Here is a 258,038-nt window from a genome sequence, read left to right as displayed (position 1 = left end):
TAAACCTCTTAGTGCTCCAGACGTAAATGATTTCTCAAATCATGTGTGTGTTATTGAGAAAAGCACCATTTTCACCTGTTGGACATAAAACTTGAGCCGAAAAAATTAAAAAATTGGACAGAATTGAGCCGAATATTGACACTATTGCCTTCAGCAGAGCTGCTTTACAGCTGAATTTTTTAATTTTACAACATTAACACAGTCACTTTCCTGTTTATTAATGTGAAGCTGCTTTGAAACTATCTGTGCTGCATAAAGCGCTAGATATAAATGCAACTTGACTGAAATTGACCAAAACGTGGATTCTTTTCAACTAACGACCACCTAGCAACCATTTAGGTTACCTTAGCAACCACATACGTAATGCCCGCCCCTTTAACTTTTGCATGGTTACCACTCATAGTTGTTTTTGCATAGACACTTTTATAAAACAGACCACTTAGATATTTCCTGTACTTCTGTTATTTCTGTGTTATGAAAGTGGGTTTCATTTGTTCTTTTAGGGAATTGTGACAAGCATGTGTCTTTACAGAGACTTCCCTTTTAAGGGGAAGTAGTCCTTTAGTGTGCTCAATGGTGTGGTGAAGACTGCGTGAACTAAAGATGAGCTACACGTTGTCTGTGACAGATGGAGGATGATGGTGAGTCTCAGTTGTGGTTGTAACGGAAGTGCAGGTGTTCACAGTTTGTATGGGCTGGGGTTTGTTTCTTACGGTGGATGAAAAGTTAATAACTAATTAAATAAAAATAAGCAAACTTATAAAGTATAAAGTGCCATATAAATAAAAGTGACTTGAAATATATACTTAAAGATAAGCTAGTAATTACTTAAATTATAAAATGTAAAAAATCAGTACTGTATAAAGTGTTATAGAAATAAGTGACTTGATGTGACTTAAAGAAAAGCTAAAGAATTAAATCATAAAAATATAAACAATCTGTATTGTATAAAGCAAGATATAAATAAATGACGATAATGAAATCATAAAAATATAAAAACAATCAAAACACTAATTAAAAACTTACTAAAAACAAACACTTTCTAAAAAAAACAGTTTTATTTATTCAGTAATTATTACTGATTTAACTGCACTAATGCTATGGGATGAAAAATTTTTTTTTTTTGAATTGAGCTGAAAAATGTCACTGAGGTGCTTTATTGCAGAAATTAAATTTGCTTCATAATTAATAAATTTTGCAACATTAACACTGTTGTTTTCCTGTACTGTAGTGTAAAGCTGTTTTGAAGCAATCTGTAGTATAAAGGGCTTTATAAAGCAAAGAAATGTGACTTAAAGAAGATGGATGAAAAGCTAATAATTAACTCATAACAATATACTGTAAAATTAAAATTAAATACAAAAACAGTAATATCTGACCAAATAAAACGCTAACTAAAACATCTTGTATCTATCTACAATGTAATCAAACTGAATTTAACCAAAACAGTAATATCTGACATGATTAATGAGAACATAATTTGAACTGAATTGTGCTGAATAATGAACTTTGTATCTATCTACAATGTTATCAAACTGAATTTAATCAAAATTTAACCGAATTGAATCAACATTGACACTAACACTATTGTTTTCTGTAGAGCTGCTTTATAGCTGATATTTTCAGAATTAATGAAATGTACAGCATAAACAATGTTATTTTCTTCGAAACAACAATCTGAAACATAAATAGAAGTGACTAAATATGACTTAAGGCTAAAAAAAAAGACTATGTGACCCTGGACCACAAAACCGGTCTTAAGTGTCAATTTTTCGAACTTGAGATTTATACATCATCTGAAAGCTGAATAAATAATATTTCCATTGATGTATGGTTTATTAGGATCGGACAAATATTTGGCTGAAATACAACTATTTGAAAATCTGGAATCTGAGGGTGCACAAAAAAAAATCTAAATACTGAGAAAATCGACTTTAAAGTTGTCCAAATGAATTCTTAGCAATGCACATTACTAATCAAAAATTAAGGCTTAATATATTTACATAAGGAAATTTACAAAATATCTTCATGGCACACGATCTTTACTTAATATTCTAATGTTTTTGGGCGTAAAAGAAAAATCTATAATTTTGACCCATACAATGTATTTTTGGCTATTGCTACAAATATACCCCAGAGACTCCAGACTGCTTTTGTGCTCCAGGGTCACATATTATCATCAGAAATCTGTAAGCATGCAAGTGTGTTGTTAAAATAAATTATTAAAATATTAACTTCAATTTGCAATTTTATGTAAAAGGGGTTGTGTAGCAAAGCTTTGGGAATCGACTGTTCAGAAGCTCCCTTTTGTTCAAGTCTTCAGAGGATGTGTCTCTCGCTCTCTCTAGAAAACATTCTTCAGCAGTGACTTCATCTGCTCTTCATTAGCTCCGTGTAAATTATGGTGAAAGATTGCAGTGCCAGCAGATAAAAAGAGATTCTTTGGCATCATTTTTCTCATCTTGCATATTTAAGACCTATTTTGAGGGAAAACCGTTTGTCACTGTTACATCAGGTTTTGGCTCAGTGATGGTCTCACGGTCGTGTTGAATGGACTTTCTGTTATTTCTCTCATGTGAGTGAGTTTGTGTGGTTATGTTTGAAAGATCTGCGAGAGAGACGTTGAACTGCAGCTGTTCTCACTCAGCATTCGCTGCAGTGAGGGATTGTGGGAAATGCGTTTAAAGAGCCAATCACAGCTGCAGACAAAAAGACCATTTGAGAGTTTTTCCACTGATTCCTCCCTTTAACAGACCAATGTGTTTTGTTGAATATAGGGATGTGGTTTCAGATGTGTTTTGTTTCTGTTGTTTTGGGGTTCATAATATTGTGATGGGTTGTCGTTTATGCATCGTTTTGGCTCATCTTACAGTCAGTTTTACTCGCACAGAGGAAAGTTTTATTGCTCGGATTTTGCTTTCATAGTTTGGAAAGGTTGATCTCAATAAAGTATCAAATTATTCACAATCTTGTTTAATTTAATATCAAACAACTCTTTAGGCTTCCTGCAAACAATATTTATTTTCATTTATTTAATTAAAATCTTTGTCATTTTCATTTAATTTAATTAGACATACTAAAATAAGTAAAACTAAAACTGAAATAAAAACTATATAGATATGTGAAAAACTAATAAAAATAATGAAGTAAAAACTAAAGATATTGAATAAAAAGCTATATAGATATATGAAAAAAACAAAAAAAAAATGAAAAAAAAAAAAAAAAAAAATGTTAACAAATCTGAGCATCGTTTGCTAAAATTTCAGCCTGCCCATAAAAAATTAATTGAAGTCTTTTCAAATATTAAAACATTTAAAAATGTACAAAAAATAATTAAAGAATTAAGTGTAAAAATGTACAAAAATATATATTTAAAAGTAAAAATTACTCACAACAAAATTACTAAAACTTTAACTGAAATGAAAATGGAATATACAGTATAAAAAATAAATAAAAATATAAAAACTAATTCAAAGTATTCATACAATATAGTGGTTTCTCAATTATGGTAAATTATACTGGTTCATATTGCTTATATATAGATTAAATATATAATATCTCTGTCTCTTTATATTTGTTTGTGTGTGTGTATGTGTGTGTGTATATAATGTTAACAAATCTGAGCATCGTTTGCTAAAATTTCAGTCAGCCCATAAAAAATGCATTGAAGTAAATGTAGTAAATTCTTTTCAAATATTAAAACATTTAAAAATGTACAAAAAATAATTAAAGAATTAAGTGTAAAAATTTACAAAAATATATATTTAAATGTAAAAATTGTTTTAAGTGCAAAATGTACAAAAAAATTATATTTTAAATGGAAAAAAGTTGTATTAAGTGTAAAATGTACGGAAAAAAAGTACAATGTGTAATAATGACCATGTTATTAAAATATTTAAATTTTCATATTTAAATTGTATCTTTACACTGTTATTAAACTGTTATAGTCATTTTTACTGTGCATTTCCTAAAGTGCCCATCAGTTTTATGTATTGCATGTGACACACTGATCACAGGCAGATTTCATTGCTGAAACACATGATGGCAGCTGTCTTGGCTCATTATTTGTTTGCAGATGTGCCATTGTGAGAGTTTGCATGTTGGATGTCCCGTTATAAAGCACCTTTCACAGTTTATCATCATGACTTAAGACATTTAATCAGTAATCTGTTCTTAACAGGTGGTGTGAGTCCGAAGGTGGCAGCGGGAAGCTATCGCAGGAGGAGCTTCAGACGCCCGGGATACATGCGCTCAGAGCCGCTTAACCACTCATGTGACTCTAAACACGTTTCTGGCTGGCCTACTACTGAGAACACTCAAAAGAGCGCTTCGAAATTACCCAGCAGCCCCAGTGAGCGATGGCTTAGGGAGGTTTTCAAGAGAGACGACGGCCAGGATTCTCCCGAAACTCACCGTTTGCGTGACGCCAAGGAAAACTCCCCAGTGCCATCGCGCAGCGTCTTCAATTCCAGCTTCAGCTTCATTCAGCAGTCGCTAGAAACTGGTGATCTGGTAGATGTGAGCGCAAACAAATCCGCGAGCAAACGATCTGAACGCTCTGCTGCTTTAGAACCTCACACTGCTTTGGTTGTAGATCCCTTGAGCCAATCAGAGATCAGCACTTCTCCGATTAGCCAATCAGAACGTGAGGTTTTCTCATTAAGCAATTCCCCTTGCTCCACTGGTCGGCAAAAAAGTCTTTTATTGGACCGAGAGCTGTGGCTAGAAGACCTGGATGTACAGATTTCGTCCTCCGTGACGTCTTATGCGAAAGAAAGCGTCCAGGACTCTGACTCTGGCTCTCTGGACACTGAAGTCACGTCTTCGTTCTCGATCGACTCGTCAGACTCGGCCTCCTCGGTCACGTCCGGCTACGACAGCACAACCCCGTCCTCAGATCAGAGTCGAGACGGTCTGAGAAAGAAGTACGAGGATGTTCTGCAAGACTGTCTGCAGAGCAATCGCACAAACACTAAGGTCAGCACGACACAATGATGTTTAATGTAGTTTAATGTAAATGCCACGAATGCGTGAACATTTCTGCATGGCTCTGAATTAACTCCTTTTGTGGATGCGTTCTTAATGCAACAACGTGCAGAAACACAGGAACTAAACACTAAAAATTCACAGCGTTTTATTATAACACTGTTCTCATTGTAATGTAATGTATATGACAGTCCCAGTCATAGTTATTAATATTCTGCATTGTTGTTTAGATATTATGTAAACTGTGACAGATTAGATATTAAGTCTAGTTTTCTGAAAAATGTAAGTGAGTTTATGCTTAAAACATGAACACTCATCTGCCACTGGGGTAAGAAAAATAAACTTAATTCAAAGGGAAAGCAATATGATTTATTTTAAGTTATTTTTAACGACTTGATGCCTAAAGGTCTGCTTTTACTTAAACTCTGTTTAAGTTACTAACATATGAAATAATAGTCAGAAAAATCTGACTATTTAAATGGAATAGCTTTATCAAATATTTAGACAGAATCTAAAAAAAAAATTGGTTTGTATCTTGTTTTTTCTTTTTTTGTTTTACATCAGGCTTTTATGGCTCATATATTCTGATATAGTGAGGAACAGAACAGCTCATTTTTATTCTGAGGCCCAAACTGAGCAAAAACATAACATTTGGTGCAGATGCTGATATTTATTTTACTCACGATCTTTAACATTTTTGTCATGTTTGACAATGTTTTACCGTCTATAGATCGAGTCCATGATGATGAAGCTTCAGAGACTACAGCACAAAGCGGTTCTGGATGATGATTATGACACAGGTCAGACATTTACATGCTCCGTGTTGCTTTGATCATTTATTTGATGAAGCATAATGGTTTCTCTAGCTTATAGCATGTGTATATTAAGTGCAAATATGGAAACATTTCATATTCCAAATCTAAAAGTATGATCACACTATATATCTGTATCTGTAAATATCAGCACAGTGTTTTGTCCACAAAATAACACAACAGATGACCAAACAAAAAAAAGACTTCATCACAACAATCATGTTCATAAAAAACACAAAAACACTCCCAGCTGATTATCTGTACTCAGAGATAGTGACCTTCAACCAAACAAAAAAACATTAGCTTGTGATTGCTGACTTGATAGCAAGAATATTTTTACTTTTTACATCCCGCTTGTTTGTTTATAGTTTGTTTATATTGTTTATAGTATGCAATACTGTACACTGAATTCATTTTAAAGATTTCAGATCCCACATCACATATGTATATCCTCGTCACAATAACATTTTTTTTAACTAAAACCAAAAAAAACCATAAAAAAAACCTTTAAATAAAAATAAAAAAAACATCATCAAAAAAAAATATAATAAAAAAAAAAAAAACTGAAATTTATTATTGTTATTATTTTTCAGATTTTATTTCAGTTTCTAAGGCAAAAGTTCTCAAAATACTAAATAACTTATTAAAAATATTAAAAATAAATAAATAAATAAATAAATAAATAAATAAAAGGAAAAATAAATAAACTTAAAAAAAAATTAAAACCGTTTAGATTTTTTTTTAAACAAAAAAAGAATACAAATGACCAAAAAATATACTAAACTAAAAACTTTAAAATTGAAAGTTAAAAGAAAATATCAAAATAATAGAAAAGAAAATATCAAAATATTTACAAATTATTTTATTAATACATTTAACAGAAAACATCGAAATAGTAACGAAAAACTTTTGTAGTATGCTGTTTTCAAACAGTATTAGTATAAAGTGGAGATTGAGTCAGTGTTGAACAGCGCCATCTGCTGGTCATGAACACAGTTATCATTCAGTCCCAGTGTGCTGCTCATGGAGTGAAGCAGCAGTGTGTCACGGGTTTATTTTACTTCATCCTTCGCTTCATTACTCACACTGAGTTGCTTTTCTTGAAAGTACCCTCTGTATCTTCAGTGTGTGTCTGGAGAATCTTCTTATCTTCTTCTTCATCAGATCAGATGATTGACCTACATTTTTCAGCTGGAAGTCTTCTTTGTGCCCCTTTTGAGTCTTGTGACTTAAAGCACTAGTCTTTTCCCAGACCCTGATTTGTGTGTGTGTGTGTATAAAGTGGGTCAGTTGTGTTTGTTTGTTTTGTACTGTCTGTCTTACACTCACAAAGACACTCAGAAACACATACACACACACACACACACACACACAGAAACACATACACACACACACACACACACACATTTCCTGCAGTGTTTTAGTTACAGAAAGTTCAAAGTGGCTCATTTTGGGCTGTAATCATCAATAATAGATCAATAATCCGATAGGCTGGTTTAAATTTGTCACTCTGGGGTGTAGTATTTTTGACACATTTTTGGATTGATTTTGACTTAAATTGAGCATAAGCAGGTGTATGTTTTAGTTTGGTTTACCCCATCAAAGAAAGACTGATGAAAGCTGAAGTCTAAAGTGTGTTTGTGTGTTTAGCCGAGCATTTTGGTGAGAAGCTGGAGGAACTGAGGAGAGAGCGAGCGACGCTGAAGCCTGGTTTACCGTCCAGACATCCGCAGGTCACTGGATTTCTGGAACCTCCCATACACACCGCTCAAAGCGTCATCCACAGGACAGACACAGACTGCAGGTTTGAACACATTCAACGACTCCACAAAGCTGCATTGTTTGGATTAAAAATACAGTAAAATCAGTAATAATGTGAAATATTATTACAATTTAAAATATCTTTTTACATTGTAAAATATAATTTATTTCTGTGATGCGCAGCTGTATTTCCAGCATCATTACTCCAGTCTTCAGTGTCACATGATCTTCAGAAATCATTCTAATATACTGATAGCAAATACTCAAGAAACATTTATTATTATCAATGTTGAAAACAGTTGCAAAACCGTGATACATTTTATTTTTTCGGGATTCTTTGATGAATGGTTCAAAAGTTCAAAAGAACAGCATTTATTTGAAATAGATATCTTTTGTCACATTATAAATGTCTTTAGTGTCACTTTCGATACGTTTAATACATCCTAACTGAAGAACACGTCACTATATTGTATTTGAGAGCTGGTTAGTTGATACTGGTTTCAGAAATAACCCGTTAAAACAGGAAAGCACACAGGTGGGGTGGCAGATCTGCTGGAATGTGTCTAAACAGCACTTCCTGTTGCGTATTGTTTCCATATGTTTATCATCGTTCAGTATGGACTGAGCTCTCATCATAGGAAAGACACCACATTATTAATATTCATAATAAAAAGCTGAAGATCATTTTGCACATCATTTTTTTTTGTTAGCATTTTGATTTATTTTTATATCATAGATTTTTTTTTGTCTTTTTTATGATTTTTATTTTTAAATACAGTATGTCTATCATTTTTTAAAATTAGGTTTACGTTTTTAGTTTCTGTTATTTAATTGCTTCAAGTTAAACTAAATGAAAATAAAAAAATGATACCTTTATTTGAGTTTTAGCTTCAGTAATTTTAGTACTTCAACCTAAGATTATTTTATTTCAGTTATTTGCCAAGGCAACATTCTGATTTTTAAGTTTTAAGTTTCAATTTTATTTCAGCTCTATTTTAATTACTGAAAATGTTAGTTTTAGTTTACAACAGTTTTTTTTTAAGTATCACAGAGTTTTTTTTGTTAATTCTTTGAATAAGATTTTATTTTCATGTTTTTCATTTATGTTAATTTTAGTTAAAGTTTTAGGAATTTTGTTATGTGCTTCTGAAATTTGTATTAGTTTTTGTTGTTTTTAATTATATATATATATATATATACATGTATGTGTGTGTGTGTATATATGTATTTTTTTTCAGGTTTTGAATCACATCAGCCTGAACTTTCTTATGATCAAGCGCTGCCTTTAAAATACGAGGGAAGAAAAGTAAACAGTTCAGAATTTAAACTAAATAAAAAAGAAAAATGCTTAACAAAAAAAACGAAAAACATAAACACCATTTAAACTCAAACAAATAAACCCCCAGTTCTATATTTGAATTTTCAAACGGTTTTGTTTTATTATTATTATTATTATTATTATTATTATTATTATATCACATTTAAATAACATCTCTCAAATTTCTATTAATTATAATAAACACACAATAACCTTTTTTTTCCAAAAATAAAAAACGGCAAATCTAAATCATATCAGGGATCAAGCAGCTCTCAGAGCCGGTTTCCAACACGAGTGTTTTTCCAAACAGGCAAAACGGTGAATCGAGTGCCGATCAGGGATCAAGCAGCTCTCAGACCACTAACCAAACAATAACAGGGATCAAGCAGCTCTCAGACCCGGTTTCCAACACGAGAGAAACTGTTAGAGGAAAAACAAAGGATTCAGGTGAACGGAAATATATGATCATCACTGATACATGACTAACGAGTGCATAATATATGCATGTTAATGACGGACTGTCAGCATGAAGTCTAATTCCTTTTTAACCTTTTTACTTGCTTAGTAATATGAGAGGTTAAGTATGTGTTGTGCTTCCTCAGGGAGATGTGTGATCTTCAGCGGAGGCTGCAGGAGCTGCAGGAGCGGAGCAGAGCTGTGGAGGAGCAGCTGGAGCCCGTCCTCAGAGTCTGTGATCCGGCTCAGCTGCGGCTGACGGCTCGAGCGCTGGAGGACATGATCAGCTCTGAACACCGGGCCCAGATCAGCGTGTCTCCACCTGCAGAGATCGTCAGGTGAGTGCAAACAGAGCAGCAAAACATGAGGCCTCATATCTCATTTACACCAGGGATGCATCGATCCGATACTGGCAGTTTTCACGCACTATATATCAAGTGTTCTGAAGCTGTTCCACAGTTCAGTGTGAGGTTCAGATGAATATTTAAGTAACTCTTGTTTCTGCTGCGGCTGTCTGTCATCCTTCATTCAGCAATCATCTGTGTGTTGTGTTCGGTTACTACGGTCAAAACCATGAAGCTCACTTCAAGAGCGCACAGTAACTGAGGTTTATACCTGTTAAAAGAACAGGCTCAATAAACTAACACAGATTACTACGTATCAATATCTCTTCCCCTTCCACTAACACTAACCTTTCTACTCGGACTCCTACACAGCCTCCACAACATCACTCACACTATTACTATTATAATTAGTATAATAATACTTTTCTGCACAATCAAATATTATTAATAGTCTTTCTTGTTCTGTCCTATCTATCATATGTTGCTGCCTTCATTACTGTGCTATACATTTAAAAGAAATGTCTTTTATATTTATATATAAATGTATTTACTTGTTTTTTCATGAATGTATTTTACAGCAACACAAAGAGCGTAAATGTGTAACATTTTACCAGATTTAGACTTATTCACTTTTATTTGTAAATAAAAATGTTTCACTAGATTTTATAGAATTATTGTGCACCCGTGATTTTTCTAGAGCATCTTTTGCTGCTGGATTATCCACTAACCTAGTTTATATTAGTATTTTTGTCATAGATTATGATTCTATATTTTTTCAGTTGTCTGTATGTGAACTACTACATATAGACATATTTTCTCTTCTCTGTCTCTATGTGAACTAGATCCCTCAGGGAAGATATAAGTAAAAGTAAGAACAATGTTATTCTCAAATAATCCACTCTTTTGGTCGGAATATAAAAATATGCAGTCAGCTGCTTGTTCACAAATCCGAGAAAAATATTTCACAATAGAATCAAGTGCATACACACAGATGCCTCCAATATTACGATCAAAATTTGACACACGCAAGACAAAAACATGTATAATCTGCCAATAAATGACAAAACTCAGTCTCATCTTGTGACCAAACTTCACTCAAAGAAATAATGTGTCTAATCTTCATGCAAAGTGTCCAATAACTCACTATATTTGGTTGAAATTTCAAAATTTTTCAATTTAAAAATTTTTGAGTTTGCATGTAGTTAACCAGCTTTCTCCATATCTCACGCACACAAGTATTAAAGGTAAAAAAAAAAAAAGCAACAACTTTAATTTATGAAATGTAGTGCAGTAAAAAGTATGACATTATGTTTTGGAATGCAGCAGTAACAGTGTTATATTAAAAACAATTAAAACAATAAATTAATAAAAATAATCAATTATTTTTCTTGTTGTTATTTTTATTGTTAGTGTATATTATTGGTAAAAAAATAACAGCAGCAATAATAATAATGTTTTATCATTATAAGGGTTTACAATTGATTTTTTTTTATTATTGATGATGTTTGATATAATAACAATATTAAAAAATATATTTATTTTTATTATTATTACTGTTTTAATTATACAGTTACTATAGTTAACATTGATTACAACATGGTATACAGTTAACATCGTTATTGATAATAAAATAATATTTATTTATTTATTTATAATAGTTATTTTTTTTTAGACAGACTCAATATTTTGTTATGAAAGTCTTATGAATGAATTATGAATTATAAGTGTAAGTTTGAGTATGTTATCTGATTGTGATAGACGTTTTTGAGCTCTTTGCTGTAATGTTGAACAGAAACCAGCAGGTGATCATTTAAAGATGTCAGATGACGTGTCAGTCAGCATTCGCTAGCGTTGACGTTCGAGACTGACGTGGTTGAGTTAAATCTTCTCTTCAGTGGGTTTAGTTCTTGGAGGAGTTTCAGGGAAGAAGCTCTGGTGAAAAACGAAGGTCATCTCTAGCGGCGAGGAAACGTCTGTCTCTGAGCAGAGAAATATTGAACTCTAGATTGCATGACTCTGTTTGGTCTCTCACAGATTGATTTTGATGCATATGTAGATTTATTGGAGGTACGGTGCAGATTGAGGTCATAACATTGAGCCGAGCTAAACAAACCCTGCTGAGAGATTGATTTATTTTCTCCTGCACTGTGGGCTGGTTTAAAGCGAGTTTTCTCCATGCAATCCTCTCTCTTTTATTGTATTTTTACCCGGCTCTTCTGGAAATGAGACACTTTTCAGCACGGTTATGAATTTTTATTGCTTTCAGGCTCCACAGAGGTAATGAATTCAGATGCTGGTGTGGATGAATATTGGTTTTCTGTCCAAAACCTGTGCGTGATGTTTAAGAAGAATCGCTCAAGGCTCTTGATGAGGAATAGCTGATATTTTAGAGTTGTGTTACTGACATCTAATCCACTTATTAAACCTGTGTATTTCTAGCAGGAGACGCTTTATCCACTTATTTTTAAATAATTGGTATGCCGTTACAGTTTCTGTTAACATTTTGAATTAGATTTTATTTTAATATTTTAAGTTTTCACTTAAATTTTTAAGTTTTAGTAATTTTGTTGTATGCTTTTGTAGTTTTAATTTTTTTTTAAATATGTCTATGAAATATTTAATTTGTATTATTTTGTTTTAGTACTTCAACTTAACCTAACTGAAAATGAGAATCTAACTGAAATAAAATAGTAAAAAAGTGTAAATTAATATTTTTAATTTAATTTACGCTTTATTTCAAGTAAGAAAAATGATTTTATTTCAGATATTGAAAATGTTTTTATTGTTTTATGATAATAATAACCTTGAATCACAGTAAATAATGCATCAATATTGTTTGTTTAGCTGTATTTATTAGTGTTGCTTGCCAAGTCAAGCATTTCTTGAATTTGCCATAATCTTTAAGTGTAAAATTTATGACTTTAGTGTTCAAATCTCATTTTCAGCCTCACTGATATTTATAATTTTCTTTTATTTCCAGACTTCAAGAGCAAGAGCGAGCACTGAGGTCATCCATCAAAGAGGCAACGGCTAAAGTAAGTCCACATTTTAATCATTAATCATCTGTTCTTGCCCTGGGCATTTTATTTGACTTTATTAACAAAACGTTTGTGGCACAGATGTATTTTATTTATTATTTTATTTTAACATAAGATGCAAGAGAACAATTCTCGGAGATCTCAGAATCTCAGGTAAATCTTGAAGTTTGTTTAGATGTTTTTAATTTTTTTAAATTTTTTACTGTAAAACAAGAAAAAAGATGCCGATCTGGAAGTGTTTTATGGAAAACATACCATCATGCTACTCAATGCACTCAACTTTCCAGTCTTTCTTTTCTATTTCCAGTTTGATAATGAACTGTAAATGATCTTATATCCTAAATTACATTATTTTTAACTACTAATTTGCTTATACTGGCCAATTTCTTTCTTTTTTTTTATTTCATAAAATTCAAATAAAATGTGAAATATCCATTCTGATAACTGGACATGCAACATAATAAGGTCACATGACAAAAACTTTGGATAGTTTCTGTGTACTTGTCCAGATCACCTTTGAACAAAGAAAAGAGAGGTTCAGAGCCAGATTTTTGTTTATCTGTGTGAAATTAAGCTAGTGCGAAAGGTCATATTTTCCTATATTTTCTTTCGAGTTGTCAAACAATCCAAAGAAAACATCTTTAAAACAGAAAGAAAAGTCACTCGGATGAACATTAAAAAAAAATCTGACCAAAAAAAGTGAATGAGTCTTCTTCAGAGAATGACAAAAACAGCAGATCACTGCAGTGTCTGACTTATTTTATTTTGTACGACCTCTTCATATTTAAGGAGTGAACTTCATAAAAAAGTTGGACATTGCTTATTATGATTTTCAAGGGTGTAGAATTTAGCCCTTTATTTGCATGCTTGACATTAATATAATATAATGGCTAATGGCTTCCAGATGTTCAGTGCCACAAATGGATTTTTTTTTTAAGGTTTTCTTTAAAAAGTTTATGACACAAATGTGTGTCACATTTAATATTTTTATTACATTTTATATTTTACTTTATTTTTAATATTATCTTAACAAAAAAGTCTATGTGGCTCAAATATATGTTGTTTTGTTTTTAAAAATGTTATTTTATTTTATGTAAGATATTATCCTAACAAAAACATTTATGTGGCACAAATGTATATTTAAGAATTTTATTTTATAAATTTTTTTTATTTTAAAGGTTCTCTTAACAAAAAGTTTGTATTGCAAAAATTATATTGTCAAAAATTTACTTTAAAAAATATTTTCAATAAAATCTTTTATTAATATTTAGTGATTATAAATATAATTTTTTTTTATTTGATTATAAATATATATTTTATTTTCTATATTATTTTTCTTATTTTAGAGCCTAAAACTTCTACATAACCTCTACATGCCCTTCGTCTTTTTAACATCTTAGCAGCATAATTTTTTTGGAGTTTTCTACATTTTTTTTCTACTCATGTGAATATTAACATGTGAATATTAACAGCTGTTGTGCATTAGCATTTATCATTTATGGCTCAATCTGAAGATGAGAGATGATGAGAGAAATGTGAGGACCTAATGATGGAGGAAATGAAAAATGCTTCACAGCTCAATTTATTGTTAGTAAGTTAGGTGACTGCTCTTTTCCTCAGGTTTGTAATCTCTGTTTCTCGTGGTTCAGGTGGTGATGAGTCAGAGACTGGGCTCTAGTGTGAGCCGGAAGGTCAGCGAGAGTGACACACAGCTGCTGGCCCTTCATGAGGCGAAGCTCGCAGCCCTCTCAGGTACCGCTCTTTCTGTGCTCATCTGAACGCGTCGCCTCCTGCGGCTGCTTCAGATGTCACGGTCTCTTTGTGCTCGACAGCACTACACGATACAGACTGACAGGCCCAAAGAGTACAGCCTTCCTCCGCTGGGATACTTTAGTACTGACTACAAACACTACTGTTCAGAAGTTTGGGGGCAGTAAGATTTCTTAATGATTTTGAAAGAGGTCTATTCTGCTCACTGAGGCTGCATTTAATTGATCAAAAATACACTAAAATTGTGAAATTATACTACAACTCAAAATAAGAGTTTTCTGTGTGAATCTCTGTTAAAATGTAATTTATTTCTGTGATGCGCAGCTGTATTTTCAGCATCATTACTCCAGTCTTCAGTGTCACATGATCTTCAGAAATCACTCTAATATGCTGATTTGCTGCTCAAGAAGCATTTTTATTATTATCAATGTTGAAAATTTTAGAAGCTTATTTCGGACAAAAAAATAAATAAAATAAAGTTTTTGTCTCACTATTAAGACTTATAATATATAAACTCTGAATTTTTCTTAATGAAACTTTAAGATGAAACTTAACTTTAATGTAATTTTAAGGTTCTCTTAAAGTTTATGTTGCACAAATTAAAATAATGAGTTGTGAGATTTTATTTTATTTTATTATTGTATTTTATTTTAAAGGTTATCTTAGAGAAAAGTTTATGTGGGACAATTTAAGAGTTTTGAGATTTTATTTTATTTTACTTTAAAAGGTTCTCTTAAGAAAGTTTGCGGCACAGATTTAAAAAAAAAGAGTTGTGAGATTTTATTTTATTGTATTTTATTTTAAAGGTTGTTTTAGGAAAATGTTTATGTGGGACAAATTAAGAGTTGTGAGGATTTTTGTTATTTTATATAACAAAAATAGTTAACAGAAATAATTTATTTTCTTATTTCATTTAAAGTTCTCTTAAAAAAAGTTGTAGGTATCAGTTTTATTTTACTCTGTGTCAAGTTTAAATGTTACAGTTTATGTGTCAAAAAAATTCTGAATTGTGGCACATTTCAATTATCAATTTAATGAATCCCGGCTGAATGAAAATATAATTTTTTCCCCAAAAAATCCTACTGACCCTAAAGTTTCTTATCTAGTTAATTCTTAACTAGTCATGTCTACTATGTCAAGCATCGCTAATATTATTACATATACTTGAACAATCCCCAAACTTTTGCATACAACTCCAAACCTCTCTTAGAATCACCTTAGCATCAACCTTGTGACTGCATAGCAACACCCTGGCAACCGCGTAACAATGTGGCATTTTCTTGAGAAAACAAAAACAGTTACAGTGTTTCTTTTAAATCTCAGACAGCATCTTAATTTGCATGCTATCTGTAGTATGTAGTAGAATTGGAATTAGTGTGTCACAAATCATAGTATGCTGATAGTATTCTTATTTCTGGTGGTGTTTCGACTAATAGTTTTGATGTTTTTAATCTTATGTTCTGCTTCTGTTTGGTTCTCGCGGCAGGAAATGACTTCTGCAGCGCGAAGGAACTGAAGGCAGAAATCAGGAGCGCGTATGGCGAGAGAGATCGTCTGGAGGGGCTGGAGAGGAAGCTGAAGACTCTGAGCACAGGAAGTGGACGGGATCTGAGCCGCATGAAGGAGCAACACAAGCAGATCAAACTGGAGCTGCAGGAGAGAGAAGCCCAGTACGGTGAGTAACACAGAACAGCTGATTTCTGCTGACACAGGGGGGAGCCATTTCTTCATGAGATCCAGATGCGTCTCAGATCAAAATCTAGATGTTTTCTCTAGTTTTCTAGGTGTTTCAGTGTTGATTTATACAGACAGGATATCTCTGTTCCTTATTATTATAATGCATGAGTACTTCAGAATTTATTTATTCATTTAGTTTTTTTTTATTGAATAATGTCAATTATCCTGCAGGAGGCTTCATTTTTATTTTAATCTTTATTATTTTTTGTCATTTTTCACATTAATGAAAATCATAAATCAGCAAGTTAAATACAGTGCATAAATACTGCCATAATGTCTGAATACTGCAGAATTAAAAATCTGAAAAAGGTCAGAATTGTGAGGAAAAAAAGTATATTCTGTGTACTAAAAAAAAAAAAAAAAAAAAAAGTGTAGATTTTTATAAAAAGTATATATTTATATTTTTATTCAGTGGCAGAAATAAGTGTGCAAATGTTTAAATCATCATCAGTCGCCAAAAAACAGTGGTACAAAGTCAAAAACAAATCTTCATTGCAAGTTAACGTTTCTTACGAATCATGTTTTGGTCCCAAAAGTTTGAGCTGCTTCTGCTCCATTTAGTAATTGTTTTTCTGAGGGTGAGATCATGACAACAGCTCTGTTTCTGCACAAGCCGGGGCAAAGACTCATGTTTAAAAATACCATTTAATATGCGTAAATATCTTCCTAATTACGCAAGTGCCAACTCAACTGCAAACTGTAACCCTGGCATGACAAGTGACGCATGCAAACCCTTTTCCTTATGCGCAAAACAGTGATTTGATGGCAGTTATGTGGCAAATACGTGTGTTATTACGCGAGTGGGAAGACAGGCTAATAAGAGCCTAGCAGGAGCAGCCCGTTCATGTCAAAGATCTTTTATGTTCTGTATCATATTCGCCCGCTTTGCATATTTAGCATCAACGCTCAGGCTATCATTAGCTCACAGTCTCTCTCATCCCGGCACAAAGACGCGGACCAGCCGAGCTCTTTGTTGAGCAAAATGTGTGTGTGTCAAATTAAGCAGATGAGTGTAATCCCTCTAACGGCTGGCTGGATTCCCGTTGGCTGTCAGCCGCCGTCTCCTCCTGTTGTTGAATAAGTGACAGGGCACCTCCCGCAATCTCCATCCTGCGGATCCTCACGGGACGCCAGAGCCAAGTCGAGAAGATTTTAATGTGCATCTGGTTATTATCGGCAACTAGTCAGATGATAACAGACCAGTGAATTTACACCGGTGACATCCTATTAGTGTGTAAGCATTAAATACCCGGTGAATTTCACAAAACATGCATGTCCAGATCATATTGCACCTCAGAGACAAAAAAAAAAAAAAAAAAGAAATTATAATTTGCATGAAGAAAATGAAGCCTATTGTATGAGAATTGACATTAGCGAATATAAAAATAAATAAATAAATAGATTCTGAAGTTTACATTGTGATTAGTATATTTTTTACAATTAGTATAACTAAATGCTAATTTAACTAAAAATGCTGTCTGCATAGGGCGTTTTTTTATTAATGCAAAAAAGATTAAATTATATTTTGCATGAAAAAAAATTAAGCCTACTGTAAGATAATTATTATTAATTAATATAAGCCAAATACAAACAAATGAATTCATTTTTATTTATAAGTATTCATCCATTATGGCAGTACCTGCACACTGAATTTAATTTAAACTGATTTTAAATAAAAATAAAGAAAATTTTGTATATGTAGGATGATTTTCATTAATGTTAAAAATGAAGCATCTTGCAGGATAATTCATATTATTGAATATAAAAGACATGAAATAGCATTTCTGAGAACAAAGTCAGAATTTGCGAGAGACACTCAGATTTACGAGAAAAAAAGTCAGAATTGTGAGAGACACTCAGATTTATGAGAAAAAAAAGTCAGAAATGCAAGATGCAAACTTTTTTCTGTAGTGGAAAAAAGCTTACATACTAACATAAGCTTGACTAGTTTAGTAGTTCACACCAGTGGCTGGTTGCATTAACTGCTTTGACTAGAATTACAAGTTATCTAAATGTTTTTCTATTTATTTTCAAGTCAGGTACATAAAAACATCATAGACTGATCTAATTTGAATCTAAAAGAGGTAATATCGGAAGTTTTTTAAACATTCGTTTCTTATTTATTTGGTTCCACAGTGTTTGCAGATTTTCAGTTTTGTATAGGCTACCTATTTAAACTTTGTGTAAGTTATTTGTTATTTTATATTAGGCATATAGCATGGTGTATTTTTATTGATGGCCTTAGCTAGGCTTTGAAAATTAGTGAGTTAAAGAATTGCGCTATAATAACCCCTACAAATACAACTCATTATATACACTATAAACACTTTAAAAGAGACAGACATGTAGATGTTTGTGAAATTTTATCATCTGTTTATTCATGCAACAATACATATTAATGTTATAGTTTTTATTAATAACCATTCCTATATAGCTGATAACATTGTCTAGTGCTCTTACGAATGTTTTTAGCATGATTTGTGAAAATGTAACTACTATACTAAATGACATACAGACTTCTTCATGGCTAGTGTTTGTGTATTTCATTTCATTCTGTAACCTACTTGTTCAACAGATCTGTCTACTAGTGATAAATGCTACTGATTTTGACAGCGTTGATATTTCTGACAGATAATGTCATGAGAGTTTTTGTGTTTCCCTTACCGAATGTTCTGTCCTGTCAGCAATAACCTGTCCATGGGTTTTTTTGATTTCTGTCAGTTTAAGTGCCGTCGATCAGTGTTGCCAGATATTGCTATTAAAACAAACAAAAGCCGAAAAACAAATACAAATAAACAAATTATTTCAAATATTTTGCAATTAAGATAAGATAAAGATATCGCTAACCCTAAACTGCAACATCTTACTTTATTAACTTTCTAAAGTGTCAAATTAAGTGGAAAAGACAAGTCCAAAATTGCTTATAATAGCTGGATCTGGCATCCACTCGCAGCTCTCTCAAGCCTCATTCACTCCGCCAGTGTCTCGCAGTCATTATTTTCATACCACGGATGCTAAACATTTTTGCAAACTGTCTAAACTGAATTTTCAAATCATGCAGACATTCATACAGTGTATGTATTCATAATCGACCCATTGTGGTGTGCGAGAAGGCGGGATCTACAGAGAACGGACAAAGCAATGCAAATAAACAGACATACAATGTGTGAGCACTGTAGCTTAAACAAAGCAAATTTTAGCCAATTAAGAAATTCTCCCGGCAATGTGTCAGTGATTGGCATTGTACAGTAGCATCTGTAAAGACCGCTGAAGGTTTGAGTTGACAGGACTCGCTGTTTCAGACGAGACTCATGCGATACTGTTTACATCCATTAATGCTGTAGAGCTCCTGCTTTAATCAGAGACCTCTATCCCTGGGAACAAATGAAGGTGCCTCGTTGTTAGGTGAAGTGTTTTGTCCATAGGAGGAGATATAATTAGAGGAGCGGTGAATGTGAGCAGGTGACGGAGGCTTTCAGAAATGAGGCTTTGTGTGTTTGCTGTGCTATATCTCAGGGTCTCTGCAAAGATTCACTTAACAAAATAAACTCTAATGCGTCTCTTTTTTTTTTGTTCGCTGGATTGAAAGAGACAGACCTTTTATTTCTTATTGACGAGACTCGGATTGTGTTGGACGACCATTTGCTGTGTGCTGCTGCCCTCCTTTATTTTGGGATGCAAAGCAGTGTTATTTTAATATCATTGATATAATTTTATAGTTTTTATAAATATATTGGTTATATAATCATGTATAATATCAGTTTTTATTGATATTTTTGCATTTTCATTTTAATGTAAAGCTTTTGGTAAATTTATTTGTTTTTGTGAATTTCTTTTTTTATGTCTATATATTTTTATTAATGTTTTGAATTAGTTTTGTTTTACTTTCATTAAATTTAAGTTTAAGTTTTAGTAATTTTTGTGTTTTTGTAGTTAAGTTAGTATTTTAAATTCTATCGTTTTTATTAATATTTTGAATTGGTATTCATTTTTTTTTTGTTTTCCCCCATTTCTATAATTATTTAAAGATGTATGTAATTTTTAAACATCTGTATAGGTTTTTTTTTTTCAGTTTTATAAATTTTTGTAGATAAAATTAAAATTAAAAATCTAAATAAAAAAAAAAAAAAAAATATAAATAAAAAAAAAAAAAAAAAAATTAATATGTAATATAATATAATATAATATAATATAATATAATATAATATATATATAATATAATATATATAATATATATATATATATAATATATATATATATATAATATAAATAAATATATAATAAATATATAATAATATATAATAATATATAATAATAAAATAATAATATATAAATGACGTAAAGCAACACTGATTTCAGCTACTGGCCAAGTTGCAGTTTTTTATACATTTTATTTCAGTTAACATTTGTTTGTTAATTCGAGTAACAGTTTATTAAGGTTTAAGCTTTAGTTAATGATAACCCTGACGTAAAGCATCACTACTATATTGTCCTTGAAAATCCCTCAAAAGGTCATGCAGTGACCTTTTTGCCACTAGCTTAGCATATTGCTTTAAATTCAAAGCTCAATATTGTCAAACAGCACATCTGTTTATGCTCACAGTTAGTGCTCGGGAGGTCAAGTTTGGATGCTCCTTGTAACCACGGCAACAGTCTGTGCGTCTATAAGTGCTGACTACGATGCTTTTGTGCGTCTCTCTCTGTGCTCTTGTGCTGAAACTCAGAAACTCCGACAGAGGCCTATTAATCACAGCCGTCTCTTCTGACTCAATTAAAACGACAGGCTATTCCTCTTATTGCACCAGCATTTCATGCCCACGCATCTGCATCTGCACCGAAACACATGGCTGCAGGTGTAGCGTCTGCTTTTGAGGCCTGTTAGTGCTGTAAAAGAGGCTTTGTGTTCTTTTGTGCACGACAAATAATTACCAGCTTTCTCTGAATAAATGCATGCGCTTTTTGCCATCATTAGCTCATGAGCGTCCTTCAGATGCATTAGCAGGATGTTTGTTTGTGTTCACACCACACCGCATGATAGTTGATTCTCAAGTTGTCAAAAAGGTGCTAATTAATGAAATAATTTCACATTTCGTCGCATCTGAGCTTACCTTATTAATGAGGCAAGACGATCAGCTCCAGAAAACAAGAAAAAGACATGCTTTTGACAAGCTTTCTGTTGTTTTAATACCTCCAGGTGATATTATGCATGCTTTAGTCACTTTTTATTGACAATTATAATGATCAGAATAGTATACTACCATACTACTCATACTATTTCTGCTGTATTCATACTGTATACAGTATGCAAATGTTGTTTGCATGGGATATTTTTTTTTTGCAAAAATGTGTAATATACAACAACAAAGAACACTTTACTACTGTATGTTGTATTTCATGTTAACTCGTTTGATCAAAGTCCTTTTAAGTCCTTAATTCAGTTTGATCAAATTTTAGGTCATTAATGGTTATAATTATCTTAAATGGTATAGCAAAAGTCGTAAAGACAGCCTGATTTGATTATTAAACTTAAATGTTAATAAACTACATAAATATAATCTATACTTGCATATGGTTTACTTTTGATGAATTATGATAGTGTTTATTGATTTATATTGTAATATGTTATAGATGTTTGAAAGAGCGTGTATTGTTCCCTCATCTTTTTAAACGAGCAGCTAGAAGTAGTAAAGCATAAGCATTTCAAAATAAGAGTCCTATAGTATTTCATACAAGAAGCAAATTATAAAATCATTATACACATTAAAATTAAACATTTACAAAAATACTGTATACAGCATTTAATTAATCTGTTACAAGAAGGAAATCATAAAAAAAAATTAACTTTCAGGTTAACATATTGTTTGACATATTTACATATTGTTATTATTTAACACTTTTAGTGTAGCACATATAGATTTTACTAGTATACATAATAGTATAGTATTTTACTAGTATAGTCACAATAATCTTTTTATCGCCTTACTTTAAATACTTTATTGTCATATTAGCTATATGTATTGATTTATTAGTGCATAAACCAACTTCAGTAGAGATGTATAAATTGAATAAAACCTGTCTTGAGTATTTTACACTTGCAGTTATGTGTGCCTTTTTAATTGCATAAAATAATGATGAATAATTTATTTTGAGATTTCATGGGTTCGTTCCCATATATATATATATATATATATATAATATTGTTTTATTGTATTTTTATTATATATATATATATATATATATATATATATATATATATATATATATATATATATATATATATATGTTCTATTGTATTTTTAAATTTATTTTTATTTTTTAATTTAAAATAAAATTATAGTAGCATTTTACTGGTACAAAAATGTATTTATGCAGGTCTTTGTGTTTAAAATGCTTTTCTTTTGTTTTTCCATTTAACATGGATTTGAACTTGCAGCTTCCATATAAGCACCGCGGCTGATGCATGTGCACAGACTGCTAGGCTGTGACTCCAACAGAGTTATATTTGCATTCTCACACTATTTCCACTCTCTGATGGTTAAGAGATTGCTGCATGATCTACTGTCCAAAAAAACCCCATGCATGCAGCAATTCTTCACTAAGTGCTACTATCACCATCTGCTGCTGAAGAAACTTTCATCTCTGCAGTATGTTGTGAACAGCATCTCACACCATAAAGACATTGACTCGCTCATCTGTGGTTTGCTGGGTGAAGCTTATGGACCAGCACATTTCAGTGACTGAATCTGAGTTCAGGTCTGTCATGAGATCAGGTTCAGACTGAATCAGGGCTGAAATAGACAGATTTTCTCTCTGTGTGGATTGTAAGGTCTGTGTGTGAGGTGATGGGGATGGAATTGGATTAGGAAGAGATTACAGTTTGAGAATGAAACTGTCAGGCTGTGAAAAAGTTTTTGCCCCCTTCCGTTTTTTTTTTTTTTTTTTTTTTTTGCATAGTTGTCACGCTTAAAAGATTCAGATCAGTAAATGCAAAATGCAGTTTTTAAATGATGATTTCAAAAAAGCTTCAATGAAAAATTAATTTCCCCAAAAACTTAAATCAACAAAAACATTTAATAAACCCAATATAAAATAAACCAGACACAAAACCACACTAACAACACCCAGACCTATAAAAGCCAAAAAATCACAACCAAGAAATCACTTAAACAGAAGCTGTCTGACAAAGTGAAGCATGCTTAAAGAGCAGCACATCATGCTGCAATCTAAAGAAATTCAAGAACAGATGAGGAACAAAATAGTTGACATGTATCCATCTGGAAAGGGTTACAAAGCTATTTCTAAGACTTTGGGACAAATGGAGAAAACTTGGAACAGTGGTGAACCTTCCCAGGAGTTGCCGGCCGACCAAAATTACTCTAAGAGCGCAATGACAGGAGGTCATAAAAGAACCCAGAACAACATCCGAAGAACTGCAGGCTTCACCTGCCTCAATTAAGATAAGTGTTCATGATTCAACAATAAGAAAGAGACTGGGCAAAAAGGACATCCATGGGAGAGTTCCAAGACAAAATCCATTTCTGACCAAAAAGAGCACAAAGGCTCATCTCACAGTTGCCAAAAAATATCGTGATTAACACCAAGAATTTTGGGCAAATATTCTGTGGACTGATGAGACAAAAGTTTACATCTGGTGTAAAACCAACACAGCATTTCATAAAAAGAACAAGATCAATCGCGCTTGCGTTATGCATCGGACGACTTCCATAATTGATGGAGCCATGAATTCTGCACTCGATCAGAAAATCCTGAAGGAGAATGTCCAGCCGTCAGTTTGTGACCTCAAGATCAATCGCGCTTGCGTTATGCATCAGGACAGTGTCCCACGCACCAGCAAGTCCATCTCTGAATGGCTCAAGAAAAACAAAAGTAAGGTTTTGTAGTGGCCAAGACAAAGTCTGAAGTTAAATCCGATTGAGATGCTGTGGGATGACCTTAAACAGTCCATTCATGCTTGAAAACCCTCCAATGTGGCTGAATTAAAACAATTCTGTAAAGAAGAGTGGGCCAGAATTCCTCCACAGTGATGAGAAAGACTCATTGCCAGTTATCACAAACACTTGATTGCAGTTCTCGCTGCAAAGTGTGGCACAACCAGTTATTCACGTAGGGCCAGGCAGATTTGGACAACTTTTTCCCCTTAATAAATGAAATCATTATTTCAAAACTGCATGTTGTATTTACTCGGGTTAATATTTTATTCAAAACTGCAAAAATAAAAAAACGGGATGAGGGCAAAAACTTTTTCACAGCACTGTATATTTACACAAACACTCACACACACATCCTTCCAAAAAATTTGTAATAGTTAAATAATTAAAAGGTAATAGTGATAATATAATTAAATAAATAAAAAATATGATCTAAATAGAAATCTAGGCAATATTATGTGTGTGTGTGTGTGTGTTTGTCTTGCTTTTTATATTTAAATAAAATGTTGCAATATTGAGAATCGTTAAAAATACTGTGTTTTACAAAGGCAATAAAACAATATTTTAATATTTAAAGTTTTAATTGTTCATGAAACTTGATCTGGACATGTTTTCATGAGTTTCATCCAGCCTGGACATGAATATGTATGATATGCCAGCATCTCTCTCTGATGTACATCATGTTTTTCTCCTCAACAGAGCGCAGTTTAAAGGAAAACACTCTGAAGTATATTGAGCTTCTGGAGGACAGACTTCACAGGTAATGGATATTTCTCATCTCTCTCTCACACAAACAGCCCCTCGTCTCGTCCCTTGGGTTATTTTTCTTTATTTAAGCAGTTCACACTGTCTGGCCTTGTTTCGGTTCTATCTCTCTGGATGCTTCAGCGTATTAAATCATTCAGGTCTGCGCTGACTGCATCAGTCTCTTTCTGATGAGCTCGTCTTCATCTGTCCAGCTGACATCTCAAAATGAACCAAATGAAGATGAATAAATGGAGATGTGGACTGCTACTTTAATAAACTGTCTCACTAGAAAAGTATATTTGTTTTGAGCACTCTTGGCTCATTTCTGCTGTGTTTAATGATTTTTGGAGCCACTTGCAGCTTATTCTAGACAAAAATCAACCACTTGACGTGACCAATCATTTTCATTAATAATATATACAGCCAAAATGATTAGAACACTAGTATTTTCAGCAGCTAAAAATGGTTTTAAGTCAGTTATTTCTATCTTTTGCTGTAGTATGTCAGTAGGAAATATCAGTTTGCATTTCCAAACATTAATTTTGCCATTAATTGTAATAATCCAGTGAGATTTCTGTCTCCAGCAAAGCTCCCTGAAAAACTATTGTGCACCGAGGGCAAAAGCTGCTTTAAATGCAAAGCATGCTCACACCAAATGTTGATTTCATTTAGTTAATAGAAGTTAATTGATAAAGAAAATCTATTTATGGCATTATTTTGACAGCATCCTCATTTTACAGCATTTTCATATATATAAAAACTAAATTTTGCATACGTTTTAATTCATTATTAATAATTTAAGGACATTATCTGTCTTTTAATTTTGTTTGAGAAACAATTTTGTTATGGGTCTTCAATTGATGTCCAGTGTAAAATGGGTCCTGAAGCAAGCACTGGTTTAATTAATGCGATAATGGGAGCACAATCCCGCCCTGTTATTTCTGACCTTGTGATATTGAGTCCACATGATGGGAGGACCAGAAGCTGTAAATTTCATGCATAGTAATGGAGATGAAAGGTTAAGCAAGTGCCAGACTTTCCTTCGCCGTGAAATCCAGCTGCAAATCTCCACAAGTGCTGTTGTTTTATTAAGCATCTCTCTCGACATAAATACAAGACAAATTGGTATTACTGAATGAGTTATTAGTTGCCGTACTCAACCGTAGAAATGTAGCATTCATTACATTTCAATAAAACACTATGGGCGGCCATCTGGAGGGAAGCGTGGCATATGGTTTACCGTTCGCTCCTTTGCAAAAGCACATGCTCGGATGCCAGAAGCGCTGTCTGTTGCCAAGGTGATTACTGTACAGGGTTTCAGAGGAGGGGCCGCGGCGCGGGACTCTCTCCGGAAACCCTCGCTTCTCACTTTCCTTCAATTTTATTTTAGCCGGAGTGATTGTTCTCCTTGTTACTCACCATGGAAACCTGCCTGCGATGACTCTGAAAGCAGGCAGGCATTAGCCGGCGGTGGCACTCAACCCCGCCATGGGTTCTTTTGTTAGCCGCGCTCAAATAAATGGACTCTCCCTTTTTTATTTTTCCGCAAATGGGAATATTAGAGGAATAGTTCGGCCAAAAATTGAAATATTCCATTCGCTCACTCTCATGACTTACTTTCTTGTTTCAAAATGACCAGACTTCTTTGTTCCAAAATGGCCAGACTGCTTGTTTTCAAACAGTGAGAGGAAATGAGGAAGTACCTTTTTGTCATTTTATAGCAACTTGTCACTATATGCATGAAAAAAGTAGTGTTGTCTAACGATGTCAAAACGACCTTGTCAACGATTAATGCCATCCAAAATGTTTTTATATATATACATGTTTTTTAAGTATATATATTAATTATATATAAATAAACACACACACATAAAGTATTTATAAAATATATAAATTTATAAAATATCAACAAACAAATAATATATAATATATAAAAAAATAAATATATAATTTTATAACATTCATATTAATTAAATGCTTGCATGTATTTGTATAATATATATTTAATATATATAACCATAACAACATATATTATGTAAACAAATGCTTTTAATTTGGATGCGATTAATCACATAAAAAGTAATGTGAACATTCTTCTAAATGGATTTTTGTGGTCGACGGGAAAAGTTAAAAATGTTCATTCTTATTAATATTAAAAAATTAGGCAGAGTGGACAGAATATATAAAAGTTAAAAGTTTGGAATAATTTTAAAAAAAAGTTTTTATACTCTGCAAGGCTGCATTTATTTGGTCATAAATACAGTAAATACAGTAATATTTTGAAAAATTATTGTCATTTAAAATAACAATTTTCTATTTGAATATTTTGTAAAATGTAATTCTTCCCTGCGATCAAAGTTGAATTTTCAGCATCATTACTCCAGTCATCAGTGTCACATGATCCTTCAGAAATCATTCCGTAAAGACATGTATAATGTTACAAAAAAAATTTATATTTCAAATAAATGCTGTTTTTTACTTTCTACTACAAAATGTATCAGTTTCACAAAAATATAAAGCAGCACAACTGTTTTCAACATTGATAATAATCAGAAATGTTTCTTGAGCAGCAAATCATCATATTAGAATGATTTCTGAAGATCATGTGACACTGAAGACTGGAGTAATGATGCTGAAAACACAGCTTTGATCACGTGAATAAATTACATTTTACAATATATTAAAGTAGAAAACTGTTATTTTAAACTTAAAAAATATTTCACAGTATTACTGTTTTTACTGTGTTTTTTGATCAAATAAATGCTGTTTTGAACACCAGCACCACAGTCACACCCGTATCTCACACTCATGGCCATTAAAAAGCAACAGCTGTGGGATTTGAGGGGGTAAAATCAGGTTATCTGTCTCATTTTAGCACTGACTGTCCCTGTCACCCCACCATCAGGGGATTCCTTTGTTTGTGTACATGTAGACGTTGAGCTAATTGACTGGTTTTCCCTACACGCAGGTTACAAATTCAAAGCACCACGAGCCCTTTTTCCTGCGGGAGGAACCTGTCAATCAGATTACTCCGTCTGATATCAGAAAACACAGAGAGATGATTGTTGCTCTTTTTTTGTGCTGCCATCAATCATTTTCATTTTGTTAAAACATCTATTATAGCCAAAAGTCATCTGGTGATAATCACCAAGGGTTAGCTATACTGAAGATTTGACAAAATAACACTAAAAGTAGCTTACAAAATTTTTTTTTTTTTTACTATATTCACTATTATACCCTGCAGTGATGTTGCAAAAACATTCTAACACGTTAAATTTTACTGGAATCTAACATTTTAGCAACATTCTAATGTCAAATTCTATTGGAATCCAATATTTTAGGAACATTCTAACACATGGAATTCTATTGAAATCCTACATTTTAGCAATATTCTAAAATAGGGAATTCTGTTGGAATACAACATTTTTGCAACATTTTAACGCATAAAACTTTTATTAGAATCCAGCGTTTTAGCAACATTCTAACGTGTCGAATTCTATTGGAACCCAAAATTTCAGTACCGTTCTAACATGTCAAATTCAATTGAAATCCAGTGTTTTAGCAACATTGTAACATGTTGAATTCTATTGGAATCCAACATTCTAACACATACAACTTTTATTAGAATCCAGCATTTTAGCAACACGTCAAATTGTATTGGAATCCTATATTTTAGCAACATTCTCAAACATTGAATTCTGTTGGAGTCCAACATTTTAGCGACATTCTAACATGTTAAAATTGTATTAGAATCCAGCATTTTAGCAACATTCTAACATTCTGAATGGAATCCAACATTTTAGCACTTTTCTAACATGTCTAATTCTATGAAAATCCAGTGTTTTAGCAACAGTCTAACATGTCAGATTCTATTGCAATCCTACATTTTAGCAACAGTCTGACATGCCATTTCTGTTGGAATACGACCTTTTAGCAACATTCTAATACAACAAATTCTTTTGGAATCCATTATGAGTTATGCAGAGATCCTTAATGCACCTTTTTTTTCACCATCTCAGCTCTTCATGATGCAATGATGAAAGCAAACACAAACATGTAAATGAATCTCTGTGGGTTTGTGAGGCAGCCGAATGAAGCCACCAGGAGGAGCAAAGCGGGGTTTCTTGGGAGGGTACAGCATTGTCTGTTTTCGAAGCTGTCTCTAGAGACACAGGTGTGAAGATCGTAATTATCATCCTCTCTGTGCGCTCTCACAGTTTCATGGACTGTAGGAAACAGCAGGGAGCTTTAGTGTCTCTATATAATAACATATATAAAGTTGAGGCCAAAAGAGTCCAACCCAGTCTGTTGTGGTTCCTCCTCCAGTGTAAGTCTATGAGGATTTTATTTAGTCTGCCAGGTACATCTGACTGTAGCGAACACCGCTGATTTAGCTGGATACCTTCCAGCATTGAAAGAGCTGAAATGTCCTGAAACGTGATGGTTCACACCTATGTTTTGTGCTGTGATTGAATAGTAGCTCATGAAACAGTTTTTTTCTAATCTACTGCATAGACATTTGAGGTCTGTAGGATTTTTTTAATGGTTTTGAGAGAAGTTTCTTCTGCTCACAACGGTTGCATTTATTTGATCAAACATGCAGTAAATATTGTGGAATATTATTACAATTTAAAATAACTGTTTTCTATGTTAATACATGTTAAAATATAATTCATTTCTGTGTTGAAATCTGAATTTTCAGCATCATTACTCCAGTCTTCAATGTCACATGATATTTCAGAAATCACTCTAATATGCTGCTCAAGAAACATTTCTGATTATTATCAATGTTGAAAACAGTTGTGCTGCTTCATATTTTTGTGGAAACTGTGATGCATTTTATTTTTGGGGATTCTTTGATTAATAGAATGTTCAAAAGAATAAAAGTATTATTTAATTTAGTTATTATTATTTTTTTTTTTTTTTTTACTTTTGAATGGTAATTTACATCTAAAATTAAAGAAACTAACATTATGGTTGTTAAAATGTACTTTTATGCTCTTTTTGGATAGAAATCCTCAGGCAAAGTAGAAATGTCTAGTTTCATGAATAAATGTGCTTTTCATTGATGCAAGTTCAGTCAAATTTTTTCATACAATGCACAAACTAATGGAAAGACTCCATTAGTGTGATATATCAGGTTTGACAGTAGTTCAGATCACTCAAGGTACTGTATCATTTCCTCTATAATGGAGATTTGTCCATAAACTCACCCCAAAAATATTAGTGCACTTAAGGTTTAAGTGTCTGGATGTCATTGCATTTAATTGCAAATCATCAAAGCAAGTGTTATTAATTGTATTTCTCTCACTAGCTGTGGAAGTCCAGCACTGGAGCACATTTGGGAGGCTGATTTGGAGGCTTGTCATCTCCTCCTGAAAGGCCTCGATCAGCGAACCTCCAGCATCTCAGAATCGGAGGATCTTCCCTCCATCCCTGGATCGGGTTCAGATGTCCTGCCGTTCACTAAAGAGGAAGTGGACTGTGCCATGTTGACCGCTCTAGGGGGGCACTGGTGTCCCGAGGCTGACCTCCAACACTCAGAATTCACTAAGGTAAAGCCACAACTCATTAAATATCAGCAAAATGGTCTAAAAATGTTTGTCTTTCTAGTCTTTCACTTTAATTTTTTTTTTTTGACTGAATGCATGTAGGCCTCTTGGCAAGCATCGAGTAGAATTAACCCTGTAAAGCCTGAAATGAAATAATAGTTTGAAAAATCTGTTTGAAAATGGAAGTTTATTTAACCTTTAGACAAAAATCTAAAAAGATCTGTTTTTTGTTGAGTATCATAATTAACTCTTTCCCCACCACTGACGAGTTATTTTGTCATTTAGAAGACAACACTTCCACGCTATTGACGAGTTGTTACGGCTTTTCGTGTTTTCACTGTTATACACTTGGGGGCGCTATTACACATCCTTTGAACAAGTACAAAACATCCCGAACAAAAACACACGTGAACACGACTGAAAAACTAACAATCTCTTATGTAAACAGATGCATATGATAAATAATGCGATCATCAGCAATAGACAGCATATAAATGAAAACTGCATGATGTTACAGAGTAAACTGTTGATCCAGGAAGTGGTATATGTCTGTGCAAGCTCTGGAGGTGTTGATGGAAGCGATTTACTGGATTTATGCTTTGATAATCGTACTGCATATTATCAAAATGTAGTTTTTGATAAAAATTTGATTTTCTCACCTTTTTGCTCAATTATAATTTTTTTTGGAAACCTACCTATATTCAAGTGTTGATAAAAAAAAGAATGCTTTAAGCTAGAATAAAACTTTTTTTTGTTTAAAAGTAGAGGCTTTGATATTTATTTTGGTGTATTGCATATTCAGATAGTCATACAGCAAAATATATTGTACGCCATCATATTTTAGTTGTAAATCATCAAAATCGCTGGTGGTGAGCCATCATGGCGGGGAGTGCTGGCGGGGAGTTAAATAAAACACACCATTATTTCACATATCATATGACATGATATAGTGAGAATATGAAGGAAAAAACAACTCAACATACAAATACATAAACTGTAGAAAAAAAAATACAAAAACAAATTAAAACATAATTGGATCCAGACTGAAGCTTGTGTAAATCCTGTGGCAGAAACAGAGAAATGGCAGAAAGAATCAGAGAAACAAATAGAGGACATAACTAATTGTAGCTGCTGTTCCAACCAAGCAAATATGATAGTTCAACCCAAGCTAAAGAATAATAATGTGCATTTGATCAGATATATGGCATCTGCAGTCCAAGATTATGAGATGTATAAACAGAGAAAGTGTGTCTGAACCCCGAACATTATCAGGAAGGCTATTCCAGAGTTTGGGAGCCAAATGCGAAAAAGCTCTACCTCCTTTAGTCGACTTTGCTATCCTAGGTACTACCAAAAGTGCAGCGTTTTGTGACCTTAGGGAGCGTGATGGATTGTAGCGTGGTAGAAGACCAGTTAGGTACGCAGGAGCTAAGCCATTAAGGGCCTTATAAGTAAGTAGTAGATGATACGGAACTTAGGTATCCAGTGCAGAGACTGTAAAATTAGGGGAATATGATCATATTTTCTTGACCTGGTAAGGACTCTAGCCGCTGCATTTTGGACTACCTGTAGCTTGTTTATGAAGATGCAGGACAACCACCTAGCAGTGCATTACAATAGTCCAGTCTAGAGGTCATGAATGCATGAACTAGCTTTTCTGCATCAGAAACAGGTAACCTGTTTCATAGCTGTTCAATGTTTCTAAGATACAACTTGTGCTTTATGAAGCGAAATTCACGAAATGAGAAACTAAAAATAGAAACCCCTTTCCATTTCCATAAAAACCACCCATTTGCTGAATGACTCTAATTTCCACTCTGTTCTCCTCCTTCCTTCGCTGCCCTTCTCGTTCTTAACTTTTTCGAAGTCGTTCTAATATCTTTCAGCTCAGCGGGGCTCTATTGTCTCTAAGTGCATGGCTGTTTTTGTCTTTTGTCTGTTGAAGATCAGCCACTCCTCCTAACGCTCCTCCAGGACTCTGAAGGTGAGGTGACGCTGCGTCTCCCTCTCACTGCTCTTCATCTCTCTGCTTCTCTCACACTGTATCTGTGCGTCTAGCCTACACTACACAGCATATTATTCATGTTATATGTGTATTATCTGTCTAACAAATCTAACTGGACACACTTGCACATAAATATTCATTTAATGTAATTCATATAATAATTCTATATGTAAGTGCAAGTGTGTTCGAATAGCATAAATTATATAAATAAATAAATATCTGCTCTAAACATCTGCTCTGCTCAGCGAGCGGCATTCAGATATTATGTTGCTTCTCTGATTTTACATGCAAGTATTGCCAAAATCACAGCACAGCTATTGTCTTTATCTCATGTGTATTTGATTTTATCAGACGACGGCTTGATTATAAATCAGGATTTTTGTGCAGAGTAACATCTTGGAAGGGACAGCTGTCTTAATGGGTCATGTTTGAGTCACTATTTCATATTTATTCCATTGTCTGACAACAGAAACGGTAAAATATAACAATGAAAAGAGTTTTATTGAGAATTTAGCTGCTTTAAATTACAGTATGCGGGCACAGAGAGGCAAACAAATGTAATAATAAATAATAAATGTACATTTTGCATGTTCAGAAGAAGCGAACTGCCCTGTCCTGCAAATAATGTAAACAGGCTTGTGTGAGTAAATTAATTGCTCAGTGCAAAGAAAGAGAAGTAATGGGATCCTGGTATTTCTGTTTTTTTTTTTTTTCATGTGTCTTATAGACATGAACAAGTTCTCTGAAAAACATCTCTGACTTTTGAAACATGTCTGGTCTTCTTGCTCTATGTTGACTGTGTTTCACTAATAATAAGCGTACATTTGCATAAAGCATCCATATTTGTCCATGCCCATGATGATTAGTGTATTAAAACTTGTATTAATTTAAGGTACATGTGTAATTAAATTGCGATTAATCACAAGTTAAACTACTCATGACAATCATGCAATTAATCGTGATTAGATATTGATTGACAGCCCATATATATTATATATATATATATAAATATATATATATATATATATATATGTTATATATATAAATATAATATAGATATAATGGTTTATTAATAATAATAATAGATATGTATGATAATATTATATAATATTATTATAATTATTTATCAATATTTACTTTAATTTACTCTCTCTCTCTATATATATACATATAAATAGTAAATTACAGTTAGTAATAATAATGATAATAATAATAGATATGTATAATAATAATTATATGAATCTAATAATGATTGAAATATTATTATTATTATTCTATTTGGACATACTTGCATATGTATACATCATAGTAAATTATATTAAATACTAATACAATTGAATACTGAAAATAGTAGTAGTAAATTATAGTTAGTAATGATAAAAATTATGATAATATTAATAAAAATAGCTATGTATTACATTATACTGATAATGTATAGAAATGATGATAATGACAACAATAATAGAAATATTCATTATTATTATTATTAATAATATTTTACTAATAATCATATAATTATAATTGCTGTAATTTACTAATGTATTATATTAATGTTATTTTCTATTTACTGAACTGTATATATTACGGTATTGGGCACACACACTGTGTGTGTGTGTGTGTGTGTGTGTGTGTGTGTATACTTATTTTTGATCCTTTGTTGCCTGCAGCAGCCGTCTCTTTCTTATGAATAAATTGCTTTAGCGATAAAACATTGACTTTTTGACAAGCTAAATATGATTTGAAACCAGGTCAGAGTCTAATAAACGGGGCAGTGGTCTACGCCCAACCAGGGGCACTTTAATATTGCTCCTGCCGACAGGAGATGATAATTAATATTGTGTCATTTAAATCCCAATCTCTGAGACATGAGGCTGTAATCTATTTTCCTGAGGCCGGCTCCCATCAGCTCGAGTTGAACTAATAGATCTGCCACTGAGTGCTAATTATTGTCTGCTTTAGCACACAACTCCTGAATGCAATCATTACCCACACAGATGGGCCGAACCCGTTCAATTATTTTGCTTCTTGTCAGCAGCAATAACGACTAATTACACAACACCCACAATAACATCATTCCGATTACTTTCTAATAAAAAAAAGATGAGGTTTATTGTTTTGTTTTAATCTTCAGCTGAAGTGACTCATTCGTCCTCCTGTGTCTTGCAGAAATTAGAGGAGTTTCTCTTCTGTTTGGAGGACGCGTCTCCTGAGGTGAGTGACGGCCTTCGCTCTGCTGTGTTTACAGGAATCTGATGTTAAAAATGTGGGTTCTTAAAGTTTATCCAGAAATTAAACACTCTCTTCATTTACATTTACATCTGTCCATCATACAATGTCATCATTTGACTTCAGAATGTAACTTTATATGTAGCTTGGGCTTCTTTTATGGTGCATTTGGTCATTTTTTGATTTTGACATCCCCTTTTTTTCACTTTTGTAAGAAAGAAAATTTTATGTATTCAGAATAACATTTATAATATTTTTGTAATAGAAATTAATATAATAATATTAATATTTATAATAATAATATTATTTTATAATAAAAATAAATATTTTTTATAATATTTTTAAATTAAATAATATTTTTTAAATATTTTAATGTGCTTTTTATCTAATTTTTTTATTAATTAAATTTTTTATAATTTTGCTATGTGCTTTTAACATTTTGTTATATTATTATTTGTTTTAATTTTTGATGATGATTAAGTTTTCCCCTTGTTTTACTATTTTGGTTTGCGTTTTAGTTTTAGTTCAATTTTTATTTACCATCTAAAAATCAAACAATCTAACTTAATCTATATTTAAATTAAGAAAAATGTCAATAAATAAAAATATTAATATATATATATATATAATTTTTATTTATTAGTTTTAATTTATTCACTTGGTTATTTTAGTACTATAAATTAAACTAAATGAAAGTGAGATCAATTATCTTGGCAACAGGCTGAATTAAGTTTTTTTTTTTTTTTTATTATGTTATTTAACTTTTTTTATTATCATTATTTCAGATATTTTATGGTTTTAATTTTATTTTATTTAACTATAATATTCCTGAGTCAAAGCAGACCAGTCTCACAATCAGCATTAGAAAGCAACATGCTGGTTGATGGATTTTGCATAATACCTACAGCACTGCATTGTGGGAAATGGAAAAATCGAGCCTGTAATGGGGTTTGCATAAGCAGGGATTTTAATTAAAGCCACTCTGACCTCTTGCTCGATACTTGAACTTCAGCACCTGACAGTGTGAACAATGTTCAATCGATAAACAGCCCATCAATCTATCTGTTCAATGCAGTGTTTGTGTCAGCAGTGCCTCCTCAAAGCCAGACCAGAGTTACGGCAGACAGAAACTATTACAGTCCTTCTGAACCAGCAACCAGAACAACAGACCAAAGATATTGATGAGGGCTTAATTTCAATAGGAAATATCTCACATAGGACAGAATTGTGTTTGTCAGTCCATTGCTATCAGTCTGATACGGTCTGGTTTGCATATGGTTTGACCAGTTGTATAATTAACTTTAATAGATGAGGCAGACCCTGTGTCTGGACCAAGAAAAAGCATTTGTTACAGCAGCAGAGAATGAATAATATAGTCGCTTCCCACAATTTAAGACTTTTTAATGGATCATGTTTTATAGCAGAGTCTTGAATTATCAGATATCATCTGAAATGATTATCAGTTCTTATTCAAAGTCATCTTAAATGCTCTTTATAGACAGCAACTTGACTCACAGTTGATTCCAATGGAGTTTGATGGATTGGTCCACAGTGTTATTTTTGTATTAATTACATCTATTTAGTGCTGTCAAAGATTAATCACGATTAATCACATCCAAAATAAAAGTTTTTGTTTATATAATATTTGGTATGTGTACTGCGTATATTTACTATTTGTAAATATAAATACACACACATGCATGTATATATTTCAGAAAACTTTTTTTTATGTTTATATATTAAATAGACATGTAAATACATGTAAATATTTTCAAAATGTGTGTATTTATAAATGCATAACAAAAATAAACAGAATATATATATATATTATGCAAACAAAAACTTTTATTTTGTATGTGATTAATCACGATTAATCGTTTCAACAGCATTAAATCTATTATCATTTATATTAATATTTTTAATATTTTCATGCAGTATATATTAAGATTTCAATAGAATTTTTATTTATTCATTTTAATTAGTTTCATTTTTAGTAATTTTGTTAGGTGCTTTTAACATTTTTATTTGTTTATAATATATTCTATTTAGGTGTGATTTATTAATATTTCAGTTTTAGTTTTATTTCCGTTAGTTGCCAAGGCAACATATCTAATTTTGTTTAGTTTTTGTTTTACGTCTAATATTTGTATTTTATTTTGTTTTATTTCAGCTTTTTTTTTAACACAATTTTTTTTTTTGCTAAAACTGTTTTAGAACAGTTTTATATTCTCCATTTCTTGAAAATCATGAAAATCTGACTTTTCCAGGTTTTAAGTGCTATAATCAGGTCCCCTGTGTATATACCAACCAAGGAAACGTGAAAAAGATTAACCCAGTAACTTTGTTTTGGTAAGCCTTTTTCTGCAAGTGTCTGAAAAAAAACAAACGCGTCTGATTTCGCTCCCCTAGTGACGTTGCAAAGGGATCTAATTATAATATTACCACCCCTTAATCTGTAAGTTTCCACCTGTGGCACTGTCATTTTGATTTCACAAATGACAACAGTGTACCAGCTCTAATGCCATGGCGAAAGTTTAAGCAAAACATGCTTACTTTTCTGTCTGGGAGCGCAGAACACTGTTTAGAGTCCCAGCCACAGAGGAGACAAGAGAGCAGTGGAATTATTAATTTATTTACTGTATATTGCTGCTGCCACACAGATTGACATTTACATTTAATCATTTAGCAGGCGATTTTATCCAAAGCGACTTGCAGAACGCAAGTTGTGCAGCTTGCTCTAACAGGAAAGGACTAATTTTCCTAATGTTGTATAAGGCAAATCTGCAGGACCGGGCCGTTGTAGCATTATGGTCTGTGAAGCTTAACTGATCATCGATTACAACTTCAAGGTTTCTGGCTGTCCTGGAAGGAGTTATGGTTGATGAACCCAGCTGTATAGAGAAGTTGTGATGAAGTGCTGGGTTGGCTGAGACCACGCGCAGTTATCTCTTAGCAAGGTTGAGTTGAAGGTGATGGTCCTTCATCCAGCTAGAAATGTCTCTCAGACAGCCTGCAATGCGAACAGCTACCGTCGGATCATCTGGTTGGAATGAGAAGTAAAGTTGCATGTCATCAGCATAGCAGTGATAAAAAAATCCATGCTTTTGAATGAGAGATCGTAATGATGACATTTAGATGGAGAAGAGAAGAGGTCCCAGCAGTGAGCCTTGAGGAACCCCAGTATTAAGAAGTTGTGACTTAGAAACCTCTTAGAAAACTTAGAAAGGTAGGGAACTTAGTATGCGTATTAAGAAGTTGTGACTTAGAAACCTCTTAGAAAACTTAGAAAGGTAGGGAACTTAGTATGGTTTAGGACACAGCTTTGTCTTCTCCATTTCTTAAGCACATATAGTCAGTGCAAGAGGACCATAAACTGAACCTCACATTAAATACCCTGCAAATCTCTTCTTAAGTGCATTTGATATGATCAGAATTATACTGATCTTTCCTTTGTGAAGGATTTCTGTATTATTATGCCTCTCATGATTATCACAAAGGTACAATTTTTGCAGTCTATATGCAGTCTGTGTCCTTCTAGACGCAATAAAGCAATCGCGGTGACCTTTAAAAACATTCGCCCAGCGTGATTTCCATTACGCCTCAATAACTGTATCACGCAGTCCGTTCGGTGTGGCTGTTGTTCTCGAATGCGTCCCGGGAGACTCCAGCCTCATTCAGAAGTGTTTTAATTCGCCCGCAGTGTGAAGTTAGCATCTATAAAAGGTGTTTCATTAGCTGATGTGGGGGGTCTAAGAATAGACCGCAGACCTCATTAAAGCGACACAAGGCCATTCCTGAGAGAACTGGGCGGATGTGAGTCAGTCGACCACCTCAAGACGCTCTCTGACTCTGAGCGCCGGAGAAAAACAGTGAATCACGCTTTGATGGAATTGGGACGGAGTCGACCGTGTGGACCTGTCCCACTTACCTGACTGCTGCTAAACTGTTGGGTGAAGTCATTAGCGTGGCACGGAGGAACACGCTGTCGGTTCAGGACTCTGATGAGGAGAAGAGGAGCTGACAGCCGCGCTCACGTCTGACCTCACAGTCGCTAACGGTTTAACGTCACCGTTTATACTTCACTGCTTTAAGATTAAGGATAGTTTCACTGTTTTCATTGACTGACCCAGTTAGCACACTCTTTTCTCAGAGATGCTTCTTAAAGATCATCTGGAAAGCATCACAGTCTATTTTATCCCTCATTTTTGTGCACAAACCATACAAATCAATGTTATTTTTTCATTTATATACTATTATAGTATTTATAAATATTTTGAATTAGCTTTTTTATACTTCCAGTTTTTATTTTAATTTTAGTAAGTTTTACTAATTTTGTGCTTTTGTATTTTATTAAGTTTTTAATATTTACCTTTTTTAAATTACAGTTTTAGTTATTTTAGAACTTAAAATTATTTTGTCAGTTAGTTGCAAAGACAACATTTATATTTTTATATCTAATATTAATCTAATTTTATTAATCTTAATCTTAAAATTTTAGATTTAAAAATAACAAAAAATATTTTAATAGCTTGTTGTTTGATGTTTGTAAAAACATCACAGTCTATTTTATTACTTATTTTGTGCATAAACCATACAAATCAATGATAATTTATTATCACTTTTCATCACTATTCAATTTGAATTTATATTAAATTTAAGTAAATTTATCATCTTTATTAATTTTTAAAAATTTCTTATTACCTTTATTTACCTTTATTTATTATTTATTATTATTAGTTTTAGTAATTTTAGCACTTCAACTTATTTCATTGCAGTTAGTTGCAAAAGCATCCTTTCTATTTTATTTATTTTTAATAATTAATTATATATTATATATTAATATATTATGTTTATATTATAATATTTACACTTTATTTTAATAGTTTTAGTTGATGGTTTAAACCATCATGGTTTAAACAATCTGTTTGGTGCTTGTAAAAAATAAATTATAAAACTACAAAAAAAAAAAATATAAAAAAATTATGCAAAAATATAAATAAATAAATTCCTATAAAAAAAAATAGAGAGAGAGAGAGAGATATAGAGAGAGATATAGATACTATTTATTAATATTTTCACTTATTTAATTTTGTGTTTTTTGACATTCGTGCTATTCACTTAACACACACTGAAGTGAAATGAAGTGAAGTGAAGTGACGTGACATTCAGCCAAGTATGGTGACCCATACTCAGAATTCGTGCTCTGCATTTAACCCATCCAATTGTGCACACACACAGAGCAGTGGGCAGCCATTTTATGCTGCGGGGCCCGGGAAGCAGTTGGGGGTTCGATGCCTTGCTCAAGGGCACCTAAGTCAGGGTATTGAAGGTGGAGAGAGAAACTGTACATGCCACTCCCCCCCACCCACAATTCCTGCCGGCCCGAGACTCTTTGTTAGATTGTTTTATTACTATTTCGTTTAGTTGCAAAAGTTATTTTATTTATATTTTATTTCATTAAAATTAAAGAATACTCAACGTTTAGTTGCAAAAGTTATTTTATTTATATTTTATTTCAGTTTTATTTAAATTTAGCGAAAACTCTTTTGAATAGATTTAGTTTTAGTTAACAATACAAATCCTCTCTGAAATTCTAATTGGCCAGTGGATGTTTGAGTTTTGTTTCCAATTTTGCTTTCAGAAATCCAGTTTGCTGTGTTCCAGCATGATTTTCTTTCTAAACCTCTAAAACACTTCTTATGTTGGGGAAAGCTTAAACTCAATTTTAAGCTCTGTCAGAGCTTTCTCTAGCAAATAAACAAACTAGAAAGAAAAGATTCACACACACACAAAATAAAAAAATAAATGAAACAAAACATAAACTAAATTTTATTCTAACTTCTATCTGTTTTCTGTCCATGTATATTAATGACATTGGTGACTAAAAATGTTTCTTCCAGATGAAAATGCACACATGTTGGTGCCGTATGTGCTCTAACAACCATTATAAGCATATTATCACCACACTTGAGCAGCTAGAGATGTGTGTGCGCAGCAGGGTTTAATGGGTGTGTTGTGTTTGTGTCTCAGGATCTGTGTGGAGAGACAACAGAGCTGGCAGAGCGCTGTGAACTCATCAGTGAGCGACTGCATTACCTGGAAGAGCAGCTTCAGACCGCCATAGAGCAGCACGACAAGGACCTCACTCATATCCTTACAGAGCTCTGTGTGTCCGCATGTACTGTTCATTAGATAATTCACTATTAATAGTGCTCATATTTAGTGGTAGGTGTTTGTTCAAATCACTAACTCTGTGTGTTACAACGTTACTCGTTACTAATCAGATGTACAATTTTCACCTAGCGGACGATAAAACATTAAAGGATCCCATAACCCCAAAATCAAACCATAAGCGAGAAACTTCAATCATATGACTATTTTGACTTAGACATAGAAACCACTCAGAACACCATAGCAACCACCCAGAACACCCAAGGCACCACCCTTAAGCAACCTAGCAACGGCCTAGAAACTACCCAGAACACCCCAGTATACCAACGCCCTAGAAACCACCCAGAACATCTTAGCAACACCCTAGCAACCACCCAGATAGCCCTAGTAACACAACACCCGAAATAAACACCCAGAGCGCCTTAGCAACCACCCAGAACATCTTAGCAACACTCTAGCAACCATCCAGATAACCCTAGCAATGCAACACCCTAGACACCACTCAGAGCACCTTAGCAAACATTGAGAACATTCTAGCAACCACCCAGATCACCCTAGCAATGCAACACCCTAGAAACCACCCAGAGTGTCTTAGCAACCACCCAGAACATCCTAGCAATGCCCTAGCAACTATCAAGATCACCCTTGCAATGCAACACCCTAGAAACCACCCAGAGCACTTTAGCAAACACCCAGATCATCTTAGCAACCATCCAGATCTCTGTAGCAATGCAACACCCTAGAAACCACCCATAGCACCTTAGCAACCAGTCAGAATATCCTAGCAATGCCCTAGCAACCATCCAGATCACCCTTGTAATGCAACACCCTAGAAACCACCCAGAGCACTTTAGCAAACACCCAGATCATCTTAGCAACCATCCAGATCTCCATAGCAACACAACACCCTAGAAACCACCCAGAACATCCTTACAATGACCTAGCAACCATCCAGATCACCCTAGCAATGCAAAACCCGAGAAACCACCCAGAACACCCTAACAACACTCTAGCAACCACCCAGAACATCCTAACAATGACCTAGCAACCACCCAGATCACCCTAGCAATGCAAGACCCTAGAAACCACCCAGAACACCCTAACAACACCCTAGCAACCACCCAGAACATCCTAGCAATGCCCTAGCAACCATCAAGATCACCCTTGCAATGCAACACCCTAGAAACCACCCAGAGCACTTTAGCAAACACCCAGATCATCTTAGCAACCATCCAGATCTCTGTAGCAATGCAACACCCTAGAAACCACCCAGAGCACCTTAGCAACCACCCAGAACATCCTAGCAATGCCCTAGCAACCATCCAGATCACCCTGGCAATGCAACACCCTAGAAACCACCCAGAGTGCCTTAGCAAACACCCAGCTCATCTTAGCAACCATCCAGATCTCCATAGCAACGCAACACCCTAGAAACCACCCAGAACATCCTAACAATGACCTAGCAACCATCCAGATCACCCTAGCAATGCAAAACCAGAGAAACCACCCAGAACACCCTAACAACACTCTAGCAACCACCCAGAACATCCTAACAATGCCATATAACCAACCAGATCACCCTAGCAATGCAAGACCCTAGAAACCAACCAGAACACCCTAACAACACTCTAGCAACCACCCAGAACACCCTAACAACACTCTAGCAACCACTCAGATCACCCTAGCAATGCAAGACACTAGAAACCACCCAGAACACCCTAACAACACTCTAGCAACCACCCAGAACATCCTAACAATGCCCTAGCAACCACCCAGATCACCCTAGCAATATAAGACCCTAGAAACCACCCAGAACACCCTAACAACACCCTAGCAACCGCCCAGAACATCCTAGCTGTAGTTTTAGTCAGTTATTCTGAGCTCATTATGAGTGCGTCTCTAATGGAAGTCCTCAGGGTTTCTTCAGGTTGCTCTGATTGGATGTTAGGCTGGAATGAAATGATCTGTGGGCTCCGTTCTCATGTTCTCGGTTGGGCCTAATAAAAATGACTCATCAGCGCTTCATCATTCTGCTGTCGCTTACAGCCACAGGAACACGTCTCCCGCGCTCATTAAAGCCACTAATGTAACGTTAACCCTCTGAAAGAGCTGCTTCACGGAAACCGTCTCGTTTGACAGCACACGACACTCTCTTCCAGACAGGAATTAAGGATAAACCATTTCTTCCTTTCTTTTTGAGATATTGAATCTGAGGGATGAGATTTGAGTTACTAGAGACACCCAGCTCTCAGCAAAGGTTGAAAGGAGGCGACAGACAGAGAAAAGGGAAATGGAGACAGACTAGTCGGCCCGTCACTCTGAAGTGAGATGAAAGCGGTGAGATGAAGGGAAAGGTTGTGACATAGTGCGCTGTCATCACTCTGACATCTTCATATTTCTGGCCACCTGTGTGCCGAGCGGAGCCGAGCTTCTGCGTTGACTGAGAGGAAAACGTATAGACGAGATTGATCTGAACATCCCATCTTGTTCTGCTTCATTCCATCCAACTTTGTTTGAATTTGTTGCTCTATAGCAGTAGTTCTTATATGATTTCGCTTCAGGATCAAGGTTTACATTAGACATCGAGGGACACTAATTTTGATTATTTAATGTCAGCCAGTAGTTTTAATGCACATTCACAAAATTGTGGCCCACCAACTGAGAACCAATGCTTTGTGAGCTATCTGCCATATACATATACTGTATGTATATTGTATGTGTGTGTATAATACCTCTCTCTCTCTTTCGCTGTAGAATTATATAAACCGTTTTTTTTTTTAAATTAGTATTAAATTATTGAAATTAATTTATTTGTAAAATGTATTTTAAATATTTTTTTTGCTAAATAATACATTATTATAATACATTATTTTTATTAAAATAATATATATATACACACAGACATTTTTCTATTCTAATTATTTTACATTAATAAATTATAATTAAATATAATAATTTATATACACTATTTTTCTATAGAAATATTTTAAATGATTACATTATTATTTCATTATTTGTAAAAATGTATAATTAATAATTTATATATGATCATTTATTCATTTTAATAATTTATTAATAATAATTTAATATTTATAAAAAGTAGGAATATCCCACATTATTGCATTTTTATTAAAATAATTATTTTAATAACTTTTTTTTATTAAATTATTTAACTAAATTTTATATAAACATTGATTATATAAAAATAAACACATTTATAAGTACATTTTTAATTATTACATTATTGTTCAAATAAATTGTTTTTAAATTCAATTATTTTAGTATTAAAAAAACTTTTTTTAGGCATCTCAGGTAACCTTTTAATGGTAAATTAAAAACCACTGCTATGTGAATGAAGCACTGCATTAAGCAACCTCTTAATGAAAAATGCCATCATGCTAATGATTTGTTGGCTCCATCATGTCTCGCTCTGTTGAAGACACAAATCAAACCTTGACAGAATATTATGTCAGAAGCATATGCTCAGATATAAATCAGCCAAACAATCTTATATAATCTTGTGCATTTGCGTCTTATGATGGACTTTGATCAATCAGCACGAGTAAGAGGGGTAAATGAAGCCTCCTGCAGTGTCTTGTCTCATAGACTTTCATTATACGTGCATGAGGTTTGGTTTTCATGTAACTTGAGGAACACATAGCACTGGATTGATTGCACTGGTAAAGAAGGAAGATGAGCAAATAAACACATAATAAGCAGAGGTTTGTGCCTGAGGAACCTCATTAGATCCCTCCATTCAACCGGAGGGAGATCTTACCGATCCTCTTTCATAATTCATGAAGCGCTCTTTAACGGCTGCTTAATTATGAATGGGGACAATCTGGGGCCATTTGGAGAGCAAAATGTGCCCGTCAGGCCCCATCTGCCACAAGAGGCGTCCCTTTGATTCGCCACTTACACCGGACACTCGGTCCCACTCAGACGAGTCAAACAGTCCAGCGCTGATGAGGGCAGAGCCTGTTCTCATGAAACCCGCATCAGTTATTTAGGTGAGATTGCGTGAACTGAACGTGGTCCGTCGGAGAGATGAACTGAGCCTTTGAATTAAGACGGGCTGAGGAGACGTGATCGCATAATTCTGAAATCTGTGTCAGGTGGTCAAGCCAAACATCATGAAAGTCTTTAAGATGTATGTAATATGTGTAACTGAAGAATGATGTGAACTGGGTCCAAAATTGTCTTCCATGCCACACCAGCTAATGGTGGGTAAATTGAAAAAAAAAAATAAAAAAAAAAAAAAAAATATATATACTGAAGCCTATTTGTCTTGAATTTTTAGGCATATTAACATATTAAAAAAGACAATTGAACCCTGAAGCTTATTTGTCTTGAACTTTGAGGCATATTAACATATTTAAAAACAACAGCAAAAAATAGGCATCCGAGGTAAACTTCTGAGGTAAATACTGTTAGAGCTGTGGCAGATTTAGTTTTTCATTCGCAGACTGTTTTTGTCTGAGGGTCAGACTTTTGTTGATAAAACCCATGTATTGCCTTCATAAAGCTGTCCGGCTAGTTACCAACCGATTTCTATTCTTGTTTGGTGTTCGATGTGGAATTTTGGATCCTGTCTGAGCCTTTGTTTCTATTATTTGTGGATGTTGGTGTGTGAATGAGTAGAAAACATTTGGTGACATTTTCTTTAACTCTAAAAGCCACTGTCCTTAGAGAAGGAGGTTCAGGAAGTGAAGGCTGCTCTTCAAGCGATGCTGTCACAGCTGAAGGAGGATGAAGAGGAGGATGAAGAGGAGTATTGTGATGTAGAAGAAGAGGAGCATTACTTCAGTGACAGCTGGGAAATCTAAACAGACTCATGATTTATATCTATGTTGTATTCACGGTGCCTGTGCAAGTCTGTTTCATACTGTCATCTTGCACTGAGCTCTCGCACTTGAAGAGAATAATTCATCATGTTCTAGTTTGCCCACATGTAATTTTAAGAGCACTGTACTGTACGTTTACTCTGTGCTGCATTTGTTTTTTTTTGTTTGTTTTTTTGAAGGTTGACAATACAAATCACTATGCACTTTCATTTCCATCTAAGATAAAAATTTTTGTTTCATGCAAGTGAAAAAATAAAGTGTTTTGAATGACATGTGGGTGAGTAAATGTTGACAGAAATCATTTTTGGGTGAATTATTTCTTGATTAGGACCTCTAACCATGTGCATCTCAACAGGAGTTGCCTTAAAATATAAAATATAAATTGTGTGAGTGTTGCCAACCACTATTTTATTCTTATTCTAATCAGTTAGTGTTTATTTATTTGCTTACTATATTTTTTTATTTGCTTTGACGTCAGATTGCTTATTTCATCACAGGTTATTTCTGTATATTTAAACAGCATGGCATCTATTTATTTATTTAAATTGCTTTGATTATATCATTATTATTTCAGAAAAATACATAAAAATCTTTCTGGCACCAAACTTTTTTTTTTTTTATAGATATAAAGACCAATAAACACCTAAAGCCTAAATCTGAAAGAGTAAATGGAAACATGCCTGTCATTCAGACTGCGATCTCAGGATAGAAATGTAACTCTTTTACGCTGTACGACTGAACTCTGATCAGTGTTTTCAGGTTCATGACAGAAGTTTGTGGTGCTTTGATGAAACCACTGTATTTCATTCCTGCTGATGTTCTGTGAATTATAAGGGTTATGTAGCATTAAGTGCCTTTTTTAAACTTTTTTTTTTTAAATCGTCTCCTTATTTGAAGCGGAAACAGGTGCTTTTTTAAAGTCTTAATATGTTTTACTTAAAGAAAGCACTTTTGAAATGTAAGCTGTTTTTGTCTTTGTTACCTGTGGATTTCTCCTGTAGGAAAATGTCATTTGTTTGTACTAATCATATGAATGTATATTTGCATGTTCATCATCTGGTTTTACTCACCACTATTTTTACATTTTATTCCCCTAGAACTTAAATTGTTAGTATTATACATTTTTATTGTTTTTAAATACATTAGATACCCCTGCTTAAATGGCTTTGTATTTATTCCAACAAAACAAGTTTAGTTTGTAAACTAGGACACCAAACCACACAATTTGATGACATCATCATGAAAAGATATTTACCGTCAGTTTGTGTAAAATGAATCAAAACAGATTTGCAGAAATGTAGCATTGCATCACTTGCTCACCAGTGGATACTTTGTAGTGAATGGGTGCCGTCAGAATGAGAGTCCAAACAGCTGATAAAAGCATCACAATAATAATCCACACCACTCCAGTCCATCAGTTAATGTCTTGAGAAGACAAAAGCTATATGTTTGTAAGAAGCAAATCCACCATTAAGATGTTTTCAACTTCGAACAGTCATTTCTGACTACAGTATGAGTCCATAATCCATAATAACGCTTCCTCCAGTGAAAAAGTCCATCTCCTGTTGTCTCTCACATCAAAATCCAGACACATATTTGTTTAGAGCTGTTTTGGCTTGTAAACAGTGCATGATCTGTGCAGATTTATCTCTTGATTCAGACCAGATCAATTTATCACCAGAGGAAGCGTTATTATGGATTATGGAATCGTATGTTAGCAACGTTTGAAGTCAGAAACATCTTGACAGATTTGGTTTCACAAGATGTTAACTGATGGACTGGAGTGCTGTGGATTACCTGTGGACTCTCATTAATACTGCACCCATTCACATCAAATCAACCAACAAACAAACAACTATACAATTCAACAAACCACCAAAAATTAATAAAAAACAAAATACACCACATCTTGGATGGCCTGAGGGTGAGCACATTTTCAGCAAATCTTAATTTTTGGGTGAACTAATCCTTTAACACTCCATCCCAAACCCTTGCGTTTGATCCAACAATGAACACATCTAGCAGAATAACAGTGCAGCTTTGAGCGGCACATGCATCAGCTCGAGGCGGATCACACCTGCAGCGTTCAGTGGACAGGTACAATCTTGTCTCCTAATTGAATCTTTGTTTATGCCACGTTGCTGCTGCTCTTCAGGTGGATTCGTTTCGCACTTCTCCATGGAAACCGACCAGTTGGTGTGTTTGCGGTACACACATGTAGAGATGCTTCTTATTTTACGTTTGTTCACTGAAGGAAAATTGTCTGAATTAAATGTGAAATAGGCTTGTAGCTGTCTTTATAAACGTTCAAGTGAATAACAAAACATTTAGAGAGTATCACAATGCATGCAGGCGCTTTCTCCTGAATGTAAACAACACTCATTACATTGATTATGTTCAGGGGAAAGCGCAAAAATTAAAGTTGAGCCATTGATGTTACGTGGACTGTTGTACCAATGTCCTTATATGTTTCTGGGCCTGGGAATATTTCAGTTGCGTTGCGGTCTATGGAGGGTCAGAGAGCTCTCGGATTTCATCAAAAATATCTTCATTTGTGTTCCGAAGATCGACATGAGGGTAATTAATGACAGAACTATCCCTTTAAACTTACTTTCCTGATGCGCTATTTATTAATATATTTTCTCCTAAATCAAGTAAAAAAGGCTGGGCTGGTCCTGTTATTTTCATAATTGTTGAAGACTGTAGAGAGAACATCAATAGGAAAATAAAACCCAGTCATTTTAGGCAATTTTTCAAATGTTGCTGGCCAGGACATGTCTGGGAAAAAGGGGATGTATGGTTAGCCTACCCTACTTTTGATGGTCTACAATACTATTTTAAATGCTGTTTCCTACTATCTCAGTTTACTGCAGATATAACTAAGATTACTAAGCATATACTTAGTATAAGTTATACTGCAGATATAACTAAGATTACTTAATACTAATATCTTATATTACTAAGATATAACTATGTCATCCATTGGTTGATCTTAAAACTGATTGTGAAAACGATCTAAACACTGGAACTGTCATAGAGCCACTGAAAAAGGTGTTTTTGCAAGATTGGCTCAACCAATGGCGTGAGTCATGGGCGGAGCTACATGAATGTCTGACCAATGGAAGATGGGGAGAGTTTGGTAAATCTACTCAGCATTATTTTACCATTATTTATACTGTATTCTTATCTTTTATAAATATTTTTGATTTTGCTTTTATTTTAAGTTTTTATTTTCATTTTAGTTTGTTTTAGTAATTTTAAGTGCTTTTGACATTTTAGTATTATTTAATATTTCTGTTTAGCTTTTTTATTTCAGTTTTAGTAACTGTAGTACTTATGTCAGGTAGGCCTAGTTACCAGTGTAACATCTCTAATATATATATATATACATATTTAACATTTCAGTTGTCTCAGTCTTTTTATTTCAGTTGACAAAACAATTTTTGTAAAGTTTTAGTTAATAACAACAGCACTGCGGCTCAGGGATGACCTTTAAAGACCTTTAAAATTGGGGACCAGATAAATCTTGATCAATTTGATTTTTCTCATCTGACAGATATCTGGAGTAAATTGAACTATAGTCTAGTTTCTGAACGAATGTTACATTTGTAAATCAAATCTTTTCGGGGCTTGACAGGCCCTGATTGTGATTGAACACAAGGAAACATTTGAAGGGAAAAAAACACTGAAATGACCATTTCATTCAAAGAGAAAGTGTGCGAGGACTTAATGAGCGTTCAGGAGGTCTTAAGCAGCCGTCAGTGTGTGTGAGATGAGGCGAGTGATGAAGCACAGAGCAGAAATGCTTTCCCCTCGTTCTTATTTCGTCATTCCGCCAGTGGAAATCACACTTAATTATGAGCACAATGAGAGCCACGCCACACACACACACACACACACACACACACACACACACACACACACACACACACACACACACACACACACACACACACACACGCACATCGTTTAGGGCTGGATGAGATGTGACAGGCGGCCTGATAATGAATAATTTAAAAATAATTATTAAAAATAAACAAATCCTGAGCTGCCATTGTTTCACCAGCAGAGTTCCTGTGGAACGTGAGAGAGACTCATTATTTCTGCTTCCTGCTGTAGAAATGAATAAAACAGATACAATAATCAATTATTAATTATCTCTCAGTGCCTCTGTTTCTGTATATAATACACACAAAAGTGTGGGGTCTGTAAGATTTTTTTTCAACAAGTCTCTGCTGCTCACCAGGGCTGCATTTATTTGATTAAAATACAGTAAAAAGTTAAAATGTGAAATATTATTAGAAATGTATGTGAATATATTGTAAAATGTAATTTATTTGTTGTGATCAAATTTACATGTTTTTATTGCCACTTTTGATCAGTTTCATGTGTGCTTGCAATATTAAAAAAATAAAGTAAACTGATAAAATCTTACTGACCCCAAACTTTTAAACAGAATTGTGCATGTTGCTATAATGCAACCTTCCATAAAATAACCTATTTTTTGTGCAATATAATAACTGTTTAACAATTATGAAACAATTAGGAGAAAAAAATAAATAAATGTTTTATATAATAATGCACATTATTTTAAATAAAATATAATTATTAAATTATGCAAAAAAAAAAAAAAAAAAAAAACAGCATGTGATGCCCCCTATAAAAAAAAAATGGAACACTCCACCTGTGACACACAGGAAGTGACATCATTGAAACTCATTCAAAATGGAGGGAAAACAAGTAAGAGCTCATTCTATTTATTTATTTATTTATTTTTTTCCTAGCAGAAATCTTTCTGTATTCTGCTTATAATTAAATAAAAATACTGAAATAATTGAATGATTTTGTGGAAAATATGAACCCAATTAGCCTAGTTTTTCTCCATTTGTAAGGGTTTCAAGTACTATGTAGGCCTAAATAAACAGTAATATTTGGCTGTTTATAAGAATGAGGCTTGACTGAAATGTTTCGAAAATCAAACAGCAGCATTGTAAATCTGAATGCACATTAAGGCACACTAAATATAATGTAAAATAAATGTGATTTTTACTATTTAAAGCAGGCTATGCTTCCTTTGCGATCATTAAACTGTATTATAGTTCCAGCCATTGAAAGCTTGATATCAAAGGCCTTCTGACGTTTAAGTCCATTTGAAATGTTTATGAGAAACCCATAGACTCTATATAATGAGTTCAGTATCATGTGTGGCTGCAGGGGTTGTGTGTTTTGACAGCAGGTCAGTTTAAATCACGTGTGATGCTGAGAGAGGCTGGACGTGACTGCAGATGCTTGTATGTTGAGTTGTCATGGATCAGTGCTGTGTTTTACTGCGCTGTATGGACTTGGCAGTGCTGGTGTGTGTGTGTGTGTGTGTGTGTGTGTGTGTGTGAGAGAGGCAGTGAAGACGCTGAGAGCTTCAGTGCTTCATAATAACTGATAACTGACTGATGCAATTATTGCTGTTTGTTGTCAGGGAAGAAAATCTCAGATCTGTTCCAATGGGAAGATCAGCTTTCTATCGCACAGACAAAACAGACATACTGTTAATTATAGTAACTTCAAAATGAATTTAATGAAATGTGTGTATATATATATATATATGTGTATATGTGTGTGTGTGTAAGAGAGATTATTCATTTATTGTTTTATATAGAATATAAACCTCATAATGAAATGTGTGTATATATATATATATATGTGTATATGTGTGTGTGTGTAAGAGAGATTATTCATTTATTGTTTTATATAGAATATATACTGTAGCAACACAATTCTATAGCAACAATATATAGCCTCAGTGATGGCAGATCATTATGAATCATGAACCTTGTGACAGTATTAGATTGTTTTGAGCTGGATAAAATAAGCAGAGTACACTAAATGTGCTTTCAGCTGATGTAGAGTCCGTAGTGCTGGAATAAAAGTTTAATAATAAATTCTTCAAACCGTAATATCATTGTTGCCACTTGACCTGTGGAATCAATTCATCTTGGATATCAAATTAGCTATTTTGTCCAATTGCATTCATTTATTTATTTGTTTATTTTACCTACAGTATTTTTTTTTACTTTTGATTATATAGAGGTGGACAGTAACAAAGTACATTTGCTTGAGTATTGTAAGTACACTTTTTAATTATCTGTGCTTTACTTGAGTATTATATATTTTTCCTGCAAACTTATGACTTTAACGTCACTACATTTGAAAGACAAATATCATATGTTTCACTCCACTACATTTCTATCTAGGTCCTCGAAGTAGAAAGTTCGACTGATATTTCATTCTTCAGAAATGAAATATTGTAAATCAGATGAAAATGGTGTGTGTTCTCTTTTAAAAACAAGTATATTAAACGTTTAATTCAGATGAAAAATTTCTATTAATTTTAAAAAGTGTAATAAACTTAATGTATGCTCTTTTGTTGTGTTTTTTCTGACAGTTCTTCTGTCAGTCATCTTTGATATGAGTCACTGGAGAATAAATCACCTGTGGGCTGAAATATCACCGTCCCTCCCCACACCCCCGCCACCTGCCGGATGAAATATCAACGCACCTGATGGATCATCAAACCCCCCCAAGAACAAATCATGCATACAGAAAATTCAGACAGTTCTTCTGTCAGCATTAAGTCATTCGCTCAGTTTTATCTCACTACAAATACCCAAACGACCTTTAGCTCACCTTGGCTGTGGGAACTCACTACAAATACCCAAACGACCTTTAACCACCCTGTCTGCTGAAATATCACCGTCCCTCATCCAAGCGGAGAGATGATACACACACCGCATTCTGTCTCTGGAGGTGAGATGTATCCTGATTCAATATCCAAAACACATCATACTAATAAACGGAGGTGAGATGGAGCCTGTTTCAGTCTCCTAAACACATTATATGAAGAGATTATACTGTAAGTAATATGGTGCATTAACAGAAACATTTTATATGTATTCAATTTGGTTCCAGGATTATGCTGAAGTCTTTTTTTAAAGCAGGCAGGTTCACTCAGGTCCACTGAACAGTCAAGCATGTTTATCTGCTGATTCTGAATGAGAGAAACCAAACTCTCCAAATCACTTCAATTTCAGCAAAATAAGCCAAACTACATTTATTTTACTGAGGGATGCTAACCTGTGCAAGATGTACGAAGATGATTAGGTGTTTTGGATTTAATATAGATTTTTATTTATTTATTAAATAAGATAGTACTTTTATTCAGCAAATATGCAATGAATTGATAAAAAGTGACAGTAAAGTTATAATTTGACAAAAGATAAATGCTGTTCTTCTGAACTTTTTATTCATTGAAGAATTCCGATAAATAAAATGCAACAGTTTCCACAAAAATTATGAAGCGGCACAACTGTTTTCAACATTGATAATAATATGAGAAATGTTTCTTGAGCAGACGCAGAACAATATGTATACATTTGATGGATTTAAAATAAATCTATTTATTTATAATTATTCATTTTTATTTATCCATTTATTAAAGAAAAGTACTTTTATCCAGGTCATTAAATTGACTGAACTTTATTCAACAAAGAATCCAGAAAAAACAAATATACCACAGCATCAAAAAAAAAAACAACGTACAGATAAAAATCATATATACATATAACAAACAATCAGAAATGTTTCTTGAGCAGCGATTCAGTATATTAGAATGATTTCTAACTGGAGTAATGATGCAGGAAATTCAGCTTTCATCACAGAAATAAATTACATTTTACAGTATATTCACATAACAAACATTTATTTTAAATAGTAAAAATATTTCCTTATTTTACTGTATTTTTGATCAAATAAATGCAGCCTTGCTAAGCAGATAAGGCTTCTTCCAAAAACATAAATCTCATTCTTAAAGAGGATATTTTTTGACAGCTAATGATGAGAATAATTAATTATGCTGTTTCATTTTCTAGATCTCTGTCATCTGAAGCATCATCTGCCCTCAGCCGGACGTCTGGACCCTGTTACTGACCCTCATCATTAACGCTGATGTGTGGAGGACACGCTGACCTTCAGCTGTTTTCCATCTCACAGGAGCATACCGGCAGTCAGGAGGGAGAGAAATCACAGGCCGTGTGATGGGCTCCACTTTTAAAGCTTTACAAGATGTTCACACGTGCACCAGGACAAAACCAGGAGATCTCTGCATGCACGAGGACGATAAGTGGGACTGGCAGGCCTGGTCAACACCAGAGGGCTTGAGTTGACTCTTGGCTCTTGTGAATCGTGAGTCGTTGAAGCGTTGCTGCATTAATCATTTTTGCATGAAGTGATAATGAATCTATCGCTCACGGGAAGATGCTTTTAAACATAGAGGGCTGCCATAAATGAAACACGCAATATACACAATCCAGAGCAACATTTAGGTTGTAGGCCTTCTACTGTGTCCACAAATTTGCTCAAAATTACACTTAACGCTAATCTTTTAAATGATCACCTTTATCATATTTATAGAATGAATAAATCAACTTTTGCTCCAGTCTGATATGTAACTTGCTGACGGTTTATAGGTGAATCTCACAAAAAGGTGCCATGGTTATATCTCAGCCCTAAAATCAAAAGACAAAAAAAGTTATATTTTGCAGAAATAAGGTAAAAATCTCCATAAACAAGAAATATCAACATTTACAATAACAAAAAAAATATATACAGCCCACAAACTGCCCACAAATGAGTACAAAATTAAATGTTCAATTCATATATAATAAATTTACTTGATAAAATATAAACAAACCAGTCTGATTTTTGATCTTTTAAAATATTTACTTTTTCATATTAATAAAACCAGCCTTTTTGCACCAGTCTGGTTTCTAGGTAAATTTCACCCCAGAAATCAAAAGATAAAAAAAACTAAAAAACTACATACAAAAAAACTATTAAATAATGTACAAATAAAATAATGTAAATTAGCAATTGAAAATAAGCAAGTACATCATAAAACCATCTTCCAAAACCTTATATCACTATGGTAAGCCTACTATAAATATCTATATTTTAGAGTTTACTGGATTTACTGCGAAATTGCATACTTTTATCACTCCTCGGAGCGTGTTTACATAATGTCTTTCGTTTATTTATTTAAACACACTCAGAAGAGTGATAAAAGTATGCCGTTTCCCGAGAAATCCTTCCCAACATCACTAAAATATAAATAATAATTAAATACTTAAGTTAGTGAAATAAGGGTTGAAAAGGGGTATTAAGATGTATTGTTAATTTCGAACAATAGTTTAGTGTAGCTTTAATTATCATTACGTGCAAAATAATTTACAAGATCTTGGTCCTTAAATAGGCTAAATTTTCTTGAAGTAAAATATTTAGGCTAGAAATATGACCTGAAAATGTCTATGACGCGTTTCGTGAGATTCCACCCAAGAAAAGTTGCAGAATGGATGGTGAGAGACGGCACACTGTGACCACATCACAGCCAGACAGATCATAGCCGGAGGACAGACGCTAAGCTGCTGCTGTGGGACTCCAAGGACAGAGAGAGAATGAAGGTTGGGGAAACCACAGATGGTGAGTCAATACCTACAGGGAGGGAATCTTAAACTAAAATGAGCTTTGCCTTTGGTGCAGGAGATGATGATGATACCTGCTGCATTAGAAACCATGAGAAAGTTTTTATATAGTGTGCTATTCTGTTGTCCATTGTGTGGAGGAGGATGGTGCTGCTGGGAACTATCACCATTTTGCCCTTTAACAATGCTTTCAGTGTACTGTATACGCTACAATTCTAAACTAAAAGTGTCTGCTCTGCTCCATACACTCAGGGTTGCCAGGTCTGCATGACAAAACTAACCCAATGGCCAGTCAAGAACAACCCAAAATAGGGAAGTGGCCATATCCCAAATATCAAAAAAAAAAAAATGTAATTTCCATATAACTAAAATACATATTTTACAGTCACTGTCAGGTACACAGCTCAAAGGATTCCTACCAGTGGCCTTCCTTCACACAACTTATCATTTAGCAAAGTGTTATGCAAAATGCAAAATATATACAATAAAATTTGTTGTCATGATTTAACTATAGTACGCTCTTGAAAATCATAAGCGATGTCCAACTTTTGTAAACTATAGTTCTTTTCTTAAGAGGTCAATCCAAAAGTTTGAATTGAAATTACACAAAAAGCTTGTGGACATAATTATAATAAAAGTCAGTCATTGCAGTGGTCTGCTGTTTTTCACTCTTCTGAGGAAGATTCATTCACTTGTTTTGTACCAACACAGAGAATTTTTTTTTTAGTGAAAACCATTTGTGTGTGTGTGTGTGCGCGCGTTTCTTTCTGTTTTAAAGATGTTTTCTTTGGACTGTTTGACTATTTGAAAGAGAATACAGGAAAATACAACTTAATTTGTGTTTCCTGCTAGCTAAATTTCACATATATGTAAACAAAAATCTGCCTCTGAATCTCTCTTGAGTTGATCCAGACAGGTACATGTAAACAATCCAAATTTCTGTTAATCCTAAATCAGTGAAAACTGCATCTCTATAACCATAGTTTAACCATGGAATTTGTAGTAAAACTAAATAAAATAAAAAATAAAAAAAGTGATGGCCACACACAAAAAAAAAAATAGGGTTGTCCGTGTTTCAGAACTTATTGTGGTTGTATGAGATGGCCTGGATGAGTGTGAGATTTCCCGGCCTGAAATTTTGTTCCAGTCCACCCATGATGCAGAGTATTTAAATCTCATATGAATGAGCGCTTTCTGTTCACTTTCACTTTGACGATCACATGCACTCTGTGTTAAGCGAGCACATCTTATAAGATCAGATATCTGTCAGTCTGCTGAGCAGCAAATCCTCAGCATGGTCGGTCAGTCATCTCTCCTTACTCTCGACCCATGACTCCTGCAGCTTGTGTTGGATGCAGTTTTGCCAAGTCCACGTTTTCTTTTTCCATGGAATTGGGCTACTGTTGCCATGGGTTGATTTTCCCCCCGTGGGTTAAAGGTTTGAAATATTGCATAAATTATATTTGACTGAAATGCTTGTAACATTGAAACGTTTTGTATTCTACACATGATAAACTGTCCCAGGTGAGAAACAAGTGCACTTCCATAATGTACTTTAAGTGCTCTATTTTCGCACACAAATTTTGTACTTAATATACTAAAAATGACTCTTTAGTACTTCTTAAGATAAACTTAAGATCATCTAAGTGTACTCAACTGTGGTATTTTGGGACACCATGAATATGAACTAAAATCAGCTTTTAACATACTATCTCTGAATTGAAAAAATGTATTTAGTCACCACTTGTAGTACACTTACGTGAACTAGAATATTAAACATGCATTCAAATCAAACCAGGCATTATAAGCAAAGCTGATCATCAATCATAACTCCACAGTTTCTGGCTGTTTTTGAAAGAGTTATGGTTGGATGGTGAACTTGTGATGAAACGATGGGTTTGCTGGAATCACAAGCAGTTCTGTCTTGGCAAGGTTGAGTTGAAGGTGATGGTCCTTCATCCAGCAAGAAATGTCTGTTAGACATGCTGAGATGTGAGCAGCTATCATCGGATCATCAGGATGGAATGAGAGGTAGAGTTGAGTGTCATCAGCATAGCAGTGATATGAAAATCTGTGTTTCTGAATGACAGAGCCTAGAGATGCCATGTAGATAGAGAAGAGAAGTGGTCCGAGAACTGAGCCCTGAGGCACCCCAATAGTTAGATGTTGAGACTTGGACGCCTCACCTCTCCAAGATATCTTGAAGGACCTACATGAGAGGTAAGACTCAAAACACTGGAGTGTGGTTCCTGAGATGCCCTTTGCCAATAGGGTTGATAGGAGGAACTGGTGGTTAATCATGTCGAAAGCAACGGACAGATCCAGCAAGATAAGTATGGAAGATTTGGAATCTGCTTTTGCAAGTCTTAGGGCTTCAACAACTGAGAGAAAGGCAGTCTCAGTTGAATGTCCACTTCTGAAGCCAGACTGGTTCTGTGTAAAAAAGGCAGAGACTTGGTTGAACAAAGCTCGCTCAAGTGTTTTTGCAATGAAAGGAAGAAGGGAAACCGGTCTGTAGTTCTTTAAAAGAAATGGGTTAAGGGTGGATTTCTTATATTTACATTTACATTTAATCATTTAGCATTTATTAAGCTAATTTTGAGTAAAAAAAAAATTAGTAGAATATTGTAAGAATTTTTTGATCGCATCAAAAATCATGACAAGAAAAACGGACATTTCATCATCTTAGAAACATTTCAAAACAACAATCTCCCTCCTTGTCAGTCTCGTGATATTAAAAAGTGTTTTCTCACAATTTTTAATCTGGTTGTCAGTGCTGTGTCCCAAAATGCTTTGTAGCCTTGATGTGCAGCCGCAAATATGTTGCCAATTATTAATTTCGTTCAATTAATAACATGCAGCAGTTCATTATTTTCGACAGTGGTTAAGTGTAACACATGCTCTCTATAGGGACCGTTGTAACGGCTGATTAGTCTGAAATGCATAATGACTCTGTACTTCATTATTGAATCAGGCTTCTCTCATTTAGTTTTCTCGGGTTTCCCGTCGGAAGTGATTAAAATGCTCATCTATGTAGATCTATTCAAATCATGCCATTATAAAACTGTAGATATCAGTCTGCTGGCTTTGTTTGATCATTTCTGTATTGCATTTTCACTCAAATCCCCTAAAGACATACAGTAAGCATACATATGTGCATCATGATTGGAGAATGATTTAAGCCACACTTCCCAAGGTTATATAGAGGCTGCATCTATTAAACCAGCAATCTGCAACCCATGACCATAATCTTGCACGTTAACCCAGGTTTAACCTCTTCTCGACTGGAGCGAAGTGCGGTCATCTTGAGGTTTTTCTGTCATTACGTTCAAGGCTCATCATTAATACGTTCCCTCATAAGCAGGCTCATGCGTTCCCTCATAAGCAGGCTCAAGTTTTACACATTTGAGGCTGGAATCCATGGAATTTTGCAGAGAGGATTTTAATATATTAAAATGTTTGAAAGGATTATGATTTTGGCTCATCCCTTCGTTTTGTTTTGTTCTGAATTAACAAAAAAGCAGGGCTACATTAGTGCACTTACAATGGAAATACTCACCATCAGACAATTGCTAATGATTTTGTAAATAAAAGTGTGAGGCCAGTGATTTTTTTTTCTTCCTGTGGGAATTGACATTATAATTCTAGTTTTGTGGAATTTGATTGTGAATGATTCACCCCCCCCCCAGTAATAATATGCACAATATTAAATCGAACACAATGCATTTATGTAAGTACATGTTGTGTGATAAAGCCCAGTGATTTTTGTATTTGTATATTTGAAGGCTTGATAACTGCTTGTTCTTTATGCAAAATGTAGTGCATTTGCTTGTGAACTGAACACATTAACCGACTCTCTCTTATTCTGTTCCCCCAATAAATTTGGTTCTACATGATTCTGCTTTTCATCTCCATCTAAAGCCTCTGAAGCCAGCAGGATGTGAGCCTGTCACTGAATGACATGTGAGGTAATCTTTGCTTTAGTTTACAAGAAAAACACGCAGCATTTCTTTAATAACGTTGACAGTGTCCCCATAGGGCAGTGTGTGTGTCAGTGTGGCGCTCTGGAGATCCTCCATGCTTCTGCTCGTGGCTATAGATGCTGTTTATGAATTTAAAGTGTCTACTAGCTTTTTCACTGACCTGGTTTTGTAGAAATCTGCTGATGAATCTCTGCCGTCTCATGTGACCGCAGGCTTTCAGAGACACGACTGGACTTTAGTGCAGACCCCCGGTCATAGTTTACATACACTGTGTGAAATATTATGATCTGCCAACACAGCAGATGGACCCAGTGTCTTAATGACTGTCAGAAATGATTGACAGAACATTCATTTTTTTTATTTATATGGATATTATAACAGAATACACACTCACTGTATATGAGCATTAGAAATACTAGATCTTAATTCATCTGATTATCTGAAAGGAAAAAATATTAATAATAATAATATTAAATTTAATAATTTAAAACAATAGTGGGGAAAAAAAGAAAAAATATAATTTGCATAAAGAAGTTGGGATTATTTTAGACTATTTAGATTTTTTGCATTGCAATGAGAAATATTTGATTTTATTTTCATGACAAACACACTCCAAAACAGGGTTAAGTGAACTGAAACTAAAACTATTAAAAAACATTTAAATTAAACCTTAATTAAAAAAAATATATAAAAAACTTAATATCAATAATTCTAAATGCACTTTATTTCAGCTAGTTGCTAAAGCAGCATTTCAAATGGTTATGTAGTTTAACTTGATGAAAAATACAAATAAATAAAAAAAACTAGAAAATAAAATTTCTAATTCATAAAAGCTATATAGACAAATTAAAAAGTAGTAATAAAAGGACAAAACTGCACGTTAAAAATGACTAAAACTTTAACTAAAATTAAAATAAAAACAGAAAATATACAAATTCAACTAATGCAAGCTAATTCAAAATATTAATAAAAACTGTAATAGTATCTTAATTATACTAAGATGTTTTATTTTACAAACAAATATTACATTACAATTCATTCACATTAAAATTATTATTAACATAATTAAAACATTTTTATTCAAAAGAGCATTATTTTAACAAAAATAAAATAATTTAAAAATACTTAAAGTAATCATGTCACAATGATCTAAAAATGGACTTTAATTGCATTTTCTACATGCTACATATATATACATGTGTATAATATATATATAAATATAATGTATAATTATATAATCATGTCAAGTTTCCTCTGTTCACTATCCCTTCTCATTTTTTCAAGGGAGAAATCACCTTAAAAACAGACAAATTTGTTCTGTTCCATTGTTAGATTTTGTTATTTGATTTTAAGTATAACAGCCGTTTTTTGTATTATCAGCCATGTTTTTGAACTATTTAAAATATTAAATGTATATCCTTTTTGAAGTCTGAAACTTTTGCGATTCAACTTTTTGACCCCATCTTGTTTGAAACAACTGGTTAATAAAACTCTTTTTCTTTCTAAATCTCTAGTTGGCCTTTTCTGTTTTAGGGCTCAGGAATGTGAATGCAAAAATTTCAACAAGTACTTGTGTTTTGGAAAAGGATTTACACTTTTTTTTTTTTTTTTTTTTTCCCATTTTAGCGAAAAGTTCAGGGTAAACAAAATCTCTCTTTTCGATGTCACATTTGAGTATTTAGGAATATTTTTTTAAATTATATATATATCTATATTAGTTCGATATATATATATATCTATTATATATAATATTAATTATATTATATTATATTCCTAAAAAAAGAACAATAATCCAAAAAAAATAAAATAAATAAAAATAAAAACCTTTATAGTAGGTCATTTTAATATCAAATAACTGCGTTACAGTGTTAATTTTAGTATCACTGATTATGTTGTTTTATGTTACCAATACATTTTGAATAAAGAGTTTTCGTATTTGTATATTTTATTTTGTGATTTTATTTGTGTATTTTGTTAAAAAAGAACATGATTTTAAAAAAACATGTTTTTACACCGTGTTTATTCATTTTATTTAATAGTTTTAGTTTATTTGATTTCTGTTATTTTCATCAAGTTCAAGTTTATTTTACACCACATTTAAAAATAACAAATGTTGTACCAAAGTGCTGTACAATTAGGTAGAAGAAGAAGAAAAAAAACAGTAGAAGAGAGAAAAACTGAAATAAATAGTTACCCTAGTAAAAAAGTAATATATTTAAAATACATTTATTTCATACTAAGTATAATTCAAATCTATTAACATATTTACTGACAGATAACCCCAGACAACTGATTATAAAAACTACAATTAAATAAACTTTATTTGGTGGTACTACTTGTGCACAATGCGTCATTTCTTCGTTATATTAAGTCTAAAAATGTGTTTCTAATGTCACTTTTGATGAGGATGTATGGATCTCTGAATGCAAAAATATTTAAGTTTATCATGAAGTATAGCTTGTCAAATAGTTCCACTTTAGCACAATCAAATATACCAAGTATATCTTTAATTAGACTTCAGCACTTCTGCACAATAAAAGTGCATTAAGTACAAAATTAGTTGTTCCAATTTAGCAGACTTTAAGTATACCAGTTTATGCCAAAAGTACAATTGCAGGGCATTTTATTACAGTAAGTACATAAATATGAAAATGTGTTTGTAGTATACATAGCATAAAATAAATGTAATGTCAAATACATCGAAGTACATTTATTTTTTCACTAGGATAGCCAAGTAAGAAAGGAAAAACAGACGGAAAATAGAAGTTAATCAAGTTGAGCTAATGAGAAAAAAGAAAAAAAAAAGAAAAAAAAAATGTTGCATTGCGGTTAGCGTAAAAAGTAAAATGTTTTAATATGCAGTTGATTTTATTTTTTATTAACATGAATTTTTTTTCCCTATAAATGTTTTTTTTTTTTTTTTTTTTTTTTTTTTTTTTAATTTATTTAACTATAATCTGAAAACGTCACAACAAAATTTAACCTGCTGTGACTTTATCCCAGCTGTTTCTCTCATATCGTTCTGGAATTGAGTTTAACCTGCTGTGACTTGAGGTTTGTCCTGCGTCCACAGGAATATTGACTTCCCTGCGCTCTCTTATATCTGCGTTTAGAATATGCGCATATGTATGTGCTGTGTGTCAGGAGCGATTACGGCTGGTGCGACTCGTCAGTGAGAGCGCTGGCATACTGATGTGGAAAGCAGGTGCTGTGGGACAGATGTCTTATTACTCCTGCTCGACACACACACACACACACACTCTCACACACACACACACACACACACACACACACACACACACACACACACACACAGCATCGCTGAGAGTAAAGGAATTGCATCCTGTCTGCCTGAAACACTCCTCAGGGAAAGGACATCATCTGAGGAGGAGAGTGTGCCGAAAGAGAGAGAGATTTCATTTCTGGATGATTTCATTAGCAGTGGAATAAGTGCTGAGATGTTTAGGAGGCATGAAGCACAATTTAAGCTGGATTCCCTCATTTTTCTCTCTTTTATACACCCTTCATCCACTGGATTTTCCTCAGTGGACACTTTGGCAAAACAAAGCCAAAAACATTATTTATGAATGCTAAATGCTCCTCCGCCTCTAGAATGATTTTGCAGTTACAGTAAGTGTCTATAAATGCTCTGTATTGGGGAGGATGTTTTCTAAATGCTGCAGTATGTTTTCATAGCTCATAGCAATTTGTCCATTTATTTTTCCATTTAGTCGGAAAATTATTTCATAATTTATTTTGTTTTCAAACATTAACCCAATTGGCTTCAATTTTGTCTTTATTTTTCCAATTAGTTTAAAAAGTATTTAATATATTATTGTTTCAATTCATCATTAAAACATTAAAAACTGTTTAATTAATGTTTAAAAAATAAAATAAAATAAAAAATAAAAAAATAAAAAAAAAATAAAATATTATTTTTCTAAACTGTTTACAAATACCATTTACCATTAATATTATTTAAAAATTAATAAAAATATTTAAAAAACATTAAAAAAATTTCCAGTTATTTTGAATATTATTTAATATTTAATTGTTTTATTTTTTAAAACATTAATTAAATAGACTTTAAAATTTATCAATAACTAAATAAATATTATTTAATATTTAATTGTTTTATTTTTAAAACATTAATTAAATAGACTGTTTTAAATTTGTCTATTTTTAAGTTTAATAATTATTTAATATTTTAGTATTTTATTTTATCAATAATTAAAAAAAAAAACTTTTAAATAAAAAACAAAACATTAATTTAAAAACATAAAATCTCCAAAAAAAAAAAAACATAACATTTGTTTAAATTTGATAATTCCTTTATTTTATTTTTAAGTGTTACTTTCAGTCCTCCATAATTGCAACCAAGTGATTTTGAATACTAACTAGAGAATCTCTCCCACTATTGCGTTCTCAAGAGGTTTCTCTGCTGTTTCAGCCATTTTTCCTGCTGAAATGGAGCTGTTCCTCCTCCGTAGCGCTGGTGAGGTTTTGCAGTGCTGTGTCAGTGATTGGTGATCTGTTTTCATTTGTCAGCTCTCTCTCACGGATGGTGGCACATGACAAAGTAGCTCGACACACTTGATGCCTGATTGATATTTCCATCCTCGGCACTGTTGTTTTCCAGCAGGTGAATATAAGATGGGAAATAGTACAGAGTGCTGTGGATCTGTGGTTTCAGAGTTTTTAATACAGCTAATATTAATGAATGTGGAATAATGTTTCATTTAATTTTTTTTAAGCTCCAAAACTCTTGAAATGAAATGGCATTTCAGGGATCATTTACTTAGTCATGTAGACTCAAAATCATATACGTACTGACATACAGACTTTGTGTCTCCCCTGGAACCAAGTTCTTAATATTCAACATACGTTGTTTCTGTACTTGGTTTGAAGAAAATATGAGTGTTCCAGTGCTACAATGCTGGAGTGTTGTGTGTTGTTGCTAGGGTGTTGCTATGTGGCTGCTAAGGTGTTCTGTGGAGTTGCCTGGGAATTGCACAGTGAAAGATCAGTTCTGTTTTTTGTAGTAATTGTGACATCATGTCAAGTGCAATTGTTCATCATCTCTTAAATATCCAAAGGTTGTTGATTTGAAATTTAGGGACTGAATAAACAAACTTGTGTGGTTGAGTCTAATAGTTTAGAGCAAGAGAAATCAGATGAATCTGAATTTAATTCACTGAGATATATAAAGTTAGTTTGAGGGGACTCCTGTAAAATGTGAAGTAATGGCCTTTTCTGAAGCGATCCAGTTACATGGAGATATATGAGGTAATTTTATAACCGTGGATTGCTGTAGTTGAACAGTGTTATGAATGTCCTTCCACTGAACGTGAACAGTAGTGAACACAATACAATGATATTTGGTTTATTATAAAACCTGAGCAGGTGAAATGTTACACACTGGCTTTAGACAAATAATATTTGATTAGACGAAATGTAAACATGGCCAGGTATATTCATTATATGACTAAATGAAGCAAATTAATGTTATAATAACAATAATACTGGCAAAGTAATAATAGTAATAATGATGATGATAATAATAATAATAATAATAATAATAATTATTATTATTATTATTATTATTATTATTATTTATTATTATTATTATTATTAATTATTATCATTATTAAATTATTACAAAAATAAATAAATGTATGTCATGAAAACATGTAAATTTATCAAAAATAAAGAAAAATAAAAAAAAAAATAAAAAAATAAATAAATAAAAACAAAAATAAATAAATGTAGTAATAATAATAACATTAATACTAATTATACAAATAATAATAACATTATTATTTATAACATAATAATAGCATCACCATCATCATTTTGCCAGTGAAATATAATAGTAAATGTCTTAAATGTCCAGGGGCCTGTTTTATAAAACAAGTTTACCAAATAAGCCAGGCTTATTTCAGTTAGTCTGACATATTTTGAACCATATCAACTGGCAATAAATCAGACTTCCTGCAATAAACATGGCTTATTTGGTAAACTTGTAAACATTTAAACAAAACAACAACAACAACAACAACAAAAGAAAATAAATGTATTATTATGAAATAAATCAGAATCAGAATCAGAATCAGAATCAGAAAAGCTTTACTGCTAAGTATGCTTGTGCATACAAGGAATTTTTTTTAGGGACGTAAGCTTCCAGTAAACAGAGACAACAACAACACACAGAAGAAAAAAAAAAAATAATATATATATATATATATATATATATATATATATATATATTATATATATATACAAAATAAATAAATTGTATGAACAGTTGTGCTATAGATTGTGCTATAGATGATAATGGAATAGAATTGAGTAAGAAGCAGGGATGTACTAGAATGGAGGGGTAACAAATAAATGTAAGGATATTGCACATTCTTATTGCATAAGTGGGGAACATTTAACTGTTCATGAGGAAGATTGCCTGGGGGAAGAAACTGTTCTTGTGCCTGAAGCGCCGGCCAGATGGCAAAAGTTCAGAGATGGGGTAACTTGGATGTGAGGGATCCAGAGTGATTTTCTGAGCTCTTTTCCTCTCTCTGGATGTAAACAGTTCTAGAAGGGTGGGCAGGGGAGCACCAATAATCCTTTCAGCAGTCCGAACCATTCACTGTAATCTTCTGATGTCTGATTTTGTAGCTGAACCAAACCAGACAGTTATTGAAGAACACAGGACAGACTCAATGACGGCTGAGTAGAACTGTTTCAGTAGCTCCTGTGGCAGGTTAAACTTCCCCAGCTGCAGAAGGAAGTACAACCTTTGTTGGGCCTTTTTTAACAATGGAGTCAATGTGATTGTCCCACTTAAGGTCCTGAGAGATGGTGGTTCACAGGAATCTGAATGACTCCACTGCAGCCACAGTTCTGTCTTTGATGGTGCAGGAGGGTTTCTCCTGCAGTCCACGATCATCTCCACTGTTTTGAGCGTGTTCAGCTCCAGGTTGTAAAGACTGCACCAGACAGCTGCTCAACCTCTTGTCTGTAAGCAGACTCGTCACCGTCCTGGTTGAGACCGATGACTGTAGTGTCGTCTGCAAACTTCAGGAGCTTGACAGAGGGGTCTTTGGAGGTGCAGTCGTTAAATGATGTATTAGTGCTGTTAAACGATTAATCACAATTAATTCCATTTAAAATATTTTTTTTGTTTGCGTAATATATATATGTGTTTTGTGTATATTTATTATGTATATATAAATACACATGCATTCAGTATATATTTTGAAAATATTTACATTTATTTACATGTCTATATTTATATTAATATAATTCACATTATAAATACAAATATTTAATTTATAAACATAGCATATTTTTCTGAAATATATACATGCATGTGTGTATTTATATATACATAACAAATATACACAGCACACACACATATATTATGTAAAGAAAAGCTTAATAATTATAATAATAAAAATAATAATAATAATAATATTATTGCCTGTGAAAACTCACCTTGGCAATTCTTGTGAGATTCACCCATATAAGGAATTTCAGCAGAGCTAAATATAATTTTACATTTCTATGATAATTTCAGTGCACATTAATTTTCCTGCCAAAGCCTGCATATAATGTCATGTCAGTTTGCAGCAGTATATACTACAATCAGCATTGACTGTAAGGCTCCTAAATATAGACGCTGCAGAAACGGAGCTCCTGTCTTCAGGCTACAAGCTCCTCTGTGCCGCTGACCTGCAGGGTTCTCTGGAAAAACACTCGTTTTCCTTTGCCCTTTTGTGTTCCAGGCTGGATTTCTAAAAGCTAATTGTTTAACATACTACATCTGATTTCCAAAGATTCAGCTGTTTTGACATCCAAGCATTTAGATGTTTTGACTTTTTCAGGGTTAAAGGGGAACCTGCATCTGTGCATTTGCTTGTGAGTGAGCTCGACTGAATATATGCACCCTAGACACATTTGGCCTGGAGGGAAAGTTGGATGTGTGTGTTTTTGTGTTTAACTCTTCCTTTATATTTGTGTGTTGAGCATGAATACGTGCAAAACCCAAGTACAGTTTGCCAAGCTAGAAACCACTCCATATAACACTGGTCTGCATCCAATTTGCAGAATGAAATCCAGTGCTTGTTTCTTACTAATTTTAGGCTGCTGATTCCAAAAATAATAACTGATTACTTTCACAAAGTTACTAGTTGTTTCTTCATTTTGTTTGTTTTTACAAAATACATGCATTTTGTAGCATTTTTGCTTTCTCCAAATATTTATAAGGTGAACACTGGCACAAAGACATTATACCTGTCTTCATTTGAGCACGATTACAACTTTAATTATGAACGATCCTATTAACGTTATTTAATGATTTCTTTTAAAGGAATAAAGCATAGACACACTTTTCAATCAAAGCTAAGTTTCAAAATAGATATGGTTTCAAATTAATTTAGTTTAAATGTGAATATTGGTAGGTATTGTTCTGTTAGCAGGTTAAAATATTATTCATCATCGTCCAGTCTGTCTGGGATTACATGAAGAAACAGGAAAAACTGAGACGGACTAAATCCAGAGAAACTGTGGCAACATCTCAAAGATGCTACAAGAAACCTTCCTGTAAAGCTCCCTGAAAAACTATGCACAAGTGCACCTAGGACTTGTTTAAATGCAAAGTGTGGTTGCACCAAATGTTGATTTGATTTAGTTAATTGATAAATAAAATCGATTTATGAATTATTTTTGAATCACTTTACAGCAGTGCCTAAAACTTTTCACAGTGCTGTAGCATATCACTTGGTTTACCACTAGCATCTTTGAGATGTTGCCACAGTTCCTCTGGATTTAGTCTGTCTCCATTTTTTCCTGTTTCTTCATGTAATCCCAGATAGACTGGATGACGATGAGATCAGATCTCTGGGTGGAGCACTGGTTGTTGGCTGTAGTGTGTTAATAGGAAATATCAGTTTAATTAATTAATGGCAAAAAAAGTAATTTTAAAAAAAAAAAAATGTTACCTACTAACAAAAAACTACAGCAACATATAGAAATAACTGGCTTAAAACAGTTTTTTGGTGAAAATACTAATGGCCTAAGACTTTTGCACAGTACTGTGTATATATATATTTTTACAGTGTATAACTAAATAGGGTGACAGCATTAAACGTCAACAGATAAGTTTACACCAAATACAAGAAATAACACTACACTGTAAAAAATGACCGTGAATTTAACGGTAAAATACTGTACAAATGCTAAAGTAAAAACTGGCTAAATGGTTAACGGTAAATTCCCCTACTATATACGGGGAAAACTGTATTGGACATTACATGTAATTTTACGGTAGTATACCATTTATGGAAGTGAAAAGACGGTGTAATTTACAGTGAATAACCGTAAATTGACATTCCCAGAATTCCCGGCTTTACATTTCAAATTTTAAGTTTTTTTTTTGTTGTTGTTGTTGTTGTTGTTGAAATAACTATGTATCATCTTAGTTTTTTCTTATCAGTTTTGTATATCAGGGTTGTGTGTTACACCTAATGTTGTTAAATGAATGATTGCATTATTTCAGTTTCATGTGTGTTGCATGATGGTGTTTAGTGCTTGTGTGAATGACACCATGCACCTTCTATATATGTTAATATTTAAAAGCAGCTTGGGATGAGCTTTGGTTCATCATGTGACTGTCTCATCCCCAACTGAATTTGATGGTTATCAGTGTATTACAAAGGTACAAAACAGATTTCAGTACTTCAATAGGTTGGTATATTAACATTATATCAGTTAATTAAATTACGGTATTTAACTGTGAATTTAAGTTAAAAAAGACTGATATTGCTGGTGACCCAACTGACCACAGCTGCCATTTTTTACCGTAAATTTTACAGATTTTTTTTTTTACAGTGTAGAAAACACAGTTTAAAGACTGATATTGCTGGTGACCCAACTGTTTCTCTCTCTACTCTTTAGAAGAACAAATGGCGTTTTATTCATCTGTCTGAAAGTTATACTCTGAATCTTTCCTCCCACTACAAAGACATTGAGCTCAAAGGCAGAGCCTCTCATTAGCGTGGGCAGATGAAGATCCTGGCAGCCTTTGTTATATGTAGAAAGTGCTGGAACAGTGTCTGTGAAGTCCATCACCGGAGGGAGTGTTGGTCAGTTTAGATTGTGTTCCTCATCAGGAGACGGGAAGAATCCCAGGACGGGATTGATTTGCACTACAAAGCGAAAGTGAGGTATCATGTGTGACTCTTGACGGCGGACCACCCAAAATCATGAGACTGAGAGTGCATGAACTGACCATCAGCATCAACAGTCCAAACCTACATTTCATTTCCTGATATACTAGAAAGTGTTTGTGACCAGTGGGTGTTTCAGGTCTGTTTGAATGATCAAAGATGAGTTTGATGCTCTGACTGTGGTCGGGAACAGCAGTTAAAATCATGGCTGTTATTGAGTACAGCGTAAAGTTTATTGGCTGTAGATGATGTTCAGATTCATATGTTGTGTTTTCTCCAGTTATTATAGACTGTCTGAACATATTAGTCATATTAGTCTATTAAGAGATTAAAATGTTGGTCTGTTTTATTCTAAGTATTAATTAAAATTAGTGTTGTCAAACAATTAATTGCGATTACTCGCGTTCCAAAATGAAAGTTTTTGTTTACATAAAATTTGTGTGCGTACTGTGTATATTCATTATGTATATACAGTATAAATACACACACATGCATGTATATATTTAAAAAATATTTACGTCTATTTACATGCATATATGTATATTCATATAATTTATATAATTTAAATCTATTTAATATATAAACATGCATTTTTCTTAAATATATATACATGCATGTGTGTGTATTTATTAGGGGTGGGACGATTTGCGAAAAAAAAAAACATTTGAACCGTTCACCACACACGGTTTGGCACGCGCTAACCGAGGTTTAACTTAACCCTGATAAAGCATCTGTAATATGTCTTATAAATAACACTTAAAAAAAACAGGGTTTGGCTAATGTATGTTTCTGTTGATGGATGCGTATTCTGGCTTCACAGTACATTACAACAACAGCGTTGAGGGGGGGGAAAAAACGTGGACAAACCATTCACACTTGTTCAATGCGATTGCTGTATGCTGGAATATGAGCAGTCATTTATTTTCTTTATCACCCGGGCGCACAGGAGAGAACTGCACACGTTAATTTTGTGTGTTGAAACTAAACTCATTTAAGTTTTGCCAGTTTAAACATTTCACGAGCAGTGAGCAGTGAGAAGATTTGTGCATGCGCTCATCCGAAGCGTGCAAACCCGAATCCCAGAACACGCGCAAATATTAAGCTCTCTCTGAAGTATTGTGTTTGAATGGACAAATTCACAAAAAAATTATGTCAAAATGTTCGTCTTGGCAGTATTCTCTTAAAGTGACAGTCTTAATATTAATCGAACAGCAACAACAAATTAAACATTTACTACTTTTGATTGGATAGCTTTTGTAACTTGGATGAAGATTAATCTTTAATTTATACAGTCAAATATGCAACGCTGTATTACATTTGATTACTTCATTCAATTTCTGTACCTAAAAACTAATGCTAGACCTACCTAAAAATTTTTTTTATTTTATTTGTATCTTTACTCTTTTGTATTTATTTGTGCTGTTGCTTGTAGTTAGATAGAATATTCTTATTTTCTTTATTTTTATTTTAAAGTATAGTTTTTCCATAAACACAGGACATACCGAACCATACCGAAACCATGACTCTAAAACCTCTACAAGTTTAGTGCTTATCCCTATATATATATATATATATATATATATATATATATATATATATATACACACACACACACACACACACAATAGTAGTCAACATTTGAATCGTGGATCAAAAAGTTGTCTTAAGACAAGAATGCATTTAGGTTTTTATAGTGACAATTTTAGTGGTATACTAGCAAAAAACCATTTAATGGTTTTCCCGTAAAAAGTGGGCTCTGAAACGTAAATACGTCAACATGAAACAATATTCACAACCAATTTTATGTCTGTAATGATGTATTTCTGAGTGGAACAGGATATTAAAAATAAAATGAATGGTGTGAATTGTGATTTAAGGTCGACTTTAAGGCAAAAACATAATAACAGATGGTGCTCCACTTTCCCATGGTCACCTCTTGCCAGCGTCTTATCTGTATGTGCCTCAGGATCCACCAATAACAACACTATCATCATAAAAAACATCAGGAAAAAAAAAGAGAGAAAAAAAAAAAGAATAATAATAAGAATAACAGACTCAGAATAATACATAAATAAGAGATCATAACCATATCCCTCCTCTGGTTCCTCTTTAAGCACACGAAAGGATGATAGAAGACTTTGTGTACAGCATCGTTATTCCTGAATCCATTGTGGAAATTATGGATACAATAACAAAAACATGTATCCATAATTGTAATTGTATCCTTGGATATAATTGTATCCTTGTGTCTTCTAAGCCTCACTGTTTAAATATTTATTTAGCTGTATTTTATGAGTTTAGATGTGTTTTTTTTTTTTTTTTTTTTTTCTTTTCATTTTTAGTATCAATGAGATACTGTTATAGATTTTTTATGATTTGATATTTTGTTTTTAGTTTTGTATTTTCCATAAAGTATTTTTTGGGGGCTTCATATATATTATATATTTATAATTTTTAGTTTTAATTTCAGTTTTAGTTATTTTAACACAAAGTTAAACTTAATAAAAATGAGAAATGCTTCTATACACAAATTAAAACACAAAAAAAAACATAAAAAAAATTATAAATATAAATATATAATATAATATATTAAATAGATATATATATATATATTAGTTAATATTAAATATTTAAATTATTTAAATTATGAAAAAATTTTAAACTTATTTTTTATTTAACTATAATAACCCTGGTCTAGATACAAAAATAATAACCCTTATCTATATACCTAAGAAATTATTAATAAGCTAAAAATTTTGCACGGATCTTCTGAAAAATATACAAAACAAACACTTCTGAAATTTGTACAGCACGAACAAAGACTGAATGCACTGAATTTGAGGGATCAGGAGTTTCCTGTGAGGTCAAAAAAGTTCCCTATGCAGATTACACTCATTTTGGGTTAAAATTTAGTCCATATTTGACCCAAAGTTGAGTTGAAACAACCCAGTTGTTTAGAGTGATCTTTCTTTGAAGAGCATGAGTTTGGCTGTAGCTGAGATGACAGTGACGTACCTCGAGGCGAGTGAGTCCCATCATGTGTTCTGTGTGAATGCTTCGGATGGTTTTTGGAGCGTGTTGTTCCCAGGCATGTTCCAGATAGTGGCAGGTTGAGGATTATGTAAATTGTGAGAGGAGGGGGCGTGTACCATGCTGTAATGCATGCGATTTGACCATCACTGAAAACACAAGCACATCAGAGCTAATGAGTTTTGTGTTTGCAACCCATGTAACTTCTGTAATGTGATGTTTTTCAGAGTGAAACATATTGAATGTTGAATCGAAGTATGTGTGTGTATCAAGATTATTATAGTTAACAAAGTGAAACCATAAACATTTTTGTTGATAAAATAAAATAATAAAAATTTATGTTAACTGAAATAACATAAAAAATTATTTTATCTCAGGTAGTTGGCAAATCAAATTTCTCATTTTCAGTTAGTTTTTTGTGTACTAAAAAAAAAACTAAAACTGAAATTAAAATGAATATAAATTATATATATATAAACATAAAAAATAAAATAAAAAGATTCAAAAAAAAAACTAATAAGAAAAAAAAAAAAAAAAACAAAAAAAAAAATAATAACAAAAACAAAAAAAAAACAAAAATGAAAAAGAAAATGGAAATTATAAAAATAAAAAAACTAGTTCAAAAGTACTATTACTTTTGTGCTATTATAATATAACTTATATTAGTAACTTTTATTACTATAGAAGTACTATGACTATTACTTCAAAAGTACTATTTGTTGTAGTGCATTTTTAGTCAGTATATTTGTCTTGCTTTCCAGTCAAAAAAAAGCCTACATAAAAAGAAGCAAAATTGCATATATATATAATATACTATTAAATCAAATTTAATCATCACAAAAACACAAATATTTTTTTTTAATTTTTCAATATATCTTAAATCAAATTTATTTTTTATCATCTCACAAATAGTTTTGTTTTGTTTTAAGCACAAATCTAACCAGATTTAGTGTGCTTTGTGCTTGTTTTTGCAGTGTTTGGACAAATCATGAACAATAAAAGCAGAAGCATATATAAATGTCAATTTTGATTTGATGTTTACTCCAAAGTTTGTATTATTGGGTTTTATTAGCTCTCATTTTTCTCTCTTGTACCTCAGATGACATGAGAGAGTTGAAGCTCAACATGGGAGGGGCTCTGGCAGGAATCCACCGAACACAGGGCGAGATGGAGGGCGTGTGGCGCAGCCGTCCCACTGAGCTCAAAATGGTCCCAGATGGGCTGTGACAGGTTTGACGGGTGGCCGCAGATCTCTGGTGTCAGTGTTTCCAGGGGGAGGATTATTTTGGGCTTCTGGTGAGACTGTGTCCACGGGGCACCATTTTGCACATTTCTGAGTTGCTGGTGTGGCAACAAAAATAAAAGGCAGCTAATTGGATTCTATCAGAGCCACACAAAGCCCAGAGTAAAGCAGCACTGGAAACACACCCGACAGCTTCATGTTAATCTTCTGAGCTCAAGGGTTTATCAATAATTATTCATCAGCGGAAACATTCAAGCATGAACAGCAGCAGCAGAAAAGCTGTTGGATGATTGAATGAAAACTGCATAGAGCTGTTGCAAAGGCAATTAGGTGTTCGGTTATAAATATACTTTTGTCTCTGTATTATAAAACATAGTAGCCTTAGAAATATCTTTCTAAAAAATGTTTGGCTATTTATATCATATCTTTAACATTTTTCAAGACAGTTTTCCTCTCAAACTCCCATTAATTACTGCAATGCCACAAAACAGTGTTAAGTTATTCTAAAATTAAACTTAAAAATATTTTTTTATTCAGATCGTAAAATAAAATATATATATATACATTTAAAAAAAATATACATAAACTTAAAAAAATATATACAACAAAAAAAAAAATTAAAATTACTATATACTGTGTGTGTGTATATATATATATATATATATATATATATATATATATATATATATATATATATATATATAAACTTTACAAACTTAAAAAAAAGTGAGAGCGAGAAATCTTGCCTTGAAATATTTATTGAAATAAACCTTGAATAAAATATAAAAATTAGAGGAAAAACTTTACAAACTTAAAAAAAAGTGAGAGCGAGAAATCTTGCCTTGAAATATTTTAATAATATCTGAACACAAAAAAATTATAAAAATAACAAAAGCACAAAATTACTAAAATGTACACTAAAATGAAATATAAAACAGACAATAGTAATAAATACTATAATAGTATATAAATAATACTAAAATAACATTGCATAACAATTTTATTTAAATTGTAAAGCATGCAGTTACACATTATGTTGATAAATACAAATACTGCAATCCATTTAAAAATACCTGTATTACAGTAAATTACTATTGAGAATAATATAAATTGAAAAAAACTGCAAAAGAAATTTTAAATGCAAAAAAAAAAAACTTAAAAAAACTTAATTTCAATTTCATATCACAAATCCATACCCAATTCATTCATTTTATATTATATATAATTTATTCAGGGACAATGCACATTGATAGTACATACAGTATGTGAAATGTGCCAGATTTAGCCAACGCTGTCCCTTTTAATAACAGAAATTAACATAAATGAATAAGAAGATATGAAATCAGAAGCAAAAAATAAACTAAGAATATTGAAACTAAATTACAGACTACCATACTATATTCATAAATCACTACAGATGATCACAACTTTGAAGGGTCAATAACCATATTTTCAGCTTTTTCAAGAAACCACAGTGTCCTGTTAAATGTTTTAATTCTTTCCCCTCTACTGGGAGTCTATTCCACTCATGTGTTCCTCTAAAAGCAAAAGATAATTGACCAAAGGTAGTTCTTCTTAATGGCACATTACAATCACCTCTTATACCAGCACGTCTATACCCATTATCTGATCAATGTAATCCTTAAAAACAGGTGGAGCAAAACCATTTACGATCTTAAGAATAAATACCAAATCAGCAAACTGAATCAAATGTTCCCAAACAAAACATAATATTTTATAATAATGGTGAAAACTGTTTTTTTTTTTTTTTTATTCAAGACCTTAAGAGTTTGTTTGCAAATAATTTCAACTGGTTTAAGAAAAGACCTACATGTTTGTGTCCAGGTAGTCATACAGTATGTGATATGAGGAATAATCACTGAATTCATGATTCCATCATTCTTCATTTTGTGGTGACTTGTGAGATGCTCGGGACAGGTTGTGTGAGATTCACATGTATTTATCACTCTAAATGACTGTATTCTGCTGATGCATAAGTGTGGACGGTGTCAAAATGGCTTTCCTGCTGCCGTTTTAAAGAGCTTGATGGATTCTGGTTATACTTTGACCCTCGCAATTTATGAGCTGCTCCGTAGATAAATGATGTCACAAAATAAAATCATGCATCGCTCCAAAAGCCAACAGCAATCAATACACAAATCGTCATGTGTGAGTATTTACAGGCAGAGGTCACGGCTGATAGAGCAGCATGCCATAATTTCTGAGCTCTTTGAGATGATTGGATTTTTCCTATTTAAGACAGAGTGTGTGGTGTCAGTCACATTATGTGAGGTCAGTGTGTAAATCAGTGCTAAATAAGTTGCTCAGTGAACGTTAAATATATTACAGTGGGGTGAGAGGCTATTTGGACATTTTCTTTGCAATACTTTGGAATATCATGGAATATGAATATAGAAAAAATCACCAACCAAATCAATAAAAAAAAAACTAATTACCAACAATAACTAATTCAATCAACAAACAAAGAAATACATATACATACACCACCCAGATTACGACAGGCATGATTTTTGGTGTTTTGGGTCAAAAAATAGGTTGTTCTGAATCATTGCAATGACATTTTTCTTCCTGACCCATCAATAGTCTTTGAGATTGTGACAACAGTCAAATGCTCCCATGTGGTTCCTTTGGAAATACATTAGCATTATGTCTGTAGGTCCTCATTTATAAAGCTTGCGTATGTTTGTAAAAATGCTCAAATGCTCATATTTGTAAAAACTGGCTTTGACGTGGAAAAGTGATTAGCATCACGTCCGGGTCTGAGCAGACGTATGCACTTTTTCTTGTTCGAGTACTGCAGGTTTTTGAACATGTAAGCTGTTCTTGCAGCTCGCTGTTCTCAATGAACGAATATGGATGATGAATGGTGATCTTTTACATGTTAATGACATTAATGAGGAGTCGTTTGCAGGGCAGAGAGCTGAAACCATTCATTTGCGCAAGGTCATTTGCGATTCATAGATTTCACATCTGAAAGAGACGCTTACTTGCGTTTTCTGTATATACATTCATTTTACAATACATAACAATACATTTTACGCATATTTGAGAGATGATCGTAAGATCAACTTTAGGATGGATGAGGCCCCTGATGTTTGTGTCAGAACGTTATCCTGGTCAGATGGGTTCAAGTGTTGTTGTTGTCTTAAACTCCAGGCCAGCAGAGGTCACTTTGACACCACTGCTAACTGATGCTGCCGTCTTCTGAAGGAGCAGCTGCATTTTGGAATAAGGTTATGAAGGCAGTAAATACCTGGGAAAAAAGTAACATTACTTTATGATAACTGTTCCAACCACTAGTGTACCTTTTGCATAAAACCACTCAGAACACCATAGCAACAGCATAGCAACATTCTAAAATCACCCAGAACGCCATAGCAACATTCTTAAAACACCAAGAACACCATAGCAACAGCATATCAACATTCTAAAACCACCCAGAACACCATAGCAACAGCATAGCAACATTCTAAAAGGACCCAGAACAGCATAGTAACATTCAAAACATCATTCATAACAGCATAGTAACATTCAAAACATCATTCAGAACACCTTGGCAATGTTGCTATGGCACTTATGCATGTTGCTATGCACATGCAAGGGGAGTCATGGGTGCTATGTAGTTGCTAGGGTACATGGGTGGTTTTAACACTCTATGTATTTGTCGGGGTGTTCTGGGTGGTTTGTAGTAGGGATGCACAATATTATCGGACCAATATTGGAATGGCCAATAATGGCTTTAAATATCATATCGGCCCGATATGAAAAAGTATGCCAATATATCTTGCCGATAAGAGGAATACATTAACTCACATGTGTCCAGGGTGTGCTAGCGATTAGATCACGAAAGCATTGTGGCTCATTCTTGAAGCAAAGTTTTGCCTGAATGGTAATTGGAATCAGTAATTGGAATCAGAATGACGCATTCGGCATGTGATAGAGTAAACAGTAATTGCACGGGAAGCGACAGCCTCCCACGAGTCCTAACGCCCGCTCAGTAAGGAGTTTTAATTCTGTAGGGGGTGCTGTTGGCCTGCTTGTAATAAAATAAAAGCTTAGAAAAATATAAGGGTCAGAAGATCCCAGAATCCCCCCCCCCCACCCAAAATGGAAATTTTGTCATTAATCACTTACCCCAATGTCGTTTCAAACCCGTAAAAGCTTTGTTCGTCTTTGGAACACAATTTAAGATATTTTGGATGAAACCGGGAGGCCCCCCCCCATAAACTGCCAAATATATAACAGTTTGGTCAGAAAATATGAAAGACATCGTCACTAGTCCATCTGCCCCATGTAACGTTTCAAACTTTTGTACCGGAAGAAAACAAAACAAAATTGTTTATTCAGCAATTTGTCTCCTCTGGTCTCACTACATTTAGAACCATTTTGGATGAAATCCGCTGAACCAAACTGCGTACGCTTTCTGTGACAGTCGCCATGAACTGGTAAATGAATTGGAGTAACATGTTGCTGTGCACTTTGCAAGGGAGTTTTGATTGTGGTAACATGTTGCTATGCAGTTGCTATTGATTTCAATAACATTTTTAAATACAGTAACATGTTTCTACAAAGTAACGTTATGCAAGCTAGGGTGTTCAAGAATTTTAACTATTTTGTACGGGGTGTTCAAAGTGGTATTTAACAGATAATTTGCTAGGGTTTCTGGATTTTTTGAAATGTGGTAACATGCATAGGTTTATCTGGGTGATTGTTTTTTTGTAGCATGTTGCTATACATTTGTTAGGGTTAGGTTTGGGGGGGCATTTTTACACAGCATTTTACTACAAAAAATTTAATAAAATAGAAATAAATAAATAAAACATTCTTAATATAGTTAAACCATGGTAACCACAAAATAGCCATGGTTTTGCTACACTAACCATAATTTAATTGTGGTATTTGTAGTAAAACTGTGCTTATACAAATGGTAATCAGTCCACCAAAAACATGGGTACAACACTTTACTATAATAAAATTATGGTTAATTTTCATAAGGGATATTCCTATGCAGTTGTTAGAGTGGCCTGAGTAGTTTTAGAATATAGATGGTCTATTATGCTTTGCTTGCAATTTTACCATGAAGTGGCATGTTTTAGCATGTTGCTAACATGTTTCTTTTATGTTTTAACATGGTTGCTGGTAGCTAGATTTGGTACATTGCAGGCATGTTTTAACATGTTGATAGCATGATTTGACATTGTTACAATAGCATGTTTCTAACATGTTTTTAACTTGCTGTTAGCATGATTTGGCACATTCCTAACATGTTTTAACATGTCTAACATGATTTGGCACATTGCTAACATGTTTTTATGTTTCATTGCTAGTATGTTGTAATGTGTCTAACATGATTTGGCACATTGCTAGCATGTTTTAACATGTTTCTAATATGATTTGGCAGATTGCTAATATGTTTTAATGTTTCATAGCTAGTGTGTTGTAACGTGTCTAACATGATTTGACACATTGCTAGCATATTGTAACGTGTCCAACACGATTTTGCACATTTCTAGCACGTTTTAACTTGTTTCATTGCTAGCATGTTTTAGTGTATTTCTAACATAATTTGGCACATTGCTTGCATGTTTTAACGTGTCTAACATGATTTGGCACATTTCTAGCATGTTGTAACGTCTAACATGATTGGCACATTGCTAGCATGTTTTAAAGTGTCTAACATGATTTGGCACATTGCTAGCATGTTTTAACGTGTTTCTAAAACAATTTGGTATATTTCCAGCATGTTTTTACCTGTTTCATTGCCAGCATGTTTTAAACGTGTTTCTAACATAATTTGGCACATTGCCAGCATGTTTAAACTTGTATCATTGCTAGCATGTTTTAACGCGTTTCTAAAATAATTTTGTTACATTTACAGCATGTTTTAACATGTTTCATTGCCAGCATGTTTTAATGTATTTCTAAAACAAATTTAAACATTTATAACATACATAAACTTTTAACATTTTTCTAAAATCATTTGGCACATTGCAATGTTTTAACAAATTTAGTTGCTAGCATGTTTTAACATGCTTCACATGCTTCTAACATATGGCACATTGCTAGCATATTTTTAAAGTGTCTAACATGATTTGGCACATTGCTAGCATGTTTTAACGTGTTTCTAAAACAATTTGGTATATTTCCAGCATGTTTTTACCTGTTTCATTGCCAGCATGTTTTAACGTGTTTCTAACATAATTTGGCACATTGCCAGCATGTTTAAACTTGTATCATTGCTAGCATGTTTTAACGCGTTTCTAAAATAATTTGTTACATTTATAGCATGTTTTAACATGTTTCATTGCCAGCATGTTTTAATGTATTTCTAACATCATTTGGTGCATTGCTAACATATTTAAACTTTTATTATTGCCAGCATGTTTTAACGTGTTTCTAAAATCATTTGGCACATTGCTAGCATATTTTAACTATTTTTGCTTGGGTGTTCAAAGTGGTATTTAACAGATTGCTATGCATTTGCTAGGGTTTCTGGATGTTTTTGAAATGTGTTACTATGCATTGCTAGGTTTATCTGGGTGATTGTTTTTTTGTAGCATGTTGCTATACATTTGTTAGGGTTAGGTTTGGGGGGGGGGGGTCATTTTACTACAAAAAATTAAATAAAATAGAAATAAATAAATAAAACATTCTTAATATAGTTAAACCATGGTAACCACAAAATAGCCAGCATGTTTAAACTTGTATCATTGCTAGCATGTTTTAACGCGTTTCTAAAATAATTTGTTACATTTACAGCATGTTTTAACATGTTTCATTGCCAGCATGTTTTAATGTATTTCTAACATCATTTGGTGCATTGCTAACATATTTAAACTTGTATCATTGCCAGCATGTTTTAACGTGTTTCTAAAATCATTTGGCACATTGCAATGTTTTAACAAATTTAGTTGCTAGCATGTTTTAACATGCTTCTAACATATGGCACATTGCTAGCATATTTTAGCATGTTTCATTGCTAGCATGTTTTAATGTGTTTCTAACATGATTTGACACATTGCTAGCATGGTTTAACATGTTTGTAACATGATTTGGCACATTGCTTGCATGTTTTAACATGTTTCATTGCTAGCATGTTTTAACATGTTGGTAGCATGATTTGACACATTGCCACCATGCTAGCATGTCAGATTTCTCAAGCCAACCTAAATAGCACAGTATTTTTGAAGTTGACACCCCACTGCTAAATGCCAACACAGTGGGTGCGAGTGGTAGCAGGGGGTTTCTGAACCGGTTTCAAAGCTCAAATCAATTTTGATCATCTATCAGATTCACCCTGTGTGCAATGGCAGTGAACAGCAGGCCCATTTTACCCCAAGGACAATTAGCCAACAGTCTCAGGATATCTCCAACACATGCTGCAGCGGAGACAGACTGTAAACACTCACCGCTCTACTAGAGTCTTTAAGAGGGGATCATGTGCTAATATAATGAAGCTTAAAGATGTCACTGCTTATTCAGATTTACTTGCCTGCTGTGAAAAGAAAGCTGGAGTACACTTGAAGGATTTAATGTTATGTTGTGCGGGTCTCTCTGGAGGGGCCGTGTCAGGATCAAAGATCTTCTGGAGGGCAGGCTTTTCTGGAAATCATTTATCTTCTTGAAGACAGTGAAGAAATTTATGGTGAAACTACTGACACACTTCAAACATAACTAGATTTGCATGTCCTGAGGGAAACAGCCATACATGGCAGCGGAAGAGCAGTGTTAAAGATCTAAGCAAGCTTAGGCTTTGTGCTCTACACAAATGTAACCCAAAATCTGAGTCTTTAGGCGCTTATGTGCTAAAGCTATGCTACATCTGAAAACCTTGCAAATCACTGATTTTAAAACAGTGCAGTAAGTAGGTTTGCGAAAAGTGACACTTTGCCATTTGATCAAAAGTTGTAGCCATCCATTGGTTCCCCACAACACCCTGGCATTCTAAAAGCCTCCCAGGCCACTCTAGGAACTGCTTAGCAATTTGCATAAAACCACCCAGAACCCCATGGAAATTGCATAGCAACATGTTAAAATCACTCAGATCACCCTAGCAGCTGCATAGCAACATGCATAAAACCACCCAGGACAGCATAACAACTGTTTTGGCAACCACCAACTATACCCTGGCATTGTGGCAGTAAATGTGTTGTAAACAAAAGAGAAGAATTTCAAAAGAGAAGTTTCCCTGCAGTTTTCTGTCAAAAAAGCCCTATGGTTTAAAACAAAATACAATAAATATTACAATTGTAATTGCACTGGTGTTATAAAAAGATTAAATTAAGATTATGAAATATTTATATAGAGAAATAATAGTATTATTTTTAAATACTATATAGTTCAATATTATTGTAGGGATATATATTTTATCTAATCTTAATAAATTGTTTAAATAAATACAAATATTAATAATTATAATCAAAATTTAGAAAATTAGATGTTTTCCTAATTTGTTCTGCCTGTTTTCCTTGAAATAATACACATACAGCTGCACTGTAGTAAGTTTTGCTCATGCAAACGCCGCCCTAGGTGTGTTATGTGGTTTTAATGTTGAATTAATTATCATTGACTCTGCCTGTATTTAGATGAATTAATCCAAATCGAAAACCCAAAACCATAATTAGCAAATAATATTATCCCACAACATATCATCAAAATCATATCACTGACATGATAATGACTCCTCACAGACTGGAACTGTTTCCTCATCAGTGTGTGTTGGTTGTTCTGCCCACACAGAAACAAGCATTAGTGCTTCAGCCAGAGCTCAACTAATTACTCTACAGATACAATTCACTTGTTTCTCATTTCCCCTCTGGTCAACTTGTTGGATCTTCTATTATGTTTTTCCCATAATAGCATTTCTCTTGCCTGTTGAAACATTCATTTTCTTTATATATATATATATATATATGTACATATGTGTATATGTGTGTGTATGTATATATATATATATGTGTATATATGTGTATATATATATATATATATATTATATTATATATACATATATTTTTTTTTTTGTTTTTTTTTGCTGATATATATATATTTATGTATATGTGTGATATATATATATATATAAAGAATATGAATTTTTTGTGTCCTGTACACATTATGAGCATAAAGAAATTATTGTGAGATGATCACATCTATAAGCATATATAAGATGATGCAGGGAAACACTAAAGATTTCGGTGTCAAATCAAATCGAACAAAATTTTTACATAAACATTGTGGAATAATGCCTCTTTTACGTACATTCTGAATTAATTTATATTTAAATACATTTATACCTGTAGCCAGGGCCTAAAATAAAAAAAATGCAAGTTAAAGTGTTACTCGCCAGTTAGCTGGTAACTATTTTTTTGTTTGTTTGTTTTGTTTATTAAACACCTTCTGAAGTTTGTAATGAAAATGGGTTAAAAGTCTATTGTCAACAAAAGAGAAGCATTTCAAAGAAAAGTCTGCGGTATTGTGGCTAAATAAAAGCCCCTTATTTAACGTTTAAAAAGAAACAGAAAAAAAATCAGCTATTAATATTAGTATGGTAATTGTACTGTTGTTACATTTATAATAATAACTATTATTGTGTGAATTAAAATTATTATTATTAATTTACAGTTTCCCTAATGAGGTAATGCACATAGTCTCATGGCCGATACATTTTCTGAAATCATTTGCCATTTTATGTCCTGTCTGTAGCCATTCATTGGATATTGCACATTTTACATGCAGAAAAAGCATGTACTGGACCATTTATAGCACATTGCAAGTAGCAAGCATCCAAAAATAAGTCGTTTGAATGTGACATACTCATAATTACAACTTCAGAAGGAAGTAGGATCTTCTGACAAGCACTTGAATGCAGCATACAGATGAGTTTCATCTGCGTAAACACAGGAGAGTTATTGCATATCGTTGTGTATCATTCATCATCTGTTCACGCTCATGAGCTTATAAAACTGCATGACACAGGTGAAAGATATTACAAGGTACTGTATTCCAGCCGAGCATTAATTCCACTGTGAAATGAGAAATAAGAAGAAGACTGGAGATTGAGCCATTCATCTTTATGTTATTGGATAGCTGCGTGTGCATTTATTGTTTCCACAGCAACAAAACGATTTTCATATAGGAAGCAGGCACAGAGAATAAATTAGCAATGTTATAGTTTATGTAAAGCAATTTACAGTACACTAATGGTAGGAATAATGTTTTCCCCGAGCATCATGGGACACGTGTTGTCCTGATCAGGACTGTGATCAGTAAGAGCTGCCGTAGAGCACATGCTGATGAAATATGAACCATGAACGCACTGGAAGTTGTTAGTTTGGGTAAAAGCGTCTGCCAAATGAATAAATGTGATCACATTAGAAGAATAGTTCCAAATGATATATTTTATGGAACCTGTGATACTTTTTTAAGAATTCTTTAAAAATTAAAAAGTTAAAAAGAACAGTGTTTATTCAAAATAGTAAATTTGTGTTGGAATATAGACTGCTATTCAAAAGTTTGGGGTCAGTATTTTTTTTCTTTCTTTAAGGATCATGTGACACTGAAGACTGCAGTAATGATGCTGAAAATTCAGCGCTGCATCACAGATATAAATGATATTTTAAAGTATATTAAAATAGGAAACCAATATTAGAAATTGTAATAATATTTCACAATTTTACAGTTTTTTTTTTTAGTATTTTTGTTCAAATAAACACAGCCTTGATGAAGATAAGAGAGCATTATATGAGCATAAAAAATCTTACTGTCCCAAACTTATGCATAACTTAGACAAACAAACAAATATATAGTTTTAAAAATGATAAAATAATTGCATTATTTTTTAAGTGATTTATATTTTCTATTAAGCAATAAATTGTGTATAAATAATTTTACACACAACTTAGAATATCTATAAGTGTCATATAAATCATTCTAAGTAACTAGTTTTCATTTTTACATTTTCACACTGAATCTCCAAGAAACAACTTAAAGATGTAATATTTTAAATGTGTGTTTTAATGGCATCTTTTTACTAATTTGCCTATTATTAATGAAGGCCAGTATCATTGACATCAATACTGCTACTGATGTTTATATTAAAGGGGTCCTATTATGCTCTTTTACAAAGTCTTGATTTTGTTTTGGGGGTGTACTAGAACAGGCTCTCATACTAGTTTGTAATTTTTCACTTATTTTACATTATTACAACACCTCTCTCCCCAGTCTGGCATGAACAGATCAAATAGTTCCTGTATCAAATGAAGGCCCGCCTTCTGAAATACAAAATGTGCTGTGATTGGTTAACACTGCGCCAGTGTGGTCGGGAAATGTCATGCCCGTTACCATAGCCACCTGTGTACTTCAGTATAAATATTGCGTCAAAATCAAATAAATTTGATTGTGATTTAAACCCGGATGATTGTAACCACTCTAATTGGTCTGTCTTGGGCCAGTGCTAGCATGTCTCTGACACAGTAATAACTGGGCCAATAACCTTTGTCTAGTGCAGCTCAACCAGAGTGTCGTCCCATTCGTCGATCTTTGTGAGCATCGACAAATCCCGGGGAAATATGCATTGTAGTCCAAAAGCCGCCGTTCATTGTAGTTTTTGATAAAGTGATTTCTGTTAAATAAAAGGTAAATTTGAATTGGACTTTGTAACTTTGCAGATTTTTTAAAGTAAAAAAACTAAAAAAAAATAAAAAAACAAACATATAAATAATATCCATCCATAAGTCACAGTCAAAAACAATATCAACACATAATACACATAAAAAAACACTATTAACAATTAAAAAAATAAAAAATGCACAGTTGTAAACCAAAAGAGTCATTGTTGTAGGCGTAAAAAAAATTCTATGTACAATTATACAAATAAACATTTTTTGTGTGTGTGTGTGTGTGTGTTTGGGTGTTAAGCCATTATATATAATATATATATTCATTATAGTATATACCATTTTAACATTTATAGGCTTAAATTAAAAAATTCTATTACAATAATTTTAATGTTTTCTTTTTGAATATATTTGATGTAATTTATTTCTGTGATCAAAGCTGAATTTTCAGCATCATTACTCCATTCTTCAGTGTCACATGATCCTTCAGAAATCCTTATAATTCACTGATTTGCTTCTCAAGAAACATTTCTGATTATTATCAATGTTCGAACCCAGGACCTTCTTGCTGTGCGACAACAGTGCTAACCACCAAGCCACTGTGTCGCCCAAGTGTATGTAAGACATTTGTGTTGCGTTGCTGTTATATTGACTGAGTTTTCAGGGAGTGTAATCAGGCCAGTGTTCCAGACACCTGCACATGTCCAGACGACAAACAAACACATAATGAGCTGCTCTCCCTTCCGCCGCTAACAATATTCTGCGCTGTTTGAGCCAATGCTAACAGCTCTTTTGTTTTCTTATGTTTTAACAGGAAACTCATCTCATCCTACGCAGAGGACGGACAGAGACCTCTTTCCACAAACACTCTCTTTAGCCGTCCAAAAACAGCCAAGCAAACAGAAATGTTAATGAATCAGTCAGTCAGCATCAGTTCGAGCCGGCGATTCTACAGCTGCAGGAAGGTAAATAAATAAACCCAGTCTCAGCATTCAGCGATTAGAAAAATAACTGACTGATTGTCACAGGCCTTAATAATTATTATTATTAGTAATCATTGGATAGCTTCTCTCAAGTGATGACAGTTGTTGGAGTCTGCTGCTGTAGGTCCAGAACATATTCTAGACTAGTAGCACTATTATTGAGTTAAGTCTGCTTAAAATGTTTTGATTCTGGAAAAAACATCTTACAACAGTAAGTCATTATAAATAATAGAAAAATGGAAAATTAGCACAATGCAGAAATATTGTGTGTAAGTGTATCCATGGCCATAAACATGAATGAGCTCTAGGATTGGCTTAAGCTATAATAACCCTTACTAATACAACTCATCATAGACACTAAACACTTTAAAAGAGACAGACATGTAGATGTTTGTACAGTTTTATCAGTTGTTTATTATTCATGTAACAATACATTTTAGTTTTCATTAATAACCACTGCATATTAGCATGACTTTGTGAAAATTTAACTATTTTAAGTCTATGGAATGAAAAAGGTATATATATATATACTTCTTCATGGCTAGTGTTTGCATATTTCATTTAAGTCTGTTACCTACTTGTTCTACAGATCTCTGCACCACTGTTTTGATAGCATTGATAAAGTTGCTCTTTTGATTACTTTCAGTTTTTTTTTTTTTTTTTGTCTTTGTCTTACAGAATGTGGTATCCTTTCAACAATAACATGTCCGTGGGCTCTTTTGATTACTTTCAGTTTAAGTGCTGGCAATCATTCAGTGTTGCCAGATATTAAAACAAATAAAAACAAATTAAAAAATAGTTAAAATCTTTTGTAAATAAGATCAGATAAAGATATCGCTAACCCTAAACTGCAATGTCCCAATTTATATACTTTCTAAAGTCTCAAATTAAGTAGAAAAGATAAGATCAAACGCGTATAATAACTGGATCTGGCGCCCTCACTCACAACACACTAAACAAAAAAATCCAAATTAAAAATAATTGAAATCTATAAGGAATTTAAAGTCTTTAGAAGTAAATATGATTTACAGCATGTACTCTTTATTAAATGCGTATAGTTACTTGAAGCATAAGCTTTTATTGGACGTGTGTGTGTGTGTGTGTGTGTTTATAAAACTGTTTATAGTTGCTTTCAATAATCAAACAAACATCAATTTATAATCATTCTTTTTTTTGCTTATGGTTGATCCATCAGTCTGTTTCATTGTCTTGTTCTTTCATTTTCACACAAGTATTACTGCATCACTGAATATATCCATGCTTCCCACAATCCTCTGGTCCAGTCGCTCTTCAGCGTCGCTAAATGGCACAGGTGATTTCCTTAAACGTGACAGATCTGGATCTTCACCTCTGACTGTCTGTGCAGATTATTTATTCTTATTCTGTGTTGAGATGCTCTCGTCTCACCCGTGACCCGCAGAACTGGAGTCTGGTACTGAGATACAGTGTGTTTGCCGAGGGCCACTGAGCCGACAGCACATGAAATACAGTAACATTCTCCGTTAATGGCAAGGAAAAACCAAAGCACCACAGCAGAGAAAAATCAAATCTTTCTTGTTTCTCCTAGATGAAAATGAAACCACAAGCCAATGGAGACTTTTGCTCAAATCTCCTACTTCTCAGATGTTTCTCGCAGTAATATCATGTCTCCTAGAGTTTAAGACGTGATCTCAATTTTGTCTCAAACAAAGAGGAATTTTAGGAGAAACATCTCAAACATATTTTTTTCCAAATAAAATATTTTCATATTTCTTTTTGATAGAGACATAGGTCTCAAAATTATTTGTTACACATATAGATATATATACTGTATACTAACTTATGTGTGTAAAATTATTTTATAGAAATTATAATAATTAATAGAAAGTATAAGTTACTTTAAGTATAAAGTATAAATTACTTTTTCATATTTTCATTTTTACATTATTATTATATTATTACAATTAAAAAATAGGTATATAAACAATAAATGTAAATTACAATTTATAAAGGCAAAAATGTATAAATAAATAATATATATATATATATTAATATACATAATTTTAAAACATTTGTTTCTAACAAATTTTTTTTACATAGTTTTAAAAATGATACAAATTTGGATTCATATTTGCTATTCCCCATTAAATTATGAGTGTGTAATATACATAATTTTAAAACATTTGTTTCTAACAAAGAAGAATATTGGGAGAAACATCTCAGATATATTTAGTAAATCAGACGACATTGCATTTGCAATTATTGTTATTTGGGGAAAAAAATTAAAAATACCAGGATGCATTGCAATAAGCTTACTGAAAAAGTGCATTTAAAAAAAAATGTAATTAAAAAACAAACAAAACTGATTTTGACTTCTGACTGTTTTATTTATTTAGAGTACTGCATTATTAGCTTATTATTAGCTTATACTGCTGACAGTATGGTAGCTCACCAGGCATTCATCAACATGTTGACTTGATTGAAAGATAAATAATCATTATACAGTAACTCTTCTAAAACCCATCATATCGGTTACCTCAGTTTCCTATTATTCACTAAGAAGCTCATCTACTTTGGCACAGTGTGATGGGAAGAAGCTGAAGCGCTCCGAGCTGCCGTGAAGTACAGTGCCACACCAAACAGCAGAACACAATTAAATCTGGATTAATTACTTACAGACACGCTGATATTTGAGCGTTTGGAGGGAAGCCCAATACGAGTAATCATCTAGAGCTGCAGAGATGATGTGATGCTGAGACACGGCAAGATTTAACTAATAAGCTGCCTGGCAGGATTCAGAGCCGCGTGAAACACAAAACACTGCCAAATATGTTGGGTATGAAGGTTATGAGACTTCATGTAATCATGAAGGAACTGTACAAGACAACAACTTTTTGTTAATCTCAAGGAACAGTTCACCCAAAGAATAACTCATTGGCTTTAATAAGTTCTTTCTTTGATTGTGGAAAGTGGATACATGTTGCAACAGAGATTTCATAACAGATATTTTGTGTAGCAGAACCAAATTGAGTAAAGGTCAAAAAATCAGTAAAAGTCTTTCATTTTTCACAATACTTGAATTTGCACGGAAATATTAGTCTTTGTGTAGAAGACTATACTGTATATGTGACCCTGGAGCACAAAACCAGTTTTAAGTGTCAATTTTTTGAAATTAAGATTTATACATCGTCTGAAAGCTGAATAAATAAGCTTTCCATTGATGTATGGTTTAGTAGGATCAGACAATATTTGAAAATCTGGAATCTGAGGGTGCAAAAAAATCTAAATACTGAGAAAATCACCTTTAAAGTTGTCCAAATGAATTCTTAGCAATGCATATTACTAATCAAAAATTAAGTTTTGATATATTTACTGTAGGAAATTTGCAAAATATCTTCATGGAACATGATCTTTACTTAATATTCTAATTATTTTTGGCATAAAAGAAAAATCAATAATTTTGACCCATGGCTATTGCTACAAATATACCCCAGCGACTTAAGACTGCTTTTGTGCTCCAGGGTCACATGTGTGTGTGTGTGTGTGTGTGTGTGTGTGTGTGTGTGTAATGTTTACCCTGTCAAGTTGGGAAAACCGCTCATGTGCTAGTGATGTTAACTAGTTCAGCTTCTCAGGAGTTTTGTTCTTCTGTAATCAGAGCTGATTGCACCTGCCATTCACACTCATCAATCCGCTTCATTACTGATATCAGCTCATCTCCAGCAAACGGCGCAGAGTCTTTGTGTGTCGACATCCAGTCATTACAGACCTACAGCGCCAATGAGCCATATCACAAACCCACATCACGCTGCTATTGTTCCTGCATAAATCCTCTCTCCGATTCCAACACATGCCAAAAAGCTCCACATAGATACAGCTGGAGAGAGCAGAGGAATTTCACTCAACATCATTCATAAATCCAACATATCCACCAGATCCAACTGAGCTCAATACATCTTGTGATTCACCAACAATCTTTGTCTGGTTTATTTATGGGTAAACAAATAGCAGAATCAATCTGACGCTCGCTGGTGACATGAATTGCTGTTGAAGACCACAATCACAGTGTTATATGTGCTGATGTCATGTGTTTCTGTGGGAATAACAGAAACCACACAGTCAGTGCAAGAACTACACATCATTCTAAAGGGTTAGTTCACTCAGCTGATGTTATTGTGAATGACTTCTGGTTTCAAAACATAAGCATTTGACATTGACTTAAGAAGACTTGAAATACTGTATGTGACCCTGGACCACAGAACCATTCATAAGGGTACATTTTTAGAAATTGAGATTTATACATCATCTGAAAGCTGAATAAATAAGGTTTCTACTGATGTATGGTGTCTCGATCAAAATATTGAGAAAATCGCCTTTAAAGTTGTCCAAATGAAGTCCTTAGCAATGCTATATTTACAAAATGTATTCATGGAACATGATCTTTACTTAATATCCTAATGATTTTTGGCATAAAAGAAAAATAGTTCATTTTGACCCGTACAATGTATTGTTGGCTATTGCTTCAAATATAACTGTGCTGCTTAAGACTGTTTTTTGCTCCAGGGTCACATGTAGTACAGTATATAGCATTGTGTAAATTCAGCAAGTTAACATGGTTGACATCTAAATGGTAAGTTAGTTAGTTAAGACAGACCGATGTGTATGAACACTGCTTAGTTGAGAATAAGATGGGAAATTTTCTGCCAAGACATACGCTAAAAATGCTAACTTTATTTTTTATTAAATATATATATATGTAATAATACATACTAAAAATGCTATTAAATGTTATTTTTATTGTCACTATACATATATCACTACATAATAATAACAATAATAAATTATATGCTTTATTTATATACAAAATAGAAGTTAATGTCATATAACAAATTATTAAATAGTATATTTAATACAGATAATAATAATAATTACCATAAAGAATTTCTGTGAATTTTTATATGGAAAATGTGTGTCCTGCCTTTTGTATTTATTATTGTTATAACCATTACAGAAACAGCATTTCCCATATTTTATTTCTAGTGTAAAGAAGGAAAAGGAATGGATGCAAAAGTACACAGATTTTTAAAGGCGAAGTGTGTAATTTTTCAACCGTGTTACAATGTAATGTTTAAACACAGTGGTGAAGTTCTGCGGAGCAATAACAGTTTTCTCTTGAATGCATCTGTGCAAATGAAAACAGTCTGACGTGGAAAGAAAAAATCTTTTTAAACCTGAATCTCTGAATGAAAATGTAATCCTGATAAACGTCCCTTCATTCCTTCAGTCTGTAATGCAGAGTGTGTGTGTGGTCATTTTTCACCTGATCGTCCAGCGGCACCTCATCACGTCTGACTGTAATGGAAATCTGATGCTTTTATGGTTTTGCACTGAGAAAACGCATGCGCTCAGTGATAATTCCTAATGAAAACAGAGACGTGCTGAGAGCGTTTAACCCTGTGAACACACTACTACAGATCCAGCACAACCAACAAGAGAAACACACTTGGAAGACAGAATAAAATCTGATTTAGCTTATCAGAAAAATATGATGTGGAGAAAATATTAATGGCTGCCAAAAACTGGTTGTAGCAATGAAAAACCCACTTTTGACTTCATTGTAAAAAAAAAAAAGTGTCCTGGATTGAAACAACTCTTTGCATTGAACTAGCTTATAAATTGAGGTTTCCTACAGAAAACTCCGGTAATGGAAAACAGAACGGCAGATTATACTTCCATAAACCATCATTTGGACGGCATGCGATAGATCGATCATAAAACGGCTATTCTGGAGATTTCTGGAGATCATAAACAAAAATCTGGACACCAAAGGCTCGACTGGGCCACTTTAGCCATTGTTCAAACTCCTGCGGCTCCAAACCCACCCAGAAAAATGACCCCCATCAGAAGAGCCTCCAGCAGTTGGAGATCCCATCTGCCGCACTGGCAGAGACAGCAGACGCAGATTAAACATCTCCATTAAGCGAGACTCTCAGAGATCCACCTCGTGTCTGCTTCTGTGGCCGTGTTGTGTGAAGCCCAGCCGGTTTGGCAGCCCGGATTTGCCTTGAAACCATCCCAAAAAGCTCCAGAGAAGCAGCAGAGGCCATCAGCACAGATAATGAAGACAAAACACACAGACGCTCGGGTTTAGCTTCAGCACACACACGCATACGACCACAACCTCCGGCCAAGAGAGGAGAACCACTCTCTAATATGAGCCTGGAGCAAATTACCCACAAAACTGACACTTTCGCCAGATTCTGATCTGATTGGGTTCATGCAATTTCTATGAATTGAGGCTTGTGAGTTTGATCACCTTCTACAGTGAGCATCAGGAGAATCTGCAGATCTAGAGTGATTTTCCTCCACATGGAAGCACATCAGAGCTGTAAACAGTGTTTCACACAGACTTTTTAATGTTGCACATGCAGAACTGGCAGGAAACAGTGGATCACGCGTGCAAATGTTGATTATTGATTCACATGCTCAGGGGAGCGAAGACGTGCTCTGATTGAATAACTGAATAACTAAAACAAGATTAAAAAAATATTTTAACAGTCCAATTGTTTGTAATTAAAATTAACATTTTCAATAAGAAAAAAAATAAAAAAAGTCAAATAAAATAAAAAAATTAAGACAAAGTAAAACTGTTACTAAAAAATAAAATACTGAATTTAATTCATTCAATATTTCAATAATTTAATCAGAAAAATCCAATTAAAATAAATAAATCATTTTAAAAATAAAACCAAAAGACCTAAATTAATGATTCAGTGACAAATAATGACAAATTTAAATAAATCATTTTAAAATAAAACCGCTACTAAATAAAGCTGAACTATTTTTTGACAGTCCAACTGAATTGATGAAAAGCCCAAAATAAATGAAATCAAAAAAAAGTCTAATTAAAATAAATGATTACATTTCAAAATAAAACAAACAAAACACTTACTAAAAAGATTAAATATTGAATTAATGTATTAAATATTGTAATAATTGAATAAATAAATGTCATGCAGTCATTAACTGACATCAGCGAACAGTGAACATGTGAATATGTTGTTAAATTACAGAAATATTAAAATTCAAATCTCAGCCAGACCTAAATATTAAAAAAAGTTTGCGAATCCCTGTAGTAATGCAAAGAAAAGTTTTAGAAAGAATCCACCTCAAAATTCATTAACAAACATAAACTATAAACAAAAAAAAAACTTCAAAAAAAAACTTCCCCCAGACATTTAAAAGCTAGTGTATTTCAGCACAGAAAAGGCTAAATAGAGAGCAAACTGTTCTGAGTATTTCAGCACAGAAAAGGCTAAATAGAGAGCAAACTGTTCTGAGAGCGACTACTGCTAAAATAACATCACCGTGATATAAACACTAGCCTTTAATCAGAGTAGATGCCATTCTTAATTCAACATGAATGAAAGCGAGGTTATGAACAATGAAAATATATCTTGCCATAAACTTTTCATGAAACATGGCTGTATCTCGGCCAGACGGTCTGTCCCTCACAGTCTCGCTCTCATCCATGTCAAATAAACATGTCCAGTCTGATTAAGGTCAGTACGTTAACATCAGCGCTGCTTGTAATCCAGTCAGAAGCTACAGTAACAGTCTTGTGGGTGAACTTCATGAGGGAAAAAACCACATGCTGTTTGAATCACAATCTAGAGAGAGCGGCTCTAGCTGCCGTCTATATGAACACACGCCAACATGCATGGCATGCTTCTTACCCACAATCCTTTGCGGTGGAGTTGTGCACCACACCCGAACAGCTGCCGCTACCACAGGCTTTACAGAGGCAGGAAACTCATCAAGAAATATATGATCCTCATTCTAAAACAGAGCAACATACAAAATTAATATTTCAGTCAGAGAAGCAGCATCTGTTCTGCAGTCTGGATTTGCATCTGCAATCGGCATTTCTCCACTTATTTTATAGACATCTGTTGTAGAAACTGTTAGCAGATAGAGTTCATTAAAGCAATAGTTACCCAAAAATGAATATTATACTCACCCTCAGGCAATCCACAATGTAGAAGAGTTTGTTTCTTCATCAGATTTGGAGAAATGTAACATTGCATCAGTGTCTCAGCAATGGATGGTCTGTAGTGAATGGGTGCCGTCAGAATGAGAGTCCAAACAGCTGATAAAAACATCACAATAATCCACAGCCCTCCAGTCCTTCAGTTAACATCTTTACGCAAAAAAAGACAAAAGCTGCGTGTTTGTAAGAAACAAATCCGTCTGTTCTGGGAGTTTTTAAGGTTTCATAAGGTACTTTTAAATATAGCTTTTACAAATTCAAACTTGTGTTGTTGTGTTTTGTTTAAGATGCATGCAAGAACTAATGACATCACTGACACAATGGGGCATTTTCCCCAGTCATCTAAATCGCAAAAAAGTGCCCTAATTTACTTGAATCTACCCTACGTTTCTACTTGACAAGTAAAAATTTCACATACTGTTTTTTCTCTCCTCTTTGGAACTTAGTAGGCTAACAATGCTTTCATTGCATGAAAAAGATTAGTTATTATTAACTAAAACTGTTAAAAATGAATTTCACTCATTAAAATAAAGCTGAAATAACCTGAAATCTAAATATTAGATGAAAACAAACTTTAAATGAATTCATTCAAATATTTAAAGTGAACTATTAAACAAAAAATAAAACTGAAATTTAAAAAATAATAATATTTAAAATATTAATAAATACTAGTATATAAATAATACTAGATAAATAGATTGCCCTATAATTAGCAGATCAAATATGTTTGTGCTGACCACAACTAGAAAACTTCAAAAAAATTTTCAGGACTGGAATTTGAAAATTTCCTGCAACATTCCCATGCTTTGCGTGAGTGTGGGAATGCTGTGAGCCGATGAACCAGCCGTGTGTCACATATTGTCTCAAATACAGTCAGCTGTGACTCAACGAGCACTTCCTACATCTCACAATGTGTCACATCTCCACTTCCTGTCTGGCTCTGTGTACTGTAAATAGTGGGCTGTAAATGAGGCTTCAGCACTTTTCAGCGTGTTAGAGTGTGACGGTATCACAGTTTGATCCAGCTCACAACACATGTGGAGAACAGGAGCGCTTCCATGAATCCGTGTCATTCCGGCCTCCTGCGGATCCACTGGGAATGCTTGAGGACTGAATGTGTGTGTGTGTGTGTTGCTTTATTCCCCTCTTGTACCACTGCAATCCTGCGGTCGTCTCTGATGTTGGGAAGAGATTCCTGGCAGCTGGGATTTACAGTGCGTGTAAATGGAAAGTAGATTCTTTAATCATAATGTAATTTATGAGTTTGGCCTCTTTGAAGCTTTAACAATTTACATATAAAAACAGAAAGAAAAACATGCTAGATGCATCAACAGCAGTTTCTTTTAAGCAATAATTCACCTAGAAATCAAAATTCTGAATTGTAATCTTTAGGTGAATTATTCGTTTTATATCGGTTTGCAGAATGAACTACATCCATTTAATAGCCTCTCTCTCTCTCTCTCTCTCTCACACACACACACACACACACACACACACACCTTCAGCAGGCCCGTCTGTGGATGCTCAGATAAGTGTCCATTAAATATGAACTTATTCTAAGGCAGGTATTCCCAAAAGAGTCCTCGGGGGAATATGCTGCTTCCATAGCAACAAAAACCCATGGCAACAATAATTCTCTGCTGGTGCTGAACTGGAGAAAATGTCAGTGTCATCAGAAAGTCAATCAATTCACAGGAGGCTCAGAAAGAGGCAGATGTTTGCAGTGGACACCAATCTGAGCACCAAACATCCAACTCACACTTCATACCAAAATCACACCAAAAATAGCAAGAAATCACAATTAAACACATTTCCCCTACAAAGTCACATTACCGTAATGCAAATAATTATTGCATTATTATTATTACTATCATCATCATTCTTAAGTACATTTCCCCAACAAATTCACATTACCATAATGCAAAATACAAAATACAAATATTTAGCATTTCCATCTTAGCAAGAAAATAAAGACTATTTGTTTTTGAATTATTATCATTATTATTATTATCACATTTCTCCAACAAATTCACATTATCATAATGCAAATAATAAAATAAATATATTTTGCATTTTCATCTTATCTTGCAATAAAATAAAGACCATTTGTTTTTGCATTATTGTTATTATTACTACTACCTCTACTATTAATGAAAATTAAGCACCTTTCTGGATTTGAAAATGGATCTGGAATTTTGCATTTATATCTAACTTTGCAAGAAAATGACTATTTATTTGACATTATTATTATTGCCACATTAATATAATATTGCATTTTATTTTGCAAGAACTTTTGCATGTCTTTTTGCATTATTATTATTTCCCCTACAAATTTTCATTGCCATAAAACAAAATAAAAAAAAATAAAAGTAATGATCATTGTGCACACACACATGCGCGCACACGCACACGCACACACACAAACACAAACACACACACAGACACACATATATATTATAAATATATATACACCATACACATACACTTTTTTCCTAGGACCCGAAATATTAAGATGACCCTTTTTTCCTAGGACCCGAAATATTAAGATGACGCATCAGATTCATTTTACATACTACATTTATTAAAAAAAAAAAAAAGCAACCAATGTCCCATCTTACATGAAATTTACAGAGAAACACATTTGTAAAAGCATAGAAACCAACAATGTGTTATCTAGCAGCATCCAAATGTTGGAATGAGGGGAAAAAAAGACAAATCCTCAATATATCTATATTTCAGACACAGTTCTGGCAAAACCGTCACAGTATGGCCTTCTCACAGCCGTCCCTCCAGAAGCGGTTCATTTTAATAAAATAAACTAATTTAGGTGAAATGAGCTTAAATAACAGTGTTAAATACAAGACACTTGACTGGAGGTTCTGTACAGAGATGGACACAGAGTTTTGGCATGTGATCGCGGATTCGAGACGAGGCAGGAGCGGAAAGCCACGTGATGCACACACCTGCTTCATTTCGGCTTTTCTTTGAGGCACAATCTCAACATTTACAGCTTCACGAACTCTTCACATTGTGTTTGCTTGGAAAATCCATGACTCTTATTGCCAGAACTTGATGACTGTGCACAGAAATGATTCGAAAAGGTTCCGTTGACCCGCTGAACTTCAACGTTTGATTGCACCTTTCAATAACGGAGGCAGAGGATGAACCGTCTCGCCAAGTCTTGATGTGTTACATTCACAATCCACCTCCAGAAACATCGTTTAGTTGCTAATTGAGTACATTCTCCGTGCTAAACCTGCCTCCGTGTGTCTTCGCTGCTCATCTACACCAACACAAGTGGCTTCTTCAGTCCAGAATATACTTACATTCTACATCTGATTGAACTGCAGTGGGAGTCGGGCTTTGCTAGTGTAGGTCAATGGCGTGCAGTCCTGAAAGTCTCCAGTGGTTCTCTATCAAGGCTTCTTGTCGATGGTGTGGAAGAACCACTGACTTAACTACCTGAGCTGCACCCCACCCGCCCTCCTCCCCCACACCAAACTCATCCTGCCCCACCTCATGCACCTCAACCCCAACTACAGCATCGCCTTCCCTTCTCCTTTTCCTGTGCACAAAAGTGAAACAATGACCTCAGAATGTAGTGAACTTGCCGTTTTATGGTGCTCACTGTATGCTGTCATTATATGGAAACTATCAGCTTTGGATAAGCCTTGGATCGTGTGAGTAAGCAAGTAAACAAACTAATTAAAAACAAACAAAACAATAAAATACATGCAGTATAAAATAATTTGTCATTAATAAATAATTTTATTCTATTATATTGCAGTGTTTAAATTTTTTTATTGCACACCATTAACCTGAAGAGAAACACTATGGCTGTCAATATAATTGTGATTAAACTTAAAAAAGAAAAAGTTTCTTAACTTCAAAAAAAAAAAAAAAAATTTTTTTTAATGTTTTAAATAATTTTTAAAGTGATAATACTGTCAAATTCTGTAATATTGTGAAATAAGAAATTGATTATACTGTAATTTTAATTTATTCATTACATTTTTTCTTTTTTGTTATTTTTTAATTTTTGTATTTTTTTTTACATTATTTTTGAAAGTGGTGGTATTTTTAGATTCTGTAATATGGTGAAGGCGGTCATTTTGTCAAATTAAGTGGTAATATTGTCATTTTGGTATTTATTAAATTAAATTGTATTCTTTGCTATTTACTTTGAACAATTTTTGTAATGCTGTCAAATTCTGTAACAGTGTGAAAGCAATAATGTCAAATTAAAAAGTGTTAAAACTGACATTTTTATTTATTAATCTTATTTTGGATTATTTATTTTTAAAATTGTTTAAAATAATTTTTTTCAAACTCTAATATTTGTAAATGTGACAATGTTGTCAAATTAGAAACGGACAATACTGTCATTTTTTTACACTTTATTTCATTATTTTATGTATAGGTCTCAGAGGACTCATAACTCCTCTTTACGGAGTCATTGTACACCAGCTATACAAATATTGACCTGATGTGAACGCTTTAACATTATCAGCCATTACATCAGGTGTATCACGGGCTGTTGGAGTTATTTCTGCTGAGCTGAGTCATTTCAAATGGCAGGAAGCAGGATATTAAATTGAGGTGGCAATTCTGCATTCTGGTGCCCATTACAACACACTTTAACACATTGTTTGCCTATCATTCCCCTCAAAACCCAGCTGACGCACTTCCTCGCATTCACAAAACAGACAGAGTGAGACGTGGGGAAATGGGTCCTGTTAATGGGTAAAAACATCTAAAGTGGACTTAAAAAACTTGGCTATGGTTTTCCATCAGGATGGGAAAGTCCACCTTTTTCACACCATACTGTCAAACTGCAGCCGTCTTCAGATGACCTCCAAATGCTTTTATTAAAAATATATTTTTGCAAGAAAATTGACATTTTTTGCATTATTATTAGAAGCACATTTCCTCTACAAAATTTAATTTCCATAATGCAAAAAATTATAATAAAAGTAATTGTACAAATAAAAAAAATAAATAATAATAATTAAAAATTGCAATAAATATAACCCACAATTACCTATTATTATTATTATTATTTTTTTACCATAATATAATGCATTTAATTTTGCAAGAAATTCACCCTATTTTTACCCTAATTTACCCTATTTACCAAATTTACCAAGAATAAATAAATAAAATATATATCTCATTAACATAATACAGTAATGACCATCTTGTGGTTTAAAAAAAATTTCAAATCATGCTGGACCTACGAAACTTGGTTATGGTTTTCCATCAGGACGGGATAGTTTACCTTCTTCAAGTCGTACTGCAGCTGTCTCAGGATGACCTCCAGCTGGTTGACTTTGCCTGTCAGCGTGGCTGGAGACGTATCACTGAGGAGCGAGACAGAGCTGTTAGTCTGAGCATGAACACACACGGTGTATTGTGTGTGTGTTCGGTGTTAAACTCACCCGGCCTCCAGTGCGGCTCCCTCGGCGGCGGCCACGCGTCTGGTGAGCTCACGTGAGATCTGCAGCGCTTCGGCTCTCTGCATGTCCGTCATGGTGCAGAACGAGGCCACGCGCTGGTCTGGACACAAAGAAACACCAGACACACTCAGACCAGGACTGATATGATCACAAGGATACATACCCATCAAAACTACAGCAAACTCACGACTGCAACTTAATAATATCTGATGGCAGTATCTAATATAGTAATGTGATAATGTGTTAATAATAATCAGTCACACATTCTCATCGATCCTAATAGATTTATAAGTAATATTATTATGACAATTAAACACATTTTCCTTACTAATTATCAATGCCATAATGCAAAAAACACAAAGGAATATAATAAAACGATGCATCTAGATTTAATTTAGCAAGCAAATAAATTATTTTGAATTAATATTGTTATTATTAGCAAATGTCTGCTACAAATTCTCATCAAAATGCAAAATAAATACAAAATTTTTTTTTTTTTGAATTAATATTACAATAAAAATAAAAAACACATTACCACCACAAATATAAAAAACAAAAATGCAAAAAAAATAAATAAAATAAATTGCATTAAAAAAAAAAAAAAAAAAAAAAAAATAAAAAATTGCATTTGCATCTAATCTCACGAGAAAATATACATTTTTGCATTATTATTAGTAATAGTAGTAGTGCATTTCCACTACAAAGTCTCATTATCAAAATAAATGGTACAAATTGCATTTGCATTTAATTTAGAAAGAAAATAAACTATGTCTGCATTAATATTATAATTTTTATTATAAGCACATTTCTGCTACAAACTCTCATTTCCATACTGCAAAAATAAAAAAATGCATCTGCATTTAATTTATCAAGAAAACAGACTATTTTTTTCATAGCCTGTTTTCTGGCAGAATTAAATGCAAAGTTTTTTTGTTTGGTTTTTTTTTGCATTATGGTAATGGGAATTTGTAGGGGAAATGTGTATTGATTTGGGAGACACAATAAAACACAGTTCAGCTGTATTCACATTCTCATTGCTGTCGGTCATGAGGCCTTTCAGACATATGTCACATCTGATGAAACCCTTCACTGTTCAAAAAACAGGTTTTGTGCTGACCTCAGATCAATTTTTCATATCTAACGCAGGGTATGCAACCAGTTAATGTTTGTAATTAATAAAAAGAGTGAGACCATGTGTCTTGAAACTTGCATTAAAGAGCTGCGTGAATCTTAAAAACCATTAGTCATCTTAAGTCACACGTTGAGAGTTTAGCTTGAGTCACAGTGTGTTTATGAACATTTGTTCTGCATTTTCTAAACACTTCTTCTCTTCTTGTTGACTTCCATTCATGCTCGCTGATGCAAATGGAGGGCAAATATGCTGTGAGCTAAATTTATCTCTCAGTGTTTTTATGCAGTGTTATTCTGGGTCACAGCGAGATCCAGAAACAAGCATCTCCTCTAAAACTATAACTTTGTTTCCAAATATTGCATCAGTCTTTAAAGTGTATTTATGGTATGTGCAGCAGTTTGGGCTGGTTTTAGCAGTTAGTCTCATCATTTTTTAGAGTCACATCAGAACAACACTCAAAACACACAAAAAACCACACCACACAAAACACTTTCTCAAAAAACCTCCCACCAATGATTATTTGATGAGTTTGTTCACATGTAACGGAGTGAAAGAGCAAATCTGAAAGTGATTTTGATCAGTGATTGGTTTGTCCACACTGAAAGTTAAAATGCATGATATGACACACCATAAGACAATCAGAACAAATGTGTCCCTGGAGCACAAAAGCAGTCTTAAGTCTCTGGGGTATATTTGTAGCAATAGCCAAAAATACATTGTAAGGGTCAAAATTATCGATTTTTCTTTTATGGCAAAAATCATTAGGATATTAAATAAAGATCATCCACCAAGAAAATATTTAAAAAATCTACTACAAAAAATATATCAAAACTTAATTTTTGATTAGTAATATGCATTGCTAAGAATTCATTTGAACAACTTTACGGCGATTATATCAATATTTCAATTTTTTTGCACCCTCAGATTCCAGATTTTCAAATAGTTGTATCTCAGCCAAATATTGTGCTATCCTAAAAAACCATACATCAATGGAAAGCTTATTTATGCAGATTTCAGATGATTTGTACATCTCAATTTAAAAAAAAATGTACCCTCTTGACTGGTTTTGTGGTCCAGGGTCACATATTTAATGTTTAATGCAAAGTTACGTGCAACTGGATTTTGGACCAGTGAGAGGTCATTGTGGGTGTGGCTACCCAGCACAACTGGCATTTACACATTTAGTAGATGCTTTTATCCAAAGTGACTTACATAAGAGGAACAAAACAACAAAACAAAATACAAACAGTATTCCTAATACACAAAAAATAGAATCCAATAAACCATCAAATACACTCTCAGTATATATATAAACAGCTGTTTTTTTACTACTGTGCAGATGTTTTGAACAATCAAGGGTTTGTGTCATCAGATGCGACATATGGGTGAAAGGCCTTATGACAGACAGCAATAATAATGAGCTGGACTGTGTTTTGTAGCATCTCTCAGATCAATGCACTTACTCTCATTACACCATATGGAGACACAGACGCTGCTGTGGAAATGATGCGCGTGCTTTTCAGCAGAACATAAAGAGTTTAATTTACGATCATCCCTCTGAAGATTCCTCCATGTGTGTTTCTGATCAAACTGGTAGTACTTCACTAAAAACATGACAATAAAAGCTCTGTGTTTCTCTGATAGCGGCTGCTCAGAGCTCAAATCATAAAACACAAGACCACCACATGAAAGTGGAGCTTGTTTCTTCACAGAAATCAAGATGAAGTGTTAGTAATTACACACTAGAGCTCTGCTGTGTCTGGCCATATTAATAGACATGCATTCTGGGACTTAATGCTCAGCATGCAACAGATTCCAATCAAAAATAAATATAGCTTATATTTTATTTTAAAAAAGTTTAATATTTTGTTAATAAGTAATTATTCAAGTTAGCATCAATATAAAATATTATGAACTATATAGATTTGATTGTTGAAGTCTCTCATATTTCAGCCTAAAATGAAAACTACAAAAAAACTAAGAAATAAATACATTTAAAAAAATAAAATGAATAAAGTCTTTTTTTCATAATGTTTTTTCCACTATTTTCATACCAATTAAGTACATCTATAAAATAAGTACAATTCCCTTATATGTGTGTGTCTCTCTCTCCTCTCCTCCTCTCTCTGTTCTCTCTCTCCTCTCTCTCTCTCTCTCCTCTCCTCTCTCTCTCTCTCTTCTCTCTCTCTCTCTCTCTCTCTCTCTCGCTCTCTCTCTCTCTCTCTCTCTCTCTCTCTCTCTCTATATCTCTATATATATATATTAGAATCACTATTAAAAATTATGACAATTACAAACATATTTACAGGATCCAGATACATTGACGTAATGAAGATTTGTGTTTAATTGGCATGAGAATAATGCAAATCACAAACCAACGCATCTTAATGGTCCTAAAATTTAATGGCTTTATTTCGCAACTATAATCTAATTTCTCTTTTGATTTTAAGGTAAAACACAACCTAGACTTGATTTCATGATTCACAGTGTTCTTCAGTCGATGCAATGACAAGATGATAACAGTATATAGGTTTAAAACAATCCATTTATGCATTAATCTCATGAAATTGATCCTAGAGCATCGAACACCTTAAAATAAGAATAACATTTATAAAACAACCACTAAAGCTGCTCACAAACATCAGCTCGAGGCCGTGTCCTCCACTACAGCAGTGAAAAACAGCTTAAATGACTGAATGAAGACTGAAGCCATTAACCAAATGATGATGGCCTTCTTACTAATCCATTTAGAGAAGGACAGGAGGATGAGTGCTGGACAAATTACCCAGCATGCCGGCTGAGTGTTTAATTGCAGGTGGATTCAGAGTATCTGCACTCAGATATTTAGGCCTGAATTTAAGATTTATGTATGTAACTTGCATATAAAATTTCCATCTATTTGGATTACACTGTTGTAACATAAATAACTAATAAACTTCATACATAAATGAAATGGGTAAACAAACAGGCAGGATTTCTGTTATAATACTGATTATAATAACACAATAACAAGGTTGCTATTTTCATTGCATTTGCATCTACATTCATCAGTGCATTTATTACAATATGTTAATTGTGAAAACAACTTACATTTATAAAAAGTATGAACATGGTTAAAATACGGCTAGCTGTGAAACAAGCAATGTCAAATTAATTAAAATGCATGAGACTGAAAACAATTTGATGATAAATATATAAACCTTGTTATTGTGCATTTATATACATAAAATATCAATGTATGTATATTAATACAAAAATATAAATATACATTACATATAATTATTATAATTAATAATAGCAATAATAATAATAACAATAATATCAATAAACAATATTAACATTATTGCATTAGGAGGCAAAATATCATACTAAGTGTCATTATTAATTATTTGCATCTATTGTATATGCTTCAGATCAACATAAATATGCTCACCGTTAAAAAATAATTAATAAAAATTACATCATTATTATAATTACATTGTATATATATATATATATATATAATATATACCACACACACACAAAATTAATATCTAAGAATATAACTATATTTTATATAACACATATAACAACCTAAATATATTATAAATAATGATTACAATTAATACTACTACTACTTGTTTTCACTATTGTTTTTATTAATTTTAATCATAATAACAATAAATAATAATAATATTGCATTAGACCTGAAAATATCAAAGTGTCATTATCAACTATTTGTTTGATTTTATTCAAATCATATTCAAAATGCATTCATTAAAATAGCTTAGAATAAGCATACATCTGTTCAATGTGAATTTTTATTTATTTATTTATTTAGTCAAGAAGTAGTGGTCGACCAATATATCCCCAAGGCTGATATAACAGCCAATATTTGGCATTTTTCAAATTTTTCGGCTGATAAGTTTTTCTGTTTGGCCAATGCGTTCGAGGCGGGACTTTGTGACGGCTGTGCACAATGCTCCAAATCTCACTCTTGTTCGCTGTCGTCGTTCAGTTCTGTCTAATATAGATAAGTCTGTCTAACAATTAGATAGAACTGTTAAACAAAGTAATTTAAATGTATACAAAAAGTACTATAATGATTGCTTTAATATTATTAGTAATAGAAAGGCAAACATTATAATACTTTCAGCAAATATGCATTTATATCATTTAAACAAATCTTTGAATGACTAATGAACATTTAATTTCACAAACCTTGCAGACTTAGTCGAATCTAGTTGAGATCTTGTGAAGTGTGTGTGTGTATCCTGCATGATCGCGTGTTCTCTGTGTTACGGTCGGTCCGTGTGAATTGAGCTGACAACAGGAGAGTTCAGATTCACTGGAGACGCGCGATCGACAAACTTTAAACTCGTGATTTCAAATTATGCTGCACTTTATGCATTTGCCCACTGTAATATTCATGACATTTTTTTATTGCGTGCTGTATGTAAAATAAGCATTACCTTGGCTTTATCTGAAAGAATAAAAGAAAGATTCCCAATGCACACAAACTTTTTTATTAAGATTTTTATTCAATATTTATTTGTGAAAAAATGCTTTGTCTTCTAAAGTATACGTATGTTTATTTTACACAATTATTTTTAATCCATTTTCAAATGATTGCACATTTCTTAAATATTAATTAAAATAAATAAAATTATATCGGCTTTATATCGGCCACCCTGCTTCCCATTTCGGCATCGGCTGTGAAAAAAACAATATCGGTCGACCACTATTAAGAAGTATGAATGGTTAAAAATGTGGCTGTGGAACATGCAATATTCAATTAGTCAGTGCATTAGATTGAAACAAACTGGATGTATTGATGAAATATATAAAGCTGGTTATTGTGTATTTAAAACACATTCAGTATATTAGTGCAGTTACAGCAATCTGATTTGTTTCATTTATACGTGACTGACGAATATGCCTCACATTAAGTTTAATAGTGTGTTAAAACTTTGTCATCCAAATGCATGGGAATTTTATGTGCAATTCAAATACACTAAAGGTTATGCCGCATTTCAGCGCTTCTGCACCCACCTTCAAAGGCTCTGGCGGCGTCGACGAGGTGAGACCAGTCCAGGCCCGTGGCGGTGTCTGGCAGAGGCATGAGACCCGGGTCGCTGAACTTCGAGCGGTCAGCGAGCGAGCCGTCAGAGAACCAGAACTCATCTGAAGAGAGACACAGAGAGACAGATCAGTGACACCAATCCACCGTCAAACCACTGCTGAGCTTCCCCTGGGTTTGTACAGACAGCAGAAACACAGTTAGAGCTCAAATCAGTCCATCTGTCGGGAGGTCAGGAGGTCTCTGTAATGAAGGCAGTGGGAGAAAGAGAGGTTAAATCGGTCACCTGCATAATGGTTCCTTTCACAAGATCCCAAAGACTTCATCCTCCAACACAACGGATAGCAGAATGAGAGCAAGATCACAGCATTCATCTAAGATCTGCTCTCTAGGAGAAAATGTGGATGACAGACTAGCCCACACACAAACATTATCTCTTCTGCTCACTGAGGCTGCATTTATTTGATAAAAAATCTAGTAAAATCGTGAAATGTTTTTGCTGTTTTCTATGTGATTATATTGTAAAATGTAATTTATTTCTGTGATCAAAGCTGTATTTTTTTTTAGCACCATTACTCCAGTCTTCAGAGTCACATGATCTTCAGAAATCATTCTAATATGATGATTTGCTGCTCAAGAAACATTTCTGTTATCATCAATGTTGGAAACAGTTGTGCTGCCCAATATTTCTGTGGAAACCGTGAAACATTTTAATTTTCAGGATTCTTTGATTAATAAAAGTTCAAAAGATCAGCATTTATTTGAAATAGAAATCTTTTGTAACATTAGAAATGTCTTTATCGCTACTTTTGATCAATTAATGCGTCCTTGCTAAATAAAAGCATTAATTTCTTTAAAAGAAATCATGCTGACCCCCAAGTTTTTAATGAATGTATACATAAATGTACACATTTAAACTTTACATTTAGAAAATTATGTTTTACTATGTACTTAATTATTGCACATATTTTAGTATTATAATAATTTATATTGTTAGGAACACAATTATTACATTATTATTATTAGACAAAATTATAGGACATAGTATATTTATAATAACACTGTATATAGTATATAATAATATATATGTGTTATATTATTTATAATTTTTCTAAATATTTACAAGATCTCATAATATTAGTAACATTATATTATTAGTAATATACAGTCAGTTCTATATATATTTGGAAACAGGTACAATTTTTATCATTTTAGCTGCTGACCAAAACATATTCAAGTTACAGTTATATAATGAATATGGACTGAAAGTGCACACTCTGAGCTTTAATTTGAGGGTACTCTCATCACAACTAGAGGAATGATTAAGGAATCACAGCTCTTTAATATGTACCTACTACCTCCCCAATTTTACAAGGGACCATAAGTAATTGGACAATTGACTCAAAAGCTGTTTCAGGGACAGATGTGGGCTATTCCTTCGTTATTCCTACATCAATTAAGCAGGTAAAAGGTCTGGAGTTGATTCTAAGTGTGCCATTTGCATTTGGAAGAACTCTGAACCCACATCATGCAGTCAAAGGAGCTCTCCATACAAGAGAAACAGACAATTGTTAGGCTTCTAAAAAAGAAAAAAATTCCATCAGAGAGAGAGCAGGAACATCAGGAGCGGCCAAATCAACAGTTTGGATTTTCAACTAAATATAATGCTTACGTGCGAACCTGTGAAATAAGTCTTTTTATGCACTATCATGATGTTGGACAGCCGTCCCATCAGCAGATGAAGTCTAAACGCTGTCATGTTTGGGTTCAATAGCGGAGCTGCAGCCGTCAGGAGCTCCTAAACATGGCCTCATTTTTCAATCAATTGCGTGCGTCCAAACCTCTCATTGTGCATCTCTCTCTCGCCTGATAGACAGGATATGCCATAAACATTTCCATCTCACAAAGAACTGGCTCTGAGAATGATGTGAGGGAAAACACTGGAGGTAAATGTGCCTCTCTCTCTCTGTCTGAGCCTCAGAGGGACACAATCTGTCAAATTAGAGCATTCACTAGATGAGCAGGGTGAGGAAAAAAATCAGCAAACTGCTATCTGTCGAAACAATCAGAAATTTATTACGCGTGACAGCAATCAGCCTTCTCAGGCCACTCGAAAAACCAGCTATAAATGAATCAGCTCTCACACTCGGATTAAAACTGCTAAATGTGTTCATATTACACATCCTTGAAATCAAATGGGATATGATTGTTTGTGTTAGTTGTGCCTTTATGTGTCACATATTTCACGTGTCACTTGCAGCACATCTAGAGAAGGTTTACCCCACTACAGACAACCGGTGACAGGTGAATATCTTAAACTAGGGTACATACTGTGCACCCAAACCATATTTGGAGACTTACACACTTAATCTGATAAAAAAAATGTTATTATAATTAAAATTAATTGTAATATTTATATTATTGTTATTGTTTCCTACTATTATTATTAACAAAATAATAATAATAACACAATAATTAATTAATACAATTATATAAAAAATAAAACAAGTAATTGAATTAATTAATATTAAATTTAAATAAATACAATAGAAAAATATACATATATTTTATATATTAAAAAAATAACAAATGAAACATCATCATCATCATAATAAATAACAATAATAAATACTATTCCATTAGAACTTAAGTCACCCTTAAAAATCTGACAATAAACACAAAAAAAACAAAAAAAATTATATTATTGTTAAAATGTTTCCCTTAAAAATCTGATAATAAACATTATTATAACAATAATATTTATATTATTGTTAAAATGTTTCCTCCTCGCAATAAAATATATTTGTATTTTAGATTTATAATAATAATAATAATAATTATTAGTAGTAGTATTAATAATAGAATAATAATAAGTAGTAATAATATTATATATTATTATTATTTATATAACAATATATACTAATATATAATATTTATAAAAAATAAAATGGTATAAAATATTTTTTATATAAATAATAATGCATTAGACCTCTGGCTTTTTTAGATGTTTTTTGTCAAAGTCTACAAAATATCAAACCAAGTGTCATTCATTAAAAAATAATAGCACAAACACAATTTTCAATGAAAATCTTTTCAAGTAATACAATCGGAGTTGGTTAGTTTTTTAATAAAACAATGCCTCTGGCATGAATCCAGAGTGTTGTATTCTGTCATTATTAGCTACAATAAACATGTCAAGAGTTTAAATAAACTTAACTTTAAGTTGACATGTCATACAGTAGTAGATGATTGTTTAGGTCAGTGCACACTATATTGTTTCTTGTGGCAATGCTGAAAATGCAACACACATTCACTAAAAATCAAGCAAAAACACCAATATGATGAGTTAGTTTAGAAAAACAGAAAAAGTCCAGCAGCATCTCAGTAGATACAGACTCATAGTTTGATATTTTGTTATCTAATACAATAACATTCAGACATGTATACAGTCAGGTCCATACATACTGTATTTGGACACTGACACAATTTTCAAAATTAGGGATCTGTATGCCACCAGAACAGAATTTATAAATAAAACAATCAAGATGAGATCGAAGTGCACACTTTAAGCTTTAATTCAAGGGGTTGAACAAAAAATATAACATAACCATTTTAATACACAGTCCTTCAATTTTCAGGGGCTCAAATGTAATTGAACAAATAAATATAATCATAAATAAAATGTTCATTTTTAATATTTTGTTAAGAATCCTTTGCAGGCGATAACTGCCTTAATCTGGAGCTCATGGACATCAACAGAGACTGGGTTTCTTCTTTGTGATGCTTTACTGCAGCTGATTTCGGTTGACGTTTGTTTGTGGCTCTTTCTGCCTTTAGTTTTGTCTTCAGCGAGTGCAATGCAGCTCAATTGGTTTGAGATCAGGAGACTGACACATGGCCTTTGCAGAATATTTAATTTTTTTTTACCTTCAAAAACTCCTGGATTGCTTTTGCTGTATGTTTTGGGTCATCATCCAGTTGTACTATGAAGCGCCGTCCAATCAACTTTACTGCATTTGACTGAATCTGTGCATAAAGTATATCTAAACACCAGTAACCCAGTGCTACCTGAATCTGTCTTCTGTCTCATCATCACTAAACACCAGTAACCCAGTGCTACTGGAAGCCATGCTCCTCCATCACACCGCTCCATGTTTCACAGATGATGTTGTGTGCTTTGGATCATGAGCTGTTCGAAGCCTCTCCATACTTCTTTCCTTTTTTAGATGTTTTTTGTCAAAGTCTAATCTGGCCTTGTTTGCACCTTGTGGTGAAGCCTCTGCTCTGGCTTTTTTAGATGTTTTTTGTCAAAGTCTAATCTGGCCTTGTTTGCACCTTGTGGTGAAGCCTCTGTATTTGCTCTGGTGAAGTCTTCTCTTGATTGTAGACTTTGACAGAGACACGTCTGCCTCCTGGAGAGTGTTCTTCTCTTGGATGGATGTTGTGAAAAGGTGCTTCTTTACCATGGAGAGGATTCTCTGATCATCCAGCACTGTTGTCCTCCATGGACGTCCAGGTCTTTTTATGTTTCTGAGCCCAAAAGTTCCTTCTCTCTCTCTCCTCAAAGATGTGGGTTCAGAGTTCTTCCAAATGCAAATGGCACACTTAGAATCAACTCCAGTTCTTTTGTTTTTTTGAAGCCAAAAAAAACTCCATACCTCTTACATGCATAATCTACTTAGAATTAATGATGTGGGTTCAGAGTTCTTCCAAATGCAAATGGCAATCTTAGAATCATCTCCAGACCTTTTACCTGCTTAATTGATGTAGAAATAACGAAGAAAAAACACACATCTTTCAACTAATGTAACTAAGAGTCAACTGTCCAATTACCCTTGTAAAATTGGGTAGGTAGTAGGTACATATTAAAGAGCTGTGATTCCTTAATCATTCCTCCAGTTGTGATGAGAGTAAACCTCATTCACTTTCAGTCCATATTCATTATATAACTGTAACTTGAATATGTTTTGGTCAGCAGCTAAAATAATAAAAATTGTGCCTGTGTCCACATATAGGTGCATCTCAATAAATTAGAATGTCGTGGAAAAGTTCATTTATTTTAGTAATAGACCTGAACTCCATAGAGATGTCTATTAAATAAATTAAATGCCGCACACAGACTGAAGTAGTTTAAGTCTTTGGTTCTTTTAATTGTGATAATTTTGGCTCACATTTAACAAAAAACCCACCAATTCACTATCTCAACAAATTAGAATATGGTGACATGCCAATCAGCTAATCAACTCAAAACACCTGCAAAGGTTTCCTGAGCCTTCAAAATGGTCTCTCAGTTTGGTTCACTAGGCTACACAATCATGGGGAAGACTGCTGATCTGACAGCTGTCCAGAAGACAATCATTGACACCCTTCACAAGGAGGGTAAGCCACAAACATTCATTGCCAAAGAAGATGGCTGTTCACAGAGTGCTGCATCCAAGCATGTTAACAAAAAGTTGAGTGGAAGGAAAAAGTGTGGAAGAAAATGATGCAAAACCAACAGAGAGAACCGCAGCCTTATGAGGATTGTCAAGCAAAATCCATTCAAGAATTTTAGTGAACTTCACAAGGAATGAACTGAGACTGGGGTCAAAGGCATCAAGAGCCACCACACACAGACGTGTCGAGGAATTTGGCTACAGTTGTCGTATTCCTCTTGATAAGCCACTCCTGAACCACAGACAACATCAGAGGCATCTTACCGAGCTAAGAAGAAGAAGAACTAGACTGTTGCCCAGTGGTCCAAAGTCCTCTTTTCAGATGAGAGCAAGTTTTGTATTACATTTGGAAACCAAGGACCTAAAGTCTGGAGGAAGGGTGGAGAAGCTCATAGCCCAAGCTGCTTGAAGTCCAGTGTTAAGTTTCCACTGTCTGTGATGTTTGGGGGTGCAATGTCATCTCCTGGTGTTGGTCCATTGTGAGTTTTTTGAAAACCAAAGTCACTGCACCCTGTTTACCAAGACATTTTGGAGCACTTCATGCTTCCTTCTGCTGACCAGCTTTTTGAAGATGCTGATTTCATTTTCCAGCAGGATTTGGCACCTGCCCACACTGCCAAAAGCACCAAAAGTTGGTTAAATGACCATGTGTCAGCAAACTCATCAGGGTCCAGCAAACATCACCAGACCTTGTCAAGAGGAAAAAAATGAGAAACAAGAGACCAAAAAATGCAGATGAGCTGAAGGCCACTGTCAAAGAAACCTGGGCTTCCATACCATCTCAGCAGTGCCACAAACTGATCACCTCCATGCCACGCCGAATTGAGACAGTAATTAAAGCAAAGGTTGCCCCTACCAAGTATTGAGTATATGTACAGTAAATTAACATACTTACCAGAAGGCCAACAATTCACTAAAAATGTTTGTTTTATTGGTCTTATGAAGTATTCTAATTTGTTGAGATAGTGAATTGGTGGGTTTTTGTTAAATGTGAGCCAAAATCATCACAATTAAAAGAACCAAAGACTTAAACTGCTTCAGTCTGTGTGCATGAATTTATTTAATACATGAGTTTCACAATTTGAGTTGAATTACTGAAATAAATGAACTTCTCCACGACATTCTAATTTATTGAGATGCACCTGTATATATATGGACCTAACTGTAAGTGTGGCTTAAGTTTCCAAAACGCCTTCCCATCAGCAATGCTGTAAAAACACAGATCTTGACAGCTGTGAGGGGAAGTGGCTGTGACAGGTGTCTTCTCTGTGCACTTTAGCCATGACATTTTCTTCTTCCTGCTTTTTAATTAAGGACGCCATATAAAAGGAGTCATGCTGAGTTGTGTGTCACACACATTCCTGATGGAGGTGTAAGTGCCTCTCTGGACAGAAATCCTCCTGTCTGTCTGACTGCATGAGGCCGAAACGCACTGAATGTGACGAGAGCGTTTACAGATGACAGCTGCTGCTGCTAATGCATGCCGCTCTTCATATGGATAGAACTCTAACAGCAATTACTCCCCAGCATGCTGTTTCAAACCTATATGGTTTTTCTTCAACACACAAGAAGTAATATAGCAACCGATGGATGTCAAGATCTGAATCTGTCCATTAATGCATCTGTGAAATCTCATATCTGCGCATGCTCAGACTTGCTGTGTGAAGTCTGACATCAATGATGCAAGAGAGTCTCTTGTCTCTCAGTAAACAACTGCTAAGTGATAAGTTAGATATGTAAAAGCATGCAATGCGATTTGAGAGCTACGGTGGAAGGATTTAAAGACTTAAACTATGCTACGGTTCAAAAAGTTTGGGGTCAGTAGAATTTTTTTTAAAGAAATAAATAATTTCCCACTTCATTCAGTATATTGGATGAGCTTTGTGCTTGGCCAGAAAAATGATAAAAGAAAGAGAAGGCAAAAACAAATGATTTAGCACTTTGTTAACAGTTATTGTACAAAACACAAAAGCTGTGCAGCCTTTGAACTAACAATACAGATGGATGGATAGATAGATAAAACGATACAATGATAGATAGAAAGAATGGTAGATAGATACAGATGAATTGATAGAACAATAGAATGAATGACAGAACGACAGAACAATAGAACGATAGAACGATAGAACGATAGATAGATAAATAGATAGACAGACAGAAAGACGGATGGATGGACGGACGGACGGACGAACGGATGGATGGATAGATATATATGAATAGACAGAACAATAGAATGAATGACAGAACAACAGAACAATAGACAGACAGACAGACAGACAGACAGACAGACAGACAGACAGATAGATAGATAGATAGATAGATAGATAGATAGAACATTAGAACAATAGACAGACAGACAGACAGACAGACAGACAGACAGACAGACAGACAGACAGACAGACAGACAGACAGATAGATAGATAGATAGATAGATAGATAGATAGATAGATAGATAGATAGATAGAACAATAGAATGAATGACAGAACAACAGAACAATAGACAGACAGACAGACAGACAGACAGACAGATACATAGATTGATGGACAGATGGACAGACTGAAAGACGGACAGACAGACAGACGGAAAGACGGACAGACAGACAGACAGACAGACAGATAGACAGACAGACAGACAAATAGACAGACAGATAGATAGATAGATAGATAGATAGATATAAAAGACAGACAGACAAGACAGACAGACAGACAGACAGATAGATAGACAAAAAAAAATATACATAAAAAATACATACAGAAGAAAGTACATACAGAAAAAAAAAAAAATAGACATATAAAAAAGTAGATAGATAGATAGATAAAATGGACAGACGGAAAGACGGACAGACAGACAGACAGACAGACAGACAGACAGATAGATAGATAGATAGATAGATAGATAGATAGACAGATAGATAGATGGACAGACGGAACAGACGGAAAGACAGACGGACGGACGGACGGGACGGACGGACGACGGACGGTACGGACAGACAGACAGACAGATAGATAGATAGATAGATAAATGGACAGACGGAAAAACGACGGACAGACAGACAGACAGACAGATAGATAGATAGATAGATAGATAGATAGATAGATAAATAGACAGAGAGAAAGACAGACAGACAGACAGACAGACAGACAGACAGACAGACAGACAGACAGACAGACAGACAGACAGACAGACACGATAGACAGACAGATAGATAGATAGATAGATAGATAGATAGATAGATAGATAGATAGATAGATAGATAGATAGATAGACTCACTCTTGAGGTTGGATGCGGGCTGGCTGAGGCTGATGCGAGGGGGTAGGGTGCAGTGGTAGGGTGGAGTGCTGCTGAACAGGATGTCGTTGGGCAGGGCTTGATCCAGCATGGAGCTCCGTGAGCTGGCATAGGACGAGCCCTTCCTGTTACTGCACACGCTCTCGTCCGAGAGAGTCCGGTACAGCGACCGCCGCGGGGACAGGCTGCCCGCCGCAGACGCCTGACAGGAAACACAACCACAATCACAGATAATCGACTTAACACCAGAAAATCTACATTTTAATTTATTTGCTTGCTAATCAAACACATAGACATAAACGTGCAATCAAAGTCTCAGAATAATCCCAGTGTTTTCCTATCTTTCCCAGCAGGACAAGGTTAGTAGGTTTGTTTTGGACTGAATGAAGGGAAAATCCTCACAATCTTGTGTCGTTAAACAGCAGGATGCTATAAATAAAGCCTGCTCTTTATCTGCACTGCTTGAGGAACAGACAGAGAGTTGCTGTTCTTCCGCTTGTGACTAAAGCAGAGCCGTATTTGGTCAGCTGCATGAGAGGGGTAAGTGCGGCCCCGGGGCCCACGCATCAGACAGAGTCACATGTTCAATATACAGTACATACTAGCAAGTTCTTCTGAAGGCATCTGCTTGTCCAAGTGTTCCTGTAGCTGAAAACAGAAAAGCATGGCACTAGCAATGCCAAGGTTGTGGGCTTCATTCCCAGAGAATGCATGAACTGATAAAATAAATGCAAATCAACAGTAAAAACACATAAAAAAAAAATAAAAATAAACTAAAAAAAATATAATAAAAAAATATTATAATAAAATTATTATTAAAAAACAATATAAAAACAATATACACTATGGTTCAAAAGTTTGCAGTATATGTTTTTTTTTTTAAAGAAATAAATGTTTATTTAGCAAATATACATTAAATTGATCAAAAGTTACAGTAAAGGCATTTATAATGTTATTAAAGATTCCTATTTCAAATAAATGCTGTTGAACTATTCTATTCTAATCAAATCTTTCAAGAATAAATAAAAATAAAAACAACCACATTTTCCACATAAATATATAAAAGCACAACTATCATCAAATCCAGAAATAAAAAACAATCAAAAAATGTTTATTGAGCAGCAAATCAGCATATTAGAATGATTTCTGAAGATCATGTGACACTGAAGACTGGAGTAATGATGCTGAAAATTAAGATTTGATCGCAGAAATAAATTACAATTTAACATATATTCACATACAAAACTATTTATTTTAAATTGAAATAATATTTCACAATTTTACTGTATTTTTTAACAAATAAACACACTCTTGGTGAGCATAATAGACTTGTTTTAAAACATTTAAAAATCTTAATTACACACTGCCTTAAGTTGGCGCCAAGATAAGGAGCTCACTATGTTTTGGACAGACTTATAGTCTTACATATCAAAGATATCTCTCAAAGGGCATGAGGACAAAGTTAAACACGTACCCATGAGCTAAACTGTGCCAAAGCTATTTAGATATATTGTATATGTTTTCCATTCAGAGCGTGAGCCAGAGGAAGTTGGTTCATTCCCAGGCGGAGCTGCTTGATCCTGTTCATTTTATTTATAGCACACAATACGTCTTCCACTATTTGAAACATGATCAAAAATGTCAGTTTGTTGAATTGCCATCACTGCAGGGAAAGCAGACGTCATGGCTCACGGGATTCAGCAGAGCTAAACGCCTCCGGGCTCAAAGCGGCCCTCTGTTTTCACTTCCTTTAGACCAGGATCCCACTCAAATCCCATCGCTCAACCATGAACCAGCCTCAGTGAGCTCTCTCTCTCTCTCTGGCCTCTTGCACACACGCAACTTGATAAGACTAGATCTGGTCTGGTCCTCTCACCATTAAAGTAAAACGAGAGCAGACTTTAGTCCGGCTCATGTGTAACGTCACTGCAAATAAAGGCAGTCTGAGATATTATTAACTCACTGTTGTAATGGTGTTACCAGAATACATTATCAGTCAAAGTTTTTTTAAATGCTTTTGATATTCTGGTCAATTATCTGATATCCAGGTCTCTGGTTTCTTGGGTTCCTCATTTAATGCTTTATATATATATATATATATATATATATATATATATATATATATATATAATATTGCAAGATTAAAAATAGTCCTGCAATGTGATAAATGTATTTTTAAAAGTGCAAATATTCCTCTCAATTAATATAAATAATTATAAACAAGTATACATATTAATATAAATATTAATATTGATAAATGAAAAAAAAAAAACTAATAATTATATCCTAAAATGAACAATTACAAAAAGTATTTTAAAAATAAAAACAATTAAAATAAAATAAAATATTAATTTATTTATCTGCATTTTGTGTGATTATTAATGAACCAGTGTTATTTTAGTATTATTTATATACTATTATAGATTTAGTTATAGCTTTTATATATATATTTCGATTTCCAACTTGTGTTTTTTAACTCTTATTTATTTTTTATTTTTTTGGTTTTTACTAATTAGGATTTCTTTATTTTCATTTCAGTTTTAGTTTGTCTATTTCCATTACATACCAGTTGATAATTCTAGTCCTTCAAACTAAACTTATTTCAGTTATCTGCCAAGTCAACATTTCAACGTTTTGAAGTTTTCCATCTAATATTTATATTTTATTTTAGATGATTTCAATTAACAAAAATGTTTTCAATAGTTTTCTTTTAGTTAACAATATTAACCCTGCTGTGAATATTTAAAATTATTTTTTTAAATATATAATATTAAAATAGAAAGCTATTTTAAAATTGCAACAATATATCCCAATATTTACTGTAATTCTGTTTTAAAAAAATGCAGTCTTGGTGAGCAGAAGAACAACAATAAATCCCAATTATAAACTTTTAAAAAAACACAACAAAGAAACTAAAAAATTAATGACACCCCCACCAACCATATAAAATGAAACATCACACAAACACAATCAACAAGAACAACAGAATACAGAGCCACCACCTTCCCTGTATCTGTGATCTGCTCCTCTACAGTGGGTTTACTGCTCACTTCTCCTGCTCTCAGGCTGGAATTTCCACTGAGAAAGAAAAGCCAGATTGACAGTGTTTTCCATTACAGCTCGCCTCCACGACGTCAGGTCTGTCTCTGAGGGGCTGTGTGGCCTTTAAAACAAGAAACCTTCGCTGGTGCATCTGACAAAATCTGTGAAGGTCCAGAAACAGTTGCTTTTCTATGTACAGAATAAACAAACTAATCTTATATTACATAATAAAACATTCTAATATCTTCTAACATATAAAACAAAAAAAAAAAAAAATGAAACTAAAATAAATAAAAATTAAACCCTAAATCGCATGATAAAAAATATAAACTAACAGAACTGGGTAAAGACACACAACAAAAAATCCTAAAATTAAAATATAAAAATAAAAGCTAATTCAAAATATAAATATTGTAAATAAAAAAAATATATATATATTTTAAAATAAAAATATAATGCTATATTAAAAATACTAAAATAGGTAAACAAAATATTTCTTTTTTTTTTCTAAGCATTTTATTTTGATTGTTTTTATTTTCAAATAATTATTGTAATTGCGCATTTTTAGAATTTGATTAAGTATTATTAGTTAAAATAAAATAATATTCATGTATAATATTTATATTAACATTTATAATATTAATAATCATTACATAATAAAACATTCTAATATCTTCTAACATATAAAACATGTTTAAAAATGTATATACATATTTAGTAGAGAAATGTTATTGAGTATAGCAATGCAGTTCCTTAAACAAATTAATTATTGTAATTGCGCATTTTTTGTTTAGAATTTGATTAAGTATTATTAGTTAAAAATAAAATAATATTCATGTATAATATTTATATTAACATTTATAATTATTAATAATCATTACATAATAAAACATTCTAATATCTTCTAACATATAAAACATGTTTAAAAATGTATATACATATTTAGTAGAGAAATGTTATTGAGTATAGCAATGCAGTTGAATCCCTTAGACCTAAAATATTTACTTGAATAATAGAATAATATTAAGTTATTATTTAACAACACATCTGCATGTTCACGGCAGGATTTTATCGTTAACTTAAACGAAACAAACGATTACAAACATTTTATTAATTGAAATAAAAACGAACTAAAACAAAGTAAAATATAAAAATTAGCTGAAAAATTTCAACTGAGCAATAATTAGATATGTTGACTTGGCGGCTAACTGAAACAATTTTAATTTAAAGCACAAAAACTACTAACTAACTAAAAAAAAAAAAAAAAAAAAAAAAAAAAATGAAACTAAAATAAATAAAAATTAAACCTAAATAGCAATGATAAAATATAAACTAACAGAACTGGTAAAGACACACAACAAAATCCTAAAATTAAAATATAAAAATAAAAGCTAATTCAAAATATAAATATTGTAAATAAAAAAAAAATATATATATATTTTAAAATAAAAATATAATGCTATATTAAAAATACTAAAATAGGTAAACAAAATATTTCTTTTTTTTCTAAGCATTTTATTTTGATTGTTTTTATTTTCAAATTAATTATTGTAATTGTGCATTTTTAGAATTTGATTAAGTATTATTAGTTAAAATAAAATAATATTCATGTATAATATTTATATTAACATTTATAATTATTAATAATCATTATGTATGTAGTTATGACAACTATCAGTTCAGAAGCTACATGCAATATATTTGCATTTTTAAAAATTAATTTATCATCAAATTAAAACGATAAAAAAGCATTAAATGAGAGACCAGACATCAGAATATCAGAGACTTCAGGGGGCCAGTAAGAAACCACCCTTAGCAACCGCATAGCAACACCCTAGCAAGATGGTATAGAAGTGCAGATGCTAAGACAGCACAGGAAACACAGATGGCTGTCAGCGCCTGAGGTGTAAGGTTTACGATATCATGCTGTCCGCTGAGCGTGACGGGACGGTCTGAAGCGCCTCACCTCCCCCTGAGAGCACAATGACCTGTCTGCCTCTGAGGGCACGCCAACGCCACACAGACCGCTAAAAATAGGGCATTGTGCATCTACTACCCTTCCCGGCAGATAACAGGCGGTGGGAGAGACCCGTGAAACTCCTAACACAATTAAGACGGTCTTCGGTAGCAGAAGAGACTTCAGAGAAACAGACGCTCCTCCAACAACTTCCTCCCGTTAATCCACAAAAATAACCCAAACAGAATCTGTCCGGACCCAGACGCGTGTTATCGTGGCTCTGGCTGATAACACACACACACACACACGTCTGTTCAGCCCTCGTTCACTTCACACGCAGAGGTTAACACAGCACACACGTTCACTTCAGCTCATGGAACTTCACACGCAGAGGTTATCAGCACTGACTGAGACCACATTCACAGACTGATCACAGCTCATGGAAAAGCATTGTTTAACAACAGAAAGTGCATGTACAGTTAATACTACAGCACTCAATAATTACTAGATTCATATACTATAGTACTTACATGCTACTACCAAGACAATCATGGTACTTTGATGGTACATGTCCAAAAATTACGATAAAAACCATTATTACTATGATACGTTAATATGCCAATGTGGTTTTACCGTTGAAAATATTTTAAAAACAGTAAAATTTAAGTTTTTTTTTAAACCATGGTATTAAACTAAAAAAATGCTATCGTACTATTACTACGTCAAAAAATGAACTAACAGTATTTTATGATGCTATGCATTAAAAACATGGTATTACTATAACAAAAGTAAATGTTAAAAACAAAGAAAACAAAAAAACTATTGGTATTAGTATAAAAAAAAAAAAAAATTACTATCATATCAAATAATATGAAATTACTAATACAAAGAATAACAACTTTTTAAACTTATTAATAAAAAAAAAGTTTAAAAAAAAGCAACATGGTATTACTATGATACACACTTGTTAAAAAACATTAATATGGTAAACGTCTAAAAGGATGCTGTACTTTACAAAACATGTTTTTACTATGGTAGATAAAAAAATCAGTTGAAACTGTATAAAAATAATTACCTTTGAACTATGGTATTAAAGTAAAAAACTACATTTAATAATTACTATGGTATGACAAACATGTTATTACCATGCTAAATGTACAAAAACACAGTATTGTCAAGGTACATATCTAAAATACTATGGTACTAGCATGGTACTTCCCTTAAAAAAATATAGTTTTACCATTGTATATCTCGAGAAAACGTGGTATTATCATGGTCAATTCCCAAAAAACAAAATGGTATTACTATGGCAAATGTGCAAAACATAGTACTATCAAGGTACTTATCTAAAACACTATGGTATTACCAGGGTAATTGTCTTAAAAACTGTTTTACCATCGTATGTCTCCAAAAAAACATCTTACTACTATTATACGTATTACTATGGTCCATTCTCAAAAAAAAAACAAAAAAATATATTGCCATAGAAAATGTCCATGGCAATTGGAAAAACATATTATCAAAGAACACTATGGTATTATCATGGTAGTTGTCTAAAAAAACATGGTATTACCATGGCATTATGTCTAAAGCACATTGTATTATTATGTCTAAAAACATGACATGCCAAAAATATGGTGTTACTATGGTACGCATAGTACTATTAAGATAAACATCTATACATTTACATACAATATATCTACAATTATCTATCGGTTTTTACCATGGAACTTTAAAAAAAAATACTGTTTTACCATCATAAATCACCTAAAACATGGTATTACCATGGTACACATTGAACCCCCCCCCCCAATAAAAAAAAACATGGTATTACTATGGTATATGCCAAAAAACACAGTAGGTATTATCATGGCCAAAAAAAAGTAAGAAACATGATTATCATGGCCAAAAAAAAAACAACAAAAAAAAACATGGTACATGGCCAAAGCCCTCGGTGTATTACCACATATAAAAAAATATATATTATTACAGTAAGTAAGAAACATGATTATCATGGTAAATGTCACAAAAACATGGTATTATCATAATACCTTGTCTATAAGCACTTACCAAAAAAGTCCAAACATACTACCATGCATGCAAACAGATGAATTTTAGTACCATAGTATGTTTGAAAAGACCGTAGTATCTGTATTTAGTGAAGATGACCTCAGTATGTGCTATAATATGTGTGATATGACACTACTCTGTACCTTCCTGTGGCCGCTCTCTCCCGGAGGGCTTTCAGGCAGCATCATCTTCATGTACTCCTCTTTAGACATGTTGGGCTGCAGACCTCCGTCCTTCAGCTTGTCCCGTCCTCTGTCCTGCAGCCGACAGGACGGCTCTGCGGCGTTCAGCTGCCTGCGGGACACAGAGCCGCACACGCTTAGAGAGTTCATCATAATCAAGAGAGTTCATGAGCGCTGTCCAGATATTATAGTCAAAGGAGATGTAATAAATACTGTTGAGCATTTTAAACAATTGGGTGTGATTATGGATTCTAATTTAAATTCAAAAAATCACATTAAAAAGATCTCTAACAGTGCTGTAGCGAGCTTGATGAGCTTCAGGAGTTTTAGGCACCTATGACCTGTGGCTGCTGCTAAACTCTTTATGCATACAATGATTCTCCCTCATTTATCTTATTATGCTAAAAGTTGGTCCCACACAAGTATATCTATGTTAAAAAAACAATATACAATATATAAAAAAAATCTGAAAAAACTATAAAAAAAAACACATAGATATAACAACACCAAAATAATAAAAAAAAACAAAAAATTAATGACATTTGACTTTTTTTTTTTTTGCTGATGTGTGTTTGATGTATAAACTACTTCATGATCTTGCACCACCACCTCTTAAACAATGTGTGACTTTCTGTAAGGACAATATTAGGCAGGCTAGGTCATCAGTTAGAGGTGATTGTACACTCTGTCGATAGTATCTGGAGCAAGATATTGATCTGGCAATCCCCAGCAATCTGCAGAAAATTAAATCATGCCTCGTCCTGGAGCATGTGGTGAATGAAGTAACTTTAAAAAATTAACAAAACAAGCCAATACAAATAAAAAGTAAATACTAATAAATTATACAGGTCTATACGGAACAGTGTTATAGCAAAGTACAGGAGATCAAATAAAAATCATAAAACAAAGAAAAGTTTTATTTTTTAAAAAACAAATAATAAAGTGAAACAAGTAAAACTTAAATTCAATAAATAAAAAAAAATGATAAAATTAATATATTATAATTTTGTATGTATATTTTTGTATGTGTGTGTATATACAGTATATATATATATATATATATAAAAAAATTATATATATATATATATATATATATATGAAATTAAATATGCAAATAATAATTAAATCTAATAATGAAAAGCAAATAATTACAGAAGCAATGTAAATAGTATAATACATACCAAATTAAAAATAAAAATAAACTGAAGAGTAGCAATAACTTTTGAAACTTTTTTAAAATGAATAAATTAAATATCACTTAAATTCAATAAGTAAATAATAATAATACAAAAAAAAATTTGTATTAATATTTAAATTTTTTGTATATAAAACTGGAAGAAAACCTGAAATCAACCAATAAAAAACACAGAAAAACCCTCAGCATCAAACACACAATTACAGACCCAGAAACAGGCTCAGCTTCAGGCTGACAGACATCCACAGGGAAAACAATGACAGGCATTTCAATACAAAGCTTCATTTCTTCTAGAATGTCCTTGTAAATAACAGACGAAATGTAAAGGTTACCAATATACAAGCTGCAGCCGAGTTAAAAATACTCAGCAAGTGTGTAAATACTGAAGGTGAGTTAATTAGTATTATGAGAAGGTCATATTCAGACATGTGCTGTCTTTTATGTTTTTAGTCTTGGATAGAAATAACAACTGAGCAATGCAGCAAAAATCCAAACAAGTGCAATGGTGAAGAGGACGTATTAAAACTCACTCAAAGCCTGCAGGCGCTGGACAATGTCATCACAGCAGTCTGGCACTAGTGCCGTGGTTTTAACACACTTAGTGACCCATTGGCCTTTACTGGTATATGTGTCTATGAGCAACTGTTGATACGAGCACTACAGGCTATGTCTGAGTCTGACAGAAACTGTCGAGGTGTGGAGGAGAGGAGGGTCGGTGCGGCACAGCAGGGAGAATTTCAACTCCAGACATTTACACTCAGTGAGGAGAACAGAAAGGTCAGGGGTCGAAGGGGAAAGCACTAACGGCATGAGCACAAACATACACAACAGTGGGGGTGTGTGTATGTACCTGGACCGCTCGGCTAGAGCCTTCAGAAGGAAAGACAACAAGCTCTCGGCTCCACTGAGCAAAAGAAGCCAAGGAAAGTAGAAGAAACAGAGAAGAAAGTTAGCAGCTGCAGTTTGCAGTGTCAAGCCGCACTGCAAACGGGGAAAAAAAGCTTCATTAGCAGGCACAATAAATGCGAGCGATATTGGATGATTTGTCTAGAGGCTTGGTTACGTAACGTGAAATAAAGGCTGAGGTGGAATAAACAAGGAAAGGAGGTGCTAACTGCATTACACGGCTTCTTTCATAACAGCTGGGGAAAAGCAGCTCAGCCACACCATCAATCTAAGAAGAGTTTAAATGGAAACTTTCACTGAACAAAAGACATTAGTGAAGAGATGGACCTGAGAGAGTTTTATTCAGAGCACAATTACACTTGCTGTCTAAACGTGGACAAAACAGAGACATCTACTTCATTCAAATAAGAATTTAAAGAAGCATATTTTAAAAAAAATATTATTCAAATTCATAAAAAAACAAAAATTAAATAAAATTATAAACTGATATTCAAATTCATATAACTGCAATTTGTAACTAAACTGAAATTCGATTAAATTAATATAGAACAACAGATAGAACAATATGACATAGAATGATGGACACTGTAGATAGATAGATAGATAGATAGATAGATAGATAGATAGATAGATAGATAGATAGATAGATAGATAGATAGATAGATAGATAGACAGAACGATGATAGATAGATAGATAGATAGACAGACAGACAGACAGACAGACAGACAGACAGACAGACAGACAGACAGACAGACAGACAGACAGACAGACAGATAGATGGTAGATAGATAGATAGATAGATAGATAGATAGATAGATAGATAGATAGATAGATAAATAGATAGATAGATAGATAGACAGACAGACAGACAGACAGACAGATAGATGGATAGAATAGATAGATAGATAGATGGATATAGTCAGATGATAGATAGATAGATAGATAGATAGATAGATAGATAGATAGATAGATAGATAGATAGATAGATAGATAGATAGATAGATAGATGGATGGATGGATGGATGGATGGATGGATGGACAAATGGATAGATAGATAGATAGATAGATAGATAGATAGATAGATAGATAGATAGATAGATAGATAGATAGATAGATAGATAGATAGATAGATAGATTTACTGATTTGAGGTAAATTGGCCCCTTTTAGAATATCATCTCAATGTCAAAACTGGCCAAATTTACCTAAATTCATCCAACATAAATGTATACCAGTCTTTTTCCCATTGACATCATCATGATCTAGAAATAAAAAGATCTAAAAAGATCTACACCATGACTCTATTAAAGGAAAAGCAGAGGTGGCTCAATCGCTTCCCCTCCAGGATCCGTTCGGAGTCCAGTAGCCAACATCGATCTTCTGTGTGGAACAGTACAGTCCACAGGATCGGACATCAGCATACAGATCAATAATGAGAAGAGACACATGCCAAGTATATTACGTCTGCACGTTTACTGAGCTGATTTCGCACAGAACTCACTTCGATCAAGCTCTGTTAATCTACTGATGGTTCTTTCCAGGCCTTGGTGATACTCGGATCGATAGAGGAAAGATTCACTTTGATCTGTAATCTATTGCAGACGGTTTTTCGTCCTTGAAAACTGGAATTGCTTGATGATTGTGCCAGCGGAGAGATTAATTGGATAAAAAGAAGTGAGAGACCTTCGCCGCTGGCTAAATTCAGCCTCAGAATAGATTGGTCTCTCCTGGCCTTTTTAACCAGACGCTTAATGAGTCACACTGGCACAAGCTTGGAGGGCAAGATTAAATTTAATCAAATCTAACGCCCAACCTAATTGTTCGCATTAGGAAATTACAATACAACTCTTTTTAGACATAGTTTTACGTGAGTGCTTTACACGCTCTAGAGATTTCGAGGTCCTGAGTATGTGGTAATGGCAAATGGTAAATCAAATTAAATAACAAATAACTCTCATATGAAGCGTCTTAATGCTGCTTTTAGTGGCCCAAACAATTAACTCCTGAATAAACCAATCATACCAGCAGATGCATCCCATTCCACACATCCACACACTCACCCACTCTCGGACTGAATCGGGGGCTCGTCCGGGATCGGTTTGTCATCGGACCTCCTACGGCTTTGTGTGTGTGCATCAGTGTTGGGCCCTGGCTCCTGGCTACTGTTGGGGACTGCCTGAGTTCTGGAAGGTTCTGGAGAGGACATGTGCTTGAAGCTGTGGGGTAAGGGGCTGCCGGAGTGGTGGGAGCCACTGGCCAGCACACATGGGACAGAGGAACGTGTGACCCAACCATTATAGCAACATTGAAATTGACTTTCTGTACTGTTTAATTTAAGCAACGGTGGTTAGATAAAGAAGGTAAATACTTTACATATGTGCCCAGTGGTATTTTTAGGTTCATTTCAGGGTCAGAACTGAACGAGTGAACATAAATAGGAGAGGACAGAAGAGAGTGCATTAGAGCTGCACGTTTAATCGTTAAAAGATTGCAATTTTGATTCAAACACCCACGAGATCTTATTTCCAAATCACAACGATTCGTCTGTCTATTAAACCTTTAACAAAGTCATACCGTAACATTCAAATCAAAGAGAGAGCAGTTATGTTTAGCTATGAAACAGCTTCACAGACATTTCAACCACATAGTATTATTTTTGTCTTACCATCATATATATCATCACAAAAGTACTGAGATAGAAGTTTATAGTTCGGATGTCTATGGTAGCGATCAAAATGAAGCAAATCTACTTTTGAAAGTAATTTTCTTTTCAAAATGGCACTTCAAATAACATTTGCTGATTTCAACGTTGATAACATTGTTTCGCCACTAGGAGATAACAAATGATTCAAGAGATTTGTTCAAAAATGATGATTCATTCAGTAATAGAAAAAAGTGAATCACTGAATCATTCATTTAAACTTTTTTTTTTTAAATAATTCAAATTAGTTATGTTCTACATTGGCCGGCTGCGAACAAGTTGATCCACCCTCAAACACTGAAGCTTGTTCGTGTGGTTAACATCATGTTGAGGTGACGCTGTGTCCTACGCTGTGAAAGTAAATTTGTTTTATTTTCACTTCCGAAAGAATCAGTGGTTAATTTTTTTTTGTTGTGTTCCCATCATTTTACTGACAACTGCTTCTCTAATCTTGGGGAGTTCAATTCGTGATTTACAAAACGCTTGCTCTTGAAAGATGGCTCATCACCCAGTTTATTTGGACCAGCTGGCTCCACTCAATCACAACCTGTAAGTATGATAAATAATGTTTATATTTGATATTGAGCGTTCAAAATACAGAACTATGGCAATGGGTGTATCGTTTCCAACATTCTATATACAGTAGACCAATCACAACAGACTGGGGCCACCTGACCAATCAGAGCAGAGTATGCTCATGGAAAGGAGGGGTTTAGAGAGAACAGCTTTGAACAAACAGTTTGAGAATCACTGGAAAATGTGGTGATATTAAATGCATATTTTGAGAAAGCGAAAGCGTTTTTTGACCTTGCATGCATTTTAAGCCTTTGTAGAAGACTCCAAAACAATATTAGTAATCTTAAAAATTGCACAGTAGGGGTACTTTAAAATAACTAGATCAATAGTGATACAATGCAGCCGGGTCCTATGAACAATCCCTTGGGCTTTCGTTTAAGAAACAGTGGGTGAATACTGCATTGACAGCGCTCTGTTCAGGCATCTTTTGAAATGTATTCACAAGACAAACATTCACTCAAAAACACACACATCAGAACTGACAACATGCCTATGAGCAGAACCCTGACCTTTCTACGACAGCATGACAGTTGCCATTCTCTCCGGTCTATCTCAAAGAGACTTCTTACCATTTTTTCTGCCTTTTATGTAACATTCTATGCTTGCAAGTGTTTAGTTTACATAAGAAGCTTTAATAATTGTGTAAAGTTGTGTACTTTTGAAACCTCTCTTATCCATGCATTTGAAGACAGATGGTTCTGGTTCCTATGTTATCTCAATTATACAACTCCCACAATTATTCTACATTGCAAATAATGACTCCAATGCAAATTAAGACAATATAACTTTCTTTTCCATGATGAAAAAAGGGACAGGATCTGCTACTTGGAAGCAAGCTTAACTGACCTGGAATCACTGGAAAAAAAAATCAGCTGTGCGTTTGAGGTCAGTAAGATTTTTTTTGTTTTTTTGTTAAATTAATACTTTTATTCAGAAAGGATGCATTAAACTGATCGAAAATGACATTAAAGACATTTACAATACTACTAAAGATTTCTATTTCAAATAAATGCTGTTCTTTTGATTTATCTATTCATCAAGCAATCCTGAAAAATAAGATGCATCACATTTTTCACAAAAATCTGAAGCAGCACAACTGTTTTAAACACTGATAATAATAAGAAACGTTTCTTGAGCAGTAAATCAGCATATTAGAATGATTTCTGAAGGAACATGTGAGACTGGAGTCACAATGCTGAAAATTCAGCTTTGATCACAGGAATAAATTACATTTTAACATACAGAATATTCACATAGAAAACGTTTTTGGAACTGTAATAATATTGTACAATATGGATGTTTTACTGTATTTTTGATCAAATAAATGCAGCCTAAATGAGCAATAGAGTCTTCCTTCAAAAACAACCCTAAATATCTGAACTGGTCAAGCTTTTAGCATCTTCAAAATGAGGACACAAGTCGATATTAGAAATTTAGATGTAAAATAACTACAGACCTGCTACTAAAAAGCAGCATTCCTCTCTCTCCAAGTGAATACACACAGCTGGATATGTAACATGTCAAAATAGGCAAAATACTTAAACACTTTAACAGCTGCACCCAATTAATTGTGTGTTTGTTTGTGCGTAACTGGAAGAATACGCACATATTTATAAACAATAACTGATGGCAGAGTGGGAAGTGCACATATTTTGCAGGAAATCCAGCCAGCAGGCTAATCAATAATGTTGGCAAAAACATTATCTGAACATAATCAGCCAGGAAATGCTCGATCCATTTAACCTCAAGATACAAATCTGACCTATTTATATTCTCATAAGCATCAGCTCTCTCTCTTTTGCTCACCTAGAATGAGATGAGATCTCGCTCAGGTCTCCCATACTCGTGTCCGCGGGTGCATGTCCGGTGGCCAGAGCCGCGGCGTAGCTCTGGGGAAGGTATAACCTGCTGTGGTCCTCCTCTGTGGACCCTTCTTCTGTCAGCTCCGGTGTCCACGGGTGTCCTGGATCAGACACCCCGCGGCCCTGGAGCATGACGCGGGAAACAGACGCACCGGCGACCCCCGGGGTCATGCTACAGGGCGCCGTGTCAATGCCGCTGTCTGTGGAGGCTCCTTTAATGTAGGTGAGACCCAGCATCTCTGGATCCATCAGGTCCCCGGAGCCAAAGTGCTTCTCATCACTGTTACTGCTGGAGGCGTTGCTGGACAGAGTGTTACTGCTGGAGTGGCTCGAGTTCTTATCGCCGCCCTGCTGGAGGACGACAGAAAAACATATCAAGGAAACATTAACAATAATGAATCATTTTGGCAGGATATTTACTAAAGCATGGCTCACACTACAGGAGTTTTATTATGAAATCTGGTTGCAGCACACACATAAGAAGAATCTTTGCAGACTATCATCCCTTAAATCTTAAACATGCACACACTACAAGATTTGCAGCAGTAGCTGTTTTGTGGTCGTGCATTGGCTATTGTGAAAGTACTGACGTAATCATATCACTGTCATAATCCCGATTTAAATCCTAAATATTAAACATGGAGGCCGCAAGATTAAATCATTGAACTGGCCCCGATTTGTGTGCGAGCAGATCGGGAGGTGCAAGATTAAATCTGTGAACGCTTCACATTACAAGAGAATCTGTGCCGAACATCCCCATAGGGTCTGGCTGTAGACATGCACTTGCATTTTCAGACTTGCAGTCTCAGACACCTGCACTTCCACAAGTGACGTCACTTGCAGTCTTTTTGAATCTTTCAACATTTTACACAAGTAGCCAGGTGGTGAAAACAAGAAAAAAGAAACTAAATCACGACGTCACTTGCAATCGACACAAATTCAGTCAGTTTAAATACGACGTCACTTGATCACACAAATTGAAAGTCGACACAAATTGTGCAGACATGAATAAGTTTTTTTTTGCACAAAATTTTTTTTACAAGACGCACTCTATCTGCCATGTGCCTGCGTTGCTTTATTAAACTTTATTTTTTATTATATGTCTTTTTTAACCTTATTGTATAGTTGTATCTTATATTTTATATTTGATCTAATTTTTAGGCTCTACTGTTAGTGTTATCTGTATGCAACGCAAATTCAATAGTATGTACAATGTGGAAGAATTGACAATAAATCAGACTTACTATTGAAATTGTGCTGTAATGGAGACAATATGGTGGTTAAACGATTACAACTAAATACTACATTTTTAAGCAACAATAAATACATCTAGCAAGAACTAGTTATATTTTCTTAAACAATATAAATATAAATATATGGAAAATAAATACATATAAAAAATATATTAAATCTATAAATATTTAAAAAATATATATAAAAACAAAAAATATAATAAACAAACAAATAAAAATAAAAAACAATAATACTATAGCAACTAGCAACTATACATACAGTATATAGTATATATATATATATATATATAATTATAATGATTATTAAAAATAAGCAACTACATATATATATATATATATATATATATATATATATATATATATATATATATATATATATATATATATATATATATAAATTATTTACAAAATAAATGAATAAAGAACTCTATATATATATATATATATATATATATATATATATATATATATATATATATATATATATAGATGTGTGCTTATATATATAAATACTAACAATATGAAAATAAATGTAATAAAATTTATATAAATATACATAAATAATACATATAAAAAATATAAATAATAAATATATACATATGAGATAAAACGTACACTGCCAGCATAAATACCAAAGCTCAATATTTCAAAACACATTCACTAACCATTTAGATGTGGGTTTAAACATTATACAAAGGAAACAAAAAAGTAGCTCATATTGCAACACACAATACATATCATCCCATTGTCTACGTGACATTTTGTGTATGCTTGCATATTTTATGATCTATAATTCTAATTAGCAGATGGAAAACAGGCCGTGTCTGCTGTCATATTCTTTGTCATGTGAGTCTTCTATAGTCCAAACTAATATCATGCCAATTTTAATGTACCGCTGCACACTGCAAAGACCCGCAAAACTAATTACTGTGAGATAATGAATAATTCTGTGACTAGTAATGTATGCAAATTTGAGCTGTATTCATTAATTAGTGCGCAGACAATAGGCGTAATAAATCAAGAGAGCAGACCAATGTACATCTCCCAGCGGATACAGACAACAGCATTTTACACAATGCAACAGACATTAGAGACCATTCGGAGTTGAAAAGGTTTGTAAGTTATTGATATAGATAGTAGAAGGCAAACACACAATAACAAACATAATTAAGAGACTGATCCTGACATTAAATCTGCTTTTATACAGACTGCCATCAAATGATCCAACAACACACTCATTAATGCAGCAGCACTTAACGTGGATAATGAGACGTCCTTTAATCTTTCATGGTTTTCCGTGTTTGTTTAAAAGGCTGCACAGATAAAAACCACCTATAGCTTTTCATTGCAGACATACAAATCATATTCTGTAGATTAAACGTTCTCAGGATCTTAAAGCCTTCAGAGCAACTGAGAAAATCATTAGAGAACTTAAGTTAATTTCAACAGTATGATTTTTTACTAAAATGTTGTAAAAACTGATTGGATATGATGCTTAACGTGGGCTGGAATGAATTAAGACAATATCTGCTGATTTCTTTAATGGAAATTGTTCAACTACAAAGTTACGTGATTAAAAACTGCAGTGTTTGCACATGCTCTTCACAGTCACTGAAAGAGAAAAGCCTCATTTAAAAAGAAATAGTAACATTAGTGTAAGTGAAACAAAGTAATTAACATTAATTTACTTTGGAGCAAATGAAGATGATCTTACTAATAATATATGTTTTCATTCGGGAACGAGGATGACACGTGGTTTAATTGCTGAGAAGCTTTTACAGTATATTTGGATAATTTCTATAAAATTGTCCTCCAATAACTCAAATGAAAAAAAGAAAGAGAAAAGTCATGATTGGTCAGTAACATTTTCAAGGCGGGGCTCAGCGAAGGGTTAATGCTGCTTAAGTAAATGCAAATGCATTGCAACAAAATTATGACGTGCTATTTTTTTGTATCATTCACTACTGATAAAATATAGATTTAAAAAAAAAAAATCTATTTTTATATTATTTTATATATTTATTTAATTACACTATTTCATTCTATACTGAAAAGTATAGATATTTTACCCAATATTTACTTTGTTTTTTGCTTATTATAGCATCTCTGTTGACTAAAGCCAGACTCATTAGTGGAGATTCAACAAATGTACATTTCACTTCAGGTACTTACAGTATGAAGATGATGCTCACTAGAAATGACGCTCACTAGGTTTAGAAGAGAGCTTCTATCTACACTGTATCTTCAGTACAGGAGCCTGTTGTTTCTGCGCTAAATGACTGTAATTCACTTTCAGCTGGAGGCCGGTGGTCAGATGCTATTACAGGAACAGACAGTGTGAGATATTGGGTAAAACACAGATTGAAGGTGAGAGAGAGAGAGAGAGCGAGAGAGAGAGAGAGAGCGTCCCTGATAACAGCACCAAGGGCAGACTGACCTTATCGGCATTCATTCATCACACTGACGCACATGCACACTGACAGCAGCACTAGTGGCCTCATGCGTGTTTGTCACATGAAGGCTCTCAGTGAACGCAGCAACACCCTAAAGACGAGTCGGAGAACTGTCCCAAGCAGAGGAAGCCCATGCTTCCACTTATGCAACATGATTATATGCTTCATATGTGAAGTGTAAAGCCGGCTCACCACATAAAACACATTCTGACACTGTCAGGAATTCTCATATTATGAATAAGTCTGGGATTTATAAACATACAGTTGGAAATATAAACAAATGCCTCCTGCTGGCCAGCCACTAACCAACTGAATCATAAATAAAGCACACGGTTTATTTTGTCAGCGCTCTTCTGTCCTTTAAATGAACCGGACCTCATAAGCTCCTACACGGCTGTGTGTAGGACAAGCAAGATTTTGCAAAGTAGAACATGCTTCTGAATCCACATCCAATTACTATCTAACAATACCATTTTAAGTGTTTGAACTGTGGCTTGTGAATTGTGAAGATTCTTATCGATCTATTATTTCATATTGATTTTTGGCAGTGGTCCACAACTGATGATTTGTGCAATACAAAACAAGCATTCGGATTTTTAGGTGAATTAACCCCTTCCACAAGTGTTTTTTTTTTCTTTCCTCAGCCTTGGAAAACCTGGATTTATGAGGCAGCCTAATTTAAAAAAACAACAACAAAGCATCTATTTGTGGCTGTTATGACACATACGCGCAAAATGATGTCAGAATGCATGTCTCTGCAAGTATCCTTGTAAACAGAGTTGCTTCGGTGAAGGTAAACAATTGAGAAAGAAAATGGATGTGTAACAGTGGTTCACAGCAGTTTAATCAGGCTTTCTGTGTCCTGGATGTTAATAAAACAAAACACAGAGAAAAAACACTTTTGTAGCTTTAACAAACCTAAAAAATTTAATACATACCATGAAAATAAAAATAACCACATAGTTATTTTACATTTGATTATTACATTTCTGTACCTGAATACTGTTAGACTTACTTGAAAAATATAAAGCACTGTTTATTTCATTTGTATGGTTGTTTTATTATATTTATCTGTGCTTGTAATTTGTTTATTTACTCACCTACAAAATCACCCCATCAATGATTATTTTTTTTCCAAAATAGAGCTATTCAAGTCATCTGGTGATTTATTATTATTTTTTTTTTGATATCGCAATATATATCACAGAAAAAATAAATATCGCAATGTGAGTTTTTTTTTCCAATATCGTGCAGCCCTAATTTCTAGTATTGGAAAAGTTATGAATGCTCATTTTTCTATTTATGTCAATAATTATAATAATATTTTATCAGGTAGAAATTCTGAGCAATGTCATTTTAGTTCACTTTAGTACACTGTTAGTACACTGTTATTATAATTTGAATTTGTTAATTTTTGTATTTTCTGTTATCATTTTGCTTTTAGTTAAAGTTTTAGCAATTTTTGTTGTTTATCATTTTTATTAGTTTTTTTATTTAATATGTCTATAAATTTATTATCAACCTATCGTTTAATAATAATAATAATAATAATAACAAACACAAACATATGAAAATTCTAAAGTATACACACAAAAAAACAATTCTTAAAATAAAAACAAAAAAATAAAAAATAAATAAAAATATAAAAATAAATAAAATAAATAAAAATAAAATTCTTAAAATATACACACAAAAAGTACAGGCAGTAAAAAAAAAAAAAACCTAATAAAAAAATACAAAGCCAATATAATAAAAGACAATGGAGATAAAAAAAACAAAAAAACATTGATTTTATGGCAGATTTCCTCAACCAATGATTTATAATAAATAACAAGAATTAAAAAAAGCTAAAGCAGCTAAAAATAAAAATTATTTTTGTGAATTAACACGAGGCAGCCTAATAAAAAAATCCCAAAAGATAATTTCTTGTACTGGAAAAGTCATGTAAATTTGTAAAATCATAAAACGGCATGGGCATTTTTTGAGTATGAGTATAATTATGATAATGTTTTCTAATTATTTTAAGATTTAAATATTTAGTTTTTATTTTTGTATTTCCTGATTTTCATTTTAATTTTACTTAAAATTTTAGCAATTTTGCAGTCTTTGTCATTTTTATTGGTTAGTTTTTATTAGCTTTTTTTTAATTGTTTTTTATTTCAGTTTTAGTTTGAATTATTTCAGTACTGCAAGTTAAACTAAATGAAAAATTAGAAGTATTGCCTTGGCAACTAGTTGAAATAAAAAAAAAATTTTGTTTTTGTTTTGTTTTAATATTTTACTTTGTTTTACTTTTATTTTATTTCATTTATTGTTTTGGTTAAAGGTTTAGTTAACTATAATAAGAAATTCTGAGTAAAATATTTCCAAAAATTTCCAATATTTAATTTGAAATATAATCATTTTGTTACCCATTTTAATCTATAGATAACTCCTGCTTTCTATAAATTAAACTTTAGAATTAAAACTTTCATTACAGCAGAGGTTCCAGAGGAAACTTGAGGGCCACTGGAGGGTCTTGGAGTTAAAAAGCTTGGAAATCACTGTTTTAAAGGCATTTAATGGTTGGGCTAATGTATGGTTCTTGGCATCACTTGTCTTCTGCTCCACAGGAGTGTTAAATGGGGAATAGTCTTACCCGCGTCAACTTGTTTGGTGAATCCTTGCCTCTTTCCTTCAAGGAATTAAGGATCTTGGTAGAAGGGACGTGCCACTTCGCCTCTGTGAAGAAACAGACTGAAGGATAAACATGGAGGTTCCCAGAACATCTGACTGTCTAACATGCTTTCTAGCTCGTCCAAACTGGTCTGTAGATGGTGCAAACTGGTCTAGATGTCGAGCCTTAAGGCTGGTAGACTTCCTTAGACCAACTACTAATCACCTACAATATTATAAAAAAAACCTACAATATTAGAGCTGCAAATAAAAAAATACAGTACTACATTTTTTGATAAAAAGGGCATTTGCAAAAATAAAATAAAAAAAAGATTTTTAGTTTCCCCAACCAATGTTTAAATAATAAAAAAGCTAAAACAGCTAAAAAATAAAAAACCTCCAGCATGATTGTGTTTGAGGGTTGCACAAATTTGTCCTCACCAATTAATATGACTACATATTAAATATCAAAATATATATTATTATTATTACTATACTATATACCACCACAACATTTATTAATTACTATCACAGAAAATAAAAATAATAAAAATACAAAAAACAATAAAACAATATGTTTAATAAAAAAAGCTACAAGTAATAAGGGTGACACAATTGACCAAAAATAATAATATTATATATAATATATTATATATATATATATATATATATAATATTAAAATTAAATAATAAAAATATAACAATATTATTATTGTTATTTTATTGTACAGTACAATTATAAAATTACAATTAAATACAAATTGTCTTAATTTCTTCTTATTGTACAGTACAATTATAAAATTACAATTAAATACAAATTGTCTTAATTTCTTCCTTTTTAAATGTTAAAACATAAAGTTTCTATTTTTTTAATAACATGTTTGTGTTGTTTTCAAATATGGTTTTATTCAGATTAATCAAGAACCATATAAGTCCTAAAAATAACCTTTTTTTTTTCTTGTTTTTTTTTCAGCAGGCTCTTTTTCTAGCATGTTACCACGTAATAATCTGCAGTATGCTTTGAGTGCAGTGGCTAATGTCTGTCTGAGCTTCAGTGTTCAGTGAAGGATGTGTGTGAAGCTGTGGATGTGTGAATGGCACCTGAAGAGCGTGTCCTCTCCAGCGTCGGCTCTCTCTCCCGCAGCATCTCTCCGTCTCCCAGCATGCCCTGGGCTTCAGCCGAGCGCTCGTGGAGCACAGGAGACTGACACCTGCGGACGAGACCGGCTAGAGCTCAGACTCATGGGAACGGCCAAAATCACTTCAATCAGCCAAATGAGGATGATGAAAAGATGTTTTTCTGGGATTTTCATCTTTCGTTGCAGTGCACAGAGTTGGATTAAAACAGCTCCAGCTGTGATCAAAGTCGCCACGTTTGAGGACACTGCCAGCCGTAATTGAACTGGTTATAGAAAAACATTGGATATTAATAAGAAGTCAACGAAGTCTGGTAATAAAATGTGTGAAGATCCACGTCTGCAGATGTTTATAGTTTTTGTCACTGCTGGACGAGACGTGTGAAACCTGCTAAAAGTGTGCAGCGCTAAAGAGAAAGAAAATAGAAACATCTTTATGGCCGTCTTAAAATCAAGCACTAATTACTTTTATTAAATTAGTAAATTACCAACTACTCTGCCTCAAAATTAATTGGGTTACACGTTACTTATGAATTCATTTCTAAAAACGCAAATCAATCTACGTCAGATGGACAACACAATTTACTATATAAAATTAAATTAAAAATGTGAAATAATAATTTATTACATTAAATAATATTAATATTAAATAATTTATATGAACAAATGTTTATTTTATAAATATTTATAAATGGGCAAACGCTTATTTATTAATACATTTATTAATACATTAAGAAAATATTCAATAAACAAAATAAAAACTAAATAATATTTTTAACTAATTTATAAAACCTGAAACAATATAGATAGATAGATAGATAGATAGATAGATAGATAGATAGATAGATAGATAGATAGATAGATAGATAGATAGATAAACAACAAATAATATTAATAATATTAGTATTATTCAAAATGAATAATGAACTAATGTTTATATTAATACATTAATAAATCACATTTATGGTGAAATTATCAAAACAATGTTACTAACTAACTAATTCATTGGTTTAACAATAAAATAACATTAATAAAAATTTAAAAAAAATTAACAACTAAATGATTACTTAATAACATACAAAAAAAAAATTATAAAAAAATTATCAACACAATTTTATTAACTGATTTATCGATTAATTTATATTAATAGAATTATTAATTCGACCAATATATTAATACTAAAAAATGAATTTATTAAAGGAAAATGATCAATATAATGCCATTAATTAATGTTGTTGGTTGATTTATTAATTTATATTAATTGAACCAATAAATGAATACTACATTAAACTAGAATAAACTGAATAAATATGGAATTACATTTGATAAAAAAATAAAAATGAATGTAAGTGCATTAACTGATCTATATATTCATTGATTTATTTTATTTGAGTTTTCCATTGGAGCAACACATTAATACTAAATTAAATAAACCAAATTATTACTAAATAAATACTAAGAGAATACTTGATGATGAAATGATCAATGCAATCTTATTAACTGTATGTATGTCATATGTCCAGCAGAACGAGGGTGTGTTACCCGTCGTATCCCGGCTGCTGGTTCCAGCTGGTGCTTGCGCAGGGTCCCGGGTCGCTGGAGGACGACTGGTTACTGGGTGAGCTGCGGTAGTGTTGGGACGCGTCTCCTTTACTGCAGGACGAGATCGGAGGCTTCTCAACGTCCTGAACGCTCCTGCAGCGAGAGAAACACACATTCTCACGCCAGCTGCGATGCTGATACCGATACAGAGGGGTGCAACAGATTTCAGTTTAATAAACAAACCACGGATCAGAGAGGCAAGAGAGCAGCGTCAGGTGACTGATCTGATTCACAGGAGCGTCTCAACCAACTACTCATTCAGCATTATTTGTGACCCTGGACCACAAAACCAGTCTTAAGTGTCAATTTTTCTAAATTGAGATTTATACACCACCTGAAAGCTTAAGAATAAGCTTTCCATTGATGTATGGTTTGTTATGATAGGATAATATTTGGCCGAGATACAACTATTTGAAAATCTGGAATCTGAGGGTGCAAAAAAAAATCGAAATATTGAGAAAATCACCTTTAAAGTTGGTTGAAGTTCTTAGCAATGCATATTACTAATCAAAAATTAAGTTTTGATATATTTACGGTAGGAAATTTACTAAATATCTTCATGGAACATGATCTTTACTTAATATCCTAATGATTTTTGGCCTAAAAGAAAATTGATAATAATTTTGACCCATACAATGTTGATTTTGGCTATTGCTACAAATATACCCCAGAGACTTAACACTGCTTTTGTGCTCCAGGGTCACATTTGGTCTACCATGACATTTTCACCAACGTTGAGGAAAAGAGAAAGAAATGGTCAAATAAAATACAATAAAGAGCCATGGATAATTAGGCAACACACAGTCTCATAACTGTTGCAAGCATCAATAATTATAATAATAATAATACATTTTATTCCATATTGCACCTTTAAATGCAGCTTCTCAAGCTGCTTTAAAAAGAAATTAGCAATATAAAAATAATATTAAGTAAAAAAAAAATAAAAAAAACAACAACAATTAAAAAAAAAACAAGCATACTTCTACATTATTATTATTATTATTATTAATGTTTATTTTATGTTATTGGTTGATTCATTAATTTAATTACTAATTGGACCAATACATTCAAATATACTTGATCATAATTATCACATTTAATTTTCAAAATTGATTTATATTCATTAAATTATTTATTAGGTCAGTACATTAATAATAAATTAAATAGACTAAATTAAACTAAACATGTAATACGGAGTAAACTCTCAATATATTTGATAATAAAATGTGCAATATAATCTTATTGATAACTTTAACCTAAACTAATACTAAACGAATACTGAATGATATGATACAAATTATCAATACGACTTTATTAACTGATTCATTGATTGATTTATATGAATTGAATTATTAATTGGACCAATACATTACTAATAAATAAAATTAGAATATATACATGGAATGAATATGAAATACTAAATAATAATTAACTGTCAGTATTATGACTGATTTATATTAATTGAAATATTTACTAGACCAATACATTCATACTAAATTAAACTATAATAAATAAACTTAATATATAAAAAAAGATAATAAAAATGATCAATATAATCTTATTGATAACTTTATCCTGACATCAATAAAAGTTTAAAACCTTGTTTTCTGTTAAATATGATATTGCAATTAACCGTTTCCTGTATTTATTTGACATGTGGGCAAATGTGCATCTGGGTTTTCCATGCATACAGAAGATAAGCACAGTCTGCATCCTACAAATATAGTAAGATTACTATAGTAATATGCTATTTTGAACGTAACTGCAGTCCAGTCTATTCAATTGCACATTCCCTCATAAAAAATAAAGTTTGTCTGCTTCCTCTCGGACGTCAGCTGCAGGCTGACCTGCATGAAGATGATTTCAGCTCTCGCCAACGTCAGTCTGAAGATACAATGCACAGACCAGAATGCACTAATGACAGGGTTACTCTGTGCACCAACAATGCCCCTGGACAATATGCATGCTAGTATATTAACACATCACTGTGACAGATGCAGAAATGTCCTGTAAATACCTTACATTCATCCAAACAACCCAAATTCAAAATTATAATTCAAATCAACCAAATTAAACATAAAAACACCACAACCTAATTCATTTCTTTTGAAAATGTGAGAGGTGTTTTGCATGTGTGTTTTTAATGTTAGTATTAGTGCATCACTAATAAGAGGGTAAGAGAGTCCACATTACACAGCTCTCTCCACATGCCGTCTCATAGAGGAGCCGGAAAGGTCATCAACACCGCGAGGAACAAATGACCACATTATAACAAACCATATTTGAAAGGCATATCACCTGCATACCAAATACAGGAAGCTGAATTCATGATCTGGGTCAGTAAGTTTGCCAGGAACACCGGAAATGCAACACAACACTTTCCAGCAGAATGCACTGCAAACAAATCTTAATGAGTATGTTTGTCTTATTTTTCAGTTAAAATATCTTAAAATCAAATCTATTTCTTCAAGAAGCAATTCTGCAAACAACATTTTCCAAATGGAAATGAGGCTTTCAAGCTCTAAAAATGAACATGCTATATAATGGTAGGCAGGATTTTAGAATGTTTTTTAAAGTTTTTTAAAGTCTCTTATGCACAGCAAGGCTGCATTTAATCAAAATACAGCAAAAACAGCAATATTGTGAAATTTTACTAACGTTTAAAATAACTGTTTTCTATTTTAATATATTTATTTCACATATTGAACATTTTTCCCTTTACGTGAACCAGGGGTTTGCACAGCAAAAAATTCCAATTAAAATAACTAAAAATAAAATAAATTTACACAAAAAATATATCACACAAATAAAATAAATTTACTCAAGCAATATTTCATGCAGTTTTAAGATTTGTTTTCATAGACCGTTTCTTAAAAATAAGTGTATCTTGTCCTACTGCACTTTTTTTTCAGTTTTAATATTTTTTATACCGTTTGAAATCATGAAACTTAATATCAATTATCATTATAATTTAATAAAATTATATTAAAAGTAATTAAAAGTAGAATTCGTAGAGCTGTTTTAAATTTTCAGATATTCTGAAATTTTTTTTTTTTTTTTTAATCAAATTCTGTTATTTTTGGCAAACACACAAAACATGCAGACTTCATGTATAAATATCAGTCTTTTTTTGCACTAGTCTATATCGTGATTTAATTAAGTATACAGCACTACCTTTGATTTATTCATCCAAATTTTGTCAAATTCGGTGACATTCTACATTACTGTGAATTCTATTTTTATATGACTGGATCTTGCAATTCCATCTGCGTCATGGAAATCATAGAGCTCCACACATAAAATGTCAGAAAAGACACAATAAAAAGTTTCATCATGTCTTCATCCTGCTGTATTTTTTGTGCATTGAGCTCTGGTTGATTCAGGAAGGCGATGGATTCACAGTTACACTCATCCAACTGACATTAAGAAAAACGCAAAAGCATGCATCTGAAACTGAAGTGATACCTGGGTCCATCCGGCAGCTTCCTGTCGAAAGAGGTGCTGCGTGGGATGGCGGTCTGAGCGTGCTGGAGGATCTGCTGGCACGGCATGCGATCGGGACCCTGCGTGGGCGATCCGCGGGGAAGAGGCTGGCCGCCGGTGGGCACTCGGTGCCAAGTGGTGTTTCTCTTGAAGGGCGTCTTGTACTCGCACGGCGTTCCTTCACTGTCCAGCTTATACTCCACCATAGGGATGCGGTAGAGCTCTGAACATCCCCTGAGAGACACAGAGAGCAGAAAAAACATCAACGGACATTTAGAAGATGCTTTTTTTGGATAACGTGCACTGATTACAACATTACACTAATCCACAAGCAATCCACACCACTCCAGTCCATCAACTAACATCATGTGAACTGAAAATCTGTGTTTGTAAGAAACACATCTATCATTAAGATGTTTTTACCTTCAAACTGTTGCTTCCAGATAAAATACACGAGTCTCTAATCCATAATGAAGTTTCCTCCAGTGAAAAAGTCCATCTCCTGTTGTCTCCCACATCAAAATCCAGCCACATATTTGTTTAGAGCTGTTTTTGTGCAGATGTCTCTCCTGATTCAGACCAGAGCACTTTATCACTGGAAGAAACATTGTTATGGATAGAAGACTCATATTTTACTTCAAAAAGTCTTGATGATTTTGTTTTAGCTTTTGTCTTCTCCAGATTGTGATGTTTTTAATAGCTGTTTGGACTCTTATTCTGACGGCACCCATTCACTGCAGAGCATCCATTGATGAGACACTGATGCAGTGCTACATTTCTCCAAATCTGATGAAGAAACAAACCCATCTACATCTTGGATGGCCTAAGATTGAGGACATTTTCAGCAAAGTTTCATTTTTGGGTAACTATTCCTTTAAGAAAATAAATAAGACAAAAGTTTTTAGCTTGCTTCACTTCGGAAACATCAGTTCATCTTACAGTATATTTTAAACACTCCAACCACCTCTCATATACAGAGACTTCTCAACATGTAGATTTCATGCATCATAAATTGCATTTATTCTTTATTTTGTAACTTTGAAATGCATGGGTTAAAGAAAATTAAATAGGTTGCAAAAAATGTTTCAAATATGAGAAATATTGCACACACGGCACAATGTTGAGAATTCATGATTCAATCCTTGCAGGGACTGAACTGGTTATCATCTGGTTACCAGTCCTGGAAAATGCATTTGCTATTTAAACAATGTGGCGCAGGACATGAAAACAATAACTGCGTTGGGCTGAAACTAGCAAAAAACACTTGTGTTGCGCCGGGTGTATGATAGGGCCCTCTGTGTTAAAACTGTCTTAAGAACTAGTTTACAAGCAGTTAACAAAGTGGTTATCAGTCCTACTTTTCAGATTCGATTTATGTGTAACTTTTAAAAAGTTATAACCATTCTTGCAGAAAAAAAACTATACAACTATCTTTTAAGACTAGTCCTGAGCTTTAAAACATAATCAAACATAAGTGCACCCAAGTTCAATTTATTTGTATAGCACTTTTCACAAAGTACATTGTTTCAAAGCAGTTTTACATAAAATGATGTTTATAATGTTAAAATGTAAAATATTACAATTTTGCGATGAAATAATAAATCACAGAGCAAAAATGTGCTTTATAGTCTATATTTCTTTACCTGAGTATACTTTATGTATGTGGATGATGTATATCCAACTTCATATAAAGAGCTGGGTAATAATATAGTTACATTTTGCGACAATATAACTAGTGACAGTGAAGTAACAAAGTTGGATAATTGTTGAGAGAGAGAAACAAAGCTGGTAATTTATATATATATATTCAAATACATAATATCTTTCATTACCATTTAATACCTTATTTAGCAACACAGAAGAAAACTATTTTCTTTAAATGTGTAAATAACTAGAACCTAAAGTGAAGTAAAACTGTTTGCACTACAAACCAGTGGGTTTACGATTAGGATAAAACATTAAAAAAATACAATAAACTCCAGTTTGCATTAAAAAAGCAGCATATGCAGACTTTTTTGTACAGGTAAATAATTAGAAGTGAATGTCACTGGAAGCCTTGCACATTCAAGTTACTCCAGCTCTTATGTTAAAAATAAAGTGGATAAAAGTGCTAGAAGGGAACTAGAAGACACACAGAAAAGGAGAAGCTCGATGAGGTGGGTTTTTGGGTTGAAAGAAAAAAGCCTGAGGGTTACGAAAACAGTCTGCTCAAAAAAACTTCTGCAATTCAACTCTGGAGCTATTGTCTGCATGAAGCTCTTGAGGTGAAGGGTTAACTTTCTGCTCTTCCATTTGCATAAGCAGCCCACAGGCTCGTATCAATTAGATGCAGAAGACAGGCCCAAAAATCAGACGATGTGAACTCTGCATGGGTTTTAAATTGAGCTGCATTCATCATTGCCCTCTGGATATCACTGACCTCGGCGTCCTCAGGAGGCCAGAGAACACTAGACGCTACGCTACACTTTCTGGCAAGATCTCTTGGCATGAGCAACAGCAATGCAAAGCATCCTCGAAAGGGAATTTTATTTGAAAGAGAAAAGAGAAATCCTGCCGGAATGCGTTAAAGAAACAGATTCGTTCAGATTCTGTACGACTTTCCTCTGTGAAATACAAACAGAGATATTTTGCAATGGAGAATGAGGTTTTTGAGCTATTAACATGGGTGAGAAAAAACAAGTTACTTTTTTAAAAAAGTAACGCAAGTTACTTTGTTGTCTCATTTATTGACTGACAGCTCTCCTGTCACCGTTGTGAGGAATCGGGAGTGAAGTGAAGAGGCAGAGACACTTCCTTCAGGCCGAAGCTTATAAATTTCACTTTTGGTGTGAAATGTCCTTTACGGTGGACAAAAACATAACTCTTGGGCTTTTGGTTATTAAAAATGAATAAGCAAGCCCAGCTCAGGTGACAAAAAGTAATGCAAAAGTAACATAATGCATTACTTTTCATAAAAAGTAACTAAAAAAATGCAATTAGTTATTATTTTAGAGAGTAACAGAATATTATCTGTCAAAATAAAACTCTAACTGATTTACTGTTGAACAATTTAATGTGTCTTTATTGAATAAACGTATTAATCACACAAACACACAGACACCACTTTATTCAAAAGTTTGGGTAACCTAACCCTAGAAATAAAATAACCTTTAAATGAAATAGAATTAAAAACACTTTGTGAACTCATAGGATAGCTTTTTTAAGGAACAGACCAAAATGTAAGTTGTTTATGAGAACAGTTGAATGCAGTGGTATGTTGAAGAGACTGATGTGAAAGGGTCTTTAGTTCTGGGACGCAGATGTCCCTTAAGTGTTTATCAATCAGCAGAAATCAAGCTAAATGCACATGCAAATGCATCCAGACGTGCCGCTGAAACATTAGCTAGAGCTAACAGCATCGGTTCTTGTGATTGATAAGTCAGTCAACAGAAATGCATCTACTGTACATCACTCACTGACGCAACTTAATGAGAACCAGTTGAAAAGAGACGTAAACTACTGAACCATACGAGATGCTGAGTGTTTACAGAATAAACAGGTCAATCCGTTTCTTCCGGTCTGTTTTCCCATTAAAAGCTGAATAATATCCAAAACTAGTGTAAAACAATTCACAGCTTAAGCCAAAGGCAGTTTAAAGAGCACGCTAAAGCTAACGTGTGTATCTTTCCACATGTTTATTAAATGTTTTGCTTCACTATTTACTTCAACTTCCACACAGAACAAAACATTCACATTTTCCACATCAAAAGCTGAAACCTCTGACCTGCGCTGACATACTGTATGGAGAATAATCAGTGTGCGAATGTGCCGAGAAACACGAACCCAACTGCATTAATGTGGAAGCTCTTACAGATTCAGTATGTTGTTTTAGAAACACACTTGATCCCACACGAGTTATTCCTAACATTAGCACTTTATCCAAGAAAAAGCATGTTAAGCAAATTCAAGAGTCAGTCCTCTCACACTACACACAACACTATAAGTGTGCAATATAGAGGTAAGATACTAATGAGCCTGCAAAATGCAATAATGATCAGTACTGATTGACATTATATAGCTTGTGAAACACCATATGGATAAATGTGCTTCATATGGGCAACACAAGTCAAATCTAGCATGCAGCATTTCCTGATGCTGCAAAAATTGCATTAGATCTTCAAACTTAAGTATGCATAAGATGTATAAAATTGCATTTTATATTTGCAACATATATACAATGCATTGAAAATCTCTGGTCATTAAGATTTTTTTTTTTTTAAATTCAAAGATGCGTTAAATTGATCAAAAGTGGCAGTAAACATATTTATAATGATACAAAGGATTTCTATTTCAAATAAATGCTGTTCTTTTGAACTTTCTGTTCATCAGAGAATCCTGAAAAAAATGCATCACAGTTTCCACAAAAATATGAAGCAGCACAACTTTTTTAAACATTGACAATAATCAGAAATGTTTCTTGAGCAGCAAATCATCATATTAGAATGATTTCTGAAGATCATGTGACTCTAATGTAATGATGCTGAAAATTCAGCTTTGATCACAGCAATCAATACCATTTTACAATAGATTTAAATAAAACACAGCTATTTTGAATTGTAATAATATTTCATAGTTTTACAGTTTACTGAATATTTAAAGGGGTCCTACGCTCTTTTAAAAAGTCTTGATTTTGTTTTGGGGGTGTACTAGAACATGCTCTCATGCTTGGTGGTTTGAAAAACGCATTATTTTTCACATAATTTACATTTACAATACCTTTCTCCCCAGCCTGGCACTAACGACTTGATTAGTTCCGGGTTTGATGAAGACCCGCCTTTCGAAAAACGAAGTGTGTTGTGATTGGTTAGCTGTCCCAGTGCGTTGTGATTGGTGAACTGCTTAGACGGTGTTTCAGTATTGCCCCGCCCCTTGCCAAAGCAGCAAGTTCCTACTGGTATAGAGACAGAGCGCATTTGGGCCACGCCCACCACGCCACGGGTGGACAATCCAACGCTCTCCATTGACTCTGTATTGCGGGAAGCCTTGTCATTTCTGACTTATAACAAAAAACAGAACAATGTCTAAAAGCTGCTGTGTGACAAGGTGTACAGTAAACACGCTAAAAAACCCAGAACTACGTTTTTATAAGCTATCGACCAAAAAAAATGAGCGCTTAAGGCAGGGCTCCACACTGTGACCATTTCTTCTGCCTGTGCGACTAAATTTTGTGTGCGGTCGTACTGGCACGTACTGTTCAACTAATAAGAGCTGCCATTTCTGTTGCACATGAGAAACATCAAATGGCAAACGAAACTGAAAGCAACTGAAAGTATTGAAAATACTGAGGAAACGATGGATGCTAAAGTAAAGTAAAAGACCGCTTCTTAAACCAGAGAAGGTGATCATGTTGGTATACTAAAACATGCAAGCACCGTCAAAGACAGCAAGCAAAATTAAAATCATATACCATCATTCAAAAATCCTAAGTAAATAAATATCAAAAGTAAAATCAGATACCATCAGGGTAACATCAGAGTACTTCTTTGTATGGTTGGGAAATCAAGCCTCCCTCAGACAGAAAATAAAGCAAGGTGTATGTTTGTAGAGTAATTAACAACAGCTTTGAGCGCGGCTCAACCAATCAGAACCAAGGACCGGAACTATCCGTTTTATAAATCGGGACTTTTCCCATCAAACACACTGTTTTTACACCCTCTCTTATTTTAAAGAGCTCATAGATGTCTTTTTCTGGCTGTGCAGAGTCCAGTCTGGGCGGGTGAAATACGGCTCTAATATTAGCCTAACCCAGAAAATCTATTTATTTACACTAGAGCAGCAGGATGTGTCCGTAACCCTGCCGTCCTCAAGCTTCTCCATCACTTCTATATGAATCTTTAAACATGCCGCCCATACATCACACTAATGAGAGAAAAAACTTAAACATTTCAGATGTGTCCAAACTCAAAATGACCCACTTATGGATTGAAAATGTAAACAGCGGGTAAATATTTGGTTTTCAGACTAATCAGAGAGTGTATGTAATGTTTTGAGGCTCTGCTTCTCGATGTCAGATGCTGTATATTTGAATGTTGCCGTTTATACTGCGAGTCTTTCCTTTAAATACATATTTATCCGGGTGTACAGTTCATGCATGTAGGATGCAACGATGACTTCTGGAGTTCAAGTAATTGTAGGAATATTCTGTGGTTGTTTGACTGCATCACTTATATTTACATTTGCATTGATGCATTTGCCAGATGCTTTTATTCAAATCGACTTGCATTGCATTGAAGGTACAGTATGCATTTGTTCAGTCCTCGCGTTCCCTGGGAATCAAACCCATGTCTCCCAATAGCATCATTAGATGATTTTTAAATTGTCAAAATGACAAACTACTTTAAAGTACAGAAACCTCAATGAGATGCTCTGCTGTGTAAATAAGCTTCTGTTGCGTCATGTATGAACACAGATCACTGTAAGAGGATTTGCTGACATGTTGGATTGAGAGAGGGGTGATTGGATACGATCAGCATGTGTTTACATGTGATATGACTATAATATGACAATATTAAATACGCAAATATAGAAGCAATAGAATAAATCTCTAGATTTACACTGGTCTGTCTGTCAGGCATGTTTGTGAGCAAATTAAACTAACAGCTCATCCTACTTAACCTAATTAGCCTCTGTTAAAGAACTAACGTTCATATTACAAATGAGAAAGAGCAGCTGAATGAACCAGTCAGCTGGTTTAAATGTGTGAAAAGCCAAATTAATTAATATGATAGTTGTTTTAGAAAATATGACACTATGTGAAACGGTAAGATTCTGAGCATAAAGAGAAAAAAATTTATAATGTATATACATACTGTATACTGTAATAATAACAATAACAATGTATATAATAGTGCTATCAAATGATTAATTGCATCCAAAATAAAAGTTTTTGTTTACATAATATATTTATATGTACTGTGTATATTTATTATGTATATATAAATACACACACATGCATGTATATATTTAATAAAAAATATGTTTATATATTAAATATATTTATATATAATATAAATATATAAATGTACTGTATAAATAAAAAATAATAACAATCACAAAAAAAATATATTATGTAAACAAAAAATATCTACATTATAAACAACACAGTACATATAAATAAATAATAATTACAAAAATCCATAACACTATTACTATTCAGACGCGATTAATCACTCGACAGCACTAGTATGTAAATAATAATTCTAATGATCTATATTACTATTACTATTCAGAATATATGTAATAATAATAAATTATGTAAATATAAAGCAAAAATAATATTTATAAAATTATTTAATTGATAGATATAGATAGATATAGATATACATTATATTATCTAATAATAAACAACTATATTTATTATTATTATTATTATTATTATTATTATTTTTATTATTATTATTATTATAACTATTCAAAATAATATGATTTAATATAATTATATTATTATATAATATAATAATATAAATGTAACAATTAAATATATAATAAAAATATAAATTATGAAGAATAATATTTTGTTAATAAAAATGTAAAAGTATATATAATATATATAATTTATTAAATAAAAAATGAAATACGTAAAAGGCTAAAAAAAAAAAAAAAATATTAAGAACAATTATTTAAATAGTAATTTCTCAACCGTTTTCATGAGATTTAAACGCTGTGTGTAATCTGGACGGTTGGTTGACGGTATGTGATTGTGTGAGTGGATCTGTCCTGTTTTAATTGGTGGGACAAGCAGACGAAGCCTAAAAGCACAATCTGCTGCACTTCTTCAGTACTCAAGCACCTCCTGCCGCTATCGCTGGGTGAAGAGCGTCAGGCCTCGGCCCAGCTGGCCAGATCCATCCACCGCTTTAAACCGCTGCTGTCACTACACAAACACCAGACACTCCTTCTGTTCCCACTGATCCACCACAATCACTTAAAGAGCTTCCCAGCGCAAACTAACCATTCACAGCAAATCAGTTCCAGAAGCAGCATCATGTTAACAACACTGGATAATAGAGCGACTTGAGAACTAGAAGTGAAGTGGAGTGGAGTTTTTAAAACTCAAGACTTCAAATCCTATCCAACATGAAAAAACCATCTGAGTGAGGCTGAAAAAAGCAGCAGAAAACCTGCTATTAACATCCATACTGGGTGATTTATTAAGACAAAATAATGCATTTCATATTCATATATTCAACACATATATTAATTTCCTATATTCAAGTTAATATTGAATATCTTCAATCATGGCTCATATATCAAAATATTAAAATAAAATAAAATAAAATAAAATAAAAAATCATATATAAAAAATACTCATTAAAAAAGTATATAATATAATATAATATAATATAATATAATATAATATAATATAATATAATATAATATAATATAATATAATATATAATTAAAGTTGTTAAACAAACCCGTAGTCCTAAGTGCTAAGCTTAGTATAAAACAACGCTTAAAAAAAAAATACAAAAAATAATATCATATATTAAATACATATAAAAAAAATTATATTATCCATGATCATATTATATATAATATAATATAATATAATATAATATAATATAATATAATATAATATAATATAATATAATATAATATAATATAATATAATATAATATAATATAATATAATATAATTGGAGTTATGGGATAAACCCCTAACCCTAAGTATTAAACTTCTAAAAATAAATGCAAAATTAAAAAAAATATTATTTTAATTTAACACAATATTATTTCCAATTCAGATCTTTTACTTAACCTTTTTATTGATTTTTTAAAATTACTTTTAAAATGACCAAGTTGTTGAACAAATCAGAGATACCTTCTGGGAGCTCCGTCCTCATACGGCTGGATAATGACCACCTTGACGGAGATGGAGGTGCGCAGCAGGTCGATCATCTGCTCGTGGGTCAGCGTGGCCACCGCCACCTTACAGATCTCCACCAGCCGGCTGCCCTGACGTAACCCGGCCTTCCAGGCGTATCCAAACGGCTCCACGTCAGCCACGATGCCCTCGAAGTTCACGTGGAAGCCGAGCTGACCGAGACCGTTCCTGCGCAAGGTCATTTCTGTGGTCTCACAGCCACGCGTGACCATCTGGAGCAAGACAGAGAGAGGAATCAGCCTCTATATATTACAAATTATCAGTCACAAAAACCATCACATGACTTCAGAAAAGTCACATTAACTACTTTTAATGGCACTTTTTTCATTTGTGACCTTGAAGGAAAAGAACACATTCTACACAATTCTCCCTTTTGAAAAGTCATTTGGGTTTGGAAACATGAGGGTAGGTAAATAATGCCAGCATTATTTCCGGGTGAACTGTTCCTTTAAGCAGCTCAGATGTGAAGGACAGACGGTCACAGGGAGATGAGCCAAAAAAAGAGATAAAACCAACGTCCCCCGGCAACATTTAAATCCAAGCGGGACGGATGCATGACTGTATGTCCTCTCAATCTAAAGAGCCTTCCATATGGAAATAAAGACAAGGGCACTCCAGGGAAAACGTTTTTTTTTTTTTTTAAGGAAAAAACTGATCTGGGAGAAAGAAACATCACAGCAATGACTCTTCAGTCCGATGGTAAAAAAAGAAAACATGTACAGTGCAAGTTTATTACTTTTAAATTAGATCAAATTAGTATGATATATGATATATGATATGATATATGATATATGATATATGATATGATATGATATGATATGATATGATATGATATATAATATAATATAATATAATATAATATAATATAATATAATATAATATAATATAATATAATATAATATAATATAATATAATATAATATAATATAATATGAGTTGTTGAACAAATCCCCAAGGTAATAAACATCCAGAAAATAAATAAATAAATTATAATTAAATTTAAATAAAAAAAACTATAATAAAATAAATAAATATAAAAAATAAAAAAAAAAAATAAAGTAACAATAAAATAAAAACATTAATAAAAAAAAATAAAATACAACAAAAAACACCAATTAAAACAAATTAATAAGATCAAATTAATATAGAATAGAATAGAATAGAATAGAATAGAATAGAATAGAATAGAATAGAGGTGTTGAGCAAACCCCCATCCCTTAAATAAACACAAATTAAATTTATAAAATAAAAAAAATAATAAAAAAAATTAATAAACCTCTAACCGTAAGCATAAAAATACATACCGTAACATATAAAATAAATAAATTAATTAATTAAAATATATGAATTTATAATATAGTGTAGAGTTGTTGAACAAACTCCTATCCCTAAGTATTAAAATTCCAAAAATAAATACAATTAAATTTTTTATATAATATAAAGTCTAATCCAGAGTATTAAATTAAAAAAAAATATGAATATGATAATATAATATATAACATATTACATATTACTAGAGTTGATGAACAAATCCCTAAAATAAAAAAAAATTAATAGAAGTATTATAAATTATTATAACATAATGTAACAATATAATATAATATAATCATAAAATGCTATATTATTTAAAAATGCTATATTATATTATACCTTAAAAAAAATTGTTTTTTAAATGTGGCTTGTTAAGGAGTGGTGTTTAATTCCATTTGGTGCTGCTAGTGGCACAGAAATGACACAGTGCCACTCTACAGACGGGTTTTCCTCAGGACCTGCCCATCTTGAACTGGTTTGACTGATTTTCTTTGGACTCCAGTATTAACGGCTGTAGTAATTAGCATTAATCCAGTATAAACATGCCATTATGAGATGTTGACTGCTGCTTATGTTCACACGGTCAAATGTGACACGCCGCCGTCACGCAATCTCATTCAATCATTAGAGTGCATTAACGAGAGCTGAGCTCCAGACCAGCAGGACTACGGGAAAACAGGAGTGGACGGGCAGGTGAAGGGTTAAGAGCACATATACTGTATGAGAGCACATTGATTAGTAAATATGTATTTGATCAGTCGGCGGAGTCATACGTTTACAGGAGCGGGAGGTTTGGTGAGTCAGTAAATACTCTGAGGAGAGGCTGATCCGTCTTAAAAGCTTTACAGTAATAAGCCCAGCTAGCGAGAGTGACTCACTGTACACTTGATTTCAACTGTTAGTTGTAGTTAGTCAACAAAAACAGTCATGTTAAAGCACTGATTCAGCAACCGATATATTAGTTTGAATGAAGGACTGAAACCACAACAGCTTGAGTCTGTTTTCAGGATTTAGACGTTAGTTATTAAGAGACCAATCAGCTGCGAGCTTGAGACTGGACTTCAAAAATAAAAAAAACATATAAAACCTATACACACACACAAAAAAAACACTTAAAAAAAAACACTTCTTCTTATTTTTTAGAATAGCAAAATAATGTTGTGCACAATGTTGAAATGTGCACAAATTGTTAGTATTGCTTCAATCTTCATATTCATATTGTACGTGTTAAAACTCAAAAAGATAATTCAATTCAGAAGTCCAGAAAATATATCATTTGCTTTGAAAATAAAATGTTATGCAAATAATTAAATATTTTTGCCATCAAAAAATAAAAGTTTTTGTTTACATAATACATGTGTGTACTGTGCATATGTATATGTATATGTATATGTGTATATATATATAAATACAAACACATGCACGTAAATATTTAAGAAACATATGTTATGTTTATATATTAAATATATTTATATATAATATATTTAATATAAATATATAAATGTATATGCATGTAAATATTTCCAAAAATATATGCTGTATGTGAGTGTATGTATATATACATAATAAATATACACAGTACACTACACACACACATATTATGTAAACAAAAACTTTTATTATTTTTATTATTATTATTTTGGATGCGATTAATCGTTTGACAGCACTAGTAAATATAAAAAAAATTACATGCATTTCAGGCTAGAAAAGATATAAATTTTATTTGATGCAATGATTAAATGTTATGGAAATATATAATTAACAAAACTGATAGAATGAAAGAATGAATATAATAAAATATAATAAAAACTGATTAAATGTTAATTAAATGTAATATATAATGAATAAAACTGATAACGAGTAAATAAATAAAAAAGCATAAATAAAAATATAAAAAAAAATTAAAATAAAACAAAAAAAAAAAAAAAAAAACTTTTCTTTGATGTACTGATTAAATGTTATGTAAATAAATAATGAATAAAATGAATGAATGAATGAATATAAACAAATAAGATGGCCAGAAAATATAAACATTTTTATTGCTTAAATTTTTAAATGTTATGAAAACATAATTAATGAAACTGCTAGCATAAATAATAAATAAATGTTTACATAAATATATAAAAACAATACAAATAGAAAGATGATATCAGTTTTCTTGGATGTTATATCAAATGTTATGTAAATAAAATAAAATAAAATAAAATAAAATAAAATAAAATGCCATGGAAAATAAATAAAATAAAATAAAATAAAATAAAGGCAAATAAAATAAAATAAAAAAAATAAAACAATGAATCATTTGCATTAACACCAGGAACCTGTAGTAAACAAGCAGATTTTGGGTGTTTTGATTTCACACTGAATTTAATTTGCATTAACACCAGGAACCTGTAGTAAACAAGCAGATTTTGGGTGTTTTGATTTCACACTGAATTTAAAGCAACCTAGCATTGTGCTTTCCTTAAACACACATCATTAGACAGATCAATGAGACGCTGAAGCACTGCTGGTCAACTGCTACAGCATCAGCGTTTTCATTCATTCCAGTGAATAACTACACACACAACAACAAACAAACTCCAAGACAGCGGCTGAGACAAAGCAAAATGTGAATTGAGCGAGCTGCGGTGATCCTCAGAGGGAGCTGAGCTCTCGCTCTTCCCACACGTCTGTGTCTGCGCTAAACTGCTTTAAAGAGAGCAATCTGTTGTGCTGTCTGCCGCAGCACCGCTCTTACTCTCACATTCACCTCTCAAACTCCACACAGAGCTCTCGCTGTCAGCCCGTCCCCTAACACTGACGTGAGAGCAAACTGCTAGTATGAGCCAAAACCGTGATATTTCACAAACACGGTGTCAAAACTAGTGTTATACAACAATTCTCCAATAGAGGCATTTTAGCACTCACAAAACTCAAAATATAGTCCAAAATGACAATAATCACAGTTCATCGCAATATATATCAAACCTTTAAAATGCACCAGGTGATATTTTCGTGAATGAATGAATTCTTTTGACAAATACGTTTAAAATGAACTATATTTACTGTGATGTAAATATATAATGAATAAAATTGATAGAATAAATAAATAAACAAGCCAGTGAATTTTTGGCAACACTTTACAACGATGTTTTATTTGATTACATTAGCTACATCAGTCAAAGTTGCAATGAAACGTATTGTGATGTAAATTAGATAGATTTCTACATTTCTGAATTCTGAAATTTCTGGAAAAAAATATTATTATATAAAAATATATTAATATATAATTTAACGAGACTAGGAAAATATGTATAAACAGCAGTTAATAAAATGCTTTACATGTATTTTTTTTTTATTGTTAATGCACATTAAATAATCTTAACAAATGGAACCTCATTGTAAAGTGTTACTGTGTTATCTTATAAGCCTAGAAAATATGGAAAAGACATTTTTCTGACTTTAAGACTTCCACATTTTTATTTTCTATTTCTATTTACATATGTACATTTAAATAACATAGAGCCCTATGATTTCCGTGATGTGGAAAACATGGACAGAATCGTGGAATCATGCCATAAAAACGGAATTTACTGTATAACGCAGAATTTGCCAAATTTTGGATGGATACATCAAAAGTAGGTAAACTACACTTAAATCAAAATGCAATATAGACTGGTGTCTGTGAATATTAGGCAACAAAAATACCATTTAAATATGAATCCTGCATGTTCTGTGCGAATGAATGGCGCAGCCGCATGGTTTCGTTTACTACACACATACTAAAACACGAAAACTGAATTTGAGAAAAAAATTAAATATTTGATAAGGCTTTAAAAACAATTTTTTTGTTAAACTTTTACTAAATTGCTGTTTAGTAATGTAGGCTTTCTGATTTCCATTAATCATAAATGCTTTTGATGAATAACATTTAATTTAACCATCAAACAGAGTCTAGAATATAAAAAAATAAATCCTGAAATATATATATATATATATATATATATATATATATATATATATATATATATATATATATATAAAAAACGGAATACTGAAAAATTGGAAAGTTTAAAAAAAAAAATGACTTTGGGAAAAGGGCCCTATTAATAGCATTAATCATAAAACATGATTTCATAATCACCATGTGCAGAGTAGGGCTGTCAAAATGACTGAAAAACTAAATTCAAATTTTCTACCTAAATATTAACAAAATTTGAATTGTATTCAAAATTAAAAGGTATAATTTCAGCTAGGGGGAAAAAGATTTTGGCTTCTCTCCTGAGACCTCAAGAGGGTGCATCGTGCAAAATATTATACAGGTTTCTTCAAATCAAAACAAAATAAAACAACAATACTATAAAAAAAAAAAAAAAATCATAATAAATAAAAATAATGTTTATAAACCATATATTATTAATAAAGTTTCTTAAACAATTAGAAAAAAGACCCCCCCCCAAAAAAAAAAATACAAAGGACCGAAAACCAATCACAAAGAGTAGGCTTCTTTCTTTATTTAAAAACACGAGATACAGTTGGATGGGGAAAAACCGCCATAAAGTCTTGAGACATGCTTTTTAAAAGTTGAACTTACATTAATTTTACATGGCTTTCTAAACATGCCGCTCTCTTGTGCGAGACGTGAGTGCAACGCTGATAGATGTTCCTCTAGAAAATGGGATAAATATGCGTTCTGTGTGAACGGCTTGGTTTCAGTTTTGACGTAAACAATATCTTCTCCACACTGATGCTCTCGTTTTCCACAATATGTTAAATGAAAAACGTAGCAGCGCCGCATCTAGTGGATTCAACTGGATAGGCTAACAAAATCATTAAAATGCAATGACACTTACATCGTTGTCGCATTTTGTGCACCACTTATAAGGCTGCCTGACGGCTGACGCAGACCTAAAATTCGAATGCAACGTTTTTTCATTTTTTTTTTTCATTCGCCGAATATTCAAAATTAAAAAAAAAAAATATTGACAGCCCTAGTGCAGAGCACAACATCAAAAACAGACAAACAACACAATGACTTCTTGTGATGAAAACTCAAGACTCAAGGTCTGTCCACACAGCGAACTCTTTCAAATGCAAGAGAAAGTGGTTTCGCTACTGTTTAAAGATGGAGGACTGCAGTAAATCTGTCAAATCTAAAAGTAAAAAGTAAAGCGAGAAAACCTGCTGGACAGTATTAGGGAAAAGAGGGTACTGTGGGTAATTTGAGACGTCTGGCAGCAGGAGACTCTAAAAGCAGCAGCTCAGAGTGAGTTTGCAGATGTAAGGTGAATCGACTTGAGGTGAACCGCAGATGGCCAAACGGGACGGCAGAGGCCCAGATGGACCGTACAGCAGACCTGTGCCTTCTGACAGCTCCTGGGCCGAGCGACAGCATCTCATCCAGAACAGACACAGAGCACATGCAGCAGATCACAACAGCAACCTGAAAAACACATCCTGCTGAAGGTGCTCTGAGAGACCGCGCCATGCAATGTGGTTTGGACACAAAACATTCTTCAGAATGTTCCAGTGAAAAAAGTAAGTCAAACAAATTTGAAAAGACATGAGGATGACTTACATTTCTTTGCTGAACTCTCCCGTAAGGACTGGCCAACGTGAAAGATGCTCTGGACAGTCCGATCGGGTCACTAACCTTAAACCTAACCCTAATCTATCCGTCACGAAAGTTAATCGCTTGAATGTGTTTTTAAACTGCGCCAATTTAAACATTCAAGTGATTTTAAAGCATTTAAGCAGAAAACAACAGGAAATAACTCAATTTAGCACTCGTGCGCTATTTACTGTGTCAACGTGCAAACAGTTCTCTTTCGCATCTTCTTGCACTTGAACAAACAAATACAGACAGAATTATGTCAAAATATCCATCTTGGCGAATATCCTCGAAAAGTCCTCGATAACGTCTTAACTGAAGGTAAATCGTTGAGAAAGCAATCTGATGTGTATCATTATATTGGGTCCATGCACTGTCTCTTAAAGTGACCACAGCCTAATTTATCAGATGCTGTCTGTGTCCTTAATGTTAATCCAAGAAAAAAAGAGAGAGAAAACCACTCACTGCTCTTGACCGAATAATCATTTTAGCTCTAAAAAGAATGAATTTATATTTAATGATGACTAAGCAGCATTATTTTACATTTAAATTATTTAATTATTAAATATCTGACCATAAACACCTACAAACCTAAAAAACATTGTTTATTTTTTTATCTTTGTTCTATTTATTTGTAAATTTGTTTATTAGTATTTATTTTCTTGACTCTTCTGTTTTCTTTATAGGGTGAGTTCACCCAAAAATGAAAATTCAGTCATTTTACTCACACTCATGTCTTTCGAAACCTGTAAGAACCTCTGTTCATCATCATATTTTAGTTATTCTTGTAGCTTACATATGGACTCTTTTACCGATGTCCGTGCTATGTTTCCGGGACTGGGAACATTTCTGTTGCGTTGCTGTCTATGCAGGGTCAGAAAACTCTGAATTTCATCAAAAATATCTTTATTTGTGTTCCTAAGATGAACGAAGGTCTTTCAAGTTTGGAACAACATGAGGGTAAGAAATTAATGAATTTACATTTTGGGGTGAACTAACCCTTTAATAATGATTGAACTTTATATTAGTTTGGTATTGAAATTGGAATTGAGAATTGTAAAATGTTGGTGTCATACAAGCTTATTTATTAGAATAAGATTACTACATAACATGGTTAAAAAAAACAACGAAAACGTTGTTGAGCCCTGTATCCCTTTGAATCAATGGCTCAATGAGCACTTAAATAACAGAAAAAGTAAAATTTTATAATAATTATAATTTTATTTATATATAATTTTATATTAATTTTAAAATGTGAAATATTATTAGAATTTCAAATAACTTTAACAAATAATTTTCCATGTGAATATATTGTAAAATGTAATTTATTTCTGTGATGCGCAGCTGTATTTTCAGCATCATTACTCCAGTCTTCAGTGTCACATGATCTTCAGAAATCATTCTAATATGATGATTTGCTGCTCATTTCTGATTATTCTCAAATATTGAAGACTGCTTAATATTTTTGTAGAAACAATTTTCTTCAAAATTTTTTGATTAATAGAAAGTTCAAAAGAACAGCATTTATTTGTATTATAAATATTTCGCAGCATTATAAATGTCTTTAGTGCCACTTTTGAGCAATTTAATGTGTCCTTACAGAATACACGCATTCATTTCTATAAAAAAAAAAATCTATCAGACCCCAAACTTTTGAATGGTATAATATAGCATTTATTATATAAATAAAAACACAAATAAATATTTCACTTTATTGAGAAAAATACATTATTATTATTAATACTACTTACTGTCACTTTTTATTAATCTAATGCATGCTTGCTGAATAAAAGTATAAAAAAAAAGTTTTTTTTTTTTTTTTTTAATCTTACTGACACCAAGCATTTAAATGCTATTGCATCACTGTTATAATATTACTTTCTGCATCAGTAATATTGTAATATTTCGCAATATTGCTTTTTTATTGTATTTCACTGGGTCAAATAAATGCAGCCTTGGTGAGCAGAAGAGACTTCTTCCAAAAAAATTGTCCAAACTTTTGACTGCTACAGCGTATAATTTTCCAATTTAATGTTTGTCACGCACATTGCCTTGTCTATAGAAATGTGCTCAAAATCAAGTGTGTCCATGACATGAGATCCAGCACCTTTAAGTGCTCACTGGCAGCGCTTGTGTTGTGGCAAAGCAGACAGTGGAAGTCAAATACGATGCATGATTAGCATAAGCGCAAACGCTCCTATCCCGTCCTTGATATTCACTGGCTCATTCTGTATGCAAATGTATCCCGTCATCCAGGAGCTGCGCTGGATGCTCTACAGGTACAGGATGTCAGCTCAGATCTCACACACACACACACACACGTCTGTCCCTGCACGTGACACACACGGCTCAGAGAAACAAGGACACCCTCATCTGAGCGCTGACCTGCGGCGCTGTGACTTTGCAGGTGTACTCACACAGAGAGACAGAGACGCTTCATTTCATGAGCCTGACCGTGATGTTCACTAAACAGCACACACTCTGGTTTAATGCCTACCAAATCCACAGCCTGACAGTAAATCAACACACATTCATTACTGTTCATAAGTTCAGGGTCGGGCAGATATATATATATATATATATATATATATATATATATATATATATATATATATATATATATATATATATATATATATATACTGTCTATATACTGTATATATACTGTATATATACATATAATTAATAACTAATACAAAAATAAATTAATTAATATATATAAAAAATAATTATATATATATACATTTATAAATAAATAAATATTTTATATATAAATTATGTTATATTTCAGGATATATTATGTTAATAGCATAATCAAGTCCAAAATAAAATGTAATAAAAATATTTTTAATATTATGAATTTTCATATTAATAATACTTTACAATATAAAATATTAATACATCGCAATAATATTCATAACATTTATAAAGCATTATAGTATCTAAAAATGATCTGCATCTATATTATCCATATCATATTATATTATATTATCCATACTATTAATAGAATTTAGTCAAACTCAAAGCCAAAAGTAATGTCTGCAATATTTTACAATATTAAATTTTTATAAATATTAGTCACATTAATAAAGTATAACAGAAGAAAATTAGATCTATACTATATTAAAGGGCTCATATGATGCTGCTAAAAAGAACATTATTTTTTGTATTTGGTGTAATGCAATGTGTATAGGTGATTTTAGGTAAAAAAAACCACATTATTTTTCACATACTGTACATTATTGTTTCTCCTCTATGCCCCGCCTTCTGAAACGCACCGATTTTTTTCAAAGCTCATCATTCTAAAAAAAAAAAAAAAAAAAATACTCAAAGTGTACTCCCATCTATCCAGTGCATTGTGAATTGCCAAATGCCAAAAGCCTCAAACGTAAATACTAAAACCCTATGTCCCTTGCCATACTGTAATGCGTATAAAACCGCCACAATGAGACAAAACCAATAAAACCCATTACAAACGAGGCATTTGTTGTATCCAGTGGGGACATAATTACTGATTATAATGACTTATACTGTCTTTTTAAGCATTGTGTTTCATATTGTGCCACGTCAACATAAAACCATGTCTGCATTTGCTATCGGAGAAACAACAAACAACAAGTGCTACTCTACACTGCTCAAAACTCACGTTTGAATCATCAGTGGCAAATTCTTTAAATATGTAAACGTACTTACAGGCTGTGTGTAAGAAGCACCAGACTGTCCTTGCAAAGTTGGAATTGCCCCACTTAAACAGACAGCATTGTAGGCTACCCTCATGGGAAACAGTCCTCCTTAAAATGTGCTGCACACATTCGAATATTTGGGTTGGGTTGAACTGTTCTGGAACAGTGTTGTTAATACAACTAAACCACTGATTTCTAGTCGTGTCCTCTTTTGGAAGGCCAAACAAAGTAGTTTCACTTTCACAACGAAACACACAGCGTCTCCACGACATGGAAGCGGTGGCAACAGAGAGAATAAACGTTATGCCTTCTTTCTTTAAATGAACATTTGCTCGGTGTTATGCAAATCTCCCGACATTGTGATGTAGAGATGTGGGGGCGTGTTAGAACGAGCCGTTTCGGGGAGGCGTGGCTGACTCTTAACTTTTATAAAGAATATCTCTTTGGGTTTGAGACTTTAGTCTTTGCAACTTCACAGATCTTCTTTATGCACCAAGAGCTTGTAACACTCCAGAGAGAAAGAAAAAATTTAAATCGCATCATATGACCACTTTAATGGTAAATTAAACTCAAATTTATACTAAATGTGAAAAATCCTCATCTGAACACAATCCCACTGTGTCACTAACCAGGGAATTTCTGCTCTCCATCAGATCAGCTAAACGCACAGACAGGTGACACGGGTTTGTTTCGTAATGACTCCCGGATGAGAAACATCTGTTCTGGGAGCGTCTCGTCTGACGGCAGTCGCAGTCCTCAGTACACAAAGTGCCTTTAGGAAATGAGGCCAAAAACAGGAGCAGCTCTAATCCCACTCGCACCCAGCATACCGCGGTAATCCCTGGAGATCCCACGACCCCAAACCATCCAGGTGACCCACCAGATCACAGCTTTCTCTGTCTTTCTATGTCCTCACTGTATATTAACAAGGAAACCTCTTATATATATATATATATATAACAATCAATATTTATATAACAAATAATATACTAATTAATATGACTAATAATGAAAATATAATATAATGAAAATTTATATTTGTTTTTAATAAATTATTTAAACACACAAATAATAATATAATATGAATATTAATCTATTATATATGCTGTATGTAAGTGTTAGTTAATTAAATAATTATAATTATTAATAGTACTAATGATTAATATAATACATCAATAATTATAAATAAATGTTTTAACGATTGAATTAAAAAAAATTATATTAATAAATTGTTCAGTAAAATAAAACAAATATTATACAAATATTATTCAAATGTTAAACATTATTATAATATGTTTAAACATACCCTAAATGGACGTCTTTGACCGCTGTGCCATGTCTCGCTCTTCGCACCATTCTATGCAGCATTATTTCTACATTTATTTATATTTATAAAGTGTGGGCTTGAAAAGCACCACAAGGATTGAGGACGCCTTTGAATCAGGAAATGGCATCTAAGATGCTTCAACAGCATCCCAAAGCCAAAAACTGAGCGACCGAGTGAGTTTAACCGGCTTGGGCATTTACAGAAGCAGGTTTTTTTTTTTTTTACAGGTACACGTGATCTCATGTACAGGAAGACGATGAAAATGTTTAATTACAGACCCTTTCATTTATGATAAAAACTAAGTCTGAATATCCCCTAAGAAAAGTAATTTAAGGAATAATTAGACTGTTACCCAAGATAACACGAACACAACTGCAAGCCAACTTACTTCTCCAGCTCAGAGAGAAACAGAGTTAGCAGGTTTTGATTGAGCCCGATTGAATTTTGATTAAGAAAAAACGTCCGGGGAAAGAGGATGTATGGTCATCCTAATTTACACTAAATTTCATTCGTTTGACAAAATATAGAACCTTTTCTATGCACTCTTGATAAACGAGGGCCCCCTGAACGCTCTTTCTTCTCTCACACACACACACACACACACACACCCCTGAACGCTCTTACCTCGAGTCTTTGCACGATCTCTCGAATGTCCTCTCCACAGTTGTCATGCGCAGAAAACATCACGCACTCCCCTCGTTCGTAGAAGATCTTGATGCTCATGACGCCAGACGACCAGCCGATCACGTCCCGACAGGAGCAGTTAAAAATCACGTTCTTGGACTCCTCCTCGATCAGCACGATGAACTCGTTGGAAATCCCCAGCAGGCACTCCACGTCCGCCGACTGGCCGAAATCCCGCGCCACCACGCTCCACGTGACGGCGCCGATGCTCAGGAGATGGGCGTCCTTCCGCGGCTTCACCCGCTCCTTCTTCTTGGCCCCCAGCGTGATGAAGCTGAACTTCACCGCCGAGTCCACCGTCGTCGTGCTCACGAAGTTCTCCGCGAGGTCCTTGAGGTACTCCTGCCGTGTGCGGGTCGCCATGGCACGGAACTTCTCCGATTTGTGCGCCGCGTTTTCCCCGTTGATCACCTTGGCCAGCAGGAAGTCCCTGAAGACGGCCGACTTGGGAAAGGTCACTCCTTTAGGAATGGGAGGACCGAACGGAGGCACGTCTTTGGATCTGGACACCGCAACACTGCGAAGATGACAACGAGAGATATTGTCCTAATGCAATGCAACATGAGATCTTCACAGATCTGAAATCACTTATTCCTAATCCCATTTCTACACCTCGTATCACACATTAATAATAATATTCATCAAAAATATCTTAATTTGTGTTCTGAAGACGAACGAAGGTCTTACGGATTTGGAACGACATGAGGGCGAGTAATTAATGACAGAATTTTCATTTTTGGGTGAACTAACCCTTTAAGGAACAGCAAAAATCTGTCATGATTTATTAACTCCGTGAAACAAAAAAGGAGAAATTTAGAGGAAAGTTCATACAGATCTTCACAAAGAAAGCAGCAGTGAACATGAACTGGCATCTCCAAAAATAACAAAACAAGCACTATAAACATAGTCCACATGATAGATTTTTGTGATGAACTTCAAAGTGAAATACAAGTCGTTATTCACTGGAAACGAGAGCCAGTGTTATTATAATATTGTTTATTTATTTAGCTTTCATTAAAATTTTCAATAATCTTTTAATTTACATATAAATAACATATATATATATATAATCAATTATTTTATTAGCTACTTTATTTGTGTTTCATTTTTAGTCATTTTAGTTCTTCAGCTTTCAGTAAATGGTCAATTCAACATTAAACAAAATTACTTCATCTAATATTCACATAATATTAATACATTTTATTAACTTTTGTCATTTTTCTAAGTTATTTTTCTATATTTATATATTTTTCTATATTTATATAATTGCTTTAATTGATTTTTTTTAATTTTAGTTTTAGGATTTAATATTTTAACACAATATTTTAATATATTATAATTGTAATTTTGTATTATATTGTACTTTATAAAAGCATTAAAACTATTAATAAAAAATTGATTAAACATTCATACAAAGCATAAAATTCACACACACAGAAGATTAAAAATTCCAGGCAAGCCAAGCATTGACACATGATTGAGTTCTCCAGAATTTAATGCATGTTCTTCAGCTTCACTGATATTTTTCTCTTTACATTAACAGACATCAAAGATAAATTAAATCGCTTAATTTCTCTTAATATAGCATATTATAATCATAATTTACAGTGTAAATCAAAGGCCTCGTTCCCAGACAGACGTTTGCTTCACTCACCTGTAGCAGACGTTCTCAGTGCACGGATTGTGAACTTTAATGATGACAAACACATGCTGGAAATGGGAGCGGATGTTTTTGGGTGTGAAAGGCAAGGCACCGGGCTCCTGAAACACGATGGTGACGATGTCATTTCCTATGTGTCTCTTTCTGAGCAACTGGTGAGAGAAGAAAGAACAGAGGTGCATGGACTCAGTGTGTGCCGTTTCCTCAAAGGACAGTTACTTTAGCACGTGAAGCAGCAAATCCACCCGAAAAAGGTGACATGACATAATCCATTTCACTACTAATGGAAACTCTGATAAATGAAAAATGACCGAAAATGACATTTTTCAATCCTCTTTTGTAACCAGGGCCCAAAATTAACACTTGCAGTGTGAAAGAATAATAATAATAATCATAATAATAATTTATGTTGTTAAAATATTGAATGTTGTTACAAATATTGAAAAATAAATGATCACCAGCTATAATGATAACTCTAATAATAAAATAATAAATAATAGATAAAATCATAATTATAAATTTGCTGATAAAAATAGTGAAAATAAATAAAACAAATTAGTTAGTAGTAGTAGTAATTGTATGTTGCTAAAATAGTGAAAAAATAATTAAACTAATAATAATAATAATAATAACAATCACATTTTTGTAAATAATTTATAAATAAACAAAAACTAATAAAAAGAAATAATAGAATACAAATAATAATAATAATTTTGTTAGTAAATATAGTGAAAAAAATAAATAAAAACAACTTGTTGTTAAACATTTTGAAATTAAATAAAAACTATTATTATTATTATTATTATTATTATTATTATTATATTACCACTACTACTACTACTACTAATAACAATAATATCTGTATGTTGCTAAAAAGTGCAATATTAACACTTGCCAAGTGCAAAAGGAGAGTAAAATAAATAAATAAAAAAATTATTATACTAATACTAACACTACTACTACTACCAATAATAAAAATAATAATTTTGTGTAGCTAAACATGCAGCCTGTATATATATATATATATATATATATATATATATATAATATATATATATATATATATATATATATATATATATATATATATAATTATTAAATTTTTAACTAGTATTAGCAGGTGTAGCAAAAAGCTGATTTTGGACCCTGTTTGTTATAAAAGTTTTGAAAGTCAAGGATTTACTTCTATTATGTTTCTCTTCTAAATCAAACCAGTTTGAAAAGATTTAAAAAATTTGGGAGGGTATGATTTTTTTTTCACAGCAAAAAGAAACAGATTAAAAATATGAGTTATTGATATATATATACACATCTTGGCACAATAAATGGTACAAAAGATGTCTGCAGACGCTGTGAAAGACTACTTAAAATCTCTTAAGCTCATCCATAAGTACAATATCTGTAACCTGAGAGATTTTTAGCACAGTCGGCCCTTCATATCTCAAAGATATTTGATAAGGCAACGGAGTGAGGAACTCATAATATTCCATTAACCCCGAGCTGTCATATTAATCATGCGCCTGCCTTCCTGTGAGTGGCCAAGGGTTACAAACAGGATTACGGGAGAGACAGGGTGGATGAGAAGATGAGAGGCTGAACTGAGCCCGAGTCTTCTGGAAGCTTACGGACAGGGATTCATGCACTAATCCTGCGTAATCGAATAGAATTGAAGTTGGAGAAGAAAAAGACATGTGCAGTGATGAGGCTCTGTTTTAGGAAAGTCAATGCAACTGAATCATTTTCTATAAAACATATCAAATATATTTAATGGCATTTGATCATGCATTTACCCAATTAGACTTATATCTTTAAATCAAATCCACACTATTAACCAAAGTGAAAACTGCAGTTTTTTTAATAAAAACTTTTAAGATTTTTGTCTTTTCACATTTTTTTTTTCTAACAAGAAGTAAATGCTTTAAAATGCACATGCATACAAAAAAATTAAACAATAATAAAAAAAAAAATTAAATAAACAAATAATGTGAGCAAAACAAATAATAATTAAAAAGAAACAAAGTGCTAACTGTTCAAACCTAAGGGTATATATATATATAGTCCAAAAAAGGGGAAAACACAATAAAATACATTTAAAAAATAAAAAACTTAAGCTAAAATTAAAATAATGCTAATGTATAGTTCAGAATATATAGGTAGAAATAAAATAAATTGTTCAAAACTGAGGGAGAAAATAATCAAACATTTTTCAAAAACAGAATTTTTTTTTTTTATGAATTTATATTTTAATTTATAAATACATATTCAGATTTAAATATATTAGGAACCACTACACCAACATAACAACACTATATCAACTATATTAACATCAAAACCCTGATGAGCATGATTCGAGAACGCAGCAAAGGGACGGACAGACAACGGCATTATCTGATCAAGAGGACATATCATGGTTAATACTGTATCATTATTACACAATCAACCCCCTCACACTGAGCTGTGTACCTGCTGTCTGTTGTTGGGAGTGTAGGGCAGGAGCGTAGACACGTGAAACATCAGCTCATAGTCTTTATAGGTAGTGTAGAGCGAGTGAGAGCCGGTGGAGTCCGCTGGAACAACAGCAGAGCCAGTAAAACACAAAAAAAACATCCCCCCCACAAAACACACACAACACCACTATCAAAAAGATACAACAACACTATTAATTATTTTAAAACTTAAAATCATTCCATTTTAACTTTAACTAAAGCTAAAGCACAGAATACAGTATACAGTTAGAAATAAAAATAAACATAACAAACCAAACCTAAGGTATAAAAAAAAAAAAAAAAAAAAAAATATAGGCAAAACAGGAAATATTAAAAAATAAATAAAATGGCTATATATAGAAATAATTATAAATCGTTCAAACCTGAGGAGAAAAAAAAAAAATCAAATACCATTCAAAGAAGGGGGAAAGAAGATTTACCAATATTTACCTTTAATTATTATTAATAATAATAAAGTAATTAAATAAGAAATTAAAGTAAGTAAATAAGTGTACACAGAAGCAACAAAAAAGTCAAGTGCCTGAGCACAATAAGCACTGTGCTTGTTTATTTATTTTTAATAATAACAATAACAATAATAACAAAAATCATTATATTACCGAAATAAATAATAGTATAGATATAAAAATATATGTGTGTGTGTGTATGTGTGTGTGTGTGTATAAATATATATATATATATATATATTATATATATATATATTTTTTTTTTTTTCACATTTAAAGGTGAAAAAGTAAATGCTATTAAAATTTAAAGTGTTTGAGAGCAATATGCACTGTTTATTTATCAATTATTATTATTATTATTAATTAATTTCTAATAATATTAATTACTTTTTTATCATAATTAAGTAAATAAATAAATAGCATATAAGTATTAGTATATATACACAACCGGTCAAAAGTTTGGATCAGTAAGACTTGTAATGCTTTTTAAAGAAGTCTCTTCTGCTCATCAAGGCTGCATTTATTTGATCAAAAAAAAACAGAAAAAAAAACGGTAATCTTGCAAAATATTATTACTATATAAAATAAAGGTTTCTATTTTAATATCCTTAAAAATATAATTTATTTCTGTGATGCAAAGCTGAATTTCCATCAGCCATTACTCCAGTATAAAGTGTCACATGATCTTCAGAAATCATATGCTAATCTAATATGATGATTTATTATAACAGCTGTGATGCCAAATATTCTTTTGGAAACTACATTTTTTTTTCAGGATTCTTTGATGAATAAAAAGTTAAAAAGAACAGCATTTATTCAAAATATAATCTTTGCCATCACTTCTCATTAATTTAACACATCCTTGCTGAATAAAAGCTTTAATTTCTTTCAAAAAAAGAAAGAATACAAATCTACTGACCCCAACTTTTGAACGGTGGTGTATATTGTTAGAAAATATTTCTACTTTAAATAAATGCTCTTCTTTTTAACTTTTTATTAATCAAAGAATCCTGAAAAAAGTATCACAGGTTCCAAAAAAATATGAAGCAGCACAACTGATAATAAATCAGCATATTAGAATGATTTCTGAAGATCATGTGACACTGAAGACTGGAAATTCAGCTTTGATCACAGAAACACATTTTTTAATTTATTTTTTAAATGAAAGATTTTAACGTTTAATATTAAAATAGAAAAACTTTATTTTTTCATCATTATAATATTTCACAATATTACACTTTTTTCCTGTATTTTTGATCAAATAAATGCAGCCTTGATGAGCAAAAGAAACATTAAAAATCGTTCTGATCCCAAACTTCTGACCGGTTGTGTATATAGATAACTTTTTAGTAAATGCTATTTCTTGTGTTGTGTGTTCAGCACATACTCTTGTTGTCCAGCTGAGCTCGGTACTTGGTGAAGCCCTTCAGCCGGACCCTCTGACCGAGCAGATCCAGGAACTCGTCCAGCGCCGGGCCGGCGTTCTCGTTATTGTACATCTCCTCCTCTGTGCTCTGCCCCGCTTTACAGTACAGGACGCCCACTTTGTGCTGGAAACTCAACTGCAACAGAATCGTCTCATTAGTGTCACACACTGCCTCCAGAACAACGAGTGCCACAGAAGCTTCTTTAGTTTACCAGAAACTATGACTAAAACTTCACACCTCGAGCAAAGGCAATCAGTCAGGCATGTAAACAGATGAAGTCATGGATAAAACGCTCATCCCTGCATTCGTCAGGCAGCTGCAGGTTTGGTTTTTAGGTGTGGATCTGTATTTTCATGTACATTCAGAAGAGCTCAGTCTGTGACGCAAACATCAGTTCATCAGGCTAAACAATGACTACCTTATTCATGAGGATTTATTAATCATTATGGAAATGGAAGGATTATAAACTCAACAGCAGCCGAGTAGAAAACCTGTGGATCATCATCATTATCCCCTCCTCCCCCCCCACAAAAAATAATATAAATAAAACGTGTTTTTTAGTTGGAGGCAGTTATTTTAGTTATAATTTTTTTTCCAATTTTTAAAAAAAAAAAATTCATCTTATTTTTTTATTTTTTGTTTACAATTTTAATGATAATAATAATAATATACATTTTAAAATCGCAATATAAAATAATATACATTGTTAATAAAAATTATTAATGTATTTATTTTTTTAAGTTATAATGAACTTTTCTTTTCACATTCCAGTTATCATTTTAATTTTAGATTAAATCATTAAATATTATTGCGCTTTTGTCATTTTTATTACTTTTTGATATTTCTAAATTCTGATTAAGAATGATTCATTATTAAAAAAAATTAATTACTATTATTTTTTAAGTGAAATGAAATAATTCAGTTTTTTTTTCAGTTAAATCTCTTTTAAAAAATGTAATACCTCAACATAAACTTATTTCAGTTAATTGCCAAAGCAACATTTAAAAAAAAGTTAAATATTAGTTTTTTTAAATTATAACAAAAAAAGTAATAACACTATTTATGCAAATAAATGAGATATATTCCGCTTGCTTTGCTGTGTTATATCTGTAAAATAAAATGTACTTTGCAAAGTGAGCACAATATGTACAGTGTTTGTTTATTTATAAGAACAATAATAATACCATTATTATTAATATTATTATTATTAAAGAAATTGCATACACATACACTTTTTGTAAGGAAAACGTAAATGGTATTCCGCAAAGTGAGCACAATATGCACAGTTTGTTTATTTATAATAATCATAATTACGAAAATATATATATTATTAATTATTAATATATTTTATTACTATTATCTATCTATATCTATATCTATATCTATTATTACTATTAATATCATAAACAAACCAGTCTGAGGTGGTTTGCAGGCGTAGTGTAAAAAAGTTTAGCTGGTCACCGAGCTGACAAAGTGTTCAAACCCTCTAAAGCAATCAAAAGAGTGAGTTAAAGTCAGCAAACCAGCTGCTTTCCTCACTTCAGCATTAATGATTCCAATCAGTCTCTGGAATCTCCCTCAGTTCATCTGATCTGAAGTGAGCTGTGACAGGTCACTAGAAAAACAGTCACAGACTCCAAACGCAAGCGTAACCCAGTTGTGATGGGAATCAGACTCCGCTCTCCTACGAGGGTCAAGTATTCCCAGAGTGCAACCATACTGTTGTCATGACGACCTCGCTCCTGGAACCCTTCAGCCGACTGTTTTGGATTACAGCAACCACCAACTCCCACACCCTATAATCGATAATCCATACCAGAGGAGATGCCCTACTTGGCTTCAGGAAGGACACACACACACACTCACACACACACAACTTGGGTGAGTGCAGTAAAAAACTAGAGATAAAAAAGATAAAAAACACCACACAAAAACCTCACACACACTCAAAATCTCTATATACAGCCAGCACACAAATCAGATATAAAAGAAAGAAAACGGTGAGAAGACATCAAATGCTTGCAGGAGTCAGAGACACAGAGGAGCAAATATGATGTGAGCAGCCATACGAGCCAACAGTGATGTCATGCGCTCGCTTACTCTCGACAGTTTACATTTCAACAGCATCAAAAAGTCAAAAGTTCAGTTACACACCCTAGAGCGTATCCAAAATAATATTTTATAATATTTTAAAAATAATAATAATACATTTAAAAAACATTATTTATTAAAATTTGCTAAAAAATTGTAAAAACATGTATGTGTGTGTGTGTGTGTGTGTGTATATATATAATTCTACACTTTTTACAATTTTTAAATACTTAAACTTATAAATAATTTATTTATTATATTATTTTTTTTAAATATAAAATATTTATTAAATAGTTTTAATGTATGTATATTGTATTATATTATTTAAAAATCTTAAAATATTTATTTGGGTAAATAATAAGTTATTATCTTATAAATATTTTATTACAATTACAATAATATTTTTAAGATTATATTATATTTAAATATTAAAAACCTATGTTTTATATATTAAAATATTTAATATAGTTTTTCATATTTAAATATACATTTCAAATGTTGTAAAAATGTGAACTTTGATTTGAAATAATTATTTAATATTTAAAATATTTGTAAGGAATCACTGGGAAAATGAATGTCATCAGATGCATAATTAACTTGTTTTATTTTGGCCAAATTTTAAGGCAGCGACACATTTATTCTTCATTTAAAAAGGCAATGCCAGAATTCACTGTTACTAGGTCAGTGGAAAGTTTCATACGTGTTGACAGGGAATCATCAATTTCATGGGACAAGAAGACCCTAAAAAGCATTGAGATGTGTTGCAAAGGTCAAAGCCATCAAACAAGGCAGCTCACTAGGGTTTAAAACAGAGCAAGAAATGCCAAAAACACAGACCGAACCTGAAATCTTTGGCACAGACACTTTTTTATTGGATCCTGAAATTTTATTCAAACGTACAGCAAAGAGGATAAAGATTGTGAAACACATTCTTCTGTCTGTTCCTCACAGAGAGCTTAACACAGACCCAGATAAACCGCTGAATGACATGAAACGCCACAAGACAGAAGAAACACAAGCTAGTGATGGAGGGACTGAGAGGCGAGTGCTTTACATAACACCATCCTGACTGCTCCCATCAGCCCTCGGGGCAGGAATGACTTCTTCTCACGACTCTGAGACTCAAACACCAGCAAACATGCTGTCATCATACAGTCATTTACTACCTGCACAGCGCTAACCGTTACACTGCAGAAAACAGCATCTGCTATAAACTGTGAGCAGCTTTCTCTAAAGAGATTAAAAAAAAAAAAAAAAAAAAAAAAAAAAAAGTTCAGAGCACTGAACACTAAACTAAAGCTCTGAGATGCAAAAAATTGTTTAAAAATAAGGAAAGAAGCTAAAAGGTTATAGCACTGCAAAAAGCAATCTATGAAGAGTTGTGCAATATAGAAATGTATTTTTAAAATATAGATTAAATATTAAATAATTGTATATGAATATGATACGTAGATCATGTAGGAAAATTATGAAATATATTTATATATAAATATATAAATATATAAATAAACTATTTTAACTATATATATATATATCTATATATATATATATATATATATATAATATATATATATATAATATATATATAATATATATAATATATATAACACAAATAAATAAAGATTATTATATTATACAATTTGTAGAATATTTTTAATTTTTAAATAGTTAATTACTATTCATATAAATATATATATATATATATAAATAAATAAATATATGTATATTATTTTCTATTTCAATTATAAAATTTATATTATTATTATTATCATTAAAATTGTAAACAAAAAATACAAAAAATAAGATTAAAAAGTAAAAAAAAAAAAAAAAATTAAGCTTTGAAAACACAGTGCAGGCTTGGTTTTTAAATATATTATAATGGAAAGCAAGTATTTTAAATAGTAAAAAAAATTCATAATATTACTGTTTTTGCTGTATTTTAGATCAAATAAATGCAGGCTTGGTGAGCACAAGAAAATTATTTAAAAAAAATAAAAATCTTACTGTTCAAAAACTTTCGACAAGTATATGTAAAAATAATTATAAATACATAATACATAATAAAAACTTAAGATAACGTAATGTCACATAAATACACTACATATACACACTAACAGTCAAAAGTTTGGATCAGTAAGACTTGTAATGCTTTTTAAAGAAGTCTCTTCTGCTCATCAAGGGTGCATTTATTTGATCAAAAAAACAAAAAACAAAAAAACAGTAATCTTGTTAAATCTTATTACAATATAAAATAATGGTTTCTATTTTTGATATCCTTAAAAATATAATTTATTTCTGTGATGCAAAGCTGAATTTCCATCAGCCATTACTCCAGTATAAAGTGTCACATGATCCTTCAGAAATCATTCTAATATGCCGATTTATTATTAGAATTATCAATGTGGGCAACAGTTGTGATGCCAAATATTTTTTGGGGAAAATGCAATTTTTTTTTTTTTTGGATTCTTTGATGAATAAAAAGTTAAAAATAACAGAACATTTTCTATTTTAAATAAATGCCCTTCTTCTTAACTTTTTATTCATCAAAGAATCCTGAAAAAAGCATCATAGGTTCCAAAAAAAGATGAAGCAGCACAACAGTTTACAGCTCTGATAATAAATCAGCATATTAAAATGATTTAAAAAAGATCATGTGACACTAAAGACTGGAGTAATGATGCTGAAAATACAGCTTTGCATCACAGGAATAAATTATATTTTAATGTATATTAAAATAGAAAAACTGTATTTTATATCAATAATATTTCACAATATTAATTTTTTCCCTGTATTTTTGATCAAATAAATGCAGCTTTGATGAGAAAAAAAATCAAATGGAACTAAAAACCACAAAAAACCCATACCGACTAATTCTATTGTCCCATGAGGAATCACGGTCACACGTGAGTATAAGTGAAGAAAGGGACAGGAAATGGAACGAAAGGCTTCACTTCACCTATACGTCACCATCAAGTGAGCAGCAAACCCTTCCGCAGCAGCCCGAGGTAAAGCGATACGGCTGGCGCTCTTCTGTACGCGCGGGTGGCAGACTGGAGGTCATTAGCACTTTATGTGACATAGGTGTTGTTTTTCACACCTGCTTCCCCAGAGGCAGCGATGAAGACCACCGTTCATCTCCACAAAGGTGAAGCGTGTAATTTTAGTGCCACTACAAAATCACAAAATAACTCAATTCAATTTCTACAGAAATGGTTTGTGTCTACAGAGTGGTTTGTGTCCAAACTTGATGGTTAAATTAGAAACACTAGTACAAATAGCACACTTCAAGTCTATTCCAATTTATAGCGATTTAGCGCACGTTACCTCGACTGCCCTCTTCGCCGTAACGTGCATTACTACACGCACTGGAGTTTCCTGCTCGACTGGGATGGGAATGGGATCCCACGCAAGGTCTACACTAAAACACAAGTCTCTTGGGACAAACCCTCACACACTCCTGCACAGAAACATGAAACTGAGATCCATTAAGTGCAGTAATGGAACTTAATTTTTTCTGCTTTTGTCTCTTATGTGAGACTAAACATCCTGGGAATATTTCAGACGACGTTTGATCTCGACAGCAAACCCAGCAGATTCACAGCACATGTGGTGATGGGAATCCACAGTCATTCATTCACAGGGAAATACTAAGACACATAGTGTTCAGAAGTTTGGGGTTGGTAAGACAGTGTTTTTGAAAGAAGTCTCTTATGCTCGACAAGGCTGCATTTATTTATGTAGTACTTGTGTAATACTTCCAGAGCTCAAGAATTACAGACCTATTGCCCTTACCTCTCACATTATGAAGACACCTGAAAGACTGGTCCTTTCTTAGTGTGTACATTCACAGACCCTCTTCAGTTCGCATACCAGCCTAAAATAGCCCTAATCTATATGCTCCAGAGGGTTTACACACATCTGGATAATCCTGGCACAACTTCATGTTTTTTGATTTCTCGAGCGCATTCAACACCATTCAGCCAGAATTGCTGGGTGAGAAGATGAGGAGGATGCAGGTGGAGTGCTGTATCAAGGCTCCTCAGTGGGAAGTCTGTGGGAAGGAAAAAGTGTGGCAAAAAACACTGCACAACGAGAAGAGGTGACCGGACCCTGAGGAAGATTGTGGAGAAGGACCGATTCCAGACCTTGGGGGACCTGCGGAAGCAGTGGACTGAGTCTGGAGTAGAAACATCCAGAGCCACCGTGCACAGGCGTGTGCTTTTGAAACCAGAAACAGCAGCAGAAGCGCCTGACCTGGGCTACAGAGAAGCAGCACTGGACTGTTGCTCAGTGGTCCAAAGTACTTTTTTCAGATGAAAGCAAATTTTGCATGTCATTCGGAAATCAAGGTGCCAGAGTCTGGAGGAAGACTGGGGAGAAGGAAATGCCAAAATGCCTGAAGTCCAGTGTCAAGTACCCACAGTCAGTGATGGTCTGGGGTGCCATGTCAGCTGCTGGTGTTGGTCCACTGTGTTTTATCAAGGGCAGGGTCAATGCAGCTAGCTATCAGGAGATTTTGGAGCACTTCATGCTTCCATCTGCTGAAAAGCTTTATGGAGATGAAGATTTCATTTTTCAGCACGACCTGGCACCTGCTCACAGTGCCAAAACCACTGGTAAATGGTTTACTGACCATGGTATTACTGTGCTCAATTGGCCTGCCAACTCTCCTGACCTGAACCCCATAGAGAATCTGTGGGATATTGTGAAGAGAAAGTTGAGAGACGCAAGACCCAACACTCTGGATGAGCTTAAGGCCGCTATCGAAGCATCCTGGGCCTCCATAACACCTCAGCAGTGCCACAGGCTGATTGCCTCCATGCCACGCCGCATTGAAGCAGTCATTTCTGCAAAAGGATTCCCGACCAAGTATTGAGTGCATAACTGAACATAATTATTTGAAGGTTGACTTTTTTTGTATTAAAAACACCTTTTCTTTTATTGGTCGGATGAAATATGCTAATTTTTTGAGATAGGAATTTTGGGTTTTCATGAGCTGTATGCCAAAATCATCAGTATTAAAACAATATAAAAGACCTGAAATATTTCAGTTGGTGTGCAATGAATCTAAAATATATGAAAGTTTCATTTTTGTCATTACATTATGGAAAATAATGAACTTTTTCACAATATGCTAATTTTTTGAGAAGGACCTGTACATCTAACTTTCAACAAAACTCCAATACCTGGTTTCTTCAGAAATACTCGGATGATTCAGATGTTGTGGGATGTATCAGGAATGGTTGTGAATTCAGAAGTACAATTAGGGACTTTGTGGACTGGTGCAATAATAATCTGAGGCTTAATATCTCCAAGACCAAAGAAATGGTTATTGATTTTAGGAGGAAGAGGCCCAAACCAGATCCAGTTTCTATTTTGGGAACAGAAGTTGACCTGGTCTCCAACTATAAGTACCTTGGGTTACAGCCGGATAATAAACTGGACTGATCCAGCCACATGGAAGCTGTATACAAAAAAGGTCAAAGCAGGTTGTAAGCAGGTTGTGTGCTGGGGGTTGGGTGCATGCACAACAGGAACAGACTAAATAAATTGATCAAAAAGCCAAGCTCTATTATTGGCATCACACAGGACTGGGTTGAGCAGGTTGTGGAGATGAGGATGCTGAAAAAAATAAATGTTATTATGAACAATGACTCGCACCCATTACATGCTTTAGAGGTATTTCAGCAGAGTACATTTAGCGGCAGAGTGATCCCTCCAATATGTAATGGCATCGTAAATCATTTCTGCCTGCTGCTACCAGGTTTTTAATGTGCAATACGTGTAATGTATTTTTTTGGGTAATGTGCAATTGTTTTTTTTGTTTTTTTTTTTTTGTGTAAGATTCTTTTCTAGGTGTGTAATTATTTAGATATGTCTGTGTGCATGGATTAAACTGAGGTTGCTGCAGTAACAATATCATTTCCTGTGAAGGATTAATAAAGTATTTAATAATAATTTGATTAAAACTGCAGCAAAAACAGTAAAATTAAGAAATATTATTACAATTTAAAAAAAGTGTTTTCTATGTGAATATATTGTAAAATGTAATTTATTCCTGTGATGCAAAGCTGTATTTTCAGCATCATTACTCCAGTCTTCAGTGTCACATGATCTTCAGAAATCATTCTACAATGCAGATTTGCTGCTCAAGAAACATTTCTGAATATCAATCTTGAAAACAGTTGTGCTGCTTCATAGTTTTGTGGAAACCCTGATAGATTAATTTATTCAGGATTCTTTGCTGAATAAAAAAGTTCAAAAGGACAGCAGTTAAAAATAGAATGTTTTGTAACATTTACATGTCTTTAGTGTCACTTTTGATCAATTTAATGTATCCTTGTTGAACAAAAGCATTAATTTCTTTAAAAAAAAGAAAGAATATAACCAGATAAAAAAAATGACTGGGCTTTCCGTTCATATGACACGAGGTCTATATATAACATTCAAGAAATCTTCAAAAAACACTTCCTTGTAAAGATGATAATGAAGCATTATTGAGAGGGCGGGAATGAAACGTTTCTATGTATGAAATAAAATATAATTCCAGCTTCACACTTCCACTCAAAGTTAGGAAATCAATGGGTGACTGGAGCGGTTATTGATCGACCCTTAACATGATATTGGCTGATTTTCTCCCTCAGAAACCAGACGACCATCTGAAAGCGTGTTGACATGGGAAAAACAACTCGACATATGGTGTTTCTGAGACCAAGTGCATGGTGCTTTTTAGTCACATGACCATGCATTATTTGCATGAACACTTCCTGCACTGTTGTGTTGCAGATATATTTGGGTTGTGAGAAACTTTGTGAGTTACTTCACTTATTCTTAAGTCATCTTAACACAGCACAGTTAAAGCTGCTTAAAATTCTGTGCAAAGACACAATGCTGCATTAAAGCCAGACTAAATGATGCCTGTTCCAACCAACGACGCATACAGTACATCAAAAGTGTTAAAGAATCAGTCATTGAAAAACCCATACTGACTCTGAACATTAGAACAATAAATATTGCTTAGTGTTATAAAACATCAGCAAAAGTACTATAATAAAAGACACTATGCATTAGGGCTACACTATTAATCTAAATAAAAACCATAATCATGAAAATAAGAAAATTAAGACTTATTTGAATTTTACAGATGCAAGGTAAAATACAATTGTTATTTTTATAATATTTTCTTTAATACTCTCTATGATTATTTTACAGTGAAATATCACAATAGCAATATTTATATATTATTATTATATTTATTATTTATTTTTATCGTAGCTACAATTTTATTAGTATTAGCAGTTGTAGTATAATATTAAAAGTAGTAGTAATAGTATTAATAATAATATTATTATTTTTATTGATTATTTTTTAATATGAATTATTATTATTATTTTATAGACATGTTATTACACTAGTTAATTATTAAAGATGCCATGTGTAAAAATTGAGGTAAAAATATCCAAAAAATGACCTACACGCATCAAAAGAATGAGAAGAAATAAGGGCGATGATGTTATTAAAAAAATGTCAAGTTATAGTGCTGCAGAGATATCAACCTTAATTAGCATTAGCATTACTAGCCACGTAATACCAGTTTCGGCCATGGGAGGCGGTATGCGGGCAACATAACCACCAGCCAACCTGCAATACACGAATAACTCGCACGGCTTGTGGGCGTACTTGAACCTGATGTCAATCGTGTGGAAAGTACAGCCCACTACTTCATTTCAGTTCAGGGCAGAGAGCGGAAGGATGGCTGAAGCCCTTGGCAAGAGACACCTACCACCACCACCCGCTACAGATAAACAACCGCGCTCGGAATCACAAATCAAATCCGATAAGAAAAGGAGCCGAACCAGAGTAAACATCGGCTCTGCTTTCCATCACTGGAGACAACTGATGGACTTGAAAGAAATGAGGTTCGACTCCGAACTTGCAACATTTCTTTTGGATTGGTAAGTAAGATGCTCTTAGTATTTCGCTAGAAGTTTGTTTTATATGTTTGCGTATTTTTTTCAGGAAGTTATAACATAGAAATGTATCGAAGGCTGTTCGATAAACGTGCTAATGTTAGCGATGGCTAACCGTAGCTGCGTTTGATAATTAGCTAACTATAACTTACCCACAGATCCGATCCGGTTTTCACCTGTTATCTACCAAAGCCCGTCTCTACCAAGCTGATGCTAAAATGTAACATTACCTAAGAAGCTTGAAATGTCTTTGATGATAATAAACCCGAGAGAGAGAGAGAGAGAGAGAGAGAGAGAGAGAGAGAGAGAGAGAGAGCACCCCGGCCGCGCGCGCACTCACTCACTATATTCAGAGCGGTCAAGTTTTTGCTAATGAAAATCAAACTTGATATATGACAGAATCTGATATTTTTTTATATCATAACTAACCTGCTCTGTCTAGTCTGTTGGTCTCCGTGTCCTCTTTGTTTTCGTGGTTTTTCTGTGCGTGATGTGTGGCGTGAAAGCGTGTGAAAGGAGTCAATTGCGTGTGTCTCACGGTGAATGCTTGAGAGTTGGCAGCTCTGGTTACGTTGGTTGGTGCTAGCTTGGTCAACATCAGACAGCTGATGTTGACCAAGCTAGCACCAACCAACGTAACCAGAGCTGCCAACTCTCAAGCATTCACCGTGAGATGTTGACAGAATGATGCTGTCTGTCAAATTAATTTAATTCAAATAATGTGTATATACAACTCAAAATGTAATATGAACAAAACGAATATGAACATATTCACTGGTAAAGGTGAAGGGGTTAGTAGCTTGAAGATGTCATGTTTCAAAATCACTTGACATCACCCAACGTTCCTCTGGAGGACAAACGTCCTTTAGGCTTCGGCTATGGCTCTAGGGTTGTTGTGAAGGTAGGGGCGGAGCATAGAGACTATGCCGTTTCTCGTTTGTTACTCTAGAGTAGACCAATACACTTTGAGGCATACTGCCCCCATCTGGTATGGAATGTGGAGTATGACTTGATTTTTTTTGCCAGACATGACACATGGCACCTTTAAAGTGGATGAAAAGGTTTCATCAAAGTTGTCCTAAAACCTAAAACGCTTTCTTGTCTTAAGACAACTTTGATGAACTTTTTTGATCCACTTCAAATGCTGACTCCTGTATACTGTATATTCACCAAATTCTGGATTATTTGTGCAGCTCTACAAACAAGCGCAGCAATTGCATTTTAAAAAACTGCAATATTAATCAGAAAATTCACGATTTGATTTTTTCCCCAAAACATGCAGCCCTGGTATTCATAATGTAATATTGTTTACTTAACAACAGCGTCAAGCGCACCTCATCCAATCAGATTTCAGCTCTTTAATACACACCCCCTGCTCGTCCAGTTTGAGGAGCTGCTCCGGGACTCTGGGTGAGCTGATGGCCAGTCGGAGGCACTGGATGTTCAGCTCAGGAACCACGTACTCCAGCACCTCCTTCAGCGGGAGACCGCGGGCCGTCCCGTGCCTCGCCGTGGAGGGCACAGCGTCCTCCAGAATCGCCCCGCGCAGGGTAGTAAGCTGAGAGAGAGAGAGAGAGCAGCGGTGTTAGCACGCTGGACAGGAATTAAACATCACATGCATTACACAGCAAGGACATTTTCCTGCCTCACACAGTCAAAATCCAATGACAAGGCAGTAGTCTCAAGTACTAAATCCTGTCAGTCTATTAGAAAACTAAAAAAAAAAAATCATAGATCCATTGGGATATTAAGTCACTGGCAATGAAATTCTCCCTCCCTGCAGGAGATTGTCTGAAAGGAAGTAATTGAGTCTTGACCCTTTTATCTGCACTTTCACTTATAAAGTAAAAGGCTTTTATGCTGAATGCTGATTTGAAGCACTAGCATCTCTTTAAATCTCATTCTGACGTTTTGATTCATGAGTGTCTAGGCTTCATAATTCAGCTTCATTGTGAAAGATTTCCATTAGAAGCTAAAGATCAAAGCCTAAGGTTTAATGTGACGATGCATTTGATAAGAAAGAAGAACTAATGCTGACAATATCTGCATCTACTGTCTTCAAAAATAATAAGAATAAGTATATTTCACCTAAAAAAAAAAAAGAAAAATATATATATATATATATATATATATATATATATATATATATATATATATATATATATATATATATATATATATATATATATATATACTATATATATATATATATATATAATCAATCTTTAATGAAATTTCATTTTAATAAAAATAATCATAACAGACCTAAAATGAAGCTCATTTTAGGTCTGTTATGATTATTTTTATTAAAATGAAATTTCATTAAAGATTGTCCATCCTAAATAAATAAATAAATATTTTTATATTAATATTAGAATATTATTTTACCATTTATATTTAGAAAATGAAGTTTATTTTAAAATCATTACTATTTTTGCATTTTGACATTATTTTCATGACAATTAAGACCATCTTTCCAAACAATAAACGAACAAACTGACAAATAAACATTTCACCTCATAAAAAGGAAAAAAGTCATTAGATGTCATTGGATGACTGCTAACTTTCTGAGTCTTAATGAATCGAAACAGAGATAGGCTGGAGTTAACCTGGGAACACTAAGCCCTTTTAGGACAAATAAAGTAAAAAACTTGAGTGTGATCTGTGATAGTGCTTTAAAATTCAACTCTCAAAATAGTGAAGTTGTCAAAGCTAGCCTCTACCAATTAAGAATGATTAGTAAGATCAAGCCTTTCTTCACGTATAGACTTGGAGAAGCTTATTCATGTTTTTATGTTTTCTCGCTTAGATTACTGCAGCTCACTTTATTACGGTACTCAAACAAAATTTTTGGACAGATTACAAATGGTTCAAAATTCAGCCGCAAGACTACTGACGGGTACTCTGAAGTTTGATCACATTTCTCCTGTTTTGAGATTGTTGCACTGGTTACCAGTACCTTATAGAATTAATTTTAAGATTTTAATCTTTGTTTTTAAATCTCTGCATGGTATAGCCCTCCATACATTGCTGATCTTATTCATGTTCAAGAGTCAAAGAGATCATTACGATCTACTGGACAAAATCTCCTACATGTTCCTCGATCAAAATTAAAGTTTAGAGGAGACCGTGCATTTTCGGTAGCTGCCCCAAGGCTTTGGAACAGTTTCACAATTTTCATCTCTGAATAAATTTAAGAAGCAGTTAAAAACCTTTGATCAGGAATGAGTGCTGAGGTATTGTCGCTGTAGTTACCCTTTGGCCTGTCTTGTATGTTGTGTATTGTTGATTTTATTATTTGCTATTATATTCTTTTAATTGAACTTACTGTACAGCACTTTGGTCAACTTAGTCGTTTTATTAGGTGCTTTATAAATAAAGTTGGAGTTGGAGATTATATTTTTATAAAGATAATTAGGTTAAATTTAGATCTATTATGATTATAAAATTAAATGTCATTGAAGATTATCCATCCTGAATTTTAGAACCATTCAAATGTTTGCACTGTGACAATTTTGCATTGTAAGAAAGTAAATAAACCAATTAATTAAATACAGTTATTAGCAACTGATTTCTATTTGTTCATTTTAATATATTTATATTTTAATACAAATAATATCATTTAATATATTTTATAGCTTATAAGTTTGAAAGAAGGAGAGTTTTACCTCCTTATAATAATGCAATGCTAAATATTAGCAGGTAAAACTTTCATTTAAATGTGGAACAATTTCCATGTTCATTTATTCATTACATCTAAAACAACTTTAAACATTTTTCAAATTTTATTGCAATCTGGGATGTCAATCAATTAATTTTAAAATGAATTAATTACATGATAGGCTGCTCAATTAATCAGATTTAATCAATTATTATTTGTTGAGTGATTCATCAAGTACCTGACTCGTCCTGAAGGTAACGCGGTAGTTGTACTGCGCTGCCTCCTTGTCTTTCCCGTCATCCAGCTTTTCTCTCCGCACGCTGATGGCCACCGGACCCAAGTTCTCATCCACGCCGAAGTAGTTCTGGTGCTCTGAGAGTTTAGGACAGGACAGATGTGAGGTCAGGTTCTAGAAGGACAGAAAACACTTACCAAGAATACCCTACAAAGTGAGCAGGAGACCCTGAGCGGCTCAAGTGCTGCTTATCTGAGAGGTCAGGCTGAGGAGATACAGACAGGACCCACTGGACAGCAAAAGATAGAAATAACTGACTTAAAACCATTCTTAGCTGCTGAAAACACTAGTGTTCTAATAATTTTGTTCACCACTGCAATGCTTTACATTAAACAGCTATTTACCTTCATATTTTGATTTGATTAAATGGACAAAATAAATAGAAATGATTCCTGTTTATCAATTCCTGAAATCATTTTTCCTCAAAACTATTGCAATGCAAATTATATTTGTCATATAGTCAATCCAGGTCATATTTCACTCCACAAAAAGAATTTTATATTTTGCATAAAGAAAATTATATTTATTTTAGAACCATTTATTAGGATTATCCATGGCAAACTAAAATCAATCAAACAAACAAACAAATAAATAATATTTGATAGTAACTTGGTTTTACATCTTTTTTTATAAATAATTAAAAATAAAATAATAAAATAAAATGATAATCTGTTCCAAACAAACAAATATTTAAAATAAATTATGTAATTTGACAGTAACTTAATTGTAAATACTTTATAAATTATTTTCTCTTTAGATTTTGGAATAAAATATGACATGATTGAGATTCATGATTCATGATATCAATTAAAAAAAAACATTTATTTTAGGATAAATAAATACATTTATTTGGTAGTAACTTCATTTTAAATACTAATAAATTTACTTAAACTTATTTTACTTATTTAAATACTATAATTTTTATTTCTCTTTTGATTTTAGAATAAAATGTAAACTAAACTAAAATTAAATTAAAAGCTTATTTTTGGACCGTTAAGGTTTTTGCATCGATTATTTTTATGACAACTGATGATCAAATGATCATCTGCTCCAAACAAACAAATACACATTTAAAATACATTATTTAATTTGATGATACCTGAATATTAAATATTTTATAAATTATGTTCTCTTTTGATTTTGGAATAAAATATGACATGCTCTTGATAGGCTTTATGATGTAAAATAAAAAATTAAATTAAATAAAAAATTAAAATTATTTTAAACTGGTGTTATAATGGAGAAGAGTTAAGGTTAAAATATCCTTCTAGACATCTGTCATGTCCACATGACAATGATGTGATCCAGATCCAGAACATTAGTGTCATATATGAAGCATAATCTCTGATTTCACTGCACCATTGGGGTCCATCAGAGATTAACAACAGAAATAAAACCAGCTACAGACAAAGCTTAACCTCTTTCTTCTTGATATCTTTTTCAGTAAGCCCCTTTAGAGACCAACATGCATTTGGACATCAAGTCGAAAACCTGAGGCCAAAATTATGCAACATGATGAACACAGTGTACTAAAGCATGTCATGGAGAAAAAATTAGCAACATCTCATCCTCTCTAAACGACTCAAAGCTGCGATGAAGAGTAAAACAACACGACTACTACCCTCTAAAATCCACTTTATCAGAACCCTGTAGGAAAATCCAGTTACAACCAGATTTTGATGAATCATCATCTGGTTTTTACAAGGTAGACCAATTTGTTTGAGCTGGATTTGTGAGGATACCATAGTACTTTCATATATTGTAGTACTGAATGATTTCCTTGTTTATATAAAGTACTGTATATTACGTTTACAGTTTGGGCTCAGTAAGAAATTAATATTTTTATTCATCAAGGATGCATTTCAAGGATGCATAAAAGACATTTATAAAATTACAAAAGATTTCTATTTCAATTAAATGCTGCTCTTTCGAACTTTCTTTTCATCAAAGAATCCTTAAAACATTTTTTTTTTTTTGGTTTCCATAGAAATATGAACTGTTTTCAACGTCGATATAATGAGCAGAAATGTTTCTTGAGCTGCAAATCGTCTGAAATGCAACTATGACATCATTTTCTGCCGCCAATGGGAGGCATTGAGCTGAACCATGATTCTTACCAATATGAAGTATTAATAACATTCATGCATTAATGCAGACGTTCAGTGGGCATGTCACAGCTTGCATCCCCGATCATGCAGCATCTTGGTCACGAACAGGGGAAAATGGGAGAGGAAGTTAACGGAATCAATGCTTCTCCCTAGGTGATAAAAGCATCACGGAGAGTAAGGTGTGAAAGAGGATAGTGGCTCTTGGGAGAGACATGTTGACAGCTCTGTCCTTTCCACGTCCCTCTAGAGATGATGACGGGGTGATGATCAGCTCTGAAAGGTTAAATGGACTCTGACTGTTAGTTTGAAGTCGGGAATGCCAGACTGTCAAAATAAAATCAGTTTCTGTATTAAATAATTTAAAACCAACATTTATCTTAAGAGTAAGTTATGCATTCCATTGAATTACATTTAGTTATGCATTCAAGGCAAGTTATGCATTGCATTTATTAAAATTGAAGTTATGTATTTAAGTTTTGCATTCAGTTAAATTCAATTTAAAGCAATGCATTCAAGTTATGCATTCAATTTTATTTCATTTAAAGGTGTGTTGAAGTTATGCACTCGGTTTAATCCAGTTTAAAGTTATGCATTTCGTTTATTTCAATTTGAAGTTATGCATATAATTTTTATACATTAAAGTTATGCATTCAGTTTAAAGTTATGCATTCAATTACAAATTAATAATAATAAAAAAGCTCCTATTTAAATCTGCCACTATTTACCATTAAGTTATTCATCGCTGCATAAACAGCATTAAATTAACTGTTAGCTAGATATTAGTAAAGCTGCATTACCTACAACAGTAACCTAAGAATAACAAAATAAATTAATATCTGGCTATTAGTTTTGAATTAACTAATAGTTCACATGGCTAAATGGGTCAATTTAGATTTTCACATCGAAACTCCTTTCCTCTTTAAACAACACTAAATTAAAGTTAAATGCACAAGATTAATCAGTGTAAAATATATCCCTGCACAAATGAAGGAAATTGAGCTCTTCTGCTTGATAGGTCTTTGGCAACTCGGCACGGTGGATGCTTATCTATTTCCCAATAGAATGAGCTGGCTAACATGATTTATTGTCATTTGAGCTGAGCTGTAATTGGCTCATTCGCTATGGCTGGAAAGCCTGTGAACATGCGGGACGCAATCACAGCTTTCACCCACAGGCTGCGGCTCATTATTCAGCGTAGTCAAAGGAAAGAAATGAACTTCTGCATGGCAAGAGGTGGAGCAGCTGTTTTCCAGAGCTTAGGAATGGGTAACACAATCCTGTCAGGACTATGCAGATGTGCAGACATGCAATAAAAAAAGCAGTCTGACAGACGCAGACACCTTCTCAGTCAAACACGGACGACATTGTGCAAAATAAGTTGAGGTATCATTTGCTTGTTCCATTCCCAGACACGCTGAGGTGTTTTAATGAAGAGCGATGGGACTAAGGTGCGAGGAAAGGGTCCCGTCTTGCTTCTCTCGGCATCACGGCTCCTCGGAGGGGAACAGCTGCACCTCACCCTGTCTATTCTCACATGACAAATCACAGGCCAAATACAGGAGAACATTCTCACACCTCAATCCTTGCCACAAGTGTTTCTCCTTTCAAAATGTGTAACAAACATAAAATAAACATAAAAAGGACAAATTTTTGAAACTTTACTCAATGTGACTCATTTTTCCAGCAAAGGTCACATATCTTCTTTTGTGCTCAACAGAAGAAAGAAACTCATCCAGGTGTGGAGCATTGGTATTTTGAAGATGCAAAGCTATGAAAATACTTAGGGGCAGATTTACTAAATAGGGCAAATAACCATGAGATCACAAGCCCATAAAAGCGTCGATGGGAAAAGAAATTTCTACGGTTGATCTAAAAGGGAAACTCCTACAAATGCATATAAGCCGCAAAATATCTGTCCATGCCAGAGTTACAAAAGCACAAACATAACCTTTGTTTAAGCTAAAGAGAAATTATGTTTCAGAGGCATAGCAAGATTACAAACAATAGGCATTTAGAATAACATACACTGATGAATCATTCTGAATAGAACCCGGAATGAAAGGTCAATTTAGTTTTCATGTTGAGTTTAACAAACAAGAATCAGCTTCATTTTCATGCAAAATGAGAATGCTTACCTCTCCCATAGAAGTATTTGTGGTAATAATACGCTCCGAGGTCGATGTGTTCGATGATGTACCGCTTGACCTTTTCACGGTGGATTGGCTGGCTTTCTCGTGGCACCTCCAGTACAGACACGCCAGCATTAGTACAGTGGGAGCTCAAAGAGGACTCGAACGAACAGTTTTCTCCTCCGGCGCTGTAGGTGGCGTTGTTGGCCCTGGATAGAGATATCCTCCTCTCCCCTTCTCCACCAATCTCATTGCGAAAATGCGGGCAACTCAGCACCAATCCATTGCTCTTCCCATCCCCCTCATCCGCATCCAGGTTCTCCTTGGGATTGAGGTCTTCCCGACTTCCGAGCGGTGATTCGAACATGGATGCAGGTCCAGTTGTATTCCCAGCCACTTGTCCACCTCCTGGGACTTGGTATTGGGAGGCGGCAGAAGCTCCGGTGGTGGTGTTCTTCCTCTGGCTGAGGCTTACACGATTGGCCACCGCTTCGCTGATGTTAAACAGGATGCTCTGGACGTCATAGTGAGCGAAGCACTTCTGGAAGCTGAGAGGTCGGCGGTCGTCTTGCTCGGTGGAGAGCCGCAGACCGTCGTTCTCGCTCTTAATAGTCCTCAGTTTCCTGAACAGCGATGTTTCGGATGATTCCGACTTGAGACGATGCATGAAGGACTTCTCTCTTTCTCGGCTGTAGAGGAAGGAGCTGTCCACGTAGTCGTAGCCGGAGATGTGGACGATCTCGCCACGGGCTATTTGTGCAGCGGTCTGCAAGCTTGGGGAGAGGGTTGTGTCATAGCGAAGGAGCTCTGGGAACCCGGCAGGCGGAGCACTGCGATGGTCCAAGCTGTCAATCCGATACCCTCGCAACATAGTAAAGAACCCATCGTTTCCAAGACCCTGGCGGTCAATCGAAGACGTGCTGCCATACTCCCGATGCAACGAGGCACCGGTGTTGGGGTTGACAGCATTCTGGTCCATTATGTCCTCCGCATCAATGTCGCTGATGGTCACGTCACTGTTACTCCGTTGGCGAATGGGATGGAGTCCCTTCAAAGGGGATCGACTCAAAAGGTCACTCAGGGAATATTTTGTATCCGAATAATCAGGCTCCAAAGGAGCTTCGCCCAAATCCGTGATTTCCACACTTTGGTCTGGCTGACCGTTCTGAAAGGCAGTGATGACGGTCTCGTAGTTGGGTCCCCAACCCTCCTTTTTCGGGGGCCAGTCTGTCACCCTGGCCCGCACCCCCATTTTAGGCATAGCAGGCGTCCCATTCGTCTTGCCACCCCCGTCCAGCTTACCCTGCGTGTTGCCCGCCGGATGTCCCATACTTCCATTCAACGCTTTCAGCTTCCTGTTAAACAATTCCTCAGATGACTGCATGACGTTAAAGGAGGCCTCAAGCAATGGAAAGGTTTGTTTTATCACCGATACCCACGGCTCAAGCTCATATCCTGCTTGCAGCTGCTTGGGAAAGCGAGAAATCAAGTCCCCTTATTGGTTACATTGTCATAGGTCACCCATTTGAGTCTCAACTAGTTTCAGAGTCGTCCTAGAGGGAGTCAGCCCACATAAAGGGCCGCCCTTCACTCCAAGTCCATTTTTCTCCAGGAGTGACCAGTTTGATGAAAGACAGGCAGCATTTGGGTGTCACGGACGGCTGGAGCTTCAAGGAGCAGAAGGGGTCAGTTGAAAAGGCTCTCCTTTCACAGAGCTCAGCTAATTTAGGACGACAGCTGGAGGAGAGCGATCTGTTGGGAGCAAGGAGAAAAACAAAATCGCATTAATGCATCTCGCAGCAGAGAACGGCAGAATATATTTATTCGGATACTCTTCCAGGATTTCAGAGAGAACAGTGGGATGTCTTTCTCACAACCTCCTTATGACCACTGAACAATGTGAGACTGTTAGATAAGTGGCAGGGTGTGTACCGCACAACACGCCTGATGACTCCTTCAAGAAGGCCTTCTCACAAAGAGATCTTTCAGAAATATAAATGCCTATTTCTGTTGCTTACTTTTATTGGCCAAGTAGGGGTTCAAATGAGTCTTGTTAGCCATAAACTTAAGGGAACGTTCAGTGGTTTTCAAACTGGATTATGTATTAGGCAAGGAGAACTCAGCAAAATGTCTTTATTTTCATGCCACATTTATTCGCTCCCACAGAGTACTGGAGCCCCAAATTGCAATGCATATATTACATGCACAACTACAAATGCATATAGCATATATATATATACACATATATACACATATATAGACAAGGTTCCCAGTGGGGACTCCAGCATTTGAACTTCACCTTCTGTTCAGCTGTGCAGCTCACCGCTTGTGGGTTGGGAAGATGCCACTGATGACCTAAATGGTTTTTTCTTGTTCATGTATACTGCATGGGTGCCACATTCATGCATCTTTATATATGTTCTATCCAGAATCATGTAACATGACCTGACATTGCTATCAGCCCACAAACAAATCTGCTAAATCCATTATATACCTTGACTTACAATGTAAAAGCTGTGACCTTTTTTCTGAACAGAACCACTAATCTTCATTCCATTTTCACTACTCCTAAAAAAACAGGAACAAGCGACAAAACATCCCGTCTTCACTGCATTCGCCCTATCCCATGATTCAATTTCTGATGTACTGTTTATATTTGCAGGACAAACAACATCTGGAGGGGGGATGTGGGCCACAACAAGATAAGCTGTAATGTATGTGATTACAAATATACACTAAACACTGGATATATAGGCCAATGATATCAGCAATATTCCAAGAGTTTGGTTAAAGCATTTTGATTAGTAACAAGCAAATTTTGAGATAACCTGCAAGTATTGAAAAACAAAGAATTAACATTCCCTTTTATCCAAAAACATATTAATTAAGTACAGGTTTGGCCCAAATTAACAGCTGACATACATAAAATACAACCAAGACATTAATAAGGGAGCCCTGACTGTAGTTTTTGGATAAAATATAATCTTTTTTTCCCAATATCTTTTATTCTTATTAAAAATAATCATTCAAAAATAAAAATTAAAAAAAAAAAAAAAAATAAAAAAAACAATAAATAATTAACACTTCTAAAATGTTTTAAAAAAAATAATTAATTAATTATTACTTATTAAAGAAATTAATATTATTGTGGCAGAATAGACAAAAATGTCTTTAGAAGTCAAAATATTGTTTTATTTCCATATGTGACCCTCGACCACAAAACCAATCTTAAATGTAAATTTTTCAAAAAACATTTATATTTATTCATTTATACATAGCTTTCCATTGATGTATGGTTTGTTAGGATAGGACAATATTTGAAAATCTGGAATCTGAGGGTGCAAAAAACTCAAAATATTGAGACAATCACCTTTAAAGTTGTCCAAATGAAGTTCTTAGCAGTGCATATAACTAATCAAGAATTAAGTTTTGCTATACTTACGGTAAGAAATTTACAAAATATCTTCATGGAACATGATCTTTACTTAATATCCTAATGATTTTTGGCATAATATTATATTTGGCTATAATTTTGCTACAAATATACCCCAGTGACTTAAGACTGCTTCTGTGCTCCATAGCCACATATATTTTAACAAAAGCCTATCATAGCTACAGAAAACCACTTAATGGAATCCTTTGATTGGGTTCATCTTTAAGAAAAATCATGGTATCACATGGTACTTTGAAGAATGACCATGGTGCATGTTCAAAAACAGGCTAATACTACAATACAGTTTTGCGAGCAATCTTACGATATAAAAACAATTATGCCATTTCTATGTAAACATCAGATCAACTAATGTCATTTTTCTGATTGCAATGGTTTATTTGCAATAGACCTTTCCTAGATTGCTTCCCCTTGGACTGTCCTTAACAACGATAAGAGCGAGCAGGATTTTGGATCCCAGTGCTGAAGCCTAACTAACTGTTTTCACATTGAAATGCAGCAGCGGCAAAACTGCTTCCTGAAATAACTTCATTAAATGAGACAGGCTTTTCTGAAAGGATGAGCAAGGACAAAACAGAGGAGCTCCGATTACGTAATCCTTTTCACATCGACACAATCATTAAAACACACACACACACACACACACACACACACACACACACAGCAGGGTCACTGAGAAAAACCCTGTCCTAAAAACACTCAAGGACTATTAAACTGTGACTAAAAGTGTTTCCTTCAGTGTAATGAGACTTAGAATAAACTGCTGAATTCCAACAGAAAGATTCTTCACCAAAAGCTCTTTACAAATCTAAACGTCTAATCCAAATGATGTCTTAACAGAGCAGTTCATCCAAGCAAACCACATGCTAACTGGCAACGAGCTCCAAAGGCTTTTTGTGAAGGCCTTGATGTTAAAACACTTTCTCCTTGCAATTTTAGTAATTTAGCAGATGTTTATATACAAAGAAACCTTAAAATGAAAAACACTGCAAGCAATTCATCATACAAGAGATGATAATACACAACAGCAAGTTTCAAGATTAAGCTAGAATAGTGCAGAAACTAGAGGAGAAGTAAAAAACATTCTGTGCAACAATAAGCTGTCAATTATTTTAATGGTTGACATAATTCTTACATTTTATTACTGTAGAAAAAATGAATGATGTTAATTATTATATATATATATTGTACATATATATATATATATATATATTATACATACAATATATATATATATATATATATATATATATATATATATATATATATATATATATATATATATACATATATATATATTATACATACATATACATACACACACATAATATATGCACAACTCATTTTATTAGTATTGCATAGAAATTATATAATGTGCTTTAAACAAAATTGCAAAAATGGTAAAAGTGGTTTATTGGTAAAAAATGTTTTTTTTTTTTTTTTTTTTTTTTTTTTTGAAGCAAGACGTGTCTTCATCAGATCAGACATTTAGAGGCTCGTTCCAACACAGAGAAACAGAGAGAGTGAAGGCTCTGGAGAGTGTAAACTCAAGCACAAAATAAACATCTGCCACACACACAAACTAGACACCATGGTGGTCTCTATCTAGAACACAGACGATGATAAATGCTCTCCATCATGTCTTTCTCTGCAGGGGCCCCTGATTGCATCACAACTTCATGGTCAGCAAAAATATATCATCCCTATGACCTCTGACCTGTGCAGGGCTCGCTTTCTGACTGGGCCTTCTGTGTGTGTGAAGAAAGCTAATGATGGGAGGTCTGACACACACACACACACACGCAGAGGTCTTTAACGAGAAAAGCTCAGCAGTCATTATCTTTGGTCAACCTCCAAGGCCAAAGAAATGAAATTGGGGAGGCTTCTGCGAGACTAATTATGGCGATGAACTCATTTTCTGCCGCTGGCTGGGCTGGTTTTGTGTCTTTGGTGCCGTTTCGCCAGGTCTTAAAATAATCTTTTGACATGGTGGCCTGATTAGAGGCTGCGGGAGTATTAATGTGCCGTCTCCAGGAGAACCTGCTGCTGTCATCTACTTCAGACGAGATCGCCGGACCCTGAGGAAAATATTAGCAGCACACCGTTTGATATGAGCATGTCTAGTCTTACTTTGCCATCGCTAAAGTTATTTTTAGTTTTATTTTTTAATTTCATTCCTGTTCATCAGTTTAATCTGCTTGCTAAACCTTATTTCCATAAAACTATTTAAAATAAATCACATTGTAGATATTGTAGCAGAAAGTTATGCATGGGCATAACGTTTATTTTAACATTTTTGGTTTTATTTTTAATTCAAGTTTTTACTATTAATCTTTTTCTTTTTTTATAAATAATTATTGATAATAAATCACATCACAGACATTGTGGCATCATTGCAGTGAGTTGTGAATGTGCACCATTTTTTTTTTAATATTATTATTTTAAATATTTTTTTTAAATTAAATTTTTACTATGAATCTTTTTCTTATTCCAATACAATTATTTAAAATAAATCTACTGTAGATATTGTGGCATTGTACCAGAAAGCTGTGCATGGGCATAATTTTAATTGTTTTTTTTTTTTTTTTATTTTAATTGTAATTTTTACTATTAACATTTTACTTAACCTTATTTCAACACAATTATTTATAATAAATCACATCGTAGATATTGTGGCACCACAGCAGTGAGTTGTGAATAGGCAACTTTTATTTTAAATTAGATTTTTTATAATTAACTTATTATTATTAGTATTATTCTTTTTCTTATTTGTACAAATCACACTGTAGATTTTATAGCAGCGAGTTGTGCATGGGCACAACTTATTTTTCATTTCAATCTTATTATTTATAATGAATTATGTATCACATACATTGTGGTACTATAGCAGTGAGTTACGGATGAGCAAAAAAAAATAAGCTATAATTTAAATGTTTTATTTACGTTTTACTAATAATCTTTCACTTAACCTTATTTCAACACAATTATTTATAATAAATCACATCACAGGCATCGTAAAAACAAGTTGTAGTTGTGCATGGATACAACCATTTAATTTTTTTAATTTTTACTATTAATCTTTTACTTTATTTTACAATTATTTATAAATCCCACTGTATACATTTTGCCATCGTAGCGGCAAGTTGTGCATGGGCATAATAATAATAATTATAGTTTTTATTATTGCAGTTGTTGTTTTTTAAGATTGCTGATTTTTTTTATGGTTATGGAAATGTTTGTCTACTATTAGAAAGGTTTGTGGGGGTTTGAGCTCATACATATTTAATTTGAGTATAAAAAAAAAGTTGCACAAAAATACTGCAGTATTTTTTATGCATTGCACATTTGAGTGCATTAAAGACGTGAGATATGCAGGGCAGAGAGCGCTGAATGCTGTGATTCTCTTGAGCACAGGGGTCACCGCAAACCTCCTCCTCATCCAAACCGGCTCTGACAGGAGAGCTGTGCTGCAAAGTCAGGACGCCGCAGAGAGTTTCAGCACGCTGCTTCACCGTTATACTGATAGCATGAGTGCAAACCTAACCTGAGATCATCTCCTGATTAAACCCTCACAACACAACAACTCTAATATAGTGAGAAGTCAAATATTAACACTCAAATTTCATTTATTTCTGAGATCAAACACCCTCAAATGTTTCTAATAGTACAAAAGAAACAAGCAAAAAGCACAAAATCTCAATATTTGAAAAAAAGTACTTAAAGTGTACATATTAGTGCCTTTTGAAAATGTCCCACCCCAGTGACAGCTTTTGTACCTTTTATTTATATATACACTATTACACTATTTAATAAGGAGTTTCTTTTGCTCATCAAGGCTGCATTTATTTGATCAAAAATACAGGAAAAAATGTAATATTGTGAAATATTATTATGGTGTAAAATAAAATTTTTCTATTTTAATATACATTAAAATCAAATTTATTCCTGTGATGCGCAGCTGAATTTTCAGCATCATTACTCCAGTCTTCATTGAAACATTAACTTCAGAAAATATTCTAATATGAACATTTAATATCATTTGTGCTGTTTCATATTGTTTTGGAACCTGTGATACTTTTTTTCAGGATTCTTTGATGAATAAAAAGTTAAAAAGAAGAGCATTTATTTAAAATAGAAATCTTTTCTAACAATATACACTATAGTTCAAAAGTTGGGGTCAGTAGATTTTTCTTCTTTATTTTTTGAAAAGAAATTAAAACTTTTATTAAGCAAGGATGTGTTAAATTACGAAGTGATAGCAAAGATTTATATTGTTAGAAAAGATTTCTATTTTAAATAAATGCTGTTCTTTTTGACTTTTTATTCATCAAAGAATCCTGAAAAAAGAATCGCAGTTTCCCAAAAAATATTTGGCATCACAACGGTTATAATAAATCAGCATATTATAATGATTTCTGAAGGATCATGTGACACTTTATACTGGAGTAATGGCTGACGGAAATTCAGCTTTGCATCACAGAAATAAATTATATTTTAAAGGATATTAATATAGAAACCATTATTTCATATAGTAATAACATTTTGCAAGATTACCGTTTTTTTCTGTATTTTTGATCAAATAAATGCAGCCTTGATGAGCAGAAGAGACTTCTTTAAAAAGCATAACAAGTTTTACTGACCCCAAACTTTTGAACGGTAGTGTATATGGTTTTTATATATATATATATATATATATATATATGTGTGTGTAGCTATATATGTATACTTCAACTTACTTTCAGTATTTCAACTTTAGTCAGTTGCCAAGGCAAAATTTGTTTCATCAAATATTTACAAAAAAGTGTTTAATCAAATATTTACAAATCTTATTTCATATTAGCTTCATTTCAATTAACAAAAACTAATTTTCTCATCTCTCATTTATTGTACGTCTGTCAGAATTTATCAAAACTTCATAAAACCAACCAGTAAGAAGCAAAAACTTTAAAACCAGTTTCTGTGGAGAAATCAAGAAATAAAAATGTGCTGCTATAGAAAATCAGTCCTTTATTGTGCCAATGCTTCATCAAGACCAAAAAGCCCTTTATTATAGACCGTCAGATAAAAATAAATAAATAAATAAATGTAAGCAATAGCAAGCTCTCTTCAGTAAGCATACATGTGAACAACACAAACTGCAAGTTATGCAGCAAAGTTTAATGCTTAGCATTTGGACAATAATAGCAACTAATAGTAATGTCTGCAATAACAAGTGGCTGGCAAGAAGCAGTCAGCTGAGTTAAAATAACAGTCCATAATCAGACACCTTACGCACTAAACGGCTCTCATAAATAATAAATGCCAAAATGAGGTAATGAACCTATTCAGAGACTTTCCTTTTCAAACTCAGCTAACATGTACAGTACGCCCTTTATCCAACCACGTTTAGCTGTGCTCGTTCAGGTTAAACAAAGAGCTTGAGAACACAAAACAACACACAAGAAGTTCACACCTCGCTCAAGTTCACACTTCAGACGGCTTCTCTGCTTTCAATCAAACTTCAAGAGCCGTTGTTTTAACCTTGAGGTGATTCGGATGGCGTTTATTAAATTCCTCACTTTCTGGTCCAAACGAGAAACGAGAGACGGTAAGCAGACCCTGGCATCTCCGGTTTCATAAACACTGGTATTTCTGCTTCAGCGGAGCAGGTCACGGCCTTGAAGGAGCAGAAAACACTGAAGGTGAGATGAGGAAAAATTCCAGCTTGAGCTGCACGCTTTTCCCAAAGGTTTGTGATTATATCTCAATATGGCAATAAATAAATAATTACCATTTATAATAATAAAATAATAATCCACCACAAGCTGACACTCAAATTAGCAGCAGTGTGCCGCTCGGGCCTTAAAAAAATGTGTTAGCTATTTAAAATGTGATTTTTTTATTTTTTTTTTATTTAAGGAGCTTCAACGTTTTGTAGTTATGTATAATGGCAAAAATAAAATAATTAAATATAAAATATTAATACTTATTATTATTAGTCATTAATAAATTGATAAATAATACTTTTTAATACCTAAAATAATAACAATGTATAGCATTTAGTATATAGTATATAATAGTATTATAGTAGTAGTACTTTATATTTAATTAATTATTATTGCTATTACTATATAAAAACAACTGAAAACTAATGTAATAATTTGCTGCAAAATTGCTAAATAGAATATTTCACATCATAATCATTATTAGACATTGATAAATGTTTATTTTTAATATTTAAATTAATTTATAATATTTATTATTTAACTTTTCATATTTGTAACATATTTTTAAGTAATAATTTAGTATTGTTATTATTAATATCATTACATAAAAAACTAAACTACTGTAATATTTTGCCGCAAAATTGAACATTTCAAAATATAATAATATTAATAACAACAATAACTTTACAATACTTTACAATTTAAAAGTCTAATTTAAAATGCCTTTTTTTAATCAACACCACAGTGAAATAAATACGTTGAATATTAAAATAACTCAAAGTAAATTAAAAGCTAAAATAAATAAATGATACAGAAATATTATTATAAAACAACGAAAAATTAAAAAAAGCCCTTAAATTATTAAAAGTTCAACTGAAAACCAAAAATATAAATAAAAGCTAAATCAATACATTAATACATTCTAAATTAAATAAATATTATCATAAACATTGTTTTTTTTTTTTACCCTGAAATAACTCTCAAATTTCACAGCTTATTATTACAAAGAAAAGGCAATAAACATTACATTAGACATGAAATTTTGAAGTAGAAAGATTGCAATGGTATATTTTTGTTAAACATTCTCCGATCATCTTTTTAATTTACTTTGAAAATATTTTTACAGTGTATGTCAGGATAGTCCAGCCAATGCCCATTTACAGTATAGTGTTTCCTTCAAATCAATTAAACCATTAATGTTTTACTATTCAGGTAAACAGCTATAAACACGTCAATAGTTTAACTAACCTGCCAAGCGAGATTCACCTTAAACCGTTGCCCTGCAAAGACAGTAAGAACCAAAACTAACAGTAGAAGACCACACTAATACCAAAGAATGCCTCGTCTACTGTCTGTCGTGTTATCAACTGAGTTCAGGCACGTTTCTCAACACATCGACAGCTTGTGCAACCAGAAGCATGTTAAAAAAGACTTGTGAGAAAAGACAAAGAGAACTTCTGAAGTTTTACAGCCAAAATTGATCCTTCATGTCAGCGGTTTGCCCCGGAGCAGCTGGAACGCTCCCCTCTCAAATCCCCAGATCAGTCCCTCCACAGAAAATAGAAATGGCCATCTATCCACAGTCCAAATGAAATTGCTGGCCAGCAGCTCATATTAAAACACCCATCCCTGAAGACACGGCCCTTTTTCCTGCTGTATGTGACGGTCTTTCCAGGACACTTGTTGCTGGAGGAACCACATTTTCACAGCATGGAGCATCTACAAGAGAAACCGCTCTTAAATAGTACACCATGAGATCAGCTAAGACAAAAAAAAGAAGAAGGAAAACCTTTTCCCCCCACTCAGTCTGACTATACAATAAGAACAACTAGAAGATTATTATTATTATTCAAAATAAAAGTACTATAAAATAAAAATGAATATTTCATAAATATTATTTTATTATTATTCGAAACAATAGTTTTTTATTATAATTTTAATTATAAAAAATTATATACAAATATTAAAAATGTTGCATTAATACAATCATATTATAAAAAATTTGTATTTCATAAACATTATTATTATTATTATTATTATTATTATTTAAAAATGGTTTACTTATTCACATTTCAATTATAAAAATATTAATTTTAAATATAAAAATATGTAACATTTTGCAATATTACCATTGAACTGTAAAATAAAAATGTGTATTTAATAATAATAATAATATTAATAACTATTATTGCTTAAAATAATATTTGTTACTAATTTAATAATTATTTTATTATTTAGTTTTATGTTTTATTAAATTATAAAAATTATCAATCAATAAATAATGCTACCAAAAATAATACTACTACATTGTAAAATAAAAACCATTCCATAATAAAAATAATTTGTATTAAATTGTTATTCAAAATAATTACATTTTTATTTTATTAACATTTAAATTATAAAAAATAAGCAAGAGTATACTACTACTACTACTGCTACTACTAATTATATTATTATATTATTATTATTAATATTATTATTAAATTATCCAATTTTATCCAATTTTATAACATTTAAATGATAAAACCACAATTAAAGTAATATATTCCTTTGCAGTAATACTATAGTACTCTAAAATAAAAAAATTAAAAAAAAAACAGACAATTATAATGACTACTATTATTAACATTTATACAGAACAACAGATGAAATTGCAATACTATGGCTGTATTAATTTCTTTACTTTAAAAAAGTAAACTATAGCGCTTGGTGGAAAACCACTGTGAGACATTTCTTTTGTTTATATCAGATTCATACACTATTGTCATGTCAAACCCAAACTCACAGCGCTTGCAGAGATGGACTTTGTGTGGAGCAGCATGTGGATCATACTTCAGGGTGGAAAATACAAACTGTGGGGAAAAAAAAACATCCTGCACAAGGACATGAGAAGTCCTTACAAAAATCTGTGATGTGTGTTGTTTGTTGTTGTATGTTGTGGGGCTGTTAACTGCAAATAAAACAGGTGGCACATCGTGAAAAAACACAGGACCTGAAGAAACTGAAGAGGTTTGAGTTTACTGGAGTTCACTCCTGTATTCAGTGTAATGCTGAGCAAAGCCAGAAGAGAGAGAATTTAAACTCTTAACTAAAATAAAATGCTTTACAACCCTCACTTCTGCATACTAGGTTTAAGTGCATACTTGATGCATGCAGTAACTAAACGCACATCCTGAAATTAAGAATCCCCACTAAATATCTGAAAGCATGAATCTTTGAGGTAATATTAGCCATATGTAACATGTTAAGCTACTTGGGTGTATGGCACTGCCGACAACGAAAAACTAAAAAAAAAAGAGAATACCCTTAAATTAAACAATTAAATATATACATGTATAATGTAGATCACTGAAAAAATAGAATGAAATAAAAAAAGATATGCAATGCAATGCAATGCAATAAAATAAAATAAAATAAAATAAAATAAAATAAAATAAAATAAAATAAAATAAAATAAAATAAAATAAAATAAAATAAAATAAAATAAAATAAAATAAAATAAAATAAAATAAAATAGCAAACCTGTATATAGTAGATCATGGAAATTAAATAAAAATTAAATTAAACAAATTATCAAAATATATTCAAATAAAAAGAAATCATTGATGTAATATCAGCCTTAAATACTACTCAGTAGCTTTAAATAAACAATATAATAAAAAATAAAATAAAATAAAATATATATCTTTGAGGTAATATCATCTATAAGTAACTATAATTCAGTAACAGCTACTCAGGTGCTTTGGTTTATGCACTGCATACAATGTAAAACTCAAAAAGAAAGACAATACCATTACAGAACAAGGTAGAAAACATGGATCAAGGAAATGAGAAATACTTGTCTAAGATGCACAAGACTAAAGTCTGAATGATGTCTCTGAGGTTTAATCTGTATCCCATTTTGGTTGCGATTTGAAAATGTTTCCAAAAACACACAAATTAAATATATAATTTCCAAACCAAACAGATTTCAGAAGCACCCATGGCAAGAACACAATATGAAAGCAGCGAGCGGGTCTCTTGATCTTGTGCAGCTGGTGGATCGGAGCGTCTCGACTGAAGGGGCTTGTGTTTGTTCTTGGCCTCTCTAAAGGAGACATCTGATGGCTCCAGCTCCTCGGTGGGCCTCTTCCAAAACAACCATCTGTTGAGGCAGCGCTGGAAAAGCTCTCATACAGTGAGGATGGCAGAGACCATGTGCCTCAGCAGGCCACAACAATATACCACCAACACCGCACACCAGCCATTACTGGACACACAACCCCACCGCCGGCCGGCCCTGAGCGCGAGAAACCACTTTACACAAAATAGGGTAGAAAAGAGCTTCTCGAGTCCATTCTTTCTCTTCGTCAGCAAACGGTCAGTGAAACAAGGTGCTGCTTATCCATCAGAAAACTGTCAAGAGCCCTGTAACAATATAAAACTCCATAATTACGGGAAGAAGGAGGCGGGAACCAGCGAACACTCAAATAAAACTTTAATGACAAAATAAACACAAAACAGCGCGACAGCCCCTCACGGGCGACTGCCGCGCACAAACAAAAACCAAACCACAAAATAAAACCCAGGCCTGGTCCTCTCTCGTCCTTCACTGTCGTCGCTCCTCTTTTATATCCTTCCGATCTCCTCCGTGGGACTCGAGACCGGTGAGTGGAGCAGGTGTCGCTCATTTCCCAATCACTCCACCGGCCTCGCTCCGTTCCCACGGCTCTCGGCCCCGCCCCACTCGTCACAAGCCCAAATTAAATATTACATGAGCTGGGTTTAGCAAATTTTACAACAGTTATCAAGATTTTTCATATAGTTAAAAGTACAAACAAACAAACAAATAAATCAAATAAGAAAAACAATTATAAAATAAAACTATTAAAATAAAAACTAGAAAAACTAAAAACTAAATAGTTATGGTATTAAAAAATAAACAATATATAAAAATTAAATTAAACATAGCATAAAAATAAAATAAAAAAAAAAATCGCAAAAAATAAAAAAGATACTTTAAGTCAAAATGATCTTATTAAAAATAAATAAAAACAAAAAAAGTTACAAATAAATACATTAAATTAGCATAAAATAAACATTTATAATACATTTTAAAAATCAGTTTTGAGTGAAATTTATCTTATTAAATTTAAGTTATCATTTTTAAAAATTTTAATAAAAAGGAACAAAAGTAAAACAAATTAGCATAAAATAAAATAAAACTTTTAAAATATTATTTTAAATCCAAAGATTAAGTGAAAATTATCTTAAATAAATAATGGCATTTTTGCATAATGCTTTAAAAAAAAAAAAAAGAAGCTGGACATGTAACAAGCGTAAGCACAGGGTTTGGAGAGGCACTGACCTATCAGAGAGCTGTGAGGGTGTTAATGTGAATGCATTCAATCACAGGGTCATGACGGGACGAGTTTTCTCACCCCATCCACAGCATCTCAAGTCAGAAGAAGTGCACTTTGTCACATCACATCACAGTGAAATAATGTCTACTGAGAGCAAAAGCTTTGAGACAGCTTCACAAAAACCCCAAAAAGTCAAGCATCATCACATGAATGAAGACATCAACCTGCAACATTGGTCCTTACTTGTGCAGAACATGCTTGCATGCAACATTGTCTTTGGAAAATATAAAAAATTTCCCTATCTTCACAATGCAATTGGGATTAATAGGGACATTTACCTCAGTCTCGAGACTGAAGATTATGTGAGCTAGTTAGTGAGATACTTAAAACTGTGACTAATAGACATTATCATGCTTCCCTAGCTGATTGATCACAATACATTAAGACAAATGTAAAGACATTATATTACAAGTTTATTATTAAATAATATGTAAAGGAGGCATTATCTAATAAACATGCACTAACTTGATAAAGCACACTGGATAAAGCCAGGTTAAAAATTCTTAATAGTGCTTTATGTATTTATTTATTTATTTTTTATATTTATATCACAATTTCAAATGTTATATAAATAAGGCTAATGATATATATATATATATATATATATTATATATATATATATATATATATATATATATATATATATATATATATATATATATGAATATATATATAGTAGTATAGTATATATTTATAGTTAAGTTTGGTGTATGTAAGTGGTGCTGTAGTGGAGAAAACTCATTTTGAGAAAACAGCCTTTCAAATATGTAAGTGAAATCTACTGAAGCAAATAGATGAAGTGTGATAAAATAAACACTTAAATGTGTATTTAAAGAAGAGCTTGAAATCGTAAATTGGACCAATACATGAAAAACCACTGTTTTGCCTCAACTAGTTTGTGTCCTTAACCAACTATACAGGTGACCCCTTGTCTGAAAACAAATTCACTTACAAAATATACACAACAAATTTTAGCACGTTGAAGCATTCATAAATCACAGCAATTTGCAACAATGAAGCAGCCAGAGATTTTCATTGAGCTCAGCTTTATGCAAATAAGCAGTGACAACCACCAATAGAAATACAGATGCTACGAGTCAAGAAACGCCTACTAGCACTTCATCTATTAAATCGCTGTTAGTAAACATCACTTAAACTTTCTACATGCCATTTAATCACTCCACAAACAGCCTTGCTTCACAAAATCAGGACTTCAGCATTGCTGTTGGCTCCAACAGACAAGTTTAATAGCGACAAACAAGTTGAGTTCATTTGAGGATCATTTAACATACCTAAAATACTCCCACAAAACAGCTCCTAAATCCACTTGTCATACAACCCACATGCACTGCTTGAGTGCAGGCCTTCAAATGCACCATTCTGGAAATACTGATCTAAAACAACTGGCTGGAGCCCGTGAGAAGACAACGAGAACGAGGAAAGGAGGAGGTGAAAGTTGAGGAGAAAGGGTTGGCAGGCTGGGACTGAGTTAGTGAAAACGCTCACAAAACCCCCAACCGCTGTGCAGAACAGCCTCATTAGCATATGTAAAGGGCCGGCCCTAGACTGCGACATTCAACCTTGCTGGACAATAAAGGAGAATGACACAAAGACTAACTAGCAGTTCGATACGTGACCTTCTGGATGCTGAGAGATGGTTTTGGCACTGGAGGAATCCATGCAGATCATTACAACTTCACATATTCCACACCAAATGACCATATCTCACCAACAAACATTCTGCATGCAACTTTACATATGTTCCAGCATCTGTGCATTTTAACATCAAACGTGTAGGTGGCAACAGCAAACATCCGGAATCATCAATGCAGCAGTCTTTGATTCAAACGCTCAGAGAGAAGTGTGATGGGTACTAGTTTCTTCTGGAAGACTCTTTCAACTTTGGGAAGCTTGAATTCTGACAGTTATTAACAGTTCCTCTGTGGCGGAGCTGAGTTTGGTACAGTACACCTGCTGTCTGTAGTGTTTGCTTCTTTACTGAGAGATTTACATATTGACCAGGCCAATAAAATGTTTGATATCTGACAGTTTTCAGATTATCAGATGATTAAGAGCAGCATTAGCGCTCTCTCGTGTCGGATGGATGGATGGAGGGAGGGATGGAGGGATGGATGCATGGATGGATGGATGGAGGGTTGGAGGGTTGGATGGAGGGTTGGAGGGTTGGATGGAGGGATGGAGGGTTGGATGGATGGATGGATGGAGGGTTGGATGGATGGATGGATGGATGGATGGATGGAGGGTTGGAGGGTTGGATGGAGGGATGGAGGGTTGGAGGGTTGGATGGAGGGATGGAGGGTTGGAGGGTTGGATGGAGATAATTGAATGTAGGAATGTAGGATTGAATGAATGAAGGGTTGGATGGATGGAGGGATGGAGGGAAGGAGGGTTGGATGGTTGGATGGAGGGATGGAGGGTTGGATGGATGGAGGGATGGAGGGAAGGAGGGTTGGATGGATGGATGGATGGATGGAGGGTTGGATGGATGGATGGATGGATGGATGGAGGGTTGGAGAGTTGGATGGATGGATGGATGGATGGATGGAGGGATGGATGGATGGATGGAGGGATGGATGGATGGGATACAGTGGCACAGGGCCCCCGGTAAACCGCAAGCCGTATTGCTCAATATTGGAAATATTTCAGTTTTAAACAGTGAAGGCGAGCCACTGGATATCATACTAGCAACATGCAAACTTTGTGCAAGACTTATGCCGGTGGACGTCTTTCACCATGAAAGTGAAATTACAACGCAAAAACCATCTGCAAAAAACAACGCACACATTAACGGTGCGTATTCTCTCAGAGACGATGAGAGATGAATCTCCTACTTGATATGAAGCATATAACTATTTAAATTTATTTCCTCAATGTTTCTCTTGTGGCCTGAACAAAGTGAAAACAATTAGAAGAAATATATTTCGTGCTGGACAGGTTGTTTTTAAAAGTCGGAGCTTAAAATAAAGCTGCTTTTATGTTTGACTGAAGTGTTCATTTTATTTAGGTTATAGTCCTATAATTCATTGTAGGCTATAACAGACCTGTTTTAAAAGACATTTTTAGAACATTTTTTCAATGAGGAGTAGCCTAAGCTAATAACCTAATCTTTTATTATCCTTGAAGCTGTCGAGTGTTTGTTGATGGTTGGCTGGTTATGCTCGGTTTACATCAACTCATCAAAATGACGCTCACTCTCTCTTTCTCTGTGTGTGTGTGTGTGTATGGAATAATCCACTCACTCCTCAACATCATGTGTGTGTGTGTGTGTGTGTGTGTGTGTGTGTATGGAATAATCCAGTCACTACTCAACATCAGGACATTCATGTTCAGCTACACCCCCCCCCTCCTCAGCATCAATGCAACTTAGAAAGAATCTAATAAAGGATCGTTTGAGTGGAAGGAAATGGCAGCGCTTAATTGCGCTGGATTCATTTGTGTAAGTGTGGCCTTCCTTCCAGGCGCTTTCACTTTGATCTGTGCGCGGGGTGGAGGGGGTTCAGGACAACACGCCTGTTTCACTTCAGTTTTGGGGGATGTTTGGGAGAAAGATGGACTAGTGACTGGCACTCCAGACCCACACACACTCCGTCCGGCTTCTCATGCACATTTCAACAGGAGGACCTGAAGGAGTGCGGCATAATTCACATCACAGTGAGGCTTTTGATATGTGATGGACACTTCAGATGCCGCACACACACACACTTCATACGCACTGAGAGCTGAGTGTGTTTGTGTTGATACACTAGCAGAAGCAGTGAGTAATTAGCAATGTTCTCTGTTCAGCAAAAATACATCAAAATATGCAGTATACAACAGAACACACTGTGCATCCACAATGCAGTGTGTTTGACGTTCCTTTTCAGAGTACTGAATAAAATCAAGGTAAAAACAACCATGATTTTTCATTATTTCATCACTGAGAAAAGTTAGGATATTACACAAAATTGGATAAATAATAAAAAAAAAAATTCTATTTGCAATTTAATAAATAAATTAATATATAAAAATAAAAACATCATACATTAATATGAAAAAACAAGAAAATTTATTATATTATTCAATTAAATTATTATAAATTAAATTAATACAAAATACATACGTTAATACAAAATAATTTAGTATTATATATATATATATATATATATAATATATTATATATATATATATAGATATATATATATATATATATATAGATATATATATATATATAAAATAAAGAAATGACAGAATATTAATAATGGATATTACCTTTTTATTGCTGTAGTTTATTTTTTATTATTTAAGTTGTGTCGTAAAAATTAAATTAAATTAAATTAAATTAAATTAAATTAAATTAAATTAAATTAAATTAAATTAAATTAAATTAAATTAAATTAAATTAAATTAAATTATCTGGCTCTGCTCACTGGTTATCTGACACTCATCCAATAATAATAGATGGACAGATAGATAGAATAACCAACAGAGACAGAGAGAATGAACGACGGATAGAATTATAGATAGTAAATAACATAATAAATATAAATAATAATGCTTATTTATTATCTGACATTTAAACAAAAATAAACATAATCCCAAATCGGTATTTCCAGGTAACGGCCATAAAAAGACAATATTAATTGATTTCTAGCAAATTATAAAAAAATGTGGTAACAATGTAGTGTTTAGCATTTACCATTGCATATCACATACCGTTTCACATCCTTTTCTAAAACAGAGAAGGCAGTACACAGTATATACTGGGCAGTATGCAGTTAGAAGTGTGCTTGCATTCCTTTCTAAACATAGCCAGACTCTCCAAAGCAAAAAGGAGGACGGTCTGTACTCAAACTCTAATCCACAGTGAAACACTGTATCCTAAACGAATGCAATCCAACAAGTTTCCAGCAAAAATACTTTATCCAAACTAAAAGAAAAAAATACTGCTGCTGCACCAATGGGAACATGTTTGATATACCACTGAGTACATCAGCAAAACAGAAACCAGTCTGTACTGTTGCTTAGCTGGGATTTATCACACTGTCTCATCGCACCTGCTCAGGACACGGAGTGACTTTGAAATGCAAATGCAGTCTGGTCATGACAAACTTGTGTTTCAGACGAGCGTTCTGGAGGTTTTTAGTGGGCGGCAGGGGAGCGTGTTAATAGGATAATGAAAATGACCTAGTGGATGAAAGAAAAACACAGAAACGCTTCTGGGATTGTGATGAATGGCTGAGAACAGATGTCATGTAGGGGCCCCTCGGAGGAACGTGCCTCATGTGGGCCACTTCAAATACTGTATGTTCAACACCATAGAAAGTCACACGGCCGTTTCACCCATCAGCACTCCAACAACAAACACACTTACGCTAGCTTTATCAGCAGAAGAGAAACATCTATGTTAGTGAGTAGGCCTTTAGAAGATGCTTTAAAGACGTGCAAAACAAGTCAAAGAATTCAGCTCTGAACAACAAGGCTTAATCCAATACTAAAGACTATGGAAACAAATATTATAAAATGTTAATTATGCAATGTTCACTGAGATAGGCTAAATATTTTTTGATATTGTCACAACAAAAATTAACAAAAAATAGAATACATAAAAACTAAACTAAAATAACTAAATATAACTAAATTAAATGAGAAAAATAAGTGACAAAAATTACTAAATAAATTCAAGACTAAAATAACTATGAACTACAGTAGTAGTAGTATATATTTATTTAATATCATGTCAGCATCTAAGGCTTTTTTCATTGCAAAAACAATTAAAAATACAAGTATAACAAATGCAATAAAAACAAGCAAACAAACAAACAAACACAAGTTCTAAACTAAATGACTTTTAAATAACTAAATGACTAAAAAAAACAAAATAAACAACAAAACTACATGACTAAAAACTAGGGCTGTCAATCGATTAAAATTTTTAATCAGATTAACCACACCCGATAAATCTTGCACTTCATGAAATTAAGCATAGACCATTTTTCTTGTTTCAAATGTTTATTTTGTCATTATTTGCTATATCCAGCAAAGTAAACCAAAAGATTAAAAGATGATTTTTCAAGATAAATTTAGATGTCTTTCCAAAAAAGGACACTTGCAAACTCCAAAAGGAGACCAAAGGAGCCCATATAAGCACATATGAAAGAAAAAAAAACCCAGTATTTTATAGTATGTGTACAGTGCAAAAAAAAAGACACACATTAAAATTTAAAAAAAACAAAAAACAAAAACAAACAGGACCACATGGAGATGCCCAAAAAACTAAAAAAAAAACTAAAACAACCACCTGCTGATTGCATATATCTACTACTGTAGACAGATCCATTCATTATCGTGAATGTGTGTGGAAAAAAAATAAACGCACTAAAAATTCCCTACAGCACAAAAACACAAACTACTAACAGTGCATCAAGAGCACTCATACATGCATTAATATAACAGACTCACGCGTGCTTACTGTATGACTCCCCTACGCCACTGCAATCGTCTTTACCTTTATTGCAGTCTTCATCCATCAAAATTTTACTAGCAAGACTGGTTATCCATAAACTGGTTATTGACAGAGCTCTGCAATCTCTGATGTAATCAGCCTGGTTTCCTTTATATTAGCGCTGTTTTGGACGGATTGTTTAAATGCATTCGCTTCCTGGATCATTGGACTGAAAACTTTCCCGGAGTTTAGCAGCTTAAAATGATCTGATTGCAAGCACAGAAGCAAAATTGGGTTAAAGTGTTAGAATAGAAATAGTGCTTTAGTAATTTTGCGTTAACTGTTAATTAGATTGTAAAATAAATTGCATGCGTTAATGTGTTAACAATGACAGCCCTACTAAAAACAGAAGTAATTTACTAAAAAAAATAACTAAATCATCCCAAATAACTACCCAAAAAACTAAAACACATAAAAACACATATAAAAAAAAAAAAAAAACTAAAAAAACAAAACAACCAAAACAACAAAAAAAAACAACTAAACAAACTAAACTAAATGACTGAATGACTTTATGACTTAACTAAAAAAAATAAATAAAAAAAATAAAAATAAAATAACTTATTAACCAACCAACCGGACCAGATTTTATAAACCATTATTCACATCTGAAATAAAGATGTTGTTTAGATAAGCATTGCTGTACGTTTAATATAATATCTACACGAAGATCATATGCCTGTAAAATAGAATTAAATAAATTTTTCATATGATTCAAGAATCCATTGAGACCAATTCTTCAGATAGATTTTCTTACAGTGACCTGAGAGGGCGTCCCACAGCAGCCGTGGTGTTTTGTGCATCCAGCTAGCTCAGGAGGTCTATTCTTTGACGGTTTCGCTCTCAGTCGTGCCGTCCCCTCCATCTGATGTCAGCTGTCAACTGTAAACACTCAGTCGCTCCCATCAACCCTCACTAGTGCTACAGAGAGGGAACAAACCACACACGACTGACTCGATTGCTAGGTAACCCCAGCTTGATCCAGCCGTCCCCACTGACAGCATGCGTCTAATTTGCTGAAAAATTAAATACATCATGTATGAGACACGATTGCACCGAGATATGTTGTCTGCAACCCATTTTTCCTTGGTACTGTGAATTTATAAAACAGCATATTCAATGAGAAGATCAGAACTTGGCGAGCGTTTTCACCATGACACAAAGAGATGACGCTCCGGCTCTGGCAGGCTTTGTTTAGTCACAGCAGACAGTGAGCAGACTGCTGGCACCACAGGACCAAACTGAGTCACTCAACCAAAACTCATACAGCAACGGACATCAGGAGACCGAGCGTGAAGGTTTAACTGCTGCTTAAACAGACCTGATGGGATAAATATCGCACATTCGATTCATATAATCCCAGACTGATGGTTGTGTGAAAAACAACTGGCTAAAGGCATCTATGAAATCATCTGACAAATGCAAATGTAAATTCAACTATGTTGTCTAATCAACTGGTTGGTCTTAAAAGGAAAAGTTCACCCAAAAATTAAAATTTGCTGAAAATTTGCTCACCCCCTCAGGCCATCCAAGATGTGGATGAGTTTGTTTCCTCGTCAGATTTGGAGAAATGTAGCATTACATCACGTGAATGGGTGCCGTCAGAATGAGAGTCCAAACAGCTGATAAAAACACCACTCCAGTCCATCAACTAATGTCCTGGGGAGGCCAAAACATGTTTGTAAGAAACAAATGCATTATTAAAACATTTAAAATTTCGCTTCTGGCCAAAAGTCCATAATAAGGCTTCCTCTAGTGAAAAAGTCCATCTCCTGTTGTCTCTCACATCAATTTCCACCCACATATTTGTTTAGAGCTGTTTTAGACTGTTTTGGCTTGTAAAAAGTGTTTGCTCTGTGCAGATTTCTCTCCTGATTCAGACAAGATGGCTTTTTCACTGAAGGAAGTGTTATTATGGAGTCATATTTTTTCCCGAAGTGGCGGTTTTACGTTAAAAACGTCCTGATGTACTTGTTTCTTACAAACATGCAGCTTTTCACTTCTTAAGATGTTAACTGATGGAGTGTGATTTTTTTAATCAGATGTTTAGACTCTCATTCTGACGGCACCCATTCACTGCAGAGCATCCATTGCTGAGACACTGATGCAATGCTACATTTCTCCAAATCTGATGAAGAAAGAAACTCATCTACATCTTACATCACATTATTATAAAAACATCATTATCAAATTTTCATTTTTGGGTTAACTATTCATTTAATGAAGTCTGTTTCTAGTTCAACATGCCATTTAAAAATGCAACACTCATTTATTCATCTTCATAGACCAGCTGACAGATACTCAAATAAATATGGGAATGCATGAACTGATTAAATGCATTTATGCATATCTTTCTTGAATGCACTGAAATTTGCTTTGGATAAAAGCACCTGCCAAATGCACGAATGTAAATATCTGTAATCTTTTAGTGCACAAAACTATTAATCCTAACAAAAATGGAGACATGACATACAGATGCATTTTAATGTGTCCTCAGGCAATGCAAAGTCATTTCACAACTTGAAATATATCTTTAATGGTGATGAAACTGTTATATAATGTTGCATTAAAGCTGCTTTATAAAAAATGAATTTAGACACGCAAACTTCTCAAAGTTTTCTCACAGGTCTGGTGTGTTAACAGTAGCATCTGTACCTGTTTCAACACAATAAAACACTCTGAAAAGTTGCATCTCTGAGCTTATCCACATTAAAGCATCACCACTAAAAATACTGCAGCTGAAAATCTAGATAAACCATTCTAGATAAGATACGTTGGGCAATGTGATTGGGACTGTGATGTCTCCGGCTCACTCTGAGCAGCTGACACTCCTGGGTCTAAAATTAGCCAAAAAATAAAAATGAATGAACAGATCGGGAGATGATTTCTATAGATTTTGTGTTCTGAGAGCAGCGCTGGCAGCTGACGGACACCGTGACGGGGTGTGGGCACGGGTACAAGAGGAAGGAAAACACTTGCCATCAGCTCCATTACCTGTATACAACAAAAACTGACAAACTGAGAGATGAGGAAAGAGCTAAAACCACAGAGGGAGGTTTTGTTGCTTTTGCCCAGAAGCAGGGAAAGCCATGAAAGAGACTGTGACGTCACCATTAGGGAGGGGAATCAGTTCAGACAGCAATGACTGATCATCAAAACACATTAAGTGTGAGGACCCTCACAAATTTCACATGAACATAGATCACTAGAGATCGAAGTCCAGAAAAAACATATGCAACAAATGTGTTTAAATATGCTTATGTTTAAGTCAATTAATTTCAAAGAATCAGTTCTTACAAGGTTACGTTGGTCGTGCTGTATGTTTTTTGCTGAAAACAGAACAACAGCGAAACTGACTTTGCATTATTTTGTGGTGTGGTTCTTAGTTTTTATGCAAAAAGAACCTAAATACACTTACAATTGAATCTGATACACATTTGAAAGAACTGGTTCATACGAGTCATTTGTTGGTGAATCAGACTGTATTTGTCGTGCTGTATATTTGATGTTGCATGCAGCGGAAGAAAATTCTCTAGTTACCGTCTTTGTATTTTTCTGTGGTAGTTACTGGTTATTTTGCAAAACAAAACAACATATGCTCAAGTTTAAGTATGAGACTCATTTAAAAGAATTGGCATATAAGAGTCATTTGTTTATGAATCAGACTAGACTGGTCACGCTGTAGGTTTGTTGCATACAGAACAATGCAGAGAAATGGTCTATTTACTGCATTTGTATTATTCTGTGATGTAGTTATTCGTTATTTTGCAAAACAAAACACCATATACTCAAGTTTAAATTTAAAGAGCAGGTAATATGGTATTTTAAAGTGTCCTAATATTGTGTTGGAGTCCCCCTACAACAGGTTTAAATGTGTCAGAAAACATTGTAATTTTCTCTGAATATACATTTAATATTAGAGTCATTTGCCGATGTTCTCGAAACAATTCGTTCCAAGCAAGTTCTGAGCAAACCCCTCCTTTCCTCAAGCCTACTCTGCTCTGATTGGTCAGCTTGCCAAGTCTGTTGTGACTGGCACAGAAAGGGGTCCTTGTGTCAGTTAGCCAGCGCTATCATTGACAAAGCACCTTTACATTAAACAATAATATAGTGCTCCAATAATGACATAAAATACAAAAACACTTATGCAAGCGAATCATGCCCACAGCTAAAGTTTAGCTGCTAAACTGTGAACACTTGGTGGATGCATTAGCCGAGTGCTAACGTGACTAACTGATGAAACAATACAGTGTGTAAACCAAAATATGTCTACTGTAATGTTTGAAGAACGCTCAGTCTTAACTTTTAATCAGAATGCAGAACAGCTGTATGACAGGAGCACCAGCCGTCTCTCCCGCATTAACCCTATAACTGCCGGTGCAGCACAATAAGCAGCAATTTAACTATGATTATAAAGTCTGTGTGCTACACTACATTCTTCGACACATTCTAAGGAAATAGTGGGTTTACAGCGAATTATCAGAACTCAGTAAGACAGTAATATCGTGCTTTACCTGGAAACCTAAAGCTGCACTAGGTATACATCAAATATTAGCACAAAAACTAATGATATTTTAAACACTCAGTTGAAAATATACATAAAGTATCAGTCGTACTTACAGGTTGTGGTACGAGCTTGTTAGTCCAAATTAAGAAGATTAGAAGACAACGAAGATAAAAGCCAAGATTAGAGAATAAGTCCTTGATAAAATGACATACACACAATAAAAGGTTTGAATTGTATTTCTGTGGTATGCTTGAACACCGCGTCTTCTCAACATGATATAAACACACTAATAGCGGAAGTGTTTGTGGGCAGATCAGACTCTGTTCGTATTTCGCAGGCAGGTGGGGATTATGCAAATGTGTTACCCAGTGACGTATACCAGTAACAGGCAAAAGATTCGAAAATATGACGACTCGTTAAGGAGATTCAGAATATCTTTATATCTTTATTTATCCTGCACTTTTTTGATTAACAACTTTGCAGACTGTTGTCATTTAAGAATAGCTACATTATAAACAGCAAATTAGATATTAAAAAAATATATATGACCTGCTCTTTAAAAGAATCAGTTCACAAGACATAATTGTTTGTGAATCAGGCTGGTCAGACTCTATGTTTGTCGTAGCATACGGTACAAGGAAACTGTCAATTTACTATTAAGTTGTGTAGTTTTTAACAAAAAAAAAAAAATTGCACAAATTCAACTCACTCCATCTCAAGTACTCAGCTGATATATGTGTTAAAGTACTCACAATCAAATAACGGAAAAGTACATTTCTAGTCTTAATGGTCGTTAAATTGGTGTGATGCTGTGAAGATTTCTGCATTTGCATCTGGAGGTGAGGGTTTATAGCGGCCTGTCGAACAGCTGGGTACCAAATGCAGAATCGACAGAATGAATAAACAATGACAAAGAGGAAATGGTGGCAGCTTTGAACATCTGTCATATCCCAGCAGGAACTTCCACTAATTAAACGAGAAACTCCGACAACAGAAATGTGATTAACCAAAAACCGCTAACTTATTCTCCAAAGCCTCGATGGACCCCGTGGGGAGATGGTTTCGATAAAACTCCATGAGAATCTGACTGTTCGCCTCAGTCACGCAGCTGCCGTCTCTCTCTCTCTTTTCTGTTTTTTTTTTAAGAGTCACTTTGAAAGCCCTTCTGAAAGTGCCATTGGAAACAGCTGTTCTGTGGGCATCAGCCATGAGACGCGGGCCTGTTCTGACAAGACGTGCGGCAGATGAATCCAAATCACGTGGAAACGACCAGACAAAGCCAACACAGCCACACTGACCAGTACTCAAACCAATGCCAAGAAGCATCCCGAAGGACAGATAAACTAAATGAAAAGAAGGGAGATAATGATAAGGAAAAGAAAATGAGCAAAAGTGCAACACAATACAATAAATTATAAAATAAAATCATTTATTAGTAGTAGTATTAAAAGTAGTAGTTTTTCAGAATGTAGACTCAAAAATCTAATAATAATAATAATCTACAAGTAGTAGTATCAAAAGCATAATAATAATTAATATACTTCTATATAATAATGACAATTATCTACATTTTGCAAAATGTAAAAGGCAAGAAAAACAATAATAATAACAAAAATAATTAGTAAAGACAGTAGTTTTTTTAAATGTAAAATGCAAAAAAAACATTATTATTATTATTACTATTATTCCTAAAATTATAATTATTATTAAAATTGTTTTATGTATAAATTGCACTTTTTGCATCATTTAATGTCATAAATTGATATAGCACTAAATACAAAATACAAAATTATATCCACAATGCTTGGTTCAGGCAGTATGAGGCGAAGAGGGAGAGAATTTGTCTTGGAAATGTGTTTCTCAATTTTATGGACACACATGGGATATATAAGAAACTACTGCTGTAGTTTGAACAGAGACCAAAAATATGACGAAAACCCACCAAACATCAGCTAGGGTTAATATTTTCTCCTACAGTGAATAAAACCCTTTTTAAAAGGAGTGGAAAGGAACTCACTGAAATGCCCCATAAAAAGAAATGCAACAGAACATGGTCCAAGTCATTTCCATTCCCTCATCCCGCTCTCGTACGGGGCGGGGTGGAAACATTCGAGGAAATTCTCATGGAGAGCAAGAGAGAGGGACTGAGCGGCTGATACTTTTTAAAAGTTCCCTTTTTTCTACTGAAAAGAATCTCGCTGTGTGTGTCCTTCATTGTGTGAGTCTTCCCTCAGGCTCGGTGCACTAAAAAAATCCATTTATCCTTCCTGAGAGTTTGTAGCGGCAAAGAAAAGAGCTAAAGAATCCGGCAGGAGTCACGTGCCGGGGTGACATGGCTTTTCCCTTGTAAAGACTATGGGCCCATCTCGCCGCCATGGGTCCTTCAGAATGGGATCATTCCTATTGACAGCAGAAAAGAAAACCCAGTACATCTGTTCCCAATATTTGCATTTCTTTGGTAAATTACACAATGCACCACTTGGCTCGATGGATAGAGGGCATTCTCATTCAGGCGTGAGAAACAAGCCCCGTGAATGAGATTCTCTTTCACTCTGTGAATCGACTCATTAAGTGACATGCATTTGTGGTTTTAAAAAATGAATGCGCCTGACGTGATACGAGTCATACTGCGTTCTCCTCTTCGACCGGGGTTTGAACCCGAGATGTGTGGAAATGTATGCACGCAGACATGCAAAATAAATGAGAGCTGTGGTTCAAACGGAGACCAAATTACTCGGCAAACTGCAGGATTCATTAAGCATGTTAGTTACGTGGACCAAATGGAGTGTGCCATCATTTCATTAATAGTGCATTGAAAGTCTGCGGTTTCAAGCAGAATTGCAACCATAATGGCTGTTTTCAAACAGGTTTGGCATTTGGTCAGTCAAACAGACAGTCCCAGACAGTGTGTCAGTTCTCAATAAAAATGCTCCCTCTCTGGATGTAATTATTAGGTTTCTCTGCTGCTCATATGAGCTGGTGTCTTTCCTCCACTCCTCCTGTGAAACGGTCTAATGAAGGAAAGTGTTCAAGGGAGGTGAACTGAATAAACTCCCGTTTTCCACTGAGTGCTGATACGACCTGACATCAGAGCTCTGGTGGTGAAGTCACCTCTGACCTTATGAATCCATCCTAGCTAATAATATAACGAGACACAGCACTGAACCTCAAATACAAAAAAAGAGGCATTATGGGAGTCTAAGAGAACTGGCTGCATGATTAGGGATACAAAAAAAATGGGAGATTGAACAATAGAAACAACAATAGAGTGACAGATAGAGTGACAGAATGACAGACAGAACGCTAGAGCAACAATTAGAGCGACAGACAGATAGCAATAGATAAAAAATCATAGCAACAGTTAGAGTGACAGATAGAACGATAGAGCGACAGACAGAGCAACAGAGTGACATATAGACCAATAGAACAATAGAGCGATATATGGAGTGGTAGAAAAACAGAGCAACAGAATGAAGGGGGGTAGAGGAACAGACAACAAAATAGAGTGACAGAACAATACAGCAACAAGCACAGAGTGACAAATAGACACAGAAAGAGCAACAAAATGATAGAGGGATAGATAGAATGGTAGAGAAATAGAAAGCTAGAGACAGATAGAATGATAGGTAGATAGAATGAGAGAGAGAGAGAGAGAGAGAGAGAGAGATCAAAAGAGAGCAAAGCAATGATAAAATGGAAGACTAACAGCCAGAATGATAGAGCGACAGATCGACAGAGGAACTGATAAAAAAACGATAGAGCAATAGATAAATAGATTACAACTGCATTTAGTCATTTAGCAGATGCTTTTATTTTTTATTATTTTGTTATTAAACAGATAGAGCGATATAATGAAAAAAGCACTATTATTAAACTCCAAACTTCTTTTTGAAGAGGGGGAGAAATATGTATATAAAAAAGGAAAAAGATACAATCAACTAAAGAGCTATGTTCAAACCTACATGAGAACTATGGCGCTGTAGCACACATGCTCACCGCTGAGCCACGGATCTAATTCATGACCGCACCATTTGAAGCAGCATGCAACTCTACAGTGCTTGTTTTGTTCATAAAAGAGACTCCGTGTTCAAAGCTCAGAAAAATCTCACGGCGTAAATGTTTATATAATTCAGAGTGACATAAAGGGATCTTCAGTTACACTGAGAGAATGTTTCTTCCAAGCCCTCGAGACGAGATCAGTCACCAGATAAAATATGAAGAGAGGACGATGCTTGTCCTTAATCGCAGTACCGCTGGAGCCCAACCACACAGACCCAAATAAACCCACCGTTCCTCTTCCCCTCTCCCTTATCGCCTCACTGCAGGGTTTCTGATTGAAGTCTGGAGATGTTTTCAGTGCTTCGGACGGCTGCATGGTACTGCAGAGGATCTTCTCCTTCACAACTTAATTTCACAGCCAGAGAAAAAAAGTTCCCCTGCAGATATAATAAAAGCCACCACAGATAAATATGACATGTATGCTAAAGAAAGCTGCAGACTTGAGATTTGTTAACCCCAAAGGGGACTCATTGAAGAACGTTTTACAAAAGACTTACTTTAATTATTTTACTGAAGACGTTTTTTGCATAATAACAGTCCACATCATGGGAACGGAGTCTGAACTCTCACATGGGTTGTCTTAAGCTGATTCTTACAGGCCTCAAATCACATGCTACATTGAGACAAGCTGTTGGGTCTGCGATGGGCCTACAGCGGAGAACAAGTCTTAGTGCTGAACTTCAATGACATTACATACAAAAACGGATGAGCCAAACCCACAAGACTGCAAGTCCATATCGAGCTCACTATCTGGGACACAACCAGAGTGGGATGAAAATCAAAAAGACAACAGTGGACAATACAGATAAACAGTGTAAGTTACAAGCAAAGTAGTTTTGAAACATGATTTTCTGCTTGGCTTTAGCGGAGATGTGCAAAACTACATGTTTTCAAAATTCAACAAGACGTTGGGTTGCCTGATGGACTAGTTGACCAATCAATCAATAATTTACACTTACATTAATGCACAGCTTTGGGCAAAAGTAATGCATTACAATATTGTGTTACCCCCTAAAACAGTAACTAATTACTTGTATGTGGAAGATAATGTGTTATGTTACTTTTGCATTACTTTTTTTTATATGGGGACAGGAGAGCTGTCAGTCAATAAATGGGAAAATAAAGTAACTGGCGTTACTTATGTGAAAAAGTAACTCATTTTCTTGTAAATTAAAAATTAATGCGCTACTTTACTAGTTGAAATAAGTAATTACTTAATTTGCGTTAGGGCTGTGCAATTAATCGAAATACAGTTTTGATTTCGGCCTCCAACGATAATGAAAATACAATAATCAAGATAAAACCCCCTTTCCAGCGGTGTGCTTTCGCCCCTCCATAAAAGCCCAATTTCACGTGCAAATCAGTAAAATCATGTAACGTGACTTTTGCAAAATGGGACGTGATTGATTTATAAAAGTTGATTTGATTTATTCATGTCTATAAAAGCGCGAAAGAGAACTTGTGCTGTTCCTCAAGAGGGTTTCTGTGGATGCGCTCAGAGACAAAACAGAACACGGGCATGTAAAGTCATCTTTTAGCTTAAAGTACATGTCTAAACTCCTCCTGCGACTGTATGCTTAATATTAATCAAACAACAAAAGACAGAGACAAAATCACTCACTGCTCTTGACCGAAGGAAACAAATAAAGTTTAATTCATACAGTGAAGACTATGCTGTTTTATTTTGCATTAGATTATTCAATTTCTGTAGTATGCTGATAACGGAGTACTTTAGACTTGCATGAAAAAAACTTAAAAGCACAGGTTGTTTCATTTGTATCTTTTTATTATATTGTCTTTTTCCTTTGCGTTTTTAATTACTGACAGTTTAATTATTTTCAATAATTTTAAGGATTTTTTTTTTTTTTACTAATATGAGTTGCCCTAGTATTCTGCTGTGGTTTTGACATTTCGATGTCTCTAAAATGTAGATGTCATAATAACATTATTTACTGAAAAAATATATTTGATATATATTGCCATCTTTAAAAATATCATTGATATAAAGTTTTGGTCATATTATGGCCCACACATAATTTTACCCAAAGTGACTATACACTGCATTCAAGGTACACATTTTATCAGTTCTTGTTTTCATTGGGAAGTAACCCTATGACCTTGAATTCATTTTTCCAACTTTTGGGTCTACCAGCTCAACTAGATCCCTTGGCTAATAAATCAACTGCATTGTAAAACCAAAAAGTGCCTTTTACAATGTGTTTAACCACCTAAACCTGCTTGTATCAGCTAGAAGCCAGCCATGTTTCAAACACAACTATGACTGAATCTAGTTTTAGTTTATATTATTCAGCAGCACTGACCAATGGTAAGCTAAAACTACAGTAATGACAATCAAAGCTGTGAGAATGTTTTTCATTTGCGTTTGTTTCTTTCCCGCCCATGCAGACATTTAAAAGGCCACCATCTGCCTGTCAGGACTTAAATCTCATAAATGATTAAAACAAACTCACAATAAAACAATATTTTATGAAAGCAAACCATATTTGTGACATTTGTTGCAATTACTGCACTGTAAATATGGTTACGTCCCAGACAAAGAGTGTCTGGGGCTTCAAAGATGTGATTGTTTATGTCCCTGTTTCAGAAAAACCACTTCTTTAAAAACATTTACTACCCATCTGAAGCCCACTGCGGAGGATTTCAAGTGCTGACATCATGTAGCAGAACGGCAATAATAAACTTGATATTTCAAAGCAATGAAGGCCATCTCCGTTGCATAACAATCCTTTCAATTCATCCCGTCCCAGTACAATGTGGAGGAAATTATACATCTGCCTCATTCCTGCTCCATTTCACCCCACGGCACAGAAGTTGGCTTCTGTTTCATTAAACATCCATACCGTGAGCCACAATGATTGTCGAGATCGGTATTTTGTCATAATTTTGTGTATAAGCATCTCTTTAAATACAAGCAGTCAAACACACACAAAGTATGTTCCACTTTTATAGAAAACAATGCACACAACACGCTAGTAACAAACTAATATACAAAACACACAACTAGCGCACAAACTAATATCCTATATGTTCAACTCACTCAAGTAACCGAAAAAACTAAAACTAAAAAACTAGATGTTCAACTTATTGTTGTAACAGGAAAAACGGCAACCAAGAATCCATCTCTAAATTTTTCTCAAAAACCAATACCACAGCTCTCAAGTTTTCTCAAAAGTTTGGACTACATACTGCACACATACAGTAGCAAGTTTGTCCTTGTTTTCACTTTCAGTAAATGTGTAACCCTGGCCTGAGATGGACAACATGATCTACAAAAGCGTATTAAGTCCTTTCGAGCTCGCCTGAGAATCTGGAATCTACAAAAGCGTATTAAGTCCTTTCGAGCTCGCCTGAGAATCTGGAAGTGCTACAAGATAATGTTACCAAACAGTGTCAGGTAATCGAATGTAAAACGCATCAGTTGGTTTCCAATGCAGTCTGAGTGACAATAAAAGTGCCCGGGTCCTCCAAGCACTTGTTATGTGAGAACAATAGAGTGACCAGCATGGCAGAACACAACAGGAAACAAAGACCAATTTCCTTCACACGCTTGATAAAAGGCTCTTTCAGAGAGTGACAGCTCTTTCCTGTCAAAATCACTTATATCCTGTAAACAAGAGTCCAGTGATGTCATGAAAAGTTAGCACAATGCTGAATGAAAACATTGCCTATAATAATTTTGCATTTATACAAATTAAAATGTTTTAAGACAAATTCTGATTGGATGAGCCACGCTGTCAGACAATATCTCCCAAAAAGTCTAATTATGTCATAATTTACTCGCCCTTATCTCATTCCAGACACTTATGAGTTCATGAATGAATCATTCGTTTGAGTTGGATCTTCTCAATGAATCATTTGATCCAGTTTACAAATCTCGCCTGCATGTTCGGTTCACAAAATGGACTGATCTGGGGCTTCTGCTCTTTTTATTATTTTTTTTGAAGCTTGACAGCACCAGCTTCCACTCATTATGCCAACACATTACACATTGTTTAAAATGATACGCCTCAAAGACAAAAAGGGGTTTTCAAGCATTAAAACAGCCTAAAAAAGTTGAATACAGCTTTAAAATTTATTTATTTATTTATTTATTTTTTTTTTGCTTTTTTCTGTACATTACAATGCGTCTTGTTGTATCAGAGTAAAAAATAATGACTATCATACATGTTTGCATTTTTAGATACACTGAATGATCATGGAACATTATTTCACCCATTTCTGGACATTTAATGTTCACAAACATTATTTGTAACATTAAAGCAGACACTTTACTTTCATGTAATTCTTTCTACACTTTCTTCATTTAATTCTTTCTACAATTTGATGCCAAAACAAATGCCTCGTCTTTGATCTATATACAAATTTCATAATTTAAAAAAAGTTAATATGGGTTTATTATAATAAACAGTATAATCTAAAAATAAGTGACATTTTCTGAACTAATCCTAAGAAAAACCCTTGTATTCATGGTAAAATCACTGTAATAGCCCTTTGTTTTCTTATACTTAACTGTTACTTAATGTGTCATGCAGCGCTAAAAATAAGTCTAGGAACCTGTAAGATCTTGTTTGACTAAAATATTGTTTATTGTCAAGCTCAGAAGATTGTAGTTCACTGATCAAATCCACATTAAAGGAGAAGAGAATCTTTAGTCTGTCAAATCAAAGCAAGGGGGAACTGCAACGTTCACATCTTTTGTCAAAATAAAGCGTTTGCGAACATCTCTTCTAGTAAAACAAACATGAATCAGGTTGGATTTAGTCACTTCTAATCAACACGATGAACACCAGTTGTTTCCAGAAATCAGGTCAGACCACATGACCGCTGGAACGAGACAAACGCTGGCTTTATCAAACGGCTCGTATTCATGAAATTATACACGGCCGCAGGAAGTTTCTGGGGCAGGAGAAGCGATAAGATAAGCCTGGAAGAGGGCAGAACTAACACTGCAGAAGAATGCATTCAAATTCTCTAAAATGTCATTGCAGGATGCATTTTAGTAACCGAATGAGTTAAATCTCAGCTTTCATGCATCACTAAATGAGCTCTGACCTGTGGCAGAGACAAACTGGCTGCTCCGCTGACAGGGAAGGTTAAATACAGAACTGCTTGATAAGTGACTCTCCAATTAAGCTTAATTGGCCTTCATTAGTTAAACAGGAAAAGGGAAACGCCGCTTTTGAGGACAAGCCCAGAGCTGAAAAAAATAACAAGTGAATACAGGGAGACTTCGACGGCCCTGAACTGAAACATTTTACTAACAGCTAAACACATCAAGATGCCTGACCATGTGACCAATAATGAAATGCTAGTCAATACTATTGAATTGGATATATATATATATATATATATATATATTTTATATTATATATATATATATATATATATATCTATATATATATATATATATATATATATTAGACACACGGTACAATTTATGTATTTTGGGGGGGATAATTGAAAGAAAAATAGTTACCAAAAATAGTAAATCTGCATAATGACAGATCTACAAGAAAAAAAGGCTGTTTATTTTTGACTGGAAACACCAAATTTGGTATTTTCAGGATTTTTTGCAGTGAGGCCATAAAACAACAATCTTTGGTTTTCCGAAGAACTTCTCAGTAAATGGTTCCTAAAATAACCTTTTTTTCCTTAGAATGAAGAACATTTCAAAAACCGAAAGAACCGTTTTTCCCTTTTTAAGAAGCTTTTGTTCGATGGAAAGAGTCTATGTTAAAGGTTCTTCACAGATGCCAATTAAGAACCTTTATTTTTAAGAGCGTATTGAATTTGAAGTGTATTTTTAACACTAGCATGCAAACCTGTCACAGTCAGCATCATTGGATATAAAAACAGTTAAATAGTATAAAGCTTCTAATCTAAACCTGTCTGATCAGAGAAGTCCAAGAAAACTGATGTTACTTTCGGCTGTACATCACAAAAGAAATGAAAGTGCAAATGTATCAAATCAACCAGGTATTCCATGCACTGCACAGATTATGCACACTACATACTGAAAAATAGTATGAGTTGAGTAGTACGCTTTTCCAAACAACAAACAAACAAACTATCTATATAAGCTAAAGATCTTATACTAAAATATGAGCTAAACACACTCTGAACATCTGACTCAATGGTCTATGACATCCCTAAATAACCATGTGCAAAGTAAAAAAAAAAAAAAAAACCTTCAACAACAAAAAAATAGGCTCGAAAAATCGTTTTCAACATTGAATTATGTTGTTTCCTTACCCAGGAATGTATATTCTCATAATTCTGTGATTGTCCTTTTGTGATGCATGTAAAAGTAATTAAGCCATTCTTAGAATAAATTACATAGTCCTAAAAATAGTCACAGAACGTCATGTCAGCATTTTCATTTTACAGGTCTATTGTTCCTGTATAAGCATGTACTGAGCTTTTGTTTCACTTGCAAAAGAAGCCTTACAGGAATACCATGGTACAGTCAGTGATTGTTTCAGATTACAAGAGATGCACTGACATTGAACGATTTTCATACATACTTCCAATATTAGCATGGTGCATGTCCAAAAACTATAGTATTAACATGTTTCATAGACAATATAACATAATATTATCATATCAATATAATAACAGTATTATCATGTATGTGCAATAACAGGGCCATTATACAAGTTTGTAAATCAGGAGTGGTAAAATTATATATAACAATAAGAACTTAATACATTCAACATGTTGATCCAATCAAATTAAAAATCTTGTTTACAACAACTGAATTTAACGATTATGTTAAGCTAAATGTTACAATTTATATTGTGTTTAACATTTTAATAAAATTTAAAACTTACTGACTGCAGTTTCCAAAGCTCATTTTGACATAATCATTGCATTAAACTTGCTGTAATATTGTTATCTAGCCCAAGTGTATTGCATGAAGAAAGAATCTGATTTCTTATATTGTTTGCCAAAAAAAGATCAGATGGAGGAGGTTAGAACATCAATCCATCCAGCATCAACTCCCATGCGGCTCAAACTAACACAAACCTTATTATCGTGACCACATTACCGCACATCTGTCAAGGTTACGCTCCATTTGACACAATAATTGAAACTCCTCACCCATAAAAACAGCATTTTAAGAGTTCATAATAAGAAAGCCCAGTCTAATAAATACAAATCCAATCCAACCAAAACAACGGCTGATGAGTTTTCATTATTACACACAGAATGATGTCAGCTTGTTTTTGAGGCCTTGATGCATATCAGCGCTCTTGGGATGCAACAGGCAAAAATACTTTTTCACTGATCAAACTTTAGGTTTCAAGCTTATATTATTCTATAAAATTCTGTTTGTAGGAGTGATACAATAAAATACTGAAAAATGCACTTATAAAAGATGCGTCCGTTTCTTGCAAAGGTCATTGGTTCAATATCTGGGGATACAAAAAAAATTACAAAAACTGATGAAAAAAAAAAAAAAAAAAAAAAAACTACAACCTAGAACAGTACAAGACACTTAGAAAAAAAAAATGGCATTAAATTAAAATTAAGTTTAATTATAAAAAAAGAAAAACAATTACGATTTTTAAAAAGATTTAACAACAAAATTAATATTTAAATAAAAATGCCTAAATGCTTTGTATTTTTTTTTTTTTTTTTTTAGACATTATGAGTGTCCATAACCTCCTCTGAAAACACAAATTTTTCCTCAAATGAAGTTTATTTACAAAGAAAATAAATGAAACTGAAATTGACTGTATAAAGTGATGTAATTTGGCCAATTTTAAAGACCAAGAAGAAAAACTTCACCATACAAAATTAATAAACAAGATTCTGGAATATTACAGAATTTGACCAGTAAGTAACATACACTCTTAAAAATAAAAGGTGCTTAAAAGGTTCTTCACAGCGATGCCATAGAAGAACCATTTTTGGTTCCACAAAGAACCATTCAGTCAAAGCTTCTTTAAAGAACCATCTCTTTCTTACCTTTTTATAATCTGAAGAACCTTCTTTCACCACAAAGAACCTTTTGTGAAACAGAAAGCTTCATCAGATATTAAAGCTTCTTTTTAGACAAAAAAACTTTTATTTAAAGAGTGTAGTAACCATCTAGAACACCTGATCAACATGCTGAAAACCACTTAGAATGTGTTGAAAACTCAAATATTTTCCTTACATGATGTTTATTCACAAGATAAAATCAAACATGCAATTTGACTGATTAAAGATTTCTTTAAAATTTGATTAAGACCATTTTAAAGACCATGAAGGGAAAGCGGACAATGCCAAACCTAAATTCACAAACAACAAGAGAACAAAAACGAATGGCTGAGTCGCTTAAGGCCATACGAACAGGAACATATTACCCATGAAACCCTGCACTCTTCTGGTACCAACCCACATATGTTTCTATTCGGTGGTCTTACCAGCTGTGCAAACTGCACTTCACTATCTCGTACAACTGTGAAAATAGGAACAGGAAAAAGGGTGAGTCGAGAGAAAGTGAATAGAACTGAGTCCACAAGCGATCGCATGCCTCTCCTCTCTCCCACAATAGGCCAGAGGTATGTGCTCGAAATCCGTCTCATCTCAGATCCCAGGTTCGGAGCGTCAGGGTCAGTGTCCCAATTGTCTGGAGCCACTGGAGAAAAGCGAGCAGGTTTAACCCTCGTGGCCCCCGAGTCCAGCGGCAGCTGGGTTAATGACTGATTCACTTTCACTGTCTTTACTGTGAGTCAACAGACATTCACCAACCAGACTCAAACGGACAACGACCACTGGGAAATAAGTTCTAATCTAATCTAATCTAGATGTCAAAGACTAAAAAGATTTGTATAAAGTAAGATGGTAATTTGGTACTTGGAGAATTGAAACCATTTTCACTCAAAGTGCTAGTAAATTTCACAACACATTAAATTAAACATAACATTTTTGAAGTATAAAGACTGAAAAGTGTTTTATCTTTGCCTTTGAAAAAGCATTTTAAAGTAGCCTATACTTTTTCCTCACACAAAACTGTTGAGAAACAGCCAATGTATGCACATACATCACTCTTTAATAAAAGGACTATAACAAGGGCTGCCACAAATGTTTCAGATCATTGATTATTTCACACATGAATCATTAGGCTTTAATCAGCTCATACAATTCGTTAAAATATTGAGTTAAACATATTCCACACATTACATACAGAGCCACAACACAACTAAAAAACAATTAAAAAAAATCTACTTCACAGAGGAAAGCGTGCAGCATATATTCACATATACTATTCATATCACTATGATCAGATGCTTTCTTAACTGCTGCTTTCCCACACTGGCAGGTTTGCTGTGTGTTTATTATGTTGTTGAGAGGAAAGCGTGCAGCATATATTTACATATTCATCTAAATGCCGCTCTATGCGACGTTGGATGTTTGGGTGCTACTAGCGTATATCCAATTTGTTTTACCTAGGATAAGAACTTTGGCATGAGTATATCAGGGCCTTCACACATGAGACCACTTTTTGTTTGTAGTTTTGTAAAACCTTCCCACACTGTATTTGGCTTCCTTTGAATGTCTCTTAAGTGTGTCTTCTTCTGTTGGTTTGCTGCTTTGAGGGCTAGATTATCTTATGGTTTATATAGTCATATATATTATTATAAATGATAATATTATAATATTATATAAAGTCTTGCGCTATAATATAACAAAAATATTTGCCGACAAATTCTTATTGTCAACATCTATTATTATCTATTACTTTCTCTCAAACTTAGGGTTAAGGTTTTAAGTATTAAACTTAAGTATGTAACTGGTTGAACAATTTTCACCTGGCAGACAATTCAATTCAATTATATTTTTATAGCGCTTTTACAATACAAATCGTTGCAAAGCAACTTTACAGAAAATTAAGTTTCTACAGTAGTAGCTTATCAGTATACAATAAAACGAGTGAGAAAATACCACAAACTTACAATGAAGAATAGGCACGAGACACATATAGAGACCAGAATATCACATTAATATTAAATTAATAGTTATTTAATTAAAATTACTTAGTGAACACTAGTGTATTTTCATTTTGCTGCTGCTGCCATTTTATAAATGCAGTTAGACATGAGAGACTGCAATTACTGTGATTTTGTCCATGGTCTACTGTGGTAAATTCATGTAAAATAGGCTACAGCCTTGAATACTAATGTGGCTTGATTGAGATGTAGCCTAAAACTCATTTTGCAAATTTCACACGAACACAAAGACACAAGCTATAATAAAAAAATAGTTTTGTTGATCCTTTTGAATTGTTAAGCCACACTTTCAGCTACTCTAAAAGGACATTAAACTTCAATGCAAATTCAATTCCATAAGGCAAAATAGGATTTTTCATGAATCCTATAAAGCAACCCTGGTATCATTTCGACTGTTTTGTGTGACGTGATGATTTTGACTCAAACTGTTTATGAACAAGAACTGTTATCCGCAAAAGGGTCAAACGCTGCAGACTCATAAGCAATGAAATCCATTTTCCCTCCACAAGCAGCACTCTGTGATAAATTGTTCAGGATTAAATGAATGTAAGCTGTACGTCAGTCTTAGCCTACATTTCGTTGAACCGCGTGTGCAGCTTATACTTCAGATGATAAGTGGGTCATAACTTCTCACAGTACTCTGTGTCACCATATATCGCGACCCCTGACCAGACGGGTCGGCAGTCCTGACCCACATGGTGCCATCTGCATGCTGACGCTAATTCTGCATCACCGCTTCTCCATTCAGAATGCAGAAATCAAAATAAATGAAAGTTACAGATGCAAAATAAAGTAACAAAAACAAAAAACTTTAAAAAAAAGAAATAAATATGCAACATTGACAAAACAAAAATGCAACATTGCACAACCAAAATGTTCCAAAATGATTGCAATGTGATTTTATACAACAGTAGTTCAAAAACAACAAGTTAAAATTAAGTAACTAAACACAATATTGACAATAAAAACAATTTTTTTGAACAATTAGGCATGAAAACCTATTCTAGTACACCCCAAAAGCCAAATAAAAGTTTCATAGAAAGGCATAATAGGACCCCTTTAATGCTATACAAAAGATCTGCATTATTTTCTTTTTGTTTTCCAACTTGATGCATATGAAACAAAATAGATTATTCATAACAAATAACTGAGTGTGTTTGGATCAGCATTGTTATTTTTAACTAAAACAATCACTGAAAATAATAATGAAACAAAATAGAAATATTAGATGGAAAAAAAAAACTACAAAACAAATTCTAGTGAATCTAATTACTAACAATACTCTTACACATTGAAAAAAGCAAAAACACCATTACAATAATAGACAAAATAACAACCGTAAGACATGTAAACACCTTAATTCATATACTTTTATCAGGGATAGTTTGTAAACGGATTAAGTAAACCTAATACTTTGACCTTTAGCCCAATTACTCTTTGCATGTAAATATGATTACCAGCACTCTTGCGGTTCATTCAGTTTATGTTTTGACACGAACACCAGAGAAAAAGCAGATGCTTCACATTGAAAACAAAACACACAAACAGTAAAACTAATATGAAGAATTAAGTGTCAACCCTACATTCTCTAAAAGTCAGACAGATGCACATCAGTTGAATTCTACATCCATGTTGTGCTCAAAACCCATTAACAACATGTTCTTCTCAATCTTCTTGACCAGTTTGAGACTAGAGAACAATCCCAGACGACTGCATCCATTAACATTAAAGCACACTCTGGAGGAAATGTGTTAATAATGGGCCTCCACAGTCAGAAAGCATCCATCCATTCATCAACCAACGCCCGATCACATGTGGCATATAGCCGGCGATTGGATTAAAGCAGTTAAATCAACCACAAATGCGCATCCCTGACACATGCAGGCACATAAACATACATGATGGAAAAAAATAAGGAAAAGAATAAAAATCAAACAGGCTGTAAGACACAGATCCCATTGAGCCTACAACGAAGTGTTTGAAAAAGCTGTACAGTACACGACAAATGAGCTGTTTCTTCCACTTCGGTCCCTGATGTATGAATACTGCAAGACGCCACTCGTGGGGCTGAGAAACGCCAACATCTCTGACAACAAAATGGATTTGATGTAATTTGTTCAATGTTCAAAAGTACTTCCTTGGATAATGAAACACTGTGACGCTTTCATAACATCGCTCTGTTTGTCTGAGTGGCCTGACATGTCAATTTATGACACCACTGAAATGAGTTCAGCATGTTAAACTGTAAAAGGGGTGAAAACATTTGTGCAATTTAACTGGGTGCTTATAGTGCAAAAATTACCCACTTCAGCTTCATTTACTGCCAAACTCTCATATAGACGTAGCAGTAAAGCCATGAGGGCAGAAACAGAATGGGATGAGTGACAGAACGAGGAGATAACCAACTTATATTTCATCTGCAAAACATAACATGCTTACATTGGGCCTGTAACACGATTATACGCGGCTGGAAAACGCATGCTCACACATTCACCTCTGGTCATGCTTAAAAATATCTTTGCAGCATGCAGATCCTCCAATTTTCTGCTGTAGATTTCATTTTAAAGACATGTTTGAGTTAGAAGCCTCTTATATTACAAAAAAAATTGCATTTATTATTTATTTGAGCAAAAACAGTAAAATTGTCAAATATTTGTACAATTTAAAATAACTGCTTTCTATTGTAATATATCGTAAAATGCCATTTATTCCTGTGATGCAAAGATGAATTTTCATCATCATTACTCCAGGCCTCAGTGTCACATGATCTTCAGAAATCATTCTAATATGCTGATTTGCTGCTCAAGAAACATTTCTGATTATCAATGTTAAAAACAGCTCATATGTTTGTGGAAACTGATACATTTTTTTTTTCAGAACAAAGTTCAAAAGAACAGCATTTATTTGTTTTGTTACATTATAAATGTCTTTACTGTCCCTTTTGATCAATATAATGCATCCTTGATGAATAAAAGCATTCATTTCTTAATCTTAATCATTTGTAACCACACACAGAGATGCACTGTGGGACTGAATCCATACACAATAACAGACAAAAGGGTAAAGCAACGTCAGTGACAATGACAATGCCAAAATTAGCAGCAGCAGATATTCCCTGGGCCAGTAAATCATCTCCTGTTCAGAAACGCACGACAGCGTGCAACACAAGAACATCTCTAAGAAACTCAATCAGGGCGTCTCCTTCACCCAACTGCAAGAAGAGATCGTGTCGGGGTGGACGCGTGCACACTGACGACTGAATGATGGATACACACCTGCTCTGATTTCATATGTGTATACATGTCCTTACAGCTAAGAACAATGTCAAGTGTTCGAGCCAAAGATCAGGATACAGGATACAGCCAGAGGTTAAAGAGAGTGTTACACAACCTGCCTTACAAATAAAATTAATGTCTCCACAGCGTCCTCTCATTCAAATCATGAGCCAAACACATCCAAATGAGATAAAGACACACAACAAGAGTAACTTGTAAACACAATAGTGGCATTCAAACTGTTTAACCTTATTCAATTTCCAATGTGAAGGCAGCAGTGGACTACTACTAACCAATAGGACTTCTAAAATAAATTTGATATAGGAAAACAAGATATATTTCTAGCTTCAACATTATTTGTTCTTCAGACATTCATCTGTAGTTTATACACAATAAGTGTCATCTGTATGCAAAGTGACCTGCATTTGGTTTTCAACCACTTAAAATGGGTCATATTCAACAATTTGCACACTGAGCCACATTGAGATCCCCATATCTCTGGAACTGGACCATATATGGCCTTAAAAATAAATATACCAAAAGAACAGTTTGTTAAGAACCAGAATCTTAAAGGATGTTAAGATATCTTTAATACTTCTTGAGTTACAACCATGCAAACCTTTGGGGAAAACATTTGAAAAGTGCTTTTTCCTGTTTTGAACTCTAATATACAACAATAAAGACTGCCAAGTCAACAGATTTCAATAACAGACCAAGCAATAATAATATAATGATGCTGCGCTTTTTCTAAAGCTATTTTACCCTCCAGTATTTTTGGCTCCAAATCTCAGATGAAATTTTTAATTTTGACCACGCTCTACAAAATAGTGAATTACTTTGTAAACATACATCCATGAGATTTAATATTTTGTCTTTCTTCACTATTTATGTTAGTCTTTGTTATTAACAAAAGCAAAAGTTTTAGTCTGGAAGTTTCTGAAATTTGGTTGATTTGACCCAACAGCGTGTTTGAGAGCTGATAAAACGCTCCGTTTTTTAAAAAGATTACATTTTCCACACTCCAAAACCAACAAAAATCATTCATTGTTGTGATACTCGCATCTCCGCCAAATGACAACAGTTACACAAATGCGGTTCGAATAAACAAACAGGCCTGTTGTAGCATGAACCAGCAGCTGGCAGAGATCTGCTCTGATGATGCCAGTCACAAGCGTTGGTCATTAACAAGTACAAGAGAGAATGAACCAGACGGGTGACTGATTACAAACCAAGCACAAATTTGCATGGCTAAAGATCCATGATTTGCAAAAAAACTAATTGTAATATAAATATATTCTCCAATGCACACAAACCAAAAGCTTCTGTGATATTTTGCTCTGTAGATATGATTTGAGTTTGTAGGTTGCCTATTTAATTATTTTGAGGAATCATTCATGTTTGGCGCATAAACGTATTTGAAGAAATTTCATACTCAGCATCAATGGTTTGTATAAATCACTATAAGCATTAATAATAGTGACTATTGCCTTAGGAAAAGCCATTTTTGATGGGCTCCATTAGACGTTGAATGAGTTGCCAGTAAACATGAAGAGCAGATGGCTTCTACTAATCCATTTCATTTGGAGTCCATCTCATCTCTTCTGATTAAACATGAAATATCCTTGTAATATCACACAATGAGGGCTATAACAGCGATAAACAGTTGTCTTGGCATCCTTTTGGCCTGATTGCCACGTCTCAAGATATTCTATTCCTATCCGACGGATTAGATGCACAGCTAAGATTCATATGTTTGTTGTCTCACAACCCTGTCCTATTCAATCAGACTGGTACTACAGTACATCAAAACACGTTTCCATATCTGACACACTAAAACAATACAAATAACCCATCAAAACACATACTAACTTGGTGCACACTAAACAAAGAGTTCCTGCTCGATGTGAGGGTAGCGAGCAGCTGTCCACCTGTCCAGACAGATGTTATTTTCAAGAGAGGACTCCAAAATGAGCTTTAATTTCCTGTCATTATGTTATGAATGCATTCAGGAGTGCAACGCAAGATAAACATCCGTCTGCAGTCACTATGCCATCTAAACCCAGCGATGGGAAGACAAACTTCTCGTTTCTCCCAGGGGAATGTAAGGAAACAATAAGGAAGCTTAAACATGCCAATAACAATGAAAATGCACAACTTCTAAAAAATCTAGTCAAGCCAAGGCACCTTTATATATAGCATTTTACACATACAGATGGTTTTGAAGCTGCTTTACAGTAATAAACAGTAACATAATGTTAATGTTGCAAAATTGCATCAATCATGTTGCATCAATTTCAAAGCGATTTTCAAATTATAGCAACAAAGCATCTCTGCAGAAGACAACAGCGTCATTGTTTAGAGTCAGAATTGAGATTCATTGTTGATTCAGTTCAGTTCAATGAGTGTCAACATTGTCAATTGTTGCCTATTTAAAATGCACACTGACTAATACCATAGACTTTCACCTTGTCAATATTCTCACCTCACTTCACCACAATGCAGTTTGTTTAACTTCTACCAAATGACAGACCAATTAGCGCTGTAGAGTTTGATTGGATGAACGGCCTTTGATGTCAACAGCAACAGATCTGGGATTCAATAAGTCTATTTATGCATGCATGACTAGACGGTTAGCTGCTGTGTGTTATTTGCGTTTAATGTCAGCATTAAATCAAAATGCATCCTATCTATTTTCTAAATGCATGTTGATCTTATTGTGAGCATTTCTTCTGTGCATAAGCATATTTCATTTTTTTTATATGCAATGCTCATTTCTTAAAATCCAATCAACAACCCCGCCCTAGATAGATTGAACCCAGCCCTACATTTTTTATTTTTCAAAAATCCATTTCACTCGGATGCAAGTCACAATACAGAACAAATAAACACTGATAGTTCACATATAGTGGTCTCTATATTTTAGGCCTAAACTAGACTAGGAGAAACTCTTTTAATAGCACGCTTCATCTTGAAGAACAATGCACTTCTGATTCTATAAAGTATAAAGGCTTTCCAGGTGGTTTCATCCTTAGAGACGGGGATGCAATTTCTTTCGCCAGAATGAAAGAGCCGAACATCAGAAAGATTTTCTCCTGTCCGTGTTCCTCACGTATTACTGATACGGCTATAATGAAAATGGCTTTATTAACCTTGACACAAGGACTTGGCTGTGTGACTTGTCTAATCAAACGTGCAATTACCTGACCATAATCTGATACACGCTGGCCGTTCAGAAGACAGAAAACACTCATACTGAAGTCCTTTGAGTGGCACGGCATAAAGATGCTTGCACTAATATCTACACTGTTAACAAAGACATTAAAGCACTTATGATTTCTTTGTTTAGAGCAGAATAATGTGATCACTCATTATTAACTTTAAAGCAGCACAGGCTGTTCATTCCCTTACAAAAAAGTACAATGGCATCAATTATGAGATTTTAATATACACTATGCTACTGAATGATTGTCACATTCATAAAGGTGCATCAAAGAATATCATGAAATTACCATGGAAAATGTCACTCGAGCATCAGAACCGCAATTAAACAGTAAACATAGTAAATAAAACATTCACATTTCAATATGCCTACCATATAAACTGCATGTTATTCTTGTATAGTTTCAGATGACCAAACTCTTAATTCTCTCTTGCAAAGACTAATGTGTTGGAAACATGTGCTATGGATAATCACTATAATAGAAAATTTGACAATAGCACTGGATTGTTGCTCCAAAAGAACATTCAAGAGCCCTCTAGTGGATATCTGACAGCCTGTGTTTAAAATCAACTTTATCTTGACTGCCTTTGTGTGTTATTTAAAGCACAGTCCCTGGGTTACATTTGAACCTGATAACTCCGGAGATACAGGAAAATCCCATATTAAATACAATAAAGATACAAAATTACAAAATGCATGTGTCTTGAGTCTGTGTTTGTGTGATATTTTCATCTGAGTTCTCAGTATTGTTTCAAGGACACACACACACACACACTCAACAGTGAGAACTCAGGTTAGGATTTTTCACAAACCTCCAAAACAGAAGGACTTTCTCAATAGGCTACTTGAGTGAGCTGTCAAACAGACATCATGTCTGGGCATCATCTGCGTTGACAACAAGGAACGCACCCGGAACGCACCCAAAACGCCCAAACCTGCTGCACGCAACTGTGACGCCTAGGTAGGCAGCTCATTAGGTCACAATCCAAGGGTTTACATTATCAAACCGGATGCATCTTCACTAAACTAAAAGAAACTCACCGCAGCTATTGTTACAAAAATCGCAACACACTAAGTAACAACCACAGACTGTCTGCCTGGTAGTGGGCTACTTTTCAAAACAAGTGAACCTTACCTTCAGCATTCAGAGTTAAAGAAAGTCCCATAACGTCAGTCTCATTCCTTTAAAACACAGAGCCAGTGAATGATCATATTCCACACAGAAACACTGATGTTCTCGGAGCAGCTGGTATCTTCACCCTCCACTCACTCAAGCCAAATACTGGCGTTTGTTCGGATCACATGAAGCCGGTCTGTGGCTCCGCCCACCGCGGCAGATGATTGGTTGAGCTGTTGCCAAACTCCGCCCACGCACTTGTTCACAGGGAGGGCAGGAATATACAGTACACTATATACAGCGGTAAATAGACTTTTATCTAAAACCTTCATAGTTTTCACATCAGGTAATTTAGGGTGAGATTTTTTGGTCTTTGGGTATTTAAGGTTGAAATATTCTTGGATATCAGTTTAAAAACAACTATGATCTGAACCTGGAGTAATAGTGGCCCCAACTGGAAGACTGAAGAAAACTTTTTACAGAAGGACATCAAAGAATTACTTTTTTTTCTTTTCTTTTTTTGTCTAAAATACAAATTATGATTTTGAAATAAACCAAATTGAGTGTGCTTGAATTACATATTTAAAACTATTTAGCGAAGTTAACTTATTAACAGCTTTTTAAAAACAATATATATATATATATATATATATGCAAAAAAATAAAAAAAAATATATAATGAATGATAATATAATAATAATAATAATAATAATAATAATAATAATAATACTAGATCATTGACAATGCATTTAATTAAAAATTACTGCGGCTGACCAAAAACACATTGCACTGGCCACTGGTTCATGTGTACCTATGCAATACTTATTAATAATAATAATAATTAAGAAAAGAAATAATGATATTATCATTAGTATTTTTTTTTTTTTTTACAACCACAGAACAAAATTAAGAGAAATGTTCCATTCGTTAGCAACACGTTACTAAGTGTACATGGTTAAAAAAAAAAAAAAAAAAAAAAACATAAGTACATAAGTTTAAATAAGTTTATATTGGTTTTCTTTTCATTTATTATACAATTAACAAAAAAAGGGCCTCTAACACTAGCTTGGTCTCTTCTTTTTCTATTCGGATTTCTTTTTATTTATTATATAATAAAAAAAAAAAAAACTTGCTACATGTACTGCGTTAAGCTAACTGAGACTTGTCATAGCACTTGCATATCATTGCTTTTTTTATTGATTTTGATTTGCTTCCATTGTTCTCATTTGTGAGGCTCTTTGGATAAAAACGTTTGCTAAATGACTTAATGTAATGTAATGTAAATGTAAAATTATGCAACTAATAAAATCAATATTTAATTATTATAATAATTAAAATAATATTTAAAATGCATCAGAGTATAATAAAAATAAAATAAAAACAGTTCCACTTATCTGTCAGTATTATGATTAGTAATAATATATACGCTTTATTAGCACTGTACTTCTAAACAAAACACTACAATATGACAAACTAATAAACTACATTTCCCAGTAACCCTCAGCGTCCGTGACGATGCCGTTGCTAGGCGATGCGACACTCTCTCTCTCTCACACACACACACACACACACACACACACACACACACACACTGCTTCCGAGTTCAGTTTCTTCTCCATCGCGTTTAACATTTAAACAATATCTCTCCTTTTTTTTAAAAAAAAAAAATATTATTTATATAATTTGTCTTTTTAAAATCAATTTGCACTCGTTACACGCTCATCTCACTAACACCCCTCTCTACACAATGGTGTTGGATGTAAAAGATGAGATTCCTAAACTTATAGGAAGCTCACTGATTTCGCTCGCTAAAGTGATGGAGAAAATCAAATTAGATGTTGAAAAACACGGTATTGGCAACCCATCCGCTTATGAGACTGAGCACCCCAATATGCAATCTAATGGGCAAAAGCATTGGTGTGATTTCTCTGTCTTATAAGATTGTAAGTCTAGGAGCTCTTTTAATTCCTCAAATGCCAGAAAACTTTATGTGGTCGGTGTGACCCTTGGAAAAGGAGGACGAGATCTCTCGGTGCATGCAAGGTGTCCTGAAAAAGATGAGATGCCACCTGAAGTACATGAGAATCATTCTGGGAATGTGCTTTTACAACAAATAACGCAATCTGCTGATATTGTGACATCAGAAGCAAAGCAGCCGGGGGTTCCAGCTTTTAGTCAAACAGAAACAACAGAGAAAAGACAGAGAATCTCATGGTCTGACGATGCACAGGAATACACCACATTCTGCCCTCCTGCTCTGGTTTACAGCTCCGGCGTGAAGAACCCACAGGAGAGGAAAAGTAGGATGTTAATAATGAACAAAACTTTGATAAAAAACCTATTGCGCACAATCTAGCCATTTGATTAATAGCTGATAGAAATTAAAAGGCCTTCAGCTCGTGCTTCGTCTGTCTTTTTGCGGTCAAATCTTTACTGATTTTTATAAAGTAAACATAAGAATAACTCACACATTGTTAGTAATATTTCAAGATGAGCATTTACTGAACTAAAGCAACTTCGGTTTAATAGATTATCCAGAAGGTATTTTTTAATCTAAATGTGAGTATAAAATAACTACCAATCATCACAATATTGAAGAACAACAATTTACACATACATAATTCAACATAACATTACATATTTTGATCATGTAAATATCTTCTTACTAAGGCAATATTGGAGATTGACGAGTGATATTTATATAATTTTATGTAAAGTAGTCTGTTACACTGTTATAAAGATCTCATCGATTTACTTTATAAGCAACAGACTTTCATATTTTTGGCTATATAAATATAAGCATCTGCACCAAACTTCATATTTTTTGCTCAGTTTGAGTTTCTGAATAAAACCGGGCTGTTTTTTTCATATTATATGAGCCTTAAAGCCTGACGTATCGAATATGATCCACAACAAAAAAAAAAAATAAAAAAACTTCATCATAAAAAAAAATAACTATTATTTCCTATTTCAGGTTTTACAGGGTTACTTGCATCACTAGAGAGCTTTAATACTGAGGATCCAGAAGATGCAAATAATGAAGTAGAATCATCTGACATGCGTGATTTTGCAGAGGTGATGACTGTAAAGGCTGACAGATCGATTAAGTTAACTTCAACTACAAGGACGCAGCTTAAAGAGACACCACTGAGGGATGTTATCAGACAGTTACCACTTCTGAACGCTTTAGTAGTTGAACTCTCACAGCTGAACATCCAGACGGCGCAGCAGCAGCCCTTATTGGTTCATCCTAACCTTGTGTGCTTGTACACATCGGCACAGGAACCGTCAGAAGCGAAGCCCAAAGCTGAGAATCAAAAAAACAAGTCCTCGACAGAGGCTTGATCAATGCGACATCAAAGCATTAAAGAGTGCAACTGGTGCGAAGAGAAAGAAAGAAAAGCTGCAACCTAAGAAGACGCTTAAATACGGCTTGACAAACACTTTTCGTCTCAGACTCAAACTGATCAAACAAGGTACCAAACAACACGAATGCATTAAATACCAAAATGCAAAACGGCACCAGCCATCTTCATCTAACCATAAACGTGTTCGCAAGGCAGTAAGCAGAGGTGTTCGTTGAAACATTAATTAGCAGTTTTGATATGCACCCAACACCAATTCAAACTCCATCAATATCACAAACAAGTATTGGAAAGCAAATCACAAGCGCACCAAATGAGGAAAGCCATTTGACTGAGAAAGACAAAAAAAGCTCAAGTTCATATTCCAAGTCAGGATTCAGAGCGCAGTGACCAGCATTCAGCTTCATCAATTCATGATTCAGACTTCAGCTTCCAGAGAGGAGATGGTAGAGCAAGGACTAGCTTGAGTAGTGGCTCCTACGGACAAGAAGAGTATCAGGATGACTTCACGAGCCTAAACACAACCGAGGGATACTCACCCGACCCGCTCAGGAGTCCAGAACCAAGCAGACGTGAAAGAAACAGCAGTCCGAGCTCTTCAAGTTCCTCTCATCCAAGCAAAGGTCTACCTGTTCCTCTCAAAGCAGAGAACTCTCCACAACGTGCTTTTAAAAGCACACACATCATCCGACCGCGTCTTCAGACCTCCGCTCTGAGTCTGTCTTCAGATGAGGATGAGTCCAGGATATATGAGGAAGAGTCCAGACGTCACAGGCCTGGATCGCAGAGCACTGGACTAAAGACTCCATCTGTGCGCAGGACATTTGGAAAATCAGAGAGCTTTGACAGTGACCCTGGTGATAAGGGCATGACATTTAGCCGGGTGTCAGAGGACTCAGATTCAGCCCCTGATAACCCGGTGCTAAAGTCCACTTCATCTTCAGAGCATGATGAGGAACGGGATGAACTGGGCTCTCTGGGACTGGACAAGAATTACCATCACATTTCAGAACTGGCGATCAACAAACTCCCAGGATATACACTGTGAAAAACACCCAGAACATCTTAGCAACTGCATAGCAACCCCTTAGCAACCACTTCAGCGTAGTGAAGATTTAACAGTGAAAATGAGTTTACACCAGAAACCAACAAACATCTGATTTATTAGTCAATATGAATATGTTTTATATACTAAATTGTTGCATAGAACTGCATTCATTAACAAGCAGCTATTCACGTATTCATTCTGTTTTAACAAATGCAGCTTTTGATATGCTGACAGGTATTTACGAGGTTTTATTAGTAATTCATCTGGCCTATTTCAGAATTTGTGAAACAGCAAATACAACAAATATTTGTTACAGCAATAAAACTAACAGTTGTTTCCAAACCAGAGCCTTAAATCCATGGATAAATGATTAATGAACCAGTGTTAAGGCATTTAGAAGAGAGAAAATGTGAATTATATTGAATTATTTGTTGTGAATTAGATGCTTCATGTTTCAAAAAAAAAAAAATACACCCTGTATATACAGTACACTTCAATTTTTTCAAATAACAGTAATGTTGCATAATATATATTTGATAAATATATACACATAATACACACATATATAATTCATAAACTTACAAAAAGCAATGCATTTGTTACAGTATTAATCTTTGTTATCTTTATTTAATAAAAGTAAATCTGGTTATTGTTAGTAAATTATATTTTTATTTGTGTATATTCAATTTTTTTTATGTATGTTACATTTTACTTATTGGCACACCACCACAACAATATTTATTTGATATTAAATTGTTTCTTAAATTCAAGTTAAACATGTTTTTTTTTTTGTACTAAAAAAGCTGCAGATAATCAGCCTCGACCCTAAAGTAAAACCATTTTAAGTCTTATACATATAATTATTTATATATAATTACTCCTTTTCTGTTACCTCTTTGAGAATAAATAATTTGAGAGTAAAATAAATTAATTTTAATTTTTATAAATTAATTAATAAATTAATGCATTCATTTAAAACAAAAACAGCAGATTATTTAATTATTATTACTAATATTACTAATTAGTTGCACAAGACCCATTTTTCCTCATTTAGAAACTTTTGAATCCTGTGGCGCACAGGCGCGTGAGCTAAGTGCGCTTGCGTCATATTGTGCTGCCGGAAGTTATGTAGCAGTGTGTAACTCGCCAAAACTAAAAGAAGAAGAAGGTAGCAGTGTACATGTGTGGGATCCTGACCTGAAATAAAGCAGCAGGGATCATCTGTACATGATGAAGCACGTGTTCCTGACCGGCGTTCCCGGTAAAATGAAACATACATTTACGAAGTAAACGCAAAAGTCGCGCATTCTGCTCTGCCTTCACCTCCACATCACATTCAGTAGCGATTCCCATACAAAATGTATAGAAACGCGAGTAAACCAAGATCAAAGAATTCAGTAGGGACGCTATAACATGTCCTTACAATATACAGCGACTGCTAAATTGTCCGTAGCAGTAGTTTTAATCAAAACAATTCAATATGTGCATGTAACCGCTGTTGAATATACGAGCACAGTTCAGCTGAGTGATAAAGTTTACCCTCAATCTAACATGTATTCTGAGCTGCAGCTCGTCATATTAATGGAGTGTTTCACAGCGTCATACTGTTTTAGTTAATGTCATAAAACTAGCGAGCTAAGCCGGTAATAGTGCTGACAGTGTCGTTTAAACATGACTAAAGACGCGAACAGACCAACCGATTCAATTGAGCGAGTCATTTACGTTGGAACCGATTCAATTGATTCAAAACCGACACCTATATATACAGTAACTAACTTATAACCAATCTTTTTTTTTTTTTATCTGATTTTTTTTTTTTAAATACAGTATACGAAACATCAAACCATTAAGGCAGGACAATTATAAAAACAAAACAAAGATAAAAGAAAGAAATACACACATACAAAGAAAATTAACCATGGTTTTATTATGGTAATAGTGTAGTAACCATGTTTTTTGTTGTTGTTGTTGTTGTTTAACTACAGTTTAAATACCATGTGCAAATACCATGGTTAATCTATAGTTAGTGTAGCAAAACCTTGGTTAATTTGTGCATTCCATGTGTATATAGAGATGCAGTTTTCACTGCTTTAGGATTAACAGAACTTTGGATAGTTTCCATGTAAAAAAGGCAGAATTGTTCGAATAAAAAGTCACAGTTACCTTTTTAATTTTTTTTATCCTGTGGTCTTCCATACTTCACAGCATTCTCCTTTTTACATAAAATTTCAATATTCAAATTAATATTTCACGTGCATTTATTAATTTACCAGTTAAGCAGTCATGTAGTGAGATCATTAACAGCCCGCCTGTCGTTCTCACAAAATAAAACCCATTCATGGTGACAAAAGATGGAAAGTATCCTAAAGCTTGTGTTTCTGTCTGCTAGGTGTGGGTAAGACCACGCTGGTGAAGAAAGTGTGTGACGCCGTGGTCTCTGCGGGGGGTTCTCTCAGTGGTTTCTACACAGAGGAGGTCCGAGAGCGAGGCAGGAGAGTGGGCTTTGATGTGGTCACACTCACAGGGGACAGAGGACGGCTGTCCAGGCTCAGGTATCGTCTCTGCTCGTCGTGTGTATTCACTGCTGGAGTCGAGCACTAACACACTCTCCTGTGTTTGATCCAGCGCTCAGTCCGCAGCAGGTGCACGTGAATGCAGGGTCGGTCAGTACCTGGTCGATCTCCAGTCATTTGAGGGCCTCGCTCTCCCTCTTTTCAGAGACGTACGTATGGATGAATGGATTTTATATAATTTCAGTTAAGTTTATTTACATTTTTTATTTTAAGGTTTTTTTAATGTCTGTAGCTTTATTGTTTATTTATTTTAATTTTAGTTTGTTTCATGTTAGTACATCGTTGAACTAAATGGATGGATGGATGATGTAAACAAGAAAAATGCATGCTTTTGGGTGCATCATTTAGTGAAACAAATCTAAACTGATGTACGATTTACACTAAAACAAAACTGGTGTAGGATTTACTTTAAAACAGGGTTATTAAATCAAGTTTAACTACACTACATTAAAATCAATTTTAAAAAAGTTTGGCTCAAACCCAAAAAGTTTTTTATATTTTATTTTATTCCAGTTAATGTTAATTTTATTTTAAGTAACAAAAATGTTTAAGGTTTTAGTTTTAATTTTGATGTACTAACTTTAATAAAATTACTAAAACTGAAATAAAAATTAAATTAAAACCCTATAGCCATACTGAATAAAAATGAAACCTAAAAGTGGCAAAAAACACAAAATCTTTCAAATTAAAACAGAAATAAAAACTCAAAATATTCCAAATTCACAAAATTATTAAATATTTAATATAAATTAAAATTCATTAAATATTATTCTACATTTTAACTATTAATAAATAGGATATCAGTGGTACTAAAATAACACTGCTTTGAAACAGTTTTCACTTAAAAATTAAAAAATAAAAAAAATAAATCCAGTATTTTTTGAAAAACACAGGGAAAGTCTCTGGCCTGACTTTGAAAAACACAAAAGATGATGTTTAGCAGAATCTTCATGAATCTTTGAAAGCCTCAAAAAAACATACAAAAAGTTTCAAGCTCCAAAAATGACAAAAAGCAGGAAATTTAAGTTATTATTCATGGGAAATGTTGCATTATCGGAAAGTTTTGCAACTCTTCAGTTGATGAGTCAGTCTTTTTCAGGTTTTGAACTTTCATATTTTCACCACTATGCTATCGTATGCAGACACATATTTCATCTCTCTGTGACCCAGACTCATGTGTTCCTGATTGAGTGTCTGCTGCCTTCATCATCATCTTTTTCCTGGTTAGCGAGACCTTTGAGTGCACTTCAGTGTTATTTTAGTATCGTTGAGGTTCTATAATTTATTAGTATTTTGAATGAGTTTTTCTTTTCATATTTTCCATTTTAATTTTAGTTAGTTTTAATAATTTTGTCTTTTTTTTCTTTTCATTTTTAAATTCGTTTTTTTAATTCATTTTCTTTTTTTTAAATGTCATTTTTTATTAGCTTTTTGTTTGTTTGTTTTCATTTTAGTTATGTTAGTGCATCAGGATAAACTGTATGAAAATTAGAAACGTTACCTGGCAACTAGAAATAAAATAAGTTTTTTTTTAAATTATTATTTTTACCTATTAACAAACAAAAACATACTGTATACCAGAAGCACACAGGGTTTAAGGTTTTTATATATTCATTGTAGCTTCAGTTGACTTTTATTTGTTTCCATAAGTTTTTTTTTGAAGTAACAGAGAAGTTTTGTCATTTTCTATGAGTTTTTTGGTATACATATTTTTTTTTATTCATTTCTATTTTAGTTTTTGTTTTAGTTATGTTTGTACATCAAATGAAAATTAGAAATGTTACCTGGCAACTATCTTAAAATAAGTTTGTTTTGTTTTGTTAAACAAAAACATACCAGAACCACAAATAATAAATATATAAAAATAAAAAATATATATATAAAATTTCAGTTAATTTGTTTTATTTTAAGTAACTGAGAAGTTATTAGTTTCTGTTTTGTTTTTTAAGTTTATATATATTTAATTAATTTTTATTTTAGTTTTTGGTTTAGTTATGTTAGTGTTAGTTATCAAGTTAGTTATTATGTTAGTTATGTATCAAGTTGAACTAAATTAAAATTAGAAATGTTACCTGGCAACTAGCTGAAATAAGTTTTTTTTAATTGATTTTAAATTATTAAAAAAACAAAACAAATGGTTTAGGCTATTTAGAAATTTTATTTAATTTCAGTTAACTTTTATTTTTCTTTTAAGTAATACAGATGTTTTATTTATTTTTTTGTCTATATGTTTTTTTTATTCATTTTAATGTATTTTTTTTAGTTATGTTAGTACATCAAGTTAAACTAAATGAAAATTAGAAATATTACCTGGCAACTAGCTGAAATAAGTTCTAGTTTTAGTTAACTATAATAACCCCGATGCACTTAATGCAATACTGGAGAAGTCATCAACTCCAAGAAACTAGACGACTAAAGCAATAGTTCTGGCATGTCGGTGATGCCAGACACCAGTTCAGGTCTGACGCATATTAAGGCACCAAACTTGAATATACAGATGTGTGAATGAGATTTGAGAGCTGTGAAGATTATCAGAGAATTACTTTTATGATCACATTAAATTTCTTTGGTCGTTTTTAGAGCTTAGCAGCCACAGGTCACGATCGATGTTCAGTGAAAAGAAGAAAATCAAATCAAAGGGGTTCGGAACAACATGAGGGTTATTAAATAAACATTTCCACATCATGTTTTGAGTTTGATTATGGAACAGATGCGGGAGGGAAGCAAGAGGCTGTTTGTCATCGATGAGATCGGAAAGATGGAGTTGTTCAGCCAAGCGTTTATCCGTGCGGTGAGACAGACGCTGGACGCCTCCAGCTGCTCCATCCTGGGCACCATCCCTGTTCCTAAAGGAAAACCTCTCGCGCTGGTGGAGGAAGTGCGCAGCCGACAGGACGTCAAGATATTTATGGTAAAAACTTGTTTGACATCACTCAAGTTTTCCAAGCAAACTTCCTCCTCGTCTTTCATTTGCATGCAACACTCACACATGCAGCAGAGAGATACTGCAGATCATTCAACAGATGCTACAGAAATTTATATTTTATATATAAAGTTTATAGAGTTTATATGACCCTATGATACACTCCAAAAAAAAGTTAGGCCTAAATTTAAGATTTATGCATTTGAATTGCATATAAAATTTCCATGCATTTGGATTACACCGTTTTAACATCAACTAATAAACTTAATGTGATGCATATTTGTCAGTCCAACATAATTAAAACCAGTCAGAATTTCAGAATTTTTTAAATCAACTAATTGAACATTGCTTGTTCCACAGCTAGCCGTATCTTAACGATATTCATACTTTTGAACTGAATAAATTGAATCTTTACAAATTTATTAATTATTTTTTTTTTACATTTTCATTTGTTGGTTTTTTTTTTGTTTGTTTTTTTTTAGGGTCATTTCTAAACTTCCAGGCCAAGAAATTAAACATGCAATTTCTGTAATTAACTGAATTAGTTTTAAATACACAATAACAGATTTATTTATTTTTGTTTTGCTAAATAAATGTGGTTTTCATTTTTTTTCACAATAAAGTGCTGATTCTAAACAATTGGAATAAATGCATTTTGAAAATGATTATTTAAATAAAATCAAACAGATGCAAATAGATAAACTCTCAAGATTTTTATTTAAATTTTTTTTTTTTTGAGTAGGTTAGGGTGTTTCATTTATGCATGACCGACACATACACATCACTCAGGTTTATTAGTTAATTAAAACTGAAAATTCTACATGCAATTCAAATACATAATTCTTAAAATTAGACCTAAATACTTTAAATCAAAAGTGCATAGTTCCCCAAAAGATAGATAGATAGATGCATGCTGGCCTTCTACACAGAGGAAAGTGGAAGTGTGGCTTCATTTGAGCGTTTATCTGAGTCACACAGGACATGTGTCTAGACCAGCAGATGCTGAATCCAGACATATGGAAACATTCAGTGTGTGGTTTACGTGTGTGCTGCTGATATGATAAATGATAACACAGATTCCTGTACATTGCTTATTGTGGGTCTGTATGGAATCTGAGCCGTAATCAACAGAACTCCCATTATTCACTAAATTCTGTGCAATCCAGCACTTAATCAGTGTTGATCAGAACTGCAAGAGATTTGACTGTAATGTAAACAATACTATTTTATAATGTTGTCAGCTACCAATATATAATATAATAGCTTGGTTACATCTATTCTGTAAAATTCCACAAACATTCAGTGCAGAAACATTTAAAAGGACACAGATTCCCTTTCTGTGATTGTATATATGATCAAAAAACAGTTTGAATTACATCATCATTCAACTTCATTGTTGCCCTGTTTCAGGTTTACTTTCATGCAAATATCAGGGAATTTTTAAAGCGTTTTTTTTTTTTTTTGTCTTTTTTTTTTTTATTGCATTTAAGAAAAGTGGTCTTTCTTTATTTGCACTGGGAAAGGTTTGTGCCAATATAGTTTCTACAGTACAAACCTGGAAATATTTGGTAGTTTATCTATCTATCTATCTATCTATCTATCTATCTATCTATCTCTCTCTCTTTTTTTAAACAAATATTTGTTAAAATTATCATTTTAATTTAATTTGTAATTTTTTTTTATTTTCACTTTTTATATTTTTTCAAAATGGTCCTTTTCTAATTGCCATTAGATTTTTCTAGTTCTTGGTCCACTACAACTTGCTGTTTGTGAGTTCAAGCTATATAAAATGGTGTTTAAAAGTCTTATTCAGTATGAAAAATCATGGAAACTTATTGCTGAGAACTCTCTGAAATGGATGTTTAATGAACAAATCAGCCCTTATTTCACTATTGCTCATTTTTTCCACTTTTTTTTATTTTTATTTTTTCTCAAATTCCAGTTAAGTTATGCTGTCTGTCTGTCTGTCCTCCCACAGATCACGAAGGAAAACAGAGACGTGATCTTCGATGACATTGTCTCGGCTGTACAAGAGTGCCTGAAGTAAACGAGGAGGAGCATGTGTTAATGATAATTGTTTTTTTGTTTGCCAACGAGCCCTTCAGGAGCTCCGTTCATTCGTACAGTGCAGCATGTCACCCGTGTGTGATGTATGCGTGTGATTAAGCATCTTTCTCTCCAGCACGTCTCGTAATGATCGGAGCTCTGCATTATTGATTGGGAGCGAGCGTGTGAGATGAACATGGGTGATGCCCTACGAACGCTCGTCAGCCCTTAAACGTTTTCAGTGGGACAGAGAGACTGCTGAGGCGCAACCTTTCCTCGTCAGCTTCCTGTATGTACGTTTCCCATTAAACAGGAAAATAAATTCATATATGAGAGGACAACACTGTCAGGCTTCCAGATGTTTTATTTATTTTGACCATAAATATGGAAACATGTTCCTGAATATGTTTAAAACATGTTATACTATCGGTTTCACTTTTATAATACTTAAAAAAAAAAAAATAAGTATAATAAATGCATATAAGTTATATATGTCATTATTCACTGAAAATTTGTATGCATAATTTGCCAGAATAACAACTTAAATTTTGTCTTTTCCTTTCACAAAGTAAAATAAAAAAAGAGTTTGTTTGTTTTTTGGCAACAATCCTTGCTTTTAACCAGCAATTCTGTCTGTTTAATAATGGAGCAGTTCAACTAAAAATGAAAATTCTGTCATCATTTACTCATCACTGTCATCATTTTGTCCCAAAGCTGTATTTGTTTCTTCTTTTAATCACAAAAGATTATATTTTTAGAAATGTTGGTGACCAAACAGTTGCCGGTACCCATTGACTTCTATAGTATTTTTTTTTTTCTTCTCCATAATATAAAAGTCAGTGGTTACTAGCAACTGTTTTAAAATTAGATGTGTTTAGAACAATATGGTGAGTAAATGATGCAATTTTCTGTTTTTAATGAACATAAAACATTCTGTAAACAAAAAAGTATTGCCAATAATACACGCAATACTATATAAAACAAAAACCAATTAGAATCATATTCATGAACAAATGCCAAAATCATGAAATGCGATTAACCCTGTGTTTAAAATGTATGATCCCATTTCAATCATTTTTAAAACTAGAATTTTATTTATTTTATTTGTATGTATTTTTAATAGATTTAGGCACAAATGCCTAAATGAACTATAGTGAGTAAATAAAAGAATTCAGTAGAACTTAAAACATTATTTGCAAAATATTGATATCAATACATGCAATTTTATTAGACAATGCAAAAAAAAAAAAAATCATAATAATTCACCGTTGACTGATGCTATTAATCCAACCACCGCAGCTGTGTTTGCACTTTATAATGTCTGATCTCACATTAACATTAAGCACTACATTAAAAGAAAATAATGTATGTAGAGCCAGTTAAATCTATAGTGTTATTGAGCAACATTCACTATGAGGATTTTGCTCTTTGGCGAAATCAAATTGAAAATTCATCTCTCTTCAATTGCATTTGCATTAATTAGTGAGATTCCCTCTTAGATGTGCTGCAATCAGACCTCATCAGAGAAACTGCACTGTTTTGTCTAAATTGTGGTTGATGGAGTTTCTGCAGATGAACAGGGTCAGCAGGTAATGCGCCCTTCCAAACGCAAGCGGAGGAAAGGCCAGTGAGATGTGCGTCACAGACCATCGTGTGCCAGTTTCAGCTCTGCACTGACGTCCACTATCAGGCAGTGGAACAAACGCAGCTCTCTGACAGATGAAGCATCTGCTCAGCTCTCTGCTTTAGTGTGTATAATCATCATATTCCTCTAGTTACTGCTTATACAGTCTTCAACTAGTATGTAAGGCGTCGAATGACATTCACAACCCATTTTGCTTATGAATTTTGGAAGCCATGCCATGCAGTTGCTAGGGTGTTCTGGTGGTTGTTAGGTCATTGCTATGCATTTGCTAGGGTATTCTGGTGGTTGCTAGGTCATTGCTATGCAATTGCTATGGTGTTCTGGCCTGGGTGGTTGCTAGGTTGTTGCCATGTAGTTGCTAGGGTGTTATGGATGGTTGCTAGGTCATTGCTATGCAGTTGCTATGGTGTTCTTGCCTGGGTGTTTGCTAGATTGTTGCTATGCAGTTGCTAGATTGTTCTGGGTGGTTGCTAGGTTGTAGCTATGCATTTGCTAGGGTGTTCTGGCCTGGATGTTTGCTAGATTGTTGCTATGCAGTTGCTATGGTGTTCTGGGTGGTTGCTAGGTCGTTGCTTTGCAGTTGCTAGGGTGTTCTGGCCTAGATGATTGCTAGGTTTTGCAATTCAGTTGCAAGGGTGCTCTGGGTGGTTGTTAGTTTGTTGCTATGCAGTTGCTATGATGTTCTTGCCTGGGTGGTTGCTAGGTTGCTGCTATGCAGTTGCTAGGGTGTTCTGGGTGGTTGCTAGGTTGTAGCTATACATTTGCTAGGGTGTACTGGCCTGGATGTTCGCTAGATTGTTCTGAGTGATTGCTAGGTCATTGCTATACATTATTAAGTAAATGTTAAAATATTGATATACAGTTGCTAGGGTCCAGTTGCTAGAATTTTGCTATGCAGTTGCTAAGGCATTCTGTGGGGCTGATAATTTGTTACTATGTCATGGTAGGATGTGTTCGGTGGTTGCCAGGGTGTTGCTATGCAGTTGCTAGAGTATTCTGGGTGATGTCACTTCTAGAATGTTGCTATGCAATTGTTAAAGCAGTATGGGGGGCTGTTAATATGTTGCTATGTGCTTTCTAGGTTTGGATGGTTGCCAGGGTGTTGCTATGGAGTTTGCAAAGATGTTTTGATTGATAGATCACTGCAGTACATTTGCAAGGGTGTTCTGGGTGGTTGGTAGATAGTTGCTATATAGTTGCTAGGGTGCTTTAGCATGTATAAAACATAATATTTCTAGTTACTGCTCATACAGTTTTCAACAAGCATTTATGGGGTCTCACAACATGTTTTAAAAGTCAAAAATAACATTCACCACTTATTTTGCTTACAAATTCTGACACAAGTAAGAATGTGAAGGCAAGAACATAACATCACTAAAAACATCACTTTTAATGAACAACACAGTCCCCATCGTGTCCAGTGTTCCTCCTGATATATATTTGCACATCAAAACAAGTTCATAATGTCTCTGAATCTCAGTGCGTGTGTTTGTTCCAGCTCATTTGAAGGTGAAGGCTGCAGAGGCCAGACAGATTGAGAAGGGGATTGTGGGTAGAGCTGTGACCGTCAGGGGACTGGTGAGGGTCACCCTGCTGCTGTTCTTTTAAAAGCTGTGCCAATCGCCCGCAGTGGCAGCACAGATGGATTACATAACAGCGCTGATGGGGGCCGTGCCAACTCCTGTCCCATATCTCACCCACTGCGACAGAGATTACTGACCCTATATGCATTTGTTTTCCAAGATTCATCCCTTTAACTAGCCTCACGTCATCTTGCATAACCAACCAGTGCATGACATGTGCCTTGGGAAATCATTTTAACCAGGAATAAAGAAACGTATTTCACATGAAAGGACATTTAGAAACTCACTAATAGAGACAATATATTTACACTTTACAATGTTTTAGAGTTGCAAAGGGGCAGAAAAATTCCGCTAAATTTCTGAAAAAAATTCCAAAGTTTCCAAATAATCCTGGAATGTTTTTAAAATCTCTGGAATGTTTCTGGAGACTTAACAGAAATTTTCTGCATCTTTGCAACCCTGTATGCCCCTGTAAATTCACCACCACAATACTACAGTGTCAGGATATTTGGAGTGTGTTGTAGCATGTAGTTAGGGTGTTCTGGATGGTTGCTAGGTCATTGCTATGTAGTTGCTATGTAGTCCAACCCTGAAACAACACACATAACTACCAAATTTTGTTTGCAAAGTTTGATTCCAACGTTTAATAATTGCTGTTAATAGTGTTCATCATCTGTTTGATAACATCAGCTGAATTTTACCGTACATTTCTGCCATATGTACATCAACTTGACAGTCACCACTGATAAGCTACTACTAAATATATTGTAGAACCTTAATTTTTTGTAAAGCTGCTTTGCAATGATTTGTATCGTGAAAAGTGCTTTACAAATAAACTTGAACTGAATAGTTGTTAAATGGATATTAGTATATTGATATGCTAGCACTAGGGTATACTGGGGGATATTACATTGCCAGAATGTTGCTATGTGATTGCTTAGGTGTTTCGGGTGGTTTCCAGGGTGTTGCCAAGGTATTTGGGGTGATGGCATAGCTAGAGTGTTGGTATGCAGTTACTAGGGTATTCGGGGTGGTTGCATTACTAGAGTGTTGCTAGGCAGTTGTTAAGGGACTCTGGGAGGCTGTAGTGTGTTGCTATGTGATTGCCAGGATGTTTTGGATGGTTGCGAGGGTATTGTGATCTCTAACATGTTAACTTAGATGTTTCTTCCCCGTATAATGGTCTGGTAGGCGATTGCTTAGTTTTTGTCATAAATATTGAAATATTAGCCTACTTATGATTCTGGAAACATGTTGACTCATTCCTTTTTTATATGGACTAATAGCATTTAACACCAGAGCATGATGACACCTAATGATTTTGTATCCTGTTTTTTATTCATTTCCCCTCTAAAACTGCTTTCAGTTGCTTTCCATTGTGCACACTAAAGATGTGTTTAGCCTCACTGAAAATGGATAGAAGCGATTTCCATAAGTCTACTTTATCTGAGCTTGCAGAAGAGTCTTGGTCATTACTAGGAGTATCTGCCCATAAGAGCTGCTCCATCCGGAGCCAGCACACACAGATGGTGTGTGTGTGTGTGTACGCGAGTGTTTCTTCACTCATTGACAGAGCCGTCAACACAAAGCCTTACTGAATAAGCATGTTAGGGAGCCTTTGAATCGCCTTTTTTATTTCCATATCGCTGACATGCATTCATGGAGGGCAGATGCTAAATATCTAACCCCACCCTGCATACGTCTGAATGAGGCCCGGGGGTGGAGCGGTGGGGGGTTACAGTCTGGGGCGTATAGTGAAGAGCAAGGGATCTTTTGTGAGCACCATTTTAATATATTATAATGTACAATGAGCTTTTTCACACATCGAGATGAATCACAACAGACAGGCGTACTACCAATTAACCAACGCCTCAGAGTAAAACAAATGAGAGATGCACACTGGACAGAAGCAGCATCTTAGATATTGAATTATTAAATGCATCAAAGATAGACTTTGGAAATTAAAGACAGCACAGTATTTTGGTCAAAACGATGGAGCAGAATTCAAAGGTCTTGTTTTTAAAAGCTAAACTGTTTTTCTCTTGTTTAACTGTTATCATGTACAATGTTAATTATAATGCAAACAAAATAATGATATGCAAGCAAAAGATTAATATTCTGTCATTTTAGTGATTTATTTTTCTGCTACAATTTTGAATGTTCTTCATTTGGAGGTATCTTATTTTTTTTCTGTAAATATTGATTGCAATATTTAATTATTTGTTACATTGAATTATTAGATCGTCAAATACAGACCTTTAACAGATTTATCCGATTTATGTATTTAACTCTTTGTTTGCATATGAATTATTTGCAATTAGTTAATCAAATTACAATGCTTTTAATTGACTGCTCAAATACAGACAAAACTGCTCATCAGATTTATATCAGATTTACACATTTAACCCTTTGTTTGCATACTGACTTATTAGCAATTAGTAATTTAAATTAGAATTTATCCAATGAAGTTTTTAATTATTTTTTACAGCTTAAATACAGACAAAACTGTTTATCTGATCTATATTATATTAACATCAGATTTGCAAATTTAATGATGCTATCGGTTGGGACTCATATGAAAGATCAGAACAAAAGTACAGGACTGACCACAGAAACAGAAGTTTCCTGTGAGCCATGATGACTCGAGGACACACATACATCACTACCCTTCAAAACACGCGTGTAGAGTTTCACCTTTGAAGCCACACAGATCAAAGCGGCTGAGGAAGACCACAGTAAAGATATATAAGCACAGATCACACGATACCAGACACCTGTTTATGAGCCAAACACTCTCACATCTATTCAAAAACAAGCTTTCAGAATAAATGAGTGTGATGAAGTAAAGCTAGACTACAGGTTAACCATTTGCATGCATCCCTGGTATAACTTATGAGAAGGTCTCTCAGTATATTACAGGAATCATCCAGGTAAAACACCATTAATCACAGAAAATCCTTTTGAATCATCCTTCAGTTTGCACAAATTGATCTCATAAAGTAATCCTTACACTGGACATCTCATCTGCAATAAAATAAACAGCACAAAAAAAACATTAAAACGTACTCTTAAAGGGATGCTCCACCCCAAAATGAAAATTGTCATTAATTACTTACTCCCATGTCGTTCCAAACGCGTAAAAGCTTCGTTCGTCTTCAGAACACAATTTAATATATTTTGGATGAAATCCGGGAGGCTTGTGACTGTCCCAAAGACTGCCAATAAATAACAGTGTCAAGGTCCAGGAAAGTATAAAAAGCATCATCAGAATACTCCATCTGCCATCAGAAGTGCAATCTGGGTTATATGAAGTGATGGGAACACTTTTTGTAAGCTAAGAAAATTAAAATAATGACTTTATTCAATAATTTCTTTGTCAACGGTCTCCTCTGTGTCTCTCCATATCACCGTATGCTGTGTATGCTCTTCCGTATCATCCACGCCACAAGGATGAACTGTTTTATGTAAAATCAAAGCTAAATACTCGTAGAAACAGCACATCCTGAAGCACATATGAAGAGACACAGAGGAAACAGTTGACAAAGGAATTATTGAATAAAGTCATTATTTTTGTTTTCTTCACTTACAAAAAAAAAAGTGTTCCCGTCGCTTCATATAACCCAGATTGCACGTCTGATGGCAGATGGACTATTCTGAACACGTAAAAAACACACAAAAATACTCATATCATACACATAATATATATATCACATATACACACATAAAACCTTTTTTTCACATTTAAAATTTATTAATTAGTCAAACAAAAAATAATTCAGTTATTTTTTTAATTGACAGTTCAAATACAGAAAACTTAACCAGGTTTACATTATAATACACTTATTTTTAATCTATGCAGACTGTCTTTTTCTATTTTTGTGACTTGCAGATCACCATTATGAGCAAAATTCAAGCTTCACATTTCTGCTATAAAACTGACTCACACACTTCTATTGCGAATGCATTATTGTAACCACAATTTATGCTTTTTTACAAACTGAGAGCCAAGAAAATGTTCTCCTATAGCTCAAATAGAGCATGATGCTTGCAACAAAGTCATGGGTTCAAATCCCAAGAAATGCACAACATGTACATCTTGAATGTGGTGTAATGCAGAATATCTGCCAAATGCATGAATGTGAAACTGAGACAACTGCTGCTCATAGACCAACTTTAACTTTTCTAACTACTTCTTTAACTATTTCTTTGTGATTTTATGAAGTGTTTGCTTCAGTGAAGAGCTCTTGTTTTTCAGTCTTTTCCATCGGACAAACCCGTCCTTATTGACGCAATGTAGGATTCCAGCCTCCTCATATGAATCAGTGGGTACTGAGAGAGGTTGTGACCTCTGAGGAACTGGCCAGCAGTGACAATAACAAGAGAGATGGTCAGAAACGGCCCTCAGGGACACATTTGGACAGAGAGTTTCCCCGTGACACCAGGTCAAACCCTTCAGCTCGAGCTCACAGAAAAGAACATTAAAATTACAAGAAGAGTCTGTTGAAAGTTAGCTAGTCTTCCCTTCAATTCTCGTGATTTTTTTGTCCATGCATAACTAGATTTAACTCACCACCAAGATGCTCTGCAAAATCCATTAAATCCATCACAGAAATACTGTTGTATATTTTGTATAGTTTTTATGCATTTATTTACTTTTAAGTCTCTTATGCTCACCAAGGCTGCATTTAATTGATCAAAAATTCAGTAAAATATGAATATTGTAAAATATTATTACAATTGAAAATAGCCGTTTTCTGTTTAAATGTTAAAGTGTAATTTATTCCCGTGATGCAAAGCTGAATTTTCATCATCATTACTCCAGTCTTCAGTGTCACATGATCTTCAGAAATCATTCTAATATGCTGGTTTAATTAATAATTAAATTAATACTTTTATTCATCAAGGATGCATTAACTCGATCAAAAGTAACAATAAAGACATTCAAAAAAAAATTATATTCATCAAAAAAAAATCTGTTCAACAATTTTAATAGATCATGTTTTTAAAACAACAAATCAGCATATTAGAATGATTTCTGAAGATCATGTGACTGGAGTAATGATGCTGAAAATTCAGCTTTGCATCACAGGAATAAAATTGAAAGCAGTTATTTAAAATTGTAATAATATTTCACAATTTAACTGTTGTTACTGTGTTTTAAGTCAAATAAATGCAGCCTTGGTTAGAAAAAGAGCCTCATTGCAAACAAATAAAAAAAAACATAATTATTCCAAAATTTTGACTGGTATATTAAAATAATCTTTCATAAATCTTTGATAAAACTAAGCATTTCATTGTTTCAGGCAAGGATACGAACTATTGAGAATGTGAGACGCCTGTTAGTGCACATAGATAGATTCTTTCTTGTCCTAAAGAGTCAAAGTGAGCTTGACCTGTGGCGTGGGGTACAGGAGCGGGTCGTGACCTATCGGCCATTGACCGGATACTCTCCAGTTCAGCCCTTCTGATGACCGGCAGAGAAAGACCTCCATTGTTGGCTTTCATCGGCGTAATTGACTCATAAGCACCAATCAATGTTCTTTTTAAACACGCTCCGCTCATTTATCAACATCATGGAGCAAAAGTGACAGCAGGACGTCAGACGGAGTTTTCAACTAGTGATCCCAGACTTTCAGACCCCACTAGATGTCATTTAAAATGAAAACTTTGTCTCATATGGAGAGATGAAAATAGAGAGCTATGAATGAGTATAGCAACTCAAAGCAAAAGTCTCCTTATTTTCTGTATCTTATTTTTTGTGTGTGTGTGTGTGTGATTTTCATTTCTGTGGGAGGCTTTTAATGTCTTTTGTGTAAGTCCTTGAGAGTTTTTGAGATTCACTGATTCATCATGGGGATCAAACTGGGGTGAGACGTGATGTGGACGGACGGGAAAATAGCAGCGTTGCTGAACTTCACTGTGACTCACTGAATAATGAGTCATTGACAGAGAAATGGGTTAAATGAATGTCCTGTCTCGCTGATGTCAGGCATACAGCCATACACACACACACTTAATGAAAAACAGGAACGACTATACACACACACACACACACACACACGACCGTTTAAAAGTTTGGGGTCAGGATTTTTTGAAGTAATTAATAATTTACACAATAAATTGATCAAAAGTGACAGTACAGACATTTGCAATATCTTTAGATGTTTGTATTCATCAAAAAAAATCAGAGAAAAAAGAAAATGTATCAGTTTCTGCAAACATATTAAGCAACATGACTTATTTTTACATAGACTCTGCAATATTCTGGTCTCTTTTACACACACACACACACACCATATGATATTTAATATACTAGGCAAGTATGGGGGGGGAAATCCAGTAACATTCCAACAAACATTAAATGTCATTTTAAAAACCACACATTTTACAAATAGCTATGTCAAGGGACCAAAATATGGCAGAGACTTGAGGCTTTTTTTTTTTTAAAAGCTTTGTGTCCTTTTTTAAGATTTGCATTTGTTTAATGTATCAGAAGCAATAGCTGCATCTGACTGGGTTTTGTTTTCCATACTTGACTAGAATATTGATTCAATATTAAGTGTGCAAAATATTATTGAATCTCATATTGCATATACAGGGTCACCACACCACACAGTTATGGCCCATTAAATAAACTCCGTCCCTTTGCACTTGGCACATTTCGAGTACTTAATGCACTCTAATCCAACATTAACTATGTGATGAAAGCCATTGTTTGAGCACTTTCACCCCCCGCTGTCAGCGGGTCCGGGACGCCCGGATTTACCACCGATCCTCTTTTGTTTTGCATCCTCGCTCGCTTCATTTCAAGTGGCAACTGTACCGTTTCTTATTATCATTTTAACATGAAATGCTCACCAATTATGTATGCGGAGACTCTTTGAAAGCTTATAGGGACCTGAGGGGCATCCAGCTTCCAGTCATAACAGCTTTTCATATGCAAACACACAAGCTCAGCATCGACCTCTGAGGGTTTGGGGCCCAAGCCGGAAGGCTCAGATCTCCTCCACGCTGTTTTAATGATTATCGTGGAGGCTTTCTTACAATGTTTATCTGCAGTTGCCATATCAGCGCTTTTGAAATCCCTGTCTGAGAGGGAAAGATGAGGGTGTGTTGAATTGTGCCCAGTAGATCGTTAAAACAGGCATCAAACAAACAAACAGCTCATTTCTTCACTATGAGAGAAGCTGCTGTCATTGATTTATCTCAGGGCCGAAGGCTTTTCGTTGTCTATACCAAACATTTAGCTCTTTTTACAAAGGATGGTATAAAAATGCACAATTTACTTTAAATATTATCAATCAGATCTACATAAACCACAAAACCTGCGCAACCTAACACTACTAATTTCAATTCTTTACAGGCTAACTATATCACAGTTTTCCATTTATTTCTAAAATACCTTTCTGAAATTTAGATATACCCAGCAAAAAAATTTTGGAACTTTCTGGGAAGGAAAATTTTTGGTTGCAAAAAAGAACCAGCAGAGAATGTCCTTTATTTGGTTCCCAAAAACATTAGCAAATGGACCCTTTTCACGTTTCTGGGTTTCTAAGCAGCAGAAGTCATCATAGTTGGGTTAACTTCAAGAGCTGTGTATGGGAAAGTACCACAAATATATTCCCATTTGCTTAAATAGCAAAAGACAAGCTCCACATTGGTGTTTTCATGACTTCCGAGAAAATTGAGACTCGTAACGGCAGTCAGAAGAGATAACGATGTCAAATTTACCATCCCTCCCATAGACGCTGCATTAGAAACACCTTCGCATTAACTAGATTTTTTTGTAATTTGATACAAAGATGATTTAATACAAAGTTTTAAATGTACATTAAAAAAATAAAAACATTAAAAAAACGAGGATTTACAATGGTGATGACCGTTAAACATCATCATAGTCTTGTGAAAAGGGTCCATGTGAACTTAAGAATTTCTGTCTGGTTTAGGTGCTATCATAACAGAAACTGC

At 33.7% G+C, this 258,038-nt stretch overlaps 4 protein-coding genes across 4 annotated transcripts in view; 3 read left to right on the top strand and 1 right to left on the bottom strand.

Moving 5' to 3' along the window:
- The window catches only part of disc1 (DISC1 scaffold protein), a 50,936-nt gene extending 4,934 nt beyond the window's left edge, over positions 1–46,002 (top strand). The window contains exons 2-15 of the mRNA XM_042737569.1: positions 4,181–4,977; positions 5,717–5,786; positions 7,449–7,602; positions 9,188–9,215; positions 9,256–9,324; positions 9,478–9,671; positions 12,658–12,712; positions 14,365–14,467; positions 15,972–16,160; positions 24,871–24,931; positions 30,233–30,473; positions 34,642–34,686; positions 40,732–40,849; positions 45,553–46,002. Coding sequence (XP_042593503.1) covers positions 4,181–4,977; positions 5,717–5,786; positions 7,449–7,602; positions 9,188–9,215; positions 9,256–9,324; positions 9,478–9,671; positions 12,658–12,712; positions 14,365–14,467; positions 15,972–16,160; positions 24,871–24,931; positions 30,233–30,473; positions 34,642–34,686; positions 40,732–40,849; positions 45,553–45,698 — 2,270 coding nt within the window. The 3' untranslated portion in view covers positions 45,699–46,002. The remainder of the gene's footprint in view (positions 1–4,180; positions 4,978–5,716; positions 5,787–7,448; positions 7,603–9,187; positions 9,216–9,255; positions 9,325–9,477; positions 9,672–12,657; positions 12,713–14,364; positions 14,468–15,971; positions 16,161–24,870; positions 24,932–30,232; positions 30,474–34,641; positions 34,687–40,731; positions 40,850–45,552) is intronic.
- A 46,281-nt stretch (positions 46,003–92,283) lies between these two features.
- Positions 92,284–210,266, bottom strand: LOC109052254 (signal-induced proliferation-associated 1-like protein 2). The gene is made up of 24 exons (XM_042736140.1): positions 210,206–210,266; positions 187,637–189,382; positions 183,337–183,470; positions 180,807–180,995; positions 169,337–169,511; positions 167,460–167,563; positions 164,991–165,148; positions 163,277–163,853; positions 150,677–150,951; positions 141,797–142,048; positions 138,272–138,424; positions 136,695–136,804; positions 135,577–135,659; positions 129,177–129,583; positions 124,039–124,092; positions 121,955–122,105; positions 114,725–114,944; positions 105,990–106,121; positions 99,809–99,926; positions 99,608–99,730; positions 97,833–97,935; positions 94,057–94,159; positions 92,637–92,706; positions 92,284–92,539 (listed from the first exon to the last, which is right to left on the bottom strand). Exons 2-24 carry the CDS (start codon positions 189,012–189,014, stop codon positions 92,284–92,286), a joined length of 5,325 nt encoding a protein of 1,774 aa, XP_042592074.1. The 5' UTR covers positions 189,015–189,382; positions 210,206–210,266.
- A 26,311-nt stretch (positions 210,267–236,577) lies between these two features.
- Positions 236,578–239,410, top strand: LOC109096411 (microtubule-associated protein 10-like; the record flags this gene model as incomplete). The annotated part of the gene is given in 6 exon segments (XM_042736139.1): positions 236,578–236,777; positions 236,779–236,834; positions 236,903–237,187; positions 237,862–238,136; positions 238,138–238,449; positions 238,593–239,410. Coding segments are annotated over 6 exon segments (1,836 nt in total), but the record flags the coding sequence as incomplete, so codon positions are not given.
- Positions 239,411–240,402: 992 nt separating this feature from the next.
- Positions 240,403–247,187, top strand: LOC109096865 (cancer-related nucleoside-triphosphatase). Its single transcript, XM_019110528.2, has 5 exons — positions 240,403–240,561; positions 241,690–241,852; positions 241,926–242,022; positions 244,584–244,784; positions 246,775–247,187. The coding sequence occupies exons 1-5, from the start codon at positions 240,528–240,530 to the stop codon at positions 246,841–246,843; spliced, it is 564 nt and encodes a 187-aa protein (XP_018966073.1). The 5' UTR covers positions 240,403–240,527; the 3' UTR covers positions 246,844–247,187.
- The last annotated feature ends 10,851 nt before the right edge of the window (positions 247,188–258,038 follow it).

The sequence above is a fragment of the Cyprinus carpio genome, chromosome B13, assembly GCF_018340385.1.
Source record: "Cyprinus carpio isolate SPL01 chromosome B13, ASM1834038v1, whole genome shotgun sequence".
NCBI lineage: Eukaryota > Metazoa > Chordata > Actinopteri > Cypriniformes > Cyprinidae > Cyprinus > Cyprinus carpio.
Note: the sequence above shows the minus strand (reverse complement) of the source record. Positions and strands in the feature narration are given on the sequence as shown.

Bases quoted from the DNA above. Each gene is read 5' to 3' on its own strand.
- LOC109052254 (XM_042736140.1), bottom strand. From the start codon at position 189,014: ATGCAGTCATCTGAGGAATTGTTTAACAGGAAGCTGAAAGCGTTGAAT. The intron at 135,660-136,694 runs GTGCCATTCACA...GTTTCTTCACAG, and splicing joins GGAGAGGACACGCTCTTCAG to AGGCGAAGTGGCACGTCCCT. The intron at 106,122-114,724 runs GTGAGTCTATCT...GTCTCTCTTCAG, and splicing joins GCCCGCATCCAACCTCAAGA to ATGAGTTCTGGTTCTCTGAC.
- LOC109096865 (XM_019110528.2), top strand. From the start codon at position 240,528: ATGATGAAGCACGTGTTCCTGACCGGCGTTCCCG. The intron at 240,562-241,689 runs GTAAAATGAAAC...TCTGTCTGCTAG, and splicing joins GTTCCTGACCGGCGTTCCCG to GTGTGGGTAAGACCACGCTG. The intron at 242,023-244,583 runs GTACGTATGGAT...ATTATGGAACAG, and splicing joins CTCTCCCTCTTTTCAGAGAC to ATGCGGGAGGGAAGCAAGAG.